At 34.6% G+C, this 220,235-nt stretch overlaps 1 protein-coding gene across 4 annotated transcripts; it reads right to left on the bottom strand.

The window, feature by feature from the left end:
* Positions 1–38,553: 38,553 nt before the first annotated feature.
* PPEF1 (protein phosphatase with EF-hand domain 1) lies at positions 38,554–208,304 on the bottom strand. Of its 4 annotated transcripts, XM_051984409.1 has the most exons (18): positions 208,160–208,303; positions 207,254–207,481; positions 185,085–185,267; positions 154,863–154,990; positions 148,188–148,245; positions 132,260–132,423; positions 129,210–129,324; positions 124,328–124,374; positions 95,420–95,586; positions 90,524–90,560; positions 87,208–87,357; positions 85,872–86,000; positions 71,540–71,725; positions 69,484–69,626; positions 58,286–58,392; positions 43,210–43,373; positions 42,132–42,216; positions 38,554–40,343 (listed from the first exon to the last, which is right to left on the bottom strand). In XM_051984409.1, exons 3-18 carry the CDS (start codon positions 185,131–185,133, stop codon positions 40,156–40,158), a joined length of 1,917 nt encoding a protein of 638 aa, XP_051840369.1. In that variant the 5' UTR covers positions 185,134–185,267; positions 207,254–207,481; positions 208,160–208,303; the 3' UTR covers positions 38,554–40,155. The 4 variants fall into 4 exon arrangements, with proteins under 4 accessions (XP_051840369.1, XP_051840370.1, XP_051840372.1 ...); XM_051984410.1 differs by lacking the exon at positions 207,254–207,481; XM_051984412.1 differs by lacking the exon at positions 71,540–71,725.
* Positions 208,305–220,235: the final 11,931 nt, after the last annotated feature.

A 220,235-nucleotide genomic window follows, 5' to 3' on the forward strand; every position in this document is an offset into this window, starting at 1 on the left:
CTACTTTCAAGAAATTCACAATGTAACAAAGGATATAACATACAAATAACTATATACATACAAAATGGATACAGGACAAAGTGGGGATAGTCTTAGAGTGAAGGAACTAAAATTAAGAAGGACTGAGCATTTGAAAGTGAATAATAGACATGACATTATTTCAAAAGAGGAGAGAACCAGACCCTCCTGGGAGGAAGCAATTGCTTGTACTCCAAGTAATAACAGGTTTCATGAGAGGACAGATTACGAATAAACAATTATCAGTTGCTAGCTCTCACCTAAAGGATACCAATGTAGTTCTAGTTGTGTATGAAGAACTTTGAACAAATAATGGTTTTGATATGGTTTTATTGTGTGTGTGTGTGTGTGTGTGTGTGTGTGTGTTCTTACTGACAGTGGAATGACTCAGAACATCAAACTATGAATAGAAGAAACCACACTGAACTGATTTTCTATTAGCTAATTGAATACTGAGCATACTTCAATGATTGTTAGAAATATTGCAATGGCTGTTGATGGAAATAAGTAAAGCTTTTTAATGTTCATTCAAACACACAATGAAATAAGATCAGTTTCACAGAAGCACAAAGTCAAAAAAATAGCACCCCAAAAGTAGCAAATTATTGCTATGAAACCTACCAACTAAACTTACTTTTTCATTCAAAGTTCTACCAAAACCATTATTAGAAGTCCAAGTGAACTATAACCATTTGGACATCTTCATTATACTGTAAAAAATTCACCTCCATCCCATAAATATTTTGGATATTTTTCATTTCTAGTGTTCCTGCAAGGCTTGCCCCATTGAAACATTGATGAAATCTTATAAAAAGCACTGATATCCTGAGAAGCAAAATTGTTCTGGAATTATAAAAATCCCCAAGTGGAAATAGAGTACTGAAAAACAACTGTGCACTATGCAATACTTCATAAAAAGTTAAGAAATTTATTCAAAAGGTGAAAATAGATATGCTTAAATGGCCTGGAGAATTTCCTAAAGCAAAACTCCATTGAAAAGCTTATGAAAAACATATTTAGATGGAGTGTTTATTAAATGTTTGTTCTGTATCCAGTCTGCTAAGTGTGTTTTCATAATAAATTAAAGTATACATAGATTTCAAAATCTTGTGAATTAGTATTTAATCATATAAAACAAATGATTGCAGCTAAAGAATAGATTATATATTAAAAGGGTTTTTTACATAAATAGTTGCAATTTTGTTGTTTATACAAAAATGTAATGATTTTACTTGGTCTCAGTTAATTTGCCCACAATTCTATTTGTCTATCTGATTTAATCACAGGGAAGGTTATGCTCTATTGTTTATGTATTATTTTGCATGTGTACAAAAATGATGGATAATTATCACCATCTTCTGTTGATGTAGGTGAAAATAAATGACACTAGCAAGATCTTTAAAAGGATTGATGAAGCTAGGTGGTTCAGTAGATAGAGTACCAGCCCTGAAGTCAGGAGGACCTGAGTTCAAATGTGATCTCAGACACTTAATCCTAGAATGTCTCTATTACATCTTATTTAAAAGGAATAAATATGGCTTTAGAAAGTAGATGTAAAAGAAGATATTCCCCTCCTTGCTTTGCAGAGGCAGGGAACCAAGGGTGTGGGCATAATGCATATAATATCAGATTATTCATTGCATATCATTCAATTCTGCTGATTTTTTTTTCTCATTCTACTTTTTTATAAAAAATTCTGAGTTATAAAAGAAGTGCTCTTGGAAGAAAAAGAGAAGGGATAAAATCAGTCTATTCTGATCATTAAGGATACAAAAAAGAGACCAAAAAAAAATTAGTCCCCTCTTTTAAGGACCTTGTATTCTAATGGGGAAGATCAATGCAAATAGCTAGGTGCATTCAGGGCAATATTATGCAAGATTACAACAAAAGCTTTTTAATACAAATAGTTGCAAGAGTGCTACCTCTAAGAAGGAGTTGAAGCCAATGAGAAAAGCTAAGGAAAACCTATAGGAGAGCCTTTTAACCTTTTTAGGGCTACTATTGTGAGGGAAATGGGACCATGACAGCAGAAGTCAGGAAGATGATATAAAAGTTTGGCTCCAGTTTGCTTCTGTTTTCTATACCAAAGAGGGGGACAATGTGGGGGTACTGGATGGAGGGGGAAAATAGCTAATAGAATGTTGCTGCCCAGGATAAGGGAAGGCCTAGCTGCATTTTAGGGGTTATCACAGAGCCTAGGTGAACTAACATCCTAGGGGATTGAAGGAACTGGCAAAAGATTATTGAAATGTTAGCAAGTTTGAAAAAAGATCACGAAGAAATGCTAGATGGAGGCCCCAAAAGGAGAGGGGGTCCAATAATAAAAAGAAAGATGCCATATACAATAAAATGTTTATAGTAACATTTTTGTGTTTGAAAAAAATGGAATGCAGGCTGGCTAAACAAGTTGTGGTACCTGGATACTAAGGAATATTATCAAGAAACAAAGATTGTAAAAAATAGAGGGAGGCATAGAAGATGCAAATGAAAAGACACAAAAAAAGAATAAAGCAATACCATCTGACATCAAAACTAGACACTAATTATAAAGACAAAGCTAAATTATTGCTAATATTTATTAAAATTCTGAAATTATTCAATTAAATTAACTTTATCCATATGCAAAAAATGTTTGTGGCAGCCCTTTTTATAGTGGTTAGAAACTGGAAATTGAATGGATGCCCATCAATTGGAGAATGGCTGAATAAATTGTGGTATATGAATGTTATGGAATAGTATTGCTCTGTAAAAAATGACCAACAGGATGATTTCAAAAAGGCCTGAGAGACTTAGATGAACTGATGCTGAGTGAAATGAGCAGGACCAGGAGATCATTATATACTTCAACAATAATACTAAATAATGATCAATTCTGATGGATGCGGCTCTCTTCAACAATGAGATGAACCAAATCAGTTCCAATTGTTCAGTAATGAAGAGAACCAGCTATACCCAGCGAAAGAACTATGAGAAATGAGTATGAACCACAACATAGCATTTCCATTCCTGTTACTGTCCACTTGCATTTTTGTTTTTCTTCTCAGGTTATTTTTACCTTATTTCTAAATCTGATTTTTCTTGTGCAGCAAGATAACTATAAAGATGTATACATATATTGCATTTAACATATACTTTAACATATTTAACATGTATTGGTCTACCTGCCATTTGGGGGAAGGGGTGGATGGAAGGAGGGGAAAAATTGGAACAGAAGATTTTGCAAGGGGCAATGCTGAAAAATTACCCATGTATATGTCTTGTAAATAAAAAGCTATAATAAAAATCAATAAATGAAATGAGATGAAATGAAATGAAAACATCTTCCATTTTTAGGGGTCTTCCCCCTAAGTAATACATTTTATACAACATTAAATTGCCAAAATTTTATAACTAATCCTCAGATGTCTTGTAATGGCCAGAGAAACTGAGGCAAGACAGAGATTAGAGAGTTTTTAATATTTTATTAATGGGAGAGTATAATTGACTGGATAGGACTCTCATCTCAAATTATCTAGTCAGACAGGAGATAAGTATACTGGGACCAAGGAATCCATGTTGGTCCCAGGGCTGGAGGAGACTGTCATCTCAAAGAATCCAATGGACAGCATCCAGCATCCAACCGCCAGCCTCCAGCAATGAATAGAGGAACTTCATCAATTGGAGAATGGCTGAATAAATTGTAGTATATGAATGTTATGGAATATTATTGCTCTGTAAAAAATGATCAACAAAATACTTGTGTTTTGTTTCTTTAAGGTTTCTACCTTAAAGATAGATAAGATGGATGATAAGAGGATAATTAACAGGGGTCTGTAAGACTGCACCCATTTGCTTCTGGGACCTGGATCAGCTTTGATTGTCACCATGGCACACACCCACTCTGCAAGGAATGAGAGCCTCTTATCACTTCACAGCCTGTGATTCTTTGAGATGACAGTCTCCTCCAGCCCTGGGACCAACATGGTCCCAACTTCTTAAATACCTTTTCTCTAAACAAAGGAAGGGGTAAGAAGAGCAGGAAAACTTCTGTCAGGATAGGGGAGGCCATAAATCCTAAAAACCCAGAGACAGGATGTCTGAATACACAGAAATAAAGATATCAGTGAGGTATCTTGAAATATTTTAGAGGGATATTGTAAATTCTTGAGGACAGAAAAGAGTCAAGAGGTCTACTCTCTTGTTTGTCTTGCTAATTTATAACCTTAGAACAAATGGTCCTCAGTCTTAGTGGCCCAGAGGGAGATTTACAATTTGGGGAATTGAGACAGAACAGTTAAGGAAACTGAGACAAGGGAAACTAGTGCAGGGAAACTGAGTCAGGACAGTTAAAGAGAACTGTGGCATAACATTCCACACTCTCTCTCCTAAATATTCAAACCTTCGAATATTATCACCTTCCTCTAGATACCCAGAAGGTCTTAGCACCATAATTTTGACCAACCCAAAATAAAACTAGAAAAATGTAAGGACTCATATGGCAAGAGCAAGTCTTTCCCTGATGATCCCAGAATCAAGAGCTATACAACAGCTATACGACAGCTCCCTTGTTGCAAGCATGTCAGGTCCTCTACAATTCTGGAGCACCATCTCAGTCAGAGAATCCAGTTTAAGATGGACAGCTAGATCTGTGGTCATTTGTGCACTTAACTAACAGCAGGGCTCAAGGGCTCATTCAAAGGGCAACCCACTCTAGGGAAGAAAGGTAAGGCTTGGAGTAGCTTCACCTGTCCCCACCCAGAGCTGCTGCTACTAGAATACAGATTTCTGAGCAGATTATGCACAGTTAGACCATCAGGGCAGGCAAACCCCAAACTTTTTAGGTGCCTCATGCCAAACTTCAAGGTCTTTTGAAATGCTGAAATGCTTAATGAACTGGGGTTACAGGAATGGAAAAACAGATCAGAGAGACTGCCAGTCCCAGAACAGATGTTTGGTTTTGGGGATTTTTTTTAAAGAAAAGTTTTAGAAATCAATCTGCCAGGGCAATTCCAACAAAATAAGAGATTCCAAAGCTAAAGCATCCAAATTCAATCTGAACTAGTGAGATAGGGGGTGAATAGGAGCTAGGGGTTCCCATTCTTTCAGGTATTTTGAAAAAAATATACCAGTTTCCCCAATGTTCTATCTCTTCCTCCCCTTTTTTTCCTCACAAAAGGAATTATCAAATGACTATTCCCCATGTAAATCCCAAGAGTGAATCAAAATCCCTATACATAACAGACTAATACAGTAACATTTCCTAAAAATCCCTCAAACATAAAAGCAATAATTACACAGCTTTAACAAATCCCATCCCAAATCTTAAACACACAGTAATAGATGATCCATGCAAGGTTTAAGTCAGTCATCAACCATTCCCAAAGTCCCTCATATCAGTCCAAAGTACACTGGATGCAGGGTCCAGTCCATCGTCTCATTTAAGAAAACTGCTGCTTCAGGCTGTGAAGTGATAGGAGGCTATCATTCCTTGCAGAGTGGGTGTGTGCCATGGTGACAATCAAAGCTGATCAAGGCTGATCCAGGTCCCAGAAGCAAGACAATATCTGTAATCTGACCAAAATCTAGAACAAAAAACACAAATCTAACATATGTGAAGAGATGAGTTTGTTTTACAGGCCAAGCAAACGGGTACAGTCTTACAGACCCCTGTTAATTGTCCTCTTATCATGTAGAAACCTTAAAGAAACAAAACACAAATATCCAGTAACAGACAGATGACCAGGGGAAATACTTAGTTGCCCAAACATTTAGGATACAATGATTACATATAACCAAACTGAAAATAGCAAGGCATGACATAATTGAATTGCATTAACAATTCTATTGACCATTGCTGTGATCATAGAGAAAAGTTACAGAAGGAAAAATGCAAGAACATAAGTATCAGCACATACAGAATAAAATAGCCTTAACCCAGTTTTATTCCAATCAATCGTCTCAGTAACTGTCAGAGGGTGGAGCTTTAAAAGCATTAACTAATTAACTATAAACCCAAGAAATTTTACCTCCAATAACAGATGCCATTAATCAAATTTCTGATAAATCTTAAACAAATATTTATCATAACCTTGTAGTAATAACAGAAAGAAATTTTTCTCAGTAAGTTCACAACTTAGAACAATTATCATATCTAGGTAGATGTTACATAAGTGAACATTATACATACAAATCATTTTGCTTTTAAAATACCCAATAAATAGAAAAACATCCCAAATTGCATATTGTCCATAACAGAAACATTTTCAAAAGGACAAAGAAAAAAACTATTATTTTCAGAGGCCCTTTAAATAACCTCAGAATGACCCAATACAATCAATTTAAACTTATACAAAAGACCCAATTCCACATAAAAGAATTCAATTTTTTTTTAAAATAGCAATTAAACTTTTAGAAATATTCCTACCAAAGAATGGATCACATTTATGACCATATCTCTTAACCAAGAAAACCTTTATGTATCAAGAAACAAATATTCAATCAATTAACCTAAAAGTAAGCATGTTCCTTTAAATCACAGTTTGCTGCACTGGCCATAATCAGATAAGAAAAAAAATGGCAGGAACACACTTAGAGAGGAGAGGGAAGAAGAGGATTCCACGTGGCCACACTTCCCTCACTCCTGGCCCCCTAGAAAAAATTTCCCTTAGGTTCCCCACTCAATTTCCTACATGGGGATCCTTTTCAAAATTTAGCCCAACAGTTTCCCAACATCAGGTTTCTTCCCAAATCCACCTATTTCCAACTTTCTCTTTCCCCCTAGCTACATACTTGAATAATCTCCTTAAAGAACTTTCCTACCAGATGCTCCGTAGCAGAAGGCAGTGGTGGTGGGTGGCTCCCTCCCCCACCTCTTCACCTACTCCCAAAAGTCTTTCTTTCACCTTCCTAAAACCATGCAGACTTCTAATTGCCCCTACAAATCAGTCCTTCCTAAATCACCTGCATTCCTCTTTCCTTTTTCCTTCAAAAACCTGTAAGATTCACACTATAATGAATAGCCCAAACCCCCACAAACCCACACATGTCCAGCAGAGCTGGATTTAAAGTATAACTTACGTTAACAAATAACTCAATATATTTCAGAAGGTAATAAACTGAATCAAACTAATACAGCTGTTTTTAGAATTTTTTTTCTCTTTTCTTTCCCGACACATTTCTTCTAACAGCTATTAGCATCTTATCTCCAAAGCTTTTTGTTGCCCAGGCCAGGTTAAGCTTGAATTTTATTGCTCTTTACTCTAGTCCAAACTTTCAAATCCCTTTCAATCTATTTATTTATTTATTTCTTCCCTTCTCTCCTTTTTCTCCCTTCCTCCCTCTCCCCCCCACAAGACTGCTATAGTCACCAGAGACAGAAGGAGAGAGAAAGATTTTTCAAACTTCTTGATATTTTCTAAGCCTGCAACACAGAGGCTGAACTCTTATCTCTTACAAATTTGCTAACTTTTAACACAGACACACACAGACATACATGGAGCTCCATTTTACTAAGCACAGTTGCAACATTGTTCTTAAAAATTTCCAACCAACAAAACAGACAAATTACACAAAACACAGAACACATATCACACAGACTTATACAGTTACAACATTAAACAAACATATAACCCATACCCAGAGGATATTTTCCAACGTCCCAGAAAATACCCGTCTCAGAACTTTTAAACCCATCGGTGGTATTTATTCTGAGACCACAGGTTGCTAGCAACAGACCAGACCAGAACCAGAATCAGAACGATCTGGTATCCCAAAAGATACTCAGACAGACTTACTCTCCCAAATGCTGAATCGATTTCGTTGTCCACTGTAGGCCAGACTGAAGCTGAAGAACTGCTTCCTTTTCCCGGGAGGCTCTGGAGGTCTTTTCCCAAGGAATAGACCCAGGTCCTGAGTCTCCTCAGGCCTAGGTGGAGACCAAGAGGTCTCGAATCTCTAATCCAGTTCTCAGTTTCTATTATCTATAAACCTATTATAAAACCTAAAAAACTATAAATGACCTACAGGGACTGGTTCCTGAATGAGGAAATAGAAAGGAAAACCATAATCCTAATTTAATAATTGATTACTAATATAATAGAAAAATAATCACTTTTCTCAGATGTTTGAATATTTGCTGGTTTTGATATATAAACTGTTATGCCATAGTTCTCTTTAACTGTCCTGACTCAGTTTCCCTGCACTAGTTTCCCTTGTCTCAGTTTCCTTAACTGTTCTGTCTCAATCCCCTAAATTGTAAACCCCGCTCTGGGCCACTAAGACTGAGGACCATTTGCTCTAAGGCTATAAATTAGCAAGACAAACAAGAGAGTAGACCTCTCTTACATTATTACATTATAAAATGTAATACCGGAGAAACTGAGGCAGGAGAGAGATTAGAGAGTTTTTAATATTTCATTAATGGGAGAGTATAATTGACTGGACAAGACTCTTGTCTCAAATTATCCAGTCAGACAGAGATAAGTATACTGAGACCAAGGAATTCATGTTGGTCCCAGGACTGGAGGAGACTGTCATCTCAAATAATCCAGCGGACAGCATCCAGCCTCCAGCTATGAATGGAGGAACCCCAACTTCTTAAATACCTTTTCTCTAAACAAAGGAAGGGATAAGAAGCGGGGGAAAACTTCTGTCAGGATGGGAGAGGCCATAAATCCTAAAAAAAAAAAAAAGAGACAGGATGTCTGAATACACAAAAATAAAGATATCAGTGAGGTATCTTGGAATATTTTAGAGGGATATTGTAAATTCTTGAGGACAGAAAAGAGTCAAGAGGTCTACTCTCTTGTTTGTCTTGCTAATTTATAGCAAGTTTGTACCCATCCTCCTTAGCCAAGGGACTACGAAATAAGTTTACCAATTCTAAGGGAATTCAGCAGAGAAACAGAAGCAAGGAGATACATTTATACATTTTTCAATCATAGATATGCTAATTCTATGACTCATACATAGGAAGGAGTGGTCTCTAGAAGGAGTGGTTCTTGGTTGACCAGTTTATTGCTGAAGATTACCAATCAGCAATAAATTGAAGAGTGGTCTTATTCACACTATTGTTTCAGGAGTTTGATCAGTAGAAGTTTCCTGAAGACAGAAGCTATCTGACTGAGAAGTGTCAGACATTGGGTGTGGGGGTTTCCTGAGGCAGATTCCAAAGCTAGAAGATTTAGGACTACTGACTTCTTGTTATAACAGAAGCCCTCCCCCAAGGTGAGGGGACCACCATTATATTTCCCTAAAAGCTATCATCACCATTCCATAGTAGGCAGGGAGTATCTGAGTTTGATTGAGTTTCCCCAAGTCCTTCCAATTTAATGCTCTTTTCTCACACAACAATAATGTGATCTTGCATTGAAGAATAGGATGATCATTTTGCTGTATGTACTCTGCTGTAGGAAAATCACCTCTGGATATTTTGTTCAGTTCTAGCTGCCATATTTTTGTAAGGAGCATTCAGAGAAACAACAAAAATATTCAAGAGACATTAGACCATGAATGTAAAGACTGAAATCAGGATCATTAGGTTAGAGAAGACTGGAGGGGAAGGATACAGAATTGGGAGGTTTTGTGTGTGTGTGTGTGTGTGTGTGTGTGTGTGTGTGTTGGGGTAGTGGTAATGCCATAGCTGTCTTTAAACAGTTGAAGATGAATGAGACTGATTAGATGAAGTATTTTTCAGTATTGTCACATGATCCTTGTTCCCAGAGCTGGAAGATTAGGCTTTAGACTCTGGGTCCAAAAAGGACTCTAGAAAGTCCCATGATCTCCAAAAGGTCAGATAGGAAATGACAGGAGGTTACCGGAAGTGACATGACCTATGGGGGCAAACAGCATTGGTGATCTTTGTCAAGGATGGTTACCTCCTTTTAGTCAATCCAATAAAAAGGCCTGGGTCTTTTCCTAGTTAATTTGCTGTTACTTACAGCTGGGCAGGTTCCAGGACCACATGGCTGGAGTTGGGATGGCCCCCAGGTGTATCTGGGCCTCTTCCTGCAGGGACTAAATAAATACTTTCTCTTTGCACCTGAAGATGTCTTTGATTAATTAATTTGAAAAAGGGGGTTTAGCACCTGTCCCACACAAAGAGATGCTTTCTGATGGGAAGAATAGATCTGTTTTAGTTGGTCCTGAAGGAAAGAGCTAGGAGCAACCAATGGATGAGAGTTTTACCAAAAGAAATTTGGGCTTCCTGTAAAGAACAATCATACCTATTATCTGAACTATCCTGAAGTTAAAATGGGCCACTCTGGAAGGTAAGAGATAAAGAGGATAGACCATCAACAAAATTTTGAGTTTGAATCCTGCCTGAGACACTTCTTAGCTGTGTGGCTCTAGGCAAGTCAATTATAGGTGCTTGGGTTTTTCCACTCATATACTAGGAATAATAATAAGTGCCTACCAAACAGATTGTAGTGAGGACTGACTAAAGCACTTTACAAACCTTAATGCTAGAAGTCTTTAAACAAAAGTATTTCTGTCGGAAAAGTTTCTCTGTCATAAAGTTTCTATGGCTTTTGATTGAAATTCAGTCTGGATGAGGAAGAATTCTTGTTGTGGGTCTTTCTGAGCCCCATGCTAATGCTTCCTAGGTGCAGGAAGGAATTCTGTCTTAAAAATGTGGCAGATTATTTCTTAGATAATCCCAGAACATATTCCATATTTACAAGGTCTTGGTTTTCTTCTTTCTTTCAGGTCAATTTCCTGAAACTAATCCTTTCCTATCCTCATTTGTGGTCTTTAATTTGTTCTGCTTTAACTGACTTTTCTGAACTTGACCATTGACCCTTTCTCCTATAACAGAACTCCCAGCCTGACTTCTGGCCAACAACTAGACTGTCAGCCCAGCCCCAATACAATAAACTGATACAATAAATTTTTCAATGATGGGAACTACTCCTTTTTTTTTTCTCTCTCCTTTCCCATCAGTATGCAGCATCAATTACTGACTGACTAAAGTATAGACAAATCAGAGGTGCTTGTAAAGCATATCACACTCATTCTTCCCATGAATGCTGACAGGAAAATATATTAACACAGAAAGAACATAATATAGTTAGGATTAGGATCAGGAAGACATTAACTAATATCAATTCTAAAAACAAATGACCAAAAAGTCACAGAGGTTATACAATTGCCATTAACTTTAAAAATACCAAAAGACTCACATAGGTTAGCACAAACACAGTTAATACTAACAAATTCAATTCAATTAAATTTTCAATTTCAATTTTTTTGAAATTTTTTTCAATTATTTTCAATTATGTTTCAATTAAAACAATTTTTTTTAAAAAAAAGAACCACCAATGGTCATGAGCAAAAAGCTTTTTTTATTCCATTGGAGGAGGGAAATTGGACACATGTACCAGGGCCCTCTGTAAAGGGAGACCTGTTTTAGTGAGGTCAAATCTCAATATGTATAGCAATAGTTACAGCAACAATGAGACAAGTTTAATTCATAGCAGGGCTTCATGACCAGAATATGGGTACTAGAGGGGCTTGTCCAAATACAGAGACCACCTGGTGCAGATGCAAAACACAATTTTGGAATTTTACTATAGTTCAGTTCATCCAGAGGATGAGTGCAACAAATCAGTTACATCAAAGTCAGGGAACAACTTGCTTGCTGGGCCTTAGGTCTAGAAAAGGGGTGTCTTCTAATAGTCAAAAGAGAAGGATATGTTTTACCTATCTATATTGAATTGCTTGCTATCTTGGAGAGAGGGACAAGGAGAGAAAAGAGTGAAAAAATTTAAATATGAGGTAGTGTAGCATATTAGAAAGAACACTCATCTTGGAGTCTTAATAGCTTTTTTAGATTTTCTTTTTGGATTTACTACTTAGTCATATGACTATGGGCCTTTAATATCTGTTTTCTCTTCTGTAAAATGGTCATGATAATACTTGCATTATATACTTGAACAGATGCTGCAAGAAAAAGATTTCATAAACTTCAAAGTTGTATATGAATGTTGAGTTCCTTTTATTATAGTACACAAATCCAAGAATTTCCAGTATGAGAATTTCTTCCTTTAACAAATTGCAAAACTGCCTACAACAGTGTAGATAAGTCTCAGGACTTATATGCCTGAGGCATTTAGAGGTATTTGACTTGATCAGGACTGCTCATACAGTTAATCTCAGAATCCCATATTTTTTTTTAATTTTTAATAGCATTTTATTTTTCTAAATACATGCAAAGATAGTTTCCAACATTCACCTTTGCAAAGCCTTGTGTTCCAAATTTTTCTTCTCTCTCCCTGTCTCATGAAGCTATCTCACTGAGACAAAAAAGTTCTCAGAGCTCTGCTTAATTATCACAGCAAGAAGCAGTCTGGTATACTAGGAATGGTACTCAAGTCAGAGAACTGGGTTTGAATCCTAAGAGTTCCCCCACTATCTGCGGCCCTCCACAACTATAGACAAGTAATTTGACTTCTAAATGGTCTTAGCTTCCTCCTCTGTAAAATGGGGATGATGTTAGTAATTCTACAACAATGGACACCTGAATCTAGAATACTTTAATACTTTCCCCAGGTTTGTTATAAGCTGTTTGGGGTAGTCAATTATAAGAATCATGGCTAAAGCCCCCACTCTTTACTCACAGACCATGATAGTGTCCCAAATCTAAATAAAGCTTTTAATGTAAACATTAAAACAATACAAATGTAAAAAGAGAATAAAGTAGTAGAATCATCCTTTTCCATCAAACATAAATGGCTACAAAGTATTCTACCTCCCAAGGTAGAAATGGGTAAAATATTTGCTGAAAAAATTTATTCAGGAATAAAAACCTTTCATTCCTAAAAAGTGAGGAAACTCCTAGCCATTCCTCAGTCTCTTGACTGAGATCCTTGACCAGCAGGGAGAGATACTTCAGCCTCTTGGCACTGGCTTAAGGTTGCCAGCTCATTTCTTATAGAGTTGATTTCCTCTGAGTTTTTGAAGTTTCTGGAAGCCCAAAAATGGTAAGCAGACATAGCTCTGATATCTCAGGCTCATTTTATTTCCTTCTGAAAGAAACTACCCTACTTCAGCTCTTCCCTCACAGCATCTCAAAAATACCTCAATATTTTCATTTTCTTTTTTTTATTATAGCTTTTTATTTACAAGATACATGCATGGGTAATTTTTCAGCATTGACAGTTGCAAAACCTTTTGTTACAATTTTTCCCCTCCTTCCATCCACCCCCTCCCCCAGATGGCAGGTAGACCAATACATGTTAAATATGTTAAAGTATATGTTATATACAATATATGTATACATGTATACAAAATACAGTTATTTTGCTGCACAAGAAGAATTGGACTTTGAAATAGCATACAATTAACCTGTGAAGGAAATCAAAAATGCAGGCAGATAAAAATAGAGGGATTGGGAATTCTACATAGTAGTTCACACTCATTTTCCAGAGTTCTTTCACTTGGTGTAGCTGGTTCAATTCATTACTGTTCTATTGGAACTGATTTGTTTCATCTCATTGTTGAAGAGGGCTACGTCCATCAGAATTGATATTATATGGTTAAAGTTTATAATGATCTCCTGGTTCTGCTCATTTCATTCAACATCAGTTCATGTGAGTCTCCCCAGATCTTTCTGAAATCATCCTGCTGGTCATTTCTTACAGAACAATAATATTGCATAACATTCGCATGCCACAATTTATTCAGCCATTCTCCAATTGAAGGGCATCCACTCTGTTTCCAGTTTCTGGCCACTACAAAGAGAGCTGTCACAAACATTCTTGCACATATAGGTCCCTTTCCCTTCTTTAAGATCTCCTTGGGATATAAGCCCAGTAGTAACACTGCTAGATCAAAGGGTATGCACAGTTTGATAACTTTTGGAGCATAGTTCCAAATCACTTTCCAGAATGGCTGGATGTGTTCACAATTCCACCAACAATATATCAGTGTCCCAGTTTTCCCACATCCCCTCCAATATTCTGCATTATCTCTCCCTGTCATTCTAGCCAATCTGACAGGTGGGTAGTGATTTCTCAGAGTTGTCTTAATTTGCATTTCTCTGAATGATAATGACTTGGAGCATCTTTTCATATGGCTAGAAATAGTTTCAATTTCTTCATCTGAGAATTGTCTGCTCATATCCTTTGACCATTTTTCAATTGGAGAATGGCTTGATTTTTTATAAATTAGAGTCAATTCTCTATATATTTTAGAAATGAGGCCTTTATCAGAACTTTTGACTGTAAAAATGTTTCCCCAGTTTATTGTTTCGCTTCTAATCTTGTCTGCATTAGTTTTGTTTCTACAAAAACTTTTCAATTTGATATAATCAAAATTTTCTATTTTGTATTCAATAATGATCTTTAGTTCTTCTTTGGTCATGCATTCCTTCCTCCTTCACAGGTTTGAGAAGTAAACTATCCTATATTCTTCTAATTATTTATAATCTCATTCTTTATGCCTAGGTAATGAACCCGTTTTGACCTTATCTTGGTGTATGGTGTTAAGTGTGGGTCAATGCCTAGTTTCTGCCATATTAATTTCCAATTTTCCCAGTAGTTTTTGTCAAACGGTGAATTCTTATCCCCAAAGCTGGGGTCTTTGGGTTTGTCAAACACTAGATTATTAAAGTTATTGACTATTTTGTCCTTTGAACCTAACCTATTCCATTGATCAACTAGTCTATTTCTTAGCCAATACCAAATGGTTTTAGTAACCTCTGCTTTATAATATAATTTCAGATCTGGTACAGCTAGGCCACCTTCATTTGATTTTTTTTTTCATTAGTTCCCTTCAAATTCTTGACTTTTTGTTCTTTCAGATGAATTTTGTTGTTATTTTTTCTGGATCATTAAAATAGTTTTTTGGGAGTCTGATTGGTATAGCTCTAAATAAATAGATTAGTTTAGGTAGTATTGTCATTTTTATTATATTTGCTTGCTCTATCCAGGAGCATTTAACATTTTTCCAGTTGGTTAGATCTGACTTTGTGTGGAAAGTGTTTTGTAGTTTTGCTCATATAGTTCCTGATTTTCCCTTGGCACATAGATCCACAAATATTTTATACTATCAGTAGTTACTTTAAAGGGAATTTCTCTTTGTAACGCTAACTGTTGGATTTTGGTAGTGATATATAAAAATGCTGATGACTTATGTGGGTTTATTTTGTATCCTTTGCTAAAGGTGTGGATTATTTCTAATAATAATAATAATAATAAATACAATAATAATAGCTTTTTAATAGAATCTCTGGGGTTCTCTAAGTATACCATCATATCATCAGCAAAGAGTGATAATTTGGTTTCTTCATTACCTACTCTAATTCCTTTAATCTCTTTCTCAACTCTTGTTGCTGAAGCTAGCATTTCTAATAAAATATTGAATAGTAATGGTGATAGTGTTTCACCTTGTTTCACTCCTGATCTTATTGGGAATGGTTCCAATTTATCCCCATTACATATGATGCTTACTGATGGTTTTTAATAGATGCTACTGATTATTTTAAGGAAAAGTCCTATACTCTCAAGTATTTTTAATAGGAATGAATGTTGGATTTTATCAAATGCTTTTTCTGCATCTATTGAGATGATCATATGTTTTTTGTTAATTTGGTTATTGATATGGTCAATTATGCTAATAGTTTTCTTAATATTGAACCAGCCCTGCATTCCTGGTATAAATCCTATTTGATCATGATGTATTATCCTTGGGGATGATTTTCTGTAGTCTTTTTGCTAATGTTTTACTTAAGATTTTAGCATCAATATTTGTTAGGGAAATTGAGCTATAATTTTCTTTCTCTGTTTTCAGCCTACATGGTTAATTATTAAGTATGACCCATATCTGTATCATAAAAAGAATTTGGTAGGACTCCTTCATTCCCCATTTTTTCAAATAGTTTATATAGCATTGGGGCTAATTGTTCTTTAAATGTTTGGTAGAATTCACATGTAAATCCATCTGGTCCTGGGGATTTTTTCTTAGGGAGTTGGTTAATATCTTGTTCTATTTCTTTTTCTGAAATGGGACTATTTAAGCAATTTATTTCCTCCTCTGTTAATATAGGAAGCCTATATTTTTGGAGGTAGTCATCCACTTCACTTAAGTTATCTAATTTATTGGCATAAAGTTGGGCAAAGTAACTCCTTATTATTGCTCTAATTTCCTCTTCATTGGTGGAAAGTTCTCCCTTTTCATTTTTAAGACTAGCAATTTGATTTTCCTCTTCCCTTTTTCTAATCAAATTTGCCAAAGGTTTATCTATTTTATTGTTTTTTTTTCATAAAACCAACTCTTAGTTTTATTTATTAATTCATTAGTTTTTTAACTGTCAATATTATTAATTTCTCCTTTTAATTTTAGAATTTCAAGTTTAGTATTTGATTGAGGGTTTTTAATTTGGTCTTTTTCTAGCTTTTTAAATTGCAAGCCCAATTCATTGATCTTCTCTTTCTCTATTTTATTCAAGTAAGCCTCTAAGGATATAAAATTTCCTCTTATTACCGCTTTGGCTTCATCCCACAAATTTTGGTATGGTGTCTTATTGTTGTCATTATCTTGAGTGAAATTACTAATTGTGTCTATAATTTACTGTTTCACCCAATCATTCTTTAAGATGAGATTATTTAGTTTCCAATTACTTTTTGGTCTATTTACCCCTAACATTTTGTTGAATGTAGTTTTTATTGCATCGTGATCTGAAAAGAAAGCATTTACTATTTCTGCCTTCCTGCATTTAATTTTGAGGTCTTTATGTCCTAATATATGGTCAATTTTTGTATAGGTTCCATGAACTGCTGAGAAGAAAGTATACTCCTTTCTGTCTCCATTCAGTTATCTCCAAAGATCTATCATACCTAATTTTTCTAATATTCTATTTACCTCTTTAATTTCTTTCTTATTTGCTTTGTGGTTTGATTTATCTAATTCTGAGAGTGCAAGGTTGAGATCTCCCACTATTATAGTTTTGCTATTTCTTCTTGCAGCTTTCTTAACTTGTCCTTTAGATATTTAGATGCTATACCACTTGGTGCATATATGTTTAGTATTGATATTGCTTCATTATCTATGCTATCCTTTAGCAAGATATAGTTTCCTTATTTTTTTTAATGAGATCAATTTTTGCTTTTGCTTGATCTGAGATAAAGATGCGTATCCCTGTGTTCTTGACGTCACCTGAAGCATAATAGATTCTGCTCCAGCCTTTTACCTTTACTCTGTATCTCCCTGCTTCAAGTGTGTTTCCTGTAAACAACATATTGTAGGGTTCTGGCTTTTGATCCAGTTTGCTATCTGCCTCTGCTTTATGGGAGAGTTCATCCCATTCACATTTATGATTCAGATAACTAATTCTGTATTTCCTGCCATCTTATCCCCAGATTATGCTTTTCTTTTTCTTACCCCCCGCCTTTCCCCCTTCCCCAGTATTAAACTTATGGATACCACTTGCCTCACGCAGCTCTGCCTCTTTAGAATCCTTCCCACCCCCTCTGAATCCCTTCCCCTTTCTTGTACCTTTCCCTTATTACTCTTTTCCTTTTCCCTTTTCCTCTCCCACTTTTTAATGAGGTGAGAGAAGTTTCTTTGTAACCCAAATATGTCAGTTATTTTCTCTTTGAGCCAAATCTGATGAGAGTAAGATTCACACAACGTTCCTCCCCTCTCTAAATTTCCTCAGATGGGTTTCCTTTGTCTCTTTGTGGGATGTAGTTTCCCTCTTTTTATCTCCCCTTTTCTCTTTTTCTGATACTATCCCCTTTCCTACTTCCCTTTTTATGTTATATCAGTAAAATCAAATTATACATGTACCCTTTATGTATATCCATAACAGAAACACAGTTCTCAAGAGTTCTTTTTACCTTTTTCTGCTTCTCTTGAGTCCTATAGCTAGAGGTCACATTTTTTGTTTAGTTCTGATTTTTTTCCTTAGAAACAAATGGAATTCATCTGTTTCATTAAATGTCCATCTTCTTCCCTGGAAGAAAATGCTGAGCTTAGCTGGATAGTTTATTCTTGGCTGCATTTCAAGTTCTTTTGCCTTTTGTAATATCAGATTCCAGGCCCTTTGATCTTTTCATGTGGAAGCAGTGAGATCTTGAGTAATCTTTATTGTGGCTCCTCGGTATTTAAATTGTTTTTTTCTGGCTGCTTGTAATATTTTTTCCTTAGTCTGATAGTTCTGAAATTTAGCCATAATATTCCTTGGATTTTTTATTTTATGGTCTTTTTCAGAAGTGTTTGATGAATTCTTTCAATGCCTATTTTACCTTCTGATTCTATTACATCGGGCAGTTCTCTTTCATGATTTCCTATAAAATAGTATCTAGGCTCTTTTTTTCATCATAATTTTCAGGAAGTCCAATAATCCTCAGATTATCTCTCCTAGATCGATTTCCAGATCTGTTGTTTTTCCAAGTAAATAACATTTTTTTCTAATTTTTCATTTTTTTGGTTTTGATTGATTGATTCTTGATGTCTCAATGAATCATTCATTTCTATTCAGTACTGATTTTTAATGAGTTATTTTCTTTATTAGGTTTTTAAACTTCTTTTTGTATATGTCCAATTTGAGTTTTTAAATGAGTTGTTTTGCTCTATTTTTCCATTTCACTAATTTTTTTTTTTAGTGAGTTATTTTCTTTTTCCAATTCACAAATTCTACTTTCTTGGGTGTTCTTTACCTTTTCCAATTCACAAATTCTGTTTCCCTGCACTCCCTGGGAGTTCTTTATCTTTTCCAATTCACATTTCAGGAAGTTGTTTTCTTTTTCCACTTTATCAAATTTTTCTTTAAGTGAGTTATAAGCCTTTTCTGTACTCTCTTGCACAGCTTCTCTTTCCTTTCCCCATTTTTCTTCTAGTTCTCTTTTAAGATTTTTTTGTAATTTCTTCTAGGAGAGCCTTATGTGATGTGGACTAGGTTACATCCCTCTTTGAGGTTTTTCTCTGGAAACTGTCTGCTATTAGTCTTCTCAGGGTTGAAAACCTGCTCTCTTTCTGTATAGAAGCTATTGGTGGTCTGTTTGGCTTTTTTACTCATTTTTTAAAGCCCTTATGGTTTGCCTTTAGAGCAAGGAGGTTACCAGCTTCCTCTTCAGAGCAGGTTCAGATTTATGGACAGTAGCTATCTTGCAAAAGGTCTGGAAAGAGCAGCTGAGCTGCGGAAGTGCTCTGGCATAATTCTCTGCACCAGAAGCGTCTCTGCCCTGGGTAGCACAGGTGGAGCTGGGGAAGTGCCCTGCTAAGAGGCCCACAGTGTGGATTAGCGACTGCCCTGGGGCTAGAGGCTGAGCAGTGAAAGTCACTGCCCCAGACAGAACCCTGCTGTGGGGATTAGCAGTTGCCCTGGGAAGATCACTGTACCAGATGAGAAGTGTCTCTGCCCTGGGGAGTACAGTCATGCTGTGGAAGTTTTATTGCCCCAGGTTGAGGGGCACCCCTCACCCTGTGCAGATTAGAGGCTGCCCTAGGCTGAGCCTCCCTGCCATGCAGATTTGTGACTGCCCTGGGCTGCACAGCTGTGCTGTGGTCTGTGCTGAATCACTTCTGATTTTGCGTGGGTGTAGCCAGATCCTCTTAGATTCTGGCATTTTTTGGAGTACACTCTACCTTTGGCTTTAATTTCTCTATTGATCTACTGCTTTGCAACCAAAGCAGAGCAGCTAACCTGTGGTAGAGTCCTCCCTGGAAATTTTCCAGCCACATAGACCACCCCTGTCTCCTTCTGCTCAGTATGCTAGCCTTTCCTTCTATCTCTTTGCTTGCACTGGCTTGCTCCCACTGCTCAGGACAACTCTTTTCTGATGATCTTCCAGATTATCTTCAGCTGGTAAGTTGTACTTCCAATCTTTGTGAATTTTACCAGTCAAGCACTAATTTTGAGGCTGAATTTGGTAATTATGAGAGGAGTTTAGAATGTTGCGTATATTTTTCTGCCATTTTGGCTCCTTCCAATATTTTCATTTTCTTTGCAGCTCCTATTGTAGGGATTAAAATTATCCCACTTAGAACAGAAGAGACTAAGCCAATGGCACTTTATTAAAAGGTCCATGATCTTCTATAATGAAGTAGACCTCATATGGTCCTCATGATATTAGATGCCTTCTCCTTCCAGGGCTCTATTTTTATAGAGCTAGATGTCCAATCTTTCAAGAACAACTTTGCCAAATGCAGAATAATTCCATTGATTGACATAAGCAAAATAATATGTCAGCAGGATCACAGGTTGGGTAAAGCAAGGAATATCTCTACACAAGATGTAAAGGCTTCTCCTTATTTTGGACAAGAGGAAATAGTACAAGTTATCACAGTCAGTAACCTAAAATGGTTATCTGCTCCTGTTGGACAAGGAACTAGTCCAGAGGTAGAAAAATACTTTCCATGTGGTTGTCATCTCTGCCACACTGGTCTTGATAACCTTGACAAGGAAAAACAAGGGTGAAGGACCTTTAGTTAACTTTCTGTAGTTAAGCAAGTGAATTTAAAATTTGCAGCTCATGACTCTGAGGCCTTATATATAAAACTTTGATATGATTCTATCAAACTGATCAATACTGATTGGAATAAAGTAGGAATCTAAATAAGTCATCTCTCACACTATCTATCTAGTTCTATTTTATTTTCTTTTTGCATCTATTCCATATAAGCCTTAAGCTAGGCACAAGATCACCCTAAAAGATTTCCTAGGGCCTTGGACTAGGATCAGAGACTCAGAGCCAGAAGAGACCTCAGAAATGATCTAGTCCCACTCCCTCATTAAACGGAAGAAACAGGCTCAGCAAGGTTAAATCACTTGCTGAAGTCACACAGATTACAAATAAAAAGGCTGGAATTTAAAACCAAGCCCCCACACTCTATATGTGGTTCTCTTTGGACTATACCACTTGCACTTAAGTAAGACACCAATCTTCCTTTCAGGGCAACCTACTGTGTTCCTTATTATATTCCCACTGCCTCCTTCATAGGGTGTATTGAATGTGTACTTTAAACCTTAAAGTACTGTAGAAATAATGAGCTTTTATTGTGTTGTCCTCAATTTCCAGGTGCAGGTAGTGTGAGAAGCTAAAATGAATTTTTTGTCATTTTTAAATGAAACTTTTAAAGCCAGGAAGGCCAGCATTTCTATGGGACATCAGTGAGTAAGGGTGAGTTAATTTACACCTTCCCACCACCCTTCCATATCCTTAGCTGAAAATTCCAAAGCCTAACTGCAAGCTGAAAAACAGACCCAGCTGGTGTCTCTCCTTCTTCCATTCATTGTAATAAAAAAAGATAATCTTTGCTAAGCCTAGTTGCCTCTCCTGTGCACTCTTGGAGAAAGTACTAGTAGATTAAAGAAATAGAATCTTTCAACAGAGAAACAAAATCCAAAAAGCTGCTTAGCTTTCTAAATCTAAGCCCCTCCCTAGGGCACCAATGGAAATCTCCAAATTATGAGTCATATAAATTCAAGTGCCACCTTATTTTCTCTCTCTGCTTCCTGTACCACTTCTGGACATTCAGCTCAAAGCAATTCTGATTCCATTAGGTTCCATTGTATGCTGCTAGGTTAGATTCTTTTGTCTCATAATTAAAATCCCAGAAACATAAAGCTCAGAGTAGGAACTCAGAGGTCACTGAGACAGAGCTGTAACTGAACAGAAATCCTCTTTACATCAGTGAAGGAGTCCAGGTAATCAACAAGCATTTATTAAGCACCTACTATGTGCCAAATATTCTGCTAAACTCTGGGGATGCAAAGAAAGACAAAGACAGCTCTTGCTCTCAAGGAGCTCACTAGCAAAAAACTATGGTACAAAGAAAATATACATAGGTTAAACTGGAGGTAATCAACAGAAGGGCAGCTAGGTGATACAATGGCCAGGGAGCAGGAAGATCCATCTTTTTAAGTTCATATCTGACTTCAGACACTTACTAGTTGTATGACTCTGAGCAAGTCACTTAACCCTGTTTGGCTCAATTCCTTATCTATAAAATTGGCTGGAAAAGGAAATGGCAAGACCTTCCACTATCTTTGCCAAGAAAATCCCAAACGAGGTCACAAAGAATTGGGCATGACCAAACAACAAACAACAACAAAGAGAAAGGTACTATAATTGAGTAACCTATATATTTGTTATTTAGCTCTAATTTTTATTGAGCTAAAATCTGCCCTTCTATAAATGCTACACATTTGTCCAAGTTCTGTCCTCTAAGGTCTGCCCAAGCAAATCTGACTTTTTTTCTATCTGACAGCCTTTCAGATACATGAAGAGAGCCATCATGTTTTTTCAAGTATCCTCTTTTCTAGGCTAAACAAAAATGTTCATTTTCTTTAGCTAATTGACACATATCATGGTGTCTAATCCAGTCACTGTTCTTGTCACCCTTTTCTGGGGTTTCATATGTTACTGTCTCTGAGGACAATATTTGAAAGTGGCATAAGGAATGAAAGCCTTGAGGGACAGAGTTTCTAGGTAATTAATAATCAATTATTATTAGGCTAGCAAATAATAATTTAGAGTCAGTGGTCTCTCCAATAACCAAAGACATCTAATGGAAATACTGAATGCCATAAATATCTTGGGAAAAGTGACTATTCTCAAGAGGTGGTAATCAACCCTGATTGGTTAGCAATTAACAATAGAATGAATTAATATTCATAATGATAGGTAGTTTTCTCTAACGAGAGTCTGTGGTATGTGACTTCAATCATGTCAGCATTCTCCTGGATTATTGTCTGCAGCAATCTATACAAAAGAAATTATTCTCCACCCAGTCCTACCTGAGTTGAACAATGGTAGAATTACAGAAAGAATTTTGCCTAGATAAGATGATATGGGTATGGTGAATTTGGGGGCCAGGTCAGAAATGATTTTGAGAGAATGGACTTTGAATGAGAAAACAAAAAGGAAATCTTTGGGTATTATATATAAAATTGGTTATTAATTTAACAAAGAAAACAATCTTTTTTCTCAGAGGACAAAGAATCCCTGAATCTCCCCTGACTGGCATCTAGGAATATTATGCCTTCTTGTGAATAACAAGTTCCAAGCAAATCAGACTACTTTTTATTCCTCACATACAGAATTCTGTTTACTATCTCTAGCCTATCCCATCTCTAATCAATCCTTTACATAGTTGCCAAAGTGATTTTCCTAAAGTGCAGATCTGGGGGGATACTGGTAAATATGAACATTTAAATACCCAACTTTCTGGGGTGGGAGAAGGGGATATTCATATGATATGCTTTTATATTTAATTTGCATTCTCATTCTTTCCATCATTTTCTTAAGTTAGACAATCAACAAAACAATAAATCAAACCCTGATTTTGATGACACTTTTAAGTTTAATCTGCATTATTATTTTTTCTTTCATTGTAAGTCTAGACAATCTACAAAACAAAAAATCAAACCCTGATTTGTAATGATTGCCTGTTTCTAAAGTGTAAAACACTCACACTGATAATTTAACATTCAACTCTCGTGAGGCCCTGAAGTCAGCTCCCATATATTCTTGTACTTTCTATTCAATAAACTCCAGTGGCTCCCCATTAGTTTTAGGATATATATATATAAATATATATATAAATATATATATATATATATATATATATATATATATACACACACACACATACATACACACACACACACACACACACACATATATATATACACTCACACACACACATATATATATATATACACACACACCTATATATATAGAGAGAGATATAGATATAGATATATAGCTTTGTTAGGTGTTTAAATTTTTGACTAGAAAGTTAATTTTAATATTGTTTATATCAAATGTAAATTCTCTTCTCAAAAGGCCATTCTAACTGTTAACAGAAAAAATCCTCCTTCCTCTATAGCATCCTAGGAATGTCATTCCATTCCTGTGGCTACACTTTATTCTCAGCATAGTTGTTCCATCCAAATCTTTAACTCTGTTTATATTGTAAATAGAATCTGAGTTGGGCTAGCCACAATCACAGCAAGTGTTCTCACCTCTTTCAATAAAATTTAGGGAAAATTGGAGAATGAGATAGGTTTTCTTACTCAGACTGCCAAAGGTTACTAGAATCTCATGACAAAGCCCCATTCCTCATAAGATACCTCTCCCTCTTTCTTTCTTCCTGAATGTACAAAAACCTTTCTGTAAGTTTTCTTGGTGGACAGATTTTTGTTGTTTGCCCTTCTTTTTCTGAAGACCAATGACACTAACAGGGTGATATTTTGACTTGCAAGTCATTTGCAAGTGAATTGGATCTAAGTGAGGCAGAGCTGTGCAGAGCCATCAGCCTCAATCTCTCTTCTAGAGACATTGAAGTCCAATGCTACCAGATAGGTCAGGATGGGTAGTGATGGCTCTAGATACAGTTAGAGACCTTGACCTTTTTAAGCTAAGGTCTTTCTAAGATCTAATTTGTTTGAAGCAAAGTCCATTCCATAGTTAAAGGCTAAATAAGAATTGAAGGAAAAGATTTGGCAGAGTTTGCCTTCACAAAAGAATCAATCTGAGAGTAGAAGATGTACTCAGATATATATGTGTAACAAGTTCACAGTTCTCTGTATCTCAATTAAGGATGCCTCTCCCTCTACTTATACCTTCATTTTAGGACTGGACAGTTCTTTATAACATGGTCCTTTCTTTCTAAGTTCTAGCTACCTTTTAATCCTTTCCTCACTCCCTACAACCCAGTAATGCCATCTGACTTATTTCTCCCATACAATGGTTTGTCTTACATTTCTGTCCCATGCTCCATGCCTTTTCTCTCACTTCTGTTTCTTGGAATCCTTGGTTACCTTCCAGACCCAGCTCGGGCCAGTTAACATGCTGTTCCTGGTCACCTCAGAAGTCTCTCCCTGTCCAAAGTTACCTTGATTTTTGTTACTGTATGTTGTACATATAAATACAGTTATGTGTTATTACAGCAGAAGAACTTTGAGGACATTTTTACTCTTACTGTTGTCTTTGCATTAGCACAATGTCTAACACTTTTAAAATATTGTTCAGTTGGAAGTCTGGCTTTTTGTAACCTCCATATGGAGTTTTGTTGGCAAAGATACTAGAGTGGTTTGCTATTTCTTTCTCTAGTTCATTTTACAGATGTGGAAGCAAAGGTAAATAGGGTTAAGGGACTTGCCCAGGGTCACACATCAATGCTGAATTTGAACTCAAGTCCAGAAACGCTATCCACTGTATCAAATGGATAGCAGCCTTGTCAGACACATCATAGGCATTTAATAAGTGTTTATTGATTATTTAACTTGGAGAAGAGAAGATTTAGGAGACTCATGGACTTCAGTATAAATGAATTCATTTCTTTTTTTTTAATTTTTTAATAAAACAAAAATTTTTAATAGGCATATGTTAAAAATTAAGATAATACAAAATTGTTAATATGCACACATTAAAATTAATATATAACATATAACACAAAGATTGTTAATAGGCACATATTAAAATTAACACATAATATATAACACAAAAGTGTTAATAGACATATTAAAATAAACATATATGACACAAAGGTTGCTAATAGGCATATTAATAAGGACATTTTGGGTGGCACAGTGGCTAGAAGGCTGGGCCCGGCATCAGGAAAACTTCTCTCTGGTTGTTGCTCAGTTGTGACAGCCATGTCTAGCCCTTGTTGTCCCCATTTGGCCTTTTCTTGGCAGAGATCTTCCCTAGTGGATCCAGTGGATCCATTTTGTCAGATAGTTGGAGGTAAAATGACTTGTCCAGGGCTAGGCAGGATGTGAGGCTAGATTTGAATTCAGTTCTTCTTGATTCCAGATCCTGTGCTCCATCTCTCTCTCTTTTTTTTTTTTTGTAAGTGGGTTGGGGAGGAGACATTTATTTGGTCACTCCAAATACAGGATTTGGAGGCACAGGAGTCAAGGGCATGTTACAGTGTGCCTGACCATGGGAAGCACAATGGCAAGTGAAAAGAACATCGACTCTGAAGATAGAGGACTTGAATAAAACACTTGAGTCTTGCAGTGTATCCTTCAATTTCTCATCTTTGTTGAAGTAGTTGTAGGAGGAGTTGGGTTGAACTGTATTCTCTTACTTTACTATGTTGTCTAGTTTCTCCTTTTTCTACTTCTCTTGATTCCTGTTGCTGGAGATCAAATTTTTTGTATAAGTTTGGTTTTTTCCTTAGAAACAGATGGAATTCCTCTATTTCATTAAATGTCCATCTTCTTCTGTGGAAAAAAATACTTAGCTTAGCTGGGTAGTTTATTCTTGGCTGATGAATTAATTTCTTTGCTAAGCTCTGATGATATAAAGAAAAGTTGAAGCACTGGAGAGAAGTTATAAATAAGTAAACTTAGGGGAAAATTCTTGAAGATATAGGAAGTAGGTCCTTTTTCAATTCCTGAACATTTAGTTGGTCCTAGATTACTGCCAGTCACATGTTTTGGGGAGGATATTTATTTAAGGTATTAGTGGGGCAAGATACATACTAAGTTTGAAAACCTGTGATTCTTTACCACAAATAGCCAACTATTTATCTTTATTTTCACTTTTCTAAGGCAAAGCTTTATTTTCTCTGCAGTCTTTTCTTCCCGTATGACAATGTGTCTGGTTTTGAATGAATTGGTGAAGTGTCTTCTGTGTGGTTAGGATGAGTGGCACATATCTGGAGTCCTTCTTAATTTTGTCTGTAGAGGAATGGACAATCATCCTAGGGGCAATGGAAATACTAGAAAGCAAAAGGAAAGTTTCCCAAAATATGATTTTGGGGACCATGGTAGTCAACCAAGAATGAATAAGGAAATGCAAGAATTTATTTCCAGCTTTAAATTCTTTATAGGAGTATAAGTAGTTTTTAAAGCTACATGACTTTTGAAGTGAAGGTCCTGAATTCTTCTATAAAAGCTTTTAATCATCATTATTATCATCTTAACATGAATATGAGATGGCCCTATCTTGAATATTAGTTTTCATATGGAGAAGATAAATGATTTGAATAATCAGAAACAATATATAATCCTCTCATAATTTATTCATATTTAATTTTGAATTTGACTCGAAGTCATCTTTTAGGGAAGTGCCTCATGGCTTCTAAAGATGCTGAGATTAGAGATGAGACAACAACCATTAACACTGAGAATTCTTAAATATTTGTCAAATGCTTCCCCTGTGAAAATCCAAAAGTTTACATTTAGTTCTCAAAATAAGTGGGCAAATAGAATATTATCATACAATAATAGGTGCTTAATAAATGCTTTTTTTTAAAAAAATTGATTCTTTAACCTGAAAAGAGAAGCTATCTTCAAATATTTTAATGTGAAGCACACTGCTTCTTACCCTTCCAAACTTCCTTCCCCTTTACTCCTCTCCACTTATTCTTTCTCTTTTCTTCCTTAAAACAAGATCTCCCCATCTCATCCAGGCTAAAAGTGAAGAAGCTACTTGCAGATGCAGTCTCTCTCTAATGAATAGGAGAGTTTGACTTGCCTAGTTTCTGACTTGAGGCAGTTTGTCCCTCCTTAGGCAATCTAGAGACTCCATGCTTTCAAGGTTTCATTATATTGATGCCCGACTTAGTAGGAATACTCAATCCACATAGTCCACTGCTGTTTAGAATTCTTAAACTTAAAACATACATTAAGAATACTCAGTCTTCCAATGTAAGAAATACATTGATGCAGAATTATAGACATGTATCATCATGCCTAGCTCTTTTCATTTAGCACCATTAATAATGAAAAGAACAGAAAAAAATTTTTGTTTGTTTTTTCTCAGAGAAAAATAGTTGTGTTTATTGTCAAGGAATATAAAATATTGTCATTGTTATGTTTGCTTTCTAATACAAATAAAAAAGAACTTTGTTTCAGTGTAAATTAATGAAATATAGATGTAATAAAAGTTTTCAAATGAGAATTTTTACTAGTTGGAGACAAAATGATCTGTAGCATGGATTTGAGAACTTGAAAATTCTCTCTCTGTCTCTTGTGTGTGTGTCTCTATCTCTCTCACACACAAAAAAACACTACTCATTTATGTGGGAGATTTAATATTATAGAGGCAAAGAAAAATCTCATATTTATTAAAAACTAGAAAAATAGAAGTAGAGACCAAAGAGAGACCACCATGTTTCCAAAGTTACAAAATATGATCAGCTACTTTTTATGTAACTGCTTTATGACTAAGGAGGTTAAAAGTAAGGAAAATGAGAAGTCAGTATACTTTTTTAAAATGTCCATTTGATAGGGAAAACTGGGGGTAGCAGAAAATGACTTTTTTAAAGTAAAAGGTAAGTCATTGAAAGCCAGGAAGTTCTCACTTAAGACTACAATTTTTACAATGAGAGAATGACAGAAGAGGGAGAGAAGAGAGAAGAAAGAAAAGAGAAGAGAAGAAGGGGGTTGAACATTGGAACAGAGGCAATTAGAAAGACTCAGCTGAGAAAAGCTGAGTGATCCCTGAGTGGTTGGAGGGAACTGATTTCTTTGGCTAGGAACTCCCAGGACAGCTTGTTGCCCTTCCTTGCCATCTAGAGTTACAGAAAGTTGAAACTTTTCCTAAGCACTTAAAAGTGCTCATTATGGTTACTTCTGGCTTGAAAAAGAAAAGCAGTTGGGGGGCGGAGGAGAGGGGGTGACAACTGCAGTGGTATCCTGGCCAGTTGTCCTATAAATCTGAGCTGTGTTGTGGTAAACTCTGTTCTGACAGGACAGCTTGTTACCGAATGAATAACAGTCATCCTAGTCTGTGTAGTCCAGAAATATCCAGTTTAATGAGCTTGGCAGTTGCTTTGCTTTAAGAGAGCTTATGTTTATAATTGAGTTAACTGTTTCCAAACACCTTTTTAAAGATGATTAGTTAAAATAATTTCTAAAGGTTATATTAAAATATAGAAGAGTATTTCTCCACGTGAAGAGTGGTGAGTTTCAATAGTCATATAGTGAGCAGAGAAACAGTTTTGCAAGATGCAGATATTGTTGAATGAACCAATAACATTGAAACCTGCAGTCTAGAGTTCTAAACATGAGGGATTTTTTTCCTTCTTTCTTTTCCCTGCTGGGTTTCCATAAATGTGTGCCCACTCTCCACCACAGTTGTTGAGTGTATTAATTGAAGGATGTAAATTGGGATTATTATGATATATTTTATTATTTGTATATTTGCTTTAATATATTAACTTTTAGAGTACTCTTGCTATAACATTAAATAAATGATTTTGTTTAAGATCTAAAAGTGTTTTTATTGTCAATGACTGGCAATATTGATAGAAAACATATTGATTGAAGGAACGAGAGATAGAGCATAAGAAAATATATTTCTCCTCAAAAAGGTTACCTCTAAGATCCATAGAGAATTTTAATGTAAACTGGAGGCCAGTTGTTGATCTCTGGGTAATGTAAGAATCAGTTGCAGGAACAAGCTTAAACCCAGAGAGAGGTGGGGTATTACATACTCCTAGATAAGAAGTATCACACTCTAAATCTTACATAGTGTGGGAGTTAACTAGAAACTCCATCTGCAGCATCATAAATAGAGCATACATTGTGTGGAGGCACTGATGAATAGACAACATACCACAGAGTACCCAATTAATGTCATATGAAAGATTGTGATAATCAGGTGAACCTTCAAAAGGGTGAAGTGATTTGTGAACCGATGCTAAGTTTTGCTTACAGGTTATTTAAAGAGTCCTGATTAAGTCCTATTTCCCCCTCTTCATGGTTGGCTTTAAACATCCACAGCAGTCCCTGAAACCCAAATAAAGTGATAGGAGAGAGAAGCCACAGTCAATGGAACAGAGGGCCAGAGAGGAAAATAACACTAGTGGGTCTAAGATATGCCAAAAAGTGATTTCCATTTTGCTGAGACAGCTACCCTCTCTTCTAGAAGTCATGTAAACCTTCACTCCATATGGCTGGGAATATACCACCTCTCATGCCATCTCCCAACCTCCTACAAGGAAACTTTTCTCCCGATATCATATTCTACTGAAGCCTATATGAGATTCACTTCATGGACTCACTGTAGCAGCAATAAATATAATCTATAATTAAATAGAGCTGTGAACATATTGTTAGAGGAAACATTAGCAGAACATGAGTCAAACTGGCTAAATGATTCACACATCCCCATGGTTTCCATTTTTATTTGCTTATTTGGACCCTTTCTTCTCTCACTCAGTCTCCAGCTTTCAGTTTCCATTCCCCTAGATTGGCTTTTTTCTTTTAGGAAGAAATTCTGTTCCCAAGAGTCACTGAGTGCCTGGTTATTTTTTATTATCCTCCTGAAATTCAGCTAAGTGTGAGAAAAGCAGAGGGAGGGAGAATTATGATTCATATGAATTTATGGTCACTGTTTCTTCCTCAATCTTCCAAATTCTTCCAAAGTCCTGTCATTTCTGCCTGCCTTTTATATTGTTGGTTGGCTTCTAATTTCATAACTCAATTGAAACTGCTCACCTCCACCTTGACAACTACCTCCCCCCAGATTCCAGTGGAGATAGCTCAAGATCTTGATTTTTAAAAAATATTTAAAGGAGAAAAAAAAATTCTATTTTCTTCTCAATTGTTTTTTTATTATAACTTTTTATTGACAGAACATATACCTGGGTAATTTTTTACAACATTATCCCTTGCACTCACTTCTATTCCGACTTTTCCCTTCCCTCCTTCCACCCCCTCCCCTAAATTGCAGGCATTCTTATACTTGTTAAATATGTTATAATATATCCTAGATACAATATATGTGTGCAGAACTGTACAGTTCTTTTGTTCCACAAGAAGAATTGGATTCAGAAGGTAAAAATAATCTGGGAAGAAAAACAAAAATGCAAACAATTTACACTCATTTCCCAGTGTTCCTGTGTAGCTGCTTCTGTACATCATTGATCAATTGGAGTTGAATTAGATCTCTTTGTTGAAGATATCCACTTCCATCAGAATACATCCTCATACAGTATTGTTGCTGAAGTATATAATGATCTCCTGGTTCTGCTCATTTCACTCAGCATCAGTTCATATAAAAGACCTTGATTTTAAGAAAGGCCATGCTTCCTGAATAAATATTTTTCATCCATTCTTGGCTTTGAAGAAGACATATATACATATATACATATACATATATACACACACACATATATAGTTCTCTAGGTATTCTAAGTACAAAGCAATAGGGTTGATTGTGAATTATGAACTCAGCATAAGCCGTAGTTTTTCAGATAAGGGTTACACAACTAGTAAGTCTGAGCCCATATTTGAACTCATGAAGATAAATTTTCCTGATTCCAAACCTGTCATTCCCTCTACTCTATGCAGAAAAATCTTAGTTTACTAAGTTTACTAAGCAGAGAGCCTAGGACCTAGTAGGAAAGGTATCAGATCATGTGTGAAAGGCAAAATAATATTGATTGAATAATAAGGCTCTTTTTATTTCTATTGTGCTTTGAAGTTTTACATTAAGAATTTTCAGCAACAGCATGTAATTAAATTTTCACAACTGTGAGGTTGGCAGAGCAGCTGTTATTACTGCCATTTTGGAGATGATGACAATGAAGCATTGAAAGGATAATTTTTATCATTGTCACCATGAAGCAAAGGGCAGAATTTGGATTTAGCAAAGAAGGGAGAAGGTAAGGAAACAAACACCTATATAATAGCATTTATCATGAGCCAGAAACCATACAAAGCACTTTAAAAACATCTAATATTTCCTCACAACAACTTTGGGAAGTAAGTGCCATTATTATATCCATTTTAGTAGTTGAGAATACTGAGGCAGACAGTGATTAAATGACTTGCCCAGGCTCATACAAGTAGTATTTGGGACTACATTTGAACTCAGGTTTTCTTGACTTCAGACCCAGTATTTTATCCACTGTGACACCTAGCTATAGTTTGTTGACTCACACCAATGTTGAAATCATACAATGTTGCCTCAGAATGGTCTAATATTTTGGAATCAAATTGATTTTTAATGTAAAATATATCTAAAACTTCTGAGAAATTTGATTCTATAACTAAAGAGTTTGAAATAACTATCAGATTTGCACAAAAGATAGAATGAATCATAATAATTATGTTTATATAGTTCTTGAAAATTTATACTCTCCACGTGTAATCTCAGCTCATGATTAATATAAAAAGTGTAGTTAGAACCTGAGGCAGAGTTTTAGAAATATTAAAGACTAAAATTCATTCATTCATCCATATATTAATTCAATCAACATTTATTAAGGCTGCTGTATGCAAGCTGGCATAAATACAAAATGAAAAAAAAAACAGTCTCTGTCCTCAAGAAGCTTACATTTCACTTGAGGGAAATAATATTTATATAAATTTAATAAGTATATATTCTATAAAAGAAATATACATTTCCCTCTTCAATTTGAATATTTATATATATAAGCAAGTATATTAAAATATAGATAAAATCCTATGTATTGAGGGGTCAAGAGGAAAATATTTAAAGTAATATTTACTGTATACAATATTGTTCCAACACTGCTTTTGGCATCTAATAAACCATTTCCTTAGAAATAGGCCAGGGCTTAAAAATGATTCCAATTCAGAAGCTCATCTTTTACAACACAGTTGATTGAATTTGCTTCCCAATTGGCCTATTTCCTAGGTCACTGGTCTTATGTGTATATAACCCTTCTGCTCACTGATATATTAATTTTCTGGAAATATTGTAAACCCAGCTTGACTATTATCTTCCTCACTAAGAGGCCTTCTTTGTGGCAAGTAGATGCCATAGGTGAAAAGTACCTGCTAGGAAAAATAAACACTAATCCAACTATAAAACTTTTTCTAATAAACCTACTGGTGCTGACCAGGTTCTAGTATTCCTTAACTAAAAACATTGCTCATTATTAGAGGATATTTTTATGTTGTTCTTTAGTCAATTAATCATATCTGATTATTCATGACCCCATTTGGGATTTTCTTAGTAAAGATATTGAAGCAGTTTGCCATTTCCTTTTTCAGTTCATTTTTCAAATGAGAAAACTGTGACAAATAGGAGTTAAATTATTTGCCCAAGTTCACACAGCTAGTGTCTGAAGATGGATATGAACTAGGTCCTTCTGACTCCAGGGCTTGTGCTTTATCTAGCTGCCAAACATTTTTATACAAGCAATTAAAACATGTGTCGATCCTCACCAGTCTTTGGAATGTATAGTAAAATATTTGTTGGATCCACATAATATCAGGAAACTTTAGCTGAAAACCCACTAGATTCCTTATTTACATTACTGGAAAAAGGTTGATGTTACCCATCTTCCTGGTTGATAGAGACACTGACCTGCAGAAGTTATTTGAAGTGGTGTACCCCAAAAGAAATAAAAGAGGAAAACAGACCCACATGTGCAAAAAGGTTTGTAGCAGCTCTTTTTGTGGTAGCAAAGAATTGGAAAATGTGTGGATGCCCATCAATTGGGGAATGGCTGAACAAGTTATAGTATATTAAAGTAATGGAATATTATTGTCAAATTTCTTGAGGGCAGCAACTTTCAATTTTGAATCCTTCCTTATAGTTCTTGGAACATAATGAATGCTTAGTAAATACTTTTTCACTTACTCATTCTTTCATTTTTTCAGGAACACTAAAGTTATCTTTACATGGAATTGTCTAGAGTAGAGGCAGTGATTTCCTCTATATATGAAAGCAAACTTGAGAACTCTATCTCATTAAAATATAGCAGATCTGGAAATAATAATAGTAATAATAATAATAATATAGCGTTCATATAGTTCTTTAAGGTTTGCAAAGTAGATTGAGAGCTAAAAGAAGCATAAAGGTCATTTAGTTTAGTTGAACAATCTGTTGTAGTTAAGCTGTATTCAACTGTTCATGAACCCCATTTGGGGTTTTCTTAGCAAAGATAAGTGGCCATTTCCTTCTTCAGCTCACTTTATAAGTGAGGAAACAGGTCTACCGGTGTTAAATGACTTGTCCAGAATCAGTGTCTGTTTTGAACTCCAGTACTCCTGGGTTCTTAGCCCAGAGCTGTGTCTGCTGTTTCACCTAGCTATCTTGTTGAGCAAAAGTACTGATCTGCATTGGTCAATCAATCAGTCAACAAACATTTATTGATAATAGGTAGCATGTATGTAGCACTTTAAAGTTTTGGGAAGGGAAATATATTTTGTATAATTTCATTTATATAATGGTTTCCAAATATATATATATTAATAGAGTATGGTCCAATTACTATTTAGCCTCACACGCTTGGGACCTCAGTGCATCAACTGAGCCTCAGCCTATTACAGTTATTGTATCTTCAATCCAACCTAATGAATAGTAAAGTACTTATGAATGAGGCACATTACTAAGTCCTGGGGATACAATTATACAAAATAAAAGATCCTACTGTCAAGGAGTTTACAATCTAATGATAAGTTAACACAGAGAAAAAAAGAGGAAAGAAGGGCGGATATTAGGAAGAAGGGATACCATGGGACATACTTCATGGAGGCATCTTATTCTTTGGAGTTGAAACCAGTCAGAATAACAGGTTCAGTGCAGTATAATTTCTGCCTCTATAAAGGAAGACATCTTCTCACTGGGTAGGAAAAATGGTAGAGGAAAGAAGGGAAAGAATTTGGAACTGAAGCTAGGTATCTAGTAAAAGGCGAAGTTCCTCACCAGAAATTCCCTAAACTTATAACCTTGAACAGGTCTGATTTAAAAAAAAATGTTGCAGATAGTATACTAGACACTGGGGAGTACAAATGTTTAAGCAAAGTAACCTCTGCCCTCAAGGAGCTTACATTCTAATAGGAAGCTCTAACACATAAAGCAGAGCAGAGATCTGGAAAGAGTCTAAATCTCCAAGGAGTTCATGGAGCCACAGAGCACGCACTTGGTCAAATCATTTGCACTTGAAATGGTGTTATTAATATGAATAGTTTCTAGTAGTAAGTTTGAATAGTTGAATAGTGAATAGCCAAAAAAGGAAAGTTGTAGAAGTTACAGAAGAGCAGGATATATCTGATAGACTAGTCAAGTCCTTGGGTGAAAAGATCTGGAGGCCATGAAGGCTAGAGAAACAGAATTAAGAATTCAGGTGGGAGGGGGCCTACTGCTCCAAAAATCAGTTATACTTATTTCATTACTGTTTATTCTCAATCACTCCAACTGTTATCAGGGGAGTAGAAAGGGAAACAGAGGACATAAAAGCTACATCAAATAGCAATGTTCAATGGCAATGTGGAAAATGGCCAGATGTTTTATAGGGGCATGTGTGTCATTTCCCTTATCTAATGGCAAAGGCAAGGAGGTGCCAATTAGCTATGAGGCTAGCTTTCAACATTCCAGGCAGTGAAGATGTCAGATATGAAGTTTGGGGAAGAGGTTCAGAAACTTGAGGTGGTCAGAAAAGAGAGAGCACCAAGCTGTGGTTGAACTTAAAGCAGGGACAATCTGTTGCTTAAGTTGCTTAGGTCCAAAAGGTTGAGCTACTATATTCTACCCATTTACAACTGGCCAGATGTTTTATAGGGGCAGGTGTGTCTCATTTCCCCTATCTAATGGCAAAGGCAAGGAGGTTAACCAAGAGGTTAAGGCAACCTTAATACAGTTATAATATAGGGCAGGAAGCAAATATAACAATCAGGATAAATCCTTTTCAAGCCTGCACTATTAAAAGATTTCTTGGGGTATTTTTTTTCTAATGAGTTGTAAAAACCAAGGTATAAAATTGGAAAATGTTTTTAGAAAAGACAATTATTCCATTTCTAACATTTTTCCATTGCTCTATGATTGAAGAAATGGAATTTTTTAAAAAAGGCTTCTGATTTAACACATAAATTGCTTCCTGGAGGAGGACACCATCTCACCGCCAATCTGGGACTTCAGCTTGTTCAGCAAGCAGCATCTTTCACAGAGGAACTTCTTATCAGTCCTCTGCTTAGGAGTCACTTGTCTCATCTGCTCAAGGCTGCTGGAGATTCCCAGATATAATTTGTTGATCCCAGTTACCCTCAATCTTCTTGTAATATTAAGGAATATTTAGGTTAAAGATAGATGTTTCCTATTGAGTGGATGTCCATCAACTGAATAAGTTGTGTATGTGAATGTAATGGAATATTATTGTTTATAAAAAAATGATAAGCAGGCTGATTTCATAAAAGCCTAGAAAGAAGTGATGTGAGCAGAACCAAGAGAACATTGTACTCAGTAACAATATGATTATGTAATGATCAACTGTGATGGATGTGGCTCTTTTCAACAGTGAGGTGATTCAAGATAGTTCCAACAGACTTGTGATGGAAGTGCCATCTACAGCCAGAGAGAGAACTATGGACATTGAATATTTTCACTTTTGTTGTTTGCTTGTTTTTTTCTCGTGTTTTTTTTTCCTTTTTGATCTGATTTTTCTTGTACATCATGGCAATATGGAATATGGAAATATGTTTAAAAGAATTGCACATGTTTAACCTATGTAGGATTATTTGCTGTCTTGAAGAAGAGAAAGGAAGGAGAAAAGATTGGAACACAAGGTTTTGCAAAGGTGAATATTGAAAACTATCTTTGAATGTATTTGTAAAGATAAAATACTACTTTAAAAAAAGAAAATAAGAGATTTTCTTTAATATAACCTTACATTACCTTGGCTCTCAGGTTAGAGGATCTTGGTTCAAATCTCCCACTTATTTTAAAAAGAGAGAGGTAGATATTTTTGTATGCTCTCTGGGTCCAAACTTGGCCATTAAAGTCATCTAGACCAACCCCTTAATTTTACAGATGAAGCCTTGGAGAAGTGTTAATTTTCCATCAATTGCTCCAATGGGACTCCACAAACAACACATCTACCCCAGGATAAAGTCGTCACCTGAAATCTTAGCAGCAGAAAGGCTGACCCAGTTTTAATATTCAATACTTTCTCAGTACCCTCAGCTGCCTTTTCCTTCTAACTCAAGGGCTGGAAGATAGAGCAATAAATTGCCAAAGCTTTCCCTATTACAGAGAACTCAAGAATTTCCAGATAACTTCATTTTCCATCAGCAGTTCTGCTTAGTTTCCTTTCCATAAATCCCATACTCCTATACTACTGTATCTTGTACCAAGAACCTTCTGCTGTTCTTCTGCTCTGTCCGTTTTGTGTATTGTCTTTCCTATTAAATTGTAAACTTCTTGAGGGAAGATATCTGTTTTTCTTCTTTGTATCCTTATCCAGTGGCTGGCATCTAGTAGACAATATATATTGATTGTCAATTTTACTATTAAAGCCTAAGGTTACACAGGTAGTGCAAAGATTATATTTTTGTGTAAAGGATTGAATTAATGTAGCTATTATTGGATTTTGATATTACTGTTTTTCTATTTACTTTGATGCTATCATTGTGTATTCCGTTTGGTTTATATCAGTTAATAGAAACTTCCCAAGGCATTTCTTTTGCAACTGAATTTTCACTTCTTAAAGCACACTAAATTAATATACCCATATTTATTTAGTCATTCCCTAATCAAAGAACAGCTACTTTTGTTCTCAATTATTGGCTATCACAAAAAGTGTTGATATGAGTATTTGGGACTATATAGGATCTTTCTAGAAAGAAAGTCTTTGACTTCATATGTCTAGGAATAGTAACTGTAGGTCAAAGTATAAAGACATTTTAGCCACTTTTTTTGTGCAATACTAATTAATTGCCCCTCCAACATTAACTGTTCCCAACTTTTTTTATCTTTACCAATTTGTTGAGAGGTGAAATCTCAAAGTTGTTTTGATTTGCACTTTTGGTATTTTGAATGATTTGGAAAAATCTTTCCAAAGATTTATTAGTAGGGATAGAGTTTGAACTTGTTACGCTATTGAGATAGGGAACTTCCAGATACTCCCTGTACCAGTATAGTTCAACACTTCTGAAACTATCGTGGGCCCAAATTGTCCTAGTTCCAAGACTGGCTCTCTACCCACTACATAGTTCTTGCCTCTAATGGAAATTTTTTTTCTGAGAACTGTTCATATTCTTTCACTATTCATTTATGGAGAATGTCTCTTGGTCTTATATATTTGTGTAAGTTCTTTTTTTTTTTTTTAAGATTTCTTTTGGTTCAGTCCTTTTAGGAGATAATAGTCCTACATTCCAAGTTCTTCCCCTAGACATTTTTGCTCACCACTAAAATTCATTAAATTTCTATTTACTTCATCCAGTAGTTCTCTTTGGGCAGTCATACTGCCAATTGTTCTTTACTTGTTCCTGATTCTTCTCTTTTCATTTGAAAGAAGAAAAGATTTAGTCTCTGCTCTCTCAAGTTTGAGGATGCCATTAAAATACCTCCCAAGGGTAGACAAGGTTTCCTCTTCTTTTCTTCCTCAAAGATAGCCTTAGAAAAAACTATTTTCTCTGTAATTGAAGTATGGAATCTGGCTCTTCTTAGCCTATCTTGTAAACCTAAGCACTAGTTTTCCTTCTTAAAAGCAGCCAGAAACTATACTCGTGACTAAAATGCTAATTTTAGATTCTGAATCCTTTGGCATCCTTCTCCAGAAAAATGGAAAAAATATCATAGCCTCTCTTTAGAGAAACCTGTTTTCTGAAGCTGATTAGCAGATTGTCAATGAACAACTAAATGTAATTCTACAACACATTTTTGAACAATACAATTTTTCTTTAACAGGAATTATACAATTTATTCTATTCCACGTTTAAAGATATTAGTGTCTGAATATAAAAACAAGACAATATAATCAACAATTTTCCCCCATATATTTGTACTTTTGGTTTACTATCTCTGCTTTTAGAGTAGTTAAAGTCACTGAAAACCCTTCACTGGCTTGTAGGAAAATTTGACCAAAAAAAAATTAGTTTACATGGTAGAAATCAGTCTAGGAAAAGGTATTTAGAATCAATAGACAGTGTTTGTGACAGAAAATAATCTTAAAGGAACTGAGTGATAGTGGGAATGGGAATTGTAGACCAAAGAAGAGAGGTGCATAAGAAGTATATGTTGGCAAGTAATGCCAAATCTTAACACCATTTTCTGAAGAAAGAATCACTGAATGTTTCAAATCATTGTTGTAATCAACTATTAGGAGCCAAGGGACTAAATTAAGCTAGACTTTAAGCTCCACAAAAATAGTGACCATGTCCTATCTTAAATATCTTTATTTCTCCTCAGTTCCTACTATTGGACTCTGCATATATTAGACATTCAATAATTATCTTTTGGATTTTATCAATGGCTCTTATTTCTCAAGAACGGGATTAACAAGGGATAAATTCCAGTCTAAAAGTTGTGGAGTAACTGCAGGCTTTCCTGGAGACTCCATAGCTTAGCCACTTTCATTCTTATCTTCCAATTTTATAATTAACATTTTTGCCACAAAAAACATTAGAATTCTTGAGTTGAGAATTGATCCTATTTGCAATTTGTAATGCAAAAAAGACTGCATCATATATAGTCAGGAGAAAAACAAAACTCTTGCAATCACAAAAACTTCTCTAGAGTTCAGTGTTCCAAAAGGTTTGAGAACCATTGGAAGATGGAAAGTAACTGAATTCTAATTCTGGAAACTGTCCAGAATGTTTTCTTTTTCTTATTTTTTCCTATCGCACAATTTCTCTATAAATTCAGCAATTTTAAGGGTAACTATGTGGTTGGAGTAGTTTCATTTGTGCAGGATGACTTCTGATTCTGCTACAAGTTTACCGTGTCATCCATTTGTATCTTTTACCTTGTTCAAGAGGGACTTAGTAACTAAGGGGAACTAAGGAGGATTTAAGAGGGACTTAAAAAGATTGTAGAGATGGAAATAACATTTTATTTCACTAATTCCCTGTTATTCCTCATCCTATTGTTCCAAGATCTTTCACATACAGAATGCTGGCTAATTATCTTTGATTTTTTTTTTTCCTTTTCCTTTTTTTTTTTTTTTTTTTTTTTTGGCCTCTTCAGACTTCTTTAGTAGTTAGTTTAGTACTATTCTGATTGTGCTTTGGTCGTCAGATAAAAGTAGATCTATGGGGCCAGTACACAGGATCAGGTCTTGATTTCTCATTTAACAATGTATAGTACTAAATCTAGAGCATAGATCCTATAAGAAGATATATATAACTTTTTTCAATCATTAATTGCTCACTGGGAACTTCTTGTTTCACACTATTCATCCATATGCTATGAGCCCTGATAAAGATTTCAATTCTGCATGAGAGCCTACCATTGTAGAGACAATCTAAGGAATTTCATACATTTTGAGATTTAAGAGTTATAGCTTATTTGTGGCTCTGTGAACCACATCAAAGGCTGTTAAGAATTCATTAAAGTCAATACTGCCATCTTTGTTGAGATCCATGCTGTAAGCCACTTGGTCAACATGAGACTCTTCAATGTCAATGTTATAATGAGAGCAAAAAAGTTTCCACATGGCACGAAATTCATCCATGGAGATCAGACCTGAGGAGAAAAAAAGGATGTGAATTCTCATTTAATGATCCACCACAGGAACAAGCAAGACATGTGCTTTATCATGAAATAAGTGGAGCCAATCAACAGCTTTATTACATCACCAATTAACAAAATGCGAAGTTCCGAAAAAAGGAAGCATAATGGAAATCTGAAATAGTGGAAAAACAGCATGCCATTTATAATAATTAAGTGAAAACAAGAAGTATAAAACAGTTGAGTGGGCAAATAATGAAACAATGCAGTTTGCTTCTGTTATCAGAGAGAATTATTTGAAGTATCGAATTATAGGATTATTTAAATCAATCATTATTATTAATTAATTAAATCAATTAAATTAAATTAATAGGAAATTTAATTTTCCTGAAAATACAAAATAAAATTATAGAAAATTATAAGAAAATCTGGAACTTAGGAGAAGGGCTTGAATGAAAAAAAACTGTATAGCATCCAGTCACAAAGGTCTGATCTGGGAAGTGACTGTCTCCATAATTTCAAACAATGAACTACTTTGATAGTAATTACTTTCCACACGTTGGGTAAATAATTACCCATAGAATATTTTGACAGAATACATTTACAATGTTGATATTGCTGGTGGATGAGGACCGGTTGTCATGAATTATTTCATTTTACTATTGTCATTTTAAAGTAATTTATTTGTATTTAAGCATATCCAAAGTTCAGTTTAGTGACTAAGTTTTCCTGTTATTTTTTAAAAATAAAACTTGGACTATAATATTAATAAATAAGCATACATTTGGAGAAAAAATTTTAAAAGAAGTAAATTTGCTAATCTTGAGAAGCTACAGGGGTACAGCATTATATCCATTGTCAGATATAGTCGATGTATTTTGCTTTACTACTTTTCTTTGTTTTAAGGAAGTATTTGACATGAGATGGGGTGTTGATTTTATTTCTAAATGACTACTATGAACAAAAAAAAAGTTAATTCAAAAAAAAATTTTTTTTAATTTCACCCGCCATTCCTGCTGATAGCTTTTTAAAAGATTTCTCAAAGTCTAGCTAATATATATAGACAGTTGGAGTCCTGCTCCAGTAGTGATAAAGGATGTGAAAATAGAAAGCGAGGGGAAAGAATTTCTTGGAAATCTTCCAATTTATTGGTCAGAGAGGCATATATATATATGATTCCAATGCTTATAGAGCCAATACATAGTATATTCTTTGATATTTCTGTATCATTCTAACAAACCCAATCTACTGAGATGCAAATGGTTAGGGATTTTGGCAACGGTCAACAGAAAATGTAAAAAGTTGTGATATACATCAGAGCAAAATTATCATACCAATGTCTTCAAGTACATTTCTCCCAAATGCCTTTGGTTTCCATTTTTGACTCCTTTTCTTGTTGTTGTCCATTCAAAATGTATCTTTGATCTTATATAGTGGAGTTTGCACTTTGCTTCAGTGGGCAAGGATCTTTATCAATGTATTAAAACAGATCTGTCTGTGCTAATTTTTTATTGGAAGGGAAATTAAGTGAGCCAAGTTACTGTAAGTTTCAAAACCTGAAATGAACTCTTACCTCCTGTCCCTCTACAATAGAATAAAAGCTATTTTGGGTTTCTAAATCATTGGTCTAACCAAAATTATTTTTGAGAGCAACAAAAGTTGTCATATCTATGATTTACATTTTAATATGTTGAATAATGTTTAGCAGAAAATAGCAATGGGTAAAAAGAATTAGAGTTTTCATTTCTGAAAAACAGGTTACCCTTGTTTCCTTTTGCCACAGAAATAAAGTAATTGTTTTACCTGATTGATCTTTGTCGATGATGTTGAATATGATCTTCAAGTCAGATCTGTATCTGACTAGAGTTTCTACCATCCCCGCTTTAGCCTAAAACAAGTATTTTTTAATTTAGTATTTATTTTAAATTAGTGGAGTAAGATTAAGCATCAGTACTAAAAAAGATAGGGATGGGCACCTATGATGTCATGAGAACAGGGAATTCCTGAATGAAGAAATTCTATCAGTGGAGATAGGTATCCTCTATGATTTTTCAGTGTCAGATAGCAAGTATGAGTCAGAAGTGGGACTTAAAACCTAGTTTTTCTGGCTCTAAAGTCAGCTCTCTAATCACTATGCTGCCTTACATCATTATTATCAATAATACTCCAATCATATTATCTTTTAGTAACATCATGTGTTAGACATCTTTCTCGTCTTCCTTCCTCACAATTCCATAAAAATATTTTGGATAATTCATATAATTTCTGCTAGCATGAGGAAGGCACATCTCCTTTTCTACTTAGTACTGTATAAAATTTCAAAAGTAACAAAGCACCTAGTCCAAATCCTTATTTTTATAGGTACAGAAACTGAGACCCAGAGAGGTAAAGTCACTTGCACAGTGTTACTTAATAGTCAAATTGGGATTCAAGCCCATATGATCTGATCCCAAATCCAAACCTCTTTACAATCGCTCTTGAATGTGCCAAGCATTTGTAAATCTGCCATTGCAGCAATCACTTCTATAAACAGAGATGCAAAGTATAACTTAGGACATAAATTTTACTGAGTTGCCTGAGGGTCAGATTTGAACTTAGGTCTTTCTAATTCCAGATCCAGTATTTTATCTACTATTCTAGGTTACCTTATCTCTTGAATTGCATATTAATTGTATATTCTCTTTTAGCTTTGGAAATCAGTAGTTTTTTTAAAGAATAAGATGTAATTCCTTTCCTCATAGTATCATACTCTCAGTCGCTCCCTGTCCTACTCATCACTCATCCCCAAACTTGGAAAGAATCAAATCATTTTAGTCATTCCAACCTTACAGAAAAGAGGTTTATTCCCTGAAAGATTAATATAGAATGACATACTTCTTACCACTTTTGGAGCCCTTACAACAGGTAGATCCTTAAAACCCATATTATAAAGAACATATCCATCCTCAATTGTTTTGACCAGTCGAGGGCATAAAGACATCCATGGCAAATGCAATTCTAAAACTTCCTCTGTAGCCTTTGCCCAGTCACTGAGAGAAATCTTTCCTAAAAAGAAGGGCCATAACAATTGTTATTTTGCAATAAAAATTCTATTAGTTGACAAACATAGCACTTTAGATTTGCAAAATACTTTATTCATACTCATTTGAGCTTTATAACAACACTACCATAGTAGGTACTATAGCTATTACTATCCCTCTTTTATGTAGAAGGAAACTGATACAGACATTTATATATATATATATATATATATATATATATATATATATATATATATATATATATTGAAACAACTGGGTTATTAGGAAAAACTGAGATATTAATCAACAAGCTTTAACTTAGTGACCACTAAGTTAAATCATATCAATCACATCAAGACTGGTGATGAAAAGATGAAAGGTGAAAGTCCCCTGTCCTCGAGGATCTTTTATTTAAGTAAGGAACACAAAATATACATGTGCTAACTCTGAGTAACTCTGACATATGGAGAATTACACATTGAAGAACAAAATTCTTCTGATGGGCTAGAATTCTTTGACATGTCAGGTCTCATGGATTGCAGAGAAGTTCTCCCTAAAAACCCTCTCCTTTGGAAGGAAAAGGAAGGTTCTCCCAAGATAGGAGAAATATGTAACCAAGAACCTTAGGGTGAGGTGAAATCATGGAGAGACAAGATTCAATCATGAGTGAGAGGAGTCACTAGTGGTTAAATTGACTGATGATGTGTAGAGAAGTGAGACCAAGTACTAAAAGGTAGTAACTTAGGTTGAACTACTATTGGTTGGTCAGAGTTGCCTCTGACTATTGCAGTCATATAAAGTTTTCTGAGAGCCAAGAGGAGAGGCAGATATGATTGTTATTGAAATTTCTCCTGAAATTCAGATGACGGATTATAATGGGGCATTTCCATGTATCTCTTCTACTTTTTTCTCCAAATAAAGAGAAGGCAGTTCCAAGGTTTACTGTTCTTTAGTTCCCTTTATAAATTTTGTCTAATTAGTTTTGTATGTCTTATAAAGTCATCAATCGTAAATTCTGTTTTGTTTATTTCATTATTCATGAAATAAAAAAGAAAAAAGTGAATAATGTGTGAGATAAAGTGAAAAGGATAGAAATTCTGATTCTTTGCTTAAATTTTTGATAGGGGGCAGGATGGGACTTTTTTTTTTAACCCTTCCTTTTCTCAAATGATACTTAGGACTTCTTAAAAGAGGATTGTTGGGAGGATAATGTATATTATATATTTTATTTATATATATAAAATATTTTTATAAATATCCCAAAGCAACATAAAGCTTTCTACATGAGTCCTCTCTCCCTTAGGTGAAAATGACCTAATTACCATTGTTGTCTTGTGGAGGATGGTTGATGTTGAATTGCATTGCCTTCTCTTCTCCTGTAGGGAGTGGTGCCTAAAGTAAGTCTTGCATAAAGGTCCTCCTTGTAGGAGGGAAAGAAGTATGAGCGAAAAAAGACCATGTTCTAAAGGTGAGGGACACCCAGAAGGGAGAAGCTAGCTGTCTTCTTTTTTTAATAAATACCAGTTCTTATATCTATTCCACATTTAGAGTTCAGTATGCTTAATGGGAAGCCTCATTCTTGCTTATGGTTATTAACTAGTACCTATATCAAATACATATCTCATAGGTTAAGCCATAACCAAATAATAATCATAATTCTGATGTCCAAGATTCCCTGTTACTCACTATGGAGTATTGCCATTTATCATATGCAAATGAACAGCATCTGGAAAATGGGGCATTGAGGAAGTCTTAGTTCTAGTTAAATGCCTTATGCCTAGTTAAATGCCTAATGCAAGTGTTTTCAGTTAAGAAAACTGCCAAAACTAAAAGAAGCATTCTTCTGCATTTGAAATCATGAATTAAAATATTTCTTGACTAGTACTTCAGACACTTAGTAACTAGGTGACTAGCTTCTGTTTGCCTCAGTTTTTCTCATTTGTAAAATGAGAATAATAATTGTACCTAATTCCCAGGGTTGTTGGGAAGATAAAATGAAATCATATTTGTAATGTTTTCAAAATCTTAAAATGCTATTTAAATGTAACCTATATCTATATAGGTATATCTATATCTATATAACCTATATCTCTATAACCTAATCTAAAGTATATACTAATACATTTATCTAATATTTGCATTTATGATATTTATAAGTAATAGCATATAATATAATGTGATAAATATGTGACACTTCCATAATATGCAATAAATGTAAATTTTTATCAAATTTAATATAATTATATAGTCATTAAAATTAAAAGTAGTAAAATAAAATTCCTTAAATATAATGTAACATTTAAATATGATTTATATCTATTGCATTATTTTTTACATTTATTTATATATAAATTCCTTTGGCATTGAAAGCTCTTCATAAACCCTTTGTCCTTCTTACTTTTACAGAAGCAGCTAGGTGGCACAGTAGACTGAGTGCTAGGCCTGGAGTCTGGAAAATTTGAGCTTAATTTTAACCTTAGACACTTGCTAGCTGTGTGACCCTGAACAAGTCATTTAACCCTGTTTGCCTTAATTTCCTCATCTGTAAATGAGCTGGGGAAGGAAATGGCAAAAATTCCAGTATTTCTGCCAAGAAAACGCCAAATAAGGTCATGAAAAATGAGACAAAACTGAAAAATGACATAACAACAAAAAAATCCTACTTTTACAGTTTTTCTACATCTTATTCTCTTCTACAGATTCTATGATTCATCAACATAGATCTACTGTCATTTCTAAGAATATAACACTTTATCTCCATATGTTCACACTGCCTTTCCTTATACCTCAATGTTCTACTCCTTTACCTTTACTATTAAATTCCCCTGGCTTCCAAACAAGATGTGGATCAAATGATCTACCTAACTACTAATGTCTCTCACTTTCTATCTATTCTCTCTTGTTTATATATTTCTCCCATTAGAAATTTTTTGAAGGTAGTTAAAGAATATTGACCTTTTTTTGTAATCACAAAGTTCAGTTCAATGCCTTGAAATACTTGTAGTTGACCTTTATATCACTGAAACAAAACTTATTATTATTTTGCGACATATACAGTGATAATAACTAGCATTGATATAGCACTTTAAGATTTGCAAAGTGTTTTGCAAATATCTCATTTTATTTTCACAATAATATTCAGGCACAATTACTAGTATAAATCCAAGTTTAAAAGATAAGGAAATTAAGGCAGACTGAAGTAAATGACTTGCCCAAGCTCACAAAACTAATAAGGGTTTAAAGTCAGTTTTAAACTCAGGCATTTCTGACTACAAGTCCAGCATTTGATCTAAATAACTTGGATGCTTCTTTACAGTGATGACTACCCCATCCTCTTTGAAACTATTCTCCCTTGGTTTACATGATTCTATACTTTCCCAATTCTTGTTTCACCTAATACCTCTTTCTTCCTTCCTATGCTCATTCATTCATTTAATTAATAAAAATCTTAGTGTATATATTATGTGATCTATGTTCCATATAAACAGAAATATTTTCAGTTTTTGAAAAATATTCTTTGTTTTCTTGGCTCTATACCTTTGCTCCCTTGATTTTGTAAGCCAAGAATGTCCTCTTTCCTAATCTGTACCTGTTAAAATCATAACCATCTTTCAATGACTGACAGAATATTCCTCCAATGAATTCTTCCCTGACAGAATATCCCTCCAATGAATTCTTCCTTGATTCATGACCCATGTTCAACCAGAAATGATCTCTCCTACACATTTCCATAACATTGTGTTCATACTTCTAAAGATAGATAAAGCATTTACTAAGACCCTATTTTCTATGCAGTATACATGTCTTAACTTCATTATTACAATTAAGATCCTTGAGGGAAGGCATTTTGCGGGGGGAGGGCAGTGTGAGGCAGAACCAAGATGATGAAGCGACTCACCTAAACTTACAACATTTTCTTCAAAATAACTTTAAAATAAAACCCCAAGTTGAATTCCAGAGTGGCAGAACCAATAAAAAGTCAGCATAAGATATTTTTTCCAGTATAAGATGTCATTGGGGAATGACATTGGATTTGCTTGGAATGCAATGCAGGCCATAGCAATACTTGCCAGCACAACCAGCAGCAGATCTTGGAGGTGGTTGCATCCATTCTCAGTCCACAGGTGATAAGGGGATTGAACAACCAGTAAGAAAGGGATTACAGGAGAACCTTTCTGGTATTTAAAGCAGGATCCTATTATACTTCGGGCAGTTCAGGATTGTACTTTCAAGGCAAAGAGGGATACTAACATTCATGGCTACAAACACACAGGAGCCATGGTCACAGTTACATAGCAGAGAAGAGTGCTTGTGATCATTCACAATGGATCAGGATACTTGGTCATAATTCCAAGGCCAAGAAGAATATCAACACTTGTAGCTGCAGAGGAACAGTGTCCCTTCTTTGGTAAAGAACAGAGAACAGGCCAGTAGAGCAGTGACCACATCTTCCCTTGATTATACCACCTTAAAAACATTGAAAATTTAGCAGACTCCTAAAACTAGCCCTGAAAACAGCAGCATGAAAAATCTGAAGTTTGGAAGAGTGCTCTTACTATCCCAGGAACAGAACCCAATGTTAACATAAAATTAAAAATCAAGAAATATTCTGGGAAAACAACAAAAATATGAATCCATAAAAAACTATTATGGTGTCAGAGAAGAACAAGACACAAATTCACAAGACAGTATGTCAAAACAGCTACAAACAAATCCTCAAAGAAAACATGAATTGGATACAAGTCCAACAAGAATTCCTATATGAGCTCTAATAGAAGTTTAAAAATCAAGTAAGAGAAGTAGAGGAAAAATTGGGGAAAGAAAAGAGAATAATGCAAGGAAAGAATGAAAAGATAATCAACAGCTTAGTAAAAGGGGGCACAAATAAAATAATATATTAAAAAACAAAATTTGCCAAAGGGTAAGAGGCACAAAAATCCACTGAAGATAAGCACTCTTAAAAAGGAGAATTGATCATGTTTAAAAAAAAAAAGGTATAAAAATTCATTGAAGAAAATAATTCCTTAAAAATTAGAATTGGTTAGATGGAGACTGATGACTCCATGAGAAATCAAGTAACAATCACAGCCAAAAAAAAAATCTATTTGAAAAAATAGAAGAAAATGTGAATTATCTCATTGGGAAAACAACTGACCTGGAAAGTGAATCAAGAAGAGATAATATAAGAATTATTGGACTACATGAAAACTATCATCAAAAAAAAAAAAAAAAAGCCAAGGCAATATACTTCAAGAAATCACCAAGCAAAATTGCCATATATCCTTGAATCAGAAATTGAAACAATCTACTAAACACCTCCTGAAAGGAAATGAAAACTCCCAGGAGTATTATACCCAAATTCCAGAGCTCCCATATCAAGAAAAAAAATACTGCAAGCACTCAAAAAGAAATCATCTAAACATCATGGATCCATAGTCAGGAATACACATAATTCAGCATTTTCCACATTAAAGAGCAGAGGTCTTGGAATATGATGTTCTGGAAGACAAAGGACCTAGGTTTACATAGCAAATTATTATAATCCTTCTAAGAGAAAATGGATATTTAATAAAATAAAGGACTTTCAGGAATTTCAGCTGAATAGAAAATTTTGCTTTCAAATACAAAACTCAAGGGAACCATGACAAGGTAAACATGAAAGAGAAATAATAAGGAAATTGATAGGGTTAAAATGTTTACATTCCTTTATGAGAATATGATATTTGTAACTCCTAATAAGTTTTTCATTATAAGAACATTTAGAAGGAATATACATAAACAGAGGGTATGGATATGAGCTGACAATGATGGGATAGTGTAAAAATGAAAAATGAAAAGGTAAGAAAGTGGGATGCACAAGGGGAAGAGAGAACAGAGGAAATTATCTCACATAAAAGTGGTGCACAAGAAAGAACTTTTAAAAATAGAGGGGGGAATAGGGTGGGGTTGGGGCTGGCAATGCTTGAAACTTACTCTCATTGGTTCACAGAGGTGATAACATATTCAATTGGATAATGAAATTGAGCTGATTCAACAAGGAAGTAGAAGGGGAAAAGGGTAAGTACAGTTCTGAGTTAATGAAAAGGAAGATAGATTAAAGGTGGCAGCAGTCAGAAGCAAAACAGAGGAAGGACAGATTAAAGAGAAAGAGCGGGGGGAGGGGGGGGAGGGCGGGAAGGTAAATGAGAAGAAGAGAATAGGATGGAGAAAAATATACAGTTAGTAATCATAACTGCATGTGAATAAAATGAACTCACCCATAAATCAGAAAGCAGAATGGATTAAAAAACCATAATCCAACAATGTGTTGCACAATCGAAATAAAGAAACACACAGAAAGAGTAAAAATAAGGGGTTAGAGCAGAACCTATTATGATTTAGCTGAGGTTAAAAAAAAGCAGAGGTAGAAATTATGATCTCAGAGAAAGTAAAAGCAAAATGGACTTAATTTAAAAAGATGGGCAGAGAAACTATACTTTGCTAAAAGATACCATAAACTATAAAATAATAATAATACTAAACATTTAAGCATCAAATGGCATAGCATCCAAATTATTAAAGAAAAAGTTAAATGACTTACAGGAAGAAATAGACAATAAAACTAAATTAGTGATGAACTTCAACTATCCCCTCTCGGAAGTAGATAAGTCTAATTAGAGAATAAGTAAGAAAAAAAGCTAAAGAGATGAATAGAAATTTAGAAAAATTGGCTATGATAGACCTCTGGGGGGAAAAATTTAATTCGAATAGAAAGTAGTACATGATATTTTTTTGAGGCATAAAATTCTCACAAATGCTAAAAAGTAGAAATATCAACTGCATGTTTTTCAAACCAAAGTGTAATAAATTTATATTCAATAAAGGATCAGGGAAATGTAGATTAAAATTAAATAAAAATTAAATAATCTAATCCTAAAGAATGAGTGAGTCAAAAAACAAATCATAGACACATTCAATTTCATTAAAAAGGACAACAACAAGATAACATAAGATCTGGGGGATACAGACAAAAGCAGTATTTAGGGGAATTTGTATATCTCTAAATACTTACATCAATAAAACAGAGAAGCAGCCAATCAATGATTAGGCATGCAGTTAAAAATACTAGAAGAAAGAACAAATTTAAAATCTACAATTAAACACTAAGGAGTTATTTTGACCAATTATATTCCAGTAAAGCTAACAATCTAAGGAAAAGAGATGAATATTTGCAAAAATATAAAATTGCCCAGATTAACAAAAGAAATAATCCTATCTTGGAAAAAGAAATTGAACAAGACATAAATGAACTCCCTAAGAAAAAAATCCTAGGACCAGAGAGATTCATACAAATGAATTCTACCAAACATTTAAAGAATAATTAATTCCAATACTATATAAACCACTTGGAAAATTATTTTTATGACACAAATATGGTACTGTTAACTAAACCATAACAAATTAAAAAAGAAAATTATAGACTGATTTTCCTAAAGATTAATGATGCAAAAATTTTAAATTAAATACTAGCAAAGAGATTACCTCAACATATCACAAGGATCATATACTATGACCAAATGGGATTTATGTCAGGAATGAAGTGCTAGTTCAATATTAGGAAAATTTCAACCTAATTAATCATAACAACAACAAAACCAACAAAAATCATATGATTATCACAATAGATGCATAAAAAAATTTTAACAAAATACAACTCTCATTTCTATTAAAGACACTGAAGGCATAGGAATAAATAGAGCCTTTTATGTTGCAGCTATCTAAAATCATCAGCAAACATTATCTGTAATGGGGATAAGGTAGAAGCTTTTCCAATAAGATTAGGGTTGAAGCAACCTCTATCCCCTCTATTATTTAATATTGTCCTATAAATGCTAGTTAAAGCAATAAAAGAAGGAAAAAATTGAAGGAATTAGAAAAGATAATAAACAAAATGATTGCTCTTTATAGATGATATGATGATATAGTTAGAGGACCATAGAAAAGCAACTTAAAAAAAACTTGTTGAAACAAATTACTTCAACAAAGTTCCAAGATATAAAACAAACTCACATAAATTAAAACATTTCTAAACATTGCTAACCAAGTCCAGCAGAAATAAATAGGAGAAATTTAAAATAAATGCAGAATACTAAATACTTGAAAGTTGGACTGCCAAGACAAACCCAAGAACTATATGAACATAATTGCAAAATGCTTTTCATACAAATAAAGACAGATCTTAACAATTAGAGAAATATTAATTACTTATAGAAAAACCAAGTTAACATAATAAAAATGATAATTCTACCTAAATTAATTTACTTATTCGGTGCCATACTAATAAAATTAACAAAAATTATTTTGTAGAAATAAAATATTAGAAAAAATAATAACAAAATTCATCTTGAAGAACAAAAGAGCAAAAATATCAAGGGAATCAATAGGGGAAAAAATTTAAAGGAAAATGGTCTAACAGTACCAGATATCAAATTGTATTGCAAAGCAGTGGTCATCAAAATAATCTGTACTAGCTAAAACATAGAGTGGTGGATCAATGGAATAGATTAAATGGATAATACATAGTACTAAATGACCATAATAACCTCATATTTGATAAACCCAAAGATCTAAGATTTTGGGACAAGAATTATCTACTTGAAAAAAATTGTTGGGAAAAACTGTAAACTAATTTGGTGGAAATTAGGTATGGACTAACATCTCACAACATATATCAAAACAAAATCAAAATGGATACATGATTTAGACATAAAGAGTAATATCTTTTTCTCAAATTGACTTTCTATAAACCTTCCTTGACTGCCACATTTCCACTCTTGAAGGCTTTTACCCTGGGTCCTTAATCTCCTAATAAACCATTCCCTACTCATTTGGGACCAGTATTTTAGGAAAAACTTGAGTCCTACTTCATATCCCTCTTCTTTGGACTGTCTCCAGATTTCACTTCTTTATCCTGTTGAAGCAACCTCTCAAAATCCTTCTTTTCCTTCCAACAATATATGTTATCTTCTCTCACTAGAATGAAATTTCCTTGAAAGGGGGAGCTATTTATTTGCATTTGGACTTAGCATGGCATAATACTTACACAAAACATAATACAAATTCTTAATAAAAGCTCTATCTATATTCTGGTAAATCATGTGGGACCTTTGGGGTCTCTTTCTAATTGAGTAGTGACCCAGTTCTGAAAGGAATTAGTGTTTTGGTATAATATGGCAAATCCTGAGCAGTACTGTTGTTCTGTGACTGTTAAGTAAAAAATGATACAGCTTCCAGTTCAGTCTCTCTTCTTCCAACTCTTCAGCTGGCATTATACAACACTGTAACTTTTGGGGAGTAGTGGGCTAGTGCTCCTCCCTAGAATAATGATTATCATGCCCAAGAGATAATTAATAAAAGAGAAATCATTAGAAACACTTCTTTTGTTTTTCTTTCTGATCTTTAATAAATGAGTATCTATCTGAAATGGACATGTTCAGGACTAGCAATGACCTTGTAACTTTAATAAGTTCAAAGGTCCTGGATCCCTTTAGGTTGTTGTTCAATGATTGCAGGGAAGGAAACTCAGAAACTATTCTTGAGTTCTTAGAGAGGACCTAAAGGAGATAATTAGTCCAAGCCTGACCAATACAGAATAAACAGACATGTACTTCAAGTTGTTTGGATGCAGCAGAATCAAAGTGAAATGCAAGAAATGCCTAATTAGCATTCCAGAAAACTGCTTTATGTTCTTTTGAAGTTAATTTTTATCATCCTTTCAGTAAATATATTAGTTATAAAGTGAGCTATTTAATATTGTTTTGTGTTGTTTTGTTAATTATTAAGACTTAGGTTTATTTTTTCCCACAGTAGTCCCACATTTGATTATATACCTAGAATCCTCTTTTTAAATTTCTGTTGGGGAAAAGTAAGTATAATAATAATTCTAAGCTACTGTCACTAGATCACTGTAGTGAGGTTCAAATGAGATAAAGGGTAGAAGAAAAGAAAACCTAATCCTCTCATTAATGGCTAAATACTCTAGAACTAAAATTAGTCTAAATTAATCCATTGTATGAATGAATTGGAAAGGGTGGGAATTGCATAGTATCCCAGCCCAGGTGTGTGTTCTCAATATTAAAATTGTATGAAAATGTATCAAATAGCATGAGATGTTTCAATGTAATTTATGATTAAGGATAAAATTAATGACATAGATAATAGTTATTTAAAGTTAAGTTCCCTTGTTACTTCTGCCCCATTTGCTACAAAACCTTCCTCAAAACTAAGTCACAGAAACATAGTATTAGAAGAAAGATCAGTAGCCTAGAAAGATCACCTAGCCTAATCAAAGGCATGTCTTCTCTATAATATCTCCAAGTGATCACCTAGCCTCTGTTTGAACATCTGCAATGATAGGTAAATCACATCCTGAGCAACCTATTGCTTTTTCAAATTGTTTTAATTATTAGAAATTCTTTCTTCTGTTGAGCCCAAAACTTCCCACCTGTAACTTTACTTCCTTGGTCCTATTTCTGTCCTCTAGAACCATAAAAAATAAATAGAATGAAACTTGTACATGATATCCTTTAGCATTTTTAAATATTTAAAGGCAAATATCATTTCCTTCCTTCCCATTTCTTCTTTTATTTCCTATATTCTACATTCTACATTTCTACATTCTACATTCCCACAATCTTCTTTTTTTCTACATTCTCATTCTTCCAAACTTTCTGATTAATCAACCAACAAGCATTTCTTAAGTGTCTATGGTGAACAAGGTCAGTAGAATCTATTGGGTAGAAAGAGGAAGATTATAAAGGTGAAGCTTGAAGTGTTTTTGGAAGGAAGGAATTATATGAAGCTGAGATGGGAAAGGAATTCACAAAATCCAGAAATGATATATCATGTAGGAGTAATTAAAAGGTCAGTTTGGCTATATTACAATCAGTGTTTGGGAAAGAGGAATAATATAGAGTGAGGCTGAAAAATACTCTCACAGTATAAGCTCCCTGGTTATGCCTAGTTTGGGCATGTTGAAATGAAGATTCCTGATTAGTTTTGCATTAGTTTAGATGATCTGTGAAGACATCTAACAGCCTGTATTTCAAAGATGGTGTAGCTTGTTCATGAATCGCCTTAAAAATCTGACCATCAGTTGTCTTCTTAATTTTCCCTCTCACAGAACTTATCACAGGCTTCAATCAAGATCTCTTTGTAGGTAATTCCAAAATTTTACATCTTTAGTCCTAACATCTCACCTTCTCCTAGTAACCTATCTTCAAGTAGGAGACAGGAGCATTTAGATATGCTTAACCTGAAAACATTCTTTTTTCCTTCCTTTTCCTATCCTTTTTCTCTTATTTATCCTGTCTTCTTTTCTAGATTGTAAGATGTATCCTGGGGGAAGGAACCCATTAGGGTCAGGATGATAAGAGCAGTATAGTAGAAACATATCGGATATGGAGTTAGAAAGAAATACTAGAGTTTAAATCCCCCATTATTCATTCACTAACTAGAGTTGTTTTAATTAAACTCTTTGCAACTCAGTTTCTTCATCTATAAATTTAGAATAATAATACCAATAATACCAATACTAATCACATGTATAGTACCATCTACAAAGAGAATCAAATGAAACAATTCACTTCAACAATGAAAATTCAACAAGTATTTCTTAAAAGTGCTAGATACACAAAGATCAATACAGAAAAAAAAAGTCCCTGCCCCCAAAGAACTTATATTTTATTGAGTGATAAATTAAATAAAAAGATAAATAAAGTTAAGATACTTTGAGGTGGGATAGAGCACAACAATTATGGTGGTGAGAAAATTCTTCATTTTTCTGGGGGGTTGACATTTGAGTGCCACCTTTAAGGAAACAAAGGATTACAAGAAATGGAGGTCAGGAAGAAGTGGATTGCTGAACAAAGACAAAAAGGTTGGAGATACAACACCACATTAAGGGAACAGCAAGTTGGCCAGTTTAAATGAAAGGAAGAGGAGTCAAAATAAAATAATTCTGAAAATGCAATCTGGAGCTTAACTGAGAGAGGCTTTAAATGACATGATGAAGAGCCTATATTTTCCCCTTTTTATTGTTTTCTTTTTTCTGGTTACACATGTACATTATTTTTTTAATATACATTTCTTTACACATCATGTTGGGAGAGAAAAGTCAGAACAAAAGGGAAAAACCACAAGAGAAAAAAAAACAGAAGGGAAAAAAATGAACATTTACATTTAGTCTCCAGTATGTTTTTTTCAATTGAAAGCTACACAATATTTTTGAACAGAGGAGAGACAGGATCAGTCTTATATTTTAGGAAGATAAATACAGTAGCTGCATGAAAGATGAAATGAAAAGGGAAAAACTAGGAGCACAGTAACTGATTAGGAGATTTTTGAAATAGTCTTTGATGAGTCTGAATGAGGGTGGTGATCATATTAAGGAAGAGAAAGAGATGTAAGAATTATTGTGAAGATAGAATTGGTACAACTTAATAACTGGTTGTTATGTGAGATGTTTGTGAGAATAAAAAGTCAAGCATGACTGAAGTTATAAATGTGGTTGAGTAGAAAGGATAGTGGAGCTCTCAAAAAGAAATGGGAAATTTGAAGGTAATAGATTTGGAGGAGAAAAAATTGTTTCACTTTTTGACATTTTGAATTTTTGATTCATTGCAGTGGAGATACCCAATAGGAGGTTGAAAATACAGAACCAGAGCTCAGGAAGTAATGAGAGTCACATAATACAGATTTGGGAGCCATCCTAAAAGAGATCATAATTAAACTGGTAGAAACTTACAAGAGAAAGGATATTGAAAAAGGAGAAAGCCCGGGATAGAATTTTGGGGAAATCTATGGATAGCAGTGAGAAACTGATAACAAAATCATGGAAAGAAACTGGGAGGCAATCAGATGAAGGAGAAAGTAGTGTCAGCAAAGTTATCAGTGAAGTTATTGAGGAGAATGAAGGCAGAGTTTACAGCCCACCAGAGAGGTGAGGAGGGCTAAGAGCTGAAAAAAAAGGACTAATTAAGAGATTGTGGCTAGCCTTGAAAGTAGCATACACCCCAGGGGTGAATTTAGAAGTCAGATTGCAAAGGAGTCAGGAAGTAAAGGAAGTAGAGACTAGGAGTATAGATGGCTTTTCTTAAGAGTTGAAAGATAAAAGGGAGAAAAGATTTAGGATGATAATTTGAGGAGAGATCAGAGTCAAATGACACTTTTTTGAGGATGAGGGACACTTGAGAAAGTAATAGAAAGAGAATGATTGGGTATAAGAAGGAATGATCGAAGGAGAGAGCTGTAAGAGGAAATATGTGACAAGAAGAACTGATCTTAGCAGGGGCTACTTAAATAGCAGAAATCATTATTATGTGATCTTTAATCTCTCACAGGACTGTGTGGCTAGAACATGGAATACTGGGTTCTTTTCTCCTAGGTTGGAAAGAAGAAGTTGGGAAAAACACAGGATCACAGGATTATAGATTTAGAGCTTCAAGATCTCTTAGAAAGAATAGACTCCAATCCCCCTCCTTGACTCCATTTTATAAATAAGGAAACTATAGTAGTGAGAAATTGTGACTTCTGAGTGAAGTTCTATCTACATAATTCACATTCTTTCATTTTCTGAAAATGAAGAAAACTAATTAGATATTGTTTGTTAAATATGCTACAACTAAGTTATTACTTTAGGTCATCTCTCAAAAATCACATTTTAAAAACAACCTATTGATACCGAAATTTATTTGGGAGAAAATAGTCCTGGCTATACACTGAGATCTTGGTAACAACATCAACTTTGACGTTAAAGGGGAAATAGGGTTAGTTTAGTTCTGTATTTGGGGGTTTTGTTGGCTTTTTAAAAATTATTTTTGAGACAAATCTTTACTTTCTACTTTTAAAAGCATGGCATCTATATCCTCCCTATTGCTGAGTTTGAATGATTGAAAAAATAAGAGGGAGCAAGCTCACATGGTTGTTTCAGGGCAGCTAGATGGTGCAGTAGATAGAGTTCAGCCCTGAAGTCAGGAAGACCTGAGTTCCAAACAGCCCTCAGACACTCAGCTGTCATTTAACCCCAATTGCCTCAGCCAAAAAAAAAAAAGGTTGTTCCTCTTCTAGCATGTTTGTTTGTTTTTTAAGTAAATAAGTGCCATAGGGCAGATAGATCCCTGGTGCCCCAAGAGAAGAATGACCCCTTCCAAGGTACCTAGCTTCCTTTGAACAAAGTGTTTTACAGAACATCTAGATGACTTTCTATAAAGTGTTTTGATAAAAAGAGGGAATCCCAAGAAATAATGAATTCTGTCTTGATTAGTGAGTTCCTGTCAAGACTTCATTCAAAGCTCAGATATGCTGTTCACTTTACTCATTCTCTAGACTGTCCCACTTTTAACACCAGCTGCTTCATCACTTATTCTGAGGTTGATTCTCTATATCATCAGAAACTCTAAACAATATGCTTTTGTTTTTTATCCTCTGGTGCTTAGCACAGGACATATAGTAAGCACCCAGTAAATGTTTTATCTAACTTTTGATTTTTCTAACCATCTAAGGAGAGGTAGATAGGAGCAGTCCAAATCTGGCCTCAGTCAACTTATTAACTGTGTGACCCTGGGCAAATCATTTGACTTCTCTCTGCCTTAGTTCCTTAACTATAATATAGGAATAACAACATTCACCTCCCACAGTTGTGAGGGATGTAATTTTATTTATTTATTTATATTATTTATAAAGCACGTAGCACATAATAAGACCCTCATAAATGCTTGTTTTCCCCCTTCTTCCTTTCTATCTCTATTTTTATTACTGGATTACCTTCATTTCTAAAGAAATTGAAGAACTGAAATCAAAAGGAAAAGAAAAGAATGGAAGTTATTTATATGTAGATTGATTTGTACAAAGAAACTGGAACCATGTAGTTTGGGATTTGGTTTTGGTTTTGGTTTTTACCTGTATCATTTGGATCATACTTTTGAAAAGCTTGTATGAGGTTGGTTTTCCGGCTAATCATTCTCTCTCCTAATATCCTGAAGGCAGCATTTTCAACGATATCCACCCTATTTTAAGAAATAAATGATATCACATAGGCCAAGATATTTACTACAGCTCACACTTTTATAAGTGTTACTATATTGTTTACAACCCTTGAGCCAAGTATGTCACTAATATGCTTAAATACCTATTATTGACAGAAAATAAACCCAAAACAACAATAAAATCAAAACTCACACAAGCCACACTGTTCATAGAAGTATTATTTGTGTACCAAAAATCTGGAAACAAAATATGGATCCATTTTTTGGAGAATGGCTGAATAAATTATGAGATATAAAAGCAATGTTAATAATAATGTTATTATATTATGATGAATGTAAAGAATTTGAAAGTCCAAATTGAGAAAGAAGACCTCTGACACTGTACCCAAGGATAGCAAAGACAGTGGGAATGAGACTTAAAGAAATGTGATATTCTTCTGTTTTTCCCCAGGGCTATTAACCATGTCAGCAGAGAAATGAAACAGTATCACATTATGTAGTTGAGAAAACACAAACTAGACGCTCAAATAGAAGTGAAGCTTCAGAATTGGCCTCTTTGTCAGGGACTCTGTATGGACTTGTGGGACATATGTCCCAGATTTGGGGGGGAAATAGTTTGTTTCAATTCTTTTTATGATAACTACTTAGTAAATACTTCTAATTAAAAGCTAATGAACTCAGGTTGAATAATCAATCTGGAGCATACTAGTGGGAAGTCTTAAATAAAATCCCCTCTCAAGGTTACCTCTAAATTGCTGAGGAGTCATTTACTCCCTTCTGTGGCTCCGACCTGCCAATGTTAGTGGAAATTTAGGGAAAATAACTCCAGAGGGAATGTTAAACTTGTAGAAAATGAATAACAAACACAAAACAAAGCAAAAAGCACAAAGGTAAATGAACAATATATAAAATGGCTTCAACAAGTAAATAAAGTCAATGTATAATAACAAAATTCTGATCAAATATAATAGTAAATGTTAGTATCATATTGACAGAGTTGAAGGATTTATCTTTCCTTTTGGGGGGTGATAATCTTGGGGATGGGGTTTGATATTGATAATCTTGAGAGACTAGAATGTACTTGGTAAAACAATTACGTATTACTATATTGTCAGAAAAAAATTGAATCAGTAAGTTTTTAAAAATAAATAAAATAAAAAATAAAAACTTCACATTGATGTGTTGTTTCACTATCACTTATATGAGTTTTCAAAATGAATTAACACAAATTTTTTTATCCTGCTTCAAACACTTGATCCCCGAGCATTTAGCTATTTAATAATATTTGTTAGATAACCAATTCCCTCTCCCCAACCTTGCCCCCAAGTACAGTACTAAATGACAATGTCTGCGCTAAAAGAGACCTTTGATATCATCTAGTTCAACTTCTTTATTGCACAGAATAGAGAACCTAGGGTCTAAAAAGTTGTAACATGTTCATTGTCACTTAGCTAACAAAGTCAGAGCCAGAATTTGAGGATGGTGATGTGACAGTAAAGAGGCAAGACTAAAAGTGAAAGGGAATGAAGTCTGAATAAAATAAAAGGAAAACAAAAAGGCAGAAATGTAGTTAAAATTTGTGTTATGTAGCTAAGCAATGTTCCTGCTTTAGTTAGTGCTTTGGTAGAAATCAGTTAATTTCTGAAACCAATTAAACTGAGACAAGACGAAAATAGGTTTGTATTTTAATGAGGATAGACAAGCATAATAGGGACCAATCATTGGAACATATATAAATATTCTCTGCCCGTCCAAGCTACTACATAGAACCTGGCCACATGAGAGGGAGGGATTTATACTATGTCTTCTAATCAGCTTTTAGGATGATACAGGAGTTATTAACCCATAATTTGGAAAGTATACATAAAGAGCTTTTTCATTGCTTACTTTCCTTTGTGGCTATGAGATGATAGGAAAATTTTGAGCTGCCCCTGGGAACTAGGTGGTAGGACAGTGATCTTATTCTCACATGACCATAAAGGCTGTGAGAACTTGTCCCCCTCTGTCTCTTTGTGTTCCTTCATTCCTAATTCCTAGAAAGCTAAGGTGAAATTGTCTAGATGGTGACTCTCTTGATTATTGACAGAATAATTAGTAGGTAAAAGTGTCTACCATAGTCATTAACAGAATCCCCCAAAGCAGGAACTTTCCTGATGTCCCAAGCTACTCACACTTCCAGTTCCTATTACTAATGTTTCTATTTTGTATATACTTATTTACAAAGCCACATTGTCTTCATTGACATAATAGAAGCCTCTTGAGGGTAAGAACTACTTCATTTTTTCCTTTGCAGTTTCATTGCCTGACACAATAACTAGCTGCAACAAGAATGTCTGGAATACTAAGTCTCAAAATGAATTGGGTAGTAAATGGTCTGCTAAATCAATAAAGCAATGTTAAGAGGATAGTCTAGCTGCAATGAGGACCAGTTAATATCATATAGAATCAATTTATAATGGACCTAGTTAACATATAAGATTGTTTTACCCTAACACTAAACTAGGAGAAACTCTGTAATTATCTTAAGAGAAAAACAGAAAGAAAAGGGAAGAGAAAAACACCAAGGAGGAAGGGGAAAAAAAGTTAGGAAAATCTGACATGATCAGAGTAAACAAGTAAAATAGGAAGAAATGGAGATGAGTAGTTGATAATTGAATCTTTATTGTCTGAATTGGTCAGTGGAGGAAAGAATATATTCATGTGTACTATTGGAGAAAGAAATATATTTTATTCAACAGAGAAATATCTTTGCAAGAAAGAGGAGAAGGCAGAAAGGGTATTTAGAGGGAAACTAGGTAAAGGAAGGGGTCAGTTGTTAGCAAAATACTAACTTTGAAGTTGTAGCTGATAAATCATGTGTGATCTTGGTAGTGGCTCCTTGGTCCTTGAATTCTTTCTGGCTGGTTGCAAAGTGTCTTTTTTTTCCTTTGATCTGAAATGTCTAGATTTTAACTATAATGTTCTTGGGAATTTTCATTTTAGGGTATTTTCCCTCTGATTCTAAGAGATCTTAAGAGTATAGTACTCTTTTATGATTTCTTGAAATAGTTTGTTGGGTTTTTTTGGTTATAGAATTCAGATAGTCCAGTAAATTTTAATTTTTTTCTTCTTGATTTTTTCCAGATTAATTGCTTTTTTTGCATTTTATTATTATTATTTTTCATATTTTATTTTATTTTATAATAACTTTATATTGACAGAATCCATGCCAGGGTAATTTTTTTTACATTATCCCTTGCACTTGCTTCTGTTCCAATTTTTCCCCTTCCTCCCTCCACCTCCTCCCCTAGATGGCAAGCAGTCCTATATATGATAGATATGTTGCAGTATATCCTAGATATAATATATGTTTGCAGAACCAAACAGTTCTCTTGTTGCACAGGGAGAATTGGATTCAGAAGGTAAAAATAACCCAGGAAGAAAAACAAAAATGCAAATAGTTCACATTCATTTCCCAGTGTTCTTCCTTTGGATGTAGCTGCTTCTGTCCATCATTTATCAATTGAAACTGAGTTAGATCTCTTTGTCAAAGAAATCCATTTCCATCAGAATACATCCTCATACAATATTGTTGTTGAAGTGTATAATGATCTCCTGGTTCTGCTCATTTCACTTAGCATCAGTTCATGTAAGTCTCTCCAAGCCTCTCCGTATTCATCCTGCTGGTCATTTCTTTTCTTTTCTTTTCTTTTTTATTATTTGTCCTTCATTTTCTTTTTTTTAAAATTTATATATTTTATTTTATCTTATAATAACTTTATATTGACAGAATCCATGCCAGGGTAATTTTTTTACAACATTATCCCTTGTACTCGCTTCTGTTCCAATTTTTCCCCTCCCTCCCTCCACCCCCTCCCCTAGATGGCAAGCAGTCCTATATATGTTAGATATGTTGCAGTATATCCTAGATACAATATATGTTTGCAGAACCGAACTGTAAAAAGTTTGCTGTAAAAAGTGTTTCCAAACTGTGCTGAAATGGTGCTGGTAACAGCCCAACAATCCGTGGCTGCTCATTCTTGCCGACTTTGACCTTCCCTCACAGCAGGTTAGCATTGAAGGTGGTATTGAAAAGCCTGCATGCGTGTTCAATTCTTTGGTTTTTCTCCTTACCTCTTCCCCTTCTCCGCCTTTACTCCCTGCCCTCCTTCGCTCGCTCAACCTCTTTCGTTCAGTATGTGTAACTTGAAGCTAATATGTACTAGTGGATATCTGACTGGAGCCACAGCTTTATTGCCAGTCTTCACTTGATTGTATGAAATTGTGACTATTGCTTTGTCTGGATATGAGTCCCTATGGCAGTTAAGTATAAAAAATATCTATCATCATGGTTGGATTGTGGACTACACTGTTGGAATTAAGAACTGGTAAAAATTATTCTCAAATAAAAAGTATTTTTTTAAAAAAACCATGACTGTCCTTTTAAACATACTACAAAGAAATACATTAGTATTTTGGCCTTAAAATTCTTACATGATATTTAGAATGGCAATCCCCAAACTCCCTCCCTTTATATCATCATCAAATCAAACATCTCTTCCAGAGGCTGCTTCTTGGGTTTGACTCTGGAGACTTTTTTACTTCATGTTTATACTAGCTTGAGAACAAAGACAGCATCATCTAATACATAGTAGTCATTATACATGTCACCTTCACATAAGTATGACAACCTGGTGAAAGCTTCAATAACAAATCCAGCTTTTCTGAAAACTTCAGGCAGACTATTCACTTGTTCTTCCCAGTTCTGTCCTTTGATTTCCAAAATTTCAGAAGGCTTCTCCCATTTGCCTCCTACATTTTCCACATATGGATGAAAAGGCAAAACCAATGCAAGGATGACCCTGCCTCTAGTTGGCTCCAGTACACTCCTAATATCTTTTAATAAAGTCAGTGGCTGATCACAACGATCAAGCAGATTCAAGCAGCTGATAACATCATACTGGAATCCTGTATTCTGCCATTCATTTATGCCAAGCACTCTCAAATACAGCCAGCTGATAAAATCCAAATGTTTATTTTCTTCTTCCTTGGGCCTGGGTAGCTTTCTTAGAGGCCTCAGCTTTTCTTGGTTCCGAGAGCTCTTGTTGCTAGTCTTTTGCCTCTAGCTCAACTCCAACTGGAGTTGTTGCACAGGGAGAATTGGATTCAGAAGATAAAAATTACCCAGGAAGAAAAACAAAAATGCAAATAGTTCACATTCATTTCCCAGTGTTCTTTCTTTGGATGTAGCTGCTTCTGTCCATCATTTATCAACTGAAATTGAGTTAGGTCTCTTTGTCAAAGAAATCCCCTTCCATCAGAATACATCCTCATAAAATATCGTTGTTGAAGTGTATAATGATCTCCTGGTTCTGCTCATTTAACTTAGCATCAGTTCATGTTAAGTCTCTCCAAGCCTCTCTGTATTCATCCTGTGGGTCATTTCTTACAGAACAATAATATTCCATAATATTCATATACCACAATTTACCCAGCCATTAATTGGTGGGCATCCATTCAATTTTCAGTTTCTAGCCACTACAAACAGGGCTGCCACAACATTTTGGCACATACAGGTCCCTTTCCCTTCTTTAGTATTTCTTTGGGATATAAGCCCAGAAGTGACACTACTGGATCAAAGGGTATGCACAGTTTGATAACTTTTGGGGCATAATTCCAGATTGCTCTCCAGAATGGTTGGATTCATTCACAGCTCCACCAACAATGCATCAGAGTCCCAGTTTTCCCGCATCCCCTCCAACATTCATCATTATTTTTTCCTGTCATCTTAGCCAATCTGACAGGTGTGTAGTGGTATCTCAGAGTTTTCTTAATTTGCATTTCTCTGATCAATAATGATTTGGAATACTCTTTCATATGAGTGGTAATAGTTTCAATTTCATCATCTGAAAATTGTCTGTTCATATCCTTTGACCATTTATCAATTGGAGAATGGCTTGATTTCTTATAAATTTGAGTCAATTCTCTATATATTTTGGAAATGAGGCCTTTATCAGAACCTTTAACTGTGAAGATGTTTTCCCAGTTTGTTGCTTCCTTTCTAATCTTGTTTGCATTAGTTTTGTTTGTACAAAGGCTTTTTAATTTGATATAATCAAAATTTTCTATTTTGTGATCAGTAATGGTCTCTAGTTCATCTTTGGTCACAAATTTATTTCTCTTCCACAAGTCTGAGAGATAAACTATCCTATGTTCCTCTGATTTATTTATAATCTTGTTTTTTAGGCCTAGGTCATGGACCCATTTTGAGCTTATCTTGATATATGGTGTTAAGTGTGGGTCCATGCCTAATTTCTGCCATACTAATTTCCAATTATCCCAGCAGTTTTTATCAAATAATGAATTCTTATCCCAAAAGTTAGGATCTTTGGGTTTGTCAAACACTAGATTGCTATAGTTGACTATTCTGTCTTGTGAACCTAACCTTTTCCACTGATCAACTAATCTATTTCTTAGCCAATACCAAATGGTTTTGGTGACTGCTGCTTTGTAATATAGTTTTAGATCAGGTACAGCTAGACCACCTTCATTTGATTTTTTAAAATATTAATTCCCTTGAGATTCTTGGCCTTTTATTATTCCATATGAATTTAGTTGTTATTTTTTCTAGATCATTAAAATATTTTCTTGGGAGTCTGATTGGTATAGCAATAAATAAATAGATTAGTTTAGGGAGTATTGTCATCTTTATTATATTTGCTCGGCCTATCCAAGAGCATTTAATATTTTTCCAATTATTAAGTCTGACTTTATTTGTGTGGAAAGTTTTTTGTAATTTTGCTCATATAATTCCTGACTTTCCTTTGGTAGATAGATTCCCAAATATTTTATGCTATCAACAGTTATTTTGAATGGAATTTCTCTTTGTATCTCTTGCTGTTGGATTTTGTTGGTGATGTATAAAAATGCTGAGGATTTGTGGGGATTTATTTTGTATCCTGCTACTTTGCTAAAATTATGAATTATTTCTAATAGCTTTTTAGTAGAATCTCTGGGGTTCTCTAAGTATATCATCATATCATCTGCAAATCAGTTGCTTTTGTTATGAGCTACCTTATATTTTCTTCTTTTTTAAAACCTTGATTTCTTCCTTAACATTTCTTGTTTCATTAAGTAATTGGCTCCTTTTTTGTTGTTATTGTTCAATTGTTTCAGTCATTTCCAAAAATGTGATCCCATTTGGAGTTTTCTTGGCAAAGATACAGGAGCGGTTTGCCATTTTCTCCTCCAACTCATTTTACAGATGAGGGAACTGAGATAAATAGGTCTAAGTGACTTGCCCAGCTAGTAAGTGTTTGAGACTGGATTTGGACTCAGAAAGATGAGTTTTTTGGATTTCAATCTATCCACTGTGTCACTTAGCTTCCTTACTTCTATTTAACTAGTTTTTAGGGAGTTTACTGCTTAGACAGTTTCATACTTATTGTTTCAAACTATTAATTCCCTTTCTATCAGTTCCTTATAGCTCTTGTTTCTTTTCCATTTTTTCCTCCTATGCTTTCATTTTATTTGTTAAAAGAATTTTAACTCCTTTTTGTGGAGGATGAACTCTTACTTTATTTCTTCCAGGAATTCTAATTGAATTTGTATCTAGCTTGTGTTTTAACTTGATGTTTTGTTTGTAGATACTTTTCTGGAGACATTCCTTCCTTTAAGATCTGTATTATGACTGTCCTTTTATCTGAATTGATTTTATGACATGGGAGATGGGCACAGGACCACCCAGCATGCTCTCATCAGAGAAGGTGTTGTGCTCTATGAGCAAAGCAAAATTGAATTAACTAAAAAGGAATGTGAGATGTGCAAATTTAGAGTAACTACCCTAAATGTTCATAGGGACTATTTATGTCTGACCCGTGGCAGAGCATTCCAATCTCACATTGGTTTGACCAACCATAGTCAACACACTGTAACTCAACTCTAACATAGAAATGTCATTTTATTCCTCTTTCAGAACAAAGGAGAACAATCAGCCAACCAACCAGTGTCATGATTCTCCCTGTCACCATAGTCACATTTTAGAATAATTTTCTTTTGTGTTTGCTTATTTCCCCAGCCTACTTTCTAATTTTGAACTTCTTAGGGCCAGCTCTAAAGATTTCTGAAGGGAAAATCTGGATTTATTGCTACTTTCTTGGGGATATTGAATATTGTGTTAATCCAAGATTTCAGGGATAGTTCAGGCTGGGGATCTATAAGCTTTCAGTGCCCCCAAGGTGGTCTGATTCAGGCCAACATCTGATTGGTAACTCCTTGGTCTGAGCCCTACAAATTCTTCATTTAAGTATGAGGCTAAGCAATAGTGGACTGTTTTTCTTCTCAGTCCCCATTAGCTTGCTGGGTAGTTCTGCTTATTTAGAATGACAGAAGTATAGGTTCCATTTTGAACAGGGATCCATAGCCTGCTTATTCCTCTGCAGGTTTCTGACTAGGCTAGAAATTGAATCTAAGACTCCACTCTACTCTTGGGGTCTGAGCCATACTATTGATCCTTCCTTCTGAACCTGATCTTCTCTCAGTAAACTGCTAAGGGTTCTTGACCATTCTATACTCCAAAATATCATCTCTGGGCACATTTTCCCTCCTCAGTCCATCATGGATCTGAGTCAGGCTTGAGTAGTGGATCTTGCTACTTGTTCCTGCTATGATGTTAGTATGGAACCTCTTTAAGATTCTGAAGTGTTCTGAACATGTATTCCTGGTCAAATTGTCCATAAATGTCTCTCTTTCTCTGGGCAAACTTAAACTACTAGAAAAATGATTCATTGTGTCTTTTGCTTGGATTTCTTCAGCATAATTTAGTCTGGTGCACTTTTTGAAGGGAGAAATTCAATTGTAATGGTCTCTACCTCTTTCATTAGCTCTTTATTATCCCTTCTCCAAGATTATACTTCTTAGATCATTTAAAAAACATACACACACACACACACACACACACACACACACACTAATTCATACTTTGATAATTTTAATCTAACTCATAATTTCTCTCCTTTTTATAAAACTTCTTGAAAAGATAATTACAAATATAATTGTAACAGTTGTGATTTTGCTTTTCAAAAGTGTAAATAATTCTATGGATAATTATTGGTTATAGTCAATACTTGAAGAGCTATGAATTTATGGCGAAATTGTGAACTGAACTAATCATTCTGGGAAGCAATTTGGAATTTACTAAAAAGAAGTGACTAAACTGTCCATATTCTCTGACCCAAAGGTTTTACTTCTGTGTTACTACTCCAAGGAGATCAAAGCCAGAATGGACCCATAAAGCCCAAAAAATTTATAACACTCTTTTTTGCTGTTTTTTTAAAGTGAAAACACATAATATCATACTATCAGAAATGATAAATATGAAGAATTCAGAGAAACATGGGAAAATTTACATGAAATTATTCCAAGCAAAGTAAACAGATCCAAGAACACCTACAATGACTACAATATTGTAAATATAAATAACTAACAAACAAAAAACACTGAATACTGTGTGATTATAACAATTAAGTTTGGTTGCAGAGAAAAGAAGATGTACATCTCTCCTTTATTTGCAGAGATATGGGATAATAGGTATGTTACAATAAGTGTGCTTAATCTTTTATTGATGTGTTGATTAGTTTTTATATACTACTTTGTTTCCTCTTTCTTTTTTAAATCTTTGTTACAAAAGATGGTTGACTAGGTGTGGGGAGGAGTTATCAATTTGAAAACAAAAGTGATTTAAAAACAAAAGGTATCAACCAAAAAAAAAATTAAGTTAATAAAAGGAGAAAATTTTATCTACAACTAAGTATTACATTTTCTCACTATTCCATCTTTTTGTAGTTCCTTACACTTGGGCTTCTATTCTCACTACTAGATTAAAAGTGCTTTTTTTTTTTAAAGTCTTCGATGGCTTATTAATAATCAAATTCTCATTTTTCTTAACTTCTTGCTTTTGGAGACTTCATTACACTCTCCTGGATCTCCTCCTACTTCTCTAACCTTTCTTTCTCTGTCTTCTCTACTTTTTCCACATTATCTCCCCAACCACAAGACCAAAGAGATCTTGGCATTCTTTTATTTCTATGTTCTCTCCTTTGGCAATCTTTCTCAATCCAGAGTTTCAACAGTGAGCTATAGGATGATAATTCCCATATCTATGTCTCAATTCCAGATTTAACATTGTGTTACAAACCAGAAACTCTAATCACTTCACTTAGCTGTCCTATAATGGCTCCCTAACCTTTTTATTTCTAGAATTAAACTATCTTTCCCCAAAACATATTCTTTTTAAAGTCTTCTTTCAAATCCATATTACACACTGTGGGCAATGATGAATATAAAGAAGCAGAGAAACTTGGAGGAATTGATCTGAACTGATATCTGTATCAGTAAGTAAGCAGAGAAAAAAATACTTTAAAAAATTACTACAATACTGTAAATGCATAAAAATTTTCTATTGGTCAAACTACCATTCATCCAGTCTTCCACGTTTGTAATCTTGGTGCTCTCTTTGACTCTTCTCTCTTCCTCAATTCTCATATCCAATTAATTGCCAGGTCCTGCTGCTTCTACCTGTCATTAGTCTCCACCTCTTTATTCTTACTACACTAAAGACCTCAATGGAGTATTTCAAAGGTCTCCCTTCAGGTATCCCAATCTTCACTCTTTCCCTTCAATTCATTCTTTGCAGTGTTTTTAGAAATTTTTTTTCTCTATAGAGAATTGGTTATATTATTGCTCTGCTAAAAAAAAAAATCTTTAGTATAAAATTAAATTGAATTCTTTTATTTAATAGTAAAGCAATTCCAAAACCTGGCATTATCCTAGTTTTCCTTATTTATTTATATTTACTGAGTTGCTAGAAGAAGGAAGGACAGTGACTAAGCTGTGATTGGAACATTATAGCAACAAGTGTTGTAAATTAAGCTGTATTTTCTATTGTCCTGTCTACAGATACTATCCTCCCCACCCTGCCCCATGGAAATACATTTCTCCATGTTTTGTTCATTTTAGCAACAATACCTCATCTACCCTTTGGAGTGATGATAATCTATCTCCATAGAAGTATAAGAAGCTAAAACAGGAATAGGATTCTGATTTATCAGTATTCATCACAAAGTAAAACTGTACCTTTCATGAAGAGTTTTTGCTTGGGTGATTTGGCTGGACTGGTACTGGAAAAATCGAGGGGTTGTATCATGGCTCAATTTGAGGTAAGCACCTCGATTGCTGCCTTCTTCATAGTAGTTGGATGCAGAAAACACTGTGATAATCTGATTAAGGATAAAGAAAATATTGGGTATATCAGAGCAGTTAGAAATATAGCAGATAGAAATAGTGGACTTTAGAGCACTATCTATATCTTCTACAGAGCAATTAATGGCATTGTGGTGGGAGTGTAGAGAATGTATCCTGTCAGTATACTTATAGCTACTTGATTGGAAATCAAATATTCTCAGCCCATTTACCTAGGGACTTGTAAACAGTTCAGTTTCAAGATTAGAGAGTTCTTTGCTTTCATAGCTGAGGTCAGAGAAAAGTTTGGGGTCAGAAAAGAATTTTGCTGCTACCCAAAGGCAATCTAGCCCTACTGTCTTCCTCTTTTTTTTTTCAATTCTGAGCTCAGTTTATTGTCCATTTGCAGTATCTTTCTAAGTTGATCTATCTACCTGTATTTGAATATAGACATAACACATATTTATATTGTTTTAATACATATATGATATGCATCTAAATGGATAATATATAGAATTTCCCTATCTATATTATATTATTACAGACAAAATAATATTTAAATAATGTATTCATAATATAAATTATATCCACAATTATAGATAAATCATATAATGCTGTATTATAGATGCAGAAGTTCTATATGTTGTCCTTTGGGCTGACTACAAAATATGTAAAATAAGTATGTCATCAAAGAAATGTATGAGTGAAAAAGAAGATAGACTGACTCCATAGTGAGAGTGATGAGTAACCAGTGGACAGCCTATGTGCTTCACTATTATGCTTTGATGGCAAGAAAAAGCAAGTTCTGGGCAGACCTGCTGGGGAGAATTTCGGGGAGGACGTGGACAAAAGTTACACAGGAAGAGAAGCCATGGATAAGTTGTGATTTGCATCACTGGAGGGAGTGTCCACATTGGATAAAACCACAATCTCATCCAGTGGAATATTTGAATTACTATACAAACTATCTCTGCAGGGCTTAAGGAGCCTTAAGCCAGTTTAAAGGAGCCTTAAGCAACCAATACAGACCCCAAGTCAAAGAATTTGCTAACTCATCAAGGTTCCACAAAAAAAAAAAAAAAAAAAAAAACAAAAACTGCATAAAACTCTACACAGTATCTACTATAACTAAAGCTAAAGCAGTTAACATGCCCTCCCCCAATCTAAAATCAATTACTTAGCTTGGTGAAAACTGATGCTTTATGTTGCTTTTGATTAAAAAGGCCAAAGGTCAACAAGCACAAATTGAAGCAAAAACAAAGGAGAGCTCAATCAGCTACCTCCTTTTTTCTCTCTTTCCCTCAGCCTAAATATCTCCTTAAATGGAATGTACTGCTTTAGAGAGTGATTTATTTTCAAAATTAATGAATTTGTGGTCATAGGATCATAGATCTAGAGCTGGAAGGGGTTTCAGAGAGTACCTAGTCTAAATTTTTTATGTTATACATGAGGAAACTGAGGTCCAGAAAAGTTGTGACTTGTCTGAAGTAAATCAGGAAAGATGCATTAGAGATGGGATTTCAACTCAGGTCCTCAGAATCCAAAGAAGTAAGAGACCCTTTTTCTTTCAGAGGTCAAAATGTATTTTAAATGAGGCTCATGTCTACAAACTTGTTTATTTTCATGGGAGATCAGGTTGATTAATTAAATAACACCTAAGGTAAAAAGCAGTAAGACTCCTCTATATGTTTTTGAACTGTACATTTCATAGCATTGCTCACAGGTTCTCCTCTCTCTTTCCTCTCCCTTAACTCCCAACTCTTTTTCTTCTCCATCCCTTCTTTCCCTTTCTTCCCTCTCCTTTTATCTGCTCCTCCCTCCCTCCTCTCTTCCTCCACCCTTGTCTCTCTTAGCAACAAGAGAGATTTTCTTGCCCTTTTATTTAAGATACATCTTTTGTTTGGTTTTCTGGAGTTTTTATTGAGAAACATAACAAGTCAGATTATCTTACCTTTCCATCATGGCAGATGTCAAAACCTTCTGGTTTACATTCATGAGACCTGATGATCATCTTCAGACCAAATTTGGTCAATATATTCTCGGTAACATCTGGTCCAAAATAACAACCTCCTCCTCGACTTGTGTTTGGGTAACAGCCCTTTCTGCTTCTGGGATCACTCCAAAGAATATTGACTATCTTTGAACAACAAATCAGAGCTGACCACTATCAATGTGCCCAGATTTAAATCTATTAACTAGAAATCTCAAACCAAAGAGCATCATAAGGCACATCATGTATGGTGCTTTCTTCCTCAAAACTTTACTTTATACTCATCTCCTCCATGACCTCTGTCACCTCAACCTCCCCAATCCCCACATACCCCAGCAAACACCACTTTCAATAACCTACAGATTTCATGAGTGAGTTAGGAGTAAGAGAAAAAATTTCATTTCCCCTCATGATCCTTCATTATTAAGTTGTTTTCTATTATATATATATATATAGTGTATATTATATATATATATATAATATACACTATATATATATATACACTTTTCTTTGTGTTTTAGAAAAAGATATGTTTTATTTGAGATGATTCAACATTCTTTTATTGATAGAGGTAAATGATTATAACATATACATATATGTAGATATATGTGCATATATCTACACGTATATAAATATACGTGTAGATATATATTGTTTAAACATATACAAAAACTTTTCCTCACTACCTTATGGAAGTGGATAGTATAAGTACCCCCATTTTATAGATGAGAAAACTCAGGCTGAGAGGTAAATGAATTGCCCAAAGTCACATACCTAGAAAGTGTCAAAGACAGGATTCAAATCTAAACCCTATAATTCAAAAGCAAAAACTGTGCTACATGTTAAGGTACATACCAAGTTTAGAGAAGATGTGATCGCTGACTTCTTGTAGCTTACAATAAAGTAATTTCAGTGCTGCTATTTTTCCTAGCATAAATAATGCCCTGCATGTAAATTTAATAATAGATTTGCATTTCATAGCTAACAAAACAAACTATGAAGTTTAAAGAGTTAAGACTTTTAAAAGTCATTCAATTTACATGTTTCCTACCTTAAGCTTATACCTTCTCTGGAATTCTCCAATCAACAACACAATGTATAGATCTGATATATACAGGATAGATGACAGAATCCATGACACAAAAGAAATTGAAATATCACCATTTGAGAGCTGTTGCTACCTTTTCAACTAGAAATCATATGACCAAGAAGGGTCACATAAATAAGAAGGTATACATTAGCAATACTCTGTAACTGACTATCAAGTTTTAGCAGTGACAATGAGAGCAAACCTGATCACCCTGGCCTAAGTTTGGAGAATGGGATGTGGGAAAAAAGGAAGTAAAAGAATTGAGGGAATCATGAGGGAATCATGGTCATACTGACCATGTCTGTATTAACTTACTGATTTTGGTGCTGATATAACCATTCCACTATATTTTCAGATACCTTGATGTAGTATGAAGACAAAATGCTCTCAATGAGGAGTCATTCCTGCTAAGGACTCTTTTGATGGAGTAGTGGACCTAACTATCCTGACACTGGTATCAGCAAATCCCTTGTCAGAGTCCCATTTACTGCAAATTAATGCTTCTGAACTAGCCCACTAAGAACACTGAAATTTATATATCTGAATGTTGGATCTGCATTTTAAGGTTTACTACATATGGTGCATTTAATTTAATATCCTGATAATTTGTTCCTGGTGCTATAAAATGTGCTTCTAAACTGGGTTAATTGGCACTGACTAAAGATGTGTCTCCTTTTCTGTGTGACCTGGAAAATAAAGTTTCCTTGGGGTGCCTTTTTGACCTACATATGCCATTGATGTTGAATGGAAAGAGGGATTATTAATACTTTCTCACTATTATTTAGTTGTCTCTTAGTCATGTTCAATTCTTTGAGATCTTTTGGAGTGTTTTGGATACAGGGAGTGATTTGCAATTTTATTCTACAGTGCATTTCACAGATGAGGAAACTGAGTTAACCCCAGGATTATTGACTTGCCTAGAGTCATACTAATACCAGTATTAGGTTAGTTGATTCCCTGATAGCTCTGAAACCCTACCCAAATAAAACCAATATTAAATGCTGCATCCTCCATAGCTTTTCTTGATCCTCTCAACTGCAAGAGCTCTCTCCTTCCTCTGAACTTTCATGGTACTTAGTTTATACCTCTCCTATCATATTCTATTTTGTATTAGTTATACATATCATTTAGTTAATCATAGTTATCATAGGTACCATTACTTGTGTAATTCTCTCTGTTGAGAAGCATTGTGATACAGGGAAAGTAGATTGGCTTTGGAGTCAGAAAGATTTCAGCTCAAGACTTTCTACTTCAGTTGTGGCAAGTGGTAACCAGTTATCTAGTTTCTCAAAGCCCTAAGCAATCCTCTAAGCCAAGAGCTCTTAAATCTATTTATATATACATACATATGCATATATATAAACTGTGTATCAATATAATCAGTTTCCTTTATAATCTATGCATTTTATTTTATATATTTAAAACATTCTTCTAAGGGGTCCATAGGCTTCATTAGACTTCTACTGGAGTCCAAAACACAAAAATAGGTGAAGAATCTTTGATTTAAGACTTTAAGCTACTAAAAAAGAGCCAAAGCAAGTAGGAATTTTCACAATGGGAATTTCTTATACTGATGAAATCATGGGTTTGGACCTCCAAAAAAAAAAAAAAACAAATATAAACAAACAAATTCCTCAGAAAATAGTGCCTCTCACAAAATAGGAACTTACTGATTATCAGATCAAGAGATGTTTAAAAAATCGTGTGCTTTTTGTAACCTTATGTATATAATCCTTTTAGCTTCCAATCTGTCAGTTTCCATGGTCCCTACTTAAATCATTTAGAATTTCACCTGATAGGATTGCCCAGGAAAAGAATAGGGTAGTAAGATAGGGAGGAGGAAATGATCTTTTTGTTGGTGGTCTACTTTATGATGCAGTTTCCAGGGATGCATTGCAAGTGAAAAAAGCACCTGTGGATTTTTCTGTGAGAGGCACTCATGGCATAGTCAGCCTTAAAGGCAAGAAGACCCAAATTCAAGTTTCATTTCTAATACCCATTAGATAAGTGATCCTGAGCAAACCATTTAAACTCTTAGTATTCTAAGCAACATTCTAAGACTTTAAGTTGCAAAGATTGTGCCCACCTACATTGGTTAGGGGGGCTTCCTCATTTGAGTGCCCTTATACCATGCCAGTGAAATCACAGATCTAAGCCTTATGCCTACACTTCTGTAAAGTGTTCTTAACAGAGATTTTTAGTTTTGATGTAGTCTTGTACTTACCCTTATCTTACATGAATTTAGATATACTGAGGTTTTTTTTTTTTTACCATGTCCTTCAAATTACTGTTAAGTGTATAAGTTAAAAAGCTACTATGTGCAAGACACAATTAGTTAGAAAAAAAGAAAGAAGGAAAATCCTTGCCCTTAAGAGTCCATGTTCTCTTGGGAAGGTAGAGAACTTACACAGATAAATTAATAAAATATAATTTGAAAGAGAGGATAAATAAAGGCAGGTGAAAAAATTATCCTTAAGCTGGCCTTGAAGAAGTGCACCCAAGAGTGTGGAATACCCTATGCATAAGGAGATATAAGGTAGAATGCTGGAATAAGGGAACAAGTAGATACATTAGGTTGAAATATGGAAATGTTTCCATTTCCAGAAAGGAAAGGAATGAGCTAGGTTATGGAAAATTTCAAATGCCAAGCTGAGGAATTTTTATTGTTTTTAGGTGCAATAGGGAGCCTAGGAGCATAGCGATGTCCTCATTACATTTTAGGGACATTATGGTCTTAATTACATTTTAGGGAGATTATTTTAATGGCCATATGGATGTTGCATTGGAGAGTTAAGAAACTAGAATCAAAGAGACCAAATGGGAGACTATTGCTTTAATAGTTATGAGAAGTGGTAATGAGTGTCTGAATTAAGGTAATGGCCATGGGATTAGAGAGAAGAGGATAAGTATTAGAGATTTTGTGGACATATCTTATCCTTACCTTTAAATTGTACATTTTTTTCAAGGACACAGTGCCATTTTCCTTCACACACTACATATATCCCCTTAGACATCATTAACTGAGGAATCTTACCATTGGGATTATTCAAGTGAAACTCAAATGAGAATCAAGAGGAGAACTCAAATAGAGTCCTTTTTAAACAACTCTGTGTTTATCTAAATATGACCACTCTGTCTCTCTGAGTATGGCTTTTTTTTTTTTTTTTGAGGCAATTGGGGTTAAGTGATTTCCCTAGGATCACACAGCTAGGAAATGTTAAGTGTCTGAGGCCATATTTGAAATTAGGTCCTCCTGACTTCAAGGCTGGTGCTCTATCCACTGTGCCATCTAGCTGCTCCAGAGTGCGGCTTTCTTGAGGATCAAATGGAAGTAGGGACTGGAAAATGGCAAGAAATGCCAAACGGTGGGGAGAGAAAAGGGGAAGAAAGGAATAAAAAAAATTAGAGAAAGTTAGGAGGGTATTCTAGAGTGTCTCTTTAAATGTGGAAAAAGAAATACAGTGGCATATAGTCAAAATTTCATCAAATGCTTATTTGATTTGAAACAAGAGTTCGAACAAAAGAAGCATCAGAGAACTACTTTGCTTGTGCTTACCAATTCCAGCCATTCACATATATGGGATGGTGCCCCTTTGTTCTTCCATTTTGGGAAGATGTGACTAGTTATCAGATTATGGAGTATGTGATTTCAAGCACTATCTTTTCCCCTAAATCTGCCCTTCCATCAAATCTCAATTTCTGTTGAGGGTACCATTGTAGTAGTCACATAGGTTTGAAATCCCAGATCCATCCTCAACTCTTCATTGTCCCTCCTCTTTCCATGGAGCCAAGCCTTGTAAACATGTCCACAAAATCTCTAATACTTATCCTCTTCTCTCTAATCCCATGGCCATTACCTTAATTCAGACACTCATTACCACTTCTCATAACTATTAAAGCAATAGTCTCCCATTTGGTCTCTCTGATTCTAGTTTCTTAACTCTCCAATGCAACATCCATATGGCCATTAAAATAATCTCCCTAAAATGTAATTAAGACCATAATGTCCCTAAAATGTAATGAGGACATCGCTATGCTCCTAGGCTCCCTATTGCACCTAAAAACAATAAAAATTCCTCAGCTTGGCATTTGAAATTTTCCATAACCTAGCTCATTCCTTTCCTTTCTGGAAATGGAAACATTTCCATATTTCAACCTAATATATCTACTTGTTCCCTTATTCCAGCATTCTACCTTATATCTCCTTATGCATAGGGTATTCCACACTCTTGGGTGCACTTCTTCAAGGCCAGTTTAAGGATAATTTTTTCACCTGCCTTTGTTTATCCTCTCTTTCAAATTATATTTTATTAATTTATCTGTGTAAGTTCTCTACCTTCCCAAGAGAACATGGACTCTTAAGGGCAAGGATTTTCCTTCTTTCTTTTTTTTCTAACCAATTGTGTCTTGCACATAGTAGCTTTTTAACTTATACACTTAACAGTAATTTGAAGGACATGGTAAAAAAAAAAAAAAAACCTCAGTATATCTAAATTCATGTAATGAGGGAGACAACACTGGTTTGGAAGTTAGAAGATCTGGATCCTTAACCTGATTTTGGACAAATACAAAACAAAACAAAAATATCTAGCTTCAGATTACTCATCTACAATATGATAAGAAAAGAGTAGATGATCTAGAAGGTGTCTTCCATCTGACATCATGATTTTGTGCTATAAAGGGGTTGTAGAATACAATTTTCAAGTCCACATCTATCAGCATTTGCTACTGTTTTGTAGCCCATTCATTTGTCTTGATTAATTGGGATAGTAGCCATAATTTAAATAATAGATTCCCCCAAACAAAACTATCAGAAAGGTCTGACTTACCCATTTTATGGGTCCACACCTGTGATTTCATCATGTGATAGAAGTCTCAGTGTGGAAATTCCCTCCACTTTATAGAATGGCAACTTGCCTGTAGTTTAGACTTAGAGAATGCTTGAGGCCCTTAAAGGTTAAGTGATTTGCCCATGGTTACACAGCTAGTATGTGTCAGACTTGAACACTATTCTCACTGACTTTCTGTTAGCTGAAAATAAAAATAAAAAGAGAAAAAAGGGGCTCTCGTTCTTTCAATTCTCCTCTCCTCTGCCTGAATATAAGACCTACAAGGAATGCTATTTCTAAGGCTGAACAACTGTCAACAAGACTTTTTTCAGAAAACTTTAAAATGAAGCTTGAATATTATTTCTACTTTGCTGGTCTATATTTTTTCCTTTGACTTTATAAACAAAAATTAAGTTAAATTCCCACTTATACAAAACATATAACCAAAAACCTCTCCATGTTAATTTTTTAAAGTGATTTGTTTAGGGCCATGCAGCCAGTATGTGTCAGAGTTGGTTCTTCTAGTATTCCCAGTCCTTTTATCTGTTACACACTGAGTACACAGCATTAGGAAAATTAGTCCCTTTCTCTCAAGACATGTGTTTCCCCTCTGCCCATCCCCATCTCTTGTCATTCACAAAAGGAACAGAGAAAATAAAGGAAAAAAGGATATTTAAAGGAATGTGATTAGCTTGTATTCTTTCAGCATAAATCATTTAGACAATAATGGTTCTTTCTAGCTCTAAATTTCTGCTCCTTTAATACTATGATCTCTTGCTATAGTAACATGAAGTATACCTATTTATAATTTATATATTTCTTCATTTTTCCTATTTATAATTCCTAAATTATTACTTCCTATCAGGGTATACAGGAAAATATATATATAATTAAGTCATAATGTAGCCATGAAGGGATTAGCTGATTACTTTAGATTAATAGCAAGGATTTCTATATATCAGCAAAACACATTTGATCTTCACAATAACTCTATGAGATATGTGTTATTATCTTCATTTTATACATGAGGAAACTGAGGCTAAGAGAGTTTAAAGGATTTGACCAGGGACACTAATCAATAAATGTATGAGGCAGATTTAGAATTGAGGATTCCTCACTCCAAATTCAACCTTATTTACTGTGCTACTTACCTGCCTCACCTGGTATCAAATGAATATCAACAAACAATGGGGAAAATATTAGAAATGCTCTTAAGAAGATCTTCTATGATCTTTTATTTGTTGTTGTTGAGGCAATTGGAGTTAAGTGACTTGTCCAGGGTCAGGTAGGTAGGAAGTGTTAAGTGACTGAGACCACATTTGAATTCAACTCCTCTTGACTGTTGCTCTATTGTGCCGCCTAGCTGCCCCATACAATGATCTTTTAAAGACTTCAGTGTTCACCTTTGAAAGGGACCCTACTCAGGAAAACATAGACCTTATTAACCTCCTTTGCCTAAAAGGAGAGCAAATTATATGTAACTAGATTATACAGTTATGGAAACATACTACATGAACTTGCAATTCTGGGGAAAACATTCCATTCAGTATTTTTAAAAGAAAACAGAACCAGGCTCAGCAAAAAAAAATATGGTCTTGCTCAGCCTGTATATAACAAATAATAATCTTGTAGAGATTATAGTCCTTACAGAGTAGTGTTTTGAAAGTTAAGGAATGGAATGAATATAGAAGTTGGAGAGGAGGGACCAGTAGGGACAAATGCTGTAGAAAATAAAAGGAAAACTAAGAAATGACCACTGAACTTGGCAAATAAAAGATGTTTGACTATTGAGAGGAACTTCAGGAAAGTCAAAGAATAGAATTTAGATTGCAGGGGATTGAAGAGTGAATAGTGGTAGGGAATGGAGATCTATTCCATTGTAGATCAGAAGTTTGTCATGGAAGAGAAGGATACTTAGGTCAATAACTTAAAGAACAAAGTAATTAGGTTTTAGATTTTATATAGGAAAAAGATAAATTTTGTAGAAGAGCAAGAGAGTTCAGGAGGAGGGAGAAGTTGATTGATTAATGGAATAAGATCCTTAATGAGGCAGAATAGAATCACTAGCACAGAAAGAGGAGTTAGGGTTCACAAGGAATTGCTACCATATTCTCTGTGACAACAGGAAAAAGGAAGAGTTCAGAGAAAATCTGAGGCATGGATAAAGTGGGATAAGGGAATTTATATCTGAAAGCTTCAGTCACATTGCTGAAAAAGATGAGATCATCTTCTAAGATGGCAGGTAGAGCTTGAGAAAAGAATGGCAGGCTTGATGTAAATGCCATGGAGAGTGGGAGAGAATCAACAAGAGAGAAATAAAAGGGTTTCTTTGTAGCAGTAAGGCACTTTTAAAGTTACATAGAATAAGTTTGTAGTGGATTCTGTCGGCTTGATTTTTTGCTATCTTCTTGTGTTTAGTGAGAAGAAAAGTCATAAGATAGGATTTTTCTAGCAGTGGATGAGAATTACTTAGGATTAGAGGGCAGGTATAGAAAGAGCTTGGGGAGGGAAGAATCCCAATCCTACAGGAAGTCTTGTCTAGTCTCAATTTAAGAATAGAGGAAGAGCACAGACTTACTACTATGAAGGCATAGTAGGGAGTAAGTTCTGGGAAAACCATAAGGAATGTAAGGTTGAAAAGGTTTCATGAAAAGTATAAAGCAGAGAGAACTCTAGGAAGATGGTAGAGTAAGTCAGTAAATTTCAAACTCTCCAAATTTCCCCCACAAACAGAACAAATTTGGACCTCAGGGAAAACATAGACTGGCCAAAAATCAAGAAGACTTAGGGCAGAAGAGGGGTCCTCCTAGTACAACCCAAGAACATCCAAAGAAAGATCCCAAAATAGAGATTAACTGATGTGAAGTGCAAATACCTCTGTGCTAGATCCACAGAAACACAAAGTAGAGACCCCTGGGGCTAACCTGCTGGAGTCTCAGGAGGAACCACAAGAATTTTCACATCTTGGACTGCCTATGGAGTCAGGAGTCTGAATCTGCAAACAGTGAGTAATCCTCAGCTGACTAGGAATGCTAGGTTCAGCTGTGCTGCAGAGACAGCCTTGGGCAAGAAGCAACCAGCACACCTAGTAAGTGCAGAAGCAGTGGAGGGATGCTATTGGCTGTGGGCACTTTCAGGAAGGTGGAACTTTGGTTTGGGGTTCCAGGTCAGAAGGGTGAACCAAAGTGAAGCTAGAGGCACCATTCATCCATCTCAGGATTAGAGATGTTTATACTACTACTTCTCATTTAAAAAATGAACCCTCAAAGAAGAAAGAAACCAACCAAAGAAACTTACAATGAAAACAGGGAAGACCAGGTTCATCTTCACAGGAAGACATTGAAGTAAAAAAAAAAAAAAAAAAAAAAAAAGCTACTTCTTTTACCCCAAAGAGTAATATGAAATGGTTCCCTGTCCAGAAAGAATTTATAGAAGAACTCAAAATACAATTTAAAGATCAAATGAGAGACACTGGGAAAAAACTAAATAAATAAATAAAGACCATTCAAGAAAAAACAAGATCATGAAAAAGAACAGTTAACCAACTGAAAAAGGAGATACAAAATATACAAGATAGAAAAGGAGTTTTAAAGACAAAAATAACTGTTTGGAAATTAGAATTGGGAAAAAGAGAAGCCAGGGAAGCTATAAGAGACCAAGAAGCAGCAAAACAGAATATAAAAAATGAAACAATAGAAAAGAATATAAGAAATATAAGAAAAACAACAGATCTGAAAAACAGATCAAGGGCAGAAAATATTATTTTTATATTTTATATTGGACTACTTGAAAACTGTAACCAAAAAAAGAACCTTGACATAATAATGCAAGAAATAATCCAAGAAAATTATCCTGGAGTGATAGAACATAAGGAGAAAGTAGAAATAGAAAAAAATCAACCAATCACCACTTCAAAGGGGTCATTTGTGGAAAACACATGGGAATATTATTGCCAAAATTTTAAATCCCAAAATCAAAAAAAAAATTCTTCAAGAAACAAGAAAAAAACAATTTAAATAGAATGGAACTGCAATTAGAATTGTATAGGACGTATCAATGGCCATAATAAAAGACCACAGGTCCTGTGATCTTTTATATCAGCAATCAAAAGAAATATATTTGTGGCCAAAAACATCATATCCAACAAAATTATCCATAACAATGAATGAAAAAAATTTCAGGACTCTCTTTCAGCCAAACATAATTTAATAGAAAATTTGACATATAAGAGGCAACATCAAAGCTCAATTTCAAAGAACTTAACATGGACAAAATATTTTGTTTTTTGCATGGAAACATATACTGTATATTTAAGACTGGCATTAGCAATTAGGTAACTCAAAAGAAAGACTGGGGCAGAGATGAGTATGATCTGACTCTAAAAAGCAAAACTGCCTTGAAAAGGGTTAAAATAGTAATTATGTTATACAAATGAGGTGCAGAGGAAGAATAGACACATAAGCATTAGAGAGGGGAGGAAGGCTCATAGTTCTGAAAACCTATTCACATCAGAATGGGTTAAACAGGCAGCACTGCACATATACCCATGAAGGGTATAATACCATCCAAAATCTCTAAAGAAATAAGAGGGGGGGGGAGAAATTGGTAGAGGGGAAAGCAAAAAGAGAGGAAGAAAATAAGGGAGGAATCTATGGGTAGGTGAAGATTAAGTTAAGGCAAGGCAAGTTAAGAAGCAGAATTAAAGCAGAAGAGTTTGCAGTGATAGGAAAGAAAAGATAAGAAAAACTTAAAGATTCAATCAAAACAGAAATCTACACTATATATATCAACCATACTAATATTATTTTAGATGCATGTTTACATATGGGTAAATGTGTGTGTATGTGTGTCTTAGTATATCTATGTGTGTGTATATATAGATATATTTTTATGTGAGGGAGTCTATGAGTGGGTGTGAATGTATATGTATATGTGTGTGGATATATATATATATGTATATAAAACTATGCAGCAGAGAACAAAAGAATAACCTACAAGGAAGTTAAGAAAAGTTGGACATTCATGAATATAATTTCTTCTATTATTACATATCCTTTCTTAATCTGGTAATCTATTGTTATATATTTTGAATCCTCTCTGATATTCTGCTGGGCATATTACAATATTGTTTTGCTTTCCTTTTCTGATTTTTTCTATTATGCTTTTCTTTAATAAATTTTTTAAAAGAAAGAAAATATAAAGCAATTACATCAGGAATGAAGGCAAAAGAATCAAAGATATTGTGGTGGGAGATGAGGATATGGAACTCATTATCCTGGAATTTTAAATGATGATAAGGTTTAAACTATAATCACCTTAATGATCTGCTGAGGTAGAATGAAGTTGGAGGATACATAGTGAAAAACTTTGAAAGCAGGATGTTAGGAAGGTTACAAGTGAGTAACAATGTTGCTGAGAATTACTGAAAGAGTTGAGGTCAAGAAGAAAACCAAATGCTAAAATCAGGGAGGAAAGTGAGAAAGCATCTTAGAGTTGGTAGATGGAAGACAAAAGGGGCTGAGTACATCAAATTGATTAAATTTTCATTTTTACCCATGCCTGATTATTCACACCAATATTATATGGTGCTCAATGTATATGAAAAAATATATCCTGACTAAAATTTACTAGTAAATGAAACTGTGCTTGCATTTACATAAGGGATAGGTAGCATGAGAATGCATCAGGAGCACATCCAGCACTGTAAATGGCATCAGGAAACATGATTTGTGTGCCAGCTCTGTGACTTAGTACTTGTATGCCCTTGGGCAAGCAAAATATACCTCTCTGGGCCTTGGTCTTCTCATCTCTGAAATGAGGGATTTGGACAAAATAATCCAAGTTTTATATTTCAAACCCAAAAGCAAAGTTCAATTATGTTTTCATGACTTTCCTCAAAGTAAAAAGGTGCCTTTAAACAAGTCAACAATTACATTTTGAGATAATAAATGTAATTTAAGTACAATTCATTGATTTGCAAAATGTTCCTTCCTTGGGACACTGACCAGTGTGCATGGGTGTAGGGAAAGGAGATGCAACAGCTCTGCATCTTCATCTCTGCCTTTTGCCTTCCCTGACTTCTTTCAAATCCCAGCCAGAATCTCACACACTACAGGAAGCCTTTTCCAATTTTAAATCTCGTGCCTTCTCTCAGTTAATTATTTCTAATTTATTTTATATAACAATTATAACTTATTTGTACAAAGTTGATTTCTTCATTATCTCTGTCATTAGATTATGAGTACCCTCAGAGACAAGGACTTTGCCTTTTCTTTTTGCATTCTCAAACTTAGCACAGTGCCTGACATAGAGTAGGTGCTTAATAAATACTTACTGATGAGCTACAGATATATTAGAAAAATATCTTACCTCTTATAGATATGATTTTCCTTAGAGGAAAAAATCTTAAAATTAACCAAATTGTCTAACTATTTATGATTTTAATAATCTTTTATAGTGGAATATATATATATGTGTGTGTGTATTGTGGGTGTGGGTGGGTGTATGGGTGAGTGTGGGTGTGTGGGTGGCTGTAATTTTAGGAAAAATTATTAGTTCAAAGTGATGAAGTCCAAACAAAAATCAGATTGGTAATTCAAAGAGAAGTAAAGGAAACTATAGAGAAGCTTTCAAAAGTTTACAATGCTAGGACAGGAAGTGTTCTTTTGCGGGCTCTGACATTTTTCTCCTGCTACTTATTAATCATTAACCAGCTGCAATTAGTACAGTGTACTTCTTCACTGATGCAGGAGTGAAATGTACAATCTAATCCCCTTGCTAAAGTAAACAGAGTTTCAGATTACACTACCTAAAACTACATGCATTGTGAATGAGTGGCTTCCATGTTCAATCTCTCCACCTATTGCTTTCCCTTTATTAAGTATAGGAGAAAGTGAGTCAGATTTGAATCTGAAACACCTGAACTCAATTCCTTCTTTAGATAGATAGTAGTTGTGTGATCCTGGACCAGCCATTTAACTTCTGTGTGCCTCACTTTCATCACTTATAAAATGGGAAAAAACAATAGCACGGACAGGTTTGCTCACAGTGTTGCTGTGAGAATCCAATAAGATAAGAAAAATGCTCTTTAGAAATTTGTAGCAATATAAATGATAATTACTACTATAGCTGCTTGGATTCACATCCTATCTCTGCCATTATGAAGTAGGTGACTAAAAGACAAGGTCTTGCATGATGAGAATGGCCCAAAAAGCATCTGTTGGGGAAATTAAGTGAGGTACCTCATTGACTCCAAAAACCTGTCTCCAAGTTTCAGGGTTTCTTATAGGGACTGGGGATTAGATCTGTGATTTTATTAATATAGGGAACTTCAAGATGAGATGACTGTCTCAATAAATGCATGTTGGCACTTTCTCTGGAACTTGTAGTATTAAGAGAGATGCCTAAAGAAATGAGAGCTTAAATGCCTTATCCAAGAACACACAATTAATATGTAAAAGAGGCAGATTTTCTTGACTCAAAAACCTATTCTCTCTATATTATGTCATGGTCATTTAGTATGTCTGTATGTGAACACACACACATATATGTACACAGAGTATATGACATATATATGCATGTGTGTATACTTATAACACGTGTGTGTATGTTTGTACATACATATACGCTATGTATATACATATATATATATATATATGTATATGTATATAAGGATATAATTGACTTATAATTCCATTGGTATGGGGAACTCCCAGATGAATCTCTACTAACATACAGTGCAGAGAAGCTATTGGAAAACCAAAACCTTCTGACCCTATCAAAGTTTTGCTGATTTTCTACTGGAATCAAAAATCTCATAGTCAAATCAATAATATGGTGTCACTTTCCTGGATTGTCATAGGTGGTTCAATTATGGCTTTATCACAAAATCTTCAAACCACAATCTTGAATTGTCTTTTCTATACTACCAGAAAGTCCTGCTCCAATGGAAATCAAAATTGATATAAAAAATATCTTAATGTTTAAATAATGGCACACCTAGCTTTATTATCAATCAAATGAAATTTATTTGGCATCTACTATGTGAAAGACACTTTGCTAAGCACTATGAAGAATTGCAATTTTCTTCCCTAGCATAAGTACACCACCATGAAACTGTGTGTATGTATATATCTCAAATATCTATACATGTATAGACGAACCCTTTCTTTAAGTCTCCAATCTGTATTACCTCTTGAAATAAGAACACAATCATTCATCCAAAAAGAAATAATTTTGGCCTTCTGTATAAGTATGCATCCAGGAAGAAATCATTTTGTCCATATCCATTCACCATAAAATAAAACATCTATGTCCTAAGAACATTTACCTTTTTAAAGGATATTCACTGGGTGTATATTTTGGGTTCACATACCTGGTCCCATTCATACTTTGTAAGTTGTTCCATAGCCAACATCGCTGGTGGAGTTAATTCATGAGAAAAATGGCCATGCCTTGGATCAAATACTGCTGGTACTAGTGGTGGCATTAGAACTGATCTCATCTACAAGTTAAATTCATTCTCTGAAACTTTTCATTCTACAAAACATTCACTCTCAAAACCACTCCCTTAATATAACCTTCATATCTCTTGCATGGACTATTGCAATAGCTTTCCACCTGGTCCCCCTCCCTTCTTTTATCCCCACCCCCACCCATCCTCCTTTAAGCAATTAAAATTATTTTCCTAAAGCACAGGTATAATCATGTCACCCCACTGCTCAATAAATAAAACTTTTTAAATATTAAGGACCAAGAAAATATTTTGGAGATAATTTATTTACTTGCCCATATGACCTTGGAAAAGTCAGGTAACCCTGTTGGGCTACAGTGTAGTTCTCTGTAGCCCAACAGGGTTACCTGACTTTTCCAAGGTCATATGGGCAAATAAATAAATTTATGCTCTAAGATCAAAGTTGATACTCTTTCCTCTATACTCCTGAGACTTATAATCATGTTTCATTTCTTTTGGAATAATGTTAAAATATATGCTTGAAAAGGGTAATAACAAAGGTGAGGAACCTGCCTCAGATACAAAAAGTTGAGAAGCAAAATTTAAATATATATGTGTATGTATATATGTACATAAATATATTTAATATCCTATGTATGTTGTGCCAAGGATGAGAGAGTAAGGGAGTAAGGTGTTCTAGCGATAGTACAATGTTTGAGTATCCTAAAGCAAGTTGTATTGTCTCACACATAGATAGAATAGCTTGAAGCCTTTCAAGCAATAAAGTTCTTGACCATAAAGAGTTATGCAATTCATTTTAAGAATAATATGAAATAGTTCAAAATGTTATAAAATTATGTGTATATAATTGAGATTTTTCTTTAAAGGATGGAATTAAAAATTTCAACTACCAAAAAACTATATGAAGCTTCATTTACAAAAACAAAATGGAACATCTGAAATATTTTTACCTGACTTGATAATAATCTAGTTACTCAGAAGATAAATGTCACTAAAAGAACTATCACACTCTATTAACTTGTATTGTTTCTGAGCAAATCTCATAGCCAGATAATTTACCTAAATTATCACCAATCTCAACCATGTTTCACTGTGAAATAATTTCCCCATTGTTATTCATAAAGAGATAGTTAATTTATTCTTCATTTGGAGAGTTTTATTTTTTTTAATCTTTTGACTAAGCATTTAAGAGTCAACTAATTCATTTCAAATATCTTCTGGAAACTCTATTACTCACCCTATTTCTTTTCATTTGTTCAAGCACATTCAAATCTGTATTGTCTGCTATTCCTCCATGTATGACCAGAACTTTTTTGTCAATTAGAGTGCCAATAGGAAGCCAGGTATAAACTTCTTCCAGAAGGTGCAAAATTTTTGCACCATGTTGCTAGAAATAAAGTTTAATTAAGTTTATTCATTTTCCGGAGTGACTTAAATTTATAGAATAAGAACTGTGTTTGGAACAAAAGTATTTGTTTATATTCCACAAAAAGGGGAAGAAATTTACATAGTTTTACTCATCAATTAGAACAAAAATCAAATTAGAATGATTTCAGATTAATTAATCCACTAACTTCTCTATAACATAATAACACTTGGGGGTGTAATGTGTAAAATGAAATCTAATAGGTAGATCACATTTTCTAAAGCAGGTTTGTTATATTACTTAATTTGAACTACATGATAATAGCTATATGAATATACAGTACTTTAAGGTTTACAAGGCATTTTACATATATTATCCTTCACAGCAACCCTGGAAGATAGGAGCATTATTATCCTCATTTTACAGATAAGGAAACTTAGATTGAAAGAGGTTAAGTGACTTGTCCAGTGTCCCACAATCATTATGTGAGAAAAGATTTAAACTCAGTTTCTTTTTGATTCCACAACAGTACTCTCTTTCCCACATTTTCTAGTTGCTTCATATAATATCATACATATAATCACTTGGAACAATAAGGATTAACAGTGACAACCCCAGGTCATATAAAGTACTAATTCAAGATTCTGGATATTTCTTGGAATCCCTAACTGCTGGAGAATATTCTATGAATAAAAGAAAGTACAAATTTTTATCAGCTTTCAATGGAGAGAACATAAATATGACACTAGGATTATTGCCACATCATGTGCCAGGCAGCAGCCCTACTTCCCATAATAAGAGAATAAGCATTTATTAAATGTCTACTATGTGCCAGGCATTGTGCTATATACTTTACAATTATTACCTTATTTGATCTATATCCTTGACATGAAGGGAAAGGAGGAGGAGGAAAAGGGAAAACTGGGAAGTTGGGTTGAAAAATTACTTTATTGACTTCAAACCTTTTTCCTAGAACTGGTTCTGATTATTGACATTGAACAGAAAATCACCTTTTAGACCAACCAGTGATCCAGTTAATATTTTTGCCCACATTCCACATCACAGACCTTAGGGGTAATAAAGAAGTCTCTCCCAGTCTGCATAGAAGTTGTTTTTATCCTAGCATCATTATATATTATTGGATTGGTCCATTATAGGAAATAGACCCCCTGTTCTTTCATCTATTTCCTGTGTGTATTATACTTGCCTATTTGTTCATAGGTTCAACAAGATCTATGTAGTTAATCATTTTATTTCTTCCCTATATTCATATGAACTGAATCATTTGAGTAATGCTCATTACTCTGTGTGTGTGTGTGTGTGTGTGTGTGTGTGTGTGTGTGTGTGATTTGCTTATCACTGTTGTAATTAGATACTGAGCCCTCAAAGGGCAAAAGGAGGAACAACTTCACCTTGGTCAAGGCAAAATCAAAAGAATTTCAACTAATGGAAAGGCACTCCTTTTCTTTGTGCCTTTATTCTTGTTCCCTGCTCAATAAACTAAAGCAAAGATGATATGTATAACTACATTGAAAACCAATAATCATAATTCTACTATGCACTATGTATACAGCAAAAAGAACAACACATTTGATGCCAGGAGATCTGGATTCAAATCCTGGCTTCATCTTTGTAGCTGTGTAATTATGAACTTAACACTTAACTTCTCTCTATGATTGTTTCCTCATTCATAAAATAGCTAAATTTTACTTAAAGTACACACCTCAGAGGAATGCTGTGAGGAAGGCAATTGAAGAACAATATAAGTGCACCTTAAAGTATCATTAAACCGTATTATTGTTATTTCATGCTACCTGCATAAAATTTATATATATATATATGTGTGTGTGTGTGTGTGTGTGTGTGTGTGTATGTGTGTATACATATATATATATATATATATTTATGTTTGTGTGTTTTCAATATGTTGATTTCTAGTTTATTTCTATCAAAACACTTTGAGAGATAACAAGCCACAGTAGAAAGAACTCTGGCTTGGAAATCAGAAGACCAGGATTCAAATCTTGCCTTTGACAGAGTACCAAGGTGATCTTGGACAAGTCACTTAATTTCAATACCTCCTCTTACCTTGATTACATAGCCTATGAGGCCTCTTTCACCTATAGAGCTATGATCCTATAACCTACATTTCCCCCATTGTTATTAGTGAAAAATAGCAAAAAGAAAAAAAAATCATCTGTGAGACTTATTAGATGTTAAACAAACTTCTGCCTTGACTTAGTTGGATAAGTTAATTCCATTAATATTGCACTACTTTGCATCCATTAACAAATGCAAGTAGCCTATCAACTTGCCTCATTTCTTTACAATTCCTAAGGTAATTCAGGTCACTGAATAAAAATATAAAAATCTTTTCCATTGAGTGGATAAATTCTAGGGGCACATTGAAATTAATTAGACTATCGCTAGATTTCAAGTTTGCCTATTTTAATTCATTTATGTAGGATTGACAATAACTAGAAGGAATCTAAGCAGATTTCCAAAAAGTATGTGGTCCTTAGCAAGAAATGATAGATTTTTGAGGTGGGATATTAATGGGATTTAACCTCTTCTTCCATTTGAAGGTTAGAACCTTCATTATAACAATAATGATAACAATGATGGTATTGTTTATTCGTTTTTTAATTATGTGACCCCATTTGGAGTTTTCTTGGCAAAGATATTGGAGTGGTTTGCCATTTCTTTTTTTAGCTCATTTTACAGATGTTTCCTGAGGCAAATAGAATTAAGTGACTTGCCCAAAATCGCACAACTAGTAAGTGTCTTGAGGCCAGATTTGAACCTAGAAAAAAAGAGTCTCTCAACTCCAGGCCCAGCACTCTACCCACTGTACCATGATAATAATACTAGCTATCATTCACATATTGCCTAAAGTTTGCAAAATGCTTTACAAATGTTATCTCAACTTATCCTCACAAATAGGAATTATTATAATCCCCATTTTATAGAGTGAGGTGAAACATCCCCTAGAATCACAAAGCTGGATTTGAACTTTTTCTTTCTTTCCTAATTCAGGTCTAGTACTCTAACTGTGCTACCTAGCGATCTCCAAAATATGGAAAGTGAATGGCTAGCTAATTATAGCTCCACCCATCTGTTTTATTCTTGATTAATGCATGAAACCATAGGAAATAGAAAATAAGTGGGGGGAGGGGGGGATTCTTACCTTATATTTTTGCATAATTTCTCTTGTAAAGCCATACCTAAAAATAGCAATAGGAATATAAACAATTTGGCTGAGGGTTAATTAATTCAGAAGCTACTGAAAATTATATTCCAATAATAAGAAAAAATTTAAAAAATGAAGAATTTTGTTTAAAATTATTTTTCGGTAATTATTGAACTTTTAACATAAGTAGAAAACTTTCCTTTAAGTACTGTTTAAAGCAAAACTAGTCTAATATATAGCTCCCTCTCAAGGATTTCCAATTTTTTTGTATTTAAACAATTGGAAAATATTATGAATAGTATCTCTTTAAATAATGTATCATACAACTCAATTCATACAACTCAATAGAACTTCAGCAGGATTTGAGAGAAGGGAGCCAGAGTAGATGGGTCCATACAAGAAGATCTCCATTTTTTACTAAATGTTGTAATGAATGAATAATCCAAAAAAATTAATTGAAGCACAATAAAATAATAACATCTTGGAGTTGGAAGAGGCTTCATAGGCCATCTTGTCCAAATCCTAACTGAAGCATAATTTATCTCAATAGCAATGAATGGGAAGAAAAACCGTGGTTGTAGGAAGATGCCATATTACCACTAACCACTTGTATGAAGTGGCATAAAAGGCATGTCTAATAAAAACTGGAAATAAGTTAGTCATGTATTGAAAGTAAAACATAACAAATAGGGCAAGTATAGGGTGCCATATAACACCACTTAGAGAACACTGGCAACAAAAAAAGATGGGATTTTGCCTTAGAGAGTAAGGTAACTTTGGACTGTTGAAAATACTGCATCGTTTCTAAAATGTAATTCAGCCTACCATTTTCCTCCTATTCAATTCTACAAGCTTTTAATTCAATTCAATAAACTAACATTTATATATTGCTGAAAATTTGGGAAGTGCTTTACAAATGTTTTCTCAATTTGTCCTCACAAGTAGATGTTATTATTCTGAGAGATAGGTATTATTATTATCCTTATTTTTGACTGTAATGACTGTCCAAAATATCTGTTAATTATAGGTGACTAAAAATAATATCTAATATTTATAGCACTTGAAGGTTTACATAGGTTAAGTGAATTATCCATGGTCACACGACTTATTAAGTGACTAAGGCTAGATTAAATTTATGCCTTCCTGATTTTAAGTTCTACACTCTAATTTCTATAGGAAGTCCCCTGAAACACTGAGTGACCCCATTTCTCAAAAATTTACAAGATATATACAGGATATCACTTTTCTGGTCCTTTTCAATTTCTCTCAACTAATAGTATTAGTTTTCTTGATCAGTGATGCTTTGGGGTTTTCATCATTTTCAGTCTTTGAAAATCTTGAGTTTTTAATGCAGTCCATCGCCTCATCTAAATTATTTGCAAATGCATTATCATCATTCCTGACCATACCTTTTGGGTCAGCCACCTTTTCTTTTAGAAAATCAGGCTGTATTTTCTCTAAACATTAAATTTACTCTCCTAAAGTCTAGTTTATGTGTCAAACTAATTCTTTGTGGGTTTTTTCCATGCTCTCCCTCCATATGATGCTTCTATCCCTTCTATTATCCTATATCTTTTCTGCCTTTTATGGTCAACCTGCTTTAAAAGGTATTCTACAATATTCACTTTCTCTCCTCTCACTCATTTAACATCCTACAATATGGCTTCCAACAGCATCATGCAACATAGACAGTTGTCTTCCAAGTTATCAATGATGTTAGCAATGCCTTTTCTTAATCCTTATCCTTACTGACCTCTCTACAGCACTCTTGATCACCCTCTCCACCTGCATATTTTTTCTTCTCTAGATTCTCATGACACTGTTTTTTCCTGGTTCTCCTACTATCAGATCTCTACTTCTCAATCATCTTTGCTGGCTTTTCAATCATGTTAAACCCCACTGTTGTTGTTCCTGAGAACTCTGTCCTTGAGCCTTCTTTCTCTTTTTTGCTCTGTACTCTTTCATATGGCAATTTTATTAGTTCCCATGGGATTCATTATCATTTCTATGTTTATTCCCAGATCTATACATCCAACTCTAGTCTCTCTCCATAGTGTAGGCACCTCAAACTCAACATGTCCAAAAAATGAACTTAAGTTTCCTTCGTAACCCAGCCCTCTTCCAAAGTCAGGCTCATGGGCTTACTCATCTCTTCACTATCATTCACTCATATGTTCAATCTGTTGCCAAATGTTGTCATTTCTATGTTTACAATATCTCTTATATATATACCCATCTCTCTAGTCACATAGTACCTTTAGGTTTTCATCACCTCTTGCAGAGACTTGTGGGAGCCTTCTATTTGGTCTATTTAGCTTAAATTTCTTCTTATAGGAATCCAGACTCTACTTAATTTGCTAAAAATGATTTTTCTAATGTATAAGGATGTCCATGTTACTTCCCCCAGACAATAAACTCCAGTGGCTTTGTAATCCCTCTAGATTCTTTTAAAAGGTGCTGTTTTTTTTTTTTTTTTTTTTTTTTTGGGCAGCATAATTTGTTCCTCTAGAATTTCTAAAAGTAGATAGCAATTTTTAGAGTTGAAAAGTCTCAGGAGTCTCAACATCTTTTATATATATTTCAAGTCAATAGCAGAACTCAAAATTGGTCCTGTGAGGCTCTGTATCTTTAAACACCACAATTAAGCTTCCCTCTCCACTCCAGTAACTAGCAATGGATGTCCCCTTATTGTTGCCTGCAATTCCTCTTTATAGTTCCATGAGCCAAAGAAAAGGACTTCTTCCTCAGAAGGGTCATTTCTGCTCTCCTTGGGAAGATTCTAATATTTATTATATAATTCTGAGATTCAGAAGAAAACTTGGTCAATTCTCTCATTTAATAAATGAGGAAATTGAAACTCTGAAAAATTCAGTGACTTGCCCAATGTCAACAAGCCCAGAATTCTTTCCACAGTACTAAACTGCTTCTTCAATCTCCCTTTTGTTTTGCTTTCTCCTACACTGTAACTACTTAGATATATTTGGTTTTCCTTCTACTTATTTCTTTTCTTGGATTTTTTTCTTTGGACCAATTTTTTCTGTCCATTAGGATTTTATCCTCTGTGATAAGACAAAGGTAGCTTCTGGATATAATTTTAAAGAAAAATGCCCCACTTAATCTTTACAGCTCTACCAGGAAAAAAAATGGCTCTTCCTTTCCCCTGTAATAGCATAAATGTCTCAGGTGAAAGTCCCCAAAACATTAATACTGGAATGGAATTGGCCAGAAGAGGTAAAATGATGAAAAATTATTTCACCATTAATTACCCCCAGTTTTGTACAACTCATTTAACATACTATTGTAATACAGAGTTCTCATAGTGTGGTCCAGAGATCCTTGTTGTCTTCCTGATACTTTCATGAGACCCACAAGGTCAAAATTATTTTCATCATAATTTTAACATTGTAATTTCTAACATGGTAAATATCAATAGATATAACCAGATATATACTTGGAATCAATTTGAATTGGCTTGCAGGAGGCAATTATTAAATATTCAGTATGAGCGTTTATGCCTCAGAAGTCAAATACTACAAAGCAGAACTTAATTTATTGTTTTATTGATTTTGCAGACTTTAAAAAGGGACAAAGAAATTCTCTTTAGGGACAGGATAGAAGAGAAGTTAAACATAGAGATGGTTAAAACTTAAATAAAAGTTCTTTGGGGTCTTTAATAATTTTTGAGAGTGTAAAGGGATTCTGAAAGCAAACAGTTTGAGAACTGCTAGTAGAGGAGTAGCACGAATCCTATAAATGCACCATGTAACAAATTCATGTTATATGGTATTTTTTAAATTCAATATTTGACCTATGACAAGGCCACTAAAATCTAATAAAATAGATTCTTAAAGGTTATTCAAGTATAACTGAGATACTTTGAGTATCAGCAAATGAAAGTCATCTAAGGATCAGCCTAATTAAGCAGAGAACTGTGGCTCAATCCTTAAAGCTGACTGCAAATTGGTGAATTATATGGCTAAAACAAGTCCTGAAATCCCCAGCTAAGGTAATAAGGGGCTAATGATCTTCAATCTATGATTGAAAGTTGATGCTATAATACATCCAAATATGTGTAAGGAACAATGCTTTAAGAAGGCATCCTGGAGTGCCCATTTTGTTACTATGATATTCTTTGATTTTGTTTTTATTTGTGGCATTGATTTCCACATTATAATCTTAGAGTATAAACATAATATAAAGGAATGATATCATGAAAATTTTATTTTCCTTTATAAGTATTCAGGCCTGAGGGCCTATTTACCTTTTCTCTAGAGACCAAGACATGAGTGATATATTCTAATGTTACTAGGAGAGACTATGGGTGGGGTCAAAAGACATATAATCCTAAAATATCAAGGGAAAATCCTGTATTAGATCCATCCAGCCAAAAATGCAAAGTTCATTTGAGAAATCTCCCAAATTTTAATCCAATTTGTTTAAACTGGACTATGGGTTACATATGCAAATTGAGTTTAAAGTGAGTCTCAAATATTTCAAAAAACTAACTAAGCCAAAGATTATTATCACATTATAATTTTTCTTAAGTTTATAATAAGACACTGGTAACTAAGTAAATGTTTGAGATACAAAAATCAGGAGGTAAAATGCTTCTGCTCCAATTTTATTCCACCCCTCAATCTGGACCACAGCATGATTCATACAAGATACCTATTTCTTGTGTGACCTTTGGCAAAGCACTGATGTTCTCTTAATGTTCTCATCTGGAAAATGAAGAGGCAGGACAAGGTCATCTCTGAGGTTCCTCCTATTTCTCAGGCATGTTTTAGAATGTCTAAATTTAAAGACCTTTCACAATGTGAAGTATATGCATGAAAAAAAATTTTATGATGTACAAAATAAAGCAGAGAAAAACCTAAAAGCAGCCATCATTACCTCATGTTCATTAGATAATCCTCATGATTCCCTCTGTTCAAGTATATATCATTGGGATATACAAGGAGAAATGAAAACAGGACCATTAATACCTCCATGGAATTTTGTCCTCTATCTACAAAATCGCCATTGAAAACATATCTGTTATTCCCCGAGGGAAGACCATTCTGTAGAAGGAGGAAGAAAAAAATAATTTACCAATGAAATAAATTACATGAATCATATAGTATAATATATCTTTAAGCAGAATAGATCATTAAGATAAAATAGGTCATTTTGACTACATACAATTAAAAGGCAATTGCAGTAGTTAAATCAGTGAAAACAAAATTAGAAGATAAACAATAGTAGGGTAAGTGTTTGTATCACATATATCACCAAAAAACTCTGATATTCAAAATCAATGATTTTATTAAAGCTGTTTCATTGTTTGGGGTTTTTTTTTATAAAGTACATTATTAATGGGTTTGATCAGATATTTTATTTACCAGATTTGGTTATAAGTGAATTTCAAGAAATCAAATCTGTCCTCAAAGGAAAAAAATTTCCAGTAAGGAAATTATGCAATCAAATTAAAGAACCATCTTCTCTTTCAATGATGTCATTAGATCTTATAGGTTCAAATACTATTTCTATACTGTTCACTCTGAAATCTATATATCCAGCCCTAGTTCTTCTCCTGAACTCTAATCTCACATTACTCAGTTACCTTGCTGGATCTTTTGAACTGGATGTTCCCTAGGCATCCCAAACTCAACATGTCTTTTTTCTCCCAAGTCACAATTTTCCAAACTTTACTGATATCTTTTGGTTTTTATATAGTTGAAGATAACCTTACATTCTTCTCCTTTTCCCCTCTCAGAGAAACATCCCTTATGACAAAGAATTTTTAAAAAACAAAGAAAGAAAAAGAGGAGGAAAAAAAACAATCAAAATCAGTCAATATAAAAGAAAAAAATCTGACAATCTTCCATATTCATGAACCTATCTTTCTGCAGCAAAGTAGTAAGGGAAGTGTCTTCTTACTTCTCTCCCGCAAAGAGCTTTTTTTCTGTCAATGATACTATCATCCCTCTAATGACCTATGTTAACAAACTTGGAGTAACTTTCAATTCTTTACCATTTTACCTCCACAATATCTCTCTTCTTTGTCCCTTTTTTTCTGGTGCCATCACTGTCCCCACATCCAACCTGAATAATGCCAGTAGCCTAAATGGTCTCCCTACTTTAAAGTCCTTCCCTCTTCAATCAAAGTTCCACATAGCTATGAAAACATTTTTTCTAAAACATTTGTTTTACCATTATTCTGCCCTGTAATATCCTGGAGAGTTGGCTTAAAGGGTGAACCTGAGCTATGTTGCTATGAATTCCATTCCAATTTCATAGTATGTCATACAATTGAATCTGGTCTACATAACCTAAAGATATCAAGTTTGATGAGCTTGGCAGTTCTTCAACTTGAAGAAAATTGCTATTTCATATTAATAACTAAACTTTCTAAATGTCCTTTTGAGCGTTATAGATAATTGAAAAAATAACTTAAACCTGGCATAGAGAAAAGATAGTTTTCCAGTTGAAAAATATTGAAGATCAACAGTGAAGCAGTGAGTAGAGAAGAAGCTTCCTGTGGGGCAGATGTTCTGAATGAATCAATAACATTACATTTGCAGTATGTGCTCCTAAATTTTCCTCCCTCATGTCTTTTTATGCCAGGTTCCTACAAGTGTTTGCCAACTTTCCACAGTTTTATATGTGTGTTGTGATGTATAAATACAATAATATTTCTGTATTTGGTTGTACATTGATACCTATAATATTGTTAGTTCTTTAGCCTTATTAAGAAGTAAATGATTATGTTTCAGATTTTAAAAGATCATTACTGAAAATAACAGGTTGTCTAAATATATACTATGTGAATAAATTGTTTTGTAAAGATAGAAAACATACTAGATGGGGGCTCAAGAGCTATAGTAGCAAGTAGGGAAAATATATGTTCCTGTGACAAGTTTATTCTCAGACTCTGAGAGAGTTTGAATGTAACCATGTGGTGGTTAGAAGTTCCTAAAAATTCTACCTATGCATTTGGGAACAGGTTGTAGGAATGAAGCAAGTCCTCAGAAAGAGTCAGATGTGTAGGATATAAAATAAATTCACGTAAATCACATAAATCATTGGTATTTTTATATGTTTCTAATGAAGTCCAGTAGCAAAAGATAGAAAGAGAAATTCCATTTAAAACAAATGTAGATAATATAAAATATTTGGGAGTCTATCTGCCAAAGCCAGGAACCATATGAACACAATTACAAAACACTTCTCACACAAATAAAGTTAAATAAACAATTGGAAGAACATCAAGTAGTCATGGGTAAGCTAAGCTAAAAGAATTAAAATGACAATTCTCCATAAATAAATTTACTTATTCAGTGCCATACTAACCAAACTGCCAAGAAATTACTTTAGAACTAAAAAACATTAATACCAAAGTTCATCTGGAAGAACAAAAGGGCAAGAATTTCAAGGGAATTAATGGAAAAAATGCAAAGGAAGATGGCGTAGGTGTGCCAGACCTAAAACTATATTATAAAGCAGCAATCATCAAAACCACTTGGTAATGGCTAAGAAATACAATAGTAGATCAGTGGAATAAGTTAGATTCACAAGCCACAATAGTCAATGACTATAGAAATCTAGTGTTTAATAAACCCAAGACTCCAACTTCTGGGATAAGAACTCACTATTTGACAAAAATTGCTGGAAAACTGTAAAATAATATGGCGAAAACTAGACTTTGATCAAGATCTAACACCCTATACTGAAATTAGGTCAAAATGAGTTCATAATTTAGACATAAAGGTTGATTCTATGAACAATTCAGAAGAATAAGGTATAGTCAGTTTCTCAGATTTATGGAGAAGGGAGGAATTTATGGCTAATGAACTAGAGAATATTATGAAATGCAAAATGGATAATTTTAGTTATATTAAATTTAAAAGTTTTTGCATGAATAAAACCAATGCAGCAAAGATTAGAAGGGAAACAGCTGGAGCGAACATTGTATAGTCAATGTTTCTGATAAAGGCCTCATTTCTAAAATATATATAAAATTGACTCAAATGTACAAGAATACAAGCCATTTCCCAGTTGATAAATTGTCAAAAGATATAAATAGAAAATTTTCAGATGAAGAAATTAAAGTCATTTCTAGTTATATGAAAAATGCTTCTAAATCATTATTGACCAGAGAAATGCAAATTAAGACAACTGAAATTCCTTCACAACTTTGAGGTATCACATTATACATCTCATATTGGCAAAGATGACAAGAAAAAATAATAATAAATGTTGAAAGGGATGTGGGAAAACTGGGACGTTAATGCATTGTTGGTGGAGTTTGTGAAATGATCCAACTATTCTGGAAAGCAATTTGGAAATATGTCTAAAGGGTTATAAAACTAGGCATACCCTTTGATCCAACAATCTCTCTCCTGGGTGTGTACCCCACAGAGATCATAAAAGAAGGAAAGAACCCAGATGTGCAAAAATGTTTGTAACATCTCTTTTTGTAGTGTCAAGAAACTAGAAATTGAGTGGATGCTCCTCAATTGGGCAATGGCTAAATAAGTTATGGTATGTGAATGTAATGAAATACTATTGTTTTATAAGAGATGATATAGAGGCTGATTTCAGAGAAGCCTAAAAAGACTTACATGAATTGATGCTAAGAGAAGTGAAAAACCAAGAGAACATTGTACACAGCAACAAGAAGATTATATGATGATCAACTGTGATGAACTTGGCTCTTTTTAATAATGAAGTGATTCCAATAGACTTGTGATAGAAGTGCCATCCACATCCAGAGAGAGAACTATGGAGACTGAATGTAGATCAAAGCATAGTATTTTCATCTTTTTTGTGCTGTTGTTGTTTGCTTGGTTTTTTTTTCCTTTCTCATTTTTTCCCCTTTTGATTTTTTTTTTTGCTCAGCATGGTAAATATGGAAATTTATTTAGAATAATTCTACATTTTTAAAAATTTTAACCTATATCAGCTTGCTTGCTGTCTTGGGAAGGGGGAAGAAGGGAGGAGAGGGATAAAAAATTTGGAATATAAAGTGAATGTTGAAAACTATCTTTGCATATATTTGGAAAAAAATAAAACATCATTAAGGGAGGAGGGGAAGACAAAGGCAGATGTTTCAAATTACTTCTCCATTGATATTTAGGTAATTCACAATTTCAATTCTTCACTGACAAGTGTTTCATGACTCAGAACCATATAAAAATATTGGAAGAATATAGTTTTAAATGAGCCTTTAATTAACAAAGAAGTTGAAGTTACTAAAGGAACTTTAAAATCTCCCAAAGATAATAAATCTACTCTTTTTTTAGTAAGTTCTAGAGTGTTCATTTCCAATGTCAGTGCAAGAAATATATACAATGGGCTCCATATGCTGTCCTTTCAACTGTATATAATACTATGGACAATAGATATTTTTCAGGCATTTGTTTTTTCCTGTGTGAATAGTAAGTTAAACTTTTTAGTGTGATTATGGGCTACAGGAAGCTTTGCAACTTTGCAGGGTTTAATGAAATCAACATTTTATAGTTCACAAATAGGAACATTTGGAAGACTTCACTATCTGTAATGAATTCTTTGAATTGACTCTGCACTGGATTTCCTCCTTGATATCAGCAAATGTCTTAAGCAAGCATATAACTGTTTTATTCTTCATTTGATATTATCAAAGAATTATTAAACAAGGTTATAACTATAGATATATTGCTAAGACTCTTATGGAGTCTTGACACATACATGGGAAACATCTTGTTGGAAAACAACCTTTAAGGTAAGTTATCTTGTTTTCCTGAATCAAATGTTTTTGATTCAATGAACAAAAAAAAAAAACAATTAATATAGTAGATTCTTTTATTTTTTATAGCTTTCAATCAATTGAGTGATGGTAAATATGTGATTTGCTGTAAAATATAGCTTGAAAAATCCTTCCTGTTCTCTTAAAATGCCATCATCAGAATGCCTATATTGCATACATATATTTTCATTAAAATGTATACAGATGGGAAACTAGGCATATAAGTCATTCATTAGTTATTAATACACTTTTAGTTACTTTCTTCAGGCAAAAATAAGCATCAGATTTTAACCCACATCTTTAGCATATTCCTTTCTTCCAGACATCCTGAAAATCAATTCCTTAATATCTTCAAAATTATGCTACTTCTCAAGGAACTAGAAACTGAGTAGATGCCCATCAGTTGGGGAATAGCTCAAGAAGTTATGGTATATGAATATTATGAAATATTATTGTTCTTAAGAAATGATCAGCAGGATGATTTCACAAAAGCCTGGAGAGACTTACATGAACTGTGCTAAGTATAGTGAATAGAACCAAGAGAATATTGTATATAGCCACAAGAAGATTATGTGCTGGTCAATTCTGATGGATGTGGCTCTTTTCAAGAATGAGATGACTCAGGGCAATTCCAATGATCTTGTGATGGAGAGAGTCATCTGCATCCAGAGAAAGGACTGTGGGGACTGATGTGGATCACGACATAGGTTTTTTTTTTTTTCACCTTTTTTGTTGTTGTTTACTTGCATTTTGTGGTTTTTCTCTTTTTTTCCTTTTTGATCTGCTTTTTTCTTGTATAGCATGATAAATGTAGAAATATATATAGAAGAATTATACAAGTTTAACATATATTGATTACTTGCTATCTAGGAGAGAAGGTGGGAGATAGGAGGGAGAAAAATCTGGAATACAAGGTTTTGCAAAGGTGAGTGTTGAAAACTATCTTTGCATGTATTTTAAAAATAAAAATACATTAATTTGTAAAATTTATTTTTAATTCACATTGCTTTATGAATGATGTTGGGAAAGAAAAATCAAAGCAAAAGGGAAAAAACATGGGAGAGGGGGAAAAAAACAGAAAAAAGAATTAAACATAGCATGTGTTGATTTACATTCAGTCTCCATGGATACATATGGAATTTTCTGTCCAAAGTCACAATAGTGTGATCACCTTGGATCATTGAGCCATTGAGAAAAACCACATTTTTCATAGTTGATCATCGCACATTCTTGCTGTTATTGTGTACAATGTATTTCTGGTTTTGCTTGTTTCTCTCAGCATCAGTTCATGTAAAATTTTCCAAGTCTTTCTAAAATCAACTTTTTTTATTTTTTTATAGAACAATAATATTCCATTACCTTCATATACCACAATTTATTCAGCCATTCCTTATTTGATGTGCATCTACTCATTTTCCAATTCTTTGTGATGACAAAAAGAACTGTTACATTTTTGCACATGTGGGGTCCTTTTCCCTTCTTTATGATTTCCTTGGGATAAAAAGCTATTATTTTAAATATATATGTATATATATATATATATACTACTTCTGTATGCACTAAAGCTATTCTAGTTGCTAGGCTTAACTTTGCTTTCTTCAGTGTTATTTCAACTTTCTCTATGTCCATAATTATAATATTAGAACACAGATCTAATGACTATAATTTTAAAAATCATTAAAAATTTTGCAAATCTTTTCCATCTTTTTTCTCTTTGTTGGTTTTATTTCATCCTTAAATGTTCCCGAAATAGTTTTCTTTAGATTGAGCTTTTTCCAAAGCTTTCTTATACATTTTTTAAAAATTTCTATCATTTATTTCTATTTAATGAGGTCGCACTGCTTAATAGTTTACTATGACTCTTCTCTGTAAGATTTCACAAATGAATTCATGTTTTAAGCCAATGTTGCCCTTGGCTTCATTTTCTCTGTTTGGCTAGTAAGTTGTTTGCTGACTACAAAAATTTCGAGGCACTTTGGGCTTCTTTATTTTAGAACTTTTTTTAAATAGCAATTAAACTGCTACATGAAATTGCTATAATCAGTTATCTACTCCTCCACTCATTTCCCACTTTTCAATGTCAGTAATTTTATTAAATAAGTTCGATGGGAGTTATTTTTAATTTCAGACCTTGTCTTACTCATTATCATTTTTATTCTTTCTTCTAACTTGATATTAATTTTTTTATCCTTACCAACAAACTTCCCTACTTGATAGCATAGTAGATAGAGCACTGAGACTGGAGTCAGGAAATGTAACCTCAGACATTTACTAGGTAACTCTGGGTATATCACCTAGCCTCTATTTACCTCAGTTTTCTCAACTGTAAAATAGGATTAATGGGATTGTCGTGAAGATTAAATAAGATAGTAATGCAAAAAACAATTTAGCTTAGCATCTTATCTAGGTGCCTGGCCAATAATAGATGCCACATAAATGCTTATTTCCTTCTTTTCCTTTTTTTTCCTAATAATAATCTGAAATCACTCTTGCTACCTAATCTATACTTTTTTTTCATTGTAGTCTGTTTGCAAATATTTATCATGAGCATCATAATATGGAATGACCAGATGTCCTGTGAAATTATGTTTCTTGTTATTTTTGGATAGTTTATTAAAAGCTAACTTTTTCAGTTCCTTTGCAGCTTCAAAAAGAACCTGTGAGTCATTGATCCATTCATTTAGATTTTCCTTTTGTCTCATGATTGCATTGAAAGCAAATTAAGTAAGAATCAAGTCCTTTGTAGTTCCATGCTTACCAGGTAGTGATTGTATGTCCTGCCACAAAGGGTATTGAGAGGTAAGCACCAAACTCTGTGGTTCTCAGAGAATTCTGTTTTTATGGATTGAATGATTATTTTGTTAATCTAGAGGAGTGGACAGTGTGGATTAATAAAATTAAACTCCTGACCCAGGTTTCTACCCATTGGAAAGCTGAATTCTGTTCCTTTCTCTTGTATTTCAATGTCAATTTAATTCAATTCAATTGTAATTTCAACCATCATGTGAACAATGTATAATGAAGTAGAGTCATCTAAGCACTGGCCAATATAGGATTTCTTTAGCAATGGATGGAAAAAGAAAAATGATAATAAATTGAATACATATTAGCAAAGTCATCATGTAGGTTACATGCTTATGGTTACTTCCAGTCCTAAATATTGTTGAACTATTCTATAGGTATATTCTATAGGATATTCTATAGGTATAACCTAAATTCAAGATTTCTTAGATGCAGTTCAAATGCACTGTTACTTTCACCTAATTAATAAATAACTCCAAATGTTTTAGTTTTTATATCACTGTCTTAAAAAATTTTTTGTATCTTCTATTCTTTCATATCACAATACTATCAATGTGCCTGTCTTTAGTAAGCTCCTATTTTTTTCTGTTCCCTAACTTTTAATCCAAGTCTCCAAAAGCAATAACTAAGTTATTTGTTTTTAATCATGTGGGAAATAATGCTACCAGTCTATTTACCTGGGTACTGTGAAATTATATCAAAGCATTTTCCTATGAGTAAAATGTATAAGCCCTCAGTATATGGATTTTGTGACAGCTATTTCAAATACTCAGTCACCCTCCTTGTTTGATTCTAGGTTCAAGAAAATGCTATGGATGGCTGTGTTTGTCAAAAGTTTAATTGCTAGCTAATTAGTTCATTGTTGCCATTAACATCTGTACCAAAAGATTAAGTTTACAAAACACTTTGTTCCTACTGACTTAACTCAAATGATACTTGTGTTATTGAGATGTACATTATTGTGCTATGATATAATCCTCTCCCTAGATAGCAACTAATTCAATATCTAGTAAACTTGTGTGATTCTTCTATACAAATTTCTGTAATTATCATGCTGCACAAGAAAAACCAGATCACAAAGGGAAAAAATGAGAAAGAAAATAAAAAGCAACTAAGTCCTGACAGTCCTCTCTCTAGATGCAGATAGCTCCCCATCACAAATCTATTAGAATTGGCCTGAATCACCTCATTGTTGAAAAGAGCCATGTCCATCAGAATTGATCATCACATAATCTTGTTGTTATTGTGTACAATGTTCTCTTAGAAAGAACTTACATTCTAATAAGAGAAGGGGGACTAGAAGAGGAACACTTCATCATTCCAATTTCCCTCAACTCTTTTCACAAAAACTATTTCAAATAAAAGTAATGTCCTCTTTTATTTTTGTGACTCCTCACTTCTTGAATCCCTTCCACTGGTTCACCATGTGTTATTAGGCATATCCTGTTTCACCCTCATTGGTAATATAATTTGACAATTAATAGCCTGATATAAAAGACAATTGATATTAATAAGGAAGTAGAGAGAAGAAATCACTCTTTCTGCAACTAGCTCCAGCTGGTATAAAAATGCCTTTCAGACTCCTGTGTTGAAAGGTAACTTTCTCTCATGGACAAAGTGAACCTCTCCTATCTCCTTACCATGAGTCATGTAGAGTAGAAGGAGGAGATTGTTCTCTGTTTTCTAAAGAAATCAGCCCTATCTGTTCAAAAAAGATTCCTGGATGAGAATGAAGCAAAAGGTTGAGTTTGATCAGAATTATTAGATATGCACCTAACAGGTCCTTTAGTGCCATCATTCTTTTTCTTCTTCTTTAGCTGTTATAGTTTTTGACTCTTAATAACTTGACTTCATGGCAGCAAGGTGGTGCAATGGATAGAGAACCAGCCCTGAAGTCAGGAGGATCTGAGTTCAAATCTGCTCTCAGACACTAAACACTTCCTAGCAGTGTGACCCTGGGCAAATCACTTAACCCCAATTGCCTCAGGGGAAGGAAGGAAGGAAAGAAGGAAGGAAGGAAGGAAAGAAGGAAGGAAGGAAGGAAGGAAGGAAGGAAGGAAGGAAGGAAGGAAGGAAGGAAGGAAGGAAGGAAGGAAGAAAAAAAAACTCAGGGTTTTCTTCAGAAAGATATTGGAGTGGTTTGCCATCCTTCTTCCATCTCATTTTATAGATGAGGGAAATGTAGCAAAGAGGGTCAAGTAACCTGCCCAGAATTATACAATTAGGAAATGACTGAGGGCACATTTGAACTCATGAAGATGAGTCTTCCTGACTCCAATTCTGTACTTCCTAACCTCACTTACACTTAGTTTTTCCTTCTCTGTTGACTCGAGTCAGGAACAGTTTTTTAAATAATCTGTCTCTGGTTTTCCCTCTCTGAACTGATCAATAGGGGAGCATAAGGCCTCAATCTCCCTGACAACAGAAAATAGAAAATTAATCTTCCTTTTTTCTCTCTTCTCTTAATCTTTCCTCTTTTTTCCTTTCTCTCCCTCTCTGTGTGTCTTTGTCTCTTTCTCTATCTCTGATTACCTATCTCTCTCTCTCTCTGTTTCTGTCTCTCTGTTTGTGTCTCTTTCCCTCTCCCTCTCTCTTTCTATTTCTTTCTGAATCTGTCTCTCCTAAGAATTTGGATTAAGTATAATTTATGATTATAATCCATTATAAATGTTTAGGAATAATGGTATACATTCTTATATTTAAGGTCTCGCTTAAGGATATATATTTCATTATATAGAAATCATTTTATTTGCAAATTCATTATTAAATTAATGCTTCACCTATCAGTCTATGTGCTTTATTACTGAGTTAAGAATCTCCCTAAAGCCTATAGGAGTTCAAATTCATAGACATGCTATGACCAAGATCTAAAAAGAGCTTCAACAGATTTGGAATGCAGCAGATTTAACAATAGTAAAAGTTGAAAGATTTCCCCTTCAGTATATAACATGATACAAAATTTAAAATGTGCAAGGGAAATGGTTACTTTTAAACATTATCATTTTACCTTTAAATGTATTAATATTATTTTTTGTCATCTACCTCTCCTCAGTTTAGTCTATAAAACAAGACCATCTGTTTTCTTGTAATTTTCATAGCTTTATAGAAAGAATATGATTCCTCCTCATTTTACTCATTGTCCTATATTATGGTATAATCTCTTATGGGCCTTTAGATTCTTAGATTCTATAAATTTCTTGCTGCTGTTGCTCTTCAATCATAGTCATGTCCTTCTCTTTGTGACCCATGAACCAAATCAGCCCTTATCTTTCAACTTGGACATTCATGTTTGTTATTTTCATGACACCATCTATCCCTTTCTTTTCAGCTTCAATATTTGGCCTTTCAGTGAATAATTTGAATTAATTTCTTGGAGTATTGACTGATTTGATCTCTCTGCTGTCCAAGGGACTCTCAAAAGTCTTCTCAAGTAATACAATTCAAAAACATCAATTCTGCAGTATTTAGCTTTTCCTCATGATCCAATTGTCACAGCTTTAAATTGCTACTGGAAAAAACCATAGCTTTGACTATGGACTTTTGTCAGCAAGATGATATCTTTGCTTTTTAGTATGCTATCCAGCATAGTTTTCCTTCCAAGAAGCAACATCTTTTAATGTGATGGATACTTGTCCACAGTGATCTTTCAGTCTAAGAATATAAAATCTGACACTGCTTCCACTTTTTCTTCTTCTGTTTGCCAAGAAGAGATAGGAGCAACTGCCAAGATTTCAATTTTGTTTTGTTTTGTTTCTATGTTAAGCTTCAAACCAGCTTCAACACTCTCCTCTTTTACCCTCTGTGAGGGTCTATTAGCGAGGACAGGCAAGTGCAGTTAGGATGTAACACAGGCCTACCACCTGGAGATCCCTGGGCGTGATTGGCTACAAATATATATGAGTATATAGGAACTACCTTTGTAGAGGATGACGGGGCAGGAAGGTCGAACACATGTTCTGATCCCATTTAAAATGTTAAAAGAGGTGAAACAAGCTTGTGAAAGCTATGGCCTTAACTTGCCCTATACTATACAAATTTTACAACTGATATCAAATAGATATGCCCTTACCCCGAATGACTGGAAACGTATGGCATCTGCTTGTTTTACTCCTGGTCAATCAGAATTTATGGCTATCAGAATTTACTAAATCAGCTCAGAAATATGCTGTGGCCAGTGACCATCAAGACCCAGAAGAGTCTGTGCTTATAATTACCGGCACAGGCCGTTCCACAACTCAGGCTCAGATTTTATATGATGTGAATGTGTTTGCACCTATTTCACAGTGCACTATACAGGCTTGAGAGAGAATAGAGAAGGAGGGGCTGGTACAGCAACATCTTACTTCAATAAAACAGGGCCCCCGAGAAGCTATTCAAGATTATGTGTCCCAATTAAAAACAGTAATTGACAAAGTCATGGGGAAAAGTGGTGCTTCTGATCTTCTTCTCAGACAACTGTTAAAAGAGGGAATGAATAAGGTGTGCAGGCGTATAGTGGCTGGACTTTCTATTGCTGAAATTACAGATAGATGTAATGAAGCAGATTATAAGACTGTTAATGCAGAGGCAATGGCCTCAGCTATAATTCAGGGAATCACAGAGGGAGGACAGGAAGATAGAAGGAAAGAAATGTTCTAACTGTGGCAGAAAAGGACATTTCCAAGCCCAATGCCATAAGCGGCCAATAGGGGGCACATGGCAAAATTTTGTAGATCTAAGAAGAAAAATCATACTACAATTCAGGGAAACTGGCGAAGGGGTCCCACGAGGACCCCAAACACATATTAGATAGATTGTGAACCTATCCAGAGAGGAGCTACAGGGTTCAAAGAGAATTATCAGGCCTTGAGGAATATGGACAGTACTCGGTGAATGCAGTTGAGGATTTTAACATCAACCCATGGACTACTACACATATTGAGGTACAATCCAAGGCTGGAGATAGATTAGTAATCGGACTCTCGGACTACCCACCTGTGATTGTACATACTATGATATTAAAACATATGAAACCATTTATCTTGGTTACCAATCCTCACCCACATCCTGTGAACTTAAAAGGGAAATCATCCAATTGCTAAAGCACTCCCATTACATTCTTTTGGTGAGGTGAATTTTACTCAAATGATTGGGCAAGAAAAACCCATGTGTACGATTTATGTAGAAAACAGGCCATTCCTAGGAATGATTGATACAGGGGCTGATATATCTGGTATAACAAAAATTGATTGGCCTCCTGAATGGCCGCTTCAAACTCAAACAGTAACAGTTAATGGAGTAGATAGAATGCAACATGCTTCCCAGTCTAGTAGAATACTTCATTGGGAATTTGAAAATTAGAAAGATGTTTTTAGGCCTCTTGTCATCACAGGGCTCAGAACCTCCTTGTGAGGAAGAGATTTATTGAAAGCCCTTCCGACAACATTACACATTGAGGAAAACTAATAGCGGCCACTGAGAAGATCCTGGCAATGCCACCCTTAAGATGGAAACATGACGATCCAATATGGGTGGATCAGTGGTCCCTCTCAAATGAAAAACTCACTGCCCTAAGATCCATCGTTCTGGAACAAGAGAAATTGGGTCATATTGAGCCTTCTTTTAGTGCTTATAACTCACCTGTTTTTTGGTAATTAGAAAAAAGAACAAAGCATGGCACATGTTAATTGATTTGAGTTGCCATGCAACCCATAGGAGCCTTACAATCAGATCTCCCATCTTCTAATATGGTTCCTAAAGAATATCATATGGTAGTTATTGATATAAAGGATTGTTTTTATTCTATTCCTTTGCATCCTACAAACAGGGAGAAGTTTGCCTTTTCTGTTCCAACTATTAATTTACAAGCTCCTGCCACTAGATGGCAATGGAAAGTATTACCACAAGGGATGACTAACAGTCCCACCCTTTGCCAATGGTATGTAGACAAGGTTCTTGCTCTAGTTAGAAATTTATAGCCAAATGTATAATTATATACTCCATTATAGTACATCCATTATATGGATGATATACTAGTGACCACTAAGGAAGAGTCACAGTTACAAACTATTGTGTAACACATTATTCGAATATTGGCTCAGCAGAACCTTGTAGTGGCACCATATAAAATACAGATTAAGCCTCCATTTCTCTATCTTGGGCACATTCTTTAAGTTCTTACTGTTTCTAAAGTGCCTCCTAAGGTGGATGAGAGTAAATATAAAACTCTTCATGACTTTCAACAGTTGGTGGGAATTTTACAATGGCTGAGGTTCACTTATCCGATTCTCCCTTCTGTTATGCACCCCTTTTATGATATTTAAAAAGGCCCTTCTGCCCTGACATCACAATGATCATGGTCTGCAGAGGCTCATGCAGCATTGCAATCAATTCCCTTGCTGTGAATTTGTCCTACCTCTAGAATTGATCCTTCATAGCCCTTGATGCTATCAGCATTTGTTAATAAGCTCTTTTTTGCTGTACAACACCAAGGTGAACACCCCATAGAATGGCTGTACCCTACAAGACCTTCACGTACCAATAGGATTGAAGGACTTGGTTCCTTCTTATGGCAAGCCATACTTACCTCAGGAAGACCAATTCAATTGGCTCTTGGTATACCAGAATAGCAAGTACTTGCTATTGCCCAGAATAACTTAATGTGGGCAGTTCTGTTACAAATTTGTCCCTTAGCAACTTTGTATACTTCTCAGCCACTTAGGCAATTGTACAAAAGATTAAGTATTGTCAATCGATCACTTTCCTCAGAGCCAGTGCAAGGCCCTAATGTTTTTACTGATGCTACCAAAGATCTCAGGGCTGCAATATATAGGGAGGACACTCAAGAGACATATATTCTTGACACCCCCTATGATTCTACACAGAAAAATTAGTTATATGCCATCATACATGCCATACAATGGTATAAAGAGGCTATTAATATCATCACAAACAGTCTTTATGCCTGTCAAACCATCCAACAGCTACCACATGCATATATAGATGACAGGCATCTGATCTTCATCAGGCTCAAGAAGCTTTAAACAGCAGAGCTGTACCTCTTTTTATAATGCATGTTAGGTTTCATACTGATGGCACTGGTCCCATATTTGAGGGCACTAAGGTAGCTGATGCCCTCCTTTATCCTTTGTGTGGCCTGTAGTATGATTCCCCTGCCCATAAGGCACATGCTTCATTTCATTTACCTGCCTACTCATTGAGGAGGCTGTAAAGCATTTCTAAAGCAGATGCTACAGCTATTGCTCGTTGTCGTACTACTTGTGCTCCTTTTCGTCCTGCTCTTCTAAATATTGCAACAAATCCTCGTGGTGATTTTCCCAATGCCCTATGGCCAATGGATGTGACACATGTTAAAAGGCAGTACATCCATGTAACTGTGGATACACACTCTCAATTTCTTTATGACTTCATTCCAATCTGGAGAAGCAGTCAGGTATATGATCAACTGTTGGAATCTTTACAAATTGTTAAGTCATTAGAATTGATAGAGACAATAATTATCTAATTTAGCATGGTTCAGCATGATTGATCTGATCTTACAAGTAGATGTTATGGGCCAGAAGAAACAAGATACTAAGTATAACTGATAGAAACAATGCTAGAGAGCTCATATAAGCAAGAAGTATTTAAGTACTCACTGGAATTCACAAGTATGGGAGATTCACAAAGTTAACTGTGTAACTTTGTGAATTCACACCTCCCTTGAAGCTCTTAGGGCCAGAGAGCACTCTGGGAGAAAACCCATAATCCCACTCTCTCATATCCCACAATCCCACTCTTGGAGAAGAAGCATAAATAAAGCTTCAAGGAGCCAGTCAAATGAGTTACTTCAGAACATTCCCAGGGGTCGAAGAGGAGCACTCTGGGAGAAGCCCACAACCCCTCTCTTGGAGGCAGGAGAGATTCATTCCATTTTTCACCTGGCTGGCTAGAGGCTGAAGGACAAATCTTTGGATTTGGAGACATTTGGAGGAAGCTCTTGGAACCAAGTAGAAAGATAGGCTACTAAGAAAAAGTAACCAGGCTATTTTGGAAGGAGAAAATAAACACTTGCATTTTATCATCTGGCTGCGTTTTGAGGTGATTATTACTTTCAACTGCAACTAAGGCTGCCTCCAGAAAACCTCCCTGAGAAACCTGTTCTCCCCCAGAGAACCATTATATTTTAAAGAAGAAAAACACCACATTCTGGCACCCTGAACATGGGACTGACAGGCCCCTCAGTGGATTTCAATGAAAAAGCCTCAGATCCTGATTTCAGTGGAAAAGCCTCTGACCCTGAATCCAGTGGAAAAGTCTTCTCAACCCAGAAATTAGGCTGAGTACAACAAAGAAATTTTGTTAAAAGAGTTAAAGTAGAATTTCAGCTAAGATGGGGCAGATGTTTAGAAAACAGCCTTCTGTTTCTGTTCAAGAAAAATGTTTAGAGAGCATTGCCAAAGTTATGGAAAGCCAAGGTTTGATTACAATTTTGGAGCAGATCACTAACTTTTAGAAATTGTAAAGAACATATGTCTTTGTTTCTCTCTGGAAAAAGAATTGGATCTAGACGAATGGAAATTAATAGGAGAGGATATTTGTCAATTCTATAATAAAAATGGACCTAACTCAATTTCCAAAGACATACTTAATACATATAATTTAAAACAACTGGCTTTAGGAAATCTTATAAGTATTAAAATAAGGAAAAAGAAGAAACAGCAGCAGGAAGAGGTGCCAACTAAACTAGGTGAAAAGCAAGAAGAATCAGATAACAATAGAGTTAAGTACAATTCTGAGTGTGATACTTCACAGCAGGAGGAATTAGATCATTCCACATCTCATGACCCTCCCCCCTCAATTAACCCTTCATGGATGGAGGAAAAAGGGGGAGGGAGAGAGGCAGAAACACAATCAGCTTCTGTAAAGCAGAATATGACAAGATTAGAAAAAGCATTAATTAATGCAAAAAATGAAGAAGAACATATCTGAATTTATAAATGTGTATCCTGTGTTCGAAAAGCTTGACTCTTCAGGTCAAAAAGAGAGAAAATACACTCTTTTTAAATTGGAAAAAATTAAAGATTTGAAAAAGGGTTACACTCTTTATGGGGCTACATCCTCTTATGTTAAAAGGTTACTAGATAATTTGTCTTATGAAATCTTAACCCCAAATGATTGGAAATCCATAGCAAAGATATGTTTAGAACCTGGACAAAATTTGTTGTGGCTTTCAGAGTTTCATGAATTATGTAGGATTCAAGCCCAACAGGCAAACAGGAGCTATTGTACAAATAGCTTTTGACCAACTAGCTGGTGAAGGTCAGTATGCAGAGAATTCAGAACAGATTTATCATCCCATACCAGTGTATGAGCAAATTTCTAAGGCAATAAAAGCTTGGAGTTCTCTCCCTGGACAGAAAGATGGAAGTAAAGCTTTTACAAAAATAAAGCAAGGTCCCAATGAACCTTTTGCAGATTTTGTGGGACGTTTGCAAACAGCTGTAATAAGAACCACTGGAGATAATACTGCCACAGAAATAATGATCAGACATCTGACTAAGGAAAATGCCAATGAGGCTTGCAAAAGAATTATATGGGGACTAGACAAAGATGCTCCTTTAGAGGAGATCATAAGATGCTGTGCCACAGTGGGCACAAATGCTTATTATACCCAGACTGTGATGAACATGGAAAGACAGGGTCCCTCCTTGGCAAGGGGCTTCTAGAGAAACTCGTTGATGCTTTCAGTGTGGACAAGTTGGATGTCTTAGAGATCAATGTAGATATGGAGATAGAGTGAGAGGACAGGGTGAGAGAATAAAACCCAAAACCCCATGTCCAAAATGCAACCAAAGCTTTCCCTGGGCTTCTGAATGTAGATTGACCCAGAGAAATGAGAGGCAGGGCCCAACTCCAAGATATCAATCAAAAGACAGGTGGAGCATCATGCTATCATGATAGCAGCTGAGGTTACACCCAGAGAGTCTTTAAAAATTCAGGACTCTGATGACATCAACCAACAGAAAAGCAATCAGGATTACAGTTGGACAGAATACAGGCTTTTTAACCCAACAGGGCAGTGTCCAGTGCAAACAGCTCCAATGTAATTGCCAGATGATGAAGAGAAACCCCCAAAGTGGTAAATAGAAGGGAGTTAGGTCAACTGCGTGGGGAAGAGGGTTTGTTTATATCTCTACAGGTGGAGAAGGAATCAGATGGGTGCCAGCGAGCCGTATTTGCCTTGTCCATCAGAGAGAAACAGAAAAAGAGAAAAGTCTGGAAGCAAAGGAGAAGACCTAAAAACAAAATCTTCAGGAATCATTGGATTTCCTAACACATGATGAGACTCAGTTCTTGAAAATGATCAAGAATCATTGGATTTCTTGAGATGAAAAATTGTTGATGAGACTATTGCAGTTAAATTTTCATGTTGATTCATGTTATTTGTTACGTTACTACTAGCTTGTGTTATATTGCTATGTGCTTATGTATTTTATGTAATTATGTGTAATGCCTCCCATATTGATGGATTTATGTGTACCAATTTCAAGTGAGCCCCTTCAGAAACCCGCTAATCTGATCTGAGTTCCTATTTCCTTTGTTTTCATCTCCCTTCCTGAGATGTCAGGGAGGGAGTGACCACCTTCTTTTTATGGTGTTTTCACTCCTTTTTTGAGCAGTCAGGGAAGGCGTGATCACCTTCTTTTTGGGGTTCTCACCTCCTTGAGAAGTCAAGGAGGTCATGACCACCTATGTTCTAAATCAAAAGAAAAGGGGAGATGTTGGAATCTTTACAAACTGTTAAGTCATTAGAGTTGATAAAGACAATAATTATCTAATTTAGTATGGTTCAGTATGATTGATCTGATCTTACAAGGAGATGTTATGGGCCAGAAGAAACAAGGTACTAAGTACAACTGATAGAAACAATGCTAGAGAGCTCCTATAAGCAAGAAGTATTTAAGTACTCATTGGAGTTCACACTTTGGGGAGATTTCAGGGTTTAGTATGAGATATCCGAATTCACACCTCCCTTAATCCCTGCCTCCAGAAGGAGGAGTCAACCTTTTGGGAGATCATATATAAAGAGGCTCTTAGCTTCGGAACATTCCCAGGAGGAATGGGAGTTGGAGAGGAGTACTCTGGGACAGACACAGAGCACTCTGGGAGATTGAGAGCCAGAAGCCCTCTCTTGCAGCTAAGACAGATTTACTTTGGTGCTGGCTGGAGGCTGAAGAAACAGAGGCAAAGGATAAAGCTGCAAGAGCTCTTAAAACCAAGGAGAGGGAGAAAGAGGCCTCTAAGTAAAACTAACCAGGCTATATTGGAGACAATGAAAGATCAGAACTTTTAACACCTGGCTGCATTTGGGTGATTATTACTTTTAACTGAAACTAAGGCTGCCTCCAAAAACCTCCCCAAGAAACCTGCTTCCAGAGAGAACCATTATATTTTAAAGAAGAAAAACACCACAATCAACCATCTTTCTATTGTAGGAATCTGTCATGCATTTAAGACAGGTAATGGATTAGATTATACATCTTCTACCTTTAGGTCTTTTTGCATAGAATTTGACTTTGCCCATTCCATTGGCATTTCTTATAATCCTACTAGCCAAGTCATTACTGGACAGACTCTTTATACCCCCAAAGTGTTCCCGTTCAAACAAGAGAAGGGAATTTTGCCTTCACATCACAATGTGAATCAAACATGTGATTGTTTGTAATTTTAAAATTCTTTGGCTTTTACCTTAGCAATGTACTTCTGGCACACACAGAAAGTACAGCTAACTGACAGACTGACTAACAAAGACAAAAACTTTCTTTCCACATTGATGTGGAAAGGCCTAGATAGCACCTGGAAAGGCTCAAGTTGGGTCAGGGTTTGGGGACCCAGGTACATTCTTTTCATTCTAGATGCAGATCCAACAGGTGGATCCCCACTAGAGACATTCGTGACCTGGGGATCCAAGAAGAGAAGGACCAGACAACAGCCCAGAGGGACCAACCAGATGTCAGGAACCCTTCAGACACTGATGACAGCAATGTCCCTCCAGACTGTGACACCAAGAGACAGCAGATAGCTCCAGTGTAGCAGCTGAAATGGACTGTCTTGGGTGATGTGTAATATAAACAGACTGTTAAATGAACAATGAGCTTATGTGCTTCTCCCATGGCTATTCGCCATATGGTGGCCTGGGGAGAGGCTTTGCCCTATGTTTTCTATTTATGGACTATGCCTCTAAATTAGTGGGTGAAAAACCAATACGTTCACCTGCCAAGGTTACTAAGGCAATGTTACAGGACATGACTTTGCTACAGGACATGACACTTTTATCTGTGTTTTCTTTCAAAAGATGTATACAAGTGTAATTGGAATTGTAACAAGTGTAATTAGAATTGTGACAAATATAACTAGAATTGTGATACCCTACCTCATTGATATCTTACCTTATCGATACCCTGATATATACAAATGTAATTACAAAATTGTGACGTCCCACTATAGTAAAATCTTATCTCTCTGACATCCTGCCTCTTTAGTATCTTATCTCCTTGAGCATGACGCTATTGAGTGGGTTGAACATCATGTTACCCATGTTTGGTTATGGCAATAATTGAGCCTAGTTCTCACTGTCATGACTTTGTTTATTAGTGTGTTGCATCCTACCTCCTTGAACATGATACTCAGTGATCTCATTGATCAAGCGAACTGTAGCTGATGCTAAGTGGCTTGATAGAATGAATGGTTCCCACTTTGAAAGAGAGGGGAATTGTAAGGGTCCATTAGAGAGGCCAGGCAAGCGCAGTTAGAATGTAACACAGGCCTATGGCCTGGAGATCCCTGGACATGATTGGCTGTGAGTATACAGGGACTGCCTTCGTGGGTGGGACCTCCAGCCATGGTGGGAACCCTGAACACTCTGATATCGAGTCAGGAATGGGAATGTCTCCATCTCTGATTGGCTGTGCCTGTGACCTCATGGGCCCGATATAAGCTCAGTGGGGGAGGAGCCCGACCCTTTTCATCTGGAGCTCTGCCAAGGAGAAAGAGCTAAAAGAGTGCAGGAGGTCTTAGAGTAGGATGTAAACCACATGAATAAAGGTCTTAAGCTTGCCTGCATAAACTCTCGGGTGCTCTGTTGTGCTTAAACTGCAGCCATATGAGGTAGCAGCCAGAGGATTTCTGAAGAGGTAAGCTTGATATTAATATTTACCAGAGAGTTCTCTGATGCCCTGGGAATTAGGAGAGACTGGCAATAGCAAATGCAATTATAGCATGTTGCAACCCTCATCAAGAGACTTAATTCTTCTTCACTTTATGCCATAAGGGTTATTATCATCTGCATATCTGAGATTGTTGATATTTCTCTTGGCAACCTTAATTCCAACTTCTGATTCATCCAGTCTGTCTTTTCTCATGATTTACTCTGCATATAAATTAAATAAATAAGTTTGACAATATACAACCTTGTCCCACCTTTTTTCTAATGTTAATATTTAATTCTTGGCTTGCACACAGGTTCCTCAGGAAAAAGATGATCTGATACCACCCAATTCTTTAAGGACTTGTCACATTTCATTGTAATCTACATACTCAAAGGTTTAGTGTGTACTAAAAGTTTAGCAGTACTCCTTTGCTTTCCCCTTAATCCAGTGAATGTTGGCAGTTCTTTCTTTAGTTGCTCTCCCTCTTTGAAAACCAGCTTGCTCTTCTGGTAAGTCTCCATTTACATATTGCTGAAGTTTAGTTTGCAGAATCTTAAGATAACCTTGCTGGCATGGGAAATGTGCGCAATTATTCTGTATTTTGAGCATTCCTTGACATTGCCTTTCTTTAAAATTGGGACAAAATTAATCATTTCCAATCCAGTGGCCAAATTTTTTAGCATACAACAAATGCTGCAAAGTGCTGCTAAGAATGCAGCACTTTAACAGCATCATCTTTTAGGATTTTAAATAGCTCTGCTGGAATTCTGTCACCTCCAATAAATATCCTTATTGTTAGCAAGGCTTTGTAAGGCCCATTTGACATCATTCTCCAAGATGTCTGGCTCTAGATTAGTAACCATGCTATCATGGGTACTAATAGTTATTAGTTATCTTTAATGATATCCTACATCTTTTTTGTATAGTTCTTGTATATTCATGCCCCTCCTTAATCTCTTCTGCTTCTATTAAATTCCTATATTTTTGTCTATCATGCCCATTTTTGCATGAAAGTTTCCTTTAATATTTTTAATTTTCTTAAATAGATCTATCTTTCCTATTCTTTTGAAGTCTTCCATTTATTTCTATTGCTCATTAAAGAAAACTTTATCTCTCGACTATTCTCTGGAATTCTTCATTCAATTGAGTTTATCTTTCCCTTTCTCCTTTCCTTTTCCCTTTCCTTCTTTCCTCAGCTATTTTTAAAGCTTCATTAGACAGTCATTTTGCTTCCTTGTTCTTTTTTTTTTCTTTGACATGTTTTTTGTTACTACCTTCTACACAATATTTTGAACCTCACTTCATAATTCTTCAGGTATTCTATCTACCAAATCTAATCCCTTAAATCTATTCATCACTTCTACTTCATATTCACAATTCATATTAATTATTTAGATCATACCTATACAGTCTTTTGGTTTTCTCTACTTTCTTCAATTTAAGTCTGAATTTTGTAACAAAGACTTTTTTGCAATAAGAAGTTCATGATCTGAGCCACAGTCAGTTCCAGGTCTTATTTTAGTTGACTATATATAGCTTATCCACCTTTATTTGCAAAACATGCAATCAATGTAATTTTGATATTAACCATCTGGTGATATCCATATGTAAAATTATCTGTTGGATTGTTGAAAATGAGTATTCGTTGATCAGCAAGTTATCTTGACAAAACTCTATTAGCCTATAAATATAGGCCAGTATATTCAATAATGTGATTTTCTGAATTCTTTAGAAGATATTATTTCAATTATGATGTTTATTTACTTATCTTTCCCCTTCATAAATCTTACCCTTGGAGGAATTAGACCCAGAAATAACAAAGCAGGAAAAGGAAAGAGAACGAAAAGGAAAGAGAGAGTACAGGAAGAGAAGGACCCTTCCCTTATATAGAATCTGCTATGTGTCAGATATTGTGCTAAATGCTTTTTGCAAATATTTTCTAATATGATTCCCACAACAATCCTGTGAGGTAGATGCTATTACTATCCCCATTTTACAGCTGAGGAAACTAAGACACAGAAAGACAAGTGAAGGAAACACAAGGGAAAGGAAGGGAAAAGAAAACAAAAGGAGGCAAGGGGAAAAGGGGGAAAGATAAGGGAAAGGGAAATTTAAAAACAAGCAAACGGGTTATGTTTTACTACATGATCTCAGTCCCTATGCTGTTTCATGAATTACTTATCAACCCTATATGGACCATAGAAACTTTAACCAATGCTTTATCTCTTGGTTTTTTTGCCCCTCTATTTCCTGGTACAACTGATGTGTTCTACCATCACATCTAATCACATCTGAAACTCTTGTTCTCCATTGAGCATGTGGATTCTGGTCCCAAGCATATTTAGAAATGTAGTCTTTTACTGCCTAGGCCTTACCTCATGTAAATATTGCCTATCCACTAACAGACTATATAAGTCCTTGAGACAAGGGATGTATCATTTTTAATTTTTTTATTTCTATGCCTAGAATTATGACATGTACATAATACATACTTAATAAGTTTGTTATAGGTTTTATTCCCATGATTTTTTATTAAGTTACTGAAAAAATATTTTTAGAGATACATCTCCCTCATAAATATTTTTACAAGGAAATATAGGATTTTTCTTTTATTTATGTAAAATGATCTTTTACCAGTCTATTTAACAACAGCAGTCATGAATTTGAATATTTGGTTAAAAAGGATATATACTGTGTCTAATTAAATCTCTATTTATTGAAAGCAAATGAAAGAGTGCCTAACTACTATTCATACCCCTTAAACCACTCTAACAAGTCTTAAAAGCTTCGTTATGAAGAGGAACATTATGCTAACAAGCACAGCAGCCTACAAAAGGGAGGAAATTACACTCTGGGTTGAATGATGCCAGGTGTTCATTATTTAGGTATAAAAAAAATCAGTGAACAGAACAAGGGAAATTATATAATTCAATATGTCCCTTTTACTAAATACTTGAGCTATCCTAAACTATTGTTCTCATAATACAGCAGTAAGATGGGTTTTCCAGAAAGGAAAATTCTGAGATTAGTATTCCTTTAAAGTTACTTTTTCTCTAATGAAGTCTTTTAAAGAACTTAAGAAAATCATAAATTAAAGGACAATAATCCAAGTTTTAATTCATTCAAGAAAACCAACAGATCAAATTAGATTCCTGACAATTCTAAAAATGTGTGATTATTAGTATTGACAACAATAATTCACAATTCTATAGTCTTCTTTACTTGTCAAAGTGTTTATGTCATAGATATCCTGAAATTTAGGAAGGGATCATAAGACTGTCTAATGCAACCCTCTCCTTGTATTATATCAAAACCTATTGTTTTTTATATCACTTTATTTCTAAATATTCTCCATTCCTGTATCCTTATATAGCAAACTTTTCTTTAGAACAAACACCTTAGGAACAAAAAACAGTTTAGCCAAATCAACTTAACCCATCAAAAATGTTTAGCAGCATTTGCAACTTTCCATATCCATATCCTTGTATTGCTTTTTCTGACTACTTTGTGAATATTTTCCCTGTGTGATTTCTCTATAAAATAATCTTTTTGGCAAGCATATGTTTGGCATTCAAATAGTGTGGCAAGTCCAGTGGATTTGTGCTCTCTGCAGTAGGAATGGAATGCTTGGCAGTTTAATTGGAGAAAGGACATCAGTGTCTGATATCTTATCTTGTCAGGTGATCTTCAGAAACTTCTGTTTTTTGGATGCAATGCCTGTTAAATTGTCTCGATCAAGAGCTGTTCTTTTTTCAGGTCTACTGGATTTTGTGTTGTCTATAAGACTGTAAACATTTGATGTACTGATGGTGAGCAGAATCAACTTTTCTGAAGTTTTTGTAAATTTTTTAGTGCTTCAACCACATGATGGGATCCCCACCTGCCTCAGTAATCAGATAAGGGTTGGATAAGCAGATGGGACAAGCTCACACAAGGTGGTCAGAAAAAGTGATACAAGGACACTCTCAAGGTCTCTCAAGAATATTAGAATTGATTGTATGATATGGGAAACACTGACACAGGAACAACCACTTAGCATGGCATGCCCTCATCAGAGAAGATGTTGTGCTCTATGAACAAAACAGAATTGAATTAGCTCCGAAGAAATGTAAGATTAACAAAATTAGAGTGCACCCCAAATGTTCATAGGGACTATTCGTGTCTGACCTCTGGCAGAATACTCCAGGCTCATATTGGTCTAATCAACTATGGTCAGAAAACTCTAACTCTATTCTTACGTAGTGATGTCATTTTGAGAACATATTGAGATGACAATAACCAACGATCCAACATCTATATTCACTTATCTTTCTTATAGAGGAAGTGAGGGGCATTTAATCATTCAGAGACAAGTTAATATTTCTTTTATAAAATTAGATGATAAATAATTTGGCACATATACTTTGAGCACTGATGCTGTTTTTTTATGGTACCTATAAATATAATGGTACCTTTATATTATATAATAATAACAATTATTCTTTATTTATCTCGACATTGTTAATTTTTATTTTTTTGTTTCTTTGATAGAATGATTGCAACTTTTATATTTTTGGAATCACCTGTTCACAGTAAATTTTATTCCAGTCCATAATTTTTATTTGTATATGCCTTTATTTTTAGATGTGTTTTTGTATGCAACAAATTATTGAGTTTTTTTCTTATCTATTTTGTCTTTTGTTTTATTTGCTATTTAAATTTAAAAGTCATTATTGTTAGATTTGTGTTTTCCTCTCCTTTTTTTATTGATTTATCGTTGCCTTTCTTTTTTAAGATGGCATTTTCCCCTGATGATTTTAAATATATTGTTACCTCCCACCACTCTTTTTTATCTGCCCTATTTTAAATTCCTTGAATTTACTTAAAATTTTCAACATCTCTTTCATTCATGCAACCATTCATTCATTCATTCAATAACTTAAATGCTTCCTCCCCATTCTTATTTCCCTTTTCCTGATTAGATAAATATATAGTTCAAAATCATCTTCCTCTCCATCTCTTAGTTTGTAGAATATTTTTTGATGTGTCCTTTTCTAATTTTTCAATTATTTTATTCACCAATTTCCATTTCCTTCTGTTCTATATTAATTTCTGTTCTCTCATTTATGCCACACCCTTATTTATTCTTTCTTTATTCTTCCTTGTTTCGCCATAGTAGATAAAGCTTCAGGGGCAACAAATTTCTATTTCTTACTCTACTCTACTCTTAATTATTATGCTTATTCCATTCACACTGTCCCCTTGTGTACTTATTTATATTTTATGTATTTATTATCTCACTTTAATTTACTTTGGTTTTAGAAGGGCTTTTGTCTGTTGTCTTAATTCTAAGAAATGAATTGCATTCAGGATGTAACTTCAGTTTCTTTGTTTTTTGGAATATCCTGTTCTATTCTTTCTTTGATTTCAAATATCTTTGGAATATTCTTGAGTTTATTCAAATTGATGATATATTATAGCTAAAATTCTTTTTTTGATTGCTTTAAAAATGTTGATTAGCATTAATAGTATAAAAGTTAACCACCACAGCTTGGAATTTCAAAGATGAGGGTTTCCTCTAGCAACAGTCAATAAGTTGAACTAATCAGTAATTTGTTCTTTTAATAAAAAATATTCTGGGCAGTTGTGTAGTTTTATTTGATATGGTATGATAGTCATGGGGGTTTTTTATGGATATTTATATCTCTTATCTCCATACATCCTATCTTGATATTTTGTTGTGGCTTATATAAAATTCACATTCTTTTAAAGTTACTACTGTCTTTTGCTTTTATCCTGACAAAATTTATTTCTGTATTTTTTCACTTCAAATCTGTTATATTCTCTTTCGGAAATTTTAACCCATTCTAGAGTTTCTTACTGTTGTTTCTAATTTCTGGGGAATTCATAGAATTTTCTTTTTCATGGGGATTTTTTTTTGTTCTTTTTCTTTCAGAATATAAAACTTATACAGTGTCTTTTGGCCTTAAATTTTTTTAACCTGTTTTTCTTTCTACTTTCATTGATTTATCTTCTTTGGATTCTTGGACATTTTCCCTTTCATCTCAGCTATCATATATCTCTTCCCCTCCCAAACAAAGATTATATTTCCTTTCCTTCAGCTGTTAACTCCCCTTTCCTTACAGAGATTGTATTCCTTTCCTTCAGGTGTTTCAGTAGAATCAGAGTTTCCCATATCTCCTAGAGTATGGTTCAAAGATAACCCCTGCTTTGAGGAAATGGACAAAAACATCTATAACCAATCTCTGAAACATAACCCTATAGGTTTGCTTATCCTGGTTGTACTTGGAATGCATTATGGGATAATATGTATAATTTTTATCTAGAACACTATTTCTGTCTTTGAATCTTATGGATTCAATTTTATTCACTCTATTTAACATGTATTTCCATTTTTTGAGGTTTGGGAGGTTTTGTTTGTTTTGGTTTTGTTTCTGTTGTTTAGGTTGGAGAGGTTGTGGAAAGCAACATCGTGCTAATCATATAACTTCATCCTCCAACTTTACAAATGAGAAAATTTTTTCATCACTGATGTTAGAAACACAACAATCTTTATTTTCCATATAGCAGTATTTAACAATTACTGAGTGAAATATATTGATTGATCATCAGTGATAGTTAGTTATCACTGCTAGTCTCTTGATATATCAGAATTGTGAATGGATTCAACTCTGTTATTCAGCCTATTTCTTGTAGAACTTCAAAAACATGTGGAACACTATTCAGGAAAATAATGCCACCAATCCAGAGATAAAGTGAAGGACAGGAAGTAAAAACTTTGGCAAAAATTATAGTAATTAATTCTATGCTCATCTCTGGATTTTTCATCTATGTCCAGTCTTATTCATGTGTAATATTCACATTTGCAATTGCCATCTCACAAGAGATTGTTCCCTACAAACAGCTGACCCATACAAATGAATGTCACTGAAGGAGGAATAATCATGGCAGATTATATTTTTAGTTCTTTTGTTTTATCTTAAGGAAAACTGCTAAGCTGAAAGATAGTAAATCATGGCAGGGAGCAAAACCATTTCAAACTCATTGTAAGACATTTCTTTTATCTGGGAGCTTAGTTATAACAGTAAAATAGATTACTGAAAAGCTAATTTTGATAATAATGATGAATATCAACATAATCATTAGAAACTTTTTTATTCAGAGCCTATTGATGTGTGGATGTTAAACAAGATGCTATCCAGAATAAATTAATTTGACATAGACTCCATCTTCTAGGAGTTTATGTTTTCAGGGGTTTTATGTGAGCTTTAAAAAGATTTAGAACCACAAGGTAACCTACAAATCATCTTGTCTCTCATTTTACAGATGAAGAATGTAAAGTCCAAAGAATTAAGTGACTTGGTCAAACAACAATAAATAGTCCAGCCAAAATTTACCCAGACTATTCTAATTCCAAATTCCAAAACTTACTGCTTGTAAGATATAGCTGTGTTCTCATACATAATAATGATAGCACTTATATGGAATTTGAAACTTACACAACTCTTTACAATACAGATATTTCATTTGAACCTCATAATAAAATAGGTGCTATTGTTGTCCCCAGTTTTTATTGTTCCAGTCATATCCTGCTCTTTGTGACCCCATTTGAGGTGTTCCTGACAAAGATGTTTTACCATTTCCTTCTCCAGCTCATTTTACAGATGAGGAAACTGAGGCAAACAGGATTAAGTGACTTGCCCAGACCCACTCAACTAATAAATATCTATGGCCATATTTGAACTCAGGAAGAAGAGTCTTCCTAATTGCAGGCCCAGCACTCTGCACTATGCTACCTAGCTGCAATAAACTAGAACTGAGAGAGAGATTGAGTGAATTGCCCAGAGTCACATAGCTAGTAAATATATGAGGTGGGAACTGACCCTCCCCCTTTTGATTTTGACACATGGTCTATCTAACACATTTTACTACTTGTAAGGCACAGCTGTATTCTTAGACATTCTTAACAAAATGAATGTCCCAGCCTGTCCTAATTCTGACTCCCCCCCAAAAATACAAATATTCAATAAAACTGTTACTTGCCTTATAGAAGATTAAAAAAAGGTCATCAAGTTTCCCATGTATATCACCTAGAAAGCAAAGTTAAAATCATTATTTAGTATTATTCTATAGAAATACATAGTATTTATTATATCACACAATTATATGAACTAATTAAGGACCATTGTCTAATTATCTTCAGTTTATGAGTCCTCTGTTGTTACTTTAGATTTGTTGCTTTCCATCATCTATGTTTCCAAAGCCAGTTGCTAGCTTTCTTAGAATTTGAGAGTCTGTGTGGTATGGGATAAAGGGGTAGGGTGAGGGAAGGAGAAAGGGTAGCTTTAAGTCAGATGGTCTGGGAAAATTTTTGTCTCAGATATTTATTAGCTCTGATCATTAATAAATCACTCAATCTCTTAAAACTCTGGCTATTTGTTTCTGAATGAAGATAATACTTGTGTGATCTACCTTACTGGATTACTATCATTATATGAGGAAAGTGTTTTATAAATGTGACACTATTATTATTATTATTATTATTATTATTATTATTATTATATATTCTTTGCTTATGTTTGTCCCTTATTTCTAAAGGTCACCAAGAAACTGCTTATGAGTCACAAAAACTCTCTCTAACATACTTAAACACTGCCAGTGCTAAGAATTTTCTTTTCCTTCTTCCTTTTTCTTCAATTCAATTCCATTAACATTTATTAATTACTTTATGACCCATAATCATTTAAGCTATTTCATTTACCACTTTATTCTTCTGACAATTTCATAATTTTCTGTAGAAAATTCCAAAATTATATGTCCTAGAATTATCTCTATCTGCTCCCTTAAATTAATCTAGAAATTATGATTTTCAGGTTCAAGTTAAACTTCTAATGCTTATTCATTATAGGAAGGAACCAGTGACCCAAGCTTTATTCCCTTCCCATCAATTACAAGCTCCCCAATGAATACACAAAGAAGCCTATTTATCCAAGTAAATAGCAAAACAGAAATCAGAGAAGTTATACAGAGGAGAATATATACCAGATCACACATAAGGAAAATTTCCCCCAAAGTCTTCAGTATAGCAAACTAGGGATAGGGACAGGATGGAAACTACTAACTCCTCTTATGTTTCCTTCTTCCCTTCATTATCCTGAAGTAGGATTGACTTCTTCCTATTTTCTCTCTTGAAACTGGAAGCTAGAAGAGGTTGAAATGACTAAAGAGAGGGAAGAAACTAGAGTTCTCCCCCATTCCTAACATAATTGGCCTTAGTTTTAGTTTTTTCATTTTAAAAAAATCTGTATCCTCAGCATATAATTCAATGTATTAATCTAATTAATAACAGCTCACTTTGTTGAATTAAGTTGCAGGATGTTAGCATTGGAAATGCTGTCTGAAATCAATTCTCTACCTCTAGATTTCTCCTTTGGTTACTCCAGCTAGTCCATTTGCCCAGACCCCATGTGATAATCCTATGACATGGTAACTGCTTTTATTTTCTCCCAATATGCTTTGATCTTCTTTATATCCTTTAGAATCACACCTTTATCTCCAGCTCTCTCACTCTTGTTGACCCTAGATGTCAGGTAAGTCAGATGTGAATTATCTATCCAAAATCTTGCATTGCCTCAGAAACTGAGATAGAATTTTCTTTCTGCTTTGTCCTATAACCAAGATGGCCAATAATTTCCAAGACAAGAAGTCAGTCAATAAACATTTATTAAATGCCTAGTATATTCCAGGCACTGTGCTAGGTTCCAGAAATACAATAATCCCTGCCCTCAAGGAGTTCAAAATCAAATGGAGGAAACCACAAATTTTAAAAAAAAAAAATGTGTGTGCATGCACATGTGTGTGTATAAACAGGCTATCTTCAAGAAAAAAGAAAATATTTAAATTAGGATAGCGCTAGAATTAAGAAGGGTTAGGAAATGATGGCTGTAGGAGAAGTGATTTTAGTTGAGACTTGAAGAAAATCATGGAAATCAATTGGCAAAAATGAAAAGAAAGACCATTCTATACCAGGGGAACAATCAGAGAAAATGTCCAAAGATAGGATGTCTTGTTCGTAGAACAGTAAAGAAGCCATCATCACTGATGGGAAATAAGGTGTAAGAAGACTGGAAAGTTGTGTGTAGGAGAAAGGGAAGACCCATACCTTATAAAGACCTTAAAATACTGCTTTGTATTTGACCTTGGGAGTGATGGGGAGCCCCAGGAATTTGTTAGGTAATAGAGAAAATGGTCCAATCTGTATGTTAGGAAAATCACTTTGGGAGATGAATGGAGGCTGGATTGGAGTAGGAAGAGACATCAGGAGGCAGATCCTTTAGTAGATTTACAGCAGTAATATAAGCATGAATAGATAAGATCTTGCACCAAGGTAAGTAGCAGTAGCAGAGGGAAAGGGAGGACATTTTGGGAAAACTGTTGCAAAGATAAAATCAACAGTGCTTGGTAACACATTGGATATAGGGAGTGAGAGATAGTAAGAAGTCAAAGTCAAACCCAGGTTTGAAGCCTGAATGACTGGAAGAATGGTGTTGTCTTTTATACTCCTAGGGAAGTTAGGAAGAATAATAAGAAGTATTTAGAGCAAAAATTATTAAGTTTAGTTTTGGAAATGTTTGAGATGTCTAAAAAAGCAGTTAGAGATGTGAGACTGGAAATCAGGAGAACTGCACTCTAATCCTGTCTCTACTACCAATTAGCTTTATTGGCTTGGTAAGCCACTTAACTTCAAAAGACCTTAGTTCTCTCACCTGTAAAATAAAATTTAAAAATGGAGCAGATGAGAAGCCACATGGTACAATGGTTTTGGAGTCTGAGAAATCTCTGTTTAAATCCTATCATCACTGATAATCTTATTAGTTAAGGAATTGGTTTAGATGGCATCTCTCTCTACAACTAAGCAGCATCATGCATAGACTACTAGATTTGGAATCAAAAGAATCTGAGTGCTTTGCAAAACTTAACAAAAGTTATTATTGTTGTTGTTTTATGTAGTGCTACACTGGACTCTAAAATCTTCCAGCTTATTCATTTCTACCCAGATTGATTTACTCAAAGAGAAAAACAAGGGAGAAGTAGCTACAGATTCAGTTTAGAGAATTAAAGAAACCTGATCTTTTAGACATCCTTATCTGTTTGCCTGGTCCTTGTCTCAAACCATAAAGGTAAGTTTACAAGGGAGAAGTAGCTACAGATTCAGCTTAAAGAAACCTTCTGATCTTCTAGACATCCTTATCTGTTTGCCTAGTCCTCGTCTCAAAACAAAATAAAGGTAAGTTTATATTTGGCCTAGTGCACTTGGCACCCTAAGACAAATCAGAACAGTATATAAACTACATTTCTATTATATTGCTATGGAAATACAGCCTGATTAGTTATATAAGTCAACAGCACTGGAGATGATGATGAACTGTGAAGTAACAATACAATCAAGGCAATGAATGAACTGTTTATCCTTGTTCATTAAATATCTGAGCCACCCATGTTCCACCTCACACATCTCGGAGTACAAATTATTAAATTGAGACCTTATGGCGAATAACAGATACTAGAAATGAAATGGTCTAATTTGATCATGAAATCACCAAATCACCAAATCACCTAATCACCAAAATAAGAAGAATTTTATTTTTAAAAAGAGAGAGAAAGAAAGAAAAAAGGAAGGAAAGAAGGAAGGAAGGAAGGAAGGAAGGAAGGAAGGAAAGAAGGAAGGAAGGAAGGAAGGAAGGAAGGAAGGAAGGAAGGAAGGAAAGAAGGAAGGAAGGAAAGAAGGAAGGAAGGAAGGAAAGAAGGAAGGAAGGAAGGAAAGAAGGAAGGAAGGAAGAAAGTAAGGAAGGAAGGAAGGAAAGAAGGAAGGAAGGAAGAAAGGAAAGAAGGATAACCATCATTATTTTGTAACTTGAAAACTCAGTAATTACTGGGACTGCTATTCCACACTAGTCATTCTGTGACAATTGCATACTTTGCACCAATTATGATGAACAATGATGTGTAGTACATCTGGAAGCAACATTCTATCAGGCTTGCTTACACTGTAGCAAAATCTCATCTTTAATTATTTATTTAGTGCCAGAAGGAACAAATTTCAAAAATGTCCCTGCTCTTTCTAAAAGCTAAAGACCAGCTAGGAAATATTACAGCAACAAAGGCTGAGAATATTTTCATGTCTGAAACCACTTTTATGACCCTCCTTCAACTGCATAACCAATAGAAAAAATCTGATGGGTTAGTCAATAAACAAATATTTAATTAAATACTTGCTATGTGCCAGGAACTGTGATGTGTGGAAGTTACAAATATGAAAAAGACAGACAATCCATGCCCTACAAACATGAAGAAAACAATACACAAAAGGAATCTGAAAGGAATGATACAGAGGGAAGTAGGAATGGTGGAGTCTCTATCCAAAGGAAGGATTGGGAAAGAAAGATGGGAAAAGAAGAGAAGCCTAATCTGGGAGTCCTCTTTAAATGGAGGCTTTGGGAAGAGTTCCTTGTCTACCCTTCAGCCTTTCAGTCAGATTAACAGTAACAAATCTGACAGGATTTTTGAAGGATGCAAATTTCCTGAAGACCAGGTTACTAGGGGCTCAGTGGAATCTAGTTCCAAGTAGTGAAGCTGAGTAGAAAATGACAAGTATAGAAAGATGAATTCTGAGGGAAAATGGAATGAACTGATGGGGCTAGGAAGAGGGAAAGAAGAAGATATATAAGTGGTTTTTTGTTTTAGAAAATTGTGTGCCTTGAGAAAATACTGAAAATCCCTTATCTGTCACATGGTCATTTCTTACATACAACAGGGGGAAAAAATGGAAATGAGAATTTTCCTCATGGATAATTCAATACTTTTATTTTCTCCTTTAATAAAAGTCAACTTTCATCTTTTAAGGCTGCTCAGAGTTTAACCTTACCACAGATTGTTAATTCCTTGGATACAGTGGATGATATGTGAATGATATTTGGCATCTGTTGCAAGATCTTCTTGGCTTCTAGTAATACTTCTAGAACATAGCGAGCATGCAGTATCTGTAAGGGAAAAATTCAAGGTCATCATTGTATTGAAACCTATAGTTATATTATGTAGACATAGGTTATTCAAATCTATTTCTGGGCTTTCTAGTCATCTCTCAAATTATTTTCAGGCAGATTATCTACTTATCTGTCCATAAGAAATTTTATAGAATGTGGATTTTATGTAATGGGTGATGAAAGCAGAGTACGAAAGAGACTGGGGGTGTTATGATTCCAAATAATGATTTTTTAATTTGCATTTGTTATTGTGCCTTTTGAGTTTCTATAATCATAGAGAGAAACAATGTTTTTTTCTTGATAGGGAGGTGGCTTAGAAGTTAGGGAAAGCTGGTTCCAAATAATGTCTGATGCATACTGGCTATGTAACTTGGAACAGTCGTTTAACCCCTTGATGTTCTAAACACATGCATTCCACAACACTCCTTTGCAAGGACAAAACAAGATTAATAAATCTTTTGGAAATGTTTTAAGAACATTTTTAAAATATAATAAAACAGGGGCAGCTAGATGGAACAGTGGATAGAGCACCACCCTTGAAGTCAGGAGGACCTGATTTCAAACATGGCCTCAGATATTGATATATCTATATCTATATCTATATCTATAGATATAGATAGATAGATAGATAGATAGATATAGATATAGATATAGATAGTAAGTGTTAACTTACTAGCTGTGTGATCTTGGGCAAATCACTTAATACCAATTGCCTCAGCCAAAAAAACAATAAGTAGAAATAAAATATATAATAAAACACAGATAATATTACATTACTAAGTCAATATGCAGCCTAAAGGGATCCAGTACAGTGTAGTGGCCCCTGTTTCTATTTGAGTTAACATCATTGCTATTATAACAATAATAATAATTAACATTTATATAATGTGTTAAGTGCTTTACAATTATTAACTCATTTCATCCTCACAACCACCTTGAGAGACAGGTGCTATTATCATTTCCTTTTTACAGATATGTAAACTGAAGCAAAAATGAAGTGACTTGCTCAAGATCACTCAGATATCAATGTTGAAAAAATTATCCATGCATATGTTTTGAAAATAAAAAGCTTTAATATAAATATATAAATAGATAGATAAGTGATTGAAAGCAAAAAAAAAAAAAAAAAAAAAAAAAGCCACCTAGATAATGTCTGAGGCTAAACCTATCTTGGTAAAGGGATTTTCCTTACCTGGGAATTCCCTATATCAATGAAATGGGTCTAGTCTCTTTCCCAATATTTCCTAATACATAGATGTGTTAAATATCTGCTTACATCTTGCCCATGTACTAACACTGAACACCTATGCTAATCATAAGAATGGGACACTGTTAAATAAAGCTAAACCTAGCTGTGCGATGCTGAGCAAGTCACTTAACCCCAATTGCCTCAACAATAAAAAAAAAAGAATAAATAAACAAATAAATGAATGAATGAATGAACAAACAAATGAATGGATAGATAGATAGATAGATAGATAGATAGATAGATAGATAGATAGATGAATAAGTAAAGCTGAGTTGCCAGAGGAAAAGGAACTACATTCCCAACAGCCCCATGAGGCAAAGAGGTAGATCCAGGAATAATGGCAAGAACATAATGGAAGAAACATAAAGAAAAACTTTCAAATAATTGGGGCTGTCCATCAACAGAGGGAGTTACCTTCAAAAGGAACTAAATTTTCTGGCACTGAAAGTCTTCAAATGGAAGCTGGATGACTGCTTATCAGAGTTGTCAGAGAGAATTCATGATTCAGGCAGAGGCTATTCTTAGTGGGCCTTTGAGATTCTTTCCAATTCTAGGAGTACATTTCCCATGAATACATTAGGAAGCTAATTCTTTGAAGATAATTTTATCTCTTTGCAGAAAATAGGTATGACTTCTATAAGAAGTTGCTTTATATATAGCTTGGAGCTACCATGGAAGGCTTACAAAAGTGAACCAAATAAAAAGTAGGACAATGCCAAAGTAGAAGAAAAATCCTTAGTTAAATATTACTGCAAAATTTACTGTAAAAATAATAATCAATCAACTATAAAAAGACAAAAATAGGAAGCAAACAATAAATCACTCAGCTATAAATAACTTCTGAGGAAATACTTAAATGGGCTCAATTTTAGCCCATAAACTAGGGAAATATGTATTAGGAACATGACACAGTGGATATAGATCTCACTTCTGATTCCCTGGGTGACTTTGAGTTAGAACTTTTCCATACTATTCCCTTGCAAATCGTGTTAAAACTGTTCATTTCAGAAGATTTGCTGTGTAAATGGACAGTATTTCCTCTTTTAAGAGTTTCCTCCATCAATAAAATCACAGGTTGGGACAAAAGAATACCTGTTAAACAGGGAATGTTAATCAGCCTTACAAGGTTGATACTTCCAGACAACAATCTATAAAATCCTGTCTGTTCTAGACTACTATTATTCTACATGCTTAGAGAGTGAACCAGAAGCTAAATCTTTAAAATATGGTACATTATACAGAAATTAGACTAGCATGGCTTCCATGTCGCTGCCATGTGTCAACAGCATAGGAGCTCACCTACCAGTGAGCCAGCATGTCTCAGAAGCTCAAACTGTCTTCAGAGAGTAAGTATTATGCAGTCAGAAAACAAAACTTAAGTCAGGAGATCTGGGGTTTCTTTCTCAATCACTAAATAGGTTAAGTTCACTTAAATCTTTCTTTTTGACCTTTGGTGCTAATATGAGAGTGGCAATACTTCTACAATTTTGCCTACATGAGTTTGAAATGTCCAATTGTTTGGAAGAGTGTTTTTTAAACTATACAATAGAGGCAAGCTATCTCATCATCATAATCTTAACAAGCTGGTTTGAAAAAAATAACATTCCTAAAAACATTTTAACACTGTCAAAATGCATGGGATATGTATATTTGAATCATTTTATCTCCAAAAGGTCTACTTGCCTGGTTTTCCTTGAAAGCATCAATAAGCAGTACAACATCAGCAAAAGTGAGAGGGAATTTTAGTCGAGGGCCATAATAAGTGTCTGGTACTTCTATCAGACTTATAATAGTTTCTTGGTCTGATTTTTGCTTAGGTTCAGGGTTAAAAATCTTAGGCAGATTATCTGAAAAGGGAAAAAACAGTTTTAGAAGGAAAAAAAAGGGATTGTCCAAACACAGCACTGTTCTCATATAAAAGTATCATGGTGCTATTTCTGAATCAACTAAAAAACTATAGTTAAATCCTAATAAGACAATCAATCAAGTGCCAACTATGTGCCTGATGTAGAGTTAAATTCTGAGGACAAAGAATGATATAATCTCTGCTCATAATGACTTTATGTTTTAATGATATAACAAATATATTTAAATTATATTCAGTGCAAATATAAAGTTAAAACATAAAATTACATACAAATTAGTCAAAATATGTTAATTTGGGAAGAAAGGCAGTTGGGAAGATCAGGAAAGACTTCATATAGCAGATGGTACCTGAGATACACCTTAAAGAAAGAGAATCTATGAGTCAATAGTAAAGAGGGAGTAAGTGTACATCCCAGGCACAAGGAGGGGACAATACAAAGGCACCCAGGAAAGTCAATTTGACTGGATTACAAAATGTAAAAGAGAGGAATATCCAGTAAGATTGGTAAAATGGAAACAAATTGTGAAGGACTTGAAAAGTTAAAGAAAAGCTTGTATTTTATCCTTAGAAGTGACAGGAAGTCACTATTGTGATTCGGTAGTGTCTGACTCTTAGTGACCCCATTTGTGGTTTTCTTGGCAACAGTACTGGAGTGATTTGCCACTTCCTTCTTCCAGCACATTTTACAGATGAGATAGTTGAGGTAAACAGGGTTAACTGACTTGCCCAGGGATCACTAGTATCCAGTGAGTGTCTGAGGCTATATTTGAACTCAAATCTTCTTGACTACTGGTCCAGGAACTATCTACTGCACCAGCTAGATGACCTTAGGAAGTCACCAGAGTTGTTGAAAAGAGGAGTCATTTAGTCAATATCTGGACTTAAGTGTAGAGGGTCACAGCCAGTGGGGAAACTCTGAGTGAGGTATAAGACCCTTTAGCCCAGAGGGAATCTGCTAACAAGGTCTGGTTTGGCTCCCCATCTCCTCTAAGGCCTTCTTAAGAAGTCAGAGGGTGGTGACAACCTGTGTTGAGATTGCGACAGAGTGACAAACTACATATAATAACAAGTTGTTTATGTGGTCCCATGTGCGCAGTGTTGTTTTTGTTACATTATAAAAAGAGGAAAGTCCTTGAAATAAACAGACTCCATTTTTCATCATTCTCAGGAGTCCCACCTCATCACTTCTCCACTAGGAAGGTATATCTTAATATGGGGTGGAGGGCTCAAGACAGTATGTTTTGTCACCCCAATTTGAAGGCTCTTGAAAGCAGGACACAACATTTGAGAAAAATTATTTTGGCAGCAGTGGGTAGGATAAACTAGGAATCAGAGGCAGGGAAACCAGTAAAGGGATTGTTGAAATAATCTAAGCAAGAAGCAAAGAGAGATTAAACTAAGATGAGATGTATGAAAGGAAAGAAGAGGTTGCATGATATTTTGTGGAGATAAAATGGCACATTTGCCAACTGATATGTGAGGTGAGGGAGGTTGAGGAATCACAGAGAATGCCAAGATTATGAACTGGAAACTCTGGAAGGATATTGTTATTGTTACTGTTGATAAAAATAAGAAAGTTTGGAGAGGGGCAAGTTTAAAGAGAAAGTTGAGTTGTGTTTTAGACATAGAATTTCAGATAATTCCAAGACACTAAATTCTAAATATCTAACAAGCAATTTTGGTAACTGAAAACTACAACTCAGTAGAGAGATTGGGACAGGATATCTAGCTCTGGGAGTTATTAGCATGGACGTGACAGTTAAATCCATGGTAGCTGATAAAGATAGACAATAAAAGGATTCGGGACACAATATTGAAGAATGCTCACATCTAAAAGAATTCAAGTGTACTGATACCTTCTAAAAAAATTGGAACATTTGGAAAAGGGGAAGGTTTGAGGGAAAATATAATAATTTTAGTTTTGACATGTTACATTTGAGATGTTTATAGGACATTTGAAATGTCCAATAGACAATTGGTACTGCTGGACTGAAACTCCATGGCGAGACAATGATTAGATATGTAGATTCATGAGTCATAGAAATAGAGATGATAATTAGAGCCAAGGGAGCTGACAAGGTTAATGTGACAGAGAAGGGAAGGGAGGGAAGGGAAGGGATGGTTAGACAGCAAAGGAGAAAGAAAAGGGATAGTCAGACAGGTAAGAAGATCATTAAGGGAAAAACGTGTCACACAAACCCTAGAAAGGAGAGTTTTCAGAAGGGGAATGGGCAACAGAGTCAAATGCAGCAGATTAATAATAATAATAATTGCTAGTATTTATAGAGCACATAGAATAAGCCAGACACTATGCTAAGTGCATTACAAATAGAATTTCATCTTGATGGGGGTGAACCTTGAAAGTGTCCAAACTCTCCTGTGAAAGAGGCCCAAAGGGGGGAAGGACATAAATGAGATTTTTGGGGGGGCCAGACACTGTACCCCCTTCAGGGAGTTCCCAGATCCTGGAAAAAGCCTGCAAACTCCCAGTTAAGTGATTTTATTTAATTGGAGATCTATGTCTGATAGTCCTCTATTGAGTAGCCCAAACATCTCCCAGGCCCAGGCCAATATGTATCCCATATAATTGAGATTTGTCAATTCATCTCTGCCAAATTCCTAATTAGGAGTTTTGCCCACTAAGAAATCTTCCTTCTTGGTGAACAATAAAGATCCCTTTTTGCCAGATAGATTTTAGGTTTGTGAATTATTTCGCATTGGACCTGCACCTACCAGAGGGGATTCCCCACCCCAATTCTCGCACCTCTTCACTACCACTAACCTCATCATTTGCATCTTATCAATCTGATTCCCACAACAACCCTGGCAGAAAGATACTAGAATTATTTCCACTTTACAGTTGAGAAAATGGAGGCAGTTGGAGATTAAATGACTGGTCCAGCATCATAATTACTGAGTAGTTGAGACTTGATTTGAATTCAAATCTTCCTTATTCCAGACCAAATGACCCATCCACACTTCCACCCAATTGATAGAGAAAGAACAAGAACTGAAAAAGGATAACAAGATATGACAATTAAGAAATTGTTGGTTACTTTGGAGAAAGAAGTTTCAATTACCTGTTAAGATCAGAAGCTGTCTAGGAAAAGATTGAGATGTGAGTGAGAAAGGAAGTGAAGGCAGAGAGCATAGATTACTTTTTCCTCCAGGGAATTTAGCTAAGAACAATAGCTGCTGGCTTGAGGGGATGTTAAGGTCTATTATAGACTTTAAGAAAGAAGGAGGATTTGGCAGATTTAAAAGTGGAAAATAAGTAACCAGTTAAATAGAATGAGATTAAAAAATAGGGTAGGACGACTGAGTATGCTACCTGCTGAATAAAGTGGGTGGGGAAGGATCAAGTAATTTATGTACAGGAGTTGACTTTGTCAAGAAAAAGCCTCCTCTTTTGTCAATGACTAGTCAAAAGTCAGTTAGGGAAAAAAAATCTATTGAATCTATTGTTGTGATGTTCCATAGTGATGAGGTTAGTAGTAGTTGTAATGAGGTGCAAGAATTGAGGTGGGGGATCCCCTTCTGGACAGAGGTGCAGGTTCTATAGGAAAGAATTTGCAAACCCAAAATCTGTATGGCAAAAGGGATTTATTGGCACTGAGAAGCCAGCTTGCTAGGAAGACAGACTTCTTAGTGGATAAGGTCCTGTGTAGGACCTTTTGCAAAGATTCAGGAGTTCAGAGTTGTCTTTTATTAGCCATCTGAATTGATTCAAATTTGAATGAGATTCACTCAATTGTTGACAATGCCCCTGGCCTAGATCTCCAACTGAAAAGAAACTACTTATCTTGGGAGTTTGAGCTACTGGGAGTGGTTCTGGACTAATCTTCAACTCAATAGAGGGTGTGACTATATCCCTGACCTCAATCTCCAACTGAATGAGACCACGCAACTGGGCTCCCTGAGGGTGGACCTCTTTCAAGGGAGAGTTTGAGACTCAGGAACTTCCCTTCAAAAGGGGGACAAAGCCTCAAGGATCTCCAAAAGTCAAAGGGGACACAATTTACATCAATAGCACTGAACCAAATCATCCTGTTGATCTGACTAAATTTTAGTTGAATTAGATTGAATTTAGTATAAAATTATGTTAAAATGTGGAAGAGGGGATGATATAATTGACTAGATCTAGAATTAGTTATTTGTGTGGGTCTAAAGAGGAATCATTAACATTCTGATGTACATTTGGAAAGATCCTCAATGGAATAACCCAGAAATATTTGCTTGGTGTTATACTACATAACATTTTTTAAATTGAGGACTTAGATAAAGCTGGATATCAAAGTCAGGGTTCAAACATATCATGCTTGACAGGCTAAAACACTGGGCCAAATTTGTTCAATTGAAATTTGAGAGGAACAAATATGAAGGCTTATACAAGGCTTGTATTTGGATTTTAAAAATAAACCTCATAAGTATAAAATGGGGGAGGGATTCCTTTGCAGTTATTCTTCCCAAAAAGATCTGGGGATTTTAGTACATATTCTAAGCTCAATCTGAGTTAACAGTATAATAAACGAACAAAGAAATCCAATGCAATTTTGGGCTTTATTAACAGGAATAGAGGCAGGATAGTCCTTCCACCATTTTCCACATTTGGAGTAGTGAGTTCAGGATAGTTAAGGGACTTCAAGATCATGCAATGTAAAGGAACTATATGTATTTTGCCCTTCACAATCTAGCTGATTACACCTTACTCATTCCTACACCTTGTACAACCCAGCCCTACTGCCCTATAAGTTTAAAAATTAGGAGAACCAACTGCAGGGAAAATCTTTGCACAGGTTTCTCTGATAAAAATCTCATAAAATGGAAAACAATTTAAATTCAAATTTCTAAGACTAAGAGTGATTTCCCAATAGATAAGTAGTCAAAGATTATGTAAAGTCAGTTTTTAAAAGAACTCCAAACTGTGAATAACCAAATAAAAAAAAACGCTCTAAATCACTAATAATTAGAGAAATGAAAATTAAAACAATGTTGATGTACTATTTCATACCTGTTGCAATTGCAAAGAAGAAAATAGTAAATGCTGAAGATATTGGAAAATAGGGACACAAGTACACTGTTGGTACAACAATTGGTCGACAATCTGGGAAGAAATTGAAAAGTATGCTCTTTGGAAAGTCTGATCTAGCTACAATACATCTAGACTATAATGCTCAAAGAAGTCAAAAAAAGAGGGAATAGATCTCATGTATAAAGAGCACTGGTTGTAGTTATTTTTCACTGAAGCCAAGAATTGAAAACCAAGGAGGATGTAATCTTAATGGGAAATGCATCAACAAATTGTGGTGTATGAATATAATGAAATGTTATTATGCCATTAGAAATGATGAAATGGATAATTTTAAAGGAAATTGGGAAGACCTTTATGAACTGATACAGAACAAAGTGAACAGAACTGAGGAAATAATTTATGCAAAAATAATATTATAGAGAAAAATAATTCTGAAAGACTAAAATTCTGATCAATGCAATGATAAAGTATGAATACAAAAGAATGACAGAGGTGGGGAATTTAAGTGCAGAAAGAGACAAGCATGGTTAATGTGGAGATTTGTTTTGAAGAACTATATAGATATATATATGGAGGGACTTGTTATGTTTTGTTTTTTTAATTTATTCAATAGAGGAAAATAGTGGGAGGGACAGATGTATTAATTTTTTAAAATCTGTATTAACAGAGAAAAAAAGAAAAAAGAAGACTTCTCGATGTCCCTAGTTGTGAATGTGAGAAATAAACCTTTTGGACTCAGGGTTGAAGTTAAAAGTCTGTTTAATTTATGTTTTGGCAAAAAGCAGGTGTGTGTCCTTGTGAAATCCAAGTTAGGCACACACCCACCTCAGAAGCTGAGAGAACCTTCTTGTACTATTCCCTAATGCAAGTCCCTCCCTCAGTTCTCCATTGACTAGATACATTGAGGTTTACATGCTTCTCAATCTGCCTTCTTCAAATTACTTCTCCGTGTGTTTCCACCATATACATTGCTTGATCATTAAAATGAGTCTTAGTTCCTCCTGGAGAGGAGAAGTTAATATTTATGAACTAATTGTGCATAAATACACAAAGCTTAATCTTTATCCTACTTAACTTTCTCCTAACCTTGAACAGTACAGAACCACTTCATCATTCCATTGCTACTCTGATTTTATGGAAACACTCTGTTATATCTCTTAATGTTGCACCACTTCCACTCCCCAGTTTTATTTGTATTATGTCTGAGTCATAGGGACTAGGGAAAGTCTCAAAATTAAGAATATATAGGTTCAAAATCCAGTCCTCTGAAATATACTGGTGGTTTGACACTGAGCAAGTCTTTGTTGTTGTTTCTCCTTCATTCTTGAAGAGGACCATGACATCAGGGAGGTGAAACCATGACATGCAGGTGAATTAGATTTAAATGAGGGAAGACTATGTAAGGTCATCTGCTTTACTTTCTCCTCTGGAACCATTGGTCCAGTGGTTAAATATAGATCAGGATGGCTAGAGATGGCCCTGGATGCAATGGGGGACCTTGGCCTTTGTGGTCTCAATTTGACTGAGGCCACACCCATTTAGTGATTAAGGCCTATTTTTTTAAAAAAATCTAAATAAATAAATGAATAAACCTAGGAGAGGGAGACCTTCTGGGTTTCTAGCCAAAACAGAAATGACTACTATTTGCATTCACTCTGAGTCAATCAGAACTAAACTATGACCACTTGAGACTTGGGTGATTGGCTTGGGACCAATTGTTGGCTAAACAAGGAGACTGAGCAGTTTTGGTTTAAGCCATAGTCTTTCTAGCTGTAAACCCTAGGGTTTACTGCACAATGCTAGGTACACAGTAGAAATATGGCCTTTGAACTTACTCTCTTCCCATATGAAGAAGAAGCCCATCTGGCTGTTGTCAGACATAATCAAGTTCCCAACTATCCTATTTGTAGAAAGTGATTATTAAGACTGGAATTCTTTGTCAGTCTTCATAATATATTCCTCCAAACTCTGGGTATCTTTAAACAATCTTTGAGACATTGATTATTATATTTTTAGCTAGATCTGGAACCAAGCTCCTTGATCCCTCCCTCTGAGCCACCAATTCTTCACTTGTACTTCCTCTTTTCTCCTAAGGTTATATTTCTCCTATACATCTGCCCATGGTCTACACCATCTTGACTGAACCTCTTTTGGGTTGGCCTACCACAGCTTTCTGCCTTGTAGTGTCTTTTCTCTCATACCCTAACATGCCTCATGGTGTCTTTCTCCTTGTTATAGCTAACAAACTTTTTTAAGGTGCTAAACTCCTCTATGGATTCTACCTGACAGTCAATGGCATACTCCTTTAGTATAATAAAGGCATATTCCTTTAATGAATTCATCCAAATTCCTTTCCTTGGTACTCCCATTGCTCTTCTAAATCTATTTCATATTCACCATTTCTGGTGTCTATTTTATCTCTTCATTTTGTCTGTAATCTCTTCTCCTAAATAAATGTCCCTTTTGGCAAAGAGAATGGCCATTATGAATTTGTTACATGCATATTTCAAACTAGGAATTGTTATCCTGGCCTCATCACTAGGTGCTTAATATACTGGTTGAACTGAATTGTTTATTCTAGAAAAGAAAATACTTAAGGGAGACATGACAGATGTCTTTTAAGTATTTGAAGGACATATAAAAAAATTCAACTTCTCTTGTTAGCTCCAGAGGAAAGAATTGGGAGCAATGAATGACAGTTGAAAGAGGCAAATCTGGGCAAGGAAAACTTTCTCAAAATTAGAGTTATCTGCAAGTATATTGGAATTCTTCCATCAAAGACTAGATTGACCAATTTGTTAGATAAATTGTAGAATAGATTTCTTATTCAGGTGTGTTGATGGAATAAAACAATGTCTTTTCTGAGATTCTGTGATAAGATGTTTGACCCTCAGTTTCTTAATCTGTAAAATGATAGTAATAGCTATAATACCTACTATGCAAGTAAAGAATGAAGATCCCCAGGACGTGTATTGATTTGCTTTGCTTGAGTTTATTTATTTTATTTAAATCAATTAATTATTCAATGAGTATCAAATAAACAACTACTATAAGCCAAGCATTGGGCTAGGCACTAGCGATGTAAATTTTTAAAAATAATAATCCTTACTCACAAATAGATTATTTTCTTATAATGGAGACAATAAATATATATCTATACACACATAATAAATATAATAAGAATAAATAAAAATAAACATAGTCATATACAAGAAAATTTGGGAGAGGCAACATGAACTTTGGGAGTATGGCTTGAATAAAGAGGGATTTTTTTGTAATGGTGGTAAATAGGGAGCACATTCCAGACATGCAGAATAATCAATGCAAAGGCATAGAAATGGAATAGAAAAAAAAAAAAAAAAAAGAACAGTTTGGCTTGATTACAGAGTGCAGAAGTAAGAATAATGTCTAATGAGTCTGGAAAGATAGGTTGGGACAAGTATCTGAAGGGCTATAAAAGCTAAACAGAGGCATATATATTTTATCAAAGAAGCAATAGGTAGTTAGTGGAATTGAGTAGAAAAGTGATATAATCAAATCTGCACTTATGGAAAAATCACTTTGGCAGCTCTGTGGAGGATGAAATGGTAAAGAGACAAATTAGGAAGCTACTGCAACAATCAACAAGAGTTGATGGAGACTTTGACTAGGGTAGTAGCTGTAGGAGTGAAGGGATCAGATGAAAGAAGGATAACAAAAAAGACTTAAAAATTTATTATTCCCAGTAGTTTTCCTTCTCATTTCAACTACTTTGGGTTTGTAAATAAAACTTTAATTTTACATAATCCAAATTTTCCTTTTTATCTTCTCTGATTCTCTGTATTTTTTATTTGATTATGAACTCTTCTATTAGTCATAGATCTGAAAGGTAGTTTCTTTCTTGTTCCTCTAATTTGTTTATAGTATTAACATTTATTTGATATATAGTGCATTATACATTTGAAACTTATCTTGGTATATGGTAGAAAGTGTTACTCTAGTCCTAATTTTTGCCAGAATACTGCCACATTTTCCCAAAAGTCTTTTTTTTTTTTTCCAAATACTGAGTCTTTATTACATTAGTTTGGGGACTTTGGATTTATCAAATATTAAGCTACTATATTTGCTTCAGTATGTTATATACCTGTCTATTCTACTGATCAAGCTCTTTATTTTTTAATGAATACTAAATAATTTTGATTATTACTGCTACAAAGCATAGTTTGACCTCTGGCATGATTAGATCCTTTGCTTTCCTACTTTGGTCATTATTTTCTTACATTCTTGGCCTTGCTTTTTATCCTGATTATTTTCTTATAATTTTCCTAGGTTTATAAAGTAAGAATACGTGCTTGTTTAATTGGTATGGCACTGATCAGGTAAATAAACTTAAGTAATTTGGTTATATTTATTATATTGTTTCAATCTATCCATGAACAATTAATATTTTTCCAATTATTGAGCTATGTTTTAATTTTCATAAAATGTTTTATATTTGTTCTATATAGTTCTTTTGCATATCTTGAGAGTTATATTCCCAAGTGTTTTTTGCTTTCTATAATTGGTTTAGATGTAACTTTTCCTTCTATATCTTCCTGTTGGATTTCATTGGTAATAAAGAGATTGATCAGAAGAACAGATAGGTATATAACATACTGAAATAAATGCTGATTTGTGTGGAATTATTTTATATTCTGCAGCTTTTCTGACACAATTGTTTTAATTAAATCATTAGTTGATTCTCTAGAGTTCTCTAAGCGTCATATAATATGAACAAAGTGATCATTTTATTTCTTCTTTGCCTATGCTTATTCCTTCAATTTTTTTCTTATCTTATTGTCAGAGTTAACATTTCTAGAACTATATCAAATAGTCAATGAACATCTTTTTTTATTATTCAAAAGGACTACAGCTTATGATCATTACATATAATGCTGATTCTAGGTTTTAGATATATATTACTTATCATTTTAAGGAAAGGTTCTTTAATTTCTATTTTTCTAGTGCTGTAGCATAAAAGGGTTTTGCATTTTGTTAAAAATCTCTTTCTGAATACACTGATATATGATTTTGTGATTGTTATTGATATGGTCAGGTATATTCATACCTTTGTTAAATATTTAACCAACTCAGCATTTCTGGTATAAATCTTATTTGATCATAATAAATTATCTTTGGGATATGTTAATGTAGCTTCTTTGCTAACATTTTAAAAAAAATTTTTTTGTATCAATATTTGTTAGGGATATAGGTCTCTACTTTTTTCTTTCTGTTATGACTTTCTCTGGTCAGGTATAAATACCATATAAGTAACAAGAATAAGGATTGAGATAAGACCATCAGATTCACCAATTAAGAGATAATTGATATCTGAAGACAGTAATTTAGTTGAATGATGAGGTACAGATGAAATTAAAAGAGGTTAAGGGGTGAAAAAAGAAGTAAAGATAAACAAATTTCTCTAAAAGTTTGGCCTTGGAAAAGAAATCTCTAGCTTGAAAGCATAAAGGATGGTAGGAGCAAATGAGGGATTATTTTTAGGATAAGAAAACCTAGGTATATTTATAAGCATCAAAGAAGGAAAGGATGAGAGAAAAAGATAAAAGGGGGGATAATTGTGAGAGCAATTTACAGAAGATAAGAGAAGATGTGATCAAGGGTATTAGTGGAAGGGATAACCTTGATAAAGAGGCCTTTCATCAGAGACTAGGCTAAAAATAGATTATACTGAGGGGTTTTGAGATATAGAGAAAAGGAAAAGGAGAACTCTTAAGAAAGTGAACTTTCTTTTCTCAGTAAATCAGAGATAAGGTGATAAAAATTGAAGAAAGTGAATGGTATGAGAGGCATATGAAGAACTGTAATAATTTAGGAGACAGTGATAATAGAGAAGAAGAAAACAAGATTGCCTTGTTCACAGTGGGGCATAGCTGATATTAATCAATTTAAACTTGTAGTCATATGATTACTTCTAGGGCATTCAAATCACATGAGTGGAAGAAGAGCTGGATGGTAAGAATAACCCAGGATTGAGGATTAACAAGATATAGTATAGGACAAGGGCAAGAAATTCAAGAGTAGAGAATAGCATAATGTTGAATTGGTTAAATATAGGGTCAAGAGCAGAACCAGGAAAACAATATGTACAATAACAGCAAGACTGTGTGTAGATCAACTATGATAAACTTAACTTTTCTCAGCATACAATGATCTAAGACAATTCCAATAGACTTTGCCTGGAAAATGCCATCTGCATCCAGAAAAAGAAGTGTGGATACTGAATGCAGATTAAAGCTTACTATTTTCATCTTTATTTTGGTCTTGTTTTGTTGTGTTTTTTTTCCTTTCTCATGGTTTCCCCCACTTGTTCTGATTTTTCTTTCCCAACATGACTCATATGAAAATATGTTTAAAATGATTGTACTGTACAACTTTAAAAAATTAAATAAATATAGGGTCAAAGTTGGGAAGATAAGAAAGTAAAGCCAGAGTAGTCTGGTAAAGCATTGGAGATGAAGAGACTAGAGTGAGGATAGATTTAGGAGGAGTGAGGCATAGAGAAAGATAGGAAGTAATAGATGGATAAGGTTTTATCAGAATTCTTGATCATGGAAGTAAAATACTGTGGATAATGTGGGAATTAAGGATTTAATCATTTTTTTGAGATGCTAAGGAGGCATACAGGAGTAAGTGATGGGAGTTGAGACAATTGATGAATTGAGAGGGCTAGGGTACCTGAGGAGACATGATGCCTAAGTTAAAATCCCTTAAGATAGACATTGGGATAGAGATAAAGACTGAGACCCTGGTACTAAACTCCTTGACAGAAGGATAAATATCTGTTAAGTAATTGTTGCCAGGATCTGGAATGGGAAGAATGAGTCATATAAGCAAAAGATGGAAAAATAACTGCTATATTATTTTCCAGGAATAATGATAGGTTTTTTCAATTCAGAATAATCCACACTCCCTTGCTTTGTAACTAATAGCATACATTTAAAAAAATGTTTGGCTGAAATGATAAGTGTAAGCTTTGACCTTTGGACAATGTTTTTCCATTAAAGTATTAATTAATCTACAAAAACATAAAATCTGACATATTAGCTTCAACCAAGACTTTGCCCCCCCAACCAAACTAATCCACTGAAACAGTCCCATGATACTCAGTAATAAATAGAAAACAATTTTGAAAAGAAAAAATATTTTTAATAGCTATTCTTGATTGTTAATCAATCCTACTTTCCATGTAAAGCTAATAAGTAACCAAGGGAAAAAAAAGATGAGATGAATTGAAAGAATAACACAGATAAACTATAAAGACCAATATTAGCTCTATATGACTGTTAGAATAGGTTTCTTGAATATTATACATTCTGTCAATCATGGTAGTTGCATTGGATGATTTTACTTTAATATAGTCATTGCTTTTGTAAAAGAAGAAAGCAGAGTGGTGTTATTGGTTAATGATTAATGCATAAAAAATAAAACATCAATTTAATTTTTAAGAAATAATAGGAAACATTGCTGAATATAAAGGCTAATTTCATTATAAAAATTACCAATTTAAAGTGAAAATTTGACATCAGTGAGAAAATATAGAAATGGTCCTAAATTTGGCCAGAAATTTTATGTAGAGAATATGTTTTTAGTCTTTATTTCAATTCTCAAAAATAATAGTGTGAGAAAAAAGAAAATTTTAATTATTGTAAAAAATCTAGAAACTATAAGAAGTCTTTTATTACCTAATTCTTAAATATGATAGATGACCTTAAGTTTTTCTCAAAAGATCATTGGTAGCTTTAATTATAGTTTAGGTGATATAGAAATTTTCAGTTTTATTCTATATATTTAACAGTGGAAATTGAAAGATTATGAATTATCAGTTAAATAAACCATAAAAATTAACGCACATTAATAGAAATAAGATAAACACATTTGTGCATTATTAGATTTCCTTTTAGAAATCACTTTACTGAAGATGAAAAAGAGAAATTGATTCCCTGAAGAGATCTTCAACAACCAGAATAAGAAAGGCTTTTTTTTCCTTCTCTCTCCATCAAATTTGGTCTCAGGAACTACTCATTATTAAGAAAGCTTCCATGGATCATTAAACACTTTAGTCTATTTGAGAAAGTTGCAGGGAGGTTTCAAATCATTATCATTAAAATATTATCCTTCACACCAGTCTTGGTAGCACTTTTATCAAGGTACCACTTTTTACAAGGATATCATAAAATACCAAGGGCATTCTGAATGGAGTAAACAATGGGAAGTCAGATAAAAAAAGTAGTGTGCTTTTATATCTGGAGATTGCTTCCTAGGAAATACATTTAGATTTTCATTTGTTTTTAGCTACATAGTCTTAGTGAATAATGAAAAATCAAGTGGTATAGAGGATATGGTGTTGGCCTTTGAGAATATTTGTAAAATAGAATTCCCATTCCCATAGAATGAGTTTTCCAGACATTTATAATCTATATTGATGTGGACAAATCACTTAACCTCGTTTAATCTCAGCTTCCTGATGGGTATGTGATAAAGGGAAATGGTGATAAAAGGAAATCATATAAACCTTTTTTACAGTCTGGAGTATTTTGCCTAAAACTTTCCTGATTGGTAAGAGAGATTAATACTAGTAATTAACCTTGCATGGCTAGGGGAGGGGTGATATTGTTGCAAGAGCTTTGGAGAGGAGAATCATTCCTTCCTTCTTTGAAAAATCCACATGTGGTTCCATTTCTTTTGGAGAAAAGAGAAAGACTTTGGAAATTGATGGATATGTAAAGTATCTATAAAATATCTCCCAAAAAAGAAATGAAAAATGTCTCTTCTCTCTTGCACCAACACAGCCCCTCCAGTTGTCATGCATAGTCACATCATCATTTTCTCCATCAATTAGGAGAATCTCTTGCAAAATATTCCAGTCTAGAAACCTGGGATTACATATAAAATGTCAGCTAAGTGGCTTAGTGGAAGAGCAGTGTACCTGCATTCAGAAAGATTTGCATTTAAAACGCAACCTCAGACATTCACCAATTGTATGTCTCTGGGCAAGTAACTTCAACTCTGTCTTCCTCAGTTTCCTCATCTATAAAGTGGGGGAGGGGGAAGATAATCATAGCACCCAGCTCCTAATGGTACTGTGCAAATCAAATAAAATAGTATTCTATTTTTTAGCTATAATTATCATCATCATTATTAAATAGGGACAATATAAGGGGTACACCCCACAGGGTTATTATAATGATCAAATGAAATTATATAAATATATAACTTTAATATACCATATGTACCTTAATGTACCTTAAAGTACCCACAGGAAAAAGAGAAAGATAAAAACAGGATCAACCATATTTAATAACATTCACCTGAAATAGACCATTTTCACACATCTTGCTATGTGCACCATTTCAAAATATCATGACTTCTGGATTGTAACTGTTCATTGTTTAACTGTTTATGGCCCTGATATTATATGACATGATAGCTGTTGCCTTCTTTCCCAGTCAGTCACTTACTTTCTTCCATTATCAATACCATTAACATTAGGTCCTCAAAAAATCACATCATAACATTATTTTCTGTAGGAGGTAAGAGATTATACCAGAGGCAATGTGATAAAGTGAAAAGAGCATTAATCTTAGAGTCAGAAGAAATTGGAGTTTGTATTCTGGCTCTGACATTTGCTAGTTGTGTGGGCTGGTATGTGACAATTTTATGCAACCCCAGACCAGTCATTTAAGCTCTATACCTGAATCCTGTCATTTCTAAAACAGGAATAATGATGCTTACACTAGTTACCTCATAGGCTATATTTAAACTTTAAATTGCTATGTAAAAAGGCAAGCTATTAATATTATAAGATCATGATAATCTTCTGAAAAGTAAAAAATTCAGTAATTCAATGTTTAATCTATAGCACAAAAATCAACCAATTATACTGATTTTTTCCATTGAATTCATCACTTATTTGTCTCTTTACTTTCTTAGCACTTCAATATATGCAAAAATTTTACAATAATAGATGATCCATCAACTGGGGAATGGCTGAATGTTATAATATATGAATGTAATGGAATATTATTGTTCTACAAGAAATATCAAGCTGATTTCAGAAAAGCCTGGAAAAACTTACATGAATTGATGCTGAGTGAAGTAAGAAGAATCAAGAGAACATTGTAAACAATAACAAGATTATATGATGATCAATTGTGGTAGACACAATGAGGTGATTCAAGACTATTTCCATAGATATGAGATGGAAAATTCCATCTGCCTCCAGAGAAAGAACTATGGAGATTGAATATAGATCGAATACAGATCAAAGCATAATATTTTCACTTTTGGGTTTTTTTTTTCCTTTCACATGGTTTTTTCCCCTTTTTGGTCTGATTTTTCTTGCACAGCATGAAAAATATGGAAATATATTTAAAATTAAAAAAAACTCATTCTAAATAATAACTTGGTTCTCTCTTATTTCCCCTCCATAGGTATCTAGGTGATGTAATGGAAAGAAAACTGGATCTGGAGGCAGAAAGCATGAATTCCAACGGTCTTCACCTTTATTCCTGACCCTAGGCAAGTCATTTAACTTGTGTCTGTTTTGGTTTTCTCAACTCTAAAATGAGTATAATCCCTCCTGGATTGTTATGAGGATTAAATGAGATAACATAAGTAAAGCACTTCACAAATCAAAATAATTTCTTAATTTTATTTTCAACTTATTTTCCTACCTGCACTAGATTTGTTCTTTACATAGTGTTCCAGCATGAAGGTGAAAAACTTGGCTAGCTGAAAAAAAAAAAAAGAAGAAGAAGAAGAAGGAGGAGGAGGAGGAGGAGGAGGAGGAGGAGGAGGAGGAGAAGAGGAGGAGGAGGAAGAGGAGGAGGAGGAAGAGGAGGAGGAGGAGGAAGAGGAGGAGGAGGAAGAGGAGGAGGAGGAGGAGGAGGAAAGAAAGAAAGAGAAAAACGTCATTACAGTCACAAAATACTAAAACTACAAACATCTTCATTTAGATCTTTATATTTATTTTTTTCTTTGAAGGCAACAGGAAGGATAGAAGGAGGAATATGTTTCTCCTATGACAGCCTTCTTTAAAGACACAGAAATTTCACCATTCTAAATCAGTTGCTACTAAGATTGCAATAAAAAATAACTGTACCATGTCCAGTGCAAGGGGGAATACAAACTTCAGAAAGAACAGTTTCTGTTGTCAAGGCACTTACAATCTATCAAAATTATATCCGAACAAGCAAATACTCCTCCTCATATCATTAAAAAGAGATACTATAATCCTTTGGCAGTCTGGAAGGATTTTATTGTAGTTTAGTCATTTTCAGTTATGTCCAACTTTTGGTGATCACATTTGGGATTTTCTTGGCAAAGACACTGGAATGGTTTGCCATTTCCTTCTCCAACTTATTTTATAAATGAGGAAACTGAGACAAACAGGGTTAAGTAATTTGTCTGGGGTCACACAATTAGAAAATGCTAAAAGAAATACTTGTTTACTAAGAATTTCAGTAAGTGAAAAGAAATATTTTGAAAGGATAAGTACCCTGTCATAACAATGTGCATTAATGAGTTAAGAATTGTTTATGATGTTAATGGATGTATTATTAAAGTTAATTTCTATAAACTAATATCAATGGATATATTATTAAAGATAAATAAATATTATTCTTTATTATTAAATATAGAAGATTCAACTTCTACAAACATTAATGGATATATCATTAAATAGAGAAGGTCCTTCCTACTTCCATAGACAAATATTAATGAATATATTATTATTAAATAGAAAAGTTCCTGTTTCTATAAACAAGCAAATATTCATTGTGTCATGTAAAAAATATTAAGCTATATAAATTGTAAGTATTCTTGTAAGAATATTGGAAAATAAAGTGGTATTAGATTGTGAAGTTCCTTGAAAGCCAAACTAAAGAGGTTAAACTCCTTAAGTAATCAAGTGAAGGGCTTTGAGCACCATCACCAATATGCTCATATATGTACATAAATAAGATTAATCTTGCAGCTATGTGGAGGATGGGCTAAAGAGTGAGGAGAGTGGAGATGGAAAAATAAGCTTGGAAGCTATTGTAATAAGAATAGTTTATTTTATATATATATATAATTATTATATATGCACAATATACTATGCAGATGATAATGAGGGTCTGTACTAAAATGGTAGCAGGAGAATTGGAAAGAAAGAGACTCATTTCAAAGACTGTGAAATTATCATTTGCAGAGCTTGATAAGTAAATGAATGTGAGGCATGAAGGAGAGTGAAAATTTTTAAAATAACCCCAAGATTTTTAATCTTATTAACTAAGGGAATGATAGCTCCAGTGACAAAAATAGAAGCCAGAAGGAAGAATGAATTTGGTAGAAATGGGAGGAAGCATGTCATCTCTTATAAAACAGACAATGTTTGTTGAATTAAACTGAATTATGCATCTATTTGATTATCTCTCCCCTACTGAAAAACTTAATTTTTTTTTTTTTTTTTTTACTATTAGATAAAAGTTAAAACTCATTGAATTGACATTCAAGCCTTTTCACTGCCTGGTACAGTAACTCTACTTATTTTCCACACCATACCCTCCAACTCTGCTCCAGCCAAACTACACTATTTACAATCCCCCCATATGTTGCCTAACTTTTGGTTTATGCTTTCTTTTTTTATAGTATTTTATTTTTTCAAATACACGCAAAGATAATTTTCAACATTCACTTTCACAAAACTTTGTGTTCCAAATTTTTCTCCCTCTCCTCCCTTCCAATACAGCAAACAACTTGGTATAGATTAAACATGAGCAATTATTTTAAACATAATTTCTGCTGCAAAAGAAAAAATCAGATCAAAAGTGGAAAAAAAAACACAAGAAAGAAAAAAAAAACAAGCAAACAACCACAAAAGGTGAAAATATTATTCTTTGATCCACATTTAATCTCCACAGTTCTCTCTCTGAATGAAGATGGCACTTTCCTTCTCAAGTCTATGGGAATAGCCTTGAATCACCTCACTACTGAAAAGGTATCTTCTTTCTTATATCTAAAATACCCACCATATAACATCTCCATCCTTTTAAAAATGTACCTGGTTAATTAAGTCCCACAAGGAATTCCTGTTCAGATGTTCTCCACCCCACCATTAGTCTTTCAAAACACTGTACTTAGTCATTTATAAACTTAGTCATTTACCATTTTGTCTTATATTTATTTTGTGTATATTTTAAACCTCCCAACTAGTTATAGAGTTCTATGATCTCTATATCTCCCCCGGGGTCTAACACAATCTATTTGCACATAAAATTTGTTTGTTGAGATCAATATTGAAAGTTAAGAGCCAAGGACAGAACTTTGGGGAATGAAATGGAGTCACAGATAGAGAAATTGAAAGATCTTAAAAGATTATCTACTCAAACTCCTTCTTTTTACTAATGAGTAAATTGAGTTGTAGATTAAGAGGAAAAGGAAGAGAAGCCACCAAATTAAAGGAATGTTTTGAGAAGAAGTATGGGACTCTCCAAAAGATGACAGAGTGAATAAAATCAAAACAGACTCTCACAAGCATCAGAGCAAGTAAACATCAAGAAATGTAAGGGAAAAACAATATTAGGGACATTTTTTCCAGTCCAAGTCAACACAAAAACACACCAGAAGACTTCAGGCACAAGGAAGGGGTCCAGAAATAAAAGCCAAGTCCCATACATAGCTTTTAGAGGTGTTTTTGTTTGGGGATCAGGGGCAACAAAAGAAGCATAGAGCAAGAACATAGAGGTATATACTGAGGGACAATGAAATGGAATCTGTGTCTAGCCAAGGATTCCTGAAGCCTACAGCTGGGTAGCACTGATGTGAAACCAGGTTTCACCCTAAAGAGCAACAATAAGATTACACCTTGAATCAGATCATTTTGACAAGTTAATAATTTGAAAAATATAGCACCACATTACTCAGCACTTAGATAGTATGAATCAGTACCAAACAAAACCCCCATCATTCCTTGCAGAGTTTGATCCCAACACAAAATCTCAACTCATGAATGATGGGTGGAAAATTAGTAAAATACAAGAAAACACCAACAATAAAGACGTAATATGGAGCTAAAGACACCTAAGACATGACCTGAAAAGAAAAGAAAGAGTCCTTGAGGGAATTATTTCAATTTTTGTCTTTAAATATCCCACAGTATTGCTGCACAGAGTAGATATTTAATAAATGCTTGTTAAATTAAATAAGTTAGCCCTTTTTTTTTTTTTTGTCACTGACAACTGGGAAGATCAGGAAAGGCTTCATGAAATGGGTGGCATGTAACCTGTGTTTTTCTTTTTCTTTTTTTTTTTTTTAAATAACTTTTTATTGACAGAACCCATGCCAGGGTAATTTTTTACAGCATTATCCCTTGCACTCATTTCTGTTCCGATTTTTCCCCTCCCTCCCTTCTTCCCTTCCCTCAGATGGCAAGCAGTCCTTTACATGTTAAATAGGTTACAGTATATCCTAGATACAGTATATGTGTGCAGAACCAAACAGTTCTCTTGTTGCACAGGAAGAATTGGATTCAGAAGGTAGAAATAACCTGGGAAGAAAAACAAAAATGCGAGCAGTTTATATTCATTTCCCAGTGTCCTTTCTTTGGGTGTAGCTGCTTCTGTCCATCCTTGATCAATTGAAACTGAATTAGCTCTCTTTATCGAAGAGATCCACTTCCATCAGAATACATCCTCAAACAGTATTGTTGTTGAGGTATATAATGATATCCTGGTTCTGCTCATTTCACTTAGCATCAGTTCATGTAAGTCTTGCCAGTCTTCTCTGTATTCATCCTGCTGGTCATTTCTTACAGAACAATAATATTCCATAACATTCATATACCACAATTTACCCAGCCATTCTCCAATTGATGGGCATCCATTCATTTTCCAGCTTCTAGCCACTACAAACAGGGCTATTACAAACATTTTGGCACATACAGGTCCCTTTCCCTTCTTTAGTATCTCTGGGGTATAAGCCCAGTAGAAACACTGCTGGATCAAAGAGTATGCACCGTTTGATAACTCTTTGAGCATAGTTCCAAATTGCTCTCCAGAATGGCTGGATGTGTTCACAATTCCACCAACAATGTATCAGTGTCCTGGTTTTCCCACATCCCCTCCAACATTCTGCATTATCTTTCCCTGTCATTCTAGCCAATCTGACAGGTGTGTAGTGGTATCTCAGAGTTGTCTTAATTTGCATTTCTCTGATTAATAATGATTTGGAGCATATTTTCATATGGCTATAAATAGTTTTAATTTCTTCATCTGAGAATTGTCTGTTCATATCCTTTGACCATTTATCAATTGGAGAATGGCTTGATTTCTTATAAATTAGTCAATTCTCTATATATTTTGAAAATGGGGCCTTTTTCAGAACCTTTGACTGTAAAAAATGTTTTCCCAGTTTATTGTTTCCCTTCTAATCTTGTCTGCATTAGTTTTGTTTGTACAAAAACTTTTCAATTTGATATAATCAAAATTTTCTATTTTGTGTGACCTGTGTTTTTCAGGAAGTCAGGTAGAGGGCATGAGAAAGCAGTTTATTCAGTCACACAAAGGGGAGTTGTCAGATATTGGAGATAGCAAGTTGGCCAGTTAAACAGGAATGGACAGTGTGCAAAAGGGAATAAAAATGAAAGAAGACTAGGAAGGGACATGACAGCTATATTAAGAAGGCTTTAAATACTAGCCTGAGGATTTTGTATTTAATTCCAAAAATATTGGGAATTGCTGAATTTTTAGTAGGATAGCAACATGGTCAGATTTATGCTAAGAAAACTTAATTTGGTACTTGTGTGAAGGCAGGGAGACTAGTTAGTATATTTCAATATTTCAAGCCAAAAGTAATAGTGGTCAATATTAAAATGGGTGTTATGTGTGAAAAAGATGGAAGTAAAAAATGTTGTAGAGGTAGGATTAGCAAGACTTAGTAACTTGTTAGATATGGGGAGAGGGGTGAACAACAAGGGAGAGTCAAGTATAACAATCTTTGCAAATCAAAAATTAAAAGGAATTATTTAAGCATGTAATTTAAGCATGTATTATGTGCTTAGCACTATGCAAGTAGGAAAACAAAAGTGTAATTTCTATTTTTCTATAAGGTAACTCTCCCCTAAAATCCTAATTTATCAGAAAGTCAAAATTGCAAAAAAAAGATTTTGATTCTGATCATCCTTTTGGTACAATAAAGATAGTAGGAAGCCAGAATAAGACATGGGCTCTAAGACCAACTCTGTCACTAACTATGCAACATTGGCTAAGTCACTACAATTCTTTGAGCTTTAGTTTTCTCATTTGAAAAAAAAGTTTTAATATAAATAATTCATTCAACTCTACCATTCCATGATTCTGTGAACTCCAAGAATCAAGTATTATCTTTCTCCTAAATCATCCACTTAATTCACTCCTTAATTGATTCTGAGATAGTTACAGGAAAATGTGGTTTAATGTCTACTATTAGACTTGTCCATCAGTAACTGAGGTTCATCCTGGTTATAAATTATGTAGTCATCTGTCAAAAGCATTGAAGGGAATTATTTGCCAGTTCATCTCAATTTAAAATGAAAATTTATTCTAATTTATATTTATTTTATGTCCCATTCTTCTTCCTAGTACACAGTATCTGACACATAGTAGGAGCTTAATAGATATTTGTTTATTGACTGATTCTTTTTTTCTTCTAGAAGATAGATTGTATTCTGAGATTGGCTAAGATGACAGAGAAAGATAATGATAAATGTTGGAGGAAATGTAGAAAAGCTTTGTTGGTGAAGTTTTGAATTGATCCAACCTTTCTGGAGAGCAATCTGGAGCTATGCCCAAAGAACTATAAAACTGTACATACTTATTGACTCAGCAGTACCACTACTGAGTCTGTATCCAAAGGAAATCATAAAGAAGGGAAAAAGATTTACATGTGCAAAAATGTTTGTAGCAGCTCTTTTTGGGGTAGTAAAGAATTGGAAAATGAGTATAGATGCCCATCAACTAGAGAATGGCTGAATAAGTTATAGTATATGAAGATAAAGGAATATTATTGTTCTATAAAAAATGATGAACAAGCTGATTTAGGAAGACCTGGAAAGATGCACTGAACTGATGCTGAGCAAAATAAGCAGAACCAGGAATACATTATACACAGTATAATGTGTGATGATCAACTATGAAAGACTTGGTTTTTCTCAGTAGTTCAGTGATCCAAAGAGATGCCAACAGATTTTGGACAGATAATGACATCTGAATCTAGAAAAAGAACCATGGAGATTGAATGTTTAAAAAATAAAAGGGATATATTGTAAAGAAGCATTTGTAAAGGAAGAGAATAAAAACTAAATTTAAAAAGAATTAGATAAAAGTACAGACCTGCATTTGATCTTGTTCATCTGCATACTCAATGTTCTCAAAGATGTTCAGGGCCTGGCGCCTCCTTAATTCTAATCGAGCCTTGTAACAACGGTACCAGTTCTGAATGAGCACAGCTGCTTTCATTGCTACCAATCAACAAAGACAACAAAGAACCAGAAAAAGAGTCAGCATATCATAACAATAGAAAACAATGCTATTGAAAAAACAAAGATGAATTCATCTAGAATCCTAAAATATTGAGAACAAAAATTTCATATTGAGTGTCCTTTTAAAAAAAGAAACATTTTTTCAATTCCCAATGATTTAAAGGATCACTGTCTAATTTGTTGATTATATAGATCTCTCCTATTACTCATTTCTGTTATGCATCCACTTTTTATTCAGTCATTCCATTGCTTTTGAGTACTAAGTCCAGTAATAAGGAGAAAAATAAGTGGGAAGAATTCAATCAATCTTGTTTTTTACCAATAGGTATTATAGAAATTTGAAATAACAATATATAAAAACTAATGCTTTTTATTTATTCTAACTTATCCCCATGGAAAAGTTGAGAGAAAAATCGAATTGTGAAGTAAGTTTGGTAAAGGCTTTTTCTAGTTTCCAAGAGAGTACCATTTATTACATCAGTACTATCATGTACCAAATGGTACCTTAGCTTCACCTAGCCTTAGCAGCCCCTAAGTATTTCATTTAATGTTGTAAAGACACATAATGCCTACTATTTCATTAAAACTTTCAGAAGTCCCTCTGAGATAAACATAAGCACTGAATCTTTGCTTCTTTTATCAAGAAATTACATCAAGTAACTGAGTAACACATAAAAATTGACTAGCAGGATACAAGAACATAAGTGTTTAGTATTCTGTTCATTCTATTGATATTAATGGTCTGCTCTATTCTGAGAGGGCCATTCTATGTGACTAGACATAAAATATTAAAATACATAGTGTCTGTAAAATATATACTGTATTTGTAGTCACTTCCACTCAAGTAGAAGCATTATGACAGTTGTTAGGAGAAATTTCTGCTCAACTATGAGTTGGACAATATGATCTCTGAAGAGTCCAATTAATGTTCCTATGGTTCAATTTCATTTCAATTCAACAAGTTCTTTCTTACCATAGACACCAGCACATATTCTTATGTGTGGAAGAGTCCTACTCTTTCTCAAAAGAGTTCTTGCTTTACCTAAATTCTTATTATGCAAATTTGACTTTATATAAAGAATTCTGAAAGAAATTCACATTAAAAAAAAAATCCATGCTAACTTCACAGTATAGTACTGTGATTTCTCTCTTCATTCCTGCTCTTTGCTCTACAACACACATCACTACCATCACCATTCTCCCCCAAAAAAAAATCTTTTTAAAAAAATCTTCCAAGTGAAAGCAGAAGAATTGCCAGGTTCAGGCTTGACTTGAGATCATTGCCTGGCTTTATCCATCTACTCAGTCCCCTGGGGTGTCTGTCTTCCCTCTGAGCTCAGATACTATTTATCTGTTTTCTATCCCATATGTCACTTGCTCTTTCCTGTTTGTGTCCATGTCAAATTCCAATGTATCTGTCCCCTCCTTTTTCCTCTTGGTTCAGGCAGACTCCCATGCGGCTAGTCAAAATTCTACTGCTTTCACTTCTGTGTCTCTGACCCCTATGTGTCTTTGAACTATGTGTCAGCCCCCTGGCTCCATGGACTTAGAGCTTCCTTCTTACATCTATAGATAAATTCACATTATGTAAAAACTGCTTTTCAAAATGATCCACTTATGTAAAGTGAGAATTCTGTGTGTATAAGCCACACCTGAGCATACTCTCAATAATGCATGCTTGTGCACACACCCCCACCCACCCACATATATATATTCCTTCAATAAGTGGCCATCAAGCTTCTACTTGAGTGGAAGTGATAGCAAACCCACTTTATCCCAGAGCAGCCCTTTTCATTTGGGTTATCTCTAATTATTAGGATGTTTTCTATTCTTTTAAACTTATATCTACCCTTCAGCAACTTCTATTTTTATTTTTTTAAATCTTGGTTGTTGTCCTTAGTTCTTGAAGAGGACCAAAATGACTACTATGTTTGAGTTGAGTTACAGTGTGTCCGACTGTGGCCAATCAGACCAATATGAATTTGGAATGCTCTACCACAGATTGAACACAAACAGTCCCTATAAACATTTGGGGTGGCTTCTTTAGTTTTGTGCATATCACTTTTTTCCTAAATTAGCTATCCTAAAAAACATTCTATGTGACAGACCTTAAAATAATGAATTCAGTTATCATATCCCCATTAAATCTCTGAAGCAAGTAAAAATTCTCAGTTTCTTCAACAAATACTCATTTCACATGTTCTCTCCTCGTCTCTCCATCCTGAAAGCCTCTTCTGGACATGGCTGACATTTCAATATTCTTCTTAAAAATATGTTTTTTGGAATTAAATGCAATATTTCACATATGCTCTAATAAGAGCAAATTATTGTTACCTCTATTGTTACACACTTAATACCTCTTCTAATGTGATGTAAGTTAATATTAGTCTTGTGGGCTGCTATGTTGCCCTAATAGTTTGTAATAAGCTTCTTAGAATCTTTTAGCTATATCTCTCTACCCCGCTACACACTGTAAAGCAGATTTTTTTAACCCAAATGTAGTGGCTTTACATTTATCTCTATATGATTTCATCTTGCTATAGCAAGGTAATCATTGTATTCCATTAAGATGTTTTTGGATCTTAGCTCAGTTATGTAACATTTTTCCACCTCACAATTTTCCACCAACAGCAGATTTGATAAGCATTCTAGCCAAGTTATTGACAAAAATATAAATTAACATAGGGATTATGACAAAGCTTTAGGACATTTCACTAGAAACCTGTTTCCAAACTAATCAATCTGGTAAGATCCAATGCTATTTGTCAACTGAAATTGCTTTCTTAAGTAACCAATGATCTTTTAATTGACAAATTGACAAATTTTAATCGACATTTCTCTTTTCTTTTTTATTCTGTTTAAAATAAGTTCCCCCAAAGAATATATGAATATATAAAGACAAAAGAAGATGACTTCATGTGACAATGAAAATTTCTATTATGTATAACATGTTTTCAAATATATACTGTGTTTCCCTGATAATAAGCCCTCCCCCGAAAATAAGCCCTATTGAGATTGCTACTGTAGTGAAGGTGATCCTCTGAGCTACACGCTACATTACGGTACCCTCTGTATGCACCTTCTCCCCGCCCTCTCACCCCGGTGAAATGCACACTGTGCTCCGAGCTGCATCCAATCAGAGCTGCAGCAGTGAGTGCGTCATCCTGTTCTTCCTTTTTTTTTTTTTTTTAAACAACTTTTTATTGCTAGAACCCATACCAGGGTAATTTTTTACAGCATTATCCCTTGCATTCACTTCTGTTCTGATTTTTCCCCTCCCTCCCTCCACCCCCTCCCCCAGATGGCAAGCAGTCCTTTACATGTTGAATAGGTTACAGTATATCCTAGATACAATATATGTGTGCAGAATCGAACAGTTTCCTTGTTGCACAGGGAGAACTGAATTTAGAAGGTATAAATAACCTGGGAAGAAAAACAAAATGCAAGCATTTTATATTCATTTCCCAGTGTTCTTTCTTTGGGTGTAGCTGTTTCTGTCCATCTTTGATCTATTGAAACTGAATTAGCTCTCTTTATCGAAGCGATCCACTTCCATCAGAATACATCCTCAAACAATATCATTGTTGAGGTATATAATGATCTCCTGGTTCTGCTCATTTCACTTAGCATCAGTTCATGTAAGTCTCGCCAGTCCTCTCTGTATTCATCCTGCTGGTCATTTCTTACAGAACAATAATATTCCATAATGTTCATATACCACAATTTACTCAACCATTCTCTAATTGATGGGCATCCGTTCATTTTCCAACTTCTAGCCACTACAAACAGGGCTGCCACAAACATTTTGGCACATACAGGTCCCTTTCCCTTCTTTAGTATCTCTTTGGGGTATAAGCCCAGTAGAAACACTGCTGGATCAAAGCATCCTGTTCTTCCCCAGTGATTTGCTTGCTGGCGCCATTGAGAGCAGTGCCGTGGAGGAGAGCTGAGGCAGGACAACCTAAAAATCCGGTATGTAAGTGGGAGTGAGGGGGCATGATGGAGGATAAAAGGGGCATGATGGAGGATAAAAGAAGAACTCAGCCAGCACTCACCGCGCTAAAGAAATGAAGAACTACCTTGCAGAGAGAAGAATAGATCAAGTAATGATTCCTGCAGGAATGACTGCCTATCTCCAGATCCTTGATATTGCAATAAACAAGCCATTCAAGGACCATTTGCGCATGGAAGTCAATGACTACATTGAAAATAGAATGGAAAGAAATCAGCGTGAAAACTTTGTGAAGCCCTGTCTGCAAGAAATCGTGACTTGGGTGAAGAAGTCATGGAATAAAATTACTGACAACTGTGTCGCCAAGGCACTATGAGCAGGTTACCTGGACAAGACATGTTCATTTAAAGAGAGCTATATTGCTGGACATGACAGATTGGGTCCACTTCTTCTGAAGGAAATAGAGGTGCAAGACATCCAGGACGGAATTCAGGGTATGGACACTTATGACGATATTGTTGAAGAAGATGACATGATCATTATTTTTTTTGTTCACATTTACCTGTTTATTAAAATTGCTGTCAAAATTGCCCTCCCCTGAAAATAAGCCCTCTGGTGTTTTTCTGTCCAAAAAAAATAATAAGACCGTGTCTTATTATCGGGGAAGTACGATACACACACACACACACACACACACACACACACACACACACACACACACACGATTCAATTGTTTATTGTTGTTTTGTCTTTTCAATGACCTATCCTCATGACCCTTTGGGGGATTTTCTTGGCAAAGATACTGGAATGGTTTGCCATTTCCTTTTCCATCTCATTTCACAGATAAGGAAACTGAGGCCAATCTAGGGGAGGAGGTGGGTGGAAGGGAGGAAAAAATTTGTAACATGAGGTTTTGCAAGGGTAAGTGTTGAAAATCATCCATGGATTTTTTTTTTTTTTTGGGGGGGGGAAACTTTAATAAATTTTTTTAAAGGAAAAGGAGGCAAACAGTGTTAAATGACTTGCCCAAAGTCACACAGCTAGTAAGTATGAGAGGTAAAATGAGTCTGACTCTTACTACTTCCAAACTATCCTACTTGTCTATGCTTTTCTGACCTCTCTTCTGATCTCTTTTGTTCATTTTCTCAAATATTTCAATGATTGTCTTCTTTTCTTTTTGGCAACATTATCATTGACCTTTTTTAGTCTCTCAAAACTGAAAAAGAAAACAGGATCTTTATAATAATTATAGTCAAGCAAAACAAATATACAAATGGCTTTTATTCTTTCATTTATCTCACTATTTTTCTCCTCTTTTCTTTTCTAGTTCTTTTTTAAGCAAGGAATTAAAAATCTTTTCTCCCTCAAACCTCTTATTTTTGTACGTTTTTCTTAACTGTGTCCTTTTCTTTAAAAAAAAAAAAATCCATCATTTTGTCCTTTTCCTTATTTTTCTTCCTTTCTAGTCTATTTTAAAATTTTATCTTCTGATTTAAGTTTAAGTCCTTACTTGTTCTTTTTTTATTCTCTCTGTTCCTCATGAAACAGCTCTCTCTTCTATCCAATTTCTGTTACTGACTTTTTAGATCTCATCCCATGCCTGTTTTGTACTCTGCCTCACTATTTGATAAAACAATTGAAGAGAAAAATAATGTTACATTGAAGATCTGCCTGGCAGGAGTTACTCCAGATTCTGTGGCCTGTGCCCTTCCCCTATCTTCTGTGTGGTCAGTCTCCATTAACAAGGTCATGCCAACTCATCCTTGCTTCTATGCCTCCCCTGCCATTCAAGCATTCTGGAAGCTGGCTGTCCCAAGAAACTCACTCAGAAATCTCTTAGATAAGGCAACCTCTTGATGCACACTTTTACTCATATTAAACCTATCCATTCCTCTCCTTTATAGTGACACCTTCCTTTAGTTTCATAAGACAACTCAGATCCCTCTATTCTTTCCAACACATTCTCCTGCATCTCCCTTTCTTTTTGACAGAGAAGAAGAATCAGCATTTTTTCTCCCCACTACTGCTCCATCATATTTTGATACTTCCTGTTTGTTACCTCTTCTCTCCCCATTTATACAATTTCCTCTGCTGTTTCCCTTCCACAAAAAAGCAATGTTTCATCTGTGGAGAGTCAGAGGATTTTAGTCCATGATTGTTTTTGATTTTTAGTCTTGTCTGACTCTTCATGACCTCATTTGGCATCATGAAGGCATGACTTCACTGGAGTGATTTCCTGTTTCCTTCTCCAGTTTCTTTTACAGATGAAGAAACTAAGGCAAAAAGGGTTAAGGGACTTGCTCAGGGTCATACAAGCTAGTAAATGTCTGAGGCCAGATTTGAATTCAGGAACATGAGTCTTCCTTCCTTCAGACCTGGTATCTAGTGTGTCAGCTAACTGATTTTCTCCATATGAAGACTCAATTCCTATATACAGCTGTCCTTTTCAAATCATGGAGGTTAGGGACACCTAACAAATCTTGAAAATCCAATTTTTTTGATGCTCCCTTCATACAAAAGAAGAAATCTGATTTTTTTCTTTTTCTTTCATGTATCATTTACAGAACCTTATTGTAAAATTTGAGTTAAGTATTTGGTCATAAGTTCTGTGTCATCTGCTAGCCTGTATCATCTGCATCTTCCACCAAACTCCCCAAAAATTTCTATTTGATTTCTTAAGCCAACATGATATATCAAAATCACTATGGAGAAAAACGCAATGTGGAAGAGATGACTGTATTCAACCTGGTTGTTTTTAGTCATATCAGACACTGGTGTATTAGCCTCAAAGACATTTTTAGGAAGTACAAAATAACTCTTGAGTTTAATTACTCTAATTATAGAATCACAGAATTTTAGAGTTGAAAGAGATTTGGCAGGCATTTTGTCTAAACCATATCCAAAAGTAATTCACATTGTAATATATCCAACAAGTGGCTACTTAGCCTCTTCCTCTTTAAACCCTCCAATGAAGGAAAACTGCATGGGTGTGACATGGGCCATTTCACTTCTACACAACTATTTGTTAGAAAGCATTTTCCCCTGACATTAGTTTATATTTCCACATATTGCTCCTGGTTCTGTTTCTACATGAAAGCCCCAAGGATACTCAAACACAGCTATCATAACCTACTGAGAATTCTCTTCTTCTGGTTCATCAATCATAATGCCTTCAGTAAATCCTAATAATCTGCTAGATGCAAATAGTGTCTTCCTTCATATATTCTTTATAGTTAAATTGAATATTTCTAATAATCAAAATGATTTATTCACTCAGTTATTCTTAAAACAATATTGTTGTTACTATATATAATGTTCTTTTGGTTCTGCTCAGTTTACTCTTCACTATTTCATGCAAGTCTATCCATGTTTTTCTAAAATCAATGAACTCACCCTCTCTTTGATATAGAATAATATTCCATCACAATCATATGCCACAATTTATTCAGTCATTCCTCAATTGGTGGGCATCCCTACAATTTCCAGTTCTTTGCCATCACAAAGAGAACTGCTATTAACATTTTAGAATATACAGCTTCTTTTTTTTCTAATTATCTTTGGAAATAAACCTAGTAGTAGTATTATTAATAGTAATGATTAATAACTGTATATTTCCTTTACCCTGTCCCTCCTCAAAAGTCATTGCTTCTCTTAATCTGTTCTCCCTTCTCTTAACTCTGACCCCTTCTATTGTACCATTCCCCTTCTACTTCCCTGTAGGGTAATATAGATTTCTATACCTAAATGAGTGTGTATATCATTCCTTCTTTGAGCCAAGGTTCAAGCATCACCTCCCCACCCAAACTTCTCTATCACTATAAAAGTTCTCGTATTCATGCATCATCAAATTTTCTATTCAATTTTGGTCTTTTCAACAGGATTGCTCAACAATCCTCTATTTCATTAAATATCCTTTTTTGCCTCAGTGAAGACTTATACTCAGTTTTATTGAATAGGTGATTCTTAGTTTGTAATTCTAGCTCCTTCACACTTTGGAATATGATATTCTAAACCTTTTAATCCTTTAATGTAGAAGCTGCCAGACCCTGCTTTATTCTAACCATTGTTCTACAATATAGAATCTGGCTGCTTGCAATATTTTCTCCTTGACTTGGGAGCTCTGGAATTTGACTATAATACTCCTAGGAATTTTCATTTTAAGATATCTTGTTGGTACCTGTCAGATTGGCTAGAATGACAGAGAAAGATAATGCGGAATGTTGGAGGGGATGTAGGAAAACTGGGACAATGATACATTGTTGGTGGAATTGTGAATATATTCAGCCATTCTAGAGACCAATTTGGAACTATGCTCAAAAAGTTATCAAACTGCATACCCTTTGATCCAGCAGTGATACTACTGGGCTTATATCCCAAAGAGATCTTAAAGAACGGAAAGGGACCTATATGTGCAAGAATGTTTGTGGCAGCCTTCTTTGTAATGGCCAGAAACTGGAAACTAAGTGGATGCCCATCAACTGGAGAATGGCTGAATAAATTGTGATATATGAATGTTATGGAATATTATTGTTCTGTAAGAAATGACCAGCAGGATGATTTCAGAAGGGCCTGGAGAGACTTACATGAATTGATGCTGAGTGAAATGAGCAGGACCAGGAGATCATTATATACTTCAACAACAATACTATATGATGATTAATTCTGATGGACATGGCCCTCTTCAACAATAAGATGAACCAAAATCAGTTCCAATAGAGCAGTAATGAATTGAACCAGCTACACCCAGTGAAAGAAGTCTGGGAAATGAGTGTGAACCACTACATAGAATTCCCAAATCCTCTATTTTTGTTCTGCCTGCATTTTTGATTTCCTTCACGGGTTAATTGTACACTATTTCAAAATCCGATTCTTCTTGTGCAGCAAAATAACTGTATGGACATGTATACATATATTATATTTAGCATATACATATTTAACATGTATTGGTCTATTTGCCATCTGGGGGAGGGGATGGAGGAAAGGAGGGGAAAAATGGAAACAAAAGCTTTTGAAATTATCAATGATGAAAAATTACCCACACATATATCTTGTAAATAAAAAGCTATTAAAAAAAAAAAAGATATCTTGGTGGTAGTTGGAGATGATCAGTGATTTTTTTTTCCAATTTCTACTTTATTTTCTGCTTCTAGGATATAAGGGCAGCTTTCCTTGATAATATCTTAAAGTATGATGCCTATACTCTTTTGTTTTTGACCATGGTTTTCAGGTATTCCAATAATTTTAAAGTTATCTTTCTTCAGTCTAGTTTCCCAGACATTTCACCTTTTCTTCTATATTTTTCATTCCTTTGACTTCATTTTATTGGAGTTTTTTCTAATCTCTTATGTAATCATTATGGGACTCATTCCATTTACCCTTAATTTTTAAGAAATTATTTTCTTCAGTGAGCTTTAATACCTCTTTTCCCATTTGACAAAATCTACTGTTTAAAGAGTTTTTGTTTGTTTTTTCAATCAGTGTTTTTTTGTACCTCTTTTTCAATTTGGCCAATTCTAACTTTTTTGTTTTGTTTTGTTTTGTTTTGTTTTGCTGAGGCAATAAGGATTAAGTGCCCAGGGTCACACAGCTAGGAAGTGTTCAGTGTCTGAGGTTAGATTTGAACTCAGGTCCTCCTGACTTCAGGACTGGTGTTCTATCTACTGCACCACCTAGCTGCCCCCTATTTCTGTTTTTTAAGGCATTATTTCCTTCAGTATTTTTGTCCCTCTTTTATAATGTTATTGACTCTACTTTCATAACTTTTTTACATCACTCTCATTGCCTTTCCAAATTTTTCCACTACTTCTCTTATTTGATCTTTTAAAATCTTTTTTGGAGCTCTTTCAGAACTCTTATTGGGCTTATGTCCAATTCATATATTTCTTATAGCCTTTTCATGTTGTCTGCTTGTATCTTGATATTTCCTGTCTCCATAGAAACTTTCTATTGTCAAATTCTTTTTCTGTTGTTTGCCCATTTTTCCAATTTATTTGACTTTTAATTTTACATTAAAGTTGGGAGGTAGGGGGGCTTCAGGTTTTTCTTGTTGCTGTTTTCAGAACTATTTCTGGAGATTTGTAAGTTTTTAGTTCTTCCAAGATAGTATTATCTAAAGAGAGATATTCTGATCTGTGAGTGACCACAGGCATTCTTCACTGTGGAACCGTGATCAGGGTCCTTCTCCCTTGTGCTACAAACATTGGTACACTGATACTCCCTTTTTGAGACTGCAGATTGGAACTGTGTATAGGCAATGTAAGATGGTCCTGAGCCTAGTACCAAACACAAGGTCCCCTATAATCTCCTGATGAGTTGATCAACCTCCTACTGTTAGCTGAGAGCTCCCCAAGCTGCCTCTTGTACTCATCTCCAAGGCCTGCTACTGATTTGCTACTATTATTCTGTGCTCTTCTGTGTTGGCCACTTTTTCTGTCAACTTCCCAAGTTGTCTTGGGCTGGAAAATTGTTTTGCCCAATCTTTTATTGGTTCTGCTGCTTCCAGAAATTGATTTAAGGCAGTATTTTTAAATGCCTCCTTGGAGGGGGATTTGGGAGAGTTCGAATGAGCTCTTTCTCTTTACTTTACCACCTTGCTCTCCTGTCATGACTGATTCTTAATGAAATCATTCTGCATCTTTGTAATCAATATTTACTTCTCTATATGTTCACTAATTACCTCCTTATTTATCTAGGGTACTAATTCTCTCCTCATCACTTTTGTTCTTTTATATCCAGTGCAAAGTTTATGTTATTTGGCTGAAGAAATGGAAATAATTAAGGATCAATCAGATCTGCTTTCTCACTGTTGTCAAATATCATAGTTTTATGTATCCCAAATAGTTCTTCTATCCTTTCTAGAGATGGGGCAAGGAGGAAAGTGGGAGAGAGAAAGATGATTCTTTTAAAATGACTTGAGAAATCAATAAATAGCAAACTAGAAAAAGTGAACTGGGGAGAGAGAGAAAAATCAAATTAATAAAATGAAAAACTAAGGAAAAAATGAATACTTTTATGCCCAGAAAAATAGAATAATTTAAAAGAAAATTGAAACTGACTTACAAAAAAAAAAAAAAAAAAAGGAAAAGAAAAGAAACTTCAAATTAGCAGAATATGAAACAGAGTTCTTAATCAAATCAAAGAAAACAAAATTAAACAAACCCTGAATGGAACTCCTCAAAGGGGGAAAAAAATCACTGGTTGAGAAAGACTTATAGGTGAATGCTAACAAATATTGAAGGAATAATTTATACATACGTCATACAAATTGCTCCAAATACTGAGAAAGAAACAATTCCAAATTTATGGGGAAAATATATTTCTAATACCCAATTCAAGGATCAATAAAGAAAAAAAAAGACAATGATAGAACACTATCACAAATGCATTATGAATACAAAATTTTAAAATAGATTCAAGTAAAAAGACTCCAGCAATAGACCCATAAAAATATACACTTGGTCACAATGACCAAGTGTATATTTTTATGAGGGATATAAAAAGGTTTCAGTATTAGGAAAACAATCAGCACAATTAATTACATTAAAAACAAAAGCACAAAAGTTCACCTGATTTTGTCAAAGCATGTAGAAAAAGGTTTTACACTCATTCAAGCTAAACATCCTAAGTCATAAGCATAGATAAGCATTTAAAAATACTATACCAAGCATATATCTAAAACCAAAAGTTAGTTTTATTTAAGATGAAAAAATACTATGAAACTAAATACAGGGTGGGAAAGCCAAGCTGTCTCTTCTCCCTATTGTTACACAACATAGTTCTAGAAATGTTAATGATAGCAATGCTATATAACAAAACCATTAAAATGTTTAAATATCAGCAAAAAGGAAACAGCCTTTGAAATGGCCCTTGAAGATGATAGTATGACTTACTTTAAAAATTCTGGAAAGACATGTATCTAAAGACTATAGCAATGTGAAAACCATTGAAGCCAAAAGCCAACCCAATGATAATTTAAAATGGTACTAGATAAAACAACAATTAAGAGGACTAAGAGTGTTAAATACTTTACAATTTTTATCTCATTTGATCCTCACAACAACCTTATTATTGTTTTTATTTTATAGATAAATCCAAATGAGATAAGTGACCTGACCAGGATCTCAGGTGATCATAACCAGGCCCAGCATTCTACCCACTGAGCTGTCTAGTTGCCCTATGGATGATGATGCATACTTCCTACCTCTAAGTATTATGGTCTTAGACTATAAATGCAGAATGAGACATACACTTTTAGACATGATCAATGTGTAAATCTGTTTTGTTTGACTTCACATATATGTTACAAGAAATGGATTTTTTGGGGGTTGGAGGAAAGTTATTGGGAAATTGAGAGGTTGATGGAGGGGGTTCCAAAACACATATTTAAGTTGTTCTAAGAAAGTTACTAAGATGTTTATATCTTTTGACTCAAAGAACCCACTGCTAGGCATATAATCCAAGGAACTCAAAGTCCCAGAAATACTAAAATATTCATAGCAGTACTTTGGGAATTGGCAAAGAAATGAAAACAAAGCAGATACCTATCAACTGAGTAATGGATAAATAAATTACAAGAGGAACTGAATATTATAGTAATATAAGAATAAAAGAATATGAATAATTCAGAGAAACATAGGAAGACTTTAAAGCAAAGTGGGATAATCAGAACCAGAAACAATATAAAAGTAACTACTGCATAAACAGAAAGAATGAAACTGAAGGACCAAGCTTCACCCTATTGAGAAAATGTACATCTATCCCTTCTTTAAAGAGGGACAAGTATATTTAATATTCAGTTGATATATTGGTTATTTTTTCTGAACTGTTTCCCCTCCCCTTTTTTATTCTTTGTTAAAAGCAGCCTGACCAACATTAGCAGACACGATTCTCTAAAGAAGATGGACAATCCTCCCATTCGGAGATCAACGTCATCGGGCCAGTACTCAGGCTTCAACAACCACAAACCTCTGGACCCGGAGATGATCGCTCAGGATATCGAGCAGACAATGAACACCCTTTGAACGAACTCCGAGAGCTGGAAAGGCAGAGTTCAGCAAAGCACGCCCCAGATGTGGTGCTGGATACCTTGGAACAAATGAAAAATTCCCCCACTCCTGCCTCTTCCACCGAATCCCTCAGTCCTCTCCATAATGTGATGCTCAGGAGCACCGAGCCGCAGATCCGACGCAGCACGAGCTCTTCCAGAGACACAATGAGTACTTTCAAGCCCATGGTGGCCCCCAGGATGGGAGTACAATTGAAGCCCCCAGCTCTTAGGCCAAAACCCATTGTTCTTCCAAAAACAAATCCCACCATAGGACCCACACCTCCTTCCCAGGGTCCAACAGACAAATCGTGCACGATGTAAAACAAACAAACAAAAACATGATCCAGGAGGTAGTAAAAAATTGGTTGAAAAAAGGAATGGATTTTAGGGGAAGGGGGAGTCAAGGCTTCTTGTCTTCATGAGTTTTGTGCTTATAACTGGAGATACTGGCTTTTCTGTCTTTTTGAATGTAACGTCTGAGACTTGCTACATTAACACAGGCATTTGTATTTTGTATTTTTTTTTTCCTTTTTAAAAAAGCTGGACATTTCTACATGTTTTAAAAACAATAGAAACACATTAGATTTACTTGAAAATTCAATGCTGCACCACTTGTAAAAAGAGATTGGAACACAGCTTCCCTTATGGTACAGTAGTTTGGGAAGGATTTGGAAATAAAGTAAAAACATAAGTTGATAAATTTTATTTTATTTTTTATTGGAGTTTTTTATTTTCAAAACATATACAAGGATAATTTTTTCAACATTGACACTTGAAAATCCTTGTGCTCCAATTTTCCCCCATTTTCCCCTATCCCCTCCCCTAGATGGCATATAATCCAATATATGTTAAACATAGTAAAAACATATATTAAATCCAATATAGTTATACATATTATACATCTATACATATATACATATTATACATATTATACCTTGCTGCCCAAGAAAAATCAGATCAAAAAGTAAAAAAAAATTGAGTAAGAAAGTTGATAAATTTTAAAAACAAAAACAAGAACCATTAATGCTAAAAATTGTGGTCTAGTTATTAGTCCATAGTTAATTTACATACCAATGAAATAGCAAATAATTTTGGTTTTAAATGTTGGACTGGATTCAATCTATAATTACTATGTTATGTTCATTTTAAAAAATAAATTTTATTGACATATGAGAATTTCTGCCACTACAAAGTATTCTTCTGCTTTCCAAGAGAACCATAACATATAACAAATAATATTTTCTGGTAGCAGTATTATAGGATATGTAAAAAGTTTTATATAATTGATAGCATTTGGAAAGAGATTGGATATGGTATGAGAGAGAAGACAAGAAGAAGATGGGTTCAATTTTAGACATGTTGAATTAAAAATATCTATCTAATTGGACATTTAGTTCCTGAAGTCCAAAAGACAGTTTATGATGTAAGATTGATGGGCAGCAGAAAGGTTAGTACAGGAAAGATATATTAGAGATACATCAGTACAGATGTGGTCATTAAATTCACTGAAGCTGATAGGATTACAAAGTGAAGTAATATAGAGAAAAGAATAGACCCCAGGATAAAACCCTATAAGACATCCACAAAGAATATGTATCTGGATGAAGATCCAGGAAAGGAGACCATGAAGGAAAGGTCTGATAAGTAGAAAGAGAATTAGGAACAAGAGTGGCACCCCGAGACTTAGAGAGAATATCAAGGCAAGTGATCATGTTAATCAACAGTGACAAAAGCTAGGAAGGCCAAGGAGAATAAAGGTTAAAAAAAAAAGGCCATTGGATTAGCAATTGAGAGATCTTTGGTAATTTTGGAGAGAGCGGTTTCAGTGGAATGATGAAGTTGGAAGCCAGATTATAAAGAATTAAGAAGAGAGAGGAAAGAAAATGTAAGCACCTATTATAGATGGTCTTCTTAAGAAGGGTAAGGCACAAAGAGCAGAAGAATACAGGACAACAGTTATCAGGGAAGGAAGAATCAGGTGAATTTTTGAGACTAGGAGAGATGTGGGCATGTTTATAGGCACTAGGGAATGAGTTAGGAGACAGGAAGAGATTGAAAATAAGCAATAGAATGAGGATGACAGAAAGGGCGATCTGTTGGAAGAGAGGGATGGAATGGGATTATTTGTGCAGACAAAGAAGTTAGCCTTGGCAAAGAATAAGACTCTCTTTATGAAAGACAAGATCCAAAAGAAAAGTGGCAGAGGACATATGGAAGAGCGCATGATGGATGGTCTCAATGACACCGGAATTAGGAGGGCTCTAGAAAAGATAATTTTCCCTTTTAATAAAAGGTAGGATTTTAGCTGGAATTTTCAAGAATACCATGAACGCTATAGGCAAAGATAATGAAAGTGTGTATTCCATGCATAAGACAGCACCAGTGAAAATTGCAGAATCAAGAGATGCAGTGTATTGTTCAAAGACAAAAGGGTAGTACCACTGAAAGTACTTAGTAATTGGGAAAGTATATATATATAAAGTCTTAGGAAAGGAAAGGGCAGATTAAGAAGGACTTTGAACCTTAAACAGGTTTTATATTTGATCACAGAAGTGATAGGGAACCACTAGAGTGTAATAAGTGGGGAAAGGGACATGAGTGACATGGTCAGATATGCACTTTAGAAAGGTCATTTTGGCTGCCGAGTAGGGAATGGGCTAAAATGGGGAGAGACTGATGGCAGGCTAGTACAATAATCCAATAGAATAGAAGTAAGGTGATGAGGACTTGTATCAGAGTGGTAATAGTGATCTAGGAGAAAAGAGAGAATGTATAAGAAGTGTTAAGAAGGTAAAATTGGCATTGAAACAAAAAGTAGGTAAGTAGGAAAAAAAAAAAGCAGATAGCCTTCTCAATGAGTCCAGCTACAAAGGCTATCTACTATGGGCATGTTTGTAGGCAAAAAGGAAAGTAGCTATTACACAAAAATAGATTAGATATAATTGAGTAGGGATAACAAATGGGGTCATTTGTGCAAATAGAGGAATTCACCTTGTCAGGGAGAAGGGTTGCTTCATTATGTAAGACAGGGTGAAGAGGGAGATAAGTTGTAGAAGTCACCAGGGTTATGTGAGATCAGGAAGTTAAAAGAGAGAATATTCACTGAACTTCAATCCTTAATTTTTAAGAATCTTGAAACAAGATTCTTAGCTTAAAGGCTAGGGAGAGGGGGGAAAACCTTAGTAGATTTAAGAAGTGATCAAGATGTTTGGAAAAGTTGTTGTGATAAATAGGATAATTAATTAAAAGTCCATAAAAGTCCATAGTGCCTGGCCACAGTGAAGTTGTAGGAGACCCAGTCAGCATAGTTTCATGGTTTTCTCTAGCTTTATTGAGCAGCAAATTAGTAACAGTGAGGCCGAGAGTTGACATGGCAAGACTAGTATTGGGGTAAAGGCTAAGGAATTCAACTGGACAATCTACAGAATTAGTTCACTGAGTGATGAAGATGGGAAAGAGAGGAAACTCTAGCCTCAGGTTCACAAATACATTATCTCACTTGAACTACCCAGCCCACCATGAAATTGTTACTATAGGCAATGTTATCCCATTTTACAGATGAAGAAACTGAAGAGACTTGCATGTGGTCATGAAGCTAGGTAAACATCAGTGAAAAACTTGTAACTCAAATCTTCCTAACTACAAATCCTACATAATATCCATAATTCATACTCTCACTTTTTATAGTCATTCTTAATTCAGGTAATTCACAGAGTTATTGTAAGAATGAAATAGGATAATGAAAATCAAAGATCTTTGAGAAGTTTAAAGCACTATAACAAAGGAAAAATATTAATAATAAAAATGAGAACAGTCACTGCTCTATCCTTAATAAATACATCTCAAGAGTCATATGGTCAGAATTATACCTTTTTAAAGTTCTATTTAAACATAAATCTTTTCAATAGAGCAATGAACCATTCCAGTTATGACACAAAGAAATTTTATAGATCCCACAAAAATCATGAACCTAAGTTATATCTAAATAGACCTAAGTAAACCATCTCAGAAAAGCTCCTTACAACATCAAAATAACTGGTCCATTCAGTAACAAAAAATAAAAACTGTTGAGCCAGTGATTTAATTTCATATAGATAAAAGAAAAAAATTGATTGAATCTTTTATTTTCAACTGGTTGTTCTATAAGCTACCTAAAATGTCAGTCAGTTAACAAGCATTTAGTAAATAGTTTATTTCAGCAACTGTTTTAATAACTAAGGATATAAAGAAAGATAAAGAACAGTCCCTATTCTCAAGGGAAATATTGATTAGTGTGTTTAACTTTCTTGATTTCAAGCATTCCCAAGATTTTATTAGTAAATTCATCTTCATTGTTCCACTCCTAACCACAACACCTTCTTGGCTGCCTTGATATAAATAGAGATAAAAGTGAGAAGCCAGTGCCCAAGTGTGTGGAGAAGCTGGTATCTGACTACATGGTTCACTGGTCTTGTTCACTCTATCATGGTAAAGAGTTTCCCAAGCAATTTTGTTGCATGTTTTCATTGTTTGCCTTTAAAACTCAAGTATTATGTTGTAATTATACCCCCAAAGTGCAGTGCAAGACCTTTGGGTTCTAGATTAATGTACAGACTTCTCCCATTTTGGTGTTATCAGAGAGCAATCTTTCCCTTGGTTTTCACAGCACAAAGTAAAGAAGTGTACAGAAGTATAATATACAATGCATTACCCTCATGCAATTTTACAACACAATGAAAGGCAAAATTTCAGATTAAAAATGTTTTTAGTTTTAAGAATTTTGTTTGCTAAACAGTATTTATGGTTACTGGAGATTATATGTTTTGTTTTGTTTTTTATTGCAATATTAGCCCCAAAGACCACAGAATTTTAGGAAATTACTAGTGAGAAAAAAATTATTTGCATATTAGCAATTTTATTTTGTCTACTATATGTATGGTTTATTTCATAGCTACTGTGTTAAAAAAAAGTGAATATATTAGAATTAATGTTTTGTTACAGAGAATGATATACAGATAAATGTATATTTATGTGACCTAAAGCAAATGATTATAGTTTTTGGTGGTCGGTGGGAACCTAGGCCCCTGTTGCCTTATGTTCAATGGATCAAATTCACATTTTTTAACTTTTGTGTCATTTTCAAGGAATTTTACCCCCTTAAAAGTTGGGGATTGGCTGTGCATTCTAATGAAAGACATTATATAAATAACTAAGTGCATAGTTATTTACATTGTACAAATAACAAAAGTCATATACAGAATATATAGAAAAGGAAAAGGTATTAGCAATTGTGAGAATCAAGATATAAATTTCAACTATTGTTATGATTACTTTACCATTCTACAATATTATGATATTGATGATAACTACATTTCTTCCAAAGTCTAAAATTATTTGGACTTAATTTAAGATGAATTAATCCTACAGCAACTAAAAGAAAATCACTTATCTTATGTGAAGAAAATTATTGAAAAGTTTCTTCACTACTTCAAAGAAAGTAGTAACATTCAAATAACAAATATATTTTAATATTATTTCTGACATATACACCTGACATGATAAAAAGTCAGACTTCAAGATCAACACATATCACATCAGAATATGAATGATTGATTAAGAATTAAAATAGGAAAGACCACTAAATTTCAAAGGCATATTGTTCATTAAAATTGATTCCAGGTATATGCCACTAAGACTTGAAAATCTACGCTGTTTCAGATAAAATATTACATACAGTTTAGCAAAGTAAGAATGGACATATAAGAGTTGTTATCAGACCAAAATACATATAGAATGTCCAGACAAAAGAGCAATATATACTGTTTGATGAGATTACTGGATATATTTTGCCATTTCATAATAAAGTGTCAACATTAAAAATAATCACATAAGAAAGTAGAATTTTAGAGAGTTCTAGAGGCAGCTGAGCAGCATAGTAGACAGAGTGCTAGACATACAAGGTTCAAATGCAGCTTTAGATACTTACTAGCTACATGATCCCAGGCATTCACTTACCCTCTGTTCACCTTAATTTCCTCAAAATGGGGATACAAATAACACCTACTTCCCAAAATTGTTGTGAGGATCAAATGAGATAATATTTGTAAGGGGCTTACTGTGGTAAGCCTGACCCATAGTAGGGATTGTAGAAATCCTGATTTCTTTCCTTCTTTATGCCAATATCTTTGCCATGAGAAACCTAAATGGGATCACAAAGAGTCAGACGCAGCTGAAAAACAACTCAATATCAATAATCTTTGTCTCCCTTGAGTGTCATAGGTTCTAAGTTCCTTCCAATTCTGTTATTTCGTGAAATTCACTCTTCATTCATTATTTTAAATAAAACATTATATCTAAGACCACCAGAACATATTTTCAATACTGCTAGACATTGAAGGTAAGGAATACAGAAGAGAAAAAAATAGGAGATGAAGATGGTTAAGAAGCTGGTATCTGAAAACAGGATGTGGATTTCTGGATGCCAGTTTAAAATAAGGGAAATTAAGTTCTTTAGCAGAAGTAGTTTATACACACCAGGTTCAAAAGAATATATTTCCTTGTATCTTACAAATCTAATTAAATAGATTAAGTTAAATTAGAAATTTAAATGAAAAATCTAATTAAAAATTAAGCTTAATGACTATGATGTAAAATCAAAAGGCATTAAAAAACATTTTAAAGGACCTTTAAACAAAAAAGAAAAAGAAGACAAAGAAGAAGATGGAAGATACTTATGTATCTCCTTACTTAGGTACTTTTCCAATACAAAGAAATTGCACCCTGGAAAATGATGCTTTATGGGCCAGAAGAAAATTATCTTGGCTTGCAAATCTCTCAAATGAATAAAGGAAGCATCTATGCAAAGGAAATTAAAGACTTCTTTAAGCTGGGAACTTGGGAATTAGTGCCAGTTTTACAAATCAAGCAGCTTAATTTTTAATTTCTTTTTGGGTTGGAGATACAGTTAACAAAATGTCTCTGAAAGACAGATGAAAAAGGAGTCTAACAGAACCACCTCTACCTGTCATGAACCGGAGGGGATATGTGGCTGAAGTAATAATAATAATAAACTAAGCACCTATTATGTTCCAGGCATTGTGCTAAGCATTTTACAACTGTTAATCTCATTTGATCCTCGGAACAATCATAGGAAGGTGTTATTATCTTCTTTTTATAATGAAGAAACTGAGGTAGATATTGGTTAAGAGACTTGTCCAAGGACACAAAGCTAATAAGTGTCTGAATTCAGATTGGAACTCAGGTATTTCTCACTCATTTTTCTTTTTGAAAGATCTGATAAAGGATGTGACAATACTCTATTCCTCTTTTCCTTCCTTCTTCCAACTCATGATTATCTCTCCTGCACAAGTGGGCAAATACTCCAAAATGTTCCTCTTCTTGGTCTGTTTAAACTTTGTGTTTTAATTAGTACTATTGACTGGGTAGCAAAGAGAGAGAAATTCAAATACTTGGTCTAAATAGACAGTATGTCTGAGTCTCCTGAGAATAAGGAAAGTGAAATTTATTGATATTCATTTTTTAAAATATTTTGTATAGATGTTCTAAAGCAGACTGGCTAAGTACTACATTTCAGGGGTTATTTTTTCCCCTTAAATAAGATTGAGCCAATTTTTTATTGCAGTGTTAGTGTGGGAATCATTCGTAATATTAATTTTCCCCATTGTTCATCTCCATTCATATTCAAAAAGACCCTATGTTTGTAGGGGAGGAGCAAGAACAGTAACTAGAGAATAAATCTTTCCTGGTAGGAGGAGATTAGAAGGAGCTAGACCAGGTTGGTAGTGCTCACCTCAAGGATGGAGGGCAGAGGACAGTAATAGCTGTTAATAGATAACTTTTATGTTTCAACTTCAGACAAGCCAACCATCTATCCTCATAGACACCTGATTATATGCATACAAAATTGTCTCCATCTACCTGTCTGATCTTAGTTTCCTTTGTTTATCCATGTCATACCCACAATGGATGTGCCTTAAGACCTCTGACCTTTTATCATTATACTCTTTTACTTGGTCAGTTCTCAAAGGTTAAATTATTGCTGTGCAGAAGATGCCCCAGTTCATATAACTGCCCCTTGTCTTTCTCCTGAACTCTACTCCCTCATCATCTCTCATTTTTATTCTTTTCTTTTTGTTATAACTAGTATTTCTAGAACTACATAAAAACCGTAATGGTAACAATGTACGTCCTTGCTTTACTCTTGATCAAACTAAAAAGACTTTAAGAGCTCTTTGTTTTATATAAGCAGTGTTTATCATAATAAGAAGAATCCAATTTATTCTTATTCTTTTTGGTATTTCTAAACATAAAATCATGTTGTGTTTTGTAAAAAAAAAATGCTGCTTCTATTGATGTCATTTTAATAATTTTTGTTATTAATATTATCTATTATATGTAAACTTTTTCTAATATTAAAGCAACCCTGAATATAAATCCACCCTGGTCACAGTGTATAATCTTTTGCCCTTGTTTCTGTAGCCACCTTGCTAATGTTTTGTTTAATTATTTTTGCTTTGATCTTCATTAGAGATATTGGTTAAAGAGCAGCTAGATGGTATAGTGGATAGAGCACCAGCCCGGAAGTCAGGAGGACCTGAATTCTGATGTGGTCTCTGACACTTAACATTTCCTAACCTTGTGACCCCTGGGCAAGTCACTTAACCCCAATTGTCTCAGCAAAAGAGAGAAAGAGAGAGAGAGAGAGAGAGAGAGAGAGAGAGAGAGAGAGAGAGAGAGATTGGTTGCTTATTTTCTTTCTTTGCTTTTTCAATCCTTGATTATGTATCAGAACCATATTTATCTTATAGAACAAGTTTGGCAAGATGTCATCTTTTTTTTTTTCCTAAAAGAAATTTTTGGAAAAAAATTTGGAGTTAATTATTCTTTTAGTGTTTGATAGATTCTATTGCAAATTTATTTGGTACTAGGTTTATTTTCCCTTTGGAAATTCATTTATAGCTTGTTAATTTCTCTTAAAATGAGTAATTTCTATTACAACAAACGAAGATTTATATTTTTGGTATATATTCATTCATTTCCTATAAAGTATTGGTTTTATTGATATTTAATAAATTTATTTTTAAAAATTCTTCTTTTCTTGTATTTTTCTTTTCTTTTTTTATATTGGCAATTTGGTTTTCCTTTCTTTTTTGAGTCAGATTAGCTAAAGAATTATCTATTTTAGTTGTTTTTTTAACCAAAAAAGTTTTTGCTTTTACTTATCAATTCAATAAACTGTGTTTTAAAATGTTTTGTTGCAATTTTTTTTTATTTTTAGAATTTTTGTTTCAGCATTCAGTTGAGATTTGTTAATCATTTTTCTAGTTCTAGATCAATACATTGGTATTGATCATGCCTTCTCATTTTGTTGATGAAAGACATAAATTTTCTCCTAATGTCTACTTTTGCTGTAACTCAAACATTTTAATTTGTTGTCTCTTCATTAATTTTCTAAAATTAAATTATCCTATTGTTTCTATGATTTGCTTCTCAACTCACACTTTTTTAGGATCAAATTATTTAGTTTCCATTTAAGTTTAATTGCCTTCTCCAAATGCCTTTTCTTGATTATGATTTTTATTGTATTGTGATTTATAAAAGATATGAGTTCTTATGGACTATAATGTGGTCAGTTTGGGTATTGTGGCACACAACAAAATATTCTTATCAGTATTTTTATAATAGTATAGAATTGTTAATCAAAAAGATGTCCATTAGTAGAGAAAGTGGGCTTAAACTCAGAAAGCAAATGTGGCAAAAGGGTAACAGCCTTTGGAAATCCTTTTGGTGCAATCCTTCAGATAACTTCCTTTTTGCATGTTATAGTTTTCCTGATGGATTCCTTACAGAACCTTAAATCAAACTATTTACATCCAGTTGACTACTCCAAATACAAAAATTACCCCTAGTTATAACTGACCCAGTGGAGTGAAGATAGGAAATTCAAATTCTGTGGATTTTTTGAAGCTCACAAAGTCCTTTCTAGCCAAAAGAAGGGATTTGTGACTGGGGAGGAGAAGATAAGAGGAGGAGGAAAATCAGAGTGACTGATGGGAGGAGGAGGAAGGAGGATACCAAAGTCAAGATAAAGGTCCCTCCCAAGTGACTTTTCAAAAACCTGCCTGGTACTGATCTCTTCCTGTCTCTCTACCATGCTAAAATTTGACCTCCAAATATATGCTTGCCAAAAAAGCTATCTTACAGGAATTCACACAAGACAAGCACTCAGATGATGGCCTAAAACAAAACAAAACAAAACAACAACAACAACAACAACAATAAAAATACAAGGTCATTCTCAAAGTCTCTCTTAAAAACTTTTGAATTGATTATGTGATATGAGAGACACTGGCAAAGGACCACGCAGCATGGCATGCCTTCATCAGAGAAGGTACTATGCTCTATGAGAAGGTGCTATATGAAGTAGCTCAGAAGAAAAAGAAGATGCACCAAGTTAGAGAATCTACCCCAAATGTTCATAGGGACTATTTGTGTCTGATCTGAGGTAGAACATTTCAAGTTCGTATTGATCTGATTAACTACAGGTGGACATACTAACTTGACTCTTATGTTAGAGTCATGTCATTTTGATCTTCAAAAACATGACATGTGATGTCATTTTGGTCTTCAAAAACAAAGGACAATAACCACTAATACATGCTCAAATAACTTGAGTTCTGATCTAGCTCCTGACTTTATGCAAGACCCCTTGTATAACTAAGTTCTTCAATCAATTAGAAATAACTTCCTAACAATATCACTTTATTTATCCATTAGCGTTTAAGTATTTTTTGTGCTTAATCTAAAGTCTTTGATTGGTAGATTGAATAAATGAATGAAATGTATTCTCATCTGGTTAATGTAATAGAGAGTAATGTTTCTTATTTTAAATGGAACATAATAATTGATCAGTGCACTCATTCTTAATAAGGGAAATAATCAAAGTATTTCTTCAAAATAACTTCTATTTGTTCTATTTGTTTTCTGATAGTGAAAATTAAGCAAAATAATGAAAGTGAAGGAAAAATTTAAAAACAAATAAAAAGAACTCTTGTGGTCTATTCAGGCTTAAAAATTTTAATAAAAACATTTCTATCAGGAGATCATTATATACTTCAACAACGATACTGTATGAGGATGTATTCTGATGGAAGTGGATTTCTTTGACAAAGGGATCTAACTCAGTTTCAATTGATCAATGATGGACAGAAGCAACTACACCCAAAGAAAAAACACTGGGAAATGAATGTAAACTGTTTGTATTTTTGTTTTTCTTCCCAGATTATTTTTACCTTCTGAATCCAATTCTTCCTGTGCAACAAGAGAACTGTTTGGTTCTGCACACATATATTGTATCTAGGATATACTGTAACCTATTTAACATGTATAGGACCGCTTGCCATCTGGGAGAGGAGGTGGAGGGAGGAAGGGGAAAAGTTGGAACAGAAGTAAGTGCAAGGGATAATGTAAAAAATTACCCAGGCATGGGTTCTGTCAATAAAAAATTATAATTATGGAAAAAAAACATTTCTAAGTAGTCAGAGGGAAAAAAAAAGAAATATGTAATAGAATTCTTATAGTACTCTAAAAGAAAAATCATGAAGAAAGTAGATTACTAATGTAACCCCATTAGGCAGGATCCCCAAACTAACTCTAGTTTCCCACAGATTCAATCTTGAGGACTAATACAAAATAGTCAACATCTCTCTAACTTAGGTATAGATCATGTACAATTTTCTACAAATAAGGGTAAAATACATACTCAATCCCAATATAAGCACTCAAGGTAACAGTAGAAATATTGAATATGATACTCACAAAAACTCATAAAGAAGACATATCAAACATTTATAATATAACAACTCATAAGCAGATATAGAAAGCAGATATAGAGAATAATGATTTATAGACTGCCTACTATATTCCCAGAACTAAGTGCTTTACGAATATTACCTCATTTGATTATTACAACTGTTAGGTAGGTATTATCACCCCTAATTTATGAAGATTAAGCGACTTATCAGAAAGTATCTGAGGTCAGATTTAATATCAGGCCTTCTTAACTTCAGACCCAGCACTCTATCCTACCTTCCTTATAGCAAACATGTAAGTACTTCAATAGGGCATAAACTCCCTCTTGGAGGAAAAGACACTTTGGATCTACAAGGCATCTCTATAAAGACAAAAGGGTGGTAAGCTACAGGTGCCTTGATTTCCCAAGTCATAGCTTCTCCCCACCCACCCCAAATAGATGCCAGATGACAATCTTCTTTCTCTAAGAAGCAATACTCTTCAACAAATCTTTCAAATCCCCTCTTTTCTCCAGAGGAACTGATCTTTAAGTCTCCCTTCCTGTCCCCCCACCAAAATTTGGCAACTCTTGAATTTAGATTACCCACAAAAAAACCCTAAGGTTGTAACTGCTTCATTCCATGGCTGAATTCTGGGATCACACAGCCTCTGAACATTAAATACCACTATACATCCCCTTGGTCTTCCACACAGAAGTCTAGAATTCTGGAACACTTTTAATCAAGTTCCCTCCCAGATCCAGTGGGCAGGACTTATGTCCACCATGTACTACAATGGGAACATCATCTGTGCCTGGTTACTGTTATCTGTTGGACTAGGAAGTTAATTAACAGTAGTAGAACTTCTCTGCCAATATGTTTCTGTATGAACATAGCTCTGGAGTACATGTTGAACTGTGATCAGAAAGTGTTGGCATGGTGTATGTAATTCCTCTGCCCAAGGTCCACCATTAATAGTTCCTGAGGAGAAAGACTATGTGTATGTGAAGGATTCTCTTTGTTGAATTCCAGTTCTGTTCTGCTATGCTCTAATCTGGCAGGAGAAGGCAAAGAAATGTGAAAAAATCCCATAGGATTTGGCGCTCTCACCTCCATGGCCCGGGTTCAATTCCTGGTCAGGGAACCAAATGATGAGGTCTAGATATGGGGTGCCTAAATAAAATTAGAGTTTAATTGAGGTCTAGTGGCAGGTTCGGGATACAGGGAGTCAAATAGACTTCCCCTGCAACACCTTTGGATTTGGCACAAGGATACAGAGTTAAATGAAGTCTAGTAGCGGTGCGAGGGTTCCCAATAAAGGAATTTATTGGCCCAAAAAGCTAGATTGATAAAAGAGGTTTATTATGGGGTTTGGAAGTAAAGTATAGTTAAGGAAATAAGTATGGATAAAAAGATAAGAAGGGCACCAGAAACAGGGTTCCAGTGGGCAGAGGGTCCTGGCATGCCAGGCATAAGGCTGGCATGTTTGGAACTTCTGCAATGAGAGGGTCCCAGCTTGGCGCTTTTATAATGAGAGATTTAACTAAAGGGACCTATGGGTGGAGTCCCAAGTTGGCTCAGATACAGGTGGGGCTGGGACAGGCCCTGATCTTTTATTGGAATTCAAAGGGACCACGATTTGTGAATCAAAAGTTCCTGGATTGATAATACATCAACTAGAAGGGGTTGGGAATCAAAAAGAAAGGAATCTTCAAGGGACCACAACAGCATCAAAAGTATCAATGCATCCACAGATATACTACAGAAGAAAATCTAAGCTCGAATTGATTGAAGAGAACCCCTGATCAATTCTATATGCACCCATTAATTCAAAACACATCAATATAAAAAGTTGAAGCACAAAATAACATTGAGGTGTGAAAAATTATAATTTCTAATTTTATCATTTAGCAAAATACTGATTTGCATATCTCAAAATTAGTGGAAAATACTAACACAAAAGACAAAACCATATTCTTTTTTCTTACACAGCTTTGGAGCCATTACCTTGGACCCATGGTCTCCAGTCAGCATGGATCACTGGAGCCATTCTATCTAGTCAGCCTCACAATCCAGATCCAGTCATTTTGTCATCTGTTGTGCTGATGTTCCTCACCATCCTGGGTTTGGACTGCTTTTATTAGTAAGTTAATAGACCCCAATTTGGTCCATATATCCTGCCAGTCATCCTTAGGTCTCAGACCATACTTCTCATCTTATTCAAAAAGTCATCTCTTACTCTAAGATGAGTAATCAAATTAATTCAGCCATTGTTTCTGGTAAAAAATGAATTTATTCCCTATCCCTTCACTTATCACCCCAGTGACTTCCCAAACCAAAACACCCTTCCCTGATTACAACTCCCATATATCTCTTTCTCTCTCCCAACAAGCTCCTGAGGGCAAGGGAGTGTCTTGCTTTTGTAGTTTTATCACCAGTATATGGGACAGTGATTAGCACAAAGTATGCATTCATTCACTCATTCATTTATTGTTTTTTGGAATGTTGCACTATCTTTACCATGGTTTATTTTTTGGCTTATGTACAAGGGAAGGAAAGGGAAAAAAGAATTTATATAGTGCCAAACATTGTGCTAAGTACTTTTAACAAATATTATATTGACAGGGGGGAGAGGAATAGGGGACCCTGAACCCTGAAACTATCTTCTCTGACTTTGGAGAGGAAGCTATGGGGTGAACGCTGAGAAACTCTCCTCTGACAGAGACCTACCCTTTGGGGCAGTTTAGTGGTTTCGTTAAGATTAGCTCAGGACCACTCCCTACTTAACTCAAACTTAAATGGTCTCATTTGGCTGGAGATCTGGACATGATATTTCTATTGAGTAGCTGCACTTTCTATTGAACTGAAAATTAGTCCAGGACCATTCATAGTAGCCAGAACTTAGGTGATCTCATTCAACTAGAAATCAACTAGGCCTGAAGGCAGTGACAACATCCAAGGCATCTCATTCAATTAAAACTTCAATCTCAGATTTCCTATTAAAAAGCAATTTAGTTTCCTTGCAGAATGTCCAAAGCAGAATTATGCCTTGTCAAGGAACCTCTTTCTCCTTGGCATAGCTGCCTGCCAGTACTCCTGCCCACTGTGAAAACATTTTTTTCTCAGTGATAACCCCTTTTTATTTCTCTTCCAGGATTTCTCTGCTAGGACCTTTTTTTTTTCTTCCAGGATCTTGTCACTCAGAAGTCAGTCTTCCTTGCAAAGCTGACTTCAGCAGTGCCAACAATAAAACTTCCCTTTTTTGCCACTAATATTTCAGGTTCATGAATTCTTTCATGTTGAACGACCAGAAGGAGATTCTCAAATCTCAGCTCTCTGCACTGCCATTAACTGCATCAATATCATTTGATCCTCTCAATCCCCACAAAATTGGTGGGTAAATATCTGAAGTAAGAATAAATACCATTAATGATCACCAATATACAAGTGAGTATCTATAATATTATTTGCTTTAAACAAATGGTATTTCAAAATAATAGTAAAATTGAAGGACATGGTTCTCTTATCCAGCAAAAGGTATTGCCTAATCAGAATAATACACAATATTTTATCATTTGAAATGTGATAAAAAAAAATCATCTAAAAGTCATTGGCCCATAAAAAGGAGTTTCTTGCATTAGGAATCAGAATTGTTCAGAAATGTGTAGACAAGTTAGATAAATAATGTAGTAGAAAGTGGTATTAATTTTTTTAATGGCACTATATAAATCCAATATTTTATATCACATATTTCAAACTTAATAGGGACCTAATGTTCTAACCTTTTCATTTTACAGATGAGGAAGCTAAACTAAGAGATTATAGAATTATGAAATTTGAAAGTTTGAAAATACTTCATGGAAATCTAGTCCAACTCATACATAAAAAGAATCCTCACTTTAAAATATCCCATCAATTGGTTATACAACTTTTGCTTGAAAACCTTCAAAAAGAAAGAATCCACCATCCCTTGAAGCAATTCATTTAAGCAACTATATCAAACTTTTAAAAACTGGTAGAATTTCACAGAGAGAAAGAATTTAGTTTAATAGAAAATAGAAGGGTTTAATTATTTTTTTGTTTATTCCTATCTAAGAAATGTGGTTTTGTTATAGTGACTTGATTCTTATAGCTGTAGAATTATCCTTATGCGAATCCTTCATATTCCAGGATACTATCACCAGGGAATAACTTACATAATAAAGAAAATGTAAGACGTGGTGTTCTTGATTCCTTTGAAACATTAATGCTTCTCTCAAGTCCCTTATCTATTTCCAGTGAACAGCTTACTCATAGGCAACCACTGACCAGCCAAAAAGGCACAATGCTATGAGAGAGAGCTACTTTGATCCCTAAAGTACATCAGAACATATTAGCTAATGTAGTTCACTTCTCATTCTAAACTGAATATTGTATTTTAATGCAAGGTTTGTTTCCACAATGTTGCCAAACAATTGCCTCAAGTGTTAATTTTATTTTGGCTGCATAAATTAGGTTCACAAAGACCAAGGAGCAAATTCAGTGAGTTCTAAGGAGAGATATCATTAATTGTATTTAACATTTAGAAAGAACACAGTATAAACAATTCTTAAAACTCTACGTCTCACTAAAAATAGAGATTTTCCCATACTGTGGTAAGTGAAAAAAGTGTGCTTTTAAAATATAATATTTATACTTTAAAAAGATAACCTAAGTAAATATTTACTTTTATATTTCTCAAAATATGGTACAGCTCTTGTGAAATCTAGTGAACAGACATGAAAACTCATTTGAGCTTTGCCTTATAAAATTAAAAATCAAACCAAGCTTTTGGAAAAACTTGTTTGTTTTTAAACTTAAATTTCTGTATGTCATTTGTTGTGGAAAGTGATCCTACATAATTTCATCCTGGATCATTTGTCACGTAGCATATATTGAATGCCTATTTGCAAATAGTTTCTATATTAGTGGATATTTTAGAAAAGGAAAGAGATCTAATATCTTTTCATTGAATTTTTAACTTTCATTTTTATATAGATTCAGTCATATTTTCAACTAACATTAAATTGAAAATACCATCTACCGGCTAGTGTACTGAAATTTAGTACTATAAACAAGTTTTATCATTCTATTAAGCTAGTTTTCCACGTTATTTCAGTATGAAACTTTAAAGAAAACAAAGCATAAGGCCTTGCATAAAACTCACTCAGGATCAGCCAATTCAATACTCAATCCAAGAAACAAAAGGAGAAGAGGAAAAATCACATTCCTCTCACATTCATTAAGAGGCATGATCACACTACTTACCTTTCTCAGATTTCTTAGTTTCATTGTGGACAGAATGGCTACATCCCATGTCTCCAAAATAATGTGCTCATAAATTTAACTTCTCATCACAGGCTCCTCTTGTCCAAGAGTGTGCACGTCTTCTTTATATTTTTGCTAAGATACAAGGAGCCACTCCTAGATGATCCACTTCAGTCATAGCCACTAATGAGGAAGAAGGGATGGGGGGGAGGAAGAAAATGCCAGTTAACAACATGGTATCTAAGGACAGCCCAGCAGGAATCGTTAATGCTTGTTATGAATTATTGTACATCATGTGGTATGGAAATTAATTCCATATAATCTAATCCCGAGTTATTTTCCAAAACATTGCAGCAGCAGAGGCAGCTGCAACAAGCAGCAGCAGTAACAAACAACAGTTAAGAGCTGCCTAGGCTAGTTTGCTACATATACTTTTACCATAATTCTCTTCAGATAAAATTAGTTGAACATATATAATATTTAAGATGCAAGATAAGCAGAAACAAGGAAACTGTTGATTTTATAATTCAAATAATAGAGGCTGGGGAATAAACATCCAAAAAAGAACTTGGCTGTTTTATGATCTATATATGAATATAGAATTTAAAAGTTTAAAATATGGCAAATATAGAACAAAAGCAACATATGGAAATTACAATTAAACCAAAGGAGGGATAGGCAAATATTGTTCCAATTTCTAAAAAGTAGGGGAAAGGATGGGTGACAGAAAGTTTAGATCAATAATCTTGATACCGATCCAAGAAAAGAGATTAGAATAGAATGTTTGTGAGCAGTTTTTTTAAAAATGTGTTATATATTTGGTGCCAGGATGAATTCATTAAGAACTTATTATATGACCTATTATGTGAGTTAACCTCAAGAGTGTTCAGTTTGTACATTTGGTAAATGAAGAAACTTCCAACTTTAAAATGCTAGAATTACAAGTCAAGACAAATTAATTTCCTATTTAATAAGATTACTAGATAAGGTCAGTGGAATTGCCAATCCAAAGATTTGCTAAGTCAAAAGAAGCAAACTTGAATATCTTATTTGGTCACCTTTTGAATTGATTGGTTTGTTGTCCTTATTCTCAAAGAGGACCAAATGGACATCACTATGTTCAAATTCAATGACGAGTCTGACTGTGGCTAATCACACCAATACCAACTCAGAATGCTCTGCCACGGTCAGACACAAATAGTCCCCATGAATACTGGGAGTAGCTTCTCTCGCTTTGTCAGAAATACATCTCGTATTTCTTCTGAGCTAATTCAATTCTGCTTTCCTCATAGAGCATAGCACTTTTTCTGATGAGAGCACACCATGCTGGGTGGTCCTGCACCAATGTCTCCTATGTCATACAATCATTTCCAAAGTTTTTAAGAGACATCTTGAGAGTGTCCTTGTATCGCTTTTTCTGACCAGCTTGAGAGTACTTGCCCAGTGTGAGTTCTCCATAAAAAAAAAAAAAAAATAGTCTTTTTGACAAGCATATGATTGGTATTTGAACAATGTGGCCAGTTCAACAAAGCTGTGCTCTCTGCAGTAAAACTGGAATGCTTGACAATTTAGTTTGAGAAAGGACCTCAGTGTTTGGTATCTTATCCTGCCAGATGATTTTTCATAATTTTTCTAAGATAATTCACAGACATACAAGGATGTCAGCATAATGGTTCTATAGACCTTCAATTTGGTGTCAGTTTAAAACTTCTCTCCCACACTTCCTTCAGAGTCTCCCCAACACTTAGCTAGCTCAGGGAATGCATATGTCAATCTCATTATCAGTGTGGACATCCCTGGAAGGCATACTGTCAAATTAAGTGAACTTATCCACAGAATTCAAAATTTCACCATTTGCTGTAACTGATGGTTCCACATATGGATGGTGTGGTGCCAACTGATGAGAATATCTATATTTTCTTGGTGTCAGCTGTTTATCCAAATTTAGCACAAGCATCTAAGAAATGAAACTTAGACAGATGGCATGATGAATCCAACACCTCACATATATGTCAGTGACATTTGATGATAAAAGTCCTTCATACCAAAATGGACATCAACTCTTCTGTGGATAGCTGCCATAGACTTCTGACAGATCTCCCTTCCTCCAGTAAAGACTGATTTCCCCTTGATAATCCAATCTCCAAACAGTTGCCAAATTTATGCCCCAAAGGACAAGTTTGACTACATCATTCTCAAGAAATTTCTGTGCTTTTCTCTTGACTCCAAGATAAAACACAAATACCTCTGACTACCATTTAAAGCCTTCATAATCTGGCTTCAACCACATTTATCCAAAGTTATCTCACATTATTGCCATCATATATATTCTATGTGACAGTCAAATCAGCTTCCTTTGTTATTCATCATGTTGTTGTTGGACCATGACATCAAGTGATTTGGATTTAAGCGAGGGAGGGTAGTACAAGGTCACTTGCCTCGTTTTCCCCACCAGAGTCATCTAAGTCCAGTGGCCAGATGTAGATCAAGATGATTGGAAATGGCCTTGGATGCAGTGGGAGACCTTGACCTTTTTAAGCTAAGATCTTCAATAGGTCTCAGTTTGAGTGATTTGGATTTAAGTGATTAAGGCTAGATACAATTGAGGCAAAGAATCTCCTCTTTCACCTAATCCAAAAATATCTAAATAAATAAATCAGAACCCAAACAATGATCAAATGGGGCTTGATCTAGGACCTATTGGTGGCCAATGTCATGATGGTTCTGCTCATTTCACTTAACATCAGTTCATGTAAGTCTGTAAGTAAGGCCTCTCTGAAATCACCCTATTGATCATTTCTTATAGAACAGTAATATTCCATAACATTCATATACCATAACTTCTTCAGCTATTCTCCAACTGATGAGCATTCACTCAGTTTCCAGCATCTTGCCACTACAAAAAGGATTGCCACAAACATTTTTGCACATGTGGGTCCCTTTTCCTCCTTTATGATTTCTTTAGATACAAGCCCAGTAGAAACACTGCTGGATCAAAGGATATGCACAGATCCTTTGATCCAGAAATGTTATTACTGGGTTTATAACCCAAAAAGATATTAAAGAAGGGAAAGGCTCCTGTATGTGCAAAAATGTTTGTGGCAGCCCTTTTCGTAGTGGCTGGAAACTGGAAATTGAATGGATGCTGATCAATTGGAGAATGGCTGAGTAAATTATGGTATATGATTGGTATGGAATATTATTGTTCTGTAAGAAATGACATATATGTATATATATGTACATATAAATGTAATATATACATATGCGTGTGTATATTCTTCCCCCTCTGTTTTTTTTTATATAGACACAGATAAGCAAGAGTTACTGACAGTAGAAGACCATTTAATAGGATATTTTGGTGAAATGTTTTAATTAAATAGTTCCCCCAGTGGGCTAAATGTTCATGAAACTTTACAATTTCCTCATTTCCAAGAATTAATTCATAATTATCATACAAAAGCAGCGTATTCTTTTTATCCAACTGAGTCTTTATACCTAGCATGTCCAAAGCAGAGATCATTGTCTATCTCCCTCAATCCACTCTCTGGCCAAAATTCTCTATTTCTATTGAGAGCAGTCCCACACTTTTAGTTATCTAGATGGAAAATCTTGGAGTCATCCATGATCCTTCCCTCATCCTTATATCAAATCACTTGCAATATCTTGTGGGTTCCAACTCCACAAAAATCTCTATTGCCTCCCTTACCTCTCTACAAGATAAGGGGAATAAAAGCAGCCAGAATAAGTGTCCATGCTCTGAATTGGGAATCAGGACCCTTCCCTTACACCACATATTGACTTTCTAGAAGCAGCTTTTCCAATCTTTTCCACTTAGGCCAACAGTAACAAACCAAATTGCTTATGTTCTGAGGGTGGGCTCTAATGAGCCTGTGGAATTACCCTTTCCCTTCAACAAATAACTGTTTAATGCATGATTTTACATTGCCTCTGGAGGCAGAGAACTTTTTGTTCATGTTGTAGAGACTCTATTGTTAAGTTCTTTGCCCCAAACAAGCCTCGATTATAATGGTTAGCTGCCTTGTGAAGAAGAATGTATATTCTGACTTCATTGACTCTCAAATGTGCTATTCTTTTTTTCAAACAGCTGCTCTTATACCTAATTCAGCTCCTTTGACTAAAAGTCAAAAGAAAACATAAAAACCACGCTATAAGGACTCAGCTGGAAGATTCTGCCTTTTACCTCTCAGGATATAATAGCAGCTCCAAACCTACCTAATTCTGAAGTGAATTATACCAGGAGAACATTGAACACAATACCAACAAGATTATGTGATAATCAGCTATGAAAAACTTATATGTGGTGATCCAGGACAATTCCAACAGACTTGGTATGGAAAATGCCATCTGCATCTAGAGAGAGAACTATGGAGATTGAATGTGCATTTTCCTTTTTGAATTTGCTTCTTCTCTTTGCTTTTTCCTTTTGATCTGATTTTTCTTGTATAACATGACAAATATGGAAGGAAATATGTTTGAAAGTGTTGTAAATGTATAAGCTATATCAGATAGTTTGTTATCCTGAAAAGGGAGAAAATAATAGCGGGAGGGAGAAAAATTTGGAACACAAAATCTTACAAAAGAATATATGTTGAAAATTACCTTTATGTGTATTTGGGAAAAAAAAAAAAAAAAAAGTCTATCCAACTCTGCCAAACTTCAACCTATATAAGGGAGAGTTTTAAACATTAAAGGTAAAGTCTGAGAACTTACCACTTTCTAAAAGAAGAGTTATTTAAGGCAATAAATATAACAAAAATCATTTGTAAAAGATAAAAATTTGGCTCTTCAGACCATAAATTATCAGCAGGAAAAGAAAGGGAAGATTCCCACCGTCTTTCTGTATCCATCTTGGATCACACAAAGTATCTAGTAAAGCAAAAGAAACTGGCTACAGAATAAAAGATACCACAGCTTTAGGCTGAAACAGTGACAGTGATAAATCAGTACTAGAGTTTGAAGACAAGCCCAGTGGGAAGCAGTAGCTGAAAAGGATAAGGAGCCAATCAATGAAACAGTGAAAAGAAAGAACGAACTTCAGTAGGTGATAAAAGTTACCAGAGTCACCATTAGAAAGTCTAAGAATCTTTGTCTTTGCAAAACCAGCTGTCTACAAGAGGGGGTTTCAGACACCTTCTTAGTCTTTGAGGAAGCCAAAATTTATTTCTTGCCCCACTAGCAGCTGCTAAGAAATTTGTTCCATCCTATCTCCATCCTCATGCTTCTATTCACTAGACAAGGTATCTTAGTCAGCTGTGTTCATTGGGCCTATATTCTGCTGATCACTTTGGCCTGCCTATTGTCAGTAGCCATCACCTGCTCCATTTAAAGGGAAATCCCTTGCTGTATGGTTAAACACCTTCAAAATAATCCTGTAATGTTCTGCAAGGGAAGACTGAGGCTAGGAAATCTCTGGAGCTCAGGAGTTCTAAGCCACAGTGGGTTAAAGCTCATTCAACATCCACATAAAGTTAAACTTCATTATGATAAGCTTCCAGGGGTGGGGGCCTTCCAGAGTCCCTAAGGAAGTGGTCCCAAATTAAAAACGAACAGGTCAAAACTCTTCTGCCAATCAGTGATATCAGGACTATTAGTAGCCCCTATAATTTCATCCTGGGCAAAATCAGTCTTGATTTAAATTTTTTTAGAAAAGAAAGAAAAAGAACCCAGACATAAACCTAAAACTTCCAGAAAGTTTACACTCTTATGTTTCCCTAGAATTCTCTCATTTTCCCAAGCCCAAACCTTTACCTATGGCATCAAATTTTCTGTCTTTAATCTCCTAGTCCATTCCTTTATTTGTAAACTCTTGCTTCCCCACCCCCACCCCTTTTGAGAGTGAAAATAATATTCTGAGGAAGATGGCAGAGTAGACACAATCCTGATGTACTCTTTCAATATTCCCCTCCAAATAATTTTAAAATATTTGTCTCAAATTAAATTTTGGAGTGACAGAGCCAACTGTCAGGATGAGACATTTTTTCTATCTTAAGAAAATTTCAATTGACAGTAGAAGTTTGTGACAGAGGGTGGAAATCATCCCAAGCCCAAAAATAAAGTGGAGTTAACAGTAGTCACAACAGCAGCAGCTTTAGGAACTCTCAAAGATGATATAGCACCCTTTGTTGTCACTGATTGGCTACACTATTGACCCATATGTCATTCAAGGTCACAGTTCTAAGGAGGACAGAGAAGAGTGCTGGTGATTTATTGGTCACAAGGCAGCAGAGCCCTGATCATAGCTCCAAGACAACAAGGAGTACTAATGTTTGTGGTTATGAGTGGTGAGTAGCCCTTCCTGGGGAAAGACCACAGTGCCAACCAGGAGATCAGTGACCATACTTCTCCTTGAATCACATCATCTTGGAAACATTGAAAACTTACAACCTTCAGAATTAGTTTTGAAAACAGCAACATGAAAACTCTAAAGCAGTATTTTTCCAGCCCAAGGGGAGCAGAAATTAACTTTAACAAAAATTTTAAAGATAAGAAATAAGCTGGAAAATTATCAAACAAAAAAGAATTTGACTATAAAAAGCTACTAAAATGGCAGGAAAAACTAAGACTTAAATTCAGAAGAAAACAATGCAAAAAGCTACAAAAACCTTCAAAAAAAATGCTAATTGGACCCAAGCTCAAAAAGAATTCCTAGAAGAGTTATGAAAGAAATAAGAATATTGGAAGAAAAATTGGGAAAAGAAATGAGAATGAGGTAAGAAAATTATGAAAAGAAAATTAACAATTTGGTAAAAGAGTCACAAAAAAATCACTAAAAAGCAGAAATGACAAAATGGAAAAAGAGAAGCTAACTTAACAAAAATAGAAAATTATTCTATTAAAAACAGAAAGGAGCAAGAGGAAACTTATGACTCCATGAGACCCTGAAAAACAATTTTTAAAAATTCAAAAGAATGAAAAAAGAAAAGAATGCTACCTCATTGGGAAAATTACTGATTTAGAAAATAGATCAAGGAGAGATAATTTAAGAATTACTGGACTAGCTGAAAAGCACGATCAAAGAAAGAACTTAGAAATCATATTTCATGGAAAATTGCCTTATCTTAAATCTAGAGGGTAAAATAGAAATGTAATGAATCTACTTGTTCAAAGAGATCCCAAAATGAAAACTCCTAAGAATATTATAACCAAATTCCTGAGTTCCCAGGTCAAAGAAGAAATAATTCAAGAAGCCAGAAAGGAATAATTCAAATATTGTGGCACTACATGGGATAACACAAAATTTAGCAGCTTCCACATTAAAGGAGCAAAGGATTTAAATTATGATATTCTAGAATGTGAATTACAAACCAAGAACCATCTATTCAATAAAATTGAGTATAACTCTTCAGTGGGGAAAGTGAATACTCAATGCAAAGGAGCACAGATTATAGTCAAGTATCACTTATGTACAAAAATGAGTATAATCCTTCAGGGAGAGAAAATGGATATTTAATGAAAGACCATTTCAATGAAAAGACTAGAACTGAATAGAAAATTTGACATTAAAACAGAAGATTCAAGAGAAACATAAAAAAGGTAAACATGAAAGAACAATCATAAAGTACTCAATAAAGTTAAATTTTATAGTTTACTTTAAAGGTTTATATTCCTATATGGAAAGGTAATACATGGAACTCCTAAGAACTTTATTACTAAGGCAGTTAAAAATAAAGGGCTGAAGCAGAAACAGTTCCGCTAAACTTAAAAAAAAAAAAAATGTAAGGGTAGCAATCAAGATCTCAGACAAAGTAAAAGCAAAAATAGACCTAATTAGAAGAGATAATCATGAAAACTACATTTTGTTGAAAGGTGTCATAGACAATGAAGTAATATAAAAAAAAATTACAGCAAATTTCTCTGAAAAAGGCCCTATTTCTCAAATATGTACTGAGTATGGTATTTATATTTTTTTAATAAAATAATAAGTCATTCCCCAAATAATAAATGATAAAAGGATCTAAACAGGCAGTTTTTAGAAGAAGAAATCAAACCTATCTGTAGTCATATGAAAAAGACTATTCATTAGAGAAAGGCAAATTGAAACAACTCTGAGGTACCACCTCACACTTAATGGAAATGATAAATGCTGAAGGACAATGAGGGGAAGATAAGTACTTTAATGAATTGTTTATGGAACTATACCATTCTGGAGAACAATTTGGAACTAGACCCAGAGAGCTATAAAACTGTGCATATCCTTTGATCCAGTAGTACCACTACTAGGTCTGTATGCCAAAGAGATAAAAAAAAAAAAAAAAAAAGGAAAAAGACCTATTTGTACAAAAATCTTTACAGCAGCTATTTTTGTGGTAGCAAAAAAATTGATCATTGAAGAGCTATAATCAATTAGGGAATGGCTGAACAAATAGTGATATATCATTGTGATGTACTACCATTGTGCCATGAGAAATGAAAAAGATGTGATTTCAGAAAAACACGGTTAAGACTTATATGAACTGATGCTAAGTGAAGTGAGAAGAATCAAGAGATTATTGTGCACAGTAACACCAATATTATAATAATGATCATCTATGAAAAACTTGGCTACTCTGATCAATATGATACAATACAATCCCAAAGGATTCATGATGAAAAAATCTACCTCCAGAGAGAAAAGTGATGAATTTTGAGTGCAAAGTGAAGTATAATTTTTTCATTTTCTTTGCTTTTCTTGCTTTAAAAAATATGGCTAATATAGAAATCTATTTTGCATGATTTCACATATATAATTGATATATGATTTGTCTTCTCAGTGAGGGAGGGAAAGTATAGAAGGGAAAGGGAACTTAAAACAAAAATTTTTAAAGAATATTAAAAATAAATAACTTTCCTAAGCTTTTTCTGAGAAAGTTTGTAAATGAAAAGATATAAATAAAGTTCTAAAGCATCCATGCTGAGGCTAAAATCCACTCTCTCTGACAATTCTCAATAGTATTTTCTGTCCATTTAATATATCTCAGAATTGCCTTAACTTGCATTTCTCCTATTATAAGTTTAGAACAATTTTTCCTGGCTATATATATTTTGGAATTTTTTTCTTCAAATCTTTTAAGAATTTATTCATATTAGAGAATGACTCAATTTTGCATAATTGGTGTTAATTCCTCACACAACTTGTATCGGACTCTTACCAGAGAATATCTGAAGCAAAGCTTTTTCCCAAAAAATAAAATTTCACTTCTTATTCTTAATGCAATGATTTTGTTCATTCAAAAGCTTTTTAATTTCAAATGCCTAACTTGTTTACTTTATCTTTAATGATCCTCCCTATTATTTGGTTAAAAATTCTTCTCTAAGCCATCTTTGTAAAAGGTATTTTATTCCATTATTCTTTATTCTATAGTCTTTTTGTACTTTATTGTACAAATATTGCCTTGTTTTCTATCTACTTATATAAATCTGATCTCCTTTCCTTACTAGGTTATAAATTTTATGAGAGCAGGAACTGTGTCCTCAGGTATGGTAGGTACTCAAAAAATATTTCTTGTATAAATGAAATAATTTTTAAATGTTAATCATGAAAGAAAATTATTTTCCTTGGGGCAATGAAAGAATTGATTAAGTCTCTAAGAACTAGTAGAACATATCTTTTGCTGAATTCATTCTGACTCTTCTCCTTGATTATTAAAAACCAGAAGGAGTTGAATGATTAAAAAAAAAAAATTAGGTACACCATGGATTTAGGTCTCATGTTCTGCTCTGATAGATCTATAAATCTTTTCTTAAGAAGGAGAGACATAGGGCACTGTAGGAAATTAGTCTTTCAGTTCTTGTGTACATATGAAAACTATGTTGTGAACTCCAGAAAATAAATTTGTGCCCAAGGGGATTAAGGATGACTTGTATTTCTTATAATAATCTAAGGTGTCAACAGCATAGATCATTTGATGTCTAAGGATAGATTATGTAGCCTGATAGTAGAAAACAAAGGAACATAACACAGTTATATAAAATGATCAGAACAAAAACATGTGGAACATGAAAGATGTTACCTAGCACCTCACCTGAATAGAAATAATTCCCTTTCTTCTACTTATATTCCATTTATATTTCTGTGTTCTACATCATTGTAAATAGGTCAGAATGCTTCAGAAAGCCATTTGTCTTTGTCTATTTAATAATGACAACTACTTTTCAATCATTATGTTTAAAGCTTAATTCTGTACACACTGAATTTCAAAGCCATAAAGTACATCAAGCAAGCATGTCTGCCTTTTTATAGAATGACATATGTCTGTGATGCTAAATTTTGTTTATAAATTTTTTAAAATAAACTAAAATGAGACATTATTTATTTTTCTCATGCTTGGTCAATGTAGAAATTTTCCTCACCATAGTCTTTCCAAAAAAACAAAAACAACAACAACAACAAAAACAAAACACCCCTTTTCTCAGTTCTCAGACTATATAGTGGGGTATACAAATCTAAAAAAAAGCAGGCACTTTAGTTCTTTTGAAAGCACCTAGAACTCATAGCCTACAATGTTTTGTAACTTCCTGATATCTCTGCAGCTATCTGTAGGGAGTTTTCTGGGTAAATAAATAAATAAATAAAAAGAAAGAATTGCTTTCCCTATTTTTCCAGCCTGGAATGAGAGCACTGAACTATAGATAAAGTGTTGGGTAGTACCAATGCTGCAAAATACTGAAGCTGTGCATTCATTGCTCTACAGGAAAATCGAAAAATCTCAAGTCTGAACAGAAGCAGATGAGCTTAAGTTATCTCCTGCAAATCATGTGTTCACGTGTTTACTTCCAAGTGATCCCTTTCTAGGGGAATAGCTTCTGTATTATGAGGACCAGACTACAATTTGTATGATAAAGTGTACCAGTGCAAGCTATACAAGAGAATTTTACTGCCTAAAAAAAGTATGTATCTCTAATTGCATGGATCTGTGTATATATATGTATGTATGTTTATATTTTTAATAATTAGATACTAATTAGGCTAAATATTGCCAGTCTGGGATGGTGAATGTAGAAAAGGGAGTTTGCCACTTCTTCACCCACCCCCACTTTTCTTTCTTTTCTTTCCATTATATCTCTACTTTTCTGCATGGAACCTGAGGCATCTGTCTTTTCCTTGCTGGTATTGGATGAGACCAGGGTCCAGATAAAAGATAGCAAAAGGAATGGAACATCCATAAAAGAAGTAACAAATTGCAAAAGAAAAACAGTAATTGCAGGGGAGTTGCCTGTTCCAAGCCTCATATATAAGAGAGGTCTTTTCCCTATTGTGTGTTTAGAGGAGGCTAAGGAAACTGGTGACAGAAAGGAACACATATTAAGCCAGATGTAGTCTATTACCCTCTCCCTGCAGCAGACTTCAATACTCAGCTCCTTTGGCTCTTCAGAAAACTCAGCATTAGTCTGACAGGTCTAAGATGCCCTGTAGGTGAGAGGTGGTGGGTGTTTACAGTGGTACCTCCCTTCCCATGCTGAGAGGATATTTCCTCATGCTACTTTACCCTACCTGGTAAGAATTTGTAGTAAGGTAGATTGGTCCCACCTATGGTTTCCCTTATCTGTTCCTCTTCCACTTTGACTCAAATGGGAGATGCCCAGGATATTGGCACTTGAGAGGTATGGATAGGTATGATAGAGGGGAAAGAATCCTGATGATCTGAATCAGATGATCTGAATTCAAATCCCTCCTCTTATTATCTATAAATAACATCCCTGAATCTCAGTTTCATCATCTGTAAAATGGGACAGTAGTAGTAGGTAAGGGAGATGTAAGACTAGATCACCTATGAAGTCCCTTACAGCTTCAAATCTATGTTCCTATGCCTAGATCAGACATCCCCGCACACACACACACCTTGATTCTGAAGGTTTAGAAATGAATTAAGCACATTCTCTGAAGAAACCCAGAATGCTAAAAGTTCTAGGACTGTTCTAGCTGCTGTAGAAAAAACGAAATAGAAAGTCAGGCAAACCCTTCATTTTATTGCAGTTACTTTGTTAAAATTACAAATGTAGTTTTATGCTTTTGTAATTCCAATAATAAGTAAACTGGTGCTGCATTAAATTTGCACTGGAATCTCACTATCATACTACTTACTAGAGTAGAATGTAGTCTATCTTGGGATCCTTCAAAGGAGGCTTCATTATGAAGGTATCATTAAAAGGAAATTGATAAGGAACAACTAGGTGTTCTGGGCCAGGAGTCAAGAAGTTCAAATTTGGCCTCAGGCACATGATTGTGGGCAAGTCACTTAATCCTGATTGCCTCAAAAAAAAAAAAAAAAGAAAGAAAGAAAGAAAGAAAAGAAAAGAAAAGAAAAGAAAAGAAAAGAAAGAGAGAAAGGGAAAGAAAGAAAGAGAAAGAAAGAAAGAAAGAAAGAAAGAAAAAAAATTTATAAGGTAGCACGTAACCTCCTTGAGAGCAGGTCTTGATTGGTTTATATCTTTGTATCTCTAACAAAGGGCTTTATAAGTTATAGGCATTTATTGTTGAATTCAATTGGATTGAAAGTGATATCCCATGGCATGGTCCATAAGAATAGATTATAATGAGTTACCAATATACCTAAATTCCATTAGAGAAATTTGGAGAATTCTCTTGTCTTCTAGAAAAAAAAATTAAAACAGTTAACAATCAAGTTTAAGTGTGCTTTTCCCAGAGAGATATCCAAACAATCCACATTAATAAATCCACCATACCAAGATATGTCTCCAGAACAATGGTTACATCTGTACATGAGCAGTGTGTAAGGGAAAGGGACTCCCAAGTTGTTATAGTCCCAACCAGATGTGAAGAAGTTTTAATGGATAAATAAGACACCGCATATGATATGGTACAGTCATTGTCAGAAATGATGTGTACTTTAACCAACTTCATCCTGTTCTCCTTATGAATCACAACAATCAAATACAATCAAACACAAAAGGAAGCCAAATTCCTGGATCTGTCTTGTCAACAAAACTAAGGCATATTCAACTCACCAAATCAGATAAGGGGCTGTCAACTGAGGAAGGAAGCAGCCTCAAGGAGCATTTTGTTGGTTTTATTCAGTCTGTCTGAAGCTTTGTGACTGCATTTGTCAAATGGGGTAAGTGACTTGCTCAATCATGAAGCTAGTAAGCATCTGAAGTCAGATTTGAAACTCTTGACTTGTGGCTCAGAGGTCTATCCTCTATACCATCTAGCTGCCCCTCAAAGAGCATGGCCCTGGAAACTGAGAATTGGGAAATACAGAGAAACAGGCCCAAAGTATTCAACATAAGAATTCTATGAAAAAAGGACAACCAGGCTCTGTAGTCAGAAGTTGTGAGATGACTTTGCTAAACATGTATTCTACAGGTATGGCTCACTACAATAGTACTCGAAGAAGGGACCCCGAAACTCTAAAAATCCTTGAAAGAGAAAATCTCCTTCAACTCTGCTTCAGTGAGGGGAAACCACGGGAGGGACAAACAGTTTCATTCTTGTTATCTAAGTGGGGTCAGTTCAGTCCTAAAACTCATTGAATTCTATTCAAATTCAGCTCAAGCTGAATCCCAGATTGTAGAACTCCACCCACTAGCCCCCTTCAGCTTGTAGCCAAAGCTCCTATTATAAAAGAGCCAATCTAAAATCCTCTCTTTGCAGAGGTTCCAAACATGTTAGCTATGCCATGCTCACTATGCCAAGGGCCTCTGTCCACTGGAATATTCTTTTGGTGCCATCCTCTCTTTACCCTCACTTATTTCCCTAAAGAGGCTTTATGCCTCTCTGTCAGGATTTCTAATCTTACTTCCCAATCCCTATAATTAAACTTCTTTTATCATTCTAGGTTTTCAGGTCTGTAAATTCCTTTACAGAGAATCTCTGCGCTGCCAGAAGGGGGTTCCCTAAAACTCCCTACCCTTGCACCAAATCCCAAGGGGGTGCAGGGAAGCCAAACCTCTCCATTTGGTTCTCTGAACCCCGAACCTGCCACTAGACCTTATCATTTGATTTCCTGACCACCAGAAACCCTAATCTCATTTTGGTTCCTTATCTAGACCTTATCACTCTGAGCCCATTTTTCTAATGAATATTTTGAATCAGTCAATAAGCATTTATTAAGCACCTCCTCTGTTTCAATGAATTATGCTTATTTCTTCATCCAGCAATATCACAACTAAGTTATATATGTATATAGAGATATGTATGTGTATGTGTTTATGTGTGTAAATGTAAAATCAATGAAAGAGGAAAGGTCCCATATGTCAAATGAAGTCAATAAGCTTTTATTAAGTGATTACTACATGCCAGGCACTGTGCTAAGCACTGGGGATACAAAGAAAGTTAAAAAATAATCTTTGTCCTTAAGAGGCTAACAATATAAGGGGACAGACAACAAACAACTATGAGTAAACAGGATACATGCAAGAAAAATTGAATTTAATCCCATAGGAAAGGAATTGGCAAAGGGATAGATTGGTAAAGATCTCCCATAGTGTTATGCCACAGTTTTCAGTTTCCATAATAATCCTGACCAGTCCTGACTCAGTTTCTCTGCTTCAGATCAAAGCTCAGTCCTGAAAAACCTCCCTTCCCTCTTTATCAGAATATTTGATAAGGATAAAAGATTTTACATTTTAGAATATCAGAATGTCTCTCCCCATCCCAAGCTACCAGAATGTCAGATACCGCCTTATCAAGATGCCTTTCTCCATCTCCGGGGTTCCACCCCCCCATGCCACCCCTCACCCTGTCAGAACTGGATTGTCAGAGTCCCATTCCTACTCTCAGCACCCTGACTCTGCTTCTGCCTCAGTCCATCCCCTGAATCTGAGCCATGTGTATATAGGTCACTGAGAACTCTCATTGTTTGCGGGATTCTTGGAGACGATAGTCTCATTCAGCCCTGGGACCAAACCATGGATCCATTTGGTCCCAGTAAATCTCTCCCATTTAATAAATTATTAAATACTCTCTAATCTCTATCTTGCCTTAGTTTCTCTGGCATTACAATAGTAGACAGAATTTTAACTGAGACTTGAAACCAGGATCCAAGAGATGAGGAGGGGAAAAAAATTGAGTTGAGAAATGGAGTGCTTTGTTTCAGAGCAGCCAGGAGGTCAGTGTCACTGAAACAGAAGAGAATAGGGGATATACAGCTATTATGGACTTGGCTCTTCTCAACAAATGCTTCAAGGTAATTCCAATTGACTTGGGATGGAAAATGCCATCCTTATCCAAAGAGAGAACTATAGAAACTCCATATGAATTGAAGCAAGTATTTTCACCTTTTTTGTTTGTTTGTTTTGTTTCTCATTGTTCTTTCCCTTTAGTTCTGATGTTTCTTGGGAAACATGACAAATATGGAAATATGTTTATAAGAATTGCACATATTTATATCAAATTACATGCTGTCTTGGAGAAAGGGGAAGGAGGAAGGAAGAGAAAAATTTGGAACACAAAGTCGTATAAAAATGAATGTTGAAAATTGTCAACATGTATTTAGGAAAAATAAAATACTATTGAAAAAAAATTTTTAAATGAGTCAAGAAGATAGGATGTAAGAAGATTGAAAATGTAGGAGGAGGATAAATTATATAAGATTTTAGAATCCAGACAAAACATTTTGTTTCGTTCTCTGAAGTGATAGGGGCTACTGAAGATAATAATCCAGGAGTGATGTGAAAAGGACCTGCATGAAAGTGATGGAAGAAATACCAGAGGACAGTGGAGGATATATATATATATATATATAAAATGCTATAAAGGTGGAAATAACAGGACTTGGCAACAGATTGGAAATAGGGGGTAAAAAAGTGGGGAGTTGAGAATGCCTAGATTTCAAGCCTGCATAACTGAGAATATTTGGTATTTTGAACAATACTAGGGAAGTTGAGAAGAAGTGAAGGTTTTGGAGGAAAGATAATGAATTCAGTTTTGAACTTGTTGAATTTAAGATGTCTTTGAGACATCCACATGTCCAATAAGTATGTGGAAACTCAAAACTAGAGATCAGGAAGAGAAGTAAGGTTACATAAATAGATATGAGAATCATTAGCTTTGAAGGAATAACAGTATGGATACTGGAATTCTCTAAAATGAGAACAAGAGTTGAGGAGGAAAAAATAAAGACTGAATTAGGATCCTGAACTAATTGAGGAAAAGGGAATGTGGTTGTGATGTAAACTGTGCCCCTTTTTGAGGGGAAGGGTTGAAAAAGAACCTTTGTGGGAAGGGTGCTCCTGACTCTCAAACCCTCTCAGTTTCTGGGAGGGGCACATCCTTCCCAGACAACTCCCAGATAAGTAATCTCATCCAATTGGAAATCTTGGCCTAGGGCATAGTCAAATCCTCTATTGAGTTGCTCAAAACTGCTCTCCAGCTCCAGGCCAAGACTAACGTGATATAATCAAGGGTTTGTCAACCCATATTTGCTAAATTTTTCATCAGAAGTTTGCCCTTAACATGTGTGTGTGTGTGTGTGTGTGTGTGTGTGTGTGTGTGTGTGTATATGTATATATATTGTATTTAACTTATACTTTAATATATTTAACAATAATGTATTGGTCAACCTGCCATCTGGGGGAAGGACTGGGGGGGAAGGAGGGAAAAAGTTGGAACAAAAGGATTTGCAACTGTCAATACTGAAAAATTACCTATGCATATATTTGTAAATAAAAAGCCATAATAAAAAAAAAATGAAAAAAAAAAAAAAAAGAAGTTTGCCCTTAGATTAAATAAACCCATTCTTGCACAAACCTCATGCCTATATTTATTGGGATTTGTGAATTCTTTTGCAAAACCTGCCACCGGCCAAAGGGGATCCTATTGCTTTTAGGGGATCTCTTACCCTCAATTCTCGCACCTTAGCATTTGGTGGCCCAGTACAGAGATCTCTGAAAGTCTGGCTGAGGGAGGTAAGCCTTTTCTTGCTGATCATCTATTCTAGAGCTAGGATACTCAAATTCCTGGGAAAATTTCGGTCCTGGCAAGCTCCAATCTCAAGCAGAATTCCCTCAGGAATACTTAGACTGGGAATGCTTGCATTTTCTGACAAAAAGTACTCTTAAGGAGGGAGCATTTTGTCAGCTCTCCCTCTCTGGGGATGCCTAAGAGGACAAAGTTTTATAAAATTGGGGAAATCTAAGGCTTGTGGCAAAATGGGACAATCTATCTGTCTCCCTAAGTATTCTTCCTTAGGCAGTCTCTTAAAAAAACTATTTTGGCTTAAAAGATCTCAAAATTAAAAAGCTTAAATTAAAACAGCAATGCAGGATGCTGCTTAAATTTGCTGGAGGAAAATCAAACTCCCCCCTTCTTGCTCCCCTAGAGACACGGGATCCCTCCTTTGCACCCCTATATTGCCCTTATCAGGAGGCTTCTGAATGCCTTCCATAACAGTACCTTATGTCCGACAATATTTCTTTAACTCTATTCCCCTCATTTGAACCAGATCCTGAGACTTACCAGCCCCCACTTCTCAATCCTTCTGATACAAGGAATAGGACCCCTTTTTCTTCTCCTCAGGATACTAACCTCTGCCTCCTGAGTGAAGCAGCAGACTCTCAGGAAGAGACACTCAGAGCAGAGGTGTCTTTTTCAATGTCAAATCTTTCCCAGACTAAGGAAAAACCTGGCCATTACTCTGAGGACCCCACCCAGTTTTTTGAGAGGTCCAAAGCCAATGCCTTCCTTGATCTTTCCGGGAGATGTTAATATTAAACAATCTGTCCCAAATATATGGAGGAAGCTGCAGAAGCCATATTTGGGTCCTCGAACTTCTCTCACTCAGTTGTTAGAAACAGCTGTTGTAGTTTAATGATAGGGATCAAACTGCAGCAGAGAAAAAAATACTGCAGAGTTAAAGCGAGATATGAAGAATAGTCCCTACTTTTGGCTGCTGACATTTCCTGAAACCATAGGAGTTTGTGCTTTAAGTGTCATGGAAACTGTCCAAGGAAACTCCCCAGTCCTTGCCGAGTGCAACCAGGAGGGGCATTGGAGGAGAGACTGCCTATAGGGGATAAGCTGCCCCGCCCAATGCCCTGCCCTTCAGCAGGAGTTTGGGGCTTGGTCAAGCTGCCCATCACTCTACTATGATAGTCCAACACCCAGATGTGGCCGATAAGATCATTGAATTTCTTTTTTCTACAGGGACTTCTCCCTTCCCTCTTGCTCTGGCACTCTAGTCTCACTTGCCTTTCCCCCCTATAGAATGGGGATTGCAGGGGAACTTAAGAATTGTTTGGAGACTTTCCCTCTGCCTTGCCATTTTGGTGATCTGTTTTTTTAAACACTGTTTCTTATTATTCCCTCCTATCCTGTTCCTTTATTGGGGTATGATTCAATGGTGAAATTGGGGACAACCCTTGTTTGCTTGAAGCGGCTACAGAAAATGAGACCTTTGTCCCTTTGCCCCAAATGAATTTGGGGAGACTGCTTGAGGGGGGAAAATGACACAAATTGTGTCCCCTTTAATCTTTGAGGGGATGATGCAAACTGGGCCACTTTTGGGAGGAAAGATCAAAAAGGAACCTTTGGGGGAAGGGTGCTCCTGACTCTCAAACTCTCCTGGCCTCTAGGAGGGGTATACTCTTCCCAGACAACTCCCAGATAAATAATCTCATTCAACTGGAAATCTCAGCCTAGGGCATAGTCAACATCTTCAATTGAGTTGCTCAAACTGCACCTCAGCTCCAAGTCAAGACTAATCTGATATGACCAAGGGTTTGTCAATTCATCTTTGCTAAATTCCTAATCAGGAATTTGCCCATTAAGAAATCTGTCTTCTTAGCATACTGTTTTCATAGTGTAATTAAATCCCCTTTTGCCACAAAACTTCCGGTTTGTGAATTTTTTGGCAAAGAATCTGCAACATCGACCAGAGGGGATCTCTTACCTTCAATTCTCACAACTCAACAGTTGGAAGTGGAGGAAAAGAGCTACTAGAATTTTAATTGGGTAGCAAATATAGATCAAATGAATCTTAGCAAAGGAGAAGTTATTGAGTAATGGAAGAAGGGGAAGATCTTGAAAATGGTCTTGGGGACTAAGGAATATTACAATATTCCACTTCAATCAAGGAGAGTATTAGGAAAAGTTAGAGCAGTGCTAGAAATGGTTGTTAGAGAAGGAATGTCATTAGAAGAATGCTAGGTGTTAGTGACAGTAAGAAGATGGAAGGAATAGGAAAGGAAAAGGTTTAAGTTGAAACAAGATTTATTGCCTATGGAACAAGCATTCCAAAATTGAGGAGAATAAGAAAAAAGGTTCATATAGTGTGAAGTGGAGAAAGAGGTGTGAATAATGAGAGCTGGGGGGTTGGAATCACTGAGAAAAGTAGAGTAGAATGGGATGGAAATCTGTTAAAAATAACAGCTAGCATTTATATGATGCATTAAGTTTTGGAAGGCCCTATATAATTATCTAACTTTATCCTCACAACCCTGAGAGCTAAGTGCTTTTATTAACATTCCCATTTTACAGCTAAAGAAACTGTGTCAGATGGAGATTTAAGTGGCTTAATTAGGGTCAAAGAGCTAGTACGTGCTTGAAGTCAATTTGAACTCGGGACTCCTCTAGTTCCAGTGTTAGATTCTGTGATGATTGCACTAGCACCCAGGACACCTCAGAATTAGCTGGGGTCAGAATAAGCAAAAGTCTGTCTTTATTCTTGGTCTTAGACTCAGGATTGAACAGGATGGCAGCAGAATCTCTGCGACCACCTTCCCCCTCATCTACCTCCAAGAGTGTGTCCCTCGCTCATCTTACTCCACCCCCTAGTCCCTCCTACAATCCTCTATACACCAATCATTGAGCCAGTATGGATAGTGGAAAAGATCATTTTCCAAGCATATGCCCATAGAATATTGTCCAATCAGTAGTTAGCCTCAAGTGCTCAGCAGTCCTGACCTCAGTGCATCAACCCAATAGTTTCAGCTCTCTACAAGATTCCCTGAGTCAGAGAGGTGTTTCTAGCTGATTATTAATCACATAGGAATGAATAGTGATAGATTATCAATTTTCCCCTTCAGGCTCAGGGATAGAGAGTTCCCAGGGGAATTAGGTTAGAAAGTTGGAAGGGTAAAGATAAGCTCAGGTGACAGAGCTGCTTTGAGGGGAGCACAATGTTTTCCTCCTTCCTAAGAAGGCTAGGTATTTGTGATAGAATGACTTCTGTTTTGTGGAAGGAGGAAAGTTTTATAATGACTGTTCTTAAGGTCATTTGAATAAATGCTATCTTTAAGAGCCCGGAAGATTAACTAGCTAGATCAGGTTAGCCTCCATTTAAAAGGGATCATATTTCATATCTTGCTGTCAGTATGGTATTGCTGTCTCCAAATTCATTCAGGATATTTTCTCAGGTTTTCTTCCCACACTTAGCTGGCAAAAACCTACTTTTTGGTTGAGATTTTCTTGGACCCTAAGTCAATCTGACCTGCAAAATAAGACTCTGTCTTGTTTTGGGCTAGAACTTGAAACAAGGTGCTAAATCACTGGAATTGATAGAGACAATGCTTATGTACTTAGTTCACACCTTTAGAGTTCACACCTTTAAGAGAGTTCACACATTAATTCACACATCAGAGTTCACACCTTTAAGAGAGTTCACATCTTAGAGTTCACACCTTTAAGAGATCATATATAAGGAGGCCCACAAGCCAACTAGAGACTTCAGGAGATTCACAAGTCAGAAGCCCAAAAGCTCACTCTCTCCGAGGTGGAGTCAATTCATTCCATATTCCACCTTTGTGCTGGCTGGAGGCTTTGGATTCAGAGGGCGCTAGAGGCTGAAGCTGGAAGAGGCAAAAGACTAGTGGCAAGTGCTCTCGGAACCAAGGAGGGAGATAGGCCTCTAAGAAAGCTAATTGGGCCCAAGGAAGGACAAAATTTGGACTTTAACAGCTGGTTGCATTTGAGGTGATTATTACTCTGAACTGAAACTGAGGCTGCTTCCAGAAGTTCCCCAAGAAACTTGCTCCCAGAGAACGATTATATTTTAGAGAACAGAACATTACACTGTCTTCTGCTTTTTTACTTACCATTTCATTTACATGTCTTCAATCCATCATAGCCAAACCTGGAGTCCTACTAATAATAACAAATCAAATCTCTTCCCACCTAGTCAACTAAAGATACACCACTGGGTCTTTGAGGCTTGGTATCAAGGGTCATTGGAAATAAGCTGTTCTCTCTTCTATTAATGGCTTATTTTCACTGAACTTTACTCTCCTGTTATGAGAAGAGAGCTAAATAAAGGATTTTATTTTGGAATCTTTATTATTCTATATATAAATAAAATATATTTAGAAGAAACAGAAATTCTTCCTCTTCAAGAAATGAAATCGGTCACACACCCTTCCCACCATCAATGTGAAAATCAGCATTTAACTTCTTTCCAACAAAATAAGATTCCTCTACAGCCAATATTTTATTTCACCTTGTTTTGTTTTTTGTTTTTCAGAACTGCCTAATCTTCCATATATTTGCCTTATATTACATACTCTATGTGTTTATGTGTGTATTTGTGAGTTCTAGCAAACTTAGTTTAGATGCAAACTGCTTTTTTTAAGGATCATTCCTTTCCATAAAGCATAATATTGTAAATCATAAATAGTACATTGACTCATAACAAATTCAATTTTAACTGGAAACTAGAAAATAGTTTCCTCACATAGACTTCTACACCTATAGTCTAAGGGTTTTTCATAGCACAATTTCTGAATGCCGTCAAAATTTTAGAAAGAATTTGATTCAAAATGATATACAGTAAGAGGAGTTTGGTAAAGAAAGGAAAAAGCAAGAAGATCTAGATTCAAATCACCTTATACCCAACTCATGCATAATGGATATGTGAAGTCATTTGATCCCCTGAACCATCTAACCAATTCTCTAAGACTAAATTTAAAAAAAGGTACTGACCTAACATAGAGAGAGATTCCTTACATAGATATTCCCTATACATTTGAAATCATAATTCCAATCTCTGGCTCCTACATTTCAAAAGACAATTAAAAATTGCTAGACTGAGGATTATGGTCAAGTATCATTTATATCCTCATGAATAGACTAGGTTGATGATAGCTTATTTTAATCACATGAACAAGCTAGGGAAATTAAAGTAAATGAAATCCTTGACTCCATGCTTTGCTAAGTGTCCATTTTATCCTAAAACACATATAATTGTAACTATAAATTTTAATCTTTGGAATTTGTTTACCTTGTAAATGTAAATCAGATTTCCAGCTTCATAGATGTCTCATAGGTTCAGAACAAGCTTCTTAACACATGATTCTTGCTTTAGTGAGTAATGGTATTTTTTAATGCTGCCACTATTTGTTTCTTGAAATTTTCAGTATTTGCACTCTTCACATATCTCAGTTTTGCACATGGCATGATTTGGTGACAGACCAATCTCAGTTTCTCATGTTTAGTTTCTGTGTAGGAGCTACAACCCAAAATAATGCAAAACAAAGGAAATGTGCTTATGCTTATTGTTTGTTATATCAATGAAATGTACATTTAAAATAACAAATCTGGGACCATATACACTGGAATCATCTTCGGAGTCCCTGCCACTGGGACTGTGTAACAGGTGACACCATATTTTTGTTGGTGGTTATGCTGTGTTTATCTAGACCAGTGATTTTATCGGCATAGGCAGCTCCCATGAGGAAAACTTTATTTCTTTTACGCAGATTTAACTTAAAGTCTTAAAGAGTTGGCTCTGTTAACACAAGCTAGATCTGAATCTATATTTTCTTGTCTATAAGGCTAGCCCTCCATCCCTTATGCTACAGAGAATGTGTTATATAATCACTTGAGAACATGTTATATAATAATAATGACCATTATGGTGATGATGATGAAAATATTTCTGACATTTCAGATATTAAAACTTTTGGACTAAATCTAAGGACAAAGCCACCCCACCTTTGATGAGGGATCTTTGTAATATAAATAGCAAACAAAATAACAAAAAAACATAAAACAAAAAGCTTATAAATTGTTGAACCAAAGCATGATCTAAACAAGAATGGAGGGGATGTAATATTTTACTGCATGTTTTCTATTCCTACACAGATCTTGGTTTCTTTCAATTAATTTGATTCAGTAAGTGTCTTACCCTTCCCTCTAAGATTTATCAATCTCACTTATGTTCAAGAAAAATGGATTCCCAGATCTCCACTTTGATTGTTGTTGAATCTTTTGGCCTGACCAGCAGGCTTAGGTCACAATCCATTGCAGTACTTATGAGTCTTAATTGAGAAAACTTCCTCCTGCCTCCTTTCTGGAATCTTCTGAAGGTAAATTCTAGAATGGTCCTTTGGTGGGTTACCTTGACAACCTCACAATGTAAAAAGGAGACATAGCGGTGCCTTCCTTGAAAATATGGGTTTGATTAATTACTTTATGCTTGTCCAAAGGATGAATTTCCAGATGTTTCATTTCTCCTTTCTACTCTTATTATCTGTAGTAATGCATTTTGTTGCTCATGAATGTAGAAAGTAAAGGAAAGTACAATTTAAATCCTTCAGTTTTGACATTCATAAGCTACTTTATTTAAAGGTTTACTCAAGGAGATGATTACAACTAATATATTTTTTAAAATGTGGGGGGAAAAGCTTAGATTATTATCATTTTTTTATTTCATGAAATTATATTTTTATTCCATATAATTACTCCCATTAAGAGTGATTGCTAAAATATATTTCGATCTTTATCTTTATAATGTATAAAGTGTATCTTTATAATGAGCATTTATTATTTACAAGTGTGAGTTACTGGAGAAAAAGCTAATGCTAGAGCCATAAAGCCCTCAGTCCAAGTTCTCCATCTGATGTATACCAGCTTTGTGGGCAAGTCACTTAATCTCAGTACTCTACACATCTAACACTATTAAGTAGGAAAGAAGGTGCTGACCAACATTGGTATAGGAAGTCTTTACATGCAAAAGTCTCCTATAATCAATGAAATCACAGGTTCAGTTCCTGTCACTATATTTTAAGAGCCTCTTCCTTCCAAATAGCTCAAAGCACTATGCTAATAATTTTTACAATTAGCATTTCTAAAAACTAGTATGGCAAATGGGAACAGAAGGGAAGGATGGTAAAAGTAGCAAGCATTTATATAGCACTTAAAGGCTTGCAAAGCATTTTTCATATGTTATGTCATTTGATCTTCACAACTTTATGACATTTATTGATAGTACATAAATCTCATATCCATTTAGCACTTTAAGTTTTATAAAATGTTTTGTTTACAAAACACTGTCAGGCTGATCATTTCAGAACTGTTACCATATTAGAGACTATACCAGTGTTGGTAACAGAATTAATCAGTGTTGGTATTTGTGTCAATATTGGCACTAGTATTAGCATTGGCATTGGCTTTAGAGGTAATAAATGACTCAGTAGATACAGTGCTGTACCAAAGTCTGGTATTATAACACTGGTATTAGTATTAGTATCATTCCAGTTTTTCTCTTTAAGAAACTGGAGTCTAGGAAGGCTCAGTTCAGGAAAGAAGGGATAGAGTTGAGATCTTCTGCTTGTTGCCAAAGATGAAGTAAAGTCAAGGACAGGCTATGCTAGCAAAGGCAATCGCAAGGACACCTGTGGGTCTGCTTGTAATCCTCTCCCAGAGCTTGAGAATTGGTGGGGAAGAAGATGCTGAATGAGTGTAATAAGGATTAGAGATTAGCCTTCTCTTCTGGTGTTTATTTGTTCATTTTAAACCACATTAAACTTCTTGGTATCTTGGTCTACTAAAGACAACAGCAATTATTTTATCTCTGGAACATAATTCCTATCTGGGGAAGTTTTAGAGTTCCTGAGAACTGAAGAAAATGTCTAGTCCTTCTCCTTATTGGTCACATGATCCAACATTTAACTCTTTTTAAAATCTGAATTTGATGTTCCCATTCTTATCTTGACTTGATGTTTTCATTTTTACTACATGTATTTGCTACATGTGTACATAATAAAGCACATAATAAGTATACAGTTTATTGGAGATCTTGAGAGCTGGAATCAGGCTAGACCTGGGTTTGAGTCTTACCTCTAAAACATACTGGCTGTATGATTCTGGGCAAATCAACTTGCCTCTTAGCCTTCTCTCCCCTCTGGCAATACTTTAAGTTTCAGAGGAGGCTTTGACTAGCCTTGGTAGAAGTTCCTTAATTGAAGGTTCTTATGCTAGTGAAATCACAAATACAATCCAGAACAAAGAAAATCTTCTAGAAATGCAGCTATATCTGTGTTGCAAACTTCTAAAGCAAAGGTATTGCATCTGTTCCCTTACATAAAACTCACCACACAACCATACATGAATAGAAGGCTAAATGCTCTTTTCTGGTTGATAACAATGAGGAGAAAAGCATTAGCAAATTCATTTCAACTAGCACTAGGTGCCTCCTATGAGCAAGACACATCCTTAAATAATTTTCCTATTACCTTCCCCCACAAACACTTTTTGTGTTTCAGAATCTAGACAAACTGGGCTACTTGCTTTTCCCATACACACATATCATGTCCAATCTCCCATCTCCATTCCTCTGTACATCTTTCTTCTTATTTCTGGAATGCTCTCTCTCCTCACTGAAAAAAAAAAAAAAAATCCCTAAGCCTTTCCAAGGTTCTACTCAAGTGCTTCCTCCAACATAAGATGTTTACTAAACATCCTCCAAATTGTTAATTTTCTCATCCCCAAAATTATTTTGTATTACTTTTTATACATTTTGTATTGATTTATTTATCTACACGCCATGTTCTCCCAGTAAAATGTCTCTCCTTTGAATTTGTAACACTGTACCCAATACCTGGTACATAGTAGATACTAAATAAGTGTTCACTGAATTGAACTGTTAAATTGAATAATACAGAAGTTATCAGTAATGCAGTTCTGTTTTTTAATAGTATTCTGTCTTTCATGCTCTCATACATGTTTGATCTGTTCTTGGGTTTGAAAGCATTCACAAATTTTGCTACTCTGGACTTTTATTATAAGGCTTGAATCCATTATCTATGAATTATAATATATTTTAATTAAAAATTTAATAATTATGCACAATATGCATGATTATGCATAATTATATGACCTTACAGAAGGTTCTAATCACACTTTAATTATGAAAAGATAGCATAATACAATCATATTCAAAGCAGAATCTGAGGTTTGATGTAGGGCTTCTCCCCACTTCTTTTCCTCTCATTTAATATCAAGATAGCAGCAGACCTTTTTTAAATCCAGATTCAAAATGATATACTAGCCACAAGTCTTTTATATGTAATATACATTTTATCATTTGATGTGCTATTCTCCATGATAATATTCAGTAGTTTAAGAAGCTATGATTTCATTAATGTATGTGCTTTTTCACTAATACATGTTACAGTTTTCTATACTTCTGAATGGATAACTTTAATTAACAAGCTGCTCTGATGAAAACAAAATAAAAAAATAAAAATTCACTATTTGAGTCTCTCAGAAGTTAGCTAAACTGTGCCTCAGAGAACTAGAACAAAGTACCTAAAGTATTTCTTTCTCAATTGCAAGGATGAAGACTTAATGAACCCAAGTTGTCTCTACATTTTCTATGATAATTTTGGCTCCTTTTAAAAAATATTAATTTTTTTATTTTTCAATTTTTAAACTTAATCTGTCCCTTCCACTGAGAAATTTTAAAAAACAAATCCCTCAATATATATCTGTGTAATCTGTAAAATAAACTCTCTTATTACCTATGTCTGAGCATCTATGTTTCTTCCTATATCTTAAATTCATCACCTTTTTGTCAGAAAGTATATCATCTTCATTCTTTTGTACTGACATTTTTATATGATTATTGAGATGACAGTCTGGATTTCATACTTTGAAAATTGTTCATATCCTTTCAGCATTTATTTAGCAGGAAATTTCTCTTCCTTTTATGAATTTTAATCATTTTCTTATGTACCTTGAAAATGAAACCGTTATTAGAGAAAGTTGTAAAAGGATTCCCTCCCCAATTTTAATAATTGAATTTGTTGTATAAAACTTGTAACATTTTTATATAACCAAAGTTGTCCATTTTATCTTATAGGATTTACTCTAACATTGTTTATTTATTTATGAACTCTTCTTCTATTCATAGATCTAAAGGTAATTTTTCCTTCTTTTTTCTAATTTGTTTATGATGTGACATTCTATATAACACACACACACACATATACATGGTATACGTAAATCCATCAATATGGGAGGCATTATACATAATTTACATAAGCACATAGCAATATAACACAGGCTAGTAGTAATGTAAATAACATGAATCATCCTGAAAATTTACACATGTCCATAAGTTCTAGAAACAGTCCAATAGGATTCCATTGTCCATTACTTCATGTGCCAGGAATCCAATAGTTCCTGTAAGCCCTGTTGTACTGCAAAAGTCTCATCAACAATATTTCATCTCAAGGAATCCAATGATTCTTGCTGTTTTTTCAAGAACTGAAACACTCTCATCTTGTCTTAGGAAATCCAATGATTCCTGAAGATTTTTAAAAATCCTTTTAACAGTCTCATTGTCAGCTATGCTCTTTCAATGGTGAGCACAATCAGCAACAGAATCACCCGATATTTCTTGGGTCTTCTCCTTTGTTTCACGGGTCTGCTCTGTCTCTCTGCGATGGACAAGGCGAATGCGGCTTGTTGGCACCCATCTGATTCCTTCTCCACATGTAGAGATGCAAGCAAACCCTCTCCCCCAAGCAGTTAGCCTATATGGTCCCTTCCATTCACCACTTTATGGATCTCTCCACATCACCTGGCGATTACATACATTATATATAAAATACCCATAAATGGGTAAATATTCATTTAAAGTTTATATCAATATATGGCTTGAGAAGATAATCTAAAACCCAATTTTTGCCAACATTTTTTTTGTCAAATAGTTCTTCTCTTAGTAACTCTTTGTTTTTGGACTTACCAAAGTCCATACTATGCTACTATTTTTGTTTACTTTAGATATATGATATATTTAATTTACTCCACTCATTAAGAAAAAAAAAATAGACCAAGTAGTTGTAATGATTATTATTTTATAATATAGCTTGAGATCTGATATTGAAAGACTTTCCTTTAAATTTTTTTTCATTATTACTCTTAAAATTTTTGACCTTGTGTTTTTTTCATATAAATTTTACTGTTATTTTTCCTCACCCTATTCTTTTAGGAGTTTGATACAGCTCTGAATGAGCAAATTAATTTAGATAGTATTTTTATTTTTATATTGACAATTTGTCTGTGAACAACTAAATTTCTCTAATTGTTTAGGTCTGTTTGTTATAAAGAGTGTTATAGTTAAATTTATAAAGTTCCTGGGCAAATCTTAAAAGATAATATTTCCAAATACTTCTATAATTTATTTTGGATGGAATTTCTTTTTCTAATTCTTCTTGGTCATATATATATAAATGCCAATTCTAGTGATGTATTTTTATTTACCTGATTATACCTGTGATTGTTTTAAACTTGAATACTTAAAAACCATGATTTTTTTTCAAGAATATTGATTATGGAAGATGGGGTGAGTGTTGTTATTTCCATTTTTATTTGTGTTTTGTGGGCAGTGAGGAGGATAAATACCTAACACTTTCCTTGTTTAACTCTCAAAGACTTACATTTTAAAAATAATTTGCCCATTCTGTCACAAGACTTCATATCAGAAGATATTAAAGAATACTTCTTTCAAGTAAATAATTCCTTATTTTTTCCTTTGGTCTATATTGTAGTCATGCCAAAAAAAAAAAAAAAAACCCATAAAATATATTTATTTTGTTTGAAACTAAAGACTTCTGTAACCATCATCTTGAAGAAAAGTAAATCAAGAATTTGATTGTTGAGCTAATCCTTGCCAGTTCACCTTAGTCTGCCTAGCAAAAAGTGTTAAATACATTTTTAAAGATATAATCAGAATTAAATGAATAAATAAAACTTTTTTTTACTTTATTTTATTTTATTTTTTAATAGCTTTTTATTTAAAAGTTATATGCATGGATAATTTTACAGCATTGACAATTGCCAAACCTTCTGTTCCAATTTTTCTCCTCCTTCCCCCATCCCCTCCCCTGCCATGGCAGGTTGACCCAATACATGTTAAATATGTTAAAGTATAAATAAAACTTTTAAAAGACTATAGTTACCTAATTGACAGAATGGCAGTATGATATAGTAGATACAGATCTAGGCTAAGATCCACTTATAATTCATACTATCTATATGTATGATCAAGTCATGTAATCTCTCAGTGGCCCAGGCAATTTCTAAGATTCTAACTTTCTGAAAACAAACCTAACTTCATTGTTAAAAATTATTTTCTTTGAGATGAAATCACAGATCCAATAATGATAGTCAGAGGAATTCTTCATTATAGGATTTTGGTTGAATGTCGATTATTACACATAATTAATCATATTCTAAATTGTATTATAGCCTTTTTTGTATTACCTTCAATTATGTAAGCTCCAAATCTTAAAATTAGTTCTTTACTCTTCCTTTCAAATAACAAATTCAACTAACATCCTGGTCCTATCAAATTCCATTTCTATAAGGGTCTATATATCTGCAAATATGTCACATTAGAGGCAGAAAAATAGCTGGATGAGTAATGAGTAAGCTTTTTCCCCTCCCAATTCCCAAGGTGAGCCTTAGATCACCTTTTATCATGATGTGCTGTAGATGCTACTATTATTCCCATTTTGCAGCTGGAGAAACTGAGGGGAATAGCAGTTAAATGACTTGCTCACGGTCACACAGATTTTAAGTGACTGGGGCCAGATTTTAACTCAAGTCTTCCTGAAATCATTGTATCATCTTACCCCTCTACAAAGATAAATTTAGTATGAAAAAAAATTATGGATTGAAAACAGCCTTCAGCGTTTGAACTTGAAGTTAGTGTTTGAAGGACATAAACATTTCTGTACTTTATAGGCATTCTTGCATTTCCTGCTTTCTTGATACTTGACAAAAGTGATATCTTGAAACTCAAATTATCTACAGTTATGATAAAAGTTTGAAATATAAGACAAGAATCCATAGCTCTCATTTACTATCCTGGTAGATTAATAAATAATTAAAAAAGGAAACATTTAGTGGGATATTGCTAATCTTTTATCTCCCTTTTACCTCAGCTATTCATTATTTGAACAACTCCCTCAGGTTCTGGGTTTTTTTCTGGAAAGCCAGACTAGGTCAGAGCTCATCTTGCTTTTAGTGGTCATTTTTTCCTCCAAAAAGCATTGCAGTAGCCATGGAGGTACCTCACAGAGTGTAGACAACACTGACATAGATCTCCAAGGATTTCAAGCCTCTAGAATTCACATCTTGAATTCAGATCTTGAAGTTCTGAGTTCAAATCCAGCTCAGACACTCCCTAGTTGAGTGATGTTGTGCAAATTATTTAATCCTGATTAGCTAACCCACTGGAGAAAGAAATGGCAAAGTACTCCAGTATTTTTGCTAAGAAAACCCCAGAATCTCACAACAGAAAGCTGGCTCTCAGGTTGGAATACAGAAATATTTTTTGGTAACCTAAGTCAGGAAAAGCAGACAAGGCAAGGCTTTGAGATCCTGACAGATTTACCCACATAGCAACCACTGATAGGTACTTAATCAGGTAGGTACTGGTCAAGGAGGAAAAGAATTTTTTTCCTCTCCTTTTAGGAACTCCCAGAGAGTCCCATTCCATCTGCTTTTGAGTGAGGAAAATGAGAGCACTAGTAGAAGATATTCCTCCCATTAAAGTCTATCAGTTGGGTGGTTCTTCCTGCTCAGTGTCCCAATATGGGAGTCAATATGCTTCATCATCAATGAATACTTAATCTTTCAGCACTGAGCTCATAGGAGCTCAATACATTGCCTATAGAATGTATTCTAGTCCAAACACCCATGTATATCTCCTAATACTTGACAGTAAACTTTACAATTATAAAAGTCATGATATAACACTTTATTTTTATATCATCTTTGTATCAGGAAGACCCAAGTTTTATTGATTTTATTGAGATCCAGCCTTAATGATCACTAAATGCTAGTGTGGTTGTGTGAGGATAAAATGAGCTAATAATTGTAAAATACTTAGCACAGTACCTAGAACATTTGTTGTTGCTTAGTTGTGTCCAACTCCACATGACTCTCTGGACATCTGGATCCATGGCATTTTCTTGGCAAAAATACTACGCCATTTCCTTCTCCAGTGTCTCCATTTTACAGAAGAGGAACACAAATCAGATTTGCCAGAGAGTGCCCAGAGACAAAGTTGCTAACAAGAGCTAGCAAGTATCTGACGCTGGATTTGAACTCAAATCTTTCTGACTTTAGCCCAGTGCTTTACCCACTTCATCAGCTACCTGCCCCATCTGGTTTATAATAAGTCTTCTGTATGACATAACACCTAAGTTCTAGGAAAAATTAATCAGACAAAAAAGGAAAACTAGATAATAATAATTGGTAGAGAATTCACCATGTCCCTTGTAGATCCAAGCAAATCTAACAGAGAAATAAAAAAGAATTTAAAATCCCAAAATAATGTTTAAAAAACTTTAACTGGATATATAATGTGGATATGGATATAAATGTGTGTATTATATATATATATATATATATATATATATTTTGAAGCATAAAAACAAACTGACTTTTCTTTAGTAAAACACACATCTTTCTAGATCTCAGAGTTAACATCATTTGTTATTAAAATTAGAAAAATTTACAATAAAATACGATTCATTCTGCCATTGAACCTATGACCACCTTCTGCTGTTATTTGATTTTATAGAAATTCTATTCATAGCAATAAGGCAAAGAAAGAAATTGATAGAACAAGAATAGACAAAAAAGAAACAAAATTTTCTTTATTTGTAGATATGATAGTATATTAGAGATTCCTAAAGAATTAACTAAAAAAAAATTTACTAACTTTCATAAATATCATTTTATAAAATAAACTTGTAAAAATCAACCTTCCTATATATTACTAATAAAACTCAGCAGAAAGAGACAGAAATACTACAGAATGAATATATTATCTAAGTGTCAACCTAAGATAACATACTTAGAATCTTATGTGAATGTAACTAAAAATTCTCTTTATAGAAATAAATATTTAAATATATATAAATGATACATTGTACCACATTAATATGATAAAATTGGCAAAACTACCCAAACTAATTTATAGATTCAGCATTACACCAATACAATTCAAAAGTGATTACTTTAGAGATCTAGAAAAAATAATAACAATATTAATCTGTAGTAACATAAAGTGAGAAATCTCAGTGGAAATAAAGGGTGGGGGAGTGGGGAAAGGAATGAAAGAAGACTAATATTACCAGATCTCAGACTTTGATATAATGTAATAATCATCAAAACTATTTGATACTAGATTAGAAAACAACAATAGAAAAGTTGGTCAATGGATCAAACTAAGTTAAGCAAAATTCAGAAACAATCAAACATAGTGTTCAGTTAGACTGAGGATACCAACTACTGGATTAGAGATTTCCTATTTAACAAAAATTCTGGAAAACTGGAAAGCAGTTTGGCAAAAGTTCACTAACTTACTGGTTGTTCTGGCTTTCAAAGACCTAGTTTTTGAAGAAGAAAGCCCATTATAACCAAGGCTCTGAGGACTAATAGACTTACTTTTTGACTGAAGGAAAATAGAAGTTTGTTTTGTTTTTTTCATTCTTAGAACTGAGTGCACATATAGCTCATAGTACAAATAGAAGTTATGGAATGGCAGGAAGAATTGCAGTGCTTCCCAGTGCTCCTAAAATATAGTATTGATAAGGAGATGTTTCAGGGCTAGTCTAAAAAATTGCTAGTAAACTTGCTAGTAAAACTGCTAGTATAGTATAGCATTCAGGATCAGGAACAAAGACCTTTGTGAAGGACTTTAGGAATGAGTCCCTGAAGATTAAGACATATTCATATCATTCTAGTTATAAAATCAAGAGACCATTATCCCAGGTATTTGGAAAGGTGAGGACTGACAAAGATGCAAGGACCTAATAGAAACAGTAGCTAAGTTATTTCATATCAGAAAACCCTCAGGAAATCTATGGTAACATCTGTTTTCCAAAGTCTATAGAGTTTAAGCCTTGTACATTTGCTTAAGATTCTTTTCAATGAGGAAGAGAATTATTACTCAAAGATTCATGAATGAGGGACAGAGTTGCTGAGAACTTTGGGAAAGGAAAGGCCTTCTTGGCTTTGGCAGAAAGAGATGACATACATAATTCTAGACTTTCTTGGAGGTGTTGGAGGGGGAAAAGGTTTTAAGAGGATGCCAACAAGTGTAAGGGCTGGTGCTTTAATATGGTGCTCTGATTTCTATTTTGATTCACTAGAGAATGATGGAATTTTCCCTTGGGTTAGATTGGAAACTCTTGCTTGATGAGCTAGGTTATCTTGCTCCAAAGGGAAAAGCTCATTCGTATATTCTGGCATATTCCAATCTGTATAACTTTTCTGTTTTCTGTTTGTTAATGGATTGAATAACTAGATTTATTTGTTAAGTTCATCACCAGTTCTGATGGTCTTTGTGTAAACATTTAATAGGAAAGGAGTCAATTCTTTCAATATATTGTGATGTACTATTTCTTCTTTAAGGAATTAATAACTAGGTAAGTTCTCTCACTCTACATATTGTCTAGTATATTCCTATATATAACTTTTCTGATTTTTCTTTGCTTTTGGATTAAATAAATGGATTTATTTGTTAAATTCATCACTAGTTGTGATGGTCTTTGTGTAACTAGTATTCAGTTGGAAAAGAAATCAAGCTTTTAGATATATTTTAGTGTGATAAAAGTAAATGATGTTTTGTTTCCCTATAACTGTTGAGGGAGAAGAGGTCTTCAAGGACTTGCTTGCAAAAAGTATTTCAAGGACAGAATGTTACTAATTTAAAATTTTAATTTTATAGTCTAAATTTGCAAAACTAGGACAAAAGTCAGATATTAAAATAGCAAATACTTAATAAAGTAATGAATATTATATTTTGCACCCCAGGCAAAGCTAAAGCTGATTTAAAAAATTTTTGTTTTATTATAGCTTTTTATATATAAAACATATGCATGGGTAATTTTTCAACACTCACCTTTGCAAAACCTTCTGTTCCAACTTTTTCCTTCCTTCCCTCCACCCCCTCCCCTAGATGACAGGTAGTCCCATACATGTTAAATATGATAAAGTATATGTTAGATACAATATATGTATACATATTGATACAATTATCTTGTTGCACAAGAAAGATCAGATTTAGGAAGGAGGTAAAAATAACTTGAGAAGAAAAAAACAAAAAATGCAAGCAAACATTAGCAGAAAGAGTGGAAATGTTATGTAGTGGTCCATACTCATTTCCAGGTGTTCTTTCTCTGGGTATAGCTGGTTCTGTTCATTAGAGTTCAATTGGAACTATTTGGATCCTCTCATTGTTGACAAGAGCCACATCCATCAGAATTGATCATCATTGTTGTTGAAGTATATAATGATCTCCTGGTTCTGCTCATTTCACTTAGCATCAGTTCATGTAAGTCTCTCCAGGCCTTTCTGAAATCATCCTGCTGGTCATTTCTTTTCTTTTTTTTTTTTTTTTTATTTTGAAAAAAATTTCTTTACAACATTATCCCTTGCACTCACTTCTGTTCCAACTTTATCCCTTCTCCCTCAACCCCCTCCTCCAGATGGCAAGCAGTTCTATACATGTTGAATATATCACAGTATATCTTAGATACAATATATGTGTGCAGAATTGAACATTTCTCTTGTTGCACAGGAAGAATTGGATTCAAAAGGTAAAAATAGCCCGGGGAAGAAAAACAAACATGCAAACAGTTTATATTCATTTCCCAGTGTTCCTTCTCTGGGCGTAGCTGATTCTGTTCATCATTGATCAATTGGAACTGAATTAGATCTTCTCCTTGTTGAAGATATCCACTTCCATCAGAATACATGCTCATATAGTATTGTTGTTGACATATAAAATGATCTCTGGATACTGCTCATTTCACTCAGCATCAGTTCATGTAAGTCTCTGTATTTATCCTGCTAGTCATTTCTTACAGAACAATAATATTCCATAACATTCACATACCACAATTTACCCAACCATTCTCCAATTGATGGACATCCATTCATTTTCCAGTTTCTAG

This window comes from Antechinus flavipes, chromosome 3 (assembly GCF_016432865.1).
Source record: "Antechinus flavipes isolate AdamAnt ecotype Samford, QLD, Australia chromosome 3, AdamAnt_v2, whole genome shotgun sequence".
NCBI lineage: Eukaryota > Metazoa > Chordata > Mammalia > Dasyuromorphia > Dasyuridae > Antechinus > Antechinus flavipes.

Bases quoted from the DNA above. Each gene is read 5' to 3' on its own strand.
- PPEF1 (XM_051984410.1), bottom strand. From the start codon at position 185,133: ATGGGATGTAGCCATTCTGTCCACAATGAAACTAAGAAATCTGAGAAA. The intron at 90,561-95,419 runs GTAATGATGGCT...TGCTATTTTTAG, and splicing joins GATTATCTAATGAACATGAG to GTATGGCTTTACAAGAGAAA. The intron at 58,393-69,483 runs GTACAGTTTTAC...TTCTTAAAATAG, and splicing joins GCAAAAACTCTTCATGAAAG to GGTGGATATCGTTGAAAATG.